Source organism: Ornithodoros turicata, unplaced genomic scaffold (assembly GCF_037126465.1).
Source record: "Ornithodoros turicata isolate Travis unplaced genomic scaffold, ASM3712646v1 ctg00000911.1, whole genome shotgun sequence".
In the NCBI taxonomy this organism is placed as follows: Eukaryota; Metazoa; Arthropoda; class Arachnida; order Ixodida; family Argasidae; genus Ornithodoros; species Ornithodoros turicata.
Genome location: NW_026999415.1, coordinates 154,701 through 434,209, shown reverse-complemented (window position 1 = coordinate 434,209; position 279,509 = coordinate 154,701). Strand labels below are relative to the sequence as shown.

Below are 279,509 nucleotides of genomic sequence, written 5' to 3'. Positions count from 1 at the left end.
CGGCTGTTGTGCTTTTCTGATGATAAATTGATACTATTACAGGGGTCTTTTTTTTCCAACGCCCTCGTTTTTCAGAGTCATCTTTGAGTCAAGTTATTTTGAGGGAGGAACAGACCGACGTCTTATCATATCACAAACGTGGTAGGGTTAGAACTGTGCCAAAGGAGTCGTGGTTATGAAGTGATTAGATGTATTCAATTGCATTACACCACATAATAATCAACGCAAAGCAATGCAAACAGCAAACCATGCTATGTAGTACAGGAAGTAATAACGAGCGGTTATCTCTCAAAGAAGTGCTTACCTGTGTAGAGAGGATACTGCAGATGTGTGTAGACTACAGAAACTGCCTGGCTTTTATAGGACACTCCATACAGGCGTACGTGATTCCTTTGTCCTTCATAAATCTCTGTACGTGGACCGTTCCAGTAGGTTTTTAATGAGATTTCTGAAAAGTCCTCGACGAGAATTGACTTTCCAGTAAGTACCTTGTACATGGCATTTCCTTTGCAAGCACGCGTTCACAGCCACATGTGCACGTGGGATATAAAAACTAAAACAAAATTCGACGTCAACCGTAATTAAGATTATGGCCATGACCGAGATAGGGATTCAGATTATACAGAGCGTAGAAACTGTTGTGTGGTGAATGGATTCGCAGAATACGCAATCAACACGTACACGAACAAAAAAAAAAAAAAAGGAGGGATGACACACAGCCACGTGAACACAACATGTTAGAAAAAAAAGATGCGTGTTGCTTACTACGTATTTGGTCGTATGAGATATAACCGTTTTGCACGGCGTCGCTTCGTATTTTACACTTTGCCATCCTTGTTTCTTTCTACTTTTTCTTCTCCTCCTTGAAATGGTCATATCTCATATGGCCCGAGTGTGCATAAGGCCCAAGTGACCAAAACGTCCAAATGTTCATAAGACCCGAAAAAAAATTGGGCCTTTTGCGCATTTGGGTCAAATGAGCAGGACAGGATAAGGTGTCCAGTAGGCCCTAACGCCCAGAAGGCCCAAATGGTCATATGGCCCGAAAACCAGAAAGGAAGACTAACAGTGTATTTTTTCGACCGTATTTTTCAGTGTATAAGCGCCGTTATACATTGAAAGAAGTTCTCTGAATAAGTCCTGCGCGTCATCTAATGTCATCATATGCGCGTCATCATCCTGCGCAGGACTTCTTCAGAGAACTTTTTTTTATATATAACGGAGCTTGTACACAGAAAAATGCGGTAGTTTTATCAGTGCGAGTTATATGCGAGAAATATTTTTCTGTAAAATTGCTTTTCAGGTGTGACTGCGCAGGAATTCCACACTTTGCCGAGAATCGCTACGGCTTGGTATTTTGCTCGGGACTGAGATTTATTATGTTCATCAAGCAGTGCCCATTTTGGACAATTGCACTCGGTCACTCAGTGGAATATGCTCCTTCTGCAGCGCGCATCTCACGTGAACACAAACAATGCGCTTCTTCCGCCTTGTGAAATCTAGTCTCCAAAGAGTTCAGTTACAGAATCAATTCGAAGGTGTCCGCGTATTTGATAGAGCGCTATTTGGTCGAACGGCCCCGAAAAAATGGACCCGGAAAATTTGGTGACGGAACAAATGGTCTCGGAGAAAATTGCACCGATGGGTTAGAGCGGAAAAAACGGTACCATGTGTAGGCGTGGTCTGCGACGTTCAGACCTCTCCCGAAATTGTACCTTTGGTAGCGCATCTGGAAGAGAGAAACGAGGAGTAAACCCTTCTCTCCTATGCAAATTTCCTCCTGAATGCCCGGCTTGGATACCTTCGCAGAAAAAGCGCTACATATTGTGCGTCATAGCAGTATTCAAGCGAGAGTTGAAAAGCTTTTAATGCGGCAAACGAAACAGTTGTTCAATAAATATATTAGGCACAGAGCTTACCAATCTGTACCGAGCGAAATATTGAACGCTGTAAGGATTCAATATTTATTTGTATTTTACTTTTTTGTCACATTTATATCTTATTTGCTTGAAAATTTGTTTCTTCATTTCAGTACTTTTATTAATATTTTTAGTTCAGTTACCTTTTTCTCCTCTGTCGCATTCAACATTTAATTAATATTGCGCATATGTGCAAAGAAAATACAGTATCTAGGTCACTACTAGTCTTCCCTCATGGTTTTCGGGTCATATGACCATTTGGGCCATATGAATATTTTGGCCTTCTGGGCATTTCGGCCTTCTGGGCACCTTACCCTGCCCTTCTCATTTAACCCAAATGCTCAAAAGGCCCAAAATTTTTTCGGGTCTTATGAACATTTGGACGTTTTGGTCACTTGGGTCTTATGCACACTTGGGCCATATGAGATGATACCGGATCCTCATGGGGATGGCCGATTATGACACGGTCATTATAATATCTAGCAGGTTGTGAACATAGGTGGGGGGATTTCTGAAATCTTGGAATATTTATTCTGATAACAGTGGTCGCAACAGCCACAATGGGCCCCTACCGGAATGCTACAGGAACATGACGAAGGCATAAAGCTGAGCTCGGACCTGTGCAATTTTGTTCCGATGAGGATGCCCGCGTCGGAACGTTACGAGTAAAGTTTGTTGCCTCTTGCGTCCAAGCCGGTGCTTTATCTTTTTCCGTCAATCCCCTAAACTGGCCCTGGGGCCCCATCCAGTGGCGTCACTAGGGGGGTGCAGGGGGTGCGGTCCGCACTGGGTGAAGCGACGAAAGGGGTGACGCGCAGTACCAATACTGCCGCTTCCTCCCGTTCTCTGCGGCACGATGACGCCAAAAACAAAATAAGGAGCCTTCTACGAGGCTTTTTTTTTTTTTGTGAGTGTGTTGTAATACGCGTATTTGTAGTGATCGCCTGGTACGGACAGGTATCCGTTAATGGGGTGGGGTGGAGGGTGACATAAAGTGCTCCCGCACCGGGTGACGCGTGCCCCAGCGACGCCACTGGCCGCATCCCCGTCGGCCCTGGTCACAGTACAAACAACGGAGCGGCAACAAGTTGAGAAACTCCGACACTCGTCGTATAAAGCACGGACCCCATAACAAGCGTCGGAACGCAGACGCGATGCAGAATTTGTCGCTGTCGCGTCTGGTCATGGCGCGACTTCCGGGTCCATTTGAGCAGCGACATTTCGTCGCCGAGAAATGAATGAGTTGTAAATTGCCATAAATATACCAAAAATTGTATTTCATTCGTCAAAACGAGGAGAGCTTGTAACTAAGGTGCTACGTAATATTCGCCGTAACGCAGTGGCGCTGCGGTTCAAGTTCCCAACGCCCCGCCCACTTCTTCATCTGCTACTTTTGTTGGTTGCCCTCTCCACCCTTTCCCTTGCGCACGCGTTCAGTTCTTGTTTCACGCAGTCAAATCTAGCTGGTTTTGTAAAACAACAGGCAACGAACTCAGCGACATGCTACAAATATCTACTGGGAGTAGATGCAGAAATATTCAGCCTCGACAAAGCTTTGTTGACGCTCGTGTGGCGGCAGTGACGTCGATTTTGTCGCTCCTCCCGTGTATCTGCCGCGTGTCGCTTGTTATGGGATTCGGGGTTAGCACGGCCTTCGAGTTAATACAAAGTAAAAAGCAACGCCAAAGTCCAATTAACTGTGATTACACTGAGTGAAGGAAAAACGGGTAGGAACACTTTATTTAACACGCGGCGAGATGTAGTGCACTTCCCGTTTCCTACAGTTTCCTCGTGATGTCTGGAGACTACTCGCATGAAATGTGGGGAGCTCGGTAAACGGGTACGGATTAACCAGCTCAGCATTACTCCTCCTTATATTCTGCAACGTCTGCAACCTGGGTCGTGGACTCTTGGACTCCCCGCAAGGCGATCTCCTCTGCTGCGCCTTTTGTCTTTCCGTCAAGCTTCCCAGTGCCGCATTTGGAAGCTAGCGGTGGTGATACTCATCGCTCCTCTTCCTTGCTTCCTCAATTTCTGCAATACTTCGTACTTACCTTACTTTTTTGTTTGTTGTACAAGCAGTGAATGTCCTAGTGGATGCTTCTTTTTAAAGTTGATTAACACGTACGGGGAGATATATTTATTAGAAGAATGAAAAAAAAACGGGGAGGATGAAACACAGCATGTTATATTAGACAGAAAAAAAAGAACAAAAAAGCGCGTTCCTTACTACGTATTCCAAGGAGAAGAAGAAGAAGTACAAATAAACAAGGGGGGGATATGTTTATTAAGAAAAAAAGAAAGGAAAGGTTAGCCAGGCAAAGAGCCGGCTTGCTATTCCGAAAAAAAAAAGGGGGAAGGGGCAAACGAAAAAGAAAAGGAAGGAAAAAGAAAAGAAAAAGGGGGATCGAAACAGAGGAAAGAGGAAAACAAAAAGAAAGGAAAGGGAAAGAAAACAAGAAACAAAAAGAAAGGAAAGGAAAAGAAAAGAGAAACGAAAGGACAGAAGGGAGAAACAGAAAGAAAGAAAAGAGAAACAGAAAGAAAGAAAAGAGAAACAAAAAGAAAGAAGAGAATAAACGTTACAGGCAGTTCACGAGTCCTGAGACTCGGAGAAAACCGAGGAGAGCGGCAGTGACAGCCCACTGGTTGGGGTGCAAGACGGGGCCAAGAAGAGCGGCCAACGAAAAGTCGTTACAACCAATCTGGAGCAGACGGCAACGGAGGGTGTCCCTATGTTGAAGGTGCTGCTGGCAATACAGGAGTTGGTGTGGGATGTCCGCTTCCACTCCACAGACATTACAGTTTGGTGAATTTAGCCGACCCATCTTGAAGAGAAGTGAGGGTGTACGGGCAACATTGAGACGTAGGCGGTGGAGAAGGGATTCTTCTTTACGGCTGCGGTGGCAAGTGATGACGAACTCCATCAATGGGTCGATAGACCGTAGGAATGAATTGTAAGTCGTTGTTTCGGCACGGAACTGCTGAGCACATGTGGCACACCGACGGCGTATGTATAGACGGCATGTTGAGGCTGTAAGCGGCAGAGGTGCCAGGGCCGAAGTGTCATCAGACCCAGCGCGTCTCGCTACTGCGTCTGCTCGGGTATTTCCATACACGCCTACGTGGCCAGGGACCCATTGAAACGTGATGTTGTAACCAGTGGCGAAGAGTTCATTGAATTTTTGAAGCGTCATGGTATACAAATCGCTTATTATGCTGGGGCGAGATGACGACAACATATCTAGTGATGCCTTGCTGTCTGTAAGAATAAACAAGGCTGACAAAGTGTGAAATACGAAGCGACGCCGTGCAAAACTATGCGATAACCTCATAACTGCGGTTTGTTGTTGTACTTTCCGATACGTTCCCCATTCAAAATAGGAAGAAAGAAAGAAGGGTATGGAAAAGGGGTAACTTCTATGGCTGCAACCTAGGTCAAAATAGCATCTGATAAAGGGTGTAAAAAGGGGTGGTAAATGAAATTATCACTTATCCAGATTGCTACAGAAAGGTGTACGCCCCTGTGGCTCACCGAATCAGAAGCGGGAAAACGTGCTATGCGTTGAAGTTCTGTTTTGAGAGTGAGGTAGCAGACAGAACTTTGCAACCTTTTAGTCACAACATATAGTGACAACTATTCCCTTCTAAAAGGTGTAACTGTTTCACCCATTTTTCTAAGAGTGTAGGGAGAAAAATTAAAGGTCTCCCTTGTGGTGCAACGAGAGATAACATATCAACTTGGAAGAAAATGATGGGATAATTCTTAATTCGAAGCTTATGGTTTTCAGGTTCGGTTAAATGTGGGAGCATAACTGCAGTGAGTTATATCATGTAATGCTAGAGGAGAGGACCACGCGCTTTGGAGTTTGGCCTAAGAACAACTAATTTGGCGACAGAATGCGTTTTAGACAGATTCATTCCCCGAAATCAGAAAACTTTCTCAAGGGACTGCACCGCTCATACGGTGTATCTCCTTTGGCGCAGACAAAAGCTCACCGGACAAACGCTTACGCTCGTAACTTTGAAGGCGAACATAAGCTCACCGTTTTATTTGCTTATTGTTTTCCAGCTGCTTTATTTATTACATTGGCCACCAATAAAAATATTTAAGACGGGTCAATCGAAGCCTCTTACATATTTGACACGTTGCGGAGTGGGTCAGTTCATGTAGAATATGCACCCCTCGAGATTGACCAAGGTTTAGGTCATGAGAGACTCTTACGTTATTTGGACGTGTGGTAGTGGGTCAGTTCATGTAGACTGTGCACCCGTGGAGAGTGGCAAAGGTTTTGTCAGGAGAGCCTTTTATGTATTTCACACGATGGGGATTTGGTGACTTCATGCAGAATATGCACCCGTCGAGACTGACCAAGGTTAGGTCAGGTGAAGGCTCTCCTGACCTAACCTTTCTCAGCCTTCACGGGTGCATATTCTACATCAGCCGGCCCACACGCCAACGTGTGAAATAGATAAAAGGCACTCCTTACTTAACATTGTCAGCCTCGACGGGTGCATATTCCACATAAACTCAAACACTCCCCAACGTGTGAAATACCTAACAGGTTGTCCTGGCCTGACCTTGGTCAGTCTCGACGGGTGCATATTCAACATGAACCGGCGCACACCCCAATTTGTGAAATAGGCACTCCTTACGTAACATTATCAGTCTCGACGGGTGCGCCGCGTCGCCAAGTGAGAACTGGCCCTTACTACGCTCAGGATCATCGTTGTTCAGAATATGATACTGTCCTCTTTCCAGTAGATTTGTTCCTTTCCGTGACAATCTGGCTGTATACGATAATTCATAGAAAAAGGCTCCACTCTTCTGCGAACCGATAAATGTATCGTTCGGCAAAATGGTTGATGACGAGAGTGTTACGCAGTAAAGTTGGGTTTTCAGACTGCACGTGTTGTTATCGCTGCACGGCGTGCAGTTGTGCAGGCGCACGGGATCCCATGTAAATGCAGTCGCACAGAAAATCGAAAGAGAAATAAACGAACGCAATGTCTGCTGCTTAGTACAATTTATTGCCCTTAAAAGTTCCCGCCACCTATGACCATGTTAGTAAAAGAAAAGACCAGGGTCTCTTATTTCATATACGTGCAATTGATCGTTTCGTTGTTAACGGTTGCCGGTCAGCCACGTTGTTCATCCTTAGATGGAGCATGTCTTACACTTGCTTGCCGTTGTGCATCTTTTCCCAGGGCAAGTGACATCAATACAAAGGCATAGCGAGGCATCGGCGCATTTCATACATCCGCTCGCCACTGTGCAACTTTTGGTAGGGCAATCGGTAACACTCGGAAGACAAGCGCAGAGTTCCACCTCAAGTTGACGACCTGCAAAGGGAAACGTCCTCACAATGATGGCTATACGGTGACATCGTTAATAATTCCAAAAGTCCTTACGTTCAAGCTCGTGTCCTTCAGGTGCAGCTTCACTGGCGACAAATGCACCTTAAAAAGAAAGGGGAATTTTTAGTTTCTCGCACTCTCAAGTTCCCCCCAAACTTGGATCCCACCAGGTGAGCTGTTGCGTCACGCGCTTTCGACAGCTTGTTACGCGTCCTGCGCACCTGTTCACGTGACTACCTCATCTCTCTAAACGTGTTACCGAATGACGAGGAAAGCCTTCGTGTAGAAAACTTTCTGCTGTCTTAGGGCGAAGGACATGTTCAAGGAAAAAGAAAAGGAAAAGATGGGGGAGGGGTGTATATGGGCGTTTTTCAGTCGGCTCGCCACAAGTTTCAACCTAACTAAAGCTGAATTATCCTGGAGCAATCCGCTAGGGGTAAAAGACGGGGACAAAAACCGAAGTTCGGAACACGCCAATGTTACCAACAACATGTGTTCTTTTCAGTGGTTTACCCAGAATTCCAAGCGTGGATGGGTGTTGGAAAAAGTGGGTGGGGGTACGTCATTATCATAGTTACGTTATCATAACATATCATCACTGACATGTATCTAAACCAGAAATCGTAAAGGCACCCCCTGTAGGGGATACACAGGTCAAAAAGTTAGGGGGTGTCACTGAACATATGAGGGGTGTTAGGGGGGTGCAGGAGGTCTTGATAAATTACTGGTTCTTGTGCTTTCCTAGGACATCTCCTCCGGCTATAGTAGAATAATTGTCAGTTGAAAACTACCGCAGCTCTCAAAATGGAGCTTTTGGTTTGATCAAACTTTCACAACATCCCATATTAGATCCCATATTAGTATTACCAAAGAGGAGGACGAAGACAACAGCGAAACGTAGAGGCGTCATGGTGTCCACGAAGAGATCGTTGAAACTTTCCTGGAGGAAGAGAATAAAATAACTTGTTTGTTTGAAGTCCTCAGAAATCGTTTTGGTAGAAACCTCACTTCCTCCGATACAGCCATGTGTAGTTTCAACGAAAGTGAAAAATGATGAAAGAAATATTAAACACGTATGTGTTTGTCCTTCTATATATGTGTTCCAGCCTCAGAACATTAACCGTCTCGTGTGAAAAATGAGTTGCGAGTTTCGCATTTGAGGTTAGCCGTCTAAAACTTTGACATTGACGGGCTGAAAATACGCTTTTCGGCTGTTGTGCTTTTCTGACGATAAATGGATACTATTACAGGAGTCTTTTTTTTCCAACGCCCTCGATTTTCAGAGTCATCTTTGAGTCGAGATATTTTAAGGGAGGAACAGACCGACGTCTTATGATACCACAAACGTGGTATAGATAGAACTGTGCCAAAGGAGCCGTGGTTATGAAGTGATTATTGTTTGTTTATTGAATTAACATTACTATATACAAGGCTTACGGATGGAATTATGGGTGTCATTAGCACATGCTAGTATTGACTCCCAGAGCTCATCCTCAATAACATTATAGTTCAGAGCCGCATACAAAGACACTGAAAAGCAGTGAAACAACATGGAAAGTATTACCCACATACTCTTACACTACAATCTTACAGCAAAATAATTAAGAAGATGACATAATGGTTGAGGTGTTCATCACATAGCGACGTAAACTGCGCACAAAATGCTTGCCGTATTTTAAATGGGATGGCAACATATACCACAATCTGATACCATAGCTTTCTAGCATCCGGCTTCCATAAACACTGTTTGTTCGAAAAGGTTTGAAATAAGATGTTGTACGCTCCTCTTATTTCTAAGGCCCAAATACATTAGATATATTCAATTGCATTGCACCACATAATAGTCAACGCAAAGCACTGCAAACAGACAACCATGCTAGTCAAGTACAGGAAGTAATAAAGAGCGGTTATCTCTCAAGGAAGTGCTTACCTGTATAGAGAGGATACTGCAGATGTGTGTAGACTACAGAAACTGCCTGGCTTTTATAGGACACTCCATACAGGTGTACGTGCTTCTTTTGTCCTTCATAAATCTCTGTTCGTAAGCCCTTCCAGTACGTTTTTAATGAGATTTCTGAAAAGTCTTCGACGAGAATTGACTTTCCAGTAAGTACCTTGTACATGGCATTTCCTTTGCAAGCACGCGTTCACAGCCACATGTGCACCTGGGATAACTAAAACAAAATTCGACGTCAACCGTAATTAAGATTATGGCCATGACCGAGATAGGGATTCAGATTATACAGAGCGTAGAAACTGTTGTGTGGTGAATGGATTCGCAGAATGCGCAATTAACACGTACACTGGGATGTATTTATTAGAACAAAAAAAAAGGAAGGATGACACACAGCCACGTGAACACAACATGTTACATTAGACAGAAAAAAAAGCACGCGTGTTGCTTACTACCTATTCCAAGGAGAAGAAGAAGTAGAAAGAAACAAGGATGACAAAGTGTAACTACGAAGCGACGCCGTGCACAACTATGTGATAACCTCATAACTGCTTGTTTCCTGTTGTTGTACTTTGCATTCCCCATTCAAATTAGGGAGAAGAAAGAAAGAAGGGTGTGAAAAGGGGGTAACTTCTATAGTTGACACCGACGTCAACATGGCGTCTAATAAAGGGTGCAAAAAGTGGTGGTAAATGAAATCATCATTTATCTAAATTACAACAGAAAGGCGTAGGCCCCCGTGACTGACGAATCAGAAGCGGGAAAACGTGCTACGCGTGCAAGTTCTGTTTTGAGAGTGAGGTAGCAGCAAGAACTTTACAACCTTTTAGTCACAACATATAGTGACAACCATTAACAGGTGTAACTGATCCACCCATTTTTCCAAGAGTGTAGGGAGAAAAATTGACGGTCTCCCTTGTGGTGCAACGAGAGATAACATATCAACGTGGAAGAAAATGCTGGAATAGTTTTAAATTCGGAGTTCATGGTTTTCAGGTTCGGGTCAAATGTAGTAGCATAAGTGCAATGAGCTATCATGTAATGCTGGAGGAGAGGACAACGCGCTTTGCTGTTTGGCCTAAGAACAACTATTTTGGCGACACAATGCGTTTTGATCAGATTCTTTCCCTGAAATCAGACATATAGTGACAACTATTACCTTCTAAGAGGTGAAACTGCTCCGCCCATTTTTCTAAGAGTTTAGAGAGAAAAATTAACGTCTCCCTTGTGGTGCAACGACGAATAACATATCAACTTGGAACACAATGCTGGGATAATTTTAAATTGAGAGTTTATCGTTTGCAGGTTTGGGTCAAATGTGGGAGCATAATTGTGATGAGCGATCATGCAATGCTAGAGGAGAGGACAACGCGCTGTGATGTTTGGCCTAAGAACAACTATTTCGACGACACAATGCGTTTTGATCCCACTCCTTCCCTGAAATCAGGCAACTTTCTCAAGGGACTGCAACGCTAATACGGTGTATCTCCCTGGGCGCAGAGAAAAGCTCACCGGACAAATGCTTACGCTCGTAACTTTCAAGGCGAACATAAGGTCGCCGTTTTACTGGCTTCTTGTTTTCCAGCTGCTTTATTTATTGCACTGGCCACTAATAAAAATATTTAAGACGGATCAATCAAAGCCTCTTGCATATTTGACACGTTAGGGAGTGGGTCAGTTCATGTAGAATATGCACCCCTCGGGGTTGACTAACGTTAAGTCAGGAGAGCCTGCTATGCATTTCACATGTTGGGGAGTGTATCAGTTTATGTAGAATATGCACCCGTCGAGACCGACCAAGGTTATGTTAGGGGAGCCTTTTACGTATTTGATGCGTTGCGGACCGGTCAGTTGATGTAGAATATGCACCCCTCAGGAATGACCAAGGTCAGGTCAGGAGAGCCTGTTATGTATTTCACACTTTGGGAAGTGTATCAGCTTATGTAGAATATCCACCCGTCGAGACTGACCTAGGTTATTTTAGGGGAACCTTTTAGGTATCTGATGCGTTACGGAGTGGGTCAGTTCATGTAGAATATGCACCCTCGGGATTGACCAAGGTTAAGTCAGGAGAGCCCGTTATGTATTTCACATGTTGGGGAGCGTATCAGTTTATGTAAAATATGCACGCGTCGAGACTGACCAATGTTATGTTATGGGAGCCTTTTACGTATTTGATGCGTTGCGCACCGGTCAGTTCATGTAGAATATGCACTTCTCGGGATTGACCAAGGTTAAGTCAGGAGAGCCCGTTATGTATTTCACATGTTGGGGAGCGTATCAGTTTATGTAGAATATGCACGCGTCGAGACTGACCAATGTTATGTTATGGGAGCCTTTTACGTATTTGATGCGTTGCGCACCGGTCAGTTCATGTAGAATATGCACTTCTCGGGATTGACCAAGGTTAAGTCAGGAGAGCCCGTTATGTATTTCACATGTTGGGGAGCGTATCAGTTTATGTAGAATATGCACGCGTCGAGACTGACCAATGTTATGTTATGGGAGCCTTTTACGTATTTGATGCGTTGCGCACCGGTCAGTTCATGTAGAATATGCACTTCTCGGGATTGACCAAGGTTAAGTCAGGAGAGCCCGTTATGTATTTCACATGTTGGGGAGCGTATCAGTTTATGTAGAATATGCACGCGTCGAGACTGACCAATGTTATGTTATGGGAGCCTTTTACGTATTTGATGCGTTGCGCACCGGTCAGTTCATGTAGAATATGCACTTCTCGGGATTGACCAAGGTTAAGTCAGGAGAGCCCGTTATGTATTTCACATGTTGGGGAGCGTATCAGTTTATGTAGAATATGCACGCGTCGAGACTGACCAATGTTATGTTATGGGAGCCTTTTACGTATTTGATGCGTTGCGCACCGGTCAGTTCATGTAGAATATGCACTTCTCGGGATTGACCAAGGTTAAGTCAGGAGAGCCCGTTATGTATTTCACATGTTGGGGAGGGTATCAGTTTATGTAGAATATGCACGCGTCGAGACTGACCAATGTTATGTTATGGGAGCCTTTTACGTATTTGATGCGTTGCGCACCGGTCAGTTCATGTAGAATATGCACTTCTCGGGATTGACCAAGGTTAAGTCAGGAGAGCCCGTTATGTATTTCACATGTTGGGGAGGGTATCAGTTTATGTAGAATATGCACGCGTCGAGACTGACCAATGTTATGTTATGGGAGCCTTTTACGTATTTGATGCGTTGCGCACCGGTCAGTTCATGTAGAATATGCACTTCTCGGGATTGACCAAGGTTAAGTCAGGAGAGCCCGTTATGTATTTCACATGTTGGGGAGCGTATCAGTTTATGTAGAATATGCACGCGTCGAGACTGACCAATGTTATGTTATGGGAGCCTTTTACGTATTTGATGCGTTGCGCACCGGTCAGTTCATGTAGAATATGCACTTCTCGGGATTGACCAAGGTTAAGTCAGGAGAGCCCGTTATGTATTTCACATGTTGGGGAGGGTATCAGTTTATGTAGAATATGCACGCGTCGAGACTGACCAATGTTATGTTATGGGAGCCTTTTACGTATTTGATGCGTTGCGCACCGGTCAGTTCATATAGAATATGCACTTCTCGGGATTGACCAAGGTTAAGTCAGGAGAGCCCGTTATGTATTTCACATGTTGGGGAACGTATCAGTTTATGTAGAATATGCACGCGTCGAGACTGACCAATGTTATGTTATGGGAGCCTTTTACGTATTTGATGCGTTGCGCACCGGTCAGTTCATGTAGAATATGCACTTCTCGGGATTGACCAAGGTTAAGTCAGGAGAGCCCGTTATGTATTTCACATGTTGGGGAGCCTATCAGTTTATGTAGAATATGCACGCGTCGAGACTGACCAATGTTATGTTATGGGAGCCTTTTACGTATTTGATGCGTTGCGCACCGGTCAGTTCATGTAGAATATGCACTTCTCGGGATTGACCAAGGTTAAGTCAGGAGAGCCCGTTATGTATTTCACATGTTGGGGAACGTATCAGTTTATGTAGAATATGCACGCGTCGAGACTGACCAATGTTATGTTATGGGAGCCTTTTACGTATTTGATGCGTTGCGCACCGGTCAGTTCATGTAGAATATGCACTTCTCGGGATTGACCAAGGTTAAGTCAGGAGAGCCCGTTATGTATTTCACATGTTGGGGAACGTATCAGTTTATGTAGAATATGCACGCGTCGAGACTGACCAATGTTATGTTATGGGAGCCTTTTACGTATTTGATGCGTTGCGCACCGGTCAATTCATGTAGAATATGCACCCCTCGGGATTGACCAAGGTTAAGTCAGGAGAGCCCGTTATGTATTTCACATGTTGGGGAACGTATCAGTTTATGTAGAATATGCACGCGTCGAGACTGACCAATGTTATGTTATGGGAGCCTTTTACGTATTTGATCCGTAATTTATCCGTTTACGTATTTGATCCGTTATTTACGTAATTGAATTTAATCACATTGAACCTCACGGTTGCAAAATGCGCACGGTCTGTAGTCGCTCTATCTTGTCAGCAGCAAAAACAAAATACTTTGACAATTTTTCGCAGAGCACAGAGGCAACGCTGTGCTATAGCTCCCTTTGCATTAATTTGTCATGCAAGTCTAAATGTGGCCAACATGTGACATGCTTTTAGATGTCTAACGGTAGACGTCTACTGCGAAACATCTCTGCCATGTCTCGTAGACCACCCCTTCTTAGACGTCTAAATAACAGTATAACGTTATGGACAGCTTCTATACGTCTAAATTTATCCGTATCCCTAAAGTCTCCAGTTAGCCCATTTTTAGACTATACTAGCGCATGTGTTACATGGGTTGTACGTGGCATTCATTTCCCGGAACAGACCTTCAGTACGTGTTCGTTGTAGCAACTGTGTAATCGCTGACAACAGATGGTGCGAATGCGACAGTAGCTTTCACTGTCATTTAGAGTGTACGATTATGTTGTTCCAGCCACAGAACATCAGTTCTCTCTTTTAGAGTGTGTCAAGGCTGCGAGAGATTATATTTCCACAAACTAGTTGCTGGCCGAGAGCGTCCTTCACGAGAGGTGCGTTATTTCCTTGACAACCACGCGTTCACAACCACATGTGCACGCGAAATATAAAAACTAAAGCAAAATTCGACACCTACCGTAGTTAAGATGACAAGGTTATGGACATGAACGAGACAGGGATTCAGATTATGCAGAGCGTAGAAACCGTTGCGTGGTGCATGGATTTCGCAGAATACGCAATTAACACGTACGGGGGGGATATATTTATTACAAGAAGAAAAAGAAGAGAAGGATGAAACACAGCATGTTATATTAGAGAGAGAGAGAGACAGAAAAAAAGACGCGTGTTGCCTACTGTGATAGGTAGATACTACTAGATAACATATCAACGTGGAAGAAAATGCGGGGATAATTTTAATTCGGACTTCATGGTTTCCACGTTCGAATCAAATGTAGGAGCATAATTGGAATGAGTTATCATGTAATGCTGGAGGAGACTACAACGAGCTGTGGTGTTTGGTCTAAGAACAACTATTTTGGCGACACAGTGCGTGTTGGTCAGATTCTTTCCCTGAAATCAGACAACTTTCTCAAGGGACTGCAGCGCTCATGCGGTGTACCTCCCTGGGCTCAGACAAAAGCTCACCGGACAAACGTTTACGCTCGTAACTTTGAAGGCGAACATAAGGTCACCGTTTCACTTGCTTCTTGTTTTCCAGCTGCTTTATTTATTACATTGGCCACTAATAAAAATATTTATGACAGGTCAATCAAAGCCTCTTACATATTTCGGTAATTGCATTTTAAATTGATCGAGGTCCGCCGATGACGTTTTTTGATGTCAGTGGAAAAAATATATGTTGTAAATGACCTTAAGTGATGACGAAAGCAGTTTCCCGGAGCTTCCTACGATCAACCAGTCCACAGATGGAGAGGGGGTAGGGTGGCGCCGTCTTCGCGTCGTATTTTTCTCGCGACTTTCCAGCCTTACTGATGCCACTTCATTCACATAGCAGCCCTCGTAGCTAGGACACGTAAAGTCTGGGCACTCTAGTATACCTGTACGGAGTGAAAACGGTGTCACTTTAAAGGGACGCTGAAGAAGAAATGCCGGAGTCAGCAGATATGACAAAAATTGCACGTTTTGTAGCGCTCATTGCTCCTCGACGGCAAGTCACATATTCATAAATGAAGCATCGTTTTAATGTGCAATCTCTCGTCTATCGTTCAATATATAGAAAACTATTCTAACGCGTTTCGTTGCGGAAAGAAATGTCAATAAAGTTAGATGAGAGCATAAAATTGCCGATGTTTGCTATGGCATACATCAGCCCCTGCAATACTTATTCCGATAATTTTGCGGTTACTGAAAGGCCAACGTATCCCCTTAATCCAGCTGCAAAAATATGTTGCACTATTTTAGTAGGGTGAACGCAGAGAATTTTTTTCTGTGCCCAGGTCTCGCCGTTGCGGCCTTCACTCGCACTCCACCTACGAGTGGCACGCCATCGCGCGTTTCCCATTTCACAGGGCCTTCGATCTCCCGCCGATGACACTTAGTCGTGGACATGTCCACGTCGGCATTCTTATTTACGTGCAACCCTTTCTTATATGCCGTTGCAGTGACTGTGAGTTGAGTACTGACTGACGTTATGTAGCCGAGTATAGCAACAACTTTTGAAACAGTTTTGCCAATGCTGCACATGGTGTCAATTTTTTAATGAAATTTAAATTTGGGAAGCGCTGCGAGTGGATGACTGCTGAAGGTGCCGTCTTTATTACAGCCGCAAGAAGAGGTAACACACTGCATGGGTATCGCGCCTTTGTCCGATGGAAATTATCGTGACATCTATTTGTGACATACATTAATAAAAAAGAATGAACGACGCGTTCTCACGACAAGGGCTCGCCTTGTCTAGCGTGGTGCAACCTTCCTCTTTATTGATCAAATCCTGTCTAAGTGACCAAATAATGAAGGGGCTCAGGGGATGCATATGCTACCTATGCAATGTAACCGGACAGTTTTTTGTTACTTCTTTTTGCAGCTGTAATAAACCTCAGTAAACAGCTGTAAAATAAACAGCTGTAATAAAGGCGGCACATCCAGCAATGGGCCACTTGGTAGCACTTCCTAGTACATAATTGTTTTTAAGCACACACCCTGTGCAGTATTAACAAAACTGCTGCAAAAGTTGTTGTTATACTCGGCTACATATCGCGAGTCAGTATTCCACTTCCAGTTGCTGCGGCATAATAACCAGACCACATCTGTTGGTCTCGCAACGGCATATAAAAGGGTTGCACGTAAATAAGAATGCCGACGTGGGCATGTCCACAACTAAGTGTCATCGGCGGGAGATCGAAGGCCCTGTGAAATGGGAAACGCGCGATGGCGTGCCACTCGTAGGTGTTGTCGGAGTGAAGGCCGCAACGGCGAGACCAGGGCACAGAGAAAAATTCGATGCGTTCAGCCTATTAAAATAATGCAACATATTTTTGCAGCTGGATTTAGGGGACACGTTGGCCTTTGAGTAACCGCAAAATTATCGGAATAAGTATTGCAGGCGCTGAGGTATGCCAAACCAAACATCAGCAATTTTCTGCTCTCACCTAACTTTACTGACATTTGTTTCAGCAACAAAACGCGTTAGAATGGTTTTCTATATACTGAACGATAGAGGAAAGATTGCACATTAAAAGCGTACTTCATTTATGAATATGTGACTTGCCGTCGAGGAGCAATGAGCGCTAGAAAATATGCAATTTTTGTCATATCTGCTGATTTTGGCATTTTTTCTTCAGCGTCCCTTTAAAGTGACACCGTTTTCACTCCGTAGAGGTATACTAGAGTGCCCAGAACTTACGTGTGCTAGCTATGAGTGCTGTGATGCGAATGAAGTGGCATCAGTAAGGCTGGAAAGTCGCGAGAAAAAATTACTTCGCGAAGACGGCGCCACCCTACCCCCTCTCCATCTGTGCACTGATTGATCGTAGGATGCCCCGGGTAACTGCTTTCGTCTTCACTGAAGGTCATTTACAATATATATTTTTTTCACTGAAATCAAAAAATGTCATCGGCGGACCTTGGTCAATTTAAAATGGAATTACCCAAATATGTAAGAGGCTTTGATTGACATGTCTTCAATATTTTTATTAGTGGCCAACGCAATAAATAAAACAGGTGGAAAACAAGATGCAAGTAGAACGGTGACGTTAGGTTCGCCTTCAAAGTGACGAGCGTAAACGTTTGTCCGGAGAGCTTTTGTCTGCGCCCACGGAGATACACCGTACGAGCGGAGCAGTCTCTTGAGAAAGTTGCTTGATTTCAGGGAAGGAGCGGAACCACAACGCATTGTGTCGCCAAAATAGTTATTCTTAAGTCAAACACCACAGCACGTTGTCCTCTCCTCTAGCGTTACATGATAACTCATTGCAGTTAAGCTACCACATTTGATCCGAACCTGAAAACCATAAACTCCGAATTTAAAATTATCCCAGCATTTTCTTCCAAGTTGATATGTTATCCCTCGTTGAACCAAGAAGGCTGCCGTTAATTTTTCTCACAACACTCTTAGAAAAATGGGTAGAGCAGCTACACCTGTTGGAAGGTAATAGTTGTCACTATATGTTGTGACTGAAAGGTTGCGAAGTTTGGGCTGCTACCTCACTCTCAAAACAACTTCAACTCATAGCACGTTTTCCCGCTTCTGATTCGGTCAGCCACTGGGGCGTACGCCGTTCTGTAGTAATTTGGATAAATAATGATTTCATTTACCACCACTTTTTACACCCTTTATTAGACGCCATGATGACGTCGATGTCAACTATAGAAGTTACCCCCTTTTCACACCCTTCTTTCTTTCTTCCCCCTGATTTGAATGGGGAATGCATCGGAAAGTACAACAACAGGAAACGAGAAACCGCAGTTATGAGGTTATCGCATAGTTTTGCACGGCGCCGCTTCGTATTTTACACTTTGCCATCCTTGTTTCTTTCTACTTCTTCTTGGAATACGTAGTAAGGAAGACGCGTCTTTTTTTTTTCTGTCTAATATAACATGTTTTGATTCATGCTTCTTTTTTTTTCTTTGTTCTAATAAATACATCCCCCGTACATGTTTATTGCGTATTTTGTGAATCCATGCACCACGCAACAGTTTCTACGCGCTATATAATCTGAATCCCTGTCTCGTTCATGGCCATAACCTTGTAATTTTCATTACGATTGATGTCAAATGTTGTTTTAGCTTTTATATTCCACGTGCACATGTGGTTATCAACGCGTGGTTGCAAAGGAAATAACACACCTCTCGTTAGAGACGCTTTCGGCCTCCAACAGTTTGTGGAAATTTAATCTCTCGCAACCTTGACACTCTAAATGACAGTGAAAGCTACAGCTCTTGCCTACAGCTACAGGTACTGTCTCATTCGCAGCGTGCCTTGTCGGCGATTACACAGTTGCTACAATGAACACGTGCTGAAGGTCTTTTCCGGGAAATGAATGCCATGTACAACCCATGTAACACATGCGCTAGTATAGTCTAAAAATGGGCTAACTGGAGACTTTAGGGATACCGATAAATTTAGACGTCTTGAAGCTGTCCATAACGTTATCCGTTATTTAGACGTCTAAGAAGGGGTGGTCTACGAGACATGGCAGAGATGTTTCGCAGTAGACGTCTACCGTTAGACGTCTAAAAGCATGTCAAATGTTGACCACATTTAGACTTGCACGACAAATTAATGCAAAGGGAGCTATAACACAGCGTTGCCTCTGTGCTCTGCGAAAAATGGTCAAAGTATTTTGTTTTTGCTGCTGTCATGATAGAGCGACAACAGACCGTGTGCATTTTGCAACCGTGAGGTTCAGTATGATTGAATTCAATTTTTACTTGCACTGACTCCCCGAACAACCTAGTCCGAATAATTTTAAAGATCGTTACAACAGGCAAAAGAAAGTACGACTGCGCAAGAGTGCTACAATGAGAGGAAATATAAGTGCGAAGAAGCCCTCATTCGGCCCTCGGTGCGCCAGTTTGCAAACGGCGTCGGCAGAGGGCGCCGTAAGCGGTGCACGGCAACGGTCCGTCATTGTCATATTCTACATAAACTGTACACTTCCCAACGTATGAAATACATAACAGGCTCTCCTGACCTGACCTTGGTCAATCCCGAGAAGTGCATATTCTACATGAACTGACCGGTGCGCAACGCATCAAATACGTAAAAGGCTCCCATAACATAACATTGGTCAGTCTCGACGCGTGCATATTCTACATAAACTTATACGCTCCCCAACATGTGAAATACGTAACGGGCCCTCCTGACTTAACCTTGGTCAACCCGAGGGTGCATATTCTACATGAACTGACCCACTCCGTAACGCATCAGATACGTAAAAAGCTCCGCTAAAATAACCTAGGTCAGTCTCGACGGGTGGATATTCTACATAAGCTGATACACTTCCGAACGTGTGAAATACATAACAGGCTCTCCTGACCTGACCTTGGTCAATCTCGAGGGGTGCATATTCTACATGAACTGACCGGTCCGCAACGCATCAAATGCGTAAAAGGCTTCCATAACATAACCTTGGTCAGTCTCGACGCATGCATATTCTACATAAACTGATACGTTCCCCAAAATGTGAAATACATAACGGGCTCTCCTGACTTAACCTTGGTCAATCCCGAGGGTGCATGTTCTACATGAACTGACCGGTCCGCAACGCTTCAAATACGTAAAAGGCTCCCATAACATAACCTTGGTCAGTCTCGACGCGTGCATATTCTACATAAACTGATACACTCCCCAACATGTGAAATACTAGCAGGCTCTCCTGACTTAACCTTGGTCAATCCCGAGGGCTGCATATTCTACATGAACTGACCGGTCCGCAACGCATCAAATACGTAAAAGGCTCCCATAACATAACCTTTGTCAGTCTCGACGCGTGCATATTCTACATAAACTGATACACTCCCCAACATGTGAAATACTAGCAGGCTCTCCTGACTTAACCTTGGTCAATCCCGAGAAGTGCATATTCTACATGAACTGACCGGTGCGCAACGCATCAAATACGTAAAAGGCTCCCATAACATAACATTGGTCAGTCTCGACGCGTGCATATTCTACATAAACTGATACGCCCCCAACATGTGAAATACTAGCAGGCTCTCCTGACTTAACCTTGTTCAATCCCGAGGGTGCATGTTCTACATGAACTGACCGGTCCGCAACGCTTCAAATACGTAAAAGGCTCCCATAACATAACCTTGGTCAGTCTCGACGCGTGCATATTCTACATAAACTGATACACTCCCCAACATGTGAAATACTAGCAGGCTCTTCTGACTTAACCTTGGTCAATCCTGAGGGTGCATATTCTACATGAACTGACCGGTGCGCAACGCATCAAATACGTAAAAGGCTCCCATAACATAACATTGGTCAGTCTCGACGCGTGCATATTCTACATAAACTGATACGCTCCCCAACATGTGAAATACATAACGGGCTCTCCTGACTTAACCTTGGTCAATCCCGAGAAGTGCATATATTCTACATGAACTGACCGGTACGCTACGCATCAAATACGTAAAAGGCTCCCATAACATAACATTGGTCAGTCTCGACGCGTGCATATTCTACATAAACTGATACGCTCCCCAACATGTGAAATACATAACGGGCTCTCCTGACTTAACCTTGGTCAATCCCGAGAAGTGCATATTCTACATGAACTGACCGGTGCGCAACGCATCAAATACGTAAAAGGCTCCCATAACATAACATTGGTCAGTCTCGACGCGTGCATATTCTACATAAACTGATACGCTCCCCAACATGTGAAATACATAACGGGCTCTCCTGCTTAACCTTGGTCAATCCCGAGAAGTGCATATTCTACATGAACTGACCGGTGCGCAACGCATCAAATACGTAAAAGGCTCCCATAACATAACATTGGTCAGTCTCGACGCGTGCATATTCTCCATAAACTGATACGCTCCCCAACATGTGAAATACATAACGGGCTCTCCTGACTTAACCTTGGTCAATCCCGAGAAGTGCATATTCTACATGAACTGACCGGTGCGCAACGCATCAAATACGTAAAAGGCTCCCATAACATAACATTGGTCAGTCTCGACGCGTGCATATTCTACATAAACTGATACGCTCCCCAACATGTGAAATACTAGCAGGCTCTCCTGACTTAACCTTGGTCAATCCCGAGAAGTGCATATTCTACATGAACTGACCGGTGCGCAACGCATCAAATACGTAAAAGGCTCCCATAACATAACATTGGTCAGTCTCGACGCGTGCATATTCTACATAAACTGATACGCTCCCCAACATGTGAAATACATAACGGGCTCTCCTGACTTAACCTTGGTCAATCCCGAGAAGTGCATATTCTACATGAACTGACCGGTGCGCAACGCATCAAATACGTAAAAGGCTCCCATAACATAACATTGGTCAGTCTCGACGCGTGCATATTCTACATAAACTGATACGCTCCCCAACATGTGAAATACATAACGGGCTCTCCTGACTTAACCTTGGTCAATCCCGAGAAGTGCATATTCTACATGAACTGACCGGTGCGCTACGCATCAAATACGTAAAAGGCTCCCATAACATAACATTGGTCAGTCTCGACGCGTGCATATTCTACATAAACTGATACACTCCCCAACATGTGAAATACATAACGGACTCTCCTGACTTAACCTTGGTCAATCCCGAGAAGTGCATATTCTACATGAACTGACCGGTGCGCAACGCATCAAATACGTAAAAGGCTCCCATAACATAACATTGGTCAGTCTCGATGCGTGCTTATTCTGCATAAACTGATACACTCCCCAACATGTGAAATACTAGCAGGCTCTCCTGACTTAACCTTGGTCAATCACGAGGGTGCATATTCTACATGAACTGACCGGTGCGCAACGCATCAAATACGTAAAAGGCTCCCATAACATAACATTGGTCAGTCTCGACGCGTGCATATTCTACATAAACTGATACACTCCCCAACATGTGAAATACTAGCAGGCTCTCCTGACTTAACCTTGGTCAATCCTGAGGGTGCATATTCTACATGAACTGACCGGTGCGCAACGCATCAAATACGTAAAAGGCTCCCATAACATAACATTGGTCAGTCTCGACGCGTGCATATTCTACATAAACTGATACACTCCCCAACATGTGAAATACTAGCAGGCTCTCCTGACTTAACCTTGGTCAATCCTGAGGGTGCATATTCTACATGAACTGACCGGTGCGCAACGCATCAAATACGTAAAAGGCTCCCATAACATAACATTGGTCAGTCTCGACGCGTGCATATTCTACATAAACTGATACACTCCCCAACATGTGAAATACTAGCAGGCTCTTCTGACTTAACCTTGGTCAATCCTGAGGGTGCATATTCTACATGAACTGACCGGTGCGCAACGCATCAAATACGTAAAAGGCTCCCATAACATAACATTGGTCAGTCTCGACGCGTGCATATTCTACATAAACTGATACGCTCCCCAACATGTGAAATACATAACGGGCTCTCCTGACTTAACCTTGGTCAATCCCGAGAAGTGCATATATTCTACATGAACTGACCGGTACGCTACGCATCAAATACGTAAAAGGCTCCCATAACATAACATTGGTCAGTCTCGACGCGTGCATATTCTACATAAACTGATACGCTCCCCAACATGTGAAATACATAACGGGCTCTCCTGACTTAACCTTGGTCAATCCCGAGAAGTGCATATTCTACATGAACTGACCGGTGCGCAACGCATCAAATACGTAAAAGGCTCCCATAACATAACATTGGTCAGTCTCGACGCGTGCATATTCTACATAAACTGATACGCTCCCCAACATGTGAAATACATAACGGGCTCTCCTGACTTAACCTTGGTCAATCCCGAGAAGTGCATATTCTACATGAACTGACCGGTGCGCAACGCATCAAATACGTAAAAGGCTCCCATAACATAACATTGGTCAGTCTCGACGCGTGCATATTCTACATAAACTGATACGCTCCCCAACATGTGAAATACATAACGGGCTCTCCTGACTTAACCTTGGTCAATCCCGAGAAGTGCATATTCTACATGAACTGACCGGTGCGCAACGCATCAAATACGTAAAAGGCTCCCATAACATAACATTGGTCAGTCTCGACGCGTGCATATTCTACATAAACTGATACGCTCCCCAACATGTGAAATACATAACGGGCTCTCCTGACTTAACCTTGGTCAATCCCGAGAAGTGCATATTCTACATGAACTGACCGGTGCGCAACGCATCAAATACGTAAAAGGCTCCCATAACATAACATTGGTCAGTCTCGACGCGTGCATATTCTACATAAACTGATACGCTCCCCAACATGTGAAATACATAACGGGCTCTCCTGACTTAACCTTGGTCAATCCCGAGAAGTGCATATTCTACATGAACTGACCGGTGCGCAACGCATCAAATACGTAAAAGGCTCCCATAACATAACATTGGTCAGTCTCGACGCGTGCATATTCTACATAAACTGATACGCTCCCCAACATGTGAAATACATAACGGGCTCTCCTGACTTAACCTTGGTCAATCCCGAGAAGTGCATATTCTACATGAACTGACCGGTGCGCAACGCATCAAATACGTAAAAGGCTCCCATAACATAACATTGGTCAGTCTCGACGCGTGCATATTCTACATAAACTGATACGCTCCCCAACATGTGAAATACATAACGGGCTCTCCTGACTTAACCTTGGTCAATCCCGAGAAGTGCATATTCTACATGAACTGACCGGTGCGCAACGCATCAAATACGTAAAAGGCTCCCATAACATAACATTGGTCAGTCTCGACGCGTGCATATTCTACATAAACTGATACGCTCCCCAACATGTGAAATACATAACGGGCTCTCCTGACTTAACCTTGGTCAATCCCGAGAAGTGCATATTCTACATGAACTGACCGGTGCGCAACGCATCAAATACGTAAAAGGCTCCCATAACATAACATTGGTCAGTCTCGACGCGTGCATATTCTACATAAACTGATACGCTCCCCAACATGTGAAATACATAACGGGCTCTCCTGACTTAACCTTGGTCAATCCCGAGAAGTGCATATTCTACATGAACTGACCGGTGCGCAACGCATCAAATACGTAAAAGGCTCCCATAACATAACATTGGTCAGTCTCGACGCGTGCATATTCTACATAAACTGATACGCTCCCCAACATGTGAAATACATAACGGGCTCTCCTGACTTAACCTTGGTCAATCCCGAGAAGTGCATATTCTACATGAACTGACCGGTGCGCAACGCATCAAATACGTAAAAGGCTCCCATAACATAACATTGGTCAGTCTCGACGCGTGCATATTCTACATAAACTGATACGCTCCCCAACATGTGAAATACATAACGGGCTCTCCTGACTTAACCTTGGTCAATCCCGAGAAGTGCATATTCTACATGAACTGACCGGTGCGCAACGCATCAAATACGTAAAAGGCTCCCATAACATAGCATTGGTCAGTCTCGACGCGTGCATATTCTACATAAACTGATACGCTCCCCAACATGTGAAATACATATCGGGCTCTCCTGACTTAACCTTGGTCAATCCCGAGAAGTGCATATTCTACATGAACTGACCGGTGCGCAACGCATCAAATACGTAAAAGGCTCCCATAACATAACATTGGTCAGTCTCGACGCGTGCATATTCTACATAAACTGATACGCTCCCCAACATGTGAAATACATAACGGGCTCTCCTGACTTAACCTTGGTCAATCCCAAGAAGTGCATATTCTACATGAACTGACCGGTGCGCAACGCATCAAATACGTAAAAGGCTCCCATAACATAACATTGGTCAGTCTCGACGCGTGCATATTCTACATAAACTGATACGCTCCCCAACATGTGAAATACATAACGGGCTCTCCTGACTTAACCTTGGTCAATCCCGAGAAGTGCATATTCTACATGAACTGACCGGTGCGCAACGCATCAAATACGTAAAAGGCTCCCATAACATAACATTGGTCAGTCTCGACGCGTGCATATTCTACATAAACTGATACGCTCCCCAACATGTGAAATACATAACGGGCTCTCCTGACTTAACCTTGGTCAATCCCGAGAAGTGCATATTCTACATGAACTGACCGGTGCGCAACGCATCAAATACGTAAAAGGCTCCCATAACATAACATTGGTCAGTCTCGACGCGTGCATATTCTACATAAACTGATACGCTCCCCAACATGTGAAATACATAACGGGCTCTCCTGACTTAACCTTGGTCAATCCCGAGAAGTGCATATTCTACATGAACTGACCGGTGCGCAACGCATCAAATACGTAAAAGGCTCCCATAACATAACATTGGTCAGTCTCGACGCGTGCATATTCTACATAAACTGATACGCTCCCCAACATGTGAAATACATAACGGGCTCTCCTGACTTAACCTTGGTCAATCCCGAGAAGTGCATATTCTACATGAACTGACCGGTGCGCAACGCATCAAATACGTAAAAGGCTCCCATAACATAACATTGGTCAGTCTCGACGCGTGCATATTCTACATAAACTGATACGCTCCCCAACATGTGAAATACATAACGGGCTCTCCTGACTTAACCTTGGTCAATCCCGAGAAGTGCATATTCTACATGAACTGACCGGTGCGCAACGCATCAAATACGTAAAAGGCTCCCATAACATAACATTGGTCAGTCTCGACGCGTGCATATTCTACATAAACTGATACGCTCCCCAACATGTGAAATACATAACGGGCTCTCCTGACTTAACCTTGGTCAATCCCGAGAAGTGCATATTCTACATGAACTGACCGGTGCGCAACGCATCAAATACGTAAAAGGCTCCCATAACATAACATTGGTCAGTCTCGACGCGTGCATATTCTACATAAACTGATACGCTCCCCAACATGTGAAATACATAACGGGCTCTCCTGACTTAACCTTGGTCAATCCCGAGAAGTGCATATTCTACATGAACTGACCGGTGCGCAACGCATCAAATACGTAAAAGGCTCCCATAACATAACATTGGTCAGTCTCGACGCGTGCATATTCTACATAAACTGATACCCTCCCCAACATGTGAAATACATAACGGGCTCTCCTGACTTAACCTTGGTCAATCCCGAGGGTGCATATTCTACATGAACTGACCCACTCCGTAACGCATCAGATACGTAAAAGGTTCCCCTAAAATAACCTAGGTCAGTCTCGACGGGTGGATATTCTACATAAGCTGATACACTTCCCAAAGTGTGAAATACATAACAGGCTCTCCTGACCTGACCTTGGTCATTCCTGAGGGGTGCATATTCTACATCAACTGACCGGTCCGCAACGCATCAAATACGTAAAAGGCTCCCCTAACATAACCTTGGTCGGTCTCGACGGGTGCATATTCTACATAAACTGATACACTCCCCAACATGTGAAATGCATAGCAGGCTCTCCTGACTTAACGTTAGTCAACCCCGAGGGGTGCATATTCTACATGAACTGACCCACTCCCTAACGTGTCAAATATGCAAGAGGCTTTGATTGATCCGTCTTAAATATTTTTATTAGTGGCCAGTGCAATAAATAAAGCAGCTGGAAAACAAGAAGCCAGTAAAACGGCGACCTTATGTTCGCCTTGAAAGTTACGAGCGTAAGCATTTGTCCGGTGAGCTTTTCTCTGCGCCCAGGGAGATACACCGTATTAGCGTTGCAGTCCCTTGAGAAAGTTGCCTGATTTCAGGGAAGGAGTGGGATCAAAACGCATTGTGTCGTCGAAATAGTTGTTCTTAGGCCAAACATCACAGCGCGTTGTCCTCTCCTCTAGCATTGCATGATCGCTCATCGCAATTATGCTCCCACATTTGACCCAAACCTGCAAACGATAAACTCTCAATTTAAAATTATCCCAGCATTGTGTTCCAAGTTGATATGTTATTCGTCGTTGCACCACAAGGGAGACGTTAATTTTTCTCCCTAAACTCTTAGAAAAATGGGCGGAGCAGTTTCACCTCTTAGAAGGTAATAGTTGTCACTATATGTCTGATTTCAGGGAAAGAATCTGATCAAAACGCATTGTGTCGCCAAAATAGTTGTTCTTAGGCCAAACAGCAAAGCGCGTTGTCCTCTCCTCCAGCATTACATGATAGCTCATTGCACTTATGCTACTACATTTGACCCGAACCTGAAAACCATGAACTCCGAATTTAAAACTATTCCAGCATTTTCTTCCACGTTGATATGTTATCTCTCGTTGTACCACAAGGGAGACCGTCAATTTTTCTCCTACACTCTTGGAAAAATGGGTGGATCAGTTACACCTGTTAATGGTTGTCACTATATGTTGTGACTAAAAGGTTGTAAAGTTCTTGCTGCTACCTCACTCTCAAAACAGAACTTGCACGCGTAGCACGTTTTCCCGCTTCTGATTCGTCAGTCACGGGGGCCTACGCCTTTCTGTTGTAATTTAGATAAATGATGATTTCATTTACCACCACTTTTTGCACCCTTTATTAGACGCCATGTTGACGTCGGTGTCAACTATAGAAGTTACCCCCTTTTCACACCCTTCTTTCTTTCTTCTCCCTAATTTGAATGGGGAATGCATCGGAAAGTACAGCAACAGGAAACAAGCAGTTATGAGGTTATCACATAGTTGTGCACGGCGTCACTTCGTAGTTAGACTTTGTCATCCTCGTTTCTTTCTACTTCTTCTTCTCCTTGAAATAGGTAGTAAGCAACACGCGTGCTTTTTTTTCTGTCTAATGTAACATGTTGCGTTCACGTGGCTGTGTGTCATCCTTCCTTTTTTTTTGTTCTAATAAATACATCCCAGTGTACGTGTTAATTGCGCATTCTGCGAATCCATTCACCACACAACAGTTTCTACGCTCTGTATAATCTGAATCCCTATCTCGGTCATGGCCATAATCTTAATTACGGTTGACGTCGAATTTTGTTTTAGTTATCCCAGGTGCACATGTGGCTCTGAACGCGTGCTTGCAAAGGAAATGCCATGTACAAGGTACTTACTGGAAAGTCAATTCTCGTCGAAGACTTTTCAGAAATCTCATTAAAAACTTACTGGAAGGGCTTACGAACAGAGATTTATGAAGGACAAAAGAAGCACGTACACCTGTATGGAGTGTCCTATAAAAGCCAGGCAGTTTCTGTAGTCTACACACATCTGAAATATCCTCTCTATACAGGTAAGCACTTCCTTGAGAGATAACCGCTCTTTATTACTTCCTGTACTTGACTAGCATGGTTGTCTGTTTGCAGTGCTTTGCGTTGACTATTATGTGGTGCAATGCAATTGAATATATCTAATGTATTTGTGCCTTAGAAATAAGAGGAGCGTACAACGTCTTATTTTCAAACCTTTTCGAACAAACAATGTTTATGGAAGCCGGTTGCTAGAAAGCTATGGTATCAGATTGTAGAATATGTTGCCATCCCATTTATAATACGGCAAGCATTTTGTGCGCAGTTTACGTCGCTATGTGATGAACACCTCAACCATTCTGTGATCTTCTTAATTATCTTGCTATAAGATTGTAGTGCAAGAGTATGTGGGTAATACTTTTCATGTTGTTTCACTGCTTTTCAGTGTCTTTCTATGCGGCTGTGAACTAATGTTATTGAGGATGAGCTGTGGGAGTCAATACTAGCATGTGCTAATGACACCCATAATTCCATCCCAAAGCTTTGTATATAGTAATTTTAATTCAATACACGATAAACAAACTATAATCACTTCATAACCACGGCTCCTTTGGCACAGTTCTAACTATACCACGTTTGTGATTTGATAAGACGTCGGTCTGTTCCTCCCTCAAAATATCTCGACTCAAGATGACTCTGAAAAACGACGGCGTTAGAAGAAAAGACTCCTGTAATAGTATCCATTTATCATCAGAAAAGCACAACAGCCGAAAAGCGTATTTTCAACGCCAACGTCAAAGTTTTAGAACCCTAACCTTAGATGCGAAACTCGCAACTCATTTTTCACACGAAACAATTCATGTTCTGAGGCTGGAACACATATATAGAAGGACAAACGTGTTTAATATTTCTTTCATCATTTTTCACTTTCGTTGAAACTACACATGGCTGTATCGGAGGAAGTGAGGTTTCTACCAAAACTATTTCTGAGGACTTCAAACAAACAAGTTCTTTTATTCTCTTTCTCCAGGAAAGTTTCAACGATCTCTTCGTGGACACAATGACGCCTCTACGTTTCGCTGTTGTCTTCGTCCTCCTCTTTGGTAAGAGTAATATGGGATCTAATATAGGATATTGTGAAAGTTTGATCAAACCAAAAGCTCCATTTCCAGAGCTGCGGTTGTTTACAACTGACAATTATTCTACTATAGCCGGAGGAGATGTCCTAGGATAGCACAAGAACCAGTAATTTATCAAGACCTCCTGCACTCCCTAATACCCCTCAAATGTTCAGTGACACCCCTTAACTTTTTGACCTGTGTATCCCCTACAGGGGGTGCCCTTACGATTTCTGGTTTAGATACATGTCAGTGATGATATGTTATGATAACGTAACTATGATAATGACGCACCCCCACCCACTTTTTCTAACACCCGTCCACGCTTGGAATTCTGGGTAAACCACTGAAAAGAACACAAGGAATGGAAACATTGGCGGGTTCCGAACTACGGTTTTTGTCCCCGTCTTTTACCCCTAGCGGATTGTTCCAGGATAATTCAGCTTTAGTTATGTTGAAACTTGTGGCGAGCCGACTGAAAAACGCCCATATACACCCCCCCCCCCCCATCTTTTCCTTTTCTTTTTTTTTTTTTTTGAACATGTCCTTCGCCCTAAGACAGCAGAACGTTTTCTACACGAAGGCTTTCCTCGTCATTCGGTAACACGTTTAGAGAGATGAGGTATTCACGTGAAGAGGTGCTCAGGGCGCGTAACAAGCTGTCGAAAGCGCGTGACGCAACAGCTCACCTGGTGGGATCCAAGTTCGGAGGGAACTTGAGAGTGCGAGAAACTCAAAATTTCCCTTTCTTTTTAAGGTGTATTTGTCGCCAGTGAAGCTGCACCTGAAGGACACGAGCTTGAACGTAAGGACCTTTGGAATTATTAACGATGTTACCGTATAGCCATCATTGTGAGGACGTTTCCTCTTGCAGGTCGTCAACTTGACGTCCAGCTCTGCCTTTGTATTGGGAGTATCACTTGCCCTAATGGGGGCCGTTGCACAACGGCAAGCGGTTGCAGCAAATGCGCCGGTATCGGTGGATGAACAACATGGCTGACCGGCAACCCTTAACAACGAAACGATCAATTGCACGTATATGAAATAAGAGACCCTGGTCTTCTCTTTTACTAACATGGTCATAGGTGGTGGGAACTTTTGAGGGCAATAAATTGTACTAAGCAGCAGACATTGCGTTCGTTTATTTCTCTTTCGATTTTCTGTACGACTGCATTTACATGGGATCCCGTGCGCCTGCACAAGTGCACGCAACAACATGCAGTTTGAAAACCCAACTCGTAACACTCTCGCCATCAACCATTTTTCCGAACGATACATTTATCGCTTCACAGAACAGTGGAGTCTTTTTCTAGGAATTATCGTATACATCCAGATTGTCACGGAAAGGCGTGCACAAATCTCGAGAAAGAACAAATCTACTGGAAAGAGGACAATATCATATTCTGAACAACGATGATCCTGAGCGTAGTAAGGGCCAGTTTTCACTTGGCGACGCGGCGCAACCGTCGAGACTGACAATGTTATCTAAGGAGTGCCTATTTCACAAATTGGGGTGTTGGGGTGTGCGCCGGTTCATGTTGAATATGCACCCGTCGAGACTGACCAAGGTCAGGCCAGGAGAACCTGTTAGGTATTTCACACGTTGGGGAGTGTTTGAGTTCATGTGGAATATGCACCCGTATATATGACGGAGTGGCTTTTATCTATTTCACACGTTGGCGTGTGGGCCGGCTGATGTAGAATATGCACCCGTGAAGGCTGACAAAGGTTAGGTCAGGAGAGCCTTCACCTGACCTAACCTTGGTCAGTCTCGACGGGTGCATATTCTGCATGAAGTCACCAAATCCCCATCGTGTGAAATACATAAAAGGCTCTCCTGACAAAACCTTCGCCACTCTCCACGGGTGCACAGTCTACATGAACTGACCCACTACCACACGTCCAAATAACGTAAGAGTCTCTCATGACCTAAACCTTGGTCAATCTCGAGGGGTGCATATTCTACATGAACTGACCCCCTCCGCAACGTGTCAAATATGTAAGAGGCTTCGATTGACCCGTCTTAAATATTTTTATTAGTGGCCAATGTAATAAATAAAGCAGCTTGAAAACAAGAAGCAAGTAAAACGGTGACCTTATGTTCGCCTTCAAAGTTACGAGCGTAAGCGTTTGTCCGGTGAGCTTTTGTCTGCGCCCAGGGAGATACACCGTATTAGCGTTGCAGTCCCTTGAGAAAGTTGCATGATTTCAGGGAAAGAATCTGACCAAAACGCATTGTGTAGCCAAAATAGTTGTTCTTAGGCCAAACACCACAGCGCGTTGTCCTCTCCTCTAGCATTGCATGATCGCTCATCGCAATTATGCTCCCACATTTGACCGAAACCTGCAAACGACAAACGCCCAATTTAAAATTATCCCAGCATTGTGTTCCAAGTTGATATGATATTCGTCGTTGCACCACAAGGGAGACCGTTCTATCTAAAGGAATCTGTCTAAAACGCGTTCTGTCGCCAAAATAGTTGTTCTTAGGCCAAACACCATAGCGCGTTGTCCTCTCCTCTAGCATTACATGATAACTCATTGCAGTTATGCTCCCACATTTGACCCGAACCTGAAAACCATAAACTCCCAATTTAAAATTATCCCAGCATTTTCTTCCAAGTTGATATGTTATCTCTCGTTTCACCACAAGGGAGACCGTTAATTTTTCTCCCTACAATCTTAGAAAAATGGGTGAAGGGAATAGTTGTCACTATATGTTGTGACTAAAAGGTTGCAAAGTTCCATCTGCTACCTCACTCTCAAAACAGAACTTCAACGAATAGCACGTTTTCCCGCTTCTGATTCGGTGAGCCACAGGGGCGTACACCTTTCTGTAGCAATCTGGATAAGGATTCCAGCAATCTGGATAATAATTTCATTTACCACCCCTTTTTACACCCTTTATCAGATGCTATTTTGACCAAGGTTGCAGCCATAGAAGTTACCCCTTTTCCATACCCTTCTTTCTTTCTTCCTATTTTGAATGAGGAATGTATCGGAAAGTACAACAACAGGAAACGAGAAACCGCAGTTATGAGGTTATCGCATAGTTTTGCACGGCGTCGCTTCGTATTTTACACTTTGCCAGCCTTGTTTCTTTCTACTTCTTCTTCTCCTTGGAATACGTAGTAAGGAACGCGCTTTTTTGTTCTTTTTTTCTTCTGTCTAATATAACATGCTGTGTTTCATCCTCCCCGTTTTTTTTTTTTTTCATTCTTCTAATAAATATATCTCCCCGTACGTGTTAATCAACTTTAAAAAGAAGCATCCAGTAGGACATTCACTGCTTGTACAAATAAAAAAAAACAAGGTAAGCTGAAGTACGAAGTATTGCAGAAATTGAGGAAGCAATAAGAGGACCGATGAGCATCACCACCGCTAGCTTCCAAATGCGGCGCTGGGAAACTTGACGGAAAGACAAAAGGCGCAGCGGTGGAGATCGCCTTGCGGGGAGTCCAAGAGTCCACGACCCAGGTTGCAGACGTTGCAAAATATAAGGAGGAGTATTACCGAGCTCCCCACATTTCATGCGAGTAGTCTCCAGACGTCACGAGGAAACTGTAGGAAACGGTAAGTGCACTACATCTCGCCGCGTGGGGCTCGAAGGACGTGTTATACGACGAGTGTCGCAGTTTCCCAACTTGTTGCCGCTCAGTTGTTTCTACTGTGACCAGGGCCGCCGGGGATTGGGCCAGTGGCATCGCTAGGGCACGCGTCACCCTCCGCCCCACCCTTGTCCCATTAACGGATACCTTTCCGTACCAGGCGATCACCATAAATACACGTATTACACCACACTCAGAAAGCCTCGTAGAAGGCTCCTTATTTTGTTTTTGGCGTCATCGTGCCGCAGAGAACGGGAGGAAGCGGCAGTACTGCGCGTCACCCCTTCCGTCGCTTCACCCACCCCCTGCACCCCCCTAGTGACGCCACTGGATGGGGCCCCAGGGCCAGTTTAGGGGATTGACGGAAAAAAGATAAAGCACCGGCTTGGACGCAAGAGGCAACAAACTTTACTCGTAACGTTCCGACGCGGGCATCCTCATCGGACAAACGCGAAACAAAATTGCACACGTCCGAGCTCAGCTTTATGCCTTCGTCATGTTCCTGTAGCATTCCGGTAGGGGCCCATTGTGGCTGTTGCGACCACTGTTATCAAAATAAATATTCCAAGATTTCAGAAATCCCCCCCCACCTCTGTTCACAACCTGCTAGGTATTATAATGACCGTGTCATAATCGGCCATCCCCATGAGGATCCCGTCCGCACGATCCTATTAAGGATCCTATCCCGTCCTATTAAGGTTGTCCTATGCTGTGGCAGTTGCGAGATGGACTTCTGCATGTGATTGAAAGGAGTGCATTTCGAGTAATACCACGAGTGCGACGAATGCCACAATGAACATGCATGGCTCGTGTGGGGGGGGGGGGGGAAGAAACTGAATGGGCTCTTTGAATCTATAGGTGTCTCGTTCGCAAAATTCTTTCGCAAACATCGTGGCTGTGACAACTTTCACAGAACTGAACTGCAAACTGTCGTTGTCTGCCCATGCCCCAACTCTTTCTCTTTACAGAACAACATGACATTTAACGGCGCGGGAGACGCACGGGACTACGTTTCGAGTCACCCGGAAATCGCCGAGGTCGCTCGACAAATTCCGTTCCTTGATCCCGCAACGGTGACATCAAGAATTTTCTCTGTGCGTAACGTCTTCAAACGAAAAGGCGTTGACATCGCAAAACCCTGTTCCAGGAGTGATGAGGCAGGATGCTGGTTGCTTGAGCACGTGACACTCTGTAATCGAATCTTATTCTTCGTTGATGTTCAGCTCCACGAAAGTAAGCCAGGAGAGCTGAATGTCTCCCGAATACCGTCAAATGATTGCACCTTATTATCTGAGGTTGCGTTGCTGGACTCTCTGTTCCTGATCTGCTGGCTCGTGAAGCTACACCCCTGCATATACAACGAATAGATCTGTACGAAACAAGCCTATTTGTCCACTTCCCGACGGCCCTTAAACTTACCCTCGTACACGGCTCTAACATTAAAAGCGTCAAAGCAGGCACCCGAGAGCTCAGCGCACGGCACAACGTGTTTCTTGAGGGCATCAGACCCGAGAGCATGCTAGAGCATTTTGCTACCTCATGCTGGATATCGAGTCTGCGTCACGACTCTCGGAAGGACTCAAGAGGTCACCGCAGTTGAAATCTGTTGTCCTACACTACTGTGGCGTCAGCAAAGAGGGGATGAAGCTCCTGTTGAAAGCACTTCAGCAGTGCAACCACTTGACGTCTCTGCAAATCCGTGATTACAGCTTTCTGAAAGCTGCCGCTGTGCATCTGGCGGAAATTGTAAAACGCAACAGCTACCTGAAGGACCTCTTTCTCTATCACATGCCTGACGATGTATTGGCAATTATCGCGATTGCGCTCAGAGAGAACAGTTCGATCGAGAATTTGAAAATAAATGAATCTAATGATAGTGCTCGTAGTATGCCCCACATTTCTGATGCCTTGAAGACGAACGGGACAATAAGAACGCTCGAGCTTAATAACTGTGGTGTGGAGGAAAGTGATGTGGTTCAGTTTGCTCAGGCTCTCAAAGTGAACGTTACTCTCCGGAAGCTTCAACTTCGATGGAGCAGTTTCACCGACGCAGGTGCAAGGCGTCTAGCACAAGCTCTGGAGTCAAACCATACGCTTCGTGTAACTCGATCTCTCCTGTAACGACCTGACGGAAGTGACCCTGGTACAGTTTGTGAAGACCCTTACAGTGAACACTTCACTGAAAATGGTGCATCTTGGAACGATCGCTTTCTCTGGCGAGGTTGACGAAGAGATTGCTCAGGTTATCAGAGCTATCCACCAGTGTTACCACAGAATCTCTACAAAGTGGAACACCCTCGCGCTGAACGAGTTGGCACGTCTCCTTTCGCTCAACTACGGCGACGTCAAAAAGATCTACATCTGGTTCGTCGAGGAGACACCCATATTGCGGGTGATCTCAGCACTAGAATCAAACTGTCACGTCACGGAAGTGCATATCGAAAGAGCTGATTACGCGACGCCCGGACGCGAGATGGTTAAAGTTCTTGCGCAACTTATCGAAAAGACCAGGTCCCTCAAGTTTCTCCGCTGCACATGCCCTTTTGACGCTGACGCTACTTTCATCAAGGGCCTTACAAACAACGACACGATCAACCGTGTCGAGCTCCTGGCCGCATGTTTTACTACGGAAGTCGCCCGAGCGTTCGCAGCCATGCTCGAAGCGAACACGACACTGCACGCCTTTGTCACGCAGTTCTCTTGTTACGAAGCAGGGGCGATCAAAGTGATTGCGAGGCACTTCCCCAAGAACTACACGCTCACCACATTCTGGGGGGATTCGGTGGGTTGTAACTCACGAGCACTGTGCCAGATTTCCGACGTGCTCCGGAGAAACGAGCTGCTCCTCAATCGTGCCACGAGGTTTGCGCTGGGCACCTGCAGGGACTGTGATTGCAGAGAAGCATTTCGGATACTCTGGAGGTGCGATTCCGTGGTGCAGCAAGTTAAGCGTGTCGCAGAGTGTACGGAAGAAGAGGCGAGGCAGTGTGTAGAAGAGGCGAAACTGCTGTTTCTGTAGAGAGGGTCTCTGCTTCCTTACGCAGCGCTTGCTGGTGCTTATACAAAACGACTCCGTGCTACGTAGGACAGACGTAAAGTTCTTTTTTTTTTTCTTTCATCAGTGCAGCATGGGAGCAGTCACATGCCAAACAAGAATCATAGCTCTCACTTCTTGGAGCTTCCGTGCTTTCGGTTTTAATCGAGAAACATGGAATACAGAGGAGCATTCAAAGACCCATGACAGATAAATTGCTGCATATGCCAGGCTTGCCAACATGACCTTTTGTCCCGGATCGGGTGCGCTGGTCGGAATCTCATTCTTCTGCCATTGTAGGTGCCCCAACGCGCCTGTGAACCTTTTAGGGATATGACGTCACGTAGAATCTCGGTCACGGGGGGGGGGGGGGGCGTACACCTTTTTTGTAGCATTATGCTATCCAGTGCGCTCCCGGTTTTTATCAAATGTGTTCTCCAAGATCTGTGCGCACGGTGTTTTTCAGTGACCACGAGCGCTCGTACAATGATATCGTGGCGTGCAGCACACGTGTGTTAGGTACACAGCAGTGTACCCAATGGTCAGTGCATCCCGCGCTCAATCAGCGTGGTACCCTTGTGCCAACAAGTATGGCGGTGATGTGTGTGTGTGTGTGTGGAAATTGAAGACTGTGACGTTATCCCTGTGAACCCATGAACAAAAGCGAATAGGTGACCACGAATACAAGACGAGTCTGCCAGAACTGCGACTATCCAGCTTAGGAAAAAATTTTTTTTATTGCTCTTAGCCATCTTTAGAAAGGGAGGACTACTGGTATGGCTTTCTTGTGACTCTTATTGATTTTTTTTTTTTTTTTTGCCGTAGTTGTTCCGGTCTTCCAAGTCGGCAGCGCTGTTGTACCATCTGACGTCATTTGTTCGTAAACAGGGAGATGTCTGTTATCAGCTCTCTAAACTGAAGGTGCCCAATTTATGACTTCGTATGAGTTACGTAATACTCGGATTATCCTAAACACTTCTTAGTGCAGCTGCAACAATTACCATTTGCCATCTGCATTCAGTGTCCAGATATGAATGTGTTCGGCTATGGCTGCTGACCTCGCCATCTCGTGAACTATGGGTCGACAGAGAAGGTATCGAAACTATTTTTATACAAAAAGGGGTTTAAAATGGGGCTGTTCGGTTTTCTAGAAACACGATTAATAGAGTTAAAACCTCCCAGTGATAGGAAGGAACAACAAGGCCTCGTTAGAACACGGGATCAGGCAGACCAGTTGGAATAGCGGCAACCTTGAGAAGATCAGGTTTAAGCGGGATTGAAAGATAATGAAGTTCTTGGTTCGCCAGTCAGTGCAATGTGTTTTTGTCCGTCGCTTTAGCTCCCCGGCACTGGGGGGTTTTTAACGCTTGTAATCGCGATTATTTTTATAGACTTTGTTCTCCTTTCTGATAATAAAGTGCCACAGTCCAGAATGCTGCTAGGCTGTCTGGGATTTTCTGAGCTCTTTTACACACGCTTGTAAAATGCACGTAGAGGAACAACGTCTGCATCACCTGAGCATAATCACACGCAAAGCCGCATGGTGAACGGTCTGCACACAATCGGCATAGAAGTGCGGTACCGCCCGTTCTCAAACTGTCCGTCGGATTCATAGGAGACCTGCAAGGTTATAGTTACAGTCACTATATAAGCTTACGCTTAAGCTTAATATATAGCTTAAGCTTATATAGTGACTGTAGTTATAGTGTTACAGATTGTTGCATCCACCATTAGAGAGTGCACGTAATCCAAACCGTACACCACAGCACTCTCAGCTGCAATTAGGAAGTGCTACGTGGCCTTTACCGTTTACGCTGCGAGCAACACACAAAGTATGCATTCGTGCTTCATGAAAGGAAGAGACAATGTGTTGTTTGCACCGATATTTTAGCAGGTTGTTGTGTGAATGTCCGTAGAACCTACATCTCGTCCCCCACACTACTGGAGCTGGTGAAAGTCCAACGTTGTTTGCAGATATTAAAGGACAAACCATAACTGCACGCTTTTTGAGTGTCTTATTCACCATTTCGGCAGTTTCTTCCCCGAAGAAATTTGTTCCGAGTGTATGTTAATTTCTCCATTATGTATCGTATAACGTGAAAGAAAAACAATGTGCAAGCTTCCCGCAATAACGATTCACAGGTAGAGTGAAAATGGTTGAGAGCACTAAACAGTTAAATTACGAAAAATGAGACTTTTGTTCAATTAAACTGTTTAATGCTCTCAACCGTTTTCGCTTTTCTCTGTTACGTAGTTGACGTAGTCTATACCTAAGGGTTGTCTGAGTTCCCAGCAGTTTCCTGCTAAGGCCCCTCTTCCTGTTTGACACTGCTGCCTCAAGGAGCGTAGATGAAGGTATCGCATCTAATTAATTAATGTTCTAGGCTAGTTCCTAAAATGTTCATCTGGACACCTTGTGTGATCACTTTCGATAATGAGTTAAACCGACTCAAATCTGCACGGTTTGCCATCCACTGGCTAAGATCAGTGACTGGTGAAAAAGATTTCGCGTGACCCCCCCCCCCCACCAAGTGGCAGATGCAGGGATGTATCCATACCCCCCCCCCCCCCCCCATCTGTGTGGCTGTGTCTGTCTTTTTAGCTCCCCGCCACTGAGGTTTTAACGCTTTTAATCATGATTCAAGAAAACTGAACAGCCCAATTTTTAATGCATAATGTAAAAACCTCGAGACTAAGGAACACGAAGGGACAGAGACAACACGAACCTTCGTGTTCCCTAGTCTCAGGGTTTTTACATTATGCATCATCTTCACCAGCTCGCTTGCTTCCTAGCCATTTTTTCATTGCCAATTTTTAACCCTTCTCGATCCCCAAAAATTTTGCAATATTTCGTCAAAGAGCATAAAAATAAATGGGAGCAGCTGCATGTTATGGATCTAACCCAGGGCCGGCGAAACGGTGGAGCAGCCGGGGCCCGTAATTTCTTTCGCCGGCCCTGATCGTGATCACTTTGACGGAGGTTTGAAAAGCGCGCGTCCACGAGGAGGACGAGGAAAAGGGGGAGGAGAGAATTAAAAAAAAAGAAGGAAGAGTTGAAGAGTCACGTGGGGTAGGCTGATAGCCGGCAAAGAGACTCTCCCATTTGGGAACGGGCATATCGTTTTGTAATGCCGCTAAATCTTCCTTGAAGCGGTGACAGACTCTCTTCCTGAAGGTCTTGGTGCTCTCGAGCCATATCTTGCGCTAGTTTTACGGTTACATCGTTACATCATCATCATGGAAAGTTTGGGAAATATGGCCGCGCGCACACAGGGCAGATTCGGCGGCTGAAAGCTTCAGCGCGGTTCTAGTAGTGGCAGAGTGGCTTCGAGTGTTTACTTTTCACTTCGAGCTATTTGAAATGAGGTACTCCGTCAATTAAGGGGCTATTGGGATCTTCGTTATTTTGAAAACACCCTTTGTTCCGTGCTCCCTAGTGCACCAGCATTGTACAGGACAACAAAACAATTTTGTGAAGAACCCAGAACAGGACCTGAAGGAGCAAGACACAGGCCGCATGCTCGAGTGAGAGAAACAGGGATTCATCTACGGAAAATAGTAAGTTATATCTCGACGTAGAACCACATTAGCCCGCATAATTCAACTTGGATGAGTAATGAAATGTTGGAGGAAGTGTCCAGAGTGGTGTTTCAACATCACGGTACCCCCGTGGGGGTCTTGACAACTATGTGCTCGCTTTTGCCAAATGGGCGCCTAACTTGATGCATAATGATAAAGCATTCCACCATCCAACCATTCTGCAAGTCGGCTTCCTACATGCAGTGTTGTGGTTAGATTAGTTTAGGTTCCGTTAGTGTTCAGCTTATTCTAGTCAGGGTAGTGTAAGGTAGCTTCGTTTGCAACGTGAGACAATTGATGTCCTGAGACTGGAACACATAGAAAGGACAAATACATACGAAGACACGAGTGCTTAAGAAATTAATGATGAAAGGTGGATAAGTCACTGGAAAGGTTAGCCAGCTGTAGGACTCGAACCCACGGTAATCCTGAAGATGCGGGTTCGAGTCCTACAGCTGGATAACCTTTTCAATGACTTCCATCTTTCGTCATTACTTTGCAAATTGGTACAGCTCTAGGTTAGGTTCCGTTAGTTTAGGTAACTGAGTCTGTAGCTGGATAAGTCCAAGTTACCTTCGTGCAGCTTGTCCCATGCCTTCCTATGCACCTTCTGGACGGTGCCGGCTTCAGGCGCTCTACCGCGTTCCTCATGTCACGGACAGTCCGATGGATTTCACTGCATAAACAATTGGGTCCACCCGGCAGATGCTATAAGTCCCCGTCATTTATCACAAACTTGAGTAAATTTTTCAAGTGCTTCACATTGGTGGGGTAAAAGGCACACCTTTATGTGACACATTTTTTAGTTCCATTCGTAATAATTTGCTTAATAAAACTTGATTTAGGTGACAATCACATCAGCAGGCGGCAAAAAGCTAGTAAGAACAAATTCCATTGACCGTGTTATTTCTAGGTGGCGTAGTTTTTTAACTTTTTTTAGTTTTTTTAAATTATAAATCAATTAGACATTTTCTGGGACACCCTGTATGTGCTCTTCCTACTTGGATGGTACTTTGTCATATACTGTAAATATATAAATTAATTAAGCGAGTCTTCACGCACACATTGAGAATTCTATTTACATAGTCATTGTTATAAAATTGCTTGCCAGCTAAGCAGATGTTACATATTGCACAAAACTGCCCATGGCTTCCTGGTGTGTAAGTGTTGGAAAGGGGGAAAATATTAACCTCGTTCATCACACTTTAAGCCTTCCAAATGTTACATCTTGAATCTGGAAAGTAGTTAAATACGTGTATCATGTTTCTTCGGAAGGAAAAAGAAGTTCTCGCAATATTTCGTCGGGAACTTCTCACCGGCACCTCTTCTGTCTGAACGTAGCTGACCCTCTGACAAACGGTGAGTCGCTGTTTTCACGAATACACTGTTCAGGGATTTCATGTTCTGTGAGCGTACGAAAACCGTCGCTGTATTTGTTTCACTTCAGGACCCAATTTTCTCCTTTAAATTTACGTGGGATGAGGACAGCACTCCGCATTAAAGAAGAGGCAAGAGATTCTTGTGACTTCGAGTCATCACGTGCCAGGCCCTTTGGAATCACGACTCCAAGAAAATGAAGTTCTCTCTGGAGTTCCGGGATCAGCCCGTGAGAGTGAAATCGGAACCACCTGATGTTGCATGCCTGCCACAACAGGGCCAGGTACATCAACAGCACTGTGGTGAGTATGCTTCAGGAGGTGATACTTATTGTAAAGTTCGTGTAAAATTTACACTCAGGTGGTGAGTGTTTTATAGATAGGGCCTGACTTTTTCTAGTTAAATGCTGGAAGGCGAATTCGGGAGGGAAAAAATCGTCCACTATCATGGTTCCCACTAGTCCTTCAAACACTCGAATGCCCTAGAATTTGAAAATGCAATTTTTCGAGGTTTGGAAAACCTGGGAATTTTCCACAGTCCTTGAGAACTCTCAACTTTGCATCTTTTTTTTTTTTTTTTCATATTCTCATGGGGCTGGTAGTGCAAATTCTACTTATGCTGAGCTATCCGTAGTTTTGAACTATATCATAATTTTACAATTTTTTTCCCCACGAGCGCTCTACGGCTTATCTGATGACTTTTTTTTCTGGTACCTTCCCCACATGCTGGTTTTAACGAAAGGGCCAACAGTGTCTCTGGAACAGCACTGCCCTGCCGATGCACAAACAGTGCGTAACAGGGGTGGGTCCACATTCGAGTAGATTGATCTTCCTCGTGCATTCCCCAAAGCAGCTTTAACGAAAAGTGGTGACAGCGATTCACGTCTTCTGGAAAACCACTGACCCATCAAGCTATGAAAAACACCAAACAATTGCACCATCCGATCTTCTTAGAACTCTAGAGCTGACCTCCTTTGTTGTACACTATGCCGACCCCGGAGTATGAACCACAGGGTTTATGGCCTTCTCTATGGTCTCCTTTGTCGCACAAATCAGTCGTCTCGTAACGCCCGTGGCTTATCTGCCAGAAAATTTTCAAAACGTCCCTAAAGACGCGTCCTGCGGCTTATCCGCGGTGCAGCTTATATGCGTGAAATTACGGTAGTTTCAAAACCATGGGGGTTAGCACTCTTTGCAGTAGGAATCTAGCCTAACAATTCAAACCAAATTAATTTGCGCAATGTTACCACTTAGAAGAAACACAAATGAACACAGCAACGAGTGGGATCCCAGAAAGGATGCAAAGAGTGACATCCAATGAGACAGCAGGAGACGAGCACGCATCCCTATCGTGACTGTGCGCAATTGGAATGGGTCCGATCGTAGTGTTCTGAATGTGCACGGCATGACGCTGCATTTTTCAATAGCGATTCACTCAACTGTGGTCCACTACAGTTCTCATAAATTTTCTACTGACAACAATTATCGTCCTGTCCTTCGGACAACGACGCCAGGCCACTTCGCAACGTGCATTGTTTTTTGCCAATCTGACACGTGATTGGAATTCGGGGCAGGGAGGAATCTGGTTCAACAGGAACCAGTCATAAACCGATTCTCGCCAGGATGTAATTGGGGCTAATCGGGTTTAACTCGAAAAAGTAAGACCCTGTTTATAGAATGCTCTTGGGGAACATGACGGGGTAATATTCTATAGATGTACCGTAATTTCACTCGTATAAGCCGCACCGCAGGACGCGTTTTTAGGAACATTTTGAAAATGTTACCAGCAGATAAGCCGCACTCGCAGATAAGCCACGGGAAATGCGACGCAACTGATTTGTGCGACAAAGGAGACCGTAGGGAAGGCGATAAACTCTGCGGCCCATATTCTGTGCTCGGCATGGTGTACAACAAAGGAGTTCTAGTGTTCTACCAAGATCGGATTGTTCCCTTGTTGCGTGTTTTTCATGGATCGACGGCTCAGTGGCCTTGCAGAAGACACGAATCACTGTTACCAATTTCGTTGAAGCTGTTCGGGGGTTGCGCGCATATACGAGCAAAAATGCGTGCAGGCACACAAACTCAATGTGGATCATCAAGAACCATTTGCGCCCAGATCAATCGAGCGAGGTATTCTGCTTTTCTTGTCTAAGGTTTTCACCGTTGGTTGCTAGGTATTCATTGAGCTTCGTGAGACAAGGTGCTAGTCTTTTTTCTTTGTCGGTCGTGCGATTATGCATCTTAATGCCGTTCATAATGAATCTGTATTCTAATGTACTGTGTTCTAACGTAATAACATGTACAAATAAAACGGGAAAGCTGTGCGAATATGTCACCATTGTGCCACGATTCTTTCCGTGTCTAAGAAAAATTCCGTAAGTTGAACCTTCACCAAGCATAACTACCCCACCCCCCACTGAAAGCTCGGCATCCCTCCAGCAGCGAACAAGATGAAGAACAATTGTTGTGTGGTGAAATGTGCGTTCACCTATGAAGCTCTCCGCCTGGAACAGAATTTTCTTTGTTTCCTTGGCAGCCTCGTGAAAAGGAGAGAAGTCTGAAGCGCAGTTAAATGTACAGTAAAAACGTTGCAGTGAAACGTGTTCGCTTGCAGTGACGTTAACCACTGTCGGGAAGCTATGCAAACTTCATTCATTGTTGCTTTTAGTGAAGATAGATCGCTGTGGATGCCCAACAAATAACACCGTTATATGTAATCACCATTTTGCTGATGGTGCTAAGTCAAATGATCCGAGAAGTACTTCGTATATTCCATCTATGTCCATTTTTGCACGGGAGCATGGACCCTCCAGCTGTACATGTAGACGTCATACATCATTGATTTTCACGATAACACCATTGGGCATGCAGAACAGCCATACTGGCGCTCTAATATTACACACGTGCCACATCTCTGCGCTCTACAGTCGTAGTCGTTCTCAAACTGGATGATGGCACACAGCTCCACGTACAGCCCATAGCTTACTGGTTTTGTGTTCTGAAGATTGATGTGTTTACAGTAGACGTGATGCAGCAGGCCGCATATAGGCAACACCGCAGAGTGTGCTACGAGCCCCGGGAAAAGTACCCACTCCTCCCACTAGGGGATTCGCTTGTGACGCCCTCTATAGGCGTATGCCCCTTCACCCTTCCGAAACCCAAATCCTTTCCCCCAACAACCCTTTCCCATGCTTCCATTCGCTGTGGTGTAGTCCTGACTTTTCGTTACTGGCAACAGCGCACACCTCTAGGTGCAATATATAGTTAAACTAGGTTCAGAAAAAGTACGGAGGTGGTCGTCATGTGACCCGAAGCCTTGCAATGTGGCTTACTTCTCTCCTTTTTTGTTTTACTTCAGGAGTGACAGCTGGGACGTGTGACATTAAAGAAGAACCTCGAGAGGAATCTTCAAAGGAACATGCAATCGTGGAAGTCAAAACGGAGCCTTATAACGTTACAATCTTGACTGGACAGGACCAAATGGGACGCAAGTGTGATTCAACATCACAAGGTAAATACAAAATGGTCGAGGACATTTAGTCAACACCAAACTCAATAGCGTGACAAAAAGAGGGATACAACAGAAATGCACTTTAGTTTTCTGACAGACAGGTATCACCTTTCATGCACACGTTCTGTTCAATGGAAGATTCTGAAAGTTACGGAAAATAGACGTGGAGATTCTTTATCAAATTTCACATTACCGTTGCATCTCAATATAAGGAAATAGATAATGACCAAGTTGCATTTTTTGTGCTCATGCGGCTCCACTGTAATACAGTAGAATCTCGATGATACGAATCTCACGGGGTCGCGGAAAAAATTTTTATCATCCGAAATTCGTATCAAACGAATTAAACCAAAATAAAAATTGAGGCAAGAAAATTGACAGTGACTGTTCATTTTCCATTACTGTGAATGAAAGAGGTCGGTTGTAACGCTTTTATGTCACTGACTTGCGGAATGGTGACGCGTAATGTTGCCACAAGTTGTCCTGATATTTTCCCTCAACGTGTTCTGGGGTTCTGGTAGCTGTTTTCCGCCAGAGCGATGTCACACCCCAAGCAGCACAATGTACTGAAAGTCGAGTGCAATAGGGGTGGACGGGTAGGTGGAAGGCCTTGAAAAGAATTCTGAAACTAAAGAACATTGATAAGACACATACGGGCCACCCCTATTGCACTTGACTTTCAGTACATTATGCTGCTTGGGACAGCTTTGAGGTTTATTGTTACGAGGGTGGTGAAAAGGTCAAAACTGAGATAAGGTGATAAGGTTCTGAGCCGTTCAATCCCTTTGATCTTATCTCCACCACCACCAAAAGGTGGTTGATAAGACACATTGATAAGACACATACCGGCCACCCCTATTGCACTCGACTTTCAGTACAATGTGCTGCTTGGGCACCCTCCCTTTTTGAAAGACGCAGCAGCATGACTCGCGCGCTCTCGCATCACGGGGGAACGACTCTGTCGCATCCTCTGCTCATTCGTATCATTCGTAAAGGGAAGATAACGCGTTCGTATCATCCGAACTCTAATACATGGGAAGAAAAGGCATTCTGGCCGGGACCGGAAAAGAATTCGTATCATCCGTGATCGTATCATCGAGATTCTACTGTAGATGTCATCCATGTGTTTTGCCTCTCTTTCCTGGTTAAGCAGTTGTTAGGAATTCCTGTTAGTAATTAAGTATTATGTGTAAAAATCTGAGCTTTGAAAACTGCAGTCGATTCTGAAGCCATTCCAGAGGTGTTCAGCTACGTTAGCTCTTCCGGATTTCTGATGCGTTTGAAAAATCTGCATTTAAAAAAGGGATTTCATTTGGCGTGCTGAAAATAAATCTGGATTCAAAGTGATTTGATTTACTCAAATTTAAAGCCGGACCTGATTCGGATTTGATGTAAATCCGTTTTGTCTCCTCAAATCCCCCACACTGTACGGAGGTGGTTGTGACTCGAAGCCTCGCAATATGTCTTGCTTCGCCCCCTTTTTGTTTTACATTCAGGAGTGACAGCTGGGACGTGTCCTATTAAGGAAGAACCTCGAGAGGAATCTTCAAATGAAGATCCAATCATAGAAGTGAAAACAGAGGCTTACAATGTTCCAGTCTTGGCAGAAGAGGAACAGATGGGCTGTGACCCAACATCAGAAGGTAAATACAAAATGGTCGAGGGGATTTGGTCAACACCAGATTGAATGTCACGATATGGACAAAAAGTGGCATGCATCGGAAATGCTTTTCAGTTTTCTGTTCGTTACATGTCAGATTTCAAGCATGTATGGAAGATTCTCAAACCAGGCAAAATAGACCTGGTGATCCTTTATACAAATCCACACTACTGCAACTATTGCAGATTTTGACCGCATAAACAACTGCACATAACGATGTTTGTGAGCGAGAAGATAAGGAACAGTAGATGAAACCAGAGGAATCAAGTGCAAAATAATTCATGGTGCACAGTGTGTCCCCTTCATGTGCTCCAACAACGTTTTAGCCCTAACAAGTACGCTCTACATCTTCTAGTGCTGCTGCATTGAAAAGTACAGCACTAGACAAAATTTTACTAAAACATGCTTCGGTGCATTCCTTTTCCAGCCCTAGCAGCGAACACGACCATGTGGACTTGCAAACAGGTGACTGGGTTACCCCGGCACATGTCTGTAACTCTGTTCAGTCCAATAGACCTTATGCATAATAGCGTGACCCATCGATATCGACAGGAGCAACCCGCCATTTTACGTACTGCTCCTAGGGATGCTATACGGAGCCCCATTCCAAGTCAAAGCTAGCTTGTTTAGCGCCTCTGTCCTCATCGTGTGCATGGTTTCGTCTGTTTCATTTCGTGTTGTCCCATCACACTTTGGTCGTTGATGACAGCATGTCAGACACTCGACTCATCCTTTCTCATGATGAGAACTGGACGAAGAACTTGTCTCCGATACCCTTAATAACCGAGGTCACAATAAGGGAGTACTATGCTGGAGGATCAAGTTCACTGCGACAACTGAAAAAATCGCACAACTTCGCTGTTGAATCTTACGTCGATTGCGGCACTGTCATGACGAACACAGTGGATATCAGGTGAGGACGCTCGTAACGTACTTTCAAGCGCATAGTGGTATGGAGTGCATTTGCTTCCCAAACGTAAACCATAGACATTGCATAGTGCGACCGAATGTTCTCGCGCGTTCTTCAACAGAGCTGAATGCGTGTAACTGGTGAGTGCAGTACAGCTCGATGAAAATAAGCCTGAGCTCGGGGTACTGTATTACCCGGTAAACCAAAACGGCGACGTACGCATTTGGTTAGGTCCCTGCACCGCATTTGGGTGAGGTCGTGATACGTAGTTAATCTGCTTGTCTCCATTAGCATCAGCTCAGGCTTATTTTCGTCCTGAACTGTAGGATTTTGTCCACTAGATTTGTCTTTACTTACTCAGGAGTACCTGGAACTTCCCAGCACTAACGCGTAATGCGGCTATAACATGAGTTCGGTACACTGGCTTACAGTGTTGGTACTTGCAGCGAATAAACGGAAACAAGAAATGTGATATTGATGCTTGTGCTTAAACTAGAAGTATTTACTTTACAGGTCCGACAAGGTACATGTGCGTGCCATGTGCTACAGAAGCCAAAGCAAAAATGGACGACCATATGCGACCCATCTGGTACTGCAGCCAAGCACTGGAACCGTGGTAGACACCCGGTGCCAGTGCCCTGCAGGTGCTCATGCGTCTTGCAATCATGTCATGGCACTCCTTCGGGTAGTGTCCCTGCTAAAGATGAATGGTTTCGATGAATCTCCCCCTCAACTTGCATGTACAGAGCTTCCACAATGTTGGCGACGGCCGCTGCAATGAAAGCGAGAATTGTGCAGGAGGTTGACTGGCGGAAACCTCGAGAAGGTGGGAAGAACACACCGACATATTCTCGCCTATTTGACCCACGACGGAAAGAACAGAGTGCAGATAGTGTGCAGAGTGCCTTTAGAAGACTTGCTGGGCGTTTGGGGAGCCAAGGACAGCTCTTTGCTTTTGCCCTTCAAGAAGGATCCAAGCTGCCATTTACTGAGACAAAGATTGGTTCAGCCCCATACGATTCACCCCCGACATATCAGCAGTCAGGAAGGCCGGCACACCGCAAAGTCTGGCGATCTATGAACATTGCACTGGAAACTGCAACGGAGGAACCAGCAGTGCCCACCCGTACGAGCCTGTTCTGTGACAGCATCATTCCATTCCAGCTGCCGCCACTTCTTGACAAGTACCAGGTACCAAGAGTACCAAGGTAGCGTGGCTGCTCGATCGTTTTTTCTGCGTGTATGAAACTAACGAGACCACATGTATATTTCATGCATAGACCCTGAAGTTTTCGGGTTTTATTTTTTCCAAATTCGGGGGGTAAAATTCAGGTCAATCACTTGATGTCGAAAATTCGTGCAAATTCGGGAGGAAAAATCACCATCAGACTGAATTTGGGATAAATCGGGCTCTATTGTCGAATAAATGATTCATTGTACAGCCTATCCAGAGTATCAGACATTGAGATCAACCGTGTATTTTGTGAAAAATTAGTATGTCATTGCCGTGAGGTGCCTAGCTTAGCTTAGTTTTGCGGGTAGAAATACATTTGCGGGTGGGTTTAACCCTAAACCGGCGAACCTCGATTCGGGGTGCAAATTCAAGGAAAAATCGGGTTTAACCCTAAAGCTTCAGGGTCTACTCATGCACACACGACAAGGTCATCCTTGCCTGACACTGTCAAACCTTTTTTTTTTTTTGCGTGTCCTTGATTTTCGCGATTTGAAAATTTTGCAAAATTAAAGGGTGTGCAAACATTTTCATTTGCATATGATACTACGTGAAAAACCCTTGACAAATTGCTATGCAGCATGATTTGTACTTGACCTATCCTCTCTATTGTTTATCTTCGACTTTAAGGGCATTATTCTCACAAGTGAGGCGGCCATGGCTCTGGAGAGAAACACCCGGCTAGGTTTTATTGAGTGGACTGAAAAGGGTCTTAGTAATTTGATTGCCCAGAGTGATGTGTCAAAGGTACGAGCTATAGCATATGGCAGCAAACATGAAAATGTTGCTGCACAGGCCTACACTGATGCGATGACGCGCCTTGGTCATTCTGTCCCCGGCTGGGAGCCTCCCCGGACAGATTTATAGTATATGACCCCACAGATTCTACACCAAACGGAGTGCTCGAGATAAGATGTCCCTATTCACTGAAAGATAGCGAGCCGCACTTTGCCAAAGACAACATACCGTACATGGCTATTGATGAGGAAGGGCACCCAAAACTGCAGTAAGTGTTCAGAAACGGATGCATCTACATTGTTTTAATGTCAGTGTCATTGTCTACATAGTTCTACTTATATAGGGTGTTTCACCTAAAGTGGTATGAAATTATTTTTAAAGAGTGCGATAAAAGAAAACGAGCACCACTTTTATGCTACTTGGGTTACAGACTGGTCGTACATCAAAAGTACTACCTGCTTGTGTTGTGAAAATTTCTGACCTTAGGTGAAACACGCTGTATATTGTCTGTCAGTCAGTCACGCACCACTAGTCCCTTATCTCAAGTGCAATGATTTTATCGGGAAATGTGCAATGACACATCTGTGATATGATAATGGTCAACTGTGATATTATACATGATGCAATATTTTTATGTTATACACTATACAGATCTTTTCCTATACGTACACGATGTACTGTTTATGACGCTGTCATCTGTTAACTTGCTCCCATGGTTTGACAGCAGTCTTTGCATTCCATAGACAGTGGCGCTCAGAATGTAGTAGGAAACAAGCTCAGTGACGCCCGGTGTGTCAAAATGTGTTTTGTAATGCGGTGAAAGTTTTGAAATGCAACTTTAATATACTGACGAGGCAAAAGAAAATAAAAACATTTTTGCAATGGATTTTTCATTATCATACATTTGCACAGTGCACTAGTTCCTGTCTTCAACTAAGGGGCGTTGAAAGTTGGTTAAGATGACGGCAGCTGTCCACGTTTGGTTTGATACTGGCCCGAGGCTCAGGGTTACAGGTCTATCAAAAATGTGAAATGTCTTCACGTGTTGGATCCTGCGTTCAACATGAATTCGTAAGGAGGCAATCTGTTTTGTTTCTTGTACTTGTACTGCAGAGAACTCTTCGTTTCGGAGGAACGATGGAATATTCAGCCTCACGTTTTTTTGCTCCAGAAGATCAGCAATGGTGAAACCCTTATCTGCCATGACAGAGTCTCCTTCTTCAAAGGACAGGCCAAGAAATCCGCTCCTTGACCGAATGACGCGTTCTATGTCAGACGTGTATCTAGTAAATAGTTCTGATACAAGGGTCACTCGCCCATTTGGAGCTATGCCAATTTGCCCCTTAAGGGTGTTCGCACTCTTGTAGGTTGAATATGTGCCAGATTGAAGGGCTAACGAGCTTGCAAAGTCACAGCGGATTTCTGTTGCGTCCAGAATAACTCTCGTATCTGGACACTGTTCCTTGAAGACTCCAGGCATAGTGCTATCAACTACAGTGCGAGGCTGCCACAGTGGCAGCTTCGCTAACTTCACATACATGAAGTTAAGCAAGGATATGCAAATACGGGACACTGTCTACTGAGAGACACCGAAGCGGTCTGCAATGTCTTGTTCGAACAACCCCAAGCGCAGCCTGACCAGAACAAGGAATAACTCACTCCTTGTTGAAAGCCTTTGCATCCTTCCACACGCTGCCTGAGGTGGAGTCCTTCCTTGCTTCTTCTGTCTTTCAATATTCCAGCCATTCTCCCCTGGGTCGAGGTAGTCATGAAGGGCATCAAATGTTTCTAGGCTCGGCAAGCCAATATAAAACTGCATCCTTTCATCAGATGTACATAGAGAATCCACATCCATGGCTCTGATGCAGCTGCTGTGTTCTTTTTCATCATCCATAAGTTGACGCTCAACCTCCTGCTTCTCTTGAAGTACCTGCTTAACTTTTTCATTTACTTGGAGCAGTTGGCACTGCAAATTTTGTATTTCGATGTCCTTCTCTGCCAGCTGCCTCGTTAGAGCATCTAGAGAGTTTTCGTTAGAGTTGCAGTTTTCACTTTGGTGTTCCGGCGTCTCCATGGCCTCTGGTCCTCTGCAAGGTGGTGATATACGGCAGCACACGTGTGTGGAAGCATCATTGAGATCTGGTGCACTGTTGCCGCTGACTTGTGCTGCAACTGCTTGTTGGGCAGGCACGGCTTGGGTGGTAAGGCACGGCACTTTCTTTGAGGCGACAATATCCATTTACAACGCTCGAAAGAAAGTCTGATGGCAAGAAGTGCTCGGAGCAGACGAATGTTGATTTCTTAACTTGAAATGGCACATCTGCGTAGCATAGTTTCACTGCCTCGAGTCACACATTTCTACGGTCTTCGTCGTTTGGGCACCGATAGTACGAGACCTATGAAGCAACAGACGTACGAAGTCACATTTACCGCAACACTCCCCTCGCGTTTGAAACCTACCTTCTTCCCTGTCGCATCTCGGTAACTTCGTTGTCTGCTGCCAGCGACGCAACACTGCGAAGGCATTTCAGCAGGAGGGACTCCACGTAGAACACTGCACGGGCCTAATTTTCAGGCCCGGGCCCGACGTCTTCTATAGATTTCCAGCCCGGCCCGAGCCTGACTCTGCCAGCCCGGGCCGTACCCGACTGTTTCCATGCTCAGGCCCGGTCCAAGCCCGCCTCTGCTCTATGTGTTCTCGAGGCTCGAAGGCGTATTTAGATTTAATAAAGAGCACAAGTGGTACCGTGATGTTGCACGTAAGGTTTGTCTGCGCAGTGTGGTGACATGTTGTACATGCAGCAGGGTAGGAATGCGGATAATTTGGACCACCTGGCGTTCTTTTGACGTGCGCTATGCCCTGGTCTCTGCTCTCGTCTCCCTTCAAATCCGCCTATTGAAAGAGCACAGCGCAGCGAGGAAAAGGACCCATCTAATTGGTGGAGAGTGAGGATGTACGCTCTGTGTTTTACAGGCTGTGTTTCTCCGTCGGCAAACCGCTGTGTGCTTGGTGCTTGCCAGAGTTGTGCCCGTTACTTTTACGGAAAAAGTCATTGATTACCGCTACCAATTACTCGACTCCAAATGTAGTTGAGTAACGAGTAGAAAAGTAACGTGTGGCTCCGGTCGTTACTCCGCATTCACGCAAATTATATCCTTCCTTGTGTGCCTAAAAAAAAAGGAAGAGGGGGTTCAACAGCGGAACAGCTGAAATAACAGGAAAAACAAAAAAACGTGTAGGACGAGTAGATCTGTACGTCTGCTGTATTTATCGCCCCGGACGGCGTTGACCCGATTGTGGAAGAGCATTGCGTGGAACTTCCCCATGACTCACTAAACTTCCAACTAGGGTTGCCACCAGGCCAGTATTATACCGGCACGGTCGGTTATTTGCTCGCTCTGCCGGCTGCCGGTAGGAAGGTGATACCGGCAGCCTTTTGTCGGTATTTTTGGCTCATGGCCTTTCATAGGGGCATTTACGGGGTTTTTTCTTCAACATTCCAAGACAGCTCGAATAAATCTGGAGCACAGACCCAACTCCGCAGTCACCAGTCGTTTTCTTAGTTATTCATTATTATCATTGTTATTCACTAAGTCTTGTGTTCGGAGGGTACAAGAGCAGTGGTTGTGTCGAGCCAGCGAGAACTTAGGCCGCATACAGCCATCATGAGATCTACGGCTGCAAAGAAGGGTTTGTCTGCTCATGAGTTTTTCGAAGTAAGTGGCAGTCCAATCCGGTTGCTCCAATACGATCCAGTGAAGCATTCATCCTTGTTTATAGCAATTTCTAGCATAAATGATCCAGCCACACACAGGAACATATGTTTTCTCGTAGTATCTTGAGCAAGCACGCTCGCCCTTTCTCTCTCTCTCTCTCTCTCTCTCTCTCTGTGCGCGTCCAACCCTCACCCACTTCCCCTTTCCTGTGAGCCGTTCCTCCTTTCCCTCTATTCCACCTCCTCTCCCTCAACCGGTATTTTTCACTACGAAAGGTGGCAACCCTACCCAACGCTTCAGGTACCACCACACTGGTGTAGGAAGAGATTACGGAGAGAGACCCTAAAATTCCAGAACGTTATTACAATGACCTCCGCTTGCTATACTTAGAACGGCCCAACAAAGGCTGACGGCACGAGGGGCCTGACTTGGGGAAGAACATCTAAAATATAAGTTAATCTCTGCTGGAGAAGTAATCAATTACTGAGTAAGCGATTACTCAGAAAAGTAATTGATTACTGGAAAAATTACTCTGACAGCAAAGTAACTGATTACTCGAAAAAGTAATTGAGTACAAGTAACGCAATTACTAGTAACGCGTTGCACACAAGTCTGGTGCTTGCTTGCTTGGGAAGGCAGCGCGCAGTGGCGCGTGGGCGATATGTATGTACCTTGCGGATCAAGAGAGACTCACTTCCGCTCTATTGCGCATGCACCGGTGTTATTCCCCCTTCTCGAATACTCACGCGAATGAAATATGTCAGAACACCTAACCTAACTGACCCTCGTGCCGAACTTGCTCAGCGCACCCGCCAGCCGTCCCCAAACGTCTCCAAATGTGTGTGAGTGCACGTGTTAAATCCAGACCCATTACACGAAATAAGCATGATCACATATAATAAAGTGATAGTTCTCAGATGAGAATACCATGATACATCATACCCAATGAAAAAAAAAGGTGACATTAAAATTCAGCTGTCCAATCTCACCAAATATGTTGGCGTACATGCCCGACCATGGTCGGCGTCGTCAAGCCCGGCCCGGTCCCGGTGGCTGAAACCCGAGCCCGGCCCAGGCCCGCATAAGAAACGCAAAGCCCGGCCCACGGGCCGGGTACGGGCTTTCGGGTAAGCCCGTACAGTGCTCTAACTCCACGTACAAAACAAACCGGTTCTCCGGACCGTACGTATAATGGCGAATAGAAGGAGCTCAGCACCAGGTGGCGCTTTCATTTTGCATAGGGTCTATTGGCTACTAGCATGGAGAAAAGAATGTGACAGAGTGGGTTTCAAAGTCCAGCACTGTATGAGCGAATGATTATGTGTTGTCAAGGTTTGTTTATGGAAAAAAAAAATATAAAATTCTCACTTCGTATTTCGTTTGTGCTTCTACCATACAAGTGGGATATCTGTCCTGCAGAGTTCTTCCAGAGCACAGACCTGCAGCATCACAAGAGGACCCGCACAAGCCAGAAGCCATACAAGTGTGATGTCTGCCCTGCAGAGTTCTGCCGGGTCTCGAATCTACGGGACCACAAGCGGAAGCACACGGGCGAGAAGCCACACAAGTGTGATGTCTGCAGTGCAGAGTTCCGCTGGATGTCGGATCTACGGGATCACAAGCGGACGCACACGGGCGAGAAGCCACACAAGTGTGATGTCTGCCCTGCAGAGTTCTGCCGGATCTCGCATCTACGGGATCACAAGCGGAGGCACACAGGTGAGAAGCCACACAAGTGTGATGTCTGCCCTGCAGAGTTCTGCCGGATCTCGGATCTACGGGAACACAAGCGGAGACACACGGGTGAGAAGTCACACAAGTGTGATGTCTGCCCTGCCGAGTTCTACCGGCTCTGGAATCTACGGGAACACAAGCGGACACACACGGGCGAGAAGCCATACAAGTGCGACCTCTGTCCTGCAGAGTTCAGCTGGAGCCGGGGCCTACTGCATCACAAGCGGACACATATGAGTGAGAAGCCATACAAGTGTGATGTCTGCCCTGCGGAGTTCAGGCACAGTGTACGTCTAAAGGTTCATAAGCGGACACACACGGGTGAGAAGCCATACAAGTGCAATGCCTGTGCTGCAGCGTTCAGCTGGAATGACTACCTACAGCAGCACAAGCAGACACACACGTGTGAGAAGCTGTACAAGTGCGATGTCTGCCTTGCAGAGTTCAGCCAGGCCAGGTACCTTAAGCATCACAAGCGGACACACATGGGTGAGCAGCCATAGAAGCGTGACCTCATCCGGCAAAAATCAGTCACAGCGTCGAGTGACAAGCCAAACAGGAGCATTCTATATGTTCCTCAAACTTCAGGCAGGTCACAAATCTGCCCCTTTGCGAGGGGGCTTTTATGGGCTTGAAGCCATACAGTTGCAACTTCTGTCCTGCAGAGTTCAGCCACTGTACACACACACAAGCCATAGAACAAGCTGCTAACAGAGCAGGAGCTAGTTCAGCCAGTGCATGACTGCGTCGTTTCTCAAGTAGCCTCGAAGTGCCTGGGATAGCAACAGTACAAGTGTGGAGACCGTGTACACAAGAAAGAGGCCACCCAGGGATCCATTCTGCTGTCCTGAGTGTGGAGGCCTGAAGAAGCATGTGGTCATGTGCAGAGGGGGAAGGCTGTACAGAAGCAGCTTGTATCCCACATCATCTTATTTCTGTCCGATGTTGTGAAACTCACTCGCATGAACAGACTGAGGTTGAGAAAGAGTTGGACTGGTGTTGTATTGGGTGGTGATGCATGTGAAGTGTCAGGAAACCCAGCGTCAGGGGAACAATATCTATGGAGGGATCACAGTGAGGCAATCCTGTGTGCCAAGAGAGATTAAAAGCAGTCGTGATGTTTGGTGTGTCAGGTAGCATTAGTGTCATAGGGAATGTGCGATAAACTGGTGGCGCCATGATGTGACCTCCAGAGAAACTACCTTGCGTGTGAAGTGCGAGCGTCTTTTCCTTACCACACTGGAACTGTTGCATTTCTAAGTCTTCAAGCACCTGAAAGAACCCATGATTAGGGAAGAGATGTTTCGTTTCTCGTGATATCTAAGCTTCGAATCGGAGCTCGGAACCGTTATTTTCTGGGGTTCTGTTCAAGTTCTGGTTCAAGGTTATTGGTTTGGTTTGGGTTCAGTGCAACCAAAATACTGGTTTGAACCTATATTAATCGGTTCGAACCGGCTTACCTGTGCTGTTCTAGTCAGTGTAATCGTTCCTGGTTGCCTATCACCGTTGGAGACACGATCCTGATTGGCCGACTCTTAGTACTAGTTAACGTCACATCGACAAATATGCAGGCTTTCTCTGTGTAGATTGCGTTGGCCACATTGATTTGTTACATAGCACGAAGCGTCCTAAAAACAGGTCCCAGCTTACGTCTAAGTTTTGGGTGCATGACCTCGTTTTTGAAACAACCTGACCAAGGGCCCAACACCAAATTTTCTTGTCTCCCGTTCCACCTGACTCACTCAACCAGCCCCTTTGATGGCCAAAAGTGGCGACGAAAGTTTTGAATCTGGTACTGCAACTATTTCTTTATTAAATGCGTTAGAATTGGGAGTGTCAAAATGGGAAAAGCTGTATGTATGTGTGTCTGTCTGTGTGTGAGTTGGTGAAGCCCCACTGAGAAAGTGGAATAAGTGGATATGCAAAGGGAATACAAGGGCGTAAATATAAATATAGGCATATTATTTCAAATTGACGTAGTCAAAAGTAATTAAGAGTAACAGGTCAGAGTGACCGAAGGTGATTAGGGGAAATTAAAACCAAAAGCTTTGTGTAAAGGTAATTAATGTAAGATATATGTAATTAAGGGATAAGATTAAGCGAAACTGAAGAATACTGTAGGTGACCCGAGGTTTTAACAGAGCTAATGAAGGGCAATTAAAGGCAGTTGAAAGGGAATTGAGAGTAATTATGGCAAGTAAACTTAAATGTAACTAAGGGAATTCAAGATTACCTCGTTTAAGCTGCCGATATCAAAATTAATTAAAGGAGAATTGAAAGTAACCGAGGGGAATTAAAGGTCAATTAAATGGGCTTGCATATAGTAATTGGGAGTGCCAAATCAGAAATGAAGCAATGACTAGAGGTGGGCAACCGGAAGTGGATGCCCGGAAGTTAAGTATGGCCAAGAAAAAGTCTGTTAATTTTGCTAACGTATTTTTGTCGCGTTAACCGCTAAATCGCCAGTGAATTTATTTATTATTTATAAATACTGTTGGCCCTTAACGGGCCATAACTGGAGAGATGCAATCCTCACATATTCACTACGATAAACTTTAAGTACAATAGCTACAGTGTCAAACGCAAAGTCAAGAGAAGACCTGCAGTTCCTGCATACGCCAAGAACACTCACCCGTGCAATGTAGAAGAGAACAAACAGCAAGGGAAAACCAAGAAACAAACAAATGTAACATGAATCTCATGGATGCAGTGTTACATACAGCCTTGATAAATGTTGTCAGTGGAACGTTCGCGAAAAGTGTTTTGAGCTACAATTAGTGAATCGGTATTGAAAAACACAGCAGTGTGCATCATGCCACGCCTATACAGAACACAACGATTAAACCAATTTCAAATCCACACGCGCACGATAGGTAATTGCGCGCTTCTCCTGCGGTAACCAGCCTTGATGGTTGCAGGAAGCTTGTGTAGTTGAAAGGATAGAATAATGTGCTGTTGCGATTTCTTTACCGTCCCGACGCATCACTATTCGGTTTGCTGCCACGACACCCTCTTCCCGCAGGCCTTCCTCAATCGGTTCAAGATGACGATAATGTTTGTCAGGCATGTTCTGACAGACTGGTCATCGACTGAGGTGAGCAGCCTGAAGAATAATTTATGTTCACTGATGTTATACCAGGTCCTGGGGAACCTTCAACTCGTGGTCCCCCTACATGTAGTTAACTACTGGCCATCACTGCCAAAAACTACAAATCTTGAGCATGTTGGCAACTGTTCGTGTTCTAATGCCCTAATAAAGACTAGTAAATCGTGTGCGTGTTATACACTATTGCAATCTTCTGGAGTACAAAAAAATTACTAAAAAAACACTTTTGTCGAATTTCAGTTGCAAGCCTAGACAACCTAACGTTTCTTTTTACAGAACCAGGAAGCCCATGGCGAACTTAGTCTAATACACGGGAAGCCGCAGTCTCTAATGCTATGGGGAGTGCACAAAATCGGCCGCCAAGATGCGATGAGAGGAGGACATGCCCCTGCCCACATGATAGGACGAGCGTTTAAAAATACAAGGAAAGGGGAGCTGCTGCTTTGGTTGCTTTTGTTAACACTGATCAGATTATTATTGCAATTTCCTTCCTTGCCTTTTCCTTTCCCTTTCCTTTTGTTTTTTGCAGTGTTCTGTCTATCCGTAACAAAAACGTTCTGTTGGCTAGGCAAATTTCAAGTTATTGCAATTGAAATTCGACAATAGTATTTTTCAGGGTGTCTACCAACCTGGAAAACAGGGAATTGTCAGGGAATTTGGCCAAAAAGCAGCTGAAGTCAGGGAAAACCGCAGAGTAGTGCCGTGATGATGCGCGGCGAATCGCGATCGAGCGCCGTCTGGTGGTTGAGAGGCGATACCGCAGCAAGGTGACCGTGACTGGCAGATCGCCAGTACGACAACCTCTGAGGCAGAAAACTAGAAAAGCCTCACTAAACTTAGTAAATGGTCCGTTTTATGATGGATCTGTATCAAAACGTTGGAGCAGGCACCAAGTTTCCTTTTGTTTTTCTCATGGAATTTGCTTGAAATAGTCAGGGAAAACCTGGAAGGGACAGGGTATTTGAACACTGCAGTTTGGTATATATCCTGATTTTTTTATGATGGCAAGCTTAACTACCGCACGAGAGTCGTTGACCGCCTATTTTTCCATTCTTCCGTTTTCTCATCAACCCCAATTGAAATGATTCGTGAATCACCCGGTATAAATCTCAAGGCACGGTTTTGAATAGACCCAATTTTTTCCCACATGGATCATCATATATGAGTCCCAGACATCACCCACGTACACGAGACTTGGCCTCGCAATTGATCCATGAGTCTTATGCTGAACAGGGGTTTTGTTCGGACCCCTCCTTAACATACCCAATTTCCTCATCGCTGAAGAGTATATTTTATACACTGGGTTCAGGACAGGTACCGAGGTGGCCGTCACATGACTAGAATCCATGCAGTGTGGCTTACTTCTCTCCTTTTTTGTTTTCAGGAGCAACAGTTGGTATGTGTGACATTAAAGAAGAACCTCGAGAGGAATCTTCACAGGAAGATCCAAACATAGAAGTGAAAACAGAGGCTTACAATGTTGTGCCTTTGGGAGGACAGGAACCAATGAGACATAGATGCGACACAACATCAGAAGGTAAACCGAAAATGCTTGAGGGGATTTGGCCAACACCAAATTGAATGACAGGATATGGACAAAAAGTGGCATGCCACGGAAATGCTTTTCAGTTTTTTGTTCGTTATGTATCAGTTTTCCAGCATGTGTTCTCTAGTATGGAAGATTCTCAAACTAGGCAAAATAGACCTGGAGATCCTTTATACAATTTCATATTACTGCAACTGTTGCAGACTTTGGCCGCATAAACAACTGCACATAACGATATTTGTCAGTGAGAAGATAAGGAACAGTAGATGCAACCAGAGGAATCAAGTGCAAAATAATCCATGGTGCACAGTGTGTCTCCCTTCATGTGCTCCCACAATGTTTAGCCCTAACAAACACACTCCACATCTTCTGGTGCTACTGTATTGAAAAGTACAGCGCTAGACAAAATTTTACTAAACACACTTCGGTGCATTCCTTCTCCAGAGTGATGCCCTAAAACTGGGTTCAGAAAGGCTATATGGGGGTGGCCGTCACATGACTTGAAGCATAGTAATGTGGCTTATTCTCTCCTGTTTTGTTTTGCTTCAGGAGCAACACCTAGGATGTGTCACATTAAAGAGGAACATCAAGAGAACTCTTCGAATGAATATCAAATTGTACAAGTGAAGACAGAGCCTTACAATGTTGCACTCTTGGCAGAGAAGGACCAGATGGGACACAGCTGTCTGTCAGCATCAGAGGGTAAGTACAAAGTGCTCAAGGGTACTTATACCCAGGCTGTCATATGGGTGTTCTTCAATGACCATTGAAACCATTGGTAATTGAACTCAAGTTAAGTAATTTTCGTTTCCGTTATCCGTTTCTGATACCAGTTTTTCATTTCGTTTCCGTTACTGTTCCTGGTAATCGAACGGCTGTTGCAGAGCTGCGGGAGGACGGTCTCTGTCAGCTCTCTGTCAGCTCTCTGTCAGCTCTCTGTCAGCTTTCTGTCAGCTCTATGCCAGCTCTATGCCACTGTTTTCCCCCAGTGCAGCTTCGGTGTGCCACGCGTACACACTGCACAAGTAATTTTATGCTGTTTAGATGCGCACATCTTGCAAGGTTTCTAAAGAAGTGCAAGAACATGTCTGCAGTCGGTCTTCTGTCATTCTGAGTCCAGCAACCCAAGATGGGCGTAAAGTTTATCCAGTGTCGCATTCACTGGCAGATGCTCTCAGTAGCAAACAATACTGCCGTAGCCATGGTGAAACGCAGAAAGTAAAAGTAAATAAATATAAAACTCATATGCTGTCATCCAAGTGCTATGGTAGAGTAGAGTGCAGTGCGTGGAGTCTGTTGTGTAAGTCTCATGTCTTGATTCATGTAGGTAGGTAATGTCATGAATGATGCACCCTCGACATCGATTATGACGCTTTGGTTCCATGCTGTCGTGCAATATTTAGAGCATTACATGGAATGAAGTAATAGAAATACAAAAATGAAATGAAAAGTCACTGAAATGTTGTCGCACAACAGTATTAGTCATTACCTGAATTCAATACCAGAAGATAATTTTCCTTTCCGTTTCTGTTTGCGGTAATGCAGGACAGTGGTACGCGTTTCCATTTCCGTTATCGTTGCCATCTCCAATTTCAGTAATACATATACTGTTTCTGTTTCCGTTACCATTACCGTTACCTGTCCCTGCTAAATATTACACAACACTGAGTACAGATGCTAGTGGCTTGTGAAAACAAGGAGCATGGCTTAAATACCGTATTTGCTCGAATGGAAGTCGACCCCTTTTTCCAAGATCAACGATGGAAAGTAGGGGGTCGACTTATAATCGTGATCTGCGCAACCACGTTGCTCTGCGGCCGACGCGCTGGTCACGTGCGTTCGCTTCCTCACATGGAGTGGGGGAGAGAGAGGGAAACGGGTAAAAGATATCTGGACATGTGACAAACGACAGCAATAAAAGCAGTCAAAACGAAAGTTCCTTCTTCCTTTCTCTCCCATGGTTAAAGTGCGTCGTTTCTACGCGGCGTCATTGAAGCAATGTGCGATACTCTTTCCCGATGAATTCATCTTTTACGTTTTTGTTACCACAAAAGTTTTTTTCATTTTCATGAATTTCGAAGGGGCGGTGTCGACTAGCATTCGGGTAAATACGGTAATTTAGTAAATGGATGTTCCGGTAAACGGAACATATTTTCCAGGTTCCTTGATGTTCCATTTAAAGGGATTCCACCTTTTCTTTTTCTTCAGACACTGCAGTGATTTTCGCAAGTTCCTCATCAATAGGGCCCGGATTTTCGGGCACTAACAGGTGGCGCTCTTCGCTGGCAAAATCATTCTAGGCCAACCAACCTTCAGAACCGTATTGTTTTATCTTCCGATTGGGAGGAATGTTGATACATAAAACGGTGCGCACCCCCTTTCCTAGCTGATCCGGAGACAGAGCAATATCATCTGCGATGATGATTGGCATACTGCGTGCTATGCGGTCAAGAGCGCCCCCGGTTAGGAACGAAGAAAGGAAGGAAACAAAAGCCTCTCACTGTCCCGTATCGAGCTCTGGGCCTTCAAGGGGGCAGTCACCTTAAACCTAGGACCTCAATAGTGTGCAAGGGAGATCATTTGCTGAGTCGAACACGAACAGCCTGAGGGCAAAGGCGGTGCCATCAGAGGTGCGCCTGTGCTGGTATGCGACACCTAATCTCCAATTTTCGAAATTACAGGAGCAAGAGGAAGCACTGGTTTGCTCCACATTAACGACCAGCCCAGAGGCACTTGTGATCAAGCATCTTCTGGTTGCACATCTTCAGAGGCACAGTTCAATATCAGCACAATAACCGTTGAAGCGCAGTTCGACAACACTTCACCAGTCACTATGGACAGTCCTCCCATGGAGCAACCTCGAGACCAGAGCAAGCCATGTGCACTTGCGTGCACGTCGAAAGACAGCCGGAGACGTCACATGCTTGCACAGTGTCACAATGAGTCTGAAAAGTGTCGAGCTACTCCATCGGGGGATCAGATGGGAGAGGAGGGTTTTAGGTACGACATCTGTCCCTCTGCATTCTTGCCGTCTGGCAGTGACACGAGTCACGTGTCAAAGCGTACTGACGAGGAGTCATGCAAGTCCGACCACTGCCCTGCACAGTTCCACCAGAGGAGGAGTCCGCGGTGTCACATGCAAACGCACATGAACCAGCAGTTGTACAAGAATGATACCTGCCCTGCGAAGTTCAGCCGTATTGTGCACCGGCGGCTTCGCAAGCGAGCAGACACTCGCGAAAAACTATACAAGTGTGATGCCTGCCCGGCAGAGTTCAGCCGGACCTGGCACCTACAGCGTCACAAGCGGACACACAGGGGTGAGAAACCGAATAAGTGCGATCTCTGTCCCGCTGAGTTCAGCCAGAGCAAGAGCCTGTTGGATCACAAACTGACGCACATGGGCGAGAAAACACAGAAGTTCAATGCTTGCCCTGCGGAGTTCGGTCGGAGAAGGAGCTTTCAGAAGCACAAGTGGACACACACGAGCAAGAAGCCATATAGGTGCGATGCCTGCCCAGCGAAGTTCAGCCATAACGAACATCTCCAGCGTCACAAGCGGACACACACCGGCGAGAAACCATACAAGTGCGATGCCTGCCCAGCAGCGTTCAGTGAGAGAGGGAACCTACAGCAGCACAAGCGGACCCACACGGGCGAGAAGCCATACAAGTGCGATGTCTGCCAAGCGAAGTTCAGCCAGAGCGGGCACCTACAGCGTCACAAGCAGACACACAAAGGCGAGAAACCATATAAGTGCGATCTCTGTCCTGCTGGGTTCAGCAAGAGCAAGAGCCTGTCAGATCACAAACTCACGCACACGGGCGAGAAGCCATACAAGTGCGATGCCTGCCCAGCGAAGTTCAGCCATAACAAACACCTCCAGCGTCACAAGCAAACACACACCGGCGAGAAACCATACAAGTGTGATGCCTGCCAAGCGGAGTTCAGTGAGAGAGTGAACCTACAGCACCACAAGCAGACACACACGGGCGAGAAGCCATACAAGTGCGATGTCTGCCCAGCGAAGTTCAGCCAGAGCGGGCACCTACAGCGTCACAAGCGAACACACAAGAGCGAGAAGCTGTACAAGTGCGATCTCTGTCCTGCTGGGTTCAGCCAGAGCAAGAGCCTGTCGTATCACGAACTGACGCACACAGGCAAGAAAACAGACAAGTGCAGTGTTTGTTCTGCAGAGTTCGGTCATAGAAGGAACTTACAGCAGCACAAACTGACACACACGGGCGAGAAGCCATACAAGTGCGATGTCTGCCCAGCGAAGTTCAGCCAGAGCGGGCACCTACAGCGTCACAAGCGGACACACAGGAGCGAGAAGCCGTACAAGTGCGATCTCTGTCCTGCTGGGTTCAGCCAGAGCAAGAGCCTGTCGTATCACAAACAGAAGCACACAGGCAAGAAAACATCCAAGTGCAGTGTTTCTTCTGCGGAGTTCGGTCAGAGAGGGAACTTACAGCAGCACAAGCTGACACACACGGGCGAGAAGCCATACAAGTGCGATGCCTGCCCAGCGAAGTTCAGCCATAACGAGCATCTGCAGCGTCACAAGCGGACACACACTGGCGAGAAACCATACAAGTGCGATGCCTGCCCAGCAGCGTTCAGTGAGAGAGGGAACCTGCAGCAGCACAAGCGGACACACACGGGCGAGAAGCCATACAAGTGTGATGTCTGCCCAGCGAAATTCAGCCAGAGCGGGCACCTCCAGCGTCACAAGCGGACACACAGGGGCGAGAAATCGTACAAGTGCGATCTCTGTCCTGCTGGGTTCAGCCAGAGCAAGAGCCTGTCGTATCACAAACTGACACACACAGGCAAGAAATTATCCAAGTGCAGTGTTTCTTCTGCGGAGTTCGGTCAGAGAGGGAACTTACAGCAGCACAAGCTGACACACACCGGCGAGAAACCATACAAGTGCGATGCCTGCCCAGCAATGTTCAGCCAGAGCGGGCACCTACAGCGTCACAAGCGGACACACAGGGGCGAGAAACCGTACAAGTGCGATCTCTGTCCTGCTGAGTTCAACCAGAGCAAGAGCCTGTCGGATCACAAACTGACGCACACGGGCGAGAAAACATACAAGTGCAATCTTTGCCCTGCGGAATTCGGGCAGAGAGGGAACTTACAGCAGCACAAGCGGACACATACGGGCGAGAAGACATACCAGTGCGATGCATGCCCGGCGGAGTTCAGCCAGAACGGACAGCTCCAGCGTCACAAGCGAACACACACCGGCGAGAAACCATACAGGTGTGGTGCTTGCCCAGCGGAGTACAGTGAGAGAAGGAGCCTGCAGCAGCACAAGCGGACACACATGGGTGTGAAGCCATACAAGTGCGATGCCCGCCGTGCTGACCTCTGCCTGAGGAGGAACCTACGGCAGCGTAAGCGGACACACACGGGCGAGATGCTATACATGTGTGATGTCTGCCCTGGTAATTTCAGCCTGAGCAGGAACCTACGGCAGCACAAGCGGGCATACAAGGGCGAGAAGCCATAAAAGTACCACGTCTGTCCTGCAGAGTTCAGCCACTTGCAGCGTTACAGCTGCATGCAGGTACATGGGTGTGAAGCCGTACAAATGCCACTTCTGTTATTCAGGGATCATTCACAGGACCAGCAGGCACGAGCAAGCGAACCAAACAGCTGCTGGCTGAGCATGAGCTAGTTCAGCCAGAGCAGGAACCTGTGGCTTCACATGTCTCCACAAGGCACTTGAGATTTGAAACTGTGCAAGTACAGATGCCATGTACACGTGAAAGAATCCGTCCAATTAAGTGTCACTTCTGTGCTGTTGTATGTCCTTCATGAACACATGATGATGCGCAGGGAGAAAAGGCTATGCAGAAGCTGTCTATATCCTATCCCATTTTATTTCTGCTTTTTTTCCTGATGGAATATTTCAAAACTTGCTCGCATGAACAAACTGAGGTTCAAAAATAGTTGGATTGGAGCTGGATTTGGTGGTGATGCATTGAAGTGTCACGAAACCCAGTGCCGGGGAGACAAACAGACATGAAAAAGACATCCTCTCACAGGCTCTGAACTGCAGAGGACGGTTCATTTCCATGAGCAACATGCTCTTACATTGCTCCCTTCCCTCTTTTTCTTCCTCTCATGATGAATGGGTATCTTCTTTATCGTTGACTACTGAAGCGCGGAAGGAACATGGACACGAGAGGTAAGGGAAACACAAGCGCTTGTGCTTGTCTTACATCTCTTGTTCATACTCCTTTGGCACTTCGTTAATCAGACCAGGGATAGTCATCAAACTAGCCCAGCTATCTACCATTGTGCTTCTCTTGAGGCTTCCATTGTTTTATGCCGTACGTCTCGTCTGTTTGTGAAGTGAACAAAGAAATCGACGTAAAGAAATAAAAAAAAAGATTTCCAACCACTTACATATGCCAACTTGATACCAAAATCCCGTGAATTTTCTTTTGTCTCACGACCAAACTAAATAAATGTACACACTAAAAGTAAATTTGAACACGTTCTGTTGTAGTGCCTCTCACAGCGTATAAGTGCGATCTTTGCCAGCAGAATTCAAGAGAGGGCACAAAGCTGTGGCTTCACAAGCGTACACACATGGGGGAAAGGCCATACAAGTGCGATCTCTGTCCTAAGCAATTCAGCCAGAACACAAGCTTGGTGCGTCACAGGCGAGAAGCCGTACAAGTGCGATCTTTGTCCCGCAGAATTCGCAGAGAGCACAAAGCTGTGGGTTCACAAGCGTACACACATGGGGGAAAGGCCATACAAGTGCGATCTCTCCTAAGCCATTCAGCCAGAACACAAGCCTGGTGCGTCACAGGCGACAAGCCGTATAAGTGTGATCTTTGTCCTGCAGAATTCGGAGAGAGCATAAAGCTGTGGGTTCAGAAGCGTACACACATAGGGGAAAGGCCATAGAAGTGCGATCTCTGTCCTAAGCAATTCAGCCAGAACACAAGCCTGGTGCGTCACAGGCGACAAGCCGTATAAGTGTGATCTTTGTCCTGCAGAATTCGGAGGGAGCACAAGGCTGTGGGTTCACAAGCGTACACACATGGGGGAAAGGCCATACAAGTGCGATCTCTGTCCTAAGCAATTCAGCCAGGACACAAGCTGGTGCGTCACAGGCGACAAGCCGTATAAGTGTGATCTTTGCCCCGCAGAATTCAGAGAGAGCACAAAGCTGTGGGTTCACAAGCGTACACACATGGGGGAAAGGCCATACAAGTGCTATCTCTGTCCTAAGCAATTCAGCCAGAACATGAGCCTGGCGCGTCACAGGCAAGAAGCCGTATAAGTGTGATCTCCAGCGTCAACATATAAAGTCGTGGAGAAGCTGGCACTACCAAGTGAAAGAGGACGACCCGGGCCATCAGACGAGTGCTTGGTCGTATTTATCGCGTCATACCCTAGGCCCGTTTGCCGAACGTCTGGGATGAGGCGCCCGGGTTTATGTCGTAGCCGTGCTCAAATTCCTGGTTTCTTAAGTGCTCCAGTAGGCGGGCAACGCGGCTGCCTGAAATGAGACGAGGATCATCCCCCATCACCGCCTCGGGCTCGCCGTTCTCAGCTGGCAGTTTGTCGTTAACCTCTCCAGCGTCAACATATAAAGTCGTGGAGAAGCTGGCACTACCAAGTGAAAGAGGACGACCCGGGCCATCAGACGAGTGCTTGGTCGTATTTATCGCGTCATACCCTAGGCCCGTTTGCCGAACGTCTGGGATGAGGCGCCCGGGTTTATGTCGTAGCCGTGCTCAAATTCCTGGTTTCTTAAGTGCTCCAGTAGGCGGGCAACGCGGCTGCCTGAAATGAGACGAGGATCATCCCCCATCACCGCCTCGGGCTCGCCGTTCTCAGCTGGCAGTTTGTCGTTAACCTCTCCAGCGTCAACATATAAAGTCGTGGAGAAGCTGGCACTACCAAGTGAAAGAGGACGACCCGGGCCATCAGACGAGTGCTTGGTCGTATTTATCGCGTCATACCCTAGGCCCGTTTGCCGAACGTCTGGGATGAGGCGCCCGGGTTTATGTCGTAGCCGTGCTCAAATTCCTGGTTTCTTAAGTGCTCCAGTAGGCGGGCAACGCGGCTGCCTGAAATGAGACGAGGATCATCCCCCATCACCGCCTCGGGCTCGCCGTTCTCAGCTGGCAGTTTGTCGTTAACCTCTCCAGCGTCAACATATAAAGTCGTGGAGAAGCTGGCACTACCAAGTGAAAGAGGACGACCCGGGCCATCAGACGAGTGCTTGGTCGTATTTATCGCGTCATACCGTAGGCCCGTTTGCCGAACGTCTGGGATGAGGCGCCCGGGTTTATGTCGTAGCCGTGCTCAAATTCCTGGTTTCTTAAGTGCTCCAGTAGGCGGGCAACGCGGCTGCCTGAAATGAGACGAGGATCATCCCCCATCACCGCCTCGGGCTCGCCGTTCTCAGCTGGCAGTTTGTCGTTAACCTCTCCAGCGTCAACATATAAAGTCGTGGAGAAGCTGGCACTACCAAGTGAAAGAGGACGACCCGGGCCATCAGACGAGTGCTTGGTCGTATTTATCGCGTCATACCCTAGGCCCGTTTGCCGAACGTCTGGGATGAGGCGCCCGGGTTTATGTCGTAGCCGTGCTCAAATTCCTGGTTTCTTAAGTGCTCCAGTAGGCGGGCAACGCGGCTGCCTGAAATGAGACGAGGATCATCCCCCATCACCGCCTCGGGCTCGCCGTTCTCAGCTGGCAGTTTGTCGTTAACCTCTCCAGCGTCAACATATAAAGTCGTGGAGAAGCTGGCAAGTCGAACAAAACGACCGATCCGATGTCGCTCATGCGCATTACTTGCGATACGAGAGTGCTGCTTCTGCGGCGCTGTCGGCCTGCTCGTTCCCCACGACACCACAATGGGCTGGAACCCACTGGAGAACTAACCTGTGGCCTGCTGCGTAGACAGTGTGGTAAGTCATTAACACATCTGTGACCAAGGGTGCGGATGGGCCTCGTATGCCGGAATTTTCAATAGCCTGAAATGCAGACTTGGAGTCCGTGAAGACTGCCCATTTCCGCGGGGTAAAGTCAGCTATGTGTTGTAGAAAGAAAAGGATGGCATAGAGTTCCGCAGCTGTTGAGAAGGTTGGATGTGAAATGTGTCGCCCTTGTACTACGCCTTCGGATGGTATGACGAATGCTGAGGCGGACTTGTTGGTTCGGGATGCGGCATCTGTATACAGGGTGTTCAAAATTAAGCGTTCACGAGCGCTACGCAAACACAGCACCGATGACGGGAAACCGGATAATAACTTTACGCTACTTGTGTAAGAAACAGGTGCTGCTAATTATGTAGCACCTGTTTCTTACTCAAGGAACGAAAAAAAATAGCACCAGTTTTCTTTTGTTCGCCTATTTATAAAGTGCTAGTGAAAGCTTAATTTTGAACACCCTGTATGCTGCCGTGAACGAAGAAAACTTCTCGTCTACCGGAGCATGAAAATGGTCTCGAAGGACTTGAGGGGGAACCTGATCTCTCTTTCCAGAAGGCCCCGCCGCAACCATTTCATCCTGCCATTTGCCAGACAAGGCATCCCTCTCTCCTTACCGTCCTTACACTCATTCGGAGCCTCACACACGGAGAAATGGATCCCCGAAGTGGCGTCCAGCGTCGTCGCCTTCCTAGATACCTGCGGCCGCTTTTGAGTCGCCCGGCCTGAGTAGCCTGACCACCTAACCCTCACCACCATCCCCGTCCCCGTCTCTACAACGCCCCCCCCCCCCGGAACTATACTCCCCTCTCATACTCCTGGCCAATCGCCCTGTGTGGCTAAGGGCCATATCCTTTGTGGCTGAAGAAAAAGAAGTTCCACCGGCGCGGTTCCATCATCGCCGGTCGGGGCTCATGTAGAGGAAGACCATCGTCCTCTACATTTGGTGACCCGATGATAGGACGTTGTGCGCAGCCTAGTTGTGCCGAGGAGGGAAGCGAAAGCGGTGAAGAGCTGGCTTTCGAACTGCCGCCCTCGGTCAGTTGTGATTTGGGATGGTACGCCAAAACGCGATATCCACATAGACAAGAAGGTGGCGGTGACAGTTTCGGCTGACATGTCCGGCATGGGGAACGCCTCTGCCCATCGAGTGTAACGGTCCACGGCGGTGAGGAGATAGCGATTGCCGGAAGACGGGGGCAGCGGTCCCATTATGTCCAGGTGGACCATGTCGAAGCGGGCGTCGGGCAGAGCGGAACGTCCTAGTGGGGTCACAGTGTGGAGGTGAGTTTTCGATCTTTCTTATCGCCGCTCCGCGTCTGAGGGGGGAGCACTGTAGCGGGCCGTGGACAACGACGAAGATGGCCACGCGCCTGGAGCACCTGCCTCAGTTCCACCGGCGCAGCCATGGAGATAGGCCACTGTCATCGCCTCTCCGTGGCATACCATCATCGCCGGTCGGGGCTCATGTAGAGGAAGACCATCGTCCTCTACAGAATAATGGTCCGACTGGGAGCTCACAAACTTTTATACACAGCGGCGAACATTGTAGAAAGCGCGCGTCGGTGGAGAGGAGGAAATACAGAACCCAGGCAGCTCAATGTACTGAAAGTTGAATACAATAGGGGTTGGCCACCTAGGGGTGGAAGACCTTGAACAGACTCTTGAAACTAAGGAACATTGATAAGACACGTACCGTCCACCCCTATTGCACCCGACTTTTAGTACAATGTGCTGCCTGGGAGGCCTCTCCGAGCTCGTCGGCCCGTCCTTGATTGATGCGAGCGGAGGAGCAGATGCTTCCAGAAGGATCGCTTGCAATGTAGCGCGACGTGTCACAGGCCCCAGCCCGTCGTTCGACGCCTCGTTGCCTGTTGTTGTTGCGTGTGGTCGCCCCAAAGAAGATACGTGGCAATATTACTTTGGTTGCCGTATATTTGGTTCGTATGAAAGCGTCTCCGAGCGTCTCCTATGAAAGCGTCGTCCCGCTAGAGAGTATGACACCCTGACGGGTCCGGCGGACGGGTATAGACATGAGTGTAGTCGAAGTCACTCTAAGTGTTCGTTGCATCGATTCAAATCAGCTTGCTGCTACAGAGTGCCTGTCTCGGCCGTAACGTTCGCTGTCTCTATTACGCATTATCGCTATGTAGTATGTATAATGCACCGACACGCCGAAATAACTATACGGACTTCAACATCGCTGATGAATTAGTTTCATTTCTGTTCCATTAACTTCAATAGTAACAGTTCCACTTCTGATTAGTTTTGCAACCTCTGACTCTTAATTGCGTGACAGCGAAAATAGGTGAGGATAGTGAAATAGCGAATTAGAAAATAGTGAAATTTTGAGGCAAATATATCGGAATGCAGAGGTAATCACATACTGAGGGCACAAGATATCGATCCATAGTATATAAATGGTAGTGGTAAATAGTTTAGTTAACTAGTTATCCTTTCTCGCTGTTACTTTTGTTTTGAGTCGTAACTTTGGCCCCATATTATCATTCACCCTAATTTATTTGTCCTTATTCTCGTCCTGGTTTTTTTCATGCCATTGTGCACAGCTTGAACGTAGGTGTCCATTGTCAAGATTCGACGTGTTCAAGATTCGACCACTTTCGTGATGGCTCCGGGCGTTCTTCTCGCCTTATCAGTCGTTTTCGTGCCGGCGGCATACAAGAGCAGACCTTATCTAGCCAAGAGGCCGCGAAATACAGCGTTTGCAACAGGTTCTGAGAATAGATAAGCACCCTCATTGCATTGAACACTTTAGAAGCCGCCGTTTCTTAGTATTATTATTTTTTATTGCATTTTAGCGCCGCGAAGCAACAGTGGCTATGAGCGGCGTACAGATGTGGACAGATGGAGAGAGGACAGCAGGAAGGAGTGGGGGTTAGTATGCGTCCTGTGTGTGCCGACTTCAGGGGGAACTGTGCCGACATTCGTCTGGAAAGTCTTCGGAAAACCCAGGAAAAACCTGAGACAGCACAGCCGGTGGTAGGATTCGAACCCACCACCTCCCAGTCTACAGCACGACCTTGGTTACCACCAACGAGCGGACGCCTTAACCCACTCAGCCATGCCGCTGGTTTAGTATTATTTCCTGACAGCTCCAAAGACACCTATTTTTTATAATTGGGGGTTTACGTCGCGAGACAATCCAAAGACTCCTGTACGGCGAACAGGCCGCAACAACTGGAGAGGAGGATTGCTCGTGATTGGCGGACGAAGCTCTCACGTGATCAACTTAAACCAGACGTCACTAAACCAGTGGCTAAGTGGGACTGGTGAATACGGGAAATTAACTTTAAGGAGAACAATATGGCTATATTTTATCCTGAAATTCAGCAATCACTTAATTTATTTTTCATTAAACAAAGGTATCATATGCTGATTCGAAACAATTTGCTGTACGTTGTTTTTTCCTGGTGGACAGGGAGGGACGAAACAATTTGCTGTACGTTGTTTTTTCCTGGTTGTTTAAACCTTTTTTTAAAGAAATGATTGGAAAGATTGGAGTTTCGTAAGATTCGAAGAACTTTCCTTGGTAACGATTTCGAATTCGGAACCATTTGGATTCATCCCATTTCTAATATGAATGCGTAGTCCTAAATAGTTTATAGTTACCTATTTATCCTTTCTCACCATTAGTTTGAGTCTTAAGTTTGGCCCAATATTATCATTCACTCTAATTTACTTGTTGTTGTTATTGTCGTCGTTGTTTCACGTCGTTGTGCGAACTTTGAATGTTGGTGTCTTTTATAAAACATTCATCGATAGACCACTCTCGAGTGGAATTGCTCTTCATGGCTTCGTGCGTTCTTATCGCCTTATCAGTTGTTTTCGTGCCGGCGGGACCCAAGAGGAGACCTTATCTAGCGAAGAGGCCATGAAACACGCCGTTTGCAACAGGTTCTGAGAATAGATAAGCACCATCATTGCATCAAAGACTTTGGAAGCCGCCGTGTTATTTTTTCTATTATTTCCCGACAACTCTTTAAGACAACAGCTGCCATTACGGGGAACAGACGGCGACAACTAGAGAGAAGGATTGCACAGTTTTACTGGTTTTAACAAGAGAGAGGACAGTAGGACTGGCTAGAATGTCTGTTTAGTTTATTAATATATCTGCATCGTCGAAGACTTTAGAGCAGCGAGGAATGAATTTACGAAACAAAAGGAAACACATCTTACACGCGCGCATGACATGCATGCATACAGATATAAATGGATGCATGTAAACAAACTCTAGTTGTACGACAACATAATCAGAAAACAAAGCGCTATTCGATTCACAGGCAACATTATTTGACAAACTCTTCCACCGTGACATAGTGCTGTTGAAGGAAGACATCTGTTCTGAAGTCATATTCTCCAAGTTGTCTCGAATGATGGACTACAGAAGACATATTGTAGGAAGAAGCAAATACCCGGAAGGTTTTAAAGCAGTTCCATTATAATACCCAATCTACAAACATATTTACCTCGAATATCATCACTTAATCATCATTTCAGGAACATTTCCGTCGTCAGTAATACAGAGACAAGGCAAATATGGCGTCACCATTTCGAACGTTCTTCATTGGAGCATTCTACAAACGAATAACCTTCGTGTGGGTAGCGTTAACTTTAAAATTTATAATTTATAATCTCCTTCGCATTACCGTCTACTTCGGACTTGTGCCTTATGCGAACTTCGTCTCGATATTTTATCGGCCACATTGAGCACATCGACTCACTCCAATCTTCCCTGTAACGCCAGAGGAGCTGCAAAGCTGTTTGCCTTCTATAGTCCAGGAAGGGTAGAACAGAGTTGCATAAGGTCTGGGAAAACAACAGGGATTGTACCAAAGAGATTACATAATGCCTTCAATCCAGAAATTTAAAGAAAAAGGCTTAAAAGGGAATCTCGCCCTCACTGTGGGGGAAAGTGCCAACAATATCCTCTCCTCTATGAAATTTCCCCCGCATTATACCAGCTTCATTCACTAAGATACTCGCTCCAAAGCAACCATATGTGATGACGTCACCTCTGCTCTCTCAAATAAAGCATAGACTATGAATGTGAGTTCACCACTTTCTACACTACTATACTTAAAAGAAATCCAGAGGGAGATGAGGTCCCTGATGCGTATATTTTTCACTATTATTTATGCTGCGTGGTAGCGTTTCACTGTGTAGTTGCGATTTTTTTTTACTGTTCTCACAGGGTTCGTAAATTATTTTTTATCAACTGTATAGCATATTTTTAAAAGCGGAATTTTCTTGCGTTTATCTTCCCTGATCCTGCAACTCCTCTGCGACTCATAATGTATTAATCTGTATCGTCACAGTAAATAACGTATGCTGCGTCCGGAAGGTGATTACTTAAAACCCCCAGGGATCACCGCGGAGCGTGCCCTTGCTCCTCCTTGGATTAATATAAAGCGTCACTCTCACCGATGGTCGCTCAGAATTCCCACCTATTTGCGCCGTCTGACTTTTTTTTCCTTTTTCGGTGGGCGTGTTACGGTTATTTCGAATGTTCCTTATTAATGTTACTATCCCTAAATATCTGCGTAGTTTGCCCAGCATTGCCCTGTTATCGTCTCACGCGATGTGTAGCATCCGCAGTGGGGAACAATCTCCCTGCGCCATCCCTTGTCGTGTATGGTGGTGTCTTTCTGAACAATTGCTGTCGGCTTTTTCTCATAGTTCGTTATATCAAGTGTAAGTTTAATGATGTCCTCGCTAGGAAAAGTCACCTTAGGTGGTCCGCAGGTACAAAAACAACTGATAAGACGATGAGAACCCATGAAGGCATCACGTGAAGTATCCTCTCGAACCTTATCTATTTCTTAGTCACCGTGCAGTGAATGTGTGTAAGTGTTGCTCAGATAGGGTATAAGACTTTGTAATATATAATATTTTTCCCTTCTAGATTAATTAATGCAAATTATGATACACATTTTTATATTTGTGCAGTTTTGTTACGTATAAGATATTACAATTGTAACGGTCATTCATGAATATAAACGTAATGTCCACGTGAAGGTTGTGTCTACGAGCGGTTGTTTTTAAAGCGGTTGTTATGAGCGGTGGAATTCAAGCTCAAGAATATTACAGACATGGGAGGGGGGCACTTAAAAGATTACGGACAGTTTAGGAGATCTTTTACAGTTTAGGAGGATGACCTTATGAACGTCTTTTGTTGCCGGAAGATTTAGCGCAATTGTTATAATCTTTTTTATATGTGTTTATTTGAATTCCGTGTGAGCGCCGCGAGGCAACTGTGGCTATGAGTGACGTACAGACGTGAACAAATGGAGAGAGGACAGCAGGAAGGAGTTGGGGACAGGTGGGTTAATGTGCATCCTGGGCCAACTTCAGGGAGAACTGTGGGGGACATTCTTCTGTTAAGTCTTCGTAAAACACAGGGAAAACGTCAGACAGCAGAGCCGGTGACAAGATTCGAACCCGTGTCACGTCCCAGTCTCGGCGTAGCAAAGTGATCATCCTAACTACTATGCCACGGGAGCTGGTTTTGGTATAATTCCACTCTTAAGGTAGACATCGGCAGGGAGAAGCAAATACCCAGAAGGTTTTAACGCAGTTCTATTATAATACCCACTCTACAAACAAATTTATGTCGAATACCATCACTTCATCATCATTTCAGGAACATTTCCGTCGTAAATAATACAGAGACAAGGCAAATATGGAGTCAGCATTTCGGGCGTTCTCCTTTGGAGCATTCTACAGAGGAATAACCTACCTGTGGGAAGCGTTAACTTTAAAATTTATAATCTCCTTCGCATTACTGTCTATTTCGGACTTATGCCTTATGCGAGCATGGTCTCGAGATTTTATCGGCCAAATCGAGCACATCGACTCACTCCAATCTTCCCTATAACCCCGGAGGACCTGCAAAGCTGTTTGCCTTCTATAGTTCAGAAAGGATAGAACAGAGGTGCATAAAGTCTGGGAAGATAGCAGGGATTGTACCAAAGAGATTAAGTAATGTCTTTTTTTTTTGCTTAGAAATGGTACGGTACAAGTACATAGAAAATTGGGCTGAGAGGGCAAGCCCTGTCGAACAGCCCAGGAAGAAACATGGGCATATAACAATGTTACATGAGTCTTGTGAGGATTTTTCAGAAAAAAAAAAAAGGATGGAGGTGGAGGTTAAGCAGCAGACGAAAATGAAAATACGTGTTATTGTGGAAATAACAAAGTTAATACCTATAAAATAAGCAGTTTGTAGCCAAAAAAGAAAATAAACAAGGTGACACAGTATGAAATGCACAAAATCTCAAATGCAACAAATCAAATGATAAAAGGAAGTTCATACATGTGAGAAAACAAACAAACAAACAGGAACAAAGCATTTGTAGCCGAGAAACAAACTGTCAAAGAGAACACGGTTTATGTCATATGTAGAAAATGGTTCCTAACGGCGTGTTTGAACTTCCCGGGGTTTGAAGTGGAGCGTAATTTAATGCACAGATTAAAAAAAGAGTTTAAAAGGGATTGTGTTGAATCTCGCCCTCACTCTGGGAGAAAGTGCCAACAATATCCTCTCCTCTATTAAATTTCCTCCGCATTATACCACTTTCATTTACTAAGATACTCGCTCCAAAGCAATCATGCCCGATGACGTCATCTCTGCTCTATCAATCAAAGCATAGACTATGAATGTGAGTTCACCACATTCTATACTACATTTGCTTAAAAGGCATCATGTACCAAACCATGCTATGCTACTATACCATACTATTTTACTACTCAAGCCACGATTTATCATTTAAATACTGCTTGCAGTGTAGTGGTGTAACTCTATTCCTCCGGTCTTACTCTAGACCCACATTCCCACACCAGGTGGTGACACTTACTCGCATGACAAACAAAGGCGCGGTGAAAGATAACGCCTTATCTGCCTTCCACATAAGCAGGTTTCCCATAAGCGTCCCTCCAGACCCCGCCAGGTGATCGATGGAGCTCCATCTCTTCACGTGAACATCACTGAAACTCAAGAATGAGGTGAGATCCCCAATGCGTATATCTTTTACTATTATTTATGCTGCGTTGTAGCGTTTCACTGTGTAGTCCCGATTTTTTTCCTGTTCTCACAGTGTTTGTAAACTGTACGTACCCTGCGTCTGGCTAGTTAAATTTCACAAGGATCACCGAAGCGTGCCCTTGTTTCTCCTTGGATTAATATAAAGCGCCACTCTCACCGATGGGCGCTCAGAATTCCCACCTATTTGTGCCGTCTGCCTCTTTTTCCCTTTTTTGGCGGGTATGTTACGGTTAATTCGAATATTCGTCATTAACGTTACTATACCTAAATATCTGCGTAGTTCGCTCATCAGTATCCCCCTTATCATCTCAACACGATCTGTTGCATCCGCAGTGGGGAACAATCTCACTTGCCATCCCTTCTCGTGTATGGTGGTGTCTTTCTGAACAATTGTTGTCGTCTGTTTGTCATAGTTCGTTATATAAAGTGTAAGTTTAATGATGTCCTCGCTAGGAAAGGTCACCTTGGGTTGTCTGCAGGTGCAAAAACAACTGATAAGACGATACGAACCCATGAAGGCATCACGTGAAGTACCCTCTCGAACCTTGTCTTTTCCTTAGTCACCGTGCAGTGAGTGTGTGTAAGTATTGCTCACATAGGGGATAAGATATCGTAATATATAATCATTTTCCCTTCTAGCTTAATTAATGCGTGTTATAATACACATTTTTATATTTGTGCAGTTTGTCAAGTGTATGATATTACAATTCTAACGGTCATTCGTGAAAAATATAAACGTAATGTCCTCCATGAAGGGTGTGTCTATCAACGAGATGGCTATGAGCGGTTGTTTTAGGAGGAATTAAAGCTCAATAACATTACAGACATGGGAGGGGGGCATTTAAAACGTTACGAACAGTTTACGAGATCTTTTACAGTTGATGAGCTTGACCTTATAAACGTCTTTTGTTGCCAGAATATTTAGCGCAATTTTTATAACCTTTTTTATATGTGTTTATTTTAATTCCGTGTGAGCACCGCGAAGCAACTGTGGCTATCAGCGGCGTACAGACGTGAACAAATGGAGAGAGGACAGCAGGAAGGAGTTGGGGACAGGAGGGTTAATGCGCGTCCTGGGCCGACTTCAGGGGGAACTGTGGGGGACATTGGTCTGAGTCTTCGGAAAACCCAGGGAAAACCTCAGAGAGCACAGCCGATGACAGGATTCGAATCCGTGTCACCTCCCAGCCTCGGCGTGGCGAAGCCATCATGCTAACCACTATGTTAGTTTCGGTATTATCCCTTATCTGAAAGTGAACCTCGACGTCCACCAATCATCGTTTCGTAGCATGCTTTCTACCACATACACCTTGGCACGTCAAGTGAAGTATGTAATTACAAAGCATGGAGTGGGCCTTATATGGAATTTAAGACAACACGCTTTCCGCCACACTTGTGACGTGACGTGTCATCTCTAACGATGGCAGATCATCAGGGCAGTTTGTAAGTCACGTGGCACGTTACAGGAGGGACATTGGTCTGACCTTGGAAAGCCCATGACGACGAACCAGGAAACCATCAGTGCAGAGTCCAAAGACTGACACGTGATCCGTGGGGTACTTGGACAAACATCACGTGATGTCCAACAAAGGTATGTGAGACTCTAATACTACTATAGGCTCCATGGTGCGATGTTGCGGTGAGCCACATAGCATAGTTGGTCCCTGTGACCTTGGTCACGCTCGCATTCCCTCGACATTTATTTCTTTATTTTTTACTTTGGCGTAGAAGGTATTCGTTGAGCCATTCGACGACACTCTCTCATCCAACCAAGGGCACCCAGGGGAACTGCGACGCCCTTACACTTCTATAACATCGAATAAGGTAAGTTCTGTCACAGCCTTCTGTCATTCAGAATCTTATTTCGTCTTCTGATCTGTTCAAAATGGGAGTCTTACGCCTCCCTGCCAAGATAGAGAACAAAAGAAATGTCTGCTGACGTCACAGGTTCCTTCCTAAAGGGATACAGTCGTCGACCTTGATACAGAACCCATAATCGAAACAATGGGACGACGCTGAAGTAAACAATGTAAAAATAGACTAAATTGAGAAATGAATCTCATAAATCTAACTTTGAAAGTAAACTTTCCAAAGTCGATGGTCTGTATCTACGACGTGCCAATAAACTCGCACAAAATAAAGTTTAAAAGACAAATTTATTTTACTGATAAACGAGTCCCGAATAATGCTGGACTAGCAAATCTTGACTGCTTTGGGACTAGCATCTACATTTTTGCCTTCACCATTCGATCAATCAATCAATCAATCGTTCCTTATTCCTTCTTTATACGTCCGCATCTGCAAAGTATCGATTTCATTCCTCCTGAATTCCCCTTCGGACACTCCTGGGTTGCCAGACCAAACAACGGAATAAGTCACGTGTCTTCAGGACCTATACATAATATGACGCAGATGCAGACTAGCTGTTGGAGTAACCTCAGCTTGAGCAAGCCTCTGCGATGGGCGACACAACCATGTCGTGTTTGTTTTTCTTTGTCGCCCATCGCTCAGGTTTCCTCAGCCTGTAGTATTGGGGACTCTAATGTACTTATGTCATTGAAATCCATGTATGTACACTGTGTTCTCTCAAAGTGTTGCTTCTACTTGTGAAGTATCATAAAGTTGATTTCTAAGTTTTGAGAAGTGCGCCGTCATGGTTTGCGCGATCTGCCACACGTCTGGCCACATTGCTCCACTAAGTTCGCGCAAGGTTGGCACAATGTTAATTTTTTTTTTAAACCACCAGCAAGAGTTCGCTCGTGTCGATATCGCCGTCGTGTCCTGGCTCCACATCACACGAAAAGTCATCTGGTACCTTGTTTATGTTCCGTTTTTGACTCGGTCATAAAATATGATATATGATACCTCGATCACAAAATACGGAACATAACGTGGAACTTTCATAAAAATACTGTGGCACTCTAATGCACAACCGTAGAACTCGTGCACACCAATACGTTAGGCGCGTGACGGCAAAACGCGCTCCGGCAAATATCAGGCCGAGGAACTTGTACATATACTATTACTATAGACTTCTTCTTTCTCTTCTTTTTCTTTTTTTTTTTTGCGTTTTCGAACAAAGCTCCTTTGAGGAGTGATTCGCGAGAACTTAAATTCGCGACACAGGTTCCCGGGGGTGTTTTGCCCTTGCATATCGTGCCGCGGTAAATACTCGGACATATTTCGGCACGTACAGGTCACGACAAAAGTTTACGGAACACGCGAGCTGTGTACTTTCATCTCTGCACGACACCCCAGCGGCAAGCGGGAACTGGCGAAATGAGGCCAGTTCACTGCCTCAGAGGGGTGGACGACTGCTCTGTTAGCGACACACTGCGGTAGTTTCGGTATTAATACTCTTGTATGTGCCCGCGAAGTGAGTTGGATTTGGATTGCAATCAATCAATGAATCATCAATGTCAGTGTCAATTGTTTATCAGGTGGTCACCACTGACCCGAAATGTACTGAAAATCAAGTGCAATAGGGGTGGACGGGTAGGTGGAAGGCCTTGAACAGATTCGTGAAACTAAAGAACACTGATGAAACACATACCTTCCACCCCTATTGCACTCGACTTTCAGTGCATTGTGCTGCTTGGGCAGTTCCATAATAAACGAACTGTTTACAAGCTATCTTTCTTTCTCTTATCTGTCAGGGCTTTCCAATAAAAGCAATACACTGTAAAGTGCTGCCACCACGATTCAACCTTGTTATCACGGTGATACCGCCTAGCTCCCTGTCTTAGCAATCTTTGAGTCACGTGCTATTGGCGAGCACAACAGTTAAATCAACTCACCTTGCGGGCACCATACCGAAACTACCGCAGTGTGTCGCTAATGGCGCAGTCGTCCACCCCTCTGAGGCAGTGAACTGGCCTGACTTCGCCAGCTTGCGCTTGTCGCGAGGGTGTCGTGCCGAGGTGAAAGTACAGTGCTCGTTTGTTCCGTAAACTTTTGTCGTGACCTTTACGAAGACATCCGTTGTTCACGGGGATGGCGGCGTTTTAGGTCAATCCCTTTATTCTCCTCACATGGGTAATGGGGGAAAAGATCCTGTACAATGGCCTTTTAGGACCCTGCAGGAGGCCATAGTACCTTCATGTCAGCCAGTTCTTATGCATTATCACTCAGGCCACTGAACAGTTTGGTTGAGATGTCGTATTATCATACAAGTTGGCTTTGAGAAGGCGGGGAAATGCCTGTTGCGGCTTCGTGGTATACGCCTCGTGCACAAACTAAAGGTGGCGCTTTGCGCGGACACCTAGCGGTGGGAAAGCCAACTTTTTGTGTGAGTCGTCCGATATGAAAGCCAGTCAAAAGTGTATGGCGAGCGTCATGAACATCGAAATTGTGTGAATCGGTTTTGTAACTTTGAGGATTTCAATCGCTTCCAATTCCGAACGACTAGTTTCGGTCCTCAGCGGTCATCAGGCTATAAGGCATGCAGAATCAGGCATGTCAGCGTTATTCCAATTCTTTTAGCTTTTCTTCGTGAGCACTGAACTTGCTTGTGTTTTCTTTTATACTTTTACAGCAACCTTGCAAAGGTTGCACCTACAGCACAGGGATGCGGAATGCTCTTTAGCTGAGTCAGGAAAGGCGAAAAGGTCCAAGCTAATCGGAAATTCGGTTCTGAATGAAGAACATACATCACTCAACGCAACACGAACGATATACGATCTCATCACGGCAAGCAATTAGGATCATTGGCACAAAAGAAGAAAGATAGAATCCACGGAGTAACTTATTTTGTGACACGTGTACGTTGACGGCCGACATTAATTTTCTTCTCATGTCCACTTCGTGTGGATTTGGCGGGAAACTCTAGAACCTTGTACCCCGTGGGGCGTTCTCGGGTCCCGAAAAAAAATAGTCCCTGCTTGCGTGGGCGGAAACAATGGTCCAACGGGGTTCCGTGTACACAAAAATAGAGCAGTCACTCTGGAAACTCGATGAAACTGAACCTAGCTGATCAAATGCTATCATTTGCCCTCCTGATTTGTTAACATTGAGGGACACAGGTTTCTTAATTAACATCGATGTTTATGAAGAATAAAAGCCACACGACATTCAATGGTGAACATAAAAGCGATTACATTCGCGTGCATATATTATTATCTATTAACATACGAGAAAAGGTCTATATACCTGCTTTTTCAACAAATGGAGAGAGCGAATGGTAAAACTCGATCGGCTGTGACGTGTTTCATCAGTCATCCGCAACCACACCCTTGTATATTTGGGCGCACAGGAGCCTGGGGGACCATTTTTCTGCCCACACAACCAGGGACCTTTTTTTTTTCCCATACCCGGCATTATCATACGTTTTTGCACATCCAACGACCCAACAGATTGTGCGGTACGGCATTACCTTTCGCAGTTATCAGTTCAGGTGCGGCGTCAGCGATGCAAGGTGACGATTGAAAGCGTACGAATAGCAATCGAAAACCGAGCGGACTCACACAACTAGTTCCTATGGCTGCCGCCACGATTTTCCGTGGTGCGGTGGACGCTTCGCACGAAGCCTATGGTGGAATATACGTGTACAGTGCAATGTGTTTGTAGGGGTAACAAAAGCGTGACCAATTTTCGTTCCTTTACATCTTGCATGATGGGAGAAACCATTCTTCTGCGGCTTGCTTCAACTTTCTATGCTGCATGGAGTAGAAAGGGTCAAGGTAATCACGGTACAGCGTAGGAACGCCGCACTATTTTTGCCCTGATATGGCCAGAGTTATTCGCGGGAACTTAAATTCGCGATTGCGGAGAAATGCGCGAAAAATAAAAAAGAACACTTCTACAGTCTTCTCGTAGGCATTTAGTCTTTGCACATTTACGTGATTGTTTTCCCCATATCTAAATGTGCGGGTCGAATTCGCTTCCTTCATTTTTATGTGGGTCAGGAAGAATACCATGATGTCACAAACTCATGGTGGCTGAATGTGTGTCATTTTGGAACGCAGCTCTTAGGCGCCCGCACCAGCGTTGACAAGCACCGGCGTTTTAGAAGCTGGTTTAGAGTCAGACGTAGTCTTCGCCCGTCGCAGCCATCACTCCGCGCTTACAGGAACCTATCGCTACGCCACTCTTCCTCATCTTAATCCTACCGGGGTCATAGTCTAACGAAAAAGCTATCAGAGGTTTTCTCACTTCGTAAAGGGAAAGCGGTCATACCTGGCAACTGTACACGCGTGATGGAATCTGACGGAAAACAATCCGTTTTCCCATTGTGTTTGCTTGTACTGCTGTAATAGGGTTGGGACCCCCAACGTGCACATTCAGTTGAAGAAGAAAGTCGCGCGTCTATAGACCATCGGTAGTATATTCTATAGACCAGTTTCCGCGGGTGACGTCACAAGGCCAGAGTGGGCGAAACAAATTAACAAAGTCCAGGACAATGATATTGGAATAAGAATGGGCGACGCCATAAAAGAAAATGCCATGAAGGAAGGAAACACAAGGAGCGGCCCTTCCGACGGGACGAGCGTAGCCGGCTTCGCATTGTATTCTAGAATACTCCTGTCCACCACGAGGCCGCTCACGTGACCCTCCAGACACCATGGCGCCAGCAGAGCAGACGATGCGAGCTGTAGTTGTGTCACAGCTTATATGGCAGTATTAAGTTGAACGCGTGCCTGCGATTTATTTCTGTGTATTCGAATGTTTACTGTTCTATTAGAAGACCAGTCAGAGTGTGCAGAACGCAAAAGGAGTACTCGGGACTGGAAACATCACGTGTTGCAACCGGTTACTTCCAACGTATGTACGTTCCTCGATTAAGTGGAAAAGAATATGCCGTGCTCAAAATACCATTAATCAGATTTGTACAGCAACAGAAGATATGAAATGAATCTGCGGCACAGTTTGAGGTCCCGAATGAACAATTCAAGATGACTCCAACACACAAGGGCGACTAAAAGTAAAACAACTGACCGTGTACTTACGAACAACACGTAGCCGTAACACATTACCATAGGTCGTTTCTACGATGGTGCTCACGTTTTCACAATAAATTACTTTCAAAAAGCAAAATCATACGGAGAGCAGCGCGAGAAACAAAGCATCGCAAAACCGAAACTAGAGGGGATCACGTGGTGGACAGGAAGCAATGGGCGATGTTGACTCGAGCGACCGCTAGAGGGTGGCTACGCTAGCCTGGCGCGGAGAGCCGCTCCTTGTGTTTCCTTCCTGCATGAGAAACGCGAGCCCACCAGAGCCCACGTCACGCACAGCTCGGTGGCCGGTGCCAGATGTTGAGCATTGCTCTGCTCCCCCGACGGCTTCTGACGCATCGCGTTTAACCGAGTGCCGTCCAACTATGAACTCACCGGCGGTGGCTGACGATTCGTGTCGTTACGCTCCGTTCCGTCTCACTCTAAAGGCGATGTCACACTGGACCGACACTGACATGGCGCCGACGCTGATGGAAGACAGACTTTGTCACCGTACTTTGTATTGCAAAGCACAGCTGTGACACTGCGCCGACCGACAGCGACAGACGCAATTCGACAAAATGTCGCTTCTGTATGATACATTTGGATGAGAAAATCGGAAGACAGACAGTGTCTGACGATGTGTCGTCAGCGGTTTGATCGTCGCTCAAAGTATATCGCCGACAACAGACACCTACTGCACGAAAAGTCACTTTTTTTTTTGGGGGGGGGGGGGGGCAAAGATTGTGGCTTGGCCTATTCACGAACGGTATTAAATGGTAGAAGTATTTGGATTTACTTAACAACGGCAACTATTTTAAAAGCTTCCGCGCTCGAAACTTGCACAGCTTACGCAGGGGACATGCAGGTCACCCGATCAATGAGTAAGCCAGTCACACACTCGTTTCGGTGCATACTTTATTACAAACACTCTACTAGTTATGCTGGAACATGGAGTATTGTAACAAACTCAGCTCTGAGGACAGAGCTGACTCAACAGTTCAAGGTACAACAGTAAGACGGAATAAATTGAATTTGCGGTTGCGAAGTCCAATTGTCCAGAAGTTCAACCTAGGGGTCCCTCTTCGGGTGGGGTTGCGAAGTCACTACACGGAGCACCGTTGACGAATCGCAACACGGAAAAGGGATCCATGAACACACATGACAGTGCACACAATCCCACTTCACCTGACGCAATCACCAAGGGCCAAATATGCCACGGAAAGCGCATTGCAAAGCCTTCCAAGGCGAACTGAAGCAGGGGAGACATAGCGTCAAGGAATGAGATACACCTGCGTCTGTGTTGGCCTCGATGTTCGTGATTATGACTACCAAGTACAAACAACGAGAATTCGCCGTACTTTTCCCAAAAGGCTTATTCGGGACGCCATGTTGAAAGAAGGGACTTGTCGGTTGTGGCTGTCATTCAGTGTGCCAGGCTTGTTTGTCAGGAGGGTCCGTCGATAGCGGCATCCGGCGACGGCCGACATACGGATGTCTGTGTCGACCGTCTTTTGTATGTGCAGTGTGACTGGTTCGTGGACACGCCGCCTTTGAATGTCAGTCGACAGGTTCTGTAGATTGTCGGCCCAGTGTGACACCGCCTTAAGCCATCCTTAACGAACAGAGCGAACGAGGAGGGAAGCAAAGGATGAAAGTATGGGAGGAGGAAAGCAGAGAGGAACGTACGGTGATAGTGCGGAGAGCGCGAGGAGGAAAGTGAAGGAAGAGGGTGCTACGAGAGGAGTCGAAGGAGCTGTTTAACTTTGTACCCTTTAAACGTTTTCTTCCCCACAACATTGCAAGGCCGATGTACAAAAGTAGTGCAGGATACGCCGTTACCGCCTACAAATTGTTTTGACCTGTTTCGGGGGTGCGGCGGATGGTACAGATTTCTTCACGCTACAAGCAGTGCGGAAGGGCTTCAAATATATTTCCACTCACGCACTCGGTTGGTTTGGAAAAGGATAGCCTTCATCCAAGAGACTAACATAAATGCACACCTCCGGTTTTGAAGCGGGTCCGTCTATCACAGAAGTTGTGACAGTATACTGATGACTGTGAAACGGAAGAAAGGGGTACGTGTTCATTCGAGACGCGATTTAACAAAATTCACATATGTTAACGGGGAAGTCCCGTAAAAAGAATACGACAGTATACTAGGGTACCTGCTCGGAAGCCCTGCGTGACAATGGGGCGAGCCCCTGCACAGCGACCGCAGAGTGGCCACCCGGACGGCCGCACCCCTTGTGAACTTCTTCCAACCCTCCTATAACAGAGCCCACTTAAAGGCATGGTCCCTTCGGTTCCAGTCGATGCCAAACTGTACTCTTATGTTGTTCTTCGTAGACCACAGACTGCGGTATCCAAAATGCCCCACGCGATAGAGTGGCGCAACTTGACTCTCATTCGGACGCCGTACGTTAATGGCATGCCGGAATTCCATCTCTAGGTGAACGACCACACCTCACTGGCTAAGAACCAATGGGGTCGCGGTATTGTGCAGGTGCGTCACATAGTTTTGGGGCGCAGCAGATCCTGCCGGATAACTCATACAAGCCACCTCGTATCATACTCAACCAACACTAGCATAACCTGTACCATGACAACTCATGCAAAGCGATAAATCATGCTAGCACGGCATGAGGTCCTGGTATAAGTTGTCCCGAAATTAGCAGTATTGGTATTATCATACTTTTAGTTGTCCTGGTATGAATGTTGTGTGGTATGAGCTGTGTAGGAAGTAAGAGGACGCCGGAGCAGCGGAGGCTCCGGCGGCGTGATGTCTTTAAAGGGATTTGAAGTCCCTCCATTTAATGTCGAAGCTCTTTTCGTACGATAAAAGAAAAAGAAAAAATGTCCATGTGGATTGTCGACCGATACCGAGCACACTGGTTCCGCTTTCACAGATGAGTTTCTGGATACGAACGTCCTTTCAAAAGAGAAGTGAATTCCCCTTTTTTAATTCATCAGGTCATTTCCCTGCTTTGGAAAGAAAATCATGTCTTGGACTTAAGTGCAGTCTATACGGTGTTTTGTAATACATTCTTCTGTTTCTCTCGCTCCAGATACCTTGCTCGTACTCTGCTACCTGAGCTGCCCAGGACGACATCAACACAGGAGCACACAGTCTGTGTGCCCAGGCTCAGGCTTTTACATAATGGACTTCTACCACCAGCTTGCCTGCATACGCGCCATCTTGTAGGGTTTCCTTGCTTTGCTGTACGGTACGTAATCTTTTTATTTAGCCCCGACTCCAGAATGCATTACCCAGAGCCGTATATTAAAAGGGAGTCTGGCCATTAATGGGTCATGCCTATACGTGAAGCTCCACCCACTTTTTCAGCTTTCCGACCAATGAAGTCTTGAAATATGGGGCGCTATCAATCAGCCTATCCTCACTATTTGCCCCCCTATCCAACATGGGCAGCGCCATTTTGGGTGGCAAGTGGATTGGATGGGATTGAAATGGATACCTCTCGCAATCTGCAAAAGTAGTGGATTGTTGGTGCAAATTTGATAAGCGCCACCTATGGAGCGTAAGGCACGTTGGGAATTGTCGTCTGCTTCCGTCGTTGTACCGCTGCCGTCAGAACCACCTGCTGGGACACATTCTGTTGTCGGTATGATTTTTAAACAAATCTACATGAATAGTTGGAATATAAGAGGCAACAATGTTTATATCCATGAAATCCAGCTGTTAAAAATAAGATCGTAGAGCACAGCGCCGTTTTTGTTATGATTTCCTTGTGATCGCCGTGTTCACTAGGCCTAACACCGGCGACAAAACGTATTATTTTCAGTTAGATGTCGATGAATGAGCATAAGTTGAAACTGATTTCCGAGAAATTTATATTAGGATGTACATTTGCAGCATAAAATCAGGTTAGTCTGTGAAAATTTTTTGTCACGAAATCCCCGCTTCACTGTGTTTGTTTTCGTCGCCATTTTGGGTGGCAGTATGGTGTCATGGCGACCCCCTTGGTAAAAAGCAAACCAATCAGAGGAGCGAAACTGTGATTGACAGGTCGAGCCTCTTTTTGTGACTCCTCCCAATGGCCAGACTCCCTTTTAATAAACCCAACCCCTCACGGTCCCACGCGGTCTACACAGTAATTTTATTTTTTATGCCCTTCCCGGTGTGAAAACTGTGTACTATGGGGACACACCCGAATTACCGTATTTTCACGCGTATTAGCCGCGGCTTATGCGCAATTTATTTTTTTCGCGGACGCTCTGCGGCTTATCCGTGGGTGCGGCTTATCTGGTGACTATTTTTCCCTGGTACTTTCCCCATACCCCGGGTTAAACGAAAGGGCCGACAGTGCCTCATGTTTTTCGGAACAGGACCGCCCTGCCAGTGCACGAACAATACCGAACAGGGGCGGGTCCACTCCACATTCGTGTGGACGAACCCGTCAATCCACGAAAAACACGCAACAAGGGCACAATCCGATCTTAGTAGAACACTAGAACTGACCTCCTTTGTTATACATCATGCCGCCACCGGAATGTGGACAGGGTTTATGGCCTTCCCTACGGTCTCCTTTGTCGGCAGACCCACAGGAAGGGTTCAATACACCTGACATCGGGATAAAACGTGGTCAGCTAAGCGTCAGTTCTCATTTGACGAGAGCAGCAGCATTCGTGGACACGGACACGGCAGTTTGAGGTGAGGCATGGCTCCAACGCTGAGGCACAGCCACGACAGCGGCTTCAAAGTAAAAGTCGTCGACTTCGCGGACAAGTACGGGAACAGGGCAGCTGGCAGGGAGTACGGCGCTGACAAGCGTTGAGCGTCTCTGTTGATTTTGTGTGTGCATCACTGGTTTAGCGCACAAAGCAGTCACGTCGTATTACCCGCGGCTTATCTGCGAGTGCGGCTTATCTGCAAAAACATTTTCAAAATGTATATACAAACGAGTCCTGCGGCTTATCTGCGGTGCGGCTAATACGCGTGAAAATACGGTACACTTATACTACACTCCACTAAGCACCCGTGTTGGTGTCAAAGGGGTGTAATGTACCAATACACCCCGATCACACTTTTGTTACACACTATGCTAAATTTTGGAACACTCATATCAGTGCAAAAGGGGTGTATGCCGCACAATGCTCGAAGCTCCTGTGTTTTTCTTTTTAATTGTGATAATGTTTGTAATATATACAGTGTCTATATCTTCTTGTGTGTGTGTGTATGGATAACTTGGTACATGCAGATGGATGCGAAAAGATACAGACCACAGGTAATAGAGAGACTTGGGAAGCCGTACAGGGATTAAAAACAATTGCTACTTTTATTACATTAAAAAATTAATGGGAATTACTAGAGATCGATTTACAGTCGTATTGCCAACTGTAGGACAACTGTACTCATAGTTAGGGCTCGACGTTTTGGCAGTCAGCGCTGCTTTCAACATGACTAAACCTGAAAATAGGTGACAGGAGTTTGACTCCCTGGCTGGAAGATTTACTGGTGCGGGTGACATGGGAATTAAAATACACGTGTCTACGTAAGTAAAGAGCTAACTACTGGGAGTGATTGTGAACTTAATATACGAAAAGAAAAAGTAGAAAAACCGAAGATTACGAACAGCTAAGAAAAAACGAGGGAAGTTCGACAGCAACAGCCTTCAACAGCACTTGCAAATGTCGAAGGCAGGTTGCTGTTGCCGTGTCGACTTGGTTAAACCGGAAGGACTTGCTTAGCTAGCGAAGCTCTTCGAAGCTCTTGGAGTGCACAGCTAGCTAAGCTCCCAGAGACCAGCTCCCGTCGTGTAGTGGTGAAGATGATCGCTTTCCACACTTCATTGTTTGTTTGAATCTAGTCTTGTGTACATGCATTTGTCCACATTTTGTGTACCTCAGTCTACTTGCAAGGATATGATACGGTCGACGGCTATAAGGAAGCCGCACACTTCCACCCCACTGTCTCTTGTTATGTGTCCGATGAAACAAACCTGTTCCCGTGAAATGACCGTCGTGGCCTCCAGAGTCAAATACGGAAACAAGTAAAGGTATCGATAACCACTGAAAAACCATAGACACTATAGACAACAACATAAAAAAACAGCAGGGTAATACAGATCATTGCTGCTTTTATTATGCAACGTGATCCCAGAGTAGAAAACAAGAGTCCCTGCAGATATAGTTACTTCGCGGAGCAAACACCGAAACACAAGAGTCGCGGTCCAGACAAATTACCACACTTGACCTATTTCTTGTATTTAAATTAGTGTTGCTTACGTTCCTAAATCCCTCGTTAAAATTACAGGAATTTCTCGCTTCATCTCCAGAGATATGACTTCGACATCTGAATTTGATCTCGACTTGGAAAGGTCGCCACAGTGGGAAGACGTCAGGAAGGAAATGCACGAAGCCATTGCAGCGGAAGACGAGGCTCGTGTTCTAAAGTGCCTGGATGCTGCAACTGCATTGAAACTGTGGTTGGATCCTGACACAAAAAAGTCAGCTCGTTACAAAGCAGTTAAAAAGAAAGCCTTTCGTATTCATGGCCTCTTAGTCTCACGGGAATGTGGACTCAAGAACAGCAAAGAATCATCGTGTTACCAACATCTCACACCCCTTGAACGAGCTGAAATTCGACGGCAACAATATTACACCACAGAATGCGATGTCTCTTACATCGACTATTTGAAAAGCAAATCAGAAAGCGTCACCAGATGTGATGACTTCGGTGTACGAAAGGAGAAGATGTTTAAGCAGCTCTCAAGTGATGAATTAAACAGGATTATTCTCAAAGTGGCTGCAACAGCGCCGCATCTAAAAATAAAATTCGACTACAGCAGTGAAAACGTTCAAGGGACCACGGGAAGCTGCAGCAGAGCTGTCATCGGCCTTACTTACTACGAAGAACAAAGAGTTTTCGTCGGGGGCCGTGCTGAAGAAGCCGTAGTCTGGGGGACGCTTATCCACGAGTTATGTCATATGGCACTTTTTCTAGTGTATAGGAACGATGGCAAGCCTTATTACAGTGACGATACGGAGCGGGAAAAGCAATACAAGGGCATCCTGAGTAACATAAAACCGAGGCAAAATGATCTGAACCTTCTCACCCAGCAAGCTTTTATGGACACAAATGAAGAAGAAGAGTTAATTGTACGGATCCCTCACGTTCTAGTTCAACATGGTTGCGACGAAGGTCATAGGCTTCTGGAACGGGAAGTACCCGAACTACTAAATTTTTTCAAGGAACATGTCATCCAGGACATGCGAGAATACATTAAGAGTGGAATCCCCTCTGCAGACGCAGAAAAGATCAGAGAAGGAAACGCCACACTCCAAAGATCTCTCAACATTGGCAAACTTAACGTCAAATTCGAGAAACCATTAAAGAACAGTGTGTGGAACAAAGAGCCCCTTCACGTACTTACGGGTCCAGACGTAAGGCTTCTGGAAATAATGGTTCACAACGCAGTGAAATCTTCAGGCCAGCCATACTTGTTTTTCGAAACATCCCAGAAGGAGTGGAAAGATGTGTTAGCGACCTACAAATGTGCATTTGTGCTCGTGAGGGTCCGCCCCAACACAGAGTTAGGAATGGATCTCAAATTTCTGAGTGAAGTGTCCAGTGTGACTGGAGCGAAAGTCATCTTCCTTGTGGAAGACAGCGGCAAATCTTCCTTGTTGGAGCAAGTGCAAAACGACACATTCTTTGCCGCTGGACTTGTAGAGCATAACATCCTTGAAGCGAGTTTGGAGCATGTCGCGAAGAGCTGCAAAACAGAAGTTTTTGAAAAATCTCGCGTAGAACTTCAGGGCATTTATGTTTCCGCCTTTCCTGAAGCAATGAGTATCGACACATTCTTACGTTGCCTGGACACTGCGGTTTTCCTAAACCTCTGTGAGCATAAGAACATTAACCTGGGACCTCCCCTTCATGAACTAGAAGAAGGTGTTAAGAACTATTATGTGGAGCGAGTGTTTACAAGGAGTGTGGAAATTGACTTGAGAGAGTGCCGAATGAACGACGAGAATGAGGCTTTCGCACTTCTGGGGTGTCCGCATGATTGTGCTGCAAAACTTGTACCTCAAGGTTACGAGGCAACACATCAGGATAATTTAGAGAGTTTTGAAAAATTTGTAGTCCTTCAGGAGCCACGTGACTATGAAGCTCTCCTACTAAATAATAATTACAGGGAGAAGGTAGTGCATCTGTTCCGGATCAGTGAATCCGGTGAGGGACTGGTGTGGATTAAATCAAATGGCCCTCTCAGTCACCTTCCAATGACGGGAAGTGACGATTACACAACAGAGAGGTTGCTGAACGTGCCCGAGAAGATCGTCCTCGTCACTGGCGCACCTGGTATGGGAAAGAGTGTGTTGGCATCTTGCTTGTGTACACAGTTAAAAAGTCAAGACAAGAAGAGGTGGGTGCTCTACGTCGACCTTCCTCAGAGAATGGCGTTAGTGAAAACTGCGTCGCCTAGTTTGGAATATGTAGCGGATCTGTGCCAAGTACAAAGAGGTGGTCTGGAGTTCGTTTTGTTTGAAGAAAGCTTGGACAATGGGAACCCTTTCAAGGTCGTAGTCATGTTGGATGGCTTCGATGAAGTCAACGAGGAATGCCGCAACCGTGTGCTGGAACTTGTACAGTTTCTAGCTAACAAAAAAGTTTACAAGGTGTACATTTTTACTCGCACTGTGTTTAAGCCCCGTGTACAAGATGCCTTACACACAGTGTCATATGATCTGGTTCCCTTTTCTGATGAAAACCAGAATGAATTCCTCACAAAATATAGGGCCCAAAGAGAAACTCCGTCCACCAGGAATGACGCACTTCCGCAAAAATTCCAGCAGCTGTACTCGACCTTGAAGGAGAAAAACAATACAATCCTGGAAACCCCTCTCCTACTTCGTATGATGGCTCAGATGGAGAGTGGAGAAATCACGAAGTCGGGCGATTACTCTTCGCTGCTTAATATTGCTGACATCTCCGCCGGCCGAAGTATATACACTGTACACATCTACAAGATGTTTGTCGAGTACAAGCATCTTGTGCACCGAAAAGAAAAGGTGAAGGAAGACATCGTCCTATGTGCCACGCGAGGGGAGCACGGAGCAGCGCAGTCTTCATTCTACGCAAACCATCGTCTCCTCGCTATGAAGTGTATATTTCCTGAGGATGCCTTGGAAGACTTATTGAATGAAGACGAATTCGTGCAGTTAGATCCAGAAGGAAGTTTCATCAAACGCGTTGCGAACAATTCTCTCAAAGAAGGTTTTGTGAATGGCATTAACGATGGAGGAATTCCCGAGTTCGTTCATAAGACTTTCGCCGAATTTTTCGCAGCTCACTACCTCCTGGAGAAGGCAAGGCTAAGAACGAAATCGAGCTATTGGGAAAAGGTAGTACAACTGTATGGTAAAGAAGACTACGAGGGTGTAATGGTGCTGTTCGACGGACTGGCGTCAGAGTCCTGTCCACTTCACTCTGCTGTGATAAACAACGACGCTTCTTATTTTGAGCAACGTGTTATTCAAACAGAAGACATGCTCGTTGTCGATGAACTCCGAAGGACGCCATTGCACGTAGCTGCCCTGCATGCTGACAAAACGACATTGAAGCAGCTACTAATGAATGATGAACTAATCAAGAACGATTTGTTTAAAATGTCGCCATTCCAGTACGTGGAACTCTTTTTCCCATGGAACGCAGAGGGGATGGCAGAGTGGATTGAACGTTTGCGGGATGTGTCTTTTTCACGACGTTTGATGATTAAGAATTCTATGGAACATTTGCTGGATAGGACTCCAGGTATCAGGGAGAGACTCAACGTATTGTACTCTCGATGCAGTGAGGAAGCAGTGAAACATTCTACCGAAAAGCTGCGCTCATGTGAATCCTTCCAGCAAAGGAGACATTTTCTAGAGCGAGTTATATTCACAGCTGTGATACACGACCTACGAAGCGTTTTAGACGTGTATCTGAGCTATGTGTTCCCGAGAGAGAGTACAGGAAATCTAGACAGAGACACGATGGACCAATTAGAATCACGCAAGGAACGAAGCTTGAGATGTTCTGCAGAGCCTCAGGCAATTGAAGATCTCGATGATATCAGAGACTATGACAACAGAACTGTTCCTTTTTACGCAAAGTCGGAGGTTGTTTGTAAAATGCTCCTTCCTTACTGCGATATGGAAATTCTTGATCAGGATGGAAACACACTGTTGCACATTAGTGTGAAAGAAGGAAATCTGGAGACAACAAAGTTTTACCTCGCACATTTATCCGCTAACAATAGAAATGGACACTTTCAAACTCCTTTGCACTTGAGTGGAGATGCAGAGATTGTGAAGCTACTTCTTCCTCTTTATCCCTCAGTGAATGTTCTCGATGATGAGCAACAAACTCCGATAGATATGTGTGCAAAGAGACATGATTTTGAGGCCATGAAGTTGTTACTCCTTCGCACTCGTATATGTGGAGCACGTCATATCAGACTGAACACAACGCTTCATGTGGCTTCGAGCTCATTTAATGCCCATAAAGCTGTGACGTTTCTTCTACCTCACACAAGTGCGCACCGGCTTAACTGCAAAGGAGAAACGTGCTTAGACGTTGCTTTCACAGCTTGGAAATATTTGTGGATTTCGCTGTCCAGCGTTGTGAGGTGTCTCATCCCACACTCGCTCGTAAACTCACCTGAAACGTTCGGCTCATCACCGTTGTACATCTGGAAGGAAGGTGGTGGAGGGAAAGTGATGCAAATTCTATGGCCTTATTTGCGACACAGTGACCGTAGGCATGCACAGAGGATCTGCAGAAGATGTGCGTATGTGGATGTGCATTTGAATTTCCAAGATGAAATTTCGTGTCTGAAACTTCTCCTCCTCCATTTAGATGTCATCGCAGGTGATCGTTATAGCCGTAAACTCCTGCATGATATTGCCAAGCGCAATGCGCTTCACATTAGCTTATTTCAAAAAGAAGTAAATTGCATTAATTACGTGAAGCTGTTACAGCCGCATTTAAATCTCAATATGCAGCATTATGTAGAAAGTGGAGTAAAAATGAGGACATTGTTAAGTCAAGTCTGGGATGGGCACACACACCGATGATCCCGACATTGACGATGTCGACACGGAAATGATCGACGACGATGGCAATACGAAGTTGCTAATAGAAGCAGAGGAAGGAAACGTGGAAGCTGTTGAGATTCATCTCTCACATTCATCCGTATGCTTTACAGACGAAGGAGAGAATACTGCATTGCACTGGAGCGCGAGGAAGGGACACACGAATCTGGTGAAGCTTCTCATTCCTTTTTATACATCAGTGGACGTGATCAATGTGAATCGAATGACGCCCATGCATGTGTGCGCCTCAAATGGACACCTCGACATTGTAAAGTTATTATTACTCCGCTCTAGATTGAGTTCCCGTGACAAGGGTGGAAGGACACCTCTTCACTTGGCCTGTGAAAGTGATGCCATTGACATCGTGAACTTCCTTCTTCCCCACTCATTCCCTAATATGGGCGACGGGTTCGGTTACACATGCTGCGCTTTTTCCGCAAAAAGAAGCAAAATGAATGTTCTGAGATGCCTTATCCCACACTCTCTTATGAACTGTCCTGACTGCATAGGCCAATCGCTAACGCAAACCTGTGCAAATTATTATATGAGAGAAGAACTGGTGACATTATTGCCATATTCTTGTGACGATGACGGTGCGAATTTATTGCCGATTCACCCACTGTCGTTTTGGGAGGACGATATCAGTATAATAAGAACGCCTTGTCTGAAACATATGGTTCTCCACTCAAGTGTCACGGCAGTAGATGCGTGTTTCCGTGAAACACCCAACTACATTGGAATGTGTAATGTATTTATTGATCCAATCCTGCGTCGAAAAAAGACTGAGAGATCACTATTCCTGAATTATATTTCTCTCTTGCTTCCGCACGCAAGTATTTCTGCTTATGAGGATAAAGGCAAGAAACTATTAAAAGCTTCACCACGGGCTTGCAACATTGGACCAATATTGGCAGTTTCATTGGCGTATTACCAGACCTGTGTTGCACAGCCTATATACTGGAGCAACGTAACTTATATTGGCTGCCAATCTTGGACCGATATGTGACCAATGATGGTGTGCTGTTTGTAGAGATATGTTTCAGTTACCCAATTAAATGTTCGTAGGCATCTTGTGCTTGCACCACATCACGTAAAACTGCTTTCATACCGTGCATTCGTGCTGCCCAAACTCGAATACTCATCGGCCATATAAGATCCCCATCAAGAGTACTTCATTCAAGCATTATCTAGAGTCAGTTCAAAATGTGCTTCGTTACATCTAATTATTCCAGAGACGCGAGTGTTTCACGTATAAAGAAAAAAGCTTGACGTCGATCTTCTCTCGTCAAGACGGTTGATAGCCAGGCTGTGTCTCTTCCATAAAATGTATCACAACACAAACACTCGCGATCGTCTCCTAGTCCCTGCTAACGACATTTCATCTCGTCTGAACGACATCCATATGATTAAGCTTCTCCATTGTAATATCACTTCCTTTCTAAAAGAATTATTTGGTAAAACAACTAGTGACTGGAATCGTGAGCCTGAACATGTTGGTCGTACACACGACACTGCTGGTTTTAAGGTCACTCTCCTCCAATTGAGGGCTTCAGATTCATCATGCTCTTCCCATGGTGCATCTGGTCTTCTTTCCTTGTCAGCTCGATATTTCTTATTTATTTACTTTTTGTAGTACTTTTGTTGTGTGTTTCTATTGTACTTTTTCCTATGTGTTACTCACCACTCCGTTATGTAATACGCTCTTGAGGTCTTTAAAGTACTTAAATAAATAAACAAGTAAAGTCACTTATATCTGTTTCAGTTACATACAGTATAATTGGAACGAGGTCCGCGTAAAAACAACTCTCAAAATAAATGTTTATTGTAGCACTCGTAGTGTCGACCGTCGTAATTGCCAGTGCATCTAATGCGCGTTTGTGATAAGCAGTTGTATTTTCTCGGTGTTTTCTCGAGTAAGCTCAAACCGGTTGAGTGCCAAGATACTTCTTCAAAACAACAAAAGGTAGTTTGCGCAGTAAGAACCGTCTAAAGAAAGACATGGGGACGTCTGAGGCTGATCCAGTGATAAGACCTCACTTCATTGTGGTTCTAACGTGAAAGAACTGATGTTCTGAGGCTGGAACGACACAGAGAGGACAAATAGATACAAAGTCTCAAATTGCCTAAGAAATTAACGAGAGAGATGGAAGCCACTTCAGAGGATAGCCAGCTGTGGGACTCGAACCCACTCGGTAATCCAGAAGATGTGAGTTCGTGTCCTACAGCTGGCTAACCTCTTCAATGGTTCATCGTCGTGGTTGTAAGTTACTCCCTCAAAATATATACAGATCAATATATTGCAGTCAGCTCCCGTGGCACAGAGGGTTAAGATGATCACTTTCCACGCCCAGACTGGGACGTGACGCGGGTTCGAACCCCCTCACCGGCTGCGCTGCCTGATGTTCTCCCTGCGTTTTCCGAAGACTTTCCAGACGAATGTCGGCCCAGTTCCCCCTGAAGTCGGCCCAAGACACGTACTAACTCCCACTCCTTCCTGCTGTCCTCTCTCCATGTGTCCACATCTGTACGCTGCTCATAGCCACAGTTGCTTCGCGGCGCTGACGCGGAAATAAATGAAAATATATTGCAACTATACAACTACAGGTTGTTGGAACAAAATGGACACTACTTTTTCAGAATATTTCATTACCATAATTATCTAATTACGCAAGTAACTACCCAGATTGCATTTCACTTTCATGGGACACAGTAACAACCTAGATGCTGTGCGTGCAAACTAGCGTTATAAGTATGTAAAAATATGCTAAAAAATATGTACAATCTAGCAGCCATTCGAATGTACACATATCAGGCGAAATTCGACGGAAGAAACAAATGGTTGATTATTTACACTGTTTGCATTATCTGAATCCCTCGCTGAAAACACGAAAGGTTCCTTATAGCAACGCGCCCATACTTGACGCATATCTACCGATTAGACCAGTGAAGCAGTGATTCCTGCTCCCCTAGCGAAAAAGAGAGGCGGTGCTCGAGGAAGTCACGGAGCAAACCCATAACAAGGGTAAGTCTGGGATGCATTGCTCGAATACATGCGATTCTGAGCTACAGCCAGACATTGGAACTTCTAGAGTACGTATGACGCAACAATACTACAACTAATACTACTACAATAATAATACAACTAATAAGAATTCATATTATTAGTAGTAGTAGTATTATTACCTAGTACTAAAGAGGTCCGCTTTCACCAACGTTGCTTACCCTTGAACCGAGATGAAGCGTTGTTAAAACTTGAACTTATCGCTTAATTCTTTTTTTGTAACCGTTAGTTGGTTCCGTGATGAATGTTTCAGTAACAATAACTCCCTCTCGTGAATCATAAGTCATAACTAAATGTTCAATTAAAGTTAAGGGAGCGTTGATCTCGGTTCAGGTGTGAATCGACGTCGGTGAAACCGGGCTAAAATAGCATAAACGCAGGTTATCTAGTGGACGAAATCAATTCAGGAGCTTCCTTGCGTATGAAAGGTGAAAGTCACTGAAAAGGTTAGCCAGCTGTAGGACTCGAACCCGGGTTTGTCCATTCAGATGACGCACCCTGGAAGTCGCCGAGAAGGCGTGTTAGCTTAGCTCAATTGGTAGAGCCCTGGACTGGCAATCCAGAAGATGTGGGTTCGAGTCCTACAGCTGGCTTACTTTTTCACTGACTTTCATCTTTCATCGTTAATTTCTTAGGCAAATTGAGGCTTTGTATGTATTTGTCCCTTCTATGTTGTTCCAGTCTCAAAACATCAGTTCTTTCATGTTCCTTGCGTATTTTCGTCTAATTCTCGTTGCCCATTGCTCTGCCTAATACCCTAAATGCACTGACTCGCGAACCACATCGCGCGCAATGGTCATTGGGCAGTGATCGTGATCGTCCTCAGTTGCGTTCAATGCGAGTCTCGCCGATAGAGATCAACAACACTTGTCCCCGTTCGCGAACGTGATCACGCACTCCAAAGAGGATAAGCGCATGCGCAGAGGATCGTTTTCTCCCTCGCATACTCGCAACTCCTCCTTCCGGTTCCGGACTGGCAAGATGGGGATAGAGTCATTAAACAGGGGTACAGAGTATCGCATTCCTTTTCCGTGCCGGAGCCCCCGTTAGGTGTCCGCAATTGGACCGATCGTGTCACGTGGTTTCTCTTTCCCAAGAATAGGCCGTCCATGCAGAGTTCCCTCGACTATCCTTGCCTTTGCTGACCAAGAGCGAGGGACGCTCCGCCTCCTGGATGCCGGCCAATAGGAAGGCGTGGAGGTCAGGCACTTACCAAGCCTCTGCTCTCGCCTAAGAGATGACGCAGCTTTACCGTTGGTTCGTGTGTGTCGCAAGGCTTCTGCCATAGCGTAGCAATCTAACCAACGGCTTCACCGTCCGTCATCATGAAAACGACGACTGGAACGTTATGTAGACGTCGTTATCTACAGCAAAAAAATGTAAAGTTGGGAATATATAATTCACAGTTTGTTTCTAGATGTAGTTATTGTTTTATGGCGTGGGGTACTACCCACACATACTACCCAACATAAATGCACTATCTGTCCTGCAAAGAAGAGCCTCGAAAAAATTATGGCTGGCCCGCGTTCTCTTGAGCATTCCAGAGAGTTGTTTAGGTCCTATAGCATTGTGCCAATTTCACAGTTTTTTTAAATTACAAATTGACATTAACGTATTCTTAAGTGTTCGTAATAATCGTGCCGAATTCTCGGATTTGTGTAATCCTCGGAAACATATCTATTCCTATCAACATAGAGCTGTACAATTTGATGTACCGAAATGCAGAACTAATTACCAGAAACAGTCAATACAGTACATGTCAGCGTCTTTGTTTAACCAGTTTATAGATGCGTCAGTAGAAACTTCCTTGTTTTCGAAACTGGAATTTTTCGATTTGTTTATATCCGGGGAGTAATTGAATTTCTACACTTTTTCCGCGCTTCTTCTGCGTAATTTCTCTATAATGCTGTCGTATGATGTATTCTTCGGAGCAGAGCCTTCGCTAGGCCTTCTCGTCAAGGTGCTGCATTAATCCACCGAATGAGACTCGATGTGGCCTTCACAGCTCAGTGGCGTTACCGCGTGAGACAAGTTGATTCTCCCACCTGCTGCCACTGTGGTGCTCTAGAGGATCTGGAGCACATTCTTCTTCATTTCCCCCACTACCAACCTCCCCGAACCGCACTCTCCGTGTCTGTTAGTCAGCTGGACTCTCGCCCCTTCTCCCAATCGAAATTGCTCGGTCCCTGGCCCAATCAAGCCCAGCAACGGTTTGCGCTCAAAGCTCTTTTGACATTTCTGGACACAATCGAACTGCGATCGTTATTGTGAAGGGGCTCATTTTTTCATTCCCCACATCCCCACCAGCAATGGGGTAGAGTATCGCCTCTGGCCATGAACTTCCCCACGCACCATCTCACAATAAAGTTGTTGTTGCTGTTAGGCCATCTGGCTTTTTACTCACACCCATCCAAGAGGAAATAAAATTGAAATGTGCACGCAACTACGCACTAACCATATTCCAAATATGCACTAAAAGCCTGAATACACATGTACAGGATGTCTCAGCTAAATGCAAACATATCTTTTAAAACTATGACGGTGAAAGAGCACACTATCGCCTCTCGCGTCCTGGGAAAACATTATAAGAAAAGAGAACGTCTTGCGCCTTTTTGTCTAAACATTTAGGTCTGCTGATTCCAAGTGAGCTGGAATCATTTGCGGGTTCTTGAATTCGAACATTGAACTGAAAAATGCTGTTGATTCACCCATAAGAAATCAACGTTGTTTTCATGAGTGCATTTCCCAGGCGGAACCTGGATGTAAAACATTCTGGGAAAACGTTGTGCAGTGCACATTCCTTGTCGCGTAATTTTTCTACAGATAATCGTAGTAGCGCCAACGTTCCCTTCTTTGCCGCCGGTCGGTCACCGAGGAAAGTGCGGTATATCTACGCAGTGCGGGCCACGCGTTAAAATTCTATGTGTGACCTACGTTAATCTGAAGTGGAAGCTTTGCATTCCACATTCTATAACCATATACTTAGCGTTGGAGTTCCATTCCATGCGCCGTGTGTATTACCTGGGACGGTCAGTCTGCTACGTCGATCACATTACCTCCAGGATACTCACAGATATAGTTCCAAAGTGAAGAAAGTCAGATTATGTACGCTTGAGCTGAGCTTCACACATTTTCGCTTATCATGGCACACTGGGGTATCCTCTTGTCAGCGTGTCACTTCTTATGGACATCGGATAACGTCTCGACTGTTGATTTTATCGTGTTGTCATTATCCTTTCCTTGCATATAGACTTTTACGCCACTTTACTGGGAAGCGGAGTTGAACTGGTCGTTTACATAATTAACAGCTTTGCAGTATCAATGGTTCTGCGGTTGACTGATAATACGCCATTACAATGTGATATCACCATCGTCGACACTTATTTCGGTATCAATCAGGGGGTCGTACTCGCTCAAAAAAAAAAAAAAAAAAAGCGTGGCTACAATGGAGCTGCCATCCGTTGGTCATGGAAGGTGTTGCCTTCCGTTGACTTCATCATTCCGCTAAACTTGACGTGTTCCTTTTCCTAAATTCATCACTCGCTCTTTAAATTCAGCGCACTATGCGGGTATCTCATACGTGTTTGTTAAACAAATAATCAGTGAATATTTTCCCACTACATCACTCGCTTCTGTGTTGTCGTCACATTATTATCGCGAAACTGGACAGACCAGAGCATGGAATGGTGAGTGGTTTCGTTTTCGCCATTTCCGGTTCCCGTTGGCGCGCAGAGCAGCATGGAGATGTCGGTTTATCGCACTGATGGGATCTCTATAGTATAGGCTGGATTGCGCATAGGGTGGTCCACAGCGTGGTCACCGGCCGCCATATTGGTGGGCCCATCGCATCCTGTCGTCTGCATTTAGCGCAAGCGGTGCTGCCCGTATTTTTTTAAAATTTCCTTTAAAATAAAGGGCATGTCATGCCAGTTTGTTGCAGCTTTGAGTACACTTCACGCGGACAGAGAAAGAGGGATAACTTTTCGCGGGTAAGCTCTTTATTTTGAAGAAAAATCTGTTTATTCTATCGCGTGCATCTGACAACTCGGACTTGTTTGCATTGCTACTTCGCTGGTGCCATTGCGTACTAAGAAAGTATGTGTGGCTGCTCCTACAAATCTCTAGACCATGTATTTTCTATAAACAATGCGCTTGTGCTTGCAGGTTCCCCTCACAGTCGCTCAGCTGTGCCGAAGAACCGGATGCAGAACCTACGCCAATATGCCGATTTGTTCCACTGTTCTTTTAATCTGTGAGGTACGGTGGAAGTAAATAAAATGCTGTGTTAACCTCGTATGTGCAGTCGCTCCTACAGCGTGTGTGATATGTCATGCATGTACATGCTCTTCGTGCACAGCGCTTCGAATTTCTGCAATGAAATACGCTGACAGCTGAACTTCTGCAAAGCGCTCGTGACAATAACGTTATTTTAAGATGAGGAATAGGGAGTTTCATTGCCAGGGTCCATACTCCACCTCATTGCTGGTAGTGATGTGGTGAATAAAATAACGAGCCACGCCAACCGAACAACAAACGAAAACAAACAAAAAATATAAAATCGGAAGTACCTTACAATAACAAACAGCGTGAAACCTTTCTGAGTAAAAATAATTAATTTTATAGGTTGACATTCACCAAATTCACCATCATGCGTATGTGCCCTGTGCACGACAGTTACGACACCCCCTATTCGGACTACAGGCAACGGAGAAGAAAAAGAAGGTAATTATTACCATTAGAAACTACAGGAACACGACTAAAGCACGTTTGGAATACATCAGCACACTGATTCCTAGGAAAGATGCGTGCTAATCAGCAATGAGGAGCGTTTAAAGCGCAATAAATACTCCAAATCAAATCGCTTCCCATTGTTTCCTATGGGAGAGCCGGCGCCAGTGGGCCCTCCAACATGGCGGCCGGTTGCCGCACCTCTCTCCCACGAGCCCCTCTCCTATGCACGATCCAGCCTTTATACATAGAGATCAGTGGTTTACCGTGTGTATTCGTCTTTGGATTATTGTTGTCTTCGGAAATACGTGCCTACATTTGTTACGATGCATAACGATTTATTGATTTCGCTCGCAAAGCATACAGACGCCACTTCAACACGCCATAGGCGGTAAACATCTTCATGTGTGTTAGTCGAAAGCAAAAGGCTGGCGGTGTCGCGTGTAATCTCATAGATAAAATATGATTCACGTTTGATATGACAACGTTTACCTTGCGATTCCGGTAGCACTACTGAATTCTGCACGTATTCCGAAGGTTCGTACATCGGGACGTTGTTCCCTCCATCGGTTCGTTTCCCCGTTTGTTATCCCACGTGACTACACAGGGTTGACAACAAATGGAGCAGCTCCGCTGTAGTTAGTGGGCAGAAATTCGTCCACTAAAACTGTACATGACCAACGGATGGTTGGACCTGGGAGGCGACGCTCGGGGCTAGGAGAATCCCATTGACGGCGCGCCAAGTACGTTCTCTAGAGTCTTCCTATATTAACTCTATGATTTTAAAACTGAATCGTCGTCGTCGTCATCCCTCCTTTCCAGGAACACTTTCCTTCTCAAAACTTGTGTCACACCGGCAAATTTGGACAACAGCCAGTGATTATATGGAGCCGTGGTCGCTCTGTAACTCAGTTCTTATAGCGATATTCGCAGTAACATTCGTCTTGCTCGGTACGGAGTCACCACTCCTTTCTGTCCATTCTGTGCTTGTCACGAAACTGCGGAACACGCGTTTCATCAGTGCCTTGTGCCCGATACCCTATGGCACAAAGTTGAAGTCCTGTTCGGTGTGTCACGCATTCGGTGGGCTGTCATTCAAACGCTCTTTCAGCCTCCCGTCCCGCATCGCGATAGGAAACAGTTCCTCCTCCTGGCAGTTGAGATTAACTACCAGGTGTGGATTTCTCGCTGCATTGCAGCACAGGGTGGCCGCATCCGTAGTGTAGCAGAAGTGCTAAATCTTGTTCGAGCAGGGGTTCGTCGCGCTCTTCGTAGAGAGAGAGCTGTGCTGGGAGCTGTGCACTTTGCAAGACGGTGGCAGACATCTTCGGTCCTCTTTGAAGATGATAGAGGTACGTATGTGCTTCACTTTTAGGTGGCCAAGTACAGTGTGCCGTTGTCACTTTCGCAGCTTTCCGCGAGTCTTCGTTCGTTGCATGGTGACGTCCAGCACACATATTAATCTAGAGATCATATTGCTCTAGAGTTGGCATCTACGTAGCCTTAGTTTAGTCCGTGTGAAACGTTAGAGGGAGCCAGTCTGTGTGGCTGGTCTTCCGCTCTGATGCCAATACAGAGAGACAAATGCGCGGCCCGTAAAACGGTCGTCGGGGCAGCATCACTTGCGGTGTTGTTTCCGGGAAGATTTTTTCTAAAGATGTTTCGGTTTCGCAGCGGGTGTTCGCAGAGTTTTACAGAGGGAGAGAGCAGTCCTTGGTGCTATGGAGTTCGGAAGACGCTGGCTCACTTCGTCTGTGCTATTCGAAGAAACACATGGAAGGTACGTTGTTCACTAATAAGCAATACTTTCCTTCGTGCCGTTATCCCGTACGCAACTCTCCGCAGTCTTGGTCTGTTGCATGGCGACGACAAGCACGAACATCAATCATTAACGTGACGTGATTTCACAAGCAGGAGTTGGCATTGCACTAGTTCTAGTTTTAGTCCTAGCTTGTTGAGATAGTTATATGGGAGCCAGTCCTTGTGACTGGTCTTCCGCCTCGATGCCAATACACACAAATGTTTCAGTTTGCTCCTGTCTCAATTGCCTCCTCGGAAGAATGGAAAAACTCTGAATTCATCTCCATTTCTTAAAGGGACCATAACCAGGCCGCCGAACATTTCACAACTCATGGGACCCCGTGAAAGAACGCTGGTCATAATACCCAGATATTCATTTCGTTCGACTCATACCAGCTCGCAGTGACCCATATAACTGCTTTCAACGATGAGTAACCAGCGAGCCTCTGTCGCGTACGTCGTATGGCTACGTAGCCTTTTGCCGTCCAATCGCCGGGCAGAGCTCCGAACATGACGTTTCAAATTACCAGTCAATAAACACGCTTCATTATCAGCTGTAAGCATAGGGCTCTAATAATAACTAGAAACCAAGCCAGCCGAGAGGAGTATGTCAACATGTGGGCCGCCGTGATCGATACGGTAGGCCTAGCGTGTTACGAACGGTGGCTCCTATGAGTTCTCTGCGCCGCTCCTTCGTGTCGCAGCATAAGGTTTAAAACGAACGATGTTCGTTCCCTGATTCGCACACGGCATGGCAGGCGGAACCCAGCGGAAGCGACTTGCATTGGATTGGATATCATTGCGCCGAACGCACCGCCGGGTCTTCACACTTCGAAAGGCTGCGGCAAATCCGGCCGAATCCAGAATGTCGGTTATGGCGCCTCCCGGACTTGGACATTGGGAGAGGGTATCGCCCCCGTACAACTCCTTTGCTCTCCCCCATCACTCTCTCTCCCAGCTTTTCTTGTATAGCCTCTCTCCTTATGATTTCTATGGCTGTTAAGGTGGAGTGCTCCGTTTGTTTGTATGGAACTTGAGTCTGCGCTCCGTGGTTCCGAAATTCAGCGTCATGATATCTCCAGCATTTTCGCCTCTAGCAAACGTCAGCAGATGGGCTGCTGTCGTTGGACGCGTTTCGAACCCGGGTTCCTCCTGTGTGACATGGCCAGCAGGCTAACCACTGCACCAGGCGAGCTGGTGACACGACGCCGCGTGACTCAAACCAAAGTACGCCAGCGCACTCGTCAGGACTATTCGAAGATGAAGAAGACGGCCCATTGCGTTCATACATAAGATTCCGGAACTCTAGTGCCGGATATCCATTCACGCTCGCGGCGTGCTACTGCGCGGAATACTTTGTACGCGAATGATACCTAAATTGAATGCTTTTGTTTCTAAGTATGAGACTGTAACTGTTTTGATATTGAATAGAAGAAGACTCCCATTCATCTAGTCCATTTCCCCAAGTGGAATAAAATCATACGCGGAACTCTTGATTGTAATTGGTGAAAAAAGTGCCACATCAAAATGACGTGAAGTTAGAGCGCAGGGCGCAGCTAAAATGCGAAAGAGTGCAGCGAATATTTCAACCGCATGCAATCACCTTTTGGTTTTGAGCGCTAGTAATAGACCTCTACCTGTTTGTAAACAAATGACATCATAATGTTCGACAGCGCCACGAATTTGGTAGAGTTGAACCACGTTCAAGGCTAGTAGCGAACAAGGTCGCGCCCGAAAGCCACGGTCTTGAGGGGATTAGGATGATCTCTGAAAGGGACGCGACCTTCTCTCCTACTTTTCTTTCAACAGGAGGCAGCGAACAATTGCTAATTCGTAGAACCCAGCACTCCCCTTCCGATCTGTTTAGGTCTGTCTACCAACGTCATGATGACGTTGATAGACAGACGAGGTTTATTGCAAGCAGTTTTCACTGTCGAAGTTGCAATAATATAACGCAGAGAAATGCGCACCTTTTATACCTGTTTACGGTTCCTTTAATGTCTCTAAAGGCCTTGCTGAGTCGCTGTCTGCACGATGCTCTTTATGGCCCTTGCCAGCCCTTGCGCGGCCCTTTTTCAGGGGTCATCTCACGACGAGCTTGTTGTCAGCCGAGAGTGTCTACTGCCGGCGTAACAAATCGAAAATGCAAGCTCAGGGCCGCTCACCCAAAATGAAGCATTTGCGCCTGTCTCCTCAGTGACGAGCGGAAAAGTGCCCCGGCATTGACGACCTCTCAGTTGAGTTCAACAAGTGCTTCTAGATAGAGTGTAATAGACTCTTGCATGACTCGGGTTTTTAACATCTCCTTTGCTGAGGGGTTGCTATGCCCTAGCATGCAGATTGGTGTTGTTGTCCTCTAGTTCAAAGACCAATCTCAAAAAATGGACCCAGATGCTTATCGATCGATAACCATCTGGGCTCAGTTTTTCAGCGACTACACCGTTCCTCTTCGTGAGCGACTACACCGTTTTCACATCTCTCGCTCTGACGGTTGCCCATCTTGCGAGATGTGTGTAACTGCAGAGCACTCTTTCAGGCGTTGTCGTGTTCCTCTTTTGCTGTAGAGCACAGTAACCCAGATATTTCGTCTGTCGCCTGGGCCACCGTACAGTTCCTGGAACCGTTGCCTGTTCCGCGCGTTCAGCGTAAACTGTTGGCTTAGTTAATTACCGAGATCAACTTTCATATTTGGATCCGTCGTTGCTAGCCGGTTTTTGGTGGCCTAGTCTTCGGAGGCCCAGCTATATTTCAGGCTGTCAGGGCAGGGCTTCGTAGCCACGTTGACATTTGACATTTATTTATTTTACCAAAATAAAGGTCCGTGAGCGAGCACTGTATGGTCTTGTGGAGTGCTCTCGCCGCTGGCTGACGTCTACTCGTCTTTTCCGCCACGTTCAAGGTGAGTGGCAAATCATATTGTAGCCAGCTCGCTTGGACCGTACTGCACTCAGCAGCGGCTCTCCCGTGTTTGAATTGTTCGCTTGGTATGGTCAGTACGAAAAGTAAACCCTCCTAGAGAGTGTTATTACCTAGCTTGTAGGACTGTAACGTAAGGTTAGTGTCTGTCCAAAGGGGACTACCTCCATAGATAGCTCTCCTGCATGATAACAATACATATATACAGGGTGTTTCAAAAAACGTGTCATTCGGACTTTATAAAAAAACGGGGCGACGGAAAAGTACGGGGTAAATGGCGTTTGTGTGGCAACTGAATTTGCCACCTTGTAAAATTATTTTCATTTAATTTTAATTAAAATAAATTGAATTTCTTTAATTGAACTCCAAAATTTCCCAAGTCAACCTAACGTTTTTTTTTACAGAATTAGAGAGCCCGTAGCGAACTTAGTCAGATCCACCAAGAAATCCGCTCGATATTGCAAATCGAACTGCCCCAAAAAAGTCCTGAAATCGAGGCTTCAGGGTTTCGGGTATTCAACGGCGCACCAAATCAGTCGCAAAGATGCGCAGAGAGCAGCACATGCTCCTACCCCCTTGAAAGATAGAAGGTCGAAAAAAAAAAAAGAGAACGGGAAAAAAGAGGCGAAATCATTTTTGTTTCCCGCTTATCAACGTATGGTGGAATGTCACCCGCCTTGTTATCGGCGCGTCTTGTGCTGCACGCCGGTCCGACGATAAGCTGTTCTAGCTTCATGGGGGCACGACCATGTCCTGCCCTTCGCGCATCTTTGCGACTGATTTGGTGCGCCGTTGAATACCCGAAACTCTGAAGCCTCAATTTCCGGAATTTTTTTGGGCAGTTCAATTTGCAATATCGAGCGGATTTCTCGGTGGATCTGACTAAGTTCGCTACAGGCTCTCAAATTCTGTAAAAAAACGTTAGGTTGACTTGGGAAATTTTGGAGTTCAAGTAAAGAAATTCAATTTATTTTAATTAAAATCAAATGAAAATATTTTTGCAAGATGGCAAATTCAGTTGCCACACAAGTGCCGTTTACCCCGTCTTTTTCCGTCGCCCCGTTTTCTTATAAAGTCCTAATGACACGTTTTTTGAAACACCCTGTATATAACGCTGATACTTACTTGATGACAATACACAACGCTGACGCTTTGGGAAGCCAGAGATTTCATGGAGGCGCCGCTGGTTCCCTCCCTGCCTGGTGCCGTGGGTGGTCCTTCCGGAAGCGGCTGGCGATGTATCACGGCTGGCTGGTTGGACGCTCGTCGGCCGAGTCTCTAGGGGAAGCTGGCTCATGGTGTCCTGCCGCTCTGTGAACGTTTACACCGATTCCATATTTGTCGCACGGATCACTGCCCGTCTTGTGGCATCTCGAAGTCACCAGGGCACTTCTTCTTTCAGTGCCAGATTCCTCTGCTCATGTGGAGCAGAGCAGCTGTTGTTTTTGACCTTCCAAGAGTCGAATGGGCCACTGTAAGCCACTGTGGTGCTCTTGAGGATCTGGAGCACATTCTTCTTCATTGCCCTCACTACGAACCTTCCCGAACCACACTCTCCGAGTCTCTTCGTCAGCTGGACTCTCGCCCTTTCTCCCTACCGAAACTGCTTGGTCCCTGGCCCAATCCAGCCCAGCAACGCTCTGCGCTCAAAGGTCTTCTGACATTTCTGGACACCATCGGACTTCGATCGTTATTGTAAAGGGGCACGTTATTTTATTCCCCCCATTCCACCAAGCACTGGGGTAGAGTATCGCCTGTTGCGATGAAACTCCCCACTCTCCAAGGCCGAAAATAAAGTTGTTGTTGTTTGTAAGCTTCATGGAACCGTTGCCGGTTGCAGCTAGGGATCGGAAACATTCGGCGTGTTTGATTCCGGAAATAAATTTCAAAATTTGGATACGCCGGTGCCGGTTAGCCCTCGGTGGCCCCAACTGTGGGAGCGTAGGTTTGTTTCAGGTAGTTCGTACTTGATTACGGGCGCTGATCACCAGGAAATAGGCAGTGCTAGGCCCAGTCGAGTGCTTCCGTCGCTGGCTCTGCTCCACTCGCATCTTTCGCTATGATCAGGGTGAGTGGCACATTCTGTTCTAGCCAGTTTGCTAGACCTGTACTGTCCTCCGTCGCGACTCTCCCGTATATCATGGATTGTTCTCATGGTATGACCCGTACAAACAGCAATCTCACTCAGGAGAGTTGTCATCCTGCCTTTCAGCATTGCGCGATACTAGTGTTCCTGTTCGTGTAAAGGAGCCTACCTCCATAGTTAGCTCTTCTGCTTGATGACAATACAGCAAAGAACATCGTCTGCGAGACATTCGACCATCCGGAACTCAATTTCATAGGCTCCTGCTACCGCCATGTGATTATGGAAAGGAAGTCTCGGATGCCAAACTTCATCCGTGTTAGACCAGAGTCACACTGTTTATACATTATACACGAGCATCCCGTCATACGTGTATGACGAACGTGTATAATAAACATCCCCTAACATATGTTTGTAAGTCAAACGTCGCCATGCCGGTACCGGACAGCTGTTTTGGCCTTCGTGGGCCTCATCGGCTGTACGCAGGCAGACAACGTTTGACTGGATGGCGTCAGAAGGTCACGCAACACGTGATCGCTCCCGTGAGGGTAAGTTAGCTCACCACTGAAAGCCCAGTGCGAAGCGAGTGAAGTATAATAGGAAAAAAAAAGATAGCCGGAGCTCTTTGCCTGCACGTATAGTATACATTTGTAAGTCAAACGTCGCACAAGAGGCCCAAGAAGGCCGAAACAACTGTCCATTACTGGCATGACGACGTCATAGCATGGCATATAGCGACGACTGGCATGGCCTCATCAGCAGTAACTGCTGATGAGGCCCAAGAAGGCCGAAACAGCTGTCCAGTACTGGCATGGCGATGTTTGACTTCCAAACATATGCTATACGTGCAGCCAAAGAGCTATCCCCTAAACATGTGTGATCATACAGTGCTGGAAACCCGTGGCGCTGAGAGAGAGTTCGCCTTCTGCGGATGTGGTGTCGGAGGTCACGGATTCTGTGGCGTTGGAGCCTGCCGCTGTTGTCGCTCCTAACGCAGTGGATGGGGAGGAGACAGGGATATCCGCTGTAGCTTCTGGGCCTCTTCCGCGCGGCTCAAGTGAGGATGAATACCGCAATAATAACTGCGACAGTCTGCGGTAGATGACGGTCGCTGGTTCCCGAGCGACATATCTCTTTCGAGTGACGAAAAAAAGTTGGCTCAAAGTGATGTTGACTTTGGCATGGTGGTAGAGGCGTCTCAGCTGTTGTCCCAGAGCGATCAACATAAGTGTAATGGTAGTTTTTATGAGGACATCATCTGACGTCAACTATGTCGTGGAGCCCATAGACCCATTTCACGACCGGCGCCGCGGCCGGGAGACCGGGCGCGCCTCTAGCCGAAAGCTGTACATCTTATCACCCCCCCCCCCCCCCTTCTCTCTCTCGATCCTCTCGCCAGGACGGCTGGAACTCCACCCCCGCGAAGGTAATAATAATGCGAAGATGAGGATTTCCATCCTCATCGTCAGGGACATCTTAGCGCCCGCTGTGTTTCCAACTGTGGGTTTTTGATTGCCCCGCGTGATCTCCTTTTGAGCAGCTCCCAGAGGACGCTGGTCATTACAATATTGTTAACACTGCAAACCGGACATTAGACTACTTGACGTTGCGCTTTAGACAACAAGAAAATCGTGCCGTCACTCAGAGTCGCTTGCAGCTGGCTTTACATAATGCACATCGTACTTTACGCAACTTGGGATGGACGTTTCGCACGAAAAGTGTGCCGCGGTGCCTTTCACACGCAAAGTTATGACAAATTTCCCTCTTTGTGTCTATGCCAAGAAGCTTGAACCTGTAGGTTTCCATCGCTTCCTTGGCGCGGTAATCGACTCGGACCTGCGCTCGGGTCGCTACATTAAGCACAATGAAAGCAAAGTGAACAAGCGGGTTGCAGCGGGGTAGTTGGTTGAAGTACATACTTGAGTGAAAATGCAACAAGAGCAGCGGACAGGTGGGTCTGCAGGTCTCCCGTCGTATTTGTTTTAACCCACCTATCCGCGTCTCTCGCTGCATTTTTGTTCGAGTGTGAAAGCAAAGTGCACCAAAGACTCCCTGCATTTCAATATATTCGTGGCTCAGAATGGGGATGTGATCAGCGTTCCCTTCTCGCTCGTCGCACCGACGTTGGTGAGAGCAACTGTACTTTACAACCTTCCTATCCTGCACAGGATCTAAACAACATCCTTAACTAGCCTTCGGAAGCTGTTTGCTCGAAGCCCTCGTAAAACTGAAGAGGTATCAAGAGGTCATATATGTATCAGCGTCGCATAGATGGCGGCCTATTGGTGCCCTACTTCAAAAGCGAAGTTCCTTGCCTTGAGTCTGCGAGCGACCTTTCAGGGTATCCAAGAGCAGGAGCATCCTGCTCGGTGTCTAATAACTTTTCTCTCAGGGCCCGATATCTTCTTTCATTTCTTCTTCTTCTTCTTCTTTTTTTTATGATGAGACACACACGCTCGCGTTCAGAGTGCTTGGGCTCCCCACCTCAAGGCATACGTTGTGGCAATGAGCAGTCTGCGAGCTTCTTTTTTTTTTATGATGAGACACACACGCTCGCGTTCAGAGTGCTTGGGCTCCCCACCTCAAGGCATACGTTGTGGCAATGAGCAGTCTGCGAGCTTCTTTTTTTTCTTTTATGATGAGACACACACGCTCGCGTTCAGAGTGCTTGGGCTCCCCACCTCAAGGCATACGTTGTGGCAATGAGCAGTCTGCGAGCTTCTTTTTTTTTTATGATGAGACACACACGCTCGCGTTCAGAGTGCTTGGGCTCCCCACCTCAAGGCATACGTTGTGGCAATGAGCAGTCTGCGAGCTTCTTTTTTTTTATGATGAGACACACACGCTCGCGTTCAGAGTGCTTGGGCTCCCCACCTCAAGGCATACGTTGTGGCAATGAGCAGTCTGCGAGCTTCTTTTTTTTTATGATGACACACACACGCTCGCGTTCAGAGTGCTTGGGCTCCCCACCTCAAGGCATACGTTGTGGCAATGAGCAGTCTGCGAGCTTCTTTTTTTTTATGATGAGACACACACGCTCGCGTTCAGAGTGCTTGGGCTCCCCACCTCAAGGCATACGTTGTGGCAATGAGCAGTCTGCGAGCTTCTTTTTTTTTATGATGAGACACACACGCTCGCGTTCAGAGTGCTTGGGCTCCCCACCTCAAGGCATACGTTGTGGCAATGAGCAGTCTGCGAGCTTCTTTTTTTTTATGATGAGACACACACGCTCGCGTTCAGAGTGCTTGGGCTCCCCACCTCAAGGCATACGTTGTGGCAATGAGCAGTCTGCGAGCTTCTTTTTTTTTATGATGAGACACACACGCTCGCGTTCAGAGTGCTTGGGCTCCCCACCTCAAGGCATACGTTGTGGCAATGAGCAGTCTGCGAGCTTCTTTTTTTTTATGATGAGACACACACGCTCGCGTTCAGAGTGCTTGGGCTCCCCACCTCAAGGCATACGTTGTGGCAATGAGCAGTCTGCGAGCTTCTTTTTTTTTATGATGAGACACACACGCTCGCGTTCAGAGTGCTTGGGCTCCCCACCTCAAGGCATACGTTGTGGCAATGAGCAGTCTGCGAGCTTCTTTTTTTTTATGATGAGACACACACGCTCGCGTTCAGAGTGCTTGGGCTCCCCACCTCAAGGCATACGTTGTGGCAATGAGCAGTCTGCGAGCTTCTTTTTTTTTATGATGAGACACACACGCTCGCGTTCAGAGTGCTTGGGCTCCCCACCTCAAGGCATACGTTGTGGCAATGAGCAGTCTGCGAGCTTCTTTTTTTTTATGATGAGACACACACGCTCGCGTTCAGAGTGCTTGGGCTCCCCACCTCAAGGCATACGTTGTGGCAATGAGCAGTCTGCGAGCTTCTTTTTTTTTATGATGAGACACACACGCTCGCGTTCAGAGTGCTTGGGCTCCCCACCTCAAGGCATACGTTGTGGCAATGAGCAGTCTGCGAGCTTCTTTTTTTTTTATGATGAGACACACACGCTCGCGTTCAGAGTGCTTGGGCTCCCCACCTCAAGGCATACGTTGTGGCAATGAGCAGTCTGCGAGCTTCTTTTTTTTTATGATGAGACACACACGCTCGCGTTCAGAGTGCTTGGGCTCCTCACCTCAAGGCATACGTTGTGACTATGAGCAGTCTGCGAGCTTCTTTTTTTTTTATGATGAGACACACACGCTCGCGTTCAGAGTGCTTGGGCTCCCCACCTCAAGGCATACGTTGTGGCAATGAGCAGTCTGCGAGCTTCTTTTTTTTTATGATGAGACACACACGCTCGCGTTCAGAGTGCTTGGGCTCCCCACCTCAAGGCATACGTTGTGGCAATGAGCAGTCTGCGAGCTTCTTCTTTTTTATGATGAGACACACACGCTCGCGTTCAGAGTGCTTGGGCTCCCCACCTCAAGGCATACGTTGTGGCAATGAGCAGTCTGCGAGCTTCTTTTTTTTTATGATGAGACACACACGCTCGCGTTCAGAGTGCTTGGGCTCCCCACCTCAAGGCATACTTGTGGCAATGAGCAGTCTGCGAGCTTCTTTTTTTTTATGATGAGACACACACGCTCGCGTTCAGAGTGCTTGGGCTCCCCACCTCAAGGCATACGTTGTGGCAATGAGCAGTCTGCGAGTTTCTTTTTTTTTATGATGAGACACACACGCTCGCGTTCAGAGTGCTTGGGCTCCCCACCTCAAGGCATACGTTGTGGCAATGAGCAGTCTACGAGCTTCTTTTTTTTTATGATGAGACACACACGCTCGCGTTCAGAGTGCTTGGGCTCCCCACCTCAAGGCATACGTTGTGGCAATGAGCAGTCTGCGAGCTTCTTTTTTTTTTATGATGAGACACACACGCTCGCGTTCAGAGTGCTTGGGCTCCCCACCTCAAGGCATACTTGTGGCAATGAGCAGTCTGCGAGCTTCTTTTTTTTTATGATGAGACACACACGCTCGCGTTCAGAGTGCTTGGGCTCCCCACCTCAAGGCATACGTTGTGGCAATGAGCAGTCTGCGAGCTTCTTTTTTTTTATGATGAGACACACACGCTCGCGTTCAGAGTGCTTGGGCTCCCCACCTCAAGGCATACGTTGTGGCAATGAGCAGTCTGCGAGCTTCTTTTTTTTTATGATGAGACACACACGCTCGCGTTCAGAGTGCTTGGGCTCCCCACCTCAAGGCATACGTTGTGGCAATGAGCAGTCTGCGAGCTTCTTTTTTTTTATGATGAGACACACACGCTCGCGTTCAGAGTGCTTGGGCTCCCCACCTCAAGGCATACGTTGTGGCAATGAGCAGTCTGCGAGCTTCTTTTTTTTATGATGAGACACACACGCTCGCGTTCAGAGTGCTTGGGCTCCCCACCTCAAGGCATACGTTGTGGCAATGAGCAGTCTGCGAGCTTCTTTTTTTTTTATGATGAGACACACACGCTCGCGTTCAGAGTGCTTGGGCTCCCCACCTCAAGGCATACATTGTGGCAATGAGCAGTCTGCGAGCTTCTTTTTTTTTATGATGAGACACACACGCTCGCGTTCAGAGTGCTTGGGCTCCCCACCTCAAGGCATACGTTGTGGCAATGAGCAGTCTGCGAGCTTCTTTTTTTTTATGATGAGACACACACGCTCGCGTTCAGAGTGCTTGGGCTCCCCACCTCAAGGCATACGTTGTGGCAATGAGCAGTCTGCGAACTTCTTTTTTTTTATGATGAGACACACACGCTCGCGTTCAGAGTGCTTGGGCTCCCCACCTCAAGGCATACGTTGTGGCAATGAGCAGTCTGCGAGCTTCTTTTTTTTATGATGAGACACACACGCTCGCGTTCAGAGTGCTTGGGCTCCCCACCTCAAGGCATACGTTGTGGCAATGAGCTGTCTGCGAGCTTCTTTTTTTTTATGATGAGACACACACGCTCGCGTTCAGAGTGCTTGGGCTCCCCACCTCAAGGCATACGTTGTGGCAATGAGCAGTGTGCGAGCTTCTTTTTTTTTTTATGATGAGACACACACGCTCGCGTTCAGAGTGCTTGGGCTCCCCACCTCAAGGCATACGTTGTGGCAATGAGCAGTCTGCGAGCTTCTTTTTTTTTATGATTAGACACACACGCTCGCGTTCAGAGTGCTTGGGCTCCCCACCTCAAGGCATACGTTGTGGCAATGAGCAGTCTGCGAGCTTCTTTTTTTTTATGATGAGACACACACGCTCGCGTTCAGAGTGCTTGGGCTCCCCACCTCAAGGCATACGTTGTGGCAATGAGCAGTCTGCGAGCTTCTTTTTTTTTATGATGAGACACACACGCTCGCGTTCAGAGTGCTTGGGCTCCCCACCTCAAGGCATACGTTGTGGCAATGAGCAGTCTGTGGCGGCATTGCCAGCGCCATCACATCAAGGCGCGAATAATAAATAGCCTTGCCTCGCTCAGCCCGAGCTCTCGCTCTGACCTGGCAATTCCACCGCCATGTTGTTGTCTGGTCTCGTTAGTCTTCAGTAGCACTACAGTGGTGACCCGGACAATACCTTGGACAATACCTGACGGACCTGGACATGGCAGTCGTCAATTCCTCCGGCTTCTCGGAACTGCCCGCTCCGCCTGTGTCCCAGGTCAGCTTCGAAAGCTCCGCCCACGCCTTGTCTCAGCAGGTTCGTCACCTTACCCAGTTGGTCGCAAACCTTTTATGCCGACCAAGATCATCAACTTCCTGCCGCGCTGACCATCGCGCAGACTCCCCATCGGTTCCTGCGCGTTCCTGCTCCCGAACCTCCAGCAGACTTTGTCACTACCACCACCGTTTCGGCGCCGATGCACGACGCTGCCTCCTACCTTGTTCGTGGTCGCGACAGCCGAAAACCTTTTCCACGACAAGAGCGCCCGAGTCCACCAGGAGCCGCCTTTTCCACATCATTGACCGTACCAGCGGGATGCGCTTCCTCGTTGATACGGGCGCGGAAGTAAGCGTCATACCCGCCGACAAATTTTCACGCCGACCCCGACAGCAGTGCTTCAGCCTAAGAGCCGCCAACGCCTCTACCATACCCGTTTACGGCCAACGGTCTCTAACCCTCAACATCGGGCTCCGAAGAGATTTTAAGTGGCTTTTTCTTGTCGCCGACGTCACCCAAGCAATTCTCGGAGCAGATTTTCTCAACAGTTTCAAGCTGCTCGTTGACGTCAACGGCAGGCGCCTCATTGATCGCTCAACGTCCCTGTCGGTCTGCGGCCTTAACCTCCCTGCACCACCATCCCGCGTACTATCTTGCACTGCGCCGGACGTCCCCTTCGCCTCTATCCTGAAGGATTTCCCTGCGTTGACTCAACCACCCGACTGGACGAAACCCGTACAACACGACGTTGTTCACCACGTTTCCACCCGTGGCCCACCAGTTCACTTCCGCCCGCGGCGCCTCGCACCCGAAAAGTTCCGCGTGGCAAAGGCAGAATTTGACCACATGCTTGAACTTGGTATCATCAGGCCATCATCCAGTACGTGGGCTTCGCCGCTGCACATGGTGCCAAAGAAGACCGGGGACTGGCGCCCGTGCGGCGACTATCGCGCATTGAACAAAGCAACCATCCCCGACCGCTATCCCATCCCGCACATCTTGGACTTCTCAGCTCATCTGGAAGGCGCCACCACGTTCTCGAAAATAGATCTCGTCCGCGCTTACCATCAGATTCCTATGGCAGAGGAGGATATACCAAAAACCGCCATTACGACCCCATTTGGCCTGTTTGAGTTCCTTCGAATGCCCTTTGGCTTGCGGAACGCTGCCCAGACTTTTCAGAGGTTCATCGACAACATCATTCGCGGATTACCATTTGTCTACGCGTACATGGATGACCTCCTCGTCGCAAGCCGCTCCCCAACAGAGCACGAACATCATCTTCGGGCACTCTTTACCCGCTTACAACAGAGCGGCATCATTATCAACGCCGCTAAGAGCGAATTCGGAGTCGGAGAACTCGACTTCCTTGGCCACCATGTCAACAGCCAGGGCATCATGCCTTTACCATCCCGAGTCGCTGCCATTCAAGACTTCCCGCAGCCCGTTTCCGTGACCAAACTACGACAATTCTTGGGGCTGGTGAATTTTTATAGGCGCTTTGTGCAATCATGCGCAGCCAAACTGAGTCCCCTCGAGGCTCTGCTCTGCACCAAGCGCTCGAAACACTCTGTGCTGGTTTGGACCCCTGAAGCGGCAGCTGCCTTCCAGGCAATCAAACAGGCAATCGCTTCGTCGTCCCTTCTATTCCATCCTCAACACGACGCCCCAACGTCCATCATGGTCGATGCATCCAGCACAGCTGTCGGCGCCGTCCTCCAACAACGTATCTCTGGCGCTTGGCGCCCTCTAGCATTCTTTTCACGCAAGATGAAGCCCCAGGAGACTCGCTACAGTGCCTTCGGTCGCGAGCTCCTGGCCATATATCTCACCGTCAAGCACTTTCGCCATTTCTTGGAGGGCCGACAATTCACTGTATTCACCGATCATAAGCCCCTCGTCTACGCATTTTCTTCATGCAGCACAAGCTACACCCCTCGTGAGACCCGCCACCTCGCATTCATCTCGGAGTTCACCACAGGCGTTCAGCACATCAGTGGTGCAGATAATGTGGTGGCGGACGCTCTCAGTCGCGTCAACTTCATTGGGACATCCTGTCAGTCTTCGCTCCTCGACGCACTGGCTCAGGCCCAATCATCCGATCAAGAACTCGCATCTTTCAGAAGTGACCCTTCGTCTTCCTTAACCATAGACGATGTCGACCTGCCAGGCGCTACACAGCCTGTCGCGTGCGACACGTCACAAGGTCGACCCCGCCCATTTGTTCCGGCGGCACTTCGACGAGAAGTCTTCTCGACCTATCATTCATTGTCCCATCCTGGCATACGCGCAACTCAAGAACTCATTTCTCGGCGCTACGTCTGGCCCTTCATGAACAAGGACATCAAGCGCTGGGTTCAAGCCTGCATTCCGTGTCAGCGGACTAAGGTTCACAGGCACACCCGCCTCCATCCTTCTCAGTTTCCCGCGCCAGACAGCCGCTTCGCTCACATCCACATCGACTTGGTGGGACCACTCCCAATATCATCCGGCTATCGTTACATCTTCACCATCATTGACCGCTTCACCCGTTGGCCCGAGGCTGTACCGGTACCCGACGCCACTGCATCCACAGTTGCAGCCGCCCTCTTGAACACCTGGGTGTCGCGCTTCGGTGTACCGTCTATCATCACGTCAGACCGAGGTCCCCAGTTCGAGTCCGCCCTCTTCTCTAGACTCGTCAACACACTGGGCTGCAAGCGGATTCGAACGACTGCCTACCACCCGGCGTCAAACGGCCTCGTGGAGCGCTTCCACCGACAGCTCAAGGTTGCCCTCCGGGCTGCTCCCGAAACACCCTGGCCAGAAGTCATACCGCTCGCGCTCCTGGGGATCCGCTCCACCATCAAACCTGACATAGGCTGCGCCGTCGCCGAGCTGGTATACGGCACGTCCCTACGCCTCCCCGGAGATCTCATTTGCCCGTTGCCAGGCAGCACTGCGCTCTCACCACCTGACTACGTTTCGCGGCTCCGCCGTACTATGGCCGCCCTTCGTCCAGCAACATCTCGGCCCTCGCGTGTGTCCTCGGCCTTCCAGCATCCCGACCTCGCCTCCTGCACACACGTCTTTGTGCTCTGTGACGCTGTACGGAAGCCCCTGCAACCGCCCTACACAGGCCCTCACCTCGTGCTGCGCCGTTCACCCAACTTTTACACCATTCAGCTGAACGGCCGCGAGGACACTGTTGCCTTAGAACGGCTTAAGCCGGCATACGTCGACGCTGTACCACCGTTGCCGCCCTCCTTCTCCGTGGAGCTACTCTACGACTCACCCTCCACGGCAAGCTGTCCGCTCACTACTCCAACTACTCTTCCCCCACCTTCGCCTCCTCGGCTGTCTACCCGACTCAGACCGCCCCGACAAGTCACTTGGGCTCCCAAGCTCGTTTCTGTTCGCCAGCTTCCAGCGCTTGGCTAGGGGGGAGGCCCTGTGGCGGCATTGCCAGCGCCATCACATCAAGGCGCGAATAATAAATAGCCTTGCCTCGCTCAGCCCGAGCTCTCGCTCTGACCTGGCAATTCCACCGCCATGTTGTTGTCTGGTCTCGTTAGTCTTCAGTAGCACTACAAGTCTGCGAGCTTCTTTTTTTTTATGATGAGACACACACGCTCGCGTTCAGAGTGCTTGGGCTCCCCACCTCAAGGCATACGTTGTGGCAATGAGCAGTCTGCGAGCTTCTTTCCCGGATGATGATATAACATCATGGCCTGTATGGCGCCTTTATGTGGCACTTCTTGCGCTTGATCGGCCACCCCGGAACCCGACGCGTATTCAGCGTCACATAGCGTGGCATATACGACCACTGCCGGCTGGCTGGACGCTCGCCGGGCCAATCTTCAGAGCCGCTTAGAGTGAGTCTGTCTTGCAGCTGCGTGAGCGTTTTACGCGTTTTGGTGCAACGTCACCCGGCTGTCCCTTTTGCGAGTACAGGGAGTCATCAGAACATGCTTTTAGTTTATGCTTATTGCCGAGTGCACTGTGGCATCGTGTAGCAGGCCTCTATAGCCTGACGGCTGTTGAATGAACCCCTGTTCGTGGCGTTTACCCTCTCCATGTCTCGGGAAACGCGGCATATTGTACTCTGTCTTGGAATGCGCGGCCCGTAAAACGGTCGTCGGGGCAACATCGCTTGCGGTGTTGTTTCCGGGAAGATTTTTTCTAAAGATATTGTACTCTTGGTAGTCGAAATAAATTACCAGGAGTCGATTTCACGCTGTCGACGAGCGCATGCGCAGCAGAGCCGCAGTATGCAGGAGGTAATTCAGCTTGTTAACGCAGGTATTCGCAGAGTTGTTTGCAGGGAGCGAGCGGTGCTTGGAGCAGTTTAGTTTCACCGCCGCTGGATGACCTCTCACATTCTCTTCCGGGTGGACAATGGCAAGTTCCATGTTAACCTATGAGGTGTCCACATCCTCGTGTCGTTCTCCCTCTTGCGGCTTTCCAGTGTCATGGGCTGTTGGATGGCGAAACTGACACGTATAGCAATTGCTAAACAACCTTTGTCGCTGGGGCGAGAGTTGGTATTCAGAATGTTGTTCGCGTCTGTTTGAGATGCTACAGGAAGCCGGCCCCTCTGGCCGGCCTTCCATTTGATGCCAATGCACTCTGTTGACTTCGCTTGTACGACCCTACACACTTGGCAATACGCTTCAAGGAGGGAAATATGCAAGATACGGACAACAAACGGAGTAAATGGTTAGGGAACGTTTAGGAAGATGAGTACACGATCTTCAACGAATCAGCATCAGTTAACTGAGGCGTCATGGTCATCTCGTACTGCTTGGGGTCAGGAGTATGGCAGGTTAGACGATTCTAGCCCGCCATAGTCAGGAGTAAGGAACATTTTCTGAACGCCGCCGCCACACCAGCAAAGTTGGCTTACTGGTACTGATGACATATAGCAGTCGGCAGACCCGAATGGCGTATTTGCGGTGAATGCCGCTGTAATAGTTGTAATTTCCTTAGTCCTGTATCTTGTAGTTCCCCCTGTCAGGTCTGTGCCCCTCCTGGACTGTCAATCAACTTGCACACACAGGGGCGCACAGCCGTCAGCAACCCGCGGTACTGGTGTCTTTTGACCAGAATAAGGCGTATGGTATACCCACATGGACCCGCGGCGTCTGTCCTCCTCGTCGTTCACAGTTGGCTGAGAGGATTGGATGGCTATGAAGTAAGCCCATTTCAAAGGCAATTATCCAGCAGTCACGCCCCCTGCTATTTTTGTCCGATAACTCCGCCCCAGTTGTACTGAATACAGTTAGAGGTCGATGTGTCTATTCGATAGTGAAGGATGATGAGAAAGTTATCCTGCAGAGTACTCGCTATTCACGGAAATTATCATGGTCCCTTTAAGTTCGTTGATTTCCCCATCACTTTCCCGCTTACCTGGTAGTGGCATGGTGCTACAGTCACTTGTGGTTCCTAGGAGTCGTTGCCATGACGACACCACTGATTCAAACTGCCACCGCAAGACACGCGTTCCTAGATGGTGGTGGTGGTAAAAGAACTCGGCGTTGTCGGACTCACATGGTCGTGTTCCTGGGCATGATCCTAGCCAGAATATTTCACAGAACTGTGCCACCGGCACCAGTTAACTCAGGCGTCGTCGTCATCGCGTTCCGCTATGAGAGCAGCAGCATTTTTATTCTAAACGCATCCGCCACACCAGCATAGTTGGATGACTGGCGCTTATGATATGTAACAGTCGCCAGACCCGAATTTCGCGTTAACAACAGTCACGTCCAGCGTTAGTAGGAGTTAGTAGAATTTCGCGTTAGCAACAATACACACTCCGGGAGTTGGAGACTGGTCCCCCCGTTCCTTCGGTTCTGACGTAGCTGTCTTGGCGTCGAATCAGTGCGGGCTGGCTAGATGCCCGCCGCGCCAGTTTTCAGTGGAAGTTGGGCCACGATGTTCTTCCTCTTCGTGAGCGACTACACCGTTTTCACATCTCTCGCTCTGACGGTTGCACGTCTTGCGGGACGTGTGAAATAGCAGCACTGTTTCAGGCGTTGTCATCTCCCTCTTTTGCTGTGGCGTAGAGTAACCCAGATATTTCAGCTGTCGACTGTCGCCTGGGCCACCGTACAATTCCTGGAACCGTTGCCTGCTCCGCGCGTTCCGCGTAAACAATTGGCTTTATTAATTACCGAGCTCAACTTTCAAATCTGGATCCGTCGTTGCCGACTCGCTTTCGGTGGCCCAGACTTCGGAGACGCAGCTATATTTCAGGCTGTCAGGGCAGGGCTGTCCTCGTAGCAACATTGTCCGTGAGGAAGCACTGTATTGTCTTGTGGAGTGCTCTCGCCGCTGGCTGATGTGTACTCGTCTTCTCCGCCACGTTCAGGGTGAGTGGTATATCATGTTCTAGCCAGCTCGTAGGACTGTACTGCACTCCACTGCGACACCTCAGTGTTTGGGCTGTTGGCTTGGTATATGCCCAGTACGAAAAGCGAACTCTCCTAGAGAATGTTGTTATCTAGCTTGTGGGACTGCAACGTAAAGTTAGTGTCTGTCCAAAGGGGACTACCTCCATACGTAGGTCTGCTGTTTGATGACAATACACGAAAGAGCCTCCATAGGTAATTCTCCTGCTTGATGAGAATACAACGGTATATGAATACGACGAGGTGGCAAGACGTGCACTGCTCTTTGTTTTAGGACGAGAGCAGTACTGTTTTTGAAATGTGATGTGAGCAAGCTTTCATTTGTCCCATCCTACAGCTGGCAATACGGAGACACGCACCGTTGCTGCTTTGTTAGGCCTAGTGGAATTATTTCCCTTAAACTTTTTCACGTTCGTTCCTTGTAACTACAACTGTTTTCTTGAATAACTGGGTGCGAAGCCGTGTCTCCCGTTTGAGACAACGGGCTATGATAAAATGCGCGACAACAAATGTGTATTGGTGTTCAAAGTGCGAGCACCGCAGCGTTACTTTGGAAAATATGTGTTGGATGAGTGAAAACTTGCCGCGCTTGGTAAAGTTCGTGGTGGGCAGAATAAAAGGTATGGTTATTATGAGGCGGTAATGAATGATTTGGAAGCAGTGAGGTTGCTTAAGGAGGAGGGATCGGTTGTGATTGGGGGGAGTGAAGTTGATGTGTTTGATTTGGGAGTAAAGATGAAGAGGGTCACGGTGTTCAGGTACCCGATTGGTTATCCTCACACAGACTTAGAGAAGGAACTGAGGCAATACAGAGTTGTAATTCAAACACAGAAGGAGAAGTACAGTGTGTGACCACGAGGACTGCGAGATGGGTACGGAATTCCTCCTCATGGAGCTTAGAGGGGAACTACCCAGCTTTTTGACGGTGAGAGGGACACGCGTTGAATGTCTGTACCACGGGTTACACGAAAGTGTGCTGAGTGTGATGCGACAGACCATTTAGCTCGTGACTGTAAGACCCTTAGATGACGGTGGTATCTCTCCTTCTATGAAGGAGAATGTGTGAAGTGTAAGGCAGAAAAGGAGAAGAAACGGAACGTCCCAACCGACGTTAAAGTTTCGGTGTGGGGAGGAGCTTCTGATCCTGCTCACACTCCGTGGATTTCCGACGAGAATTTTCCTTGTTTTGGAAACACGGACATGGAGGGGAACAACGGTGTCGCTGAGGATGTGGAAAATTCGGCGGATGTGGGCGGTGGCGATGAAAATTCGGTAGAAATGCGGGAGAATATTGCGGGAAAAGCAGATAAGAAAATGAGCGGGCACTTGAGGAAGAAAGTGCAGTCTTTCATCAGGTTCATCATGAGAACAAGCAGGATGCTGAGGATGACGAAAGCCAGGCTAGAGGAGGAGCCGGAGGCAGTATGTGGAAGGGTGTAGTAGGGGTGGACATCAAGAAAGTTTGAGGTGCTCAAAAGTCGCTCTAGTGATGAGTATGTCGGTAATTCCGGAAGCAACTGTGTAGTGCTTCTAAAAATAATAGAAATAAACCGACACAGAATTTCATAAAAATGTAATTCTGTGTCGCTTTATTTTCCCACCCATCATGTAAAGCCGTCGAGCATATGAGGTAAGTAATTAAATAAATAGATAAAATAAATTCAAAAAAAAGTGCAGAGCGTGTGGGCGACAGTAGTGATAGGAATGATAGAGGCATGACACTGAAGAGCAGGACGGTATGGATACCCTATGGATTCTTACATGGATATGGAACTTTTTAAGTAACAGAAAGCAATTCGTGTTAGTTAACAGTTCCCCGCCTTCATTAGACCGAGTAACTTCCGGAATCCCTCAGGGTTCGATTATTGGCCCCCTGTTATTTCTCATTTACATTAATGACCTTCCATCTGGATTGACATCTCGTATTCGCCTATTTGCTGATGATAGCGTCATTTATCGTCATGTATCAAGTTTCGTCAGAACAAATTGCTCTCCAAGATGACCTTCATAAGATCGCTTCCTGGTGCTCCTCATGGCAGTTACCTATTAACGCCGATAAATGTAAATCAATGTCGTTAACGCGGTCCACCCCACATTATTTCAATACTTTTGTGGTTCGTCTCTGCTTGAACACGTTACCTCATATAAGTACCTCGGGATTAATCTAAGTAGCAACCTTTCTTGGTCCCATCACATCTCTCACACTATAGCTGTCGTTAATCGAACCTTGGGATTCCTTCGGCGGACTCTGAGACTGGCCCCAGTGTCGATGAAAAAGTTAGCTTATACGACGTTCGTGAGGCCAAAGCTCGAATATGCCGCGGCGATATGGGACCCTCATCAGGCGTACCTCATAGACTCTTTGGAGAAGGTTCAAAACCGAGCAGCCCGGTTCATAGCCTGTGACTATCGTCCCGACAGCAGTGTCTTTGCGATAAAATTGAAGCTCGGTTTAACCACATTGACCCTTTGTCGTAGGATTTCTGCGCTGCTATTCTTCCACAATATCTTCCTCTACTCCTCTATACTGCTGCCCCCTAGCCATATATCTCACCGTGTGGATCATGCGTTTAAGGCTAGAGAATACCGATGTAATACTCAGCGTTTTTTCGAGCCTTGTGTTCCTCGAACTAGACGTTGGTGGAACGACCTTCCTCATGACAATGCTACAATTAGTGATCATTTGACTTTTAAGCGAGCAATCCACGATTTATTCTGCTCGCCCTAGTTAACCCTCTTCTTACTCATAACTTTTGGTGCTTTGCTGTTTGTGCCTTGTGACCTTGTACGTACATATGTTCTCGCCCATTGTATCTTATATGGGATGTATCACTTGCCTGACTTTTTCTTATGTTGATTTTGTCTCCATTGTTCTGCTATGCTCCACTCCGTCATGTTGTACCCGGGCGTTTGATGTACATAAAATAAATAAATAAATGAAAAAGGTTGTAATATCACCAATTTCCTCCTCTCACAGCAGACTCTGAAGACAATCATCATGAAGACGGCCATAATTATTCTGTTCCTTCTGGTCGCTTGGGGTGAGTATGGGTGTCTCCCTTCGTGCATGATGAGCTGCACTGTATAACGCCCCTTTTCCCAGGCGCTGTTTCCGAAGCCTTGCCTCATCCTGCCTTACAACGTTCAATCAAGGCTGCTGCCCAAGGTAAGGGCCTATGAAAGTGATTGGGCTCACAAAAGTGCAGTGGGTGCTGAAATGCTCGGTCAAGAAGGCTAGATATTAAAAGTGCGTCTAAATTGTCGCTTCCATGGGAGCCGGAAGGACAGGGTCACATCCACGCCGTCACGTGGCTGAGGAGGGATATTTCTATGTCCAAACGCGTAGCGGGGCAGGTAGGGGAAAGCGTAATCGGAGCTGCACCGTTTGCGAGCAACCCTGTCAAGTCGGATGCCACAAATACTACAGAGGATCAGGCCTATGGAGGTATGGAGAGCGCCAACGATGGCTAGTGAAGGTAGCGAGGCAAGCCCCGCACGTACTTTTGGGATATACGCATGTACGCGATATCTTCTCTGTAAGATCTTCCTCGGTGCCGGGACGGGAATCCTTTGCTTTCCAGCGGCACGGTTGATCATGTTTACCGCGTATGAAATGTTGAAGCCACGACATGGAGCAGCCTCACTTGCAACATAAATAAGGGATAAGTCGTAAGGAACATAGCAAGCATTCCGCAGGGACGCAGCAATCTGTATGCTTTGCGGTCCTTTTGCCGGTAAGATTTTTTTTCAAAAATCCAAATGTTAAACATCCAAACAGTTAAAATCCAAACAGTTAACTGTCCGCCATTTTGCTTCGGTCTGTCGAGTTTCTGTAATGATAAAGTCACGTACGAACGACAGGACACGAGGCAAGCGATGTAGTGGTAAATATCCATTGCCCATCCATTTATTTATATATTTTTATTTATAACGTTTCTTTCGTTATTTATTTGTTGAACAAATTTGTGTGAGATGCGCAGATAGTATGCCGAATTTAAGATAACCTGCGGCGAACTTAGGAAAAAAAGGAAGTCAAGTTTAGCGGAATGAAGCAACCAAGGGAAAACAACGCCTTCCATGGCCAGCGAATGGTGGCTCCCTTATGGTAACCCTTCTTCGGCCAAGTCCGATCCCCCCCTGCATTGAGGATCCCTTTTGGAATGTTCAGGGTTTTGTGAAACAGGGTTCTCAGCTCCTATGCGAAGGGGTCGCCGTGGAAGATCCACCCGCTCGGCACTCGTTGTGACGTCAACAGTTCACACCCTGTCACGAGTACCTCTGTCACACCCTGTGAAACTTCCCGGCTCCGGTGCTCCGATTAAGATTCAATATAACAATTACGAGAGTCGTGTTCAACCTGTGGGAAAACTACCGCCCTTGCCCAACTGGGCACGGGGCTCCCACTCCCGGGGACTTCCGCATCCGTTCGCCTCGCCGGAGGTAGTACGAAACAACCATTCAAATAGCAGAGAAACAACAATTTATTACCATACTTGCATACCCTGCGATGCCAACGATCCGTGACCAGCTCGAGGATATCCCGGGAAGTGCCACAATGCAAACACGCCCGCCTTTTTGAGGGCATCGATGACAGTCTTCAGCGCCCCCTACTACTACACGTGTACGATATCAACGGACGATAAGCGGCTGCACCCGCCGCGAGATAAGTCAATGTTTACAAACCCAACCGTCCCCCGACCAAAAAACTTGACGTGCCGTCACGGCACTGAAAAACAAAAGAGGTCCCAGGGCGCGATCACATACACCCATTCAGTTCATATTTTCAGAGAAGGTCGTCCATGTCGTCGTCGGGAATGTCGATTAGGACGTCATTTCCTCTTGGCGGCTCTGCAGGTTGCTGCTCCATGTCCCGTAACATTTCCGGTCTGTGTCTTTGGATGATCGCAAGGGCTGCTACCACATCGGCATCTCGAACCCTCGAAGCCCGGGCGGCCTCTGTCCTGGCGCGGTGGAGGGACCCGCGTAGATGCGCTGACCGATGGATCTCAGGTACTCCGCAAGTGGGGCACAGGACTCGACGCTCCTCTTCTGAATGCGGCACTACCGGGTCTGCCGAGTGTCTGTCGTCGAGCGTCGCGCCGCGAAAGGGGAGCGGGACTGAGGAGGGGTCCATGCCCCTAAGGGGCCGTGGCTGGGATGCCCACCTAGACCGGGAGGCCCAGGAGACTGGGTGACCATCGTGAATGATCGTCCACGTTGCTCTTGAATGACGCTGACGCGGTCCGAGAGAACCTCCGGAAGACTGGGCGGAGCTCGCCTCCGGAGGGTTCCTACGGTTGGTGTCGGCACGTGGGGGTAGGGGCCTCCTGCGACGAGAACTTGCTGGATTCCGAGGTTGCTGGGACGCCTAAAATGGAAAAGGAAAGGTAATACAGGAAAGTGACCAGAAGGAATCTCCCGGCGAAGAGAGGTTGTTGGACCCTCTAATCACTATGAAGTCGCGGTCGTGTGAATGACAGCGAACTGGATGCCAGGACGAGTCAGGAGCACTAGGTCCTAGTGACCGACGTTTCGGCGGCCACCTACACGGCCTGTAAGGTCGCATACTGTAGGCAGTACTGTATCGGTCGCGAGTCCGTCTGCATGTCGGCGCTCAACCGAAATTAATCCCCGTCGAACACGTGCAACGCGGTTCTGACGCGTGCTCCGGCGTAGGCGGGGATGGTATTCGAGTTCAGCTAAGAGGTCGCCTTGTATAGCACGAACCTCCTACGCCATCCTTCCCGGCTGGTGAAGAGACGGGCTCGAAAATTGGGCGAACGCGTGAGTGGCACTGACGGATAGCCGATGCGACCTTCCGCACTTCAGTCACAGAGGAAACAACCCAACTGAACGGCCGAAGTAAAGCCCGAACGAATTCTACATGGCTCTCGTCGCAAAGCTGAGTACGCTTATGCAGCTCCTTTCGGAAACGGCGTTCGTAATCCGGCAGGAGAAATTCGTTAATGAACCGTGCTGGGAGTCATGGAATGACGTGGAACTCGGCTGCAGCCGATGCCCGCGAACGGCCTCTCCGAGCGTGCCGCCAGCGCAGCTGACGCGGCGTCAGGTAGCGGTAGCGGACGCTAACCTGTGCGGAGTCGTGGATGAGACGCCATCGATACGTCGGACTGCCGCGCGAGCCCTGCGGGTACTACTGCCACCAAGTCAGGCGTCCTACTAGAGCAGGGCCGGGGAACTGCGAGTGCCTCAGTCTTGCTCCAGAGTCGCAGCCACGTAGCAGCTTACAACTGACCGGGAGCGAGGAGCTGGTCACGGAGAACAAGCATAGAACAATTAGCAACGCCGAAAACAACTTGCCGGCCCAAACCGCCAACATACGTGGCACATGACATACGGGAACCCTCCACCGAACGGACTCGGGCCCCACGTTGGGTGCCAGGACAGAGGCCGCCCGGGCTTCGAGGGTTCGAGATGCCGATGTGGTAGCAGCCTTTGCGATCATCCAAAGACACAGACCGGAAATGTTACGGGACATGGAGCAGCAACCTGCAGAGCCGCCAAGAGGAAATGACGTGAGTTGTGGGAAAACTACCGCCCCTGCCCAACTGGGCACGAGGCTCCCACTCCCGGGGCCTTCCGCATCCGTTCGGAGGTAGTACGAAACAACCATTCAAATAGCAGAGAAACAACAATTTATTACCATACTTGCATACCCTGCGATGCCAACGATCCGTGACCAGCTCAAGGATCCCCCGGGAAGTGGCACAATGCAAACACGCCCGCCTTTTTAAGGGTATCGAGGACAGTCTTCAGCGCCCCCTACTACTACACGTGTACGATATCAACGGACGATAAGCGGCTGCACCCGCCGCGAGATAAGTCAATGTTTACAAACACAACAAACCTAAGAAGGAAAAGAAATCTAAGGGCCAGTTCTCCCTTGAGCGGGCGGCGGAAGTAGAGGCGCATTTCCGCCGCCCCGTCAGCGCTCACGATTTTCATGTTCCCACCACAGTGGCATTCCGTCGTCCAAAGCAGACGAAAAATCAGGAGGCGTGGCCTTTCTGTGGCATCTAATTGGTCGCCAGTACATCGTCCTCGGCAGTTCTCGCCGACGTCGTGAAAGAAGTTCGGCATGGCAGTTTTTTGGCTCGATGTCTCTCCTCTCCCGACTCCGGAAATGCGAGTCTAGTCCCGCAGCCGGCTCACGACGCCGCGTCGGGCGTCGCCAAGTGAGAACTGGCCCTAATCCGTCGACTACGTACGCCGTTGGAGATAACAACAGGCGATAGCGCGCCAGAAGACTACTGCAGCGCCACCATGCGCCATCAGCCGCCAAAACGCGTTTAATAAAAACATTGCGCGAGATCCACGCAGAATGTATCCGTTGGTGTCGCTATCCCATGGGTTTTGAATTACCGTACACCATCGTTAAGTCGCACGTTACGCACTATACATTCAATGTTGATTTCTTTTCTTATTTTTTTTTTTTCGTTTCTCGTCCCGCGTAAGCCTTGAGTGGCTAAGTAACCATCCCGGCCCTCCCACTGCATTTCTTCGAGCCGCAACGGGAAGAGTTTTTTACATAAATACAATACAAGTGCATAGGGTCAACCCTCGATTTGTCAATGGTGTTTCTCGGAAAATCCTTCGTACAATGTCGGGCTGTAGCTCAGAATCGAGAATGCATTCGAGCAATGCATACAAGACTTACCCTTGTTATGTGTTAGCTCCTTGACTTCCTTCAGCATCGTCTCTCTTTTCTCTAGGGGAGCAGGAATCACTGCGTCAGTGTTCTAATCGGTAGATATGCGTCAAGTATGGGCGCGTTGCTATAAGGAACCTCGTGTTTTCAGCGAGGGATGAGGATAATGCAAATAGTGTAAATAATCACAACCATTTGGTTCTTCCGTCGAATTTCGCCTGATATGTGTACATTGGAATGGCTGCTAGATTTTACATACTTTTTAGCATATTTTTACATATTTATTACGATAGTTTGCACGCACAGCATCTAGGTTGTTACTGTGTCACATGAAAGTGAAGTGTAATCAGGGTAGTTACTTGTGTAATTAGATAATTATGTTAATAAAATATTCTGAAAAAGTAGTGTCCATTTTGTTCCAACAACCTGTAGTTGTATAGTTGCAATATATTTTTATTTATTTCCATGTTAGCGCTGCGAAGCAACTGTGGCTATGAGCAGCGTACAGATGTGGACAGATGGAGAGAGGACAGCAGGAAGGAGTGGGGGGTTAGTATGTGTCCTGGGCCGACTTCAGGGGGAACTGGGCCGACATTCGTCTGGAAAGTCTTCGGAAAACGCAGGGAGAACATCAGGCAGCGCAGCCGGTGAGGGGGTTCGAACCCGTGTCACGTCCCAGTCTGGGCGTGGAAAGTGATCATCTTAACCCTCTGTGCCACGGGAGCTGACTGCAATATATTGATCTGTATATATTTTGAGGGAGTAACTTACAACCACGACGATGAAAGATGGAAATCATTGAAGAGGTTAGCCAGGCTGTAGGACTCGAACCCACATCTTCTGAATTACCGAGTGGGTTCGAGTCCCACAGCCTGGCTAATCTTTGCAGTGACTTCCATCTTTCTCGTTAATTTTTTAGGCAATTTGAGACTTTGTATCTCTTTGTCCTCTCTGTGTTGTTCCAGCCTCAGAACAGTTCTTTCACGTTAGAACCACGATTAAGTGAGGTCTTATCACTGGACCAGCCTCAGACGTCCTTTTGTCGTTCTTTAGACGGTTGTTACTGCGCAGATTACCTTTTGTTGTTTTGAAGGAGTATGTTGGCACTCAACCGGTTTGAGCTTACTCCTGAAAACACCGAGAAAATACAACTGCTTATCACAAACGCGCATTAGATGCACTGGCAATTACGACGATCGACACTACGAGTGCTACAATAAACATTTATTTCGAGAGTTGTTTTTACCCGGACCTCGTTCCAATTATACTGTATGTAACTGAAACAGAAATAAGTGACTTTACTTATTTATTTATTTGAGTACTTTAAAGACCTCAAGAGCGTATTACATAACGGAGTGGTGAGTAGCACGTGTGAAAAAGTACAATAGAAGCACACAACAAAAGTATCACAAAAAGTAAATAAATAAATAAGAAATATCGAGCTGACAAGGAAAGAAGACCAGGTGCACAATGGGAAGAGCATGATGAATCTGAAGCCCTGCATTGGAGGAGAGCGGCCTTTAAACCAGCAGTGTCGTGTGTACGACAAACATGTTCAGGCTGAAGATTCCAATCACTAGTTGTTTTACGAGAGAATTATTTTAGAAAGGAAGTGATGTTACAATGGAAAAGCTTAATCAAATGGAGTGGTCCAGACGAGATGAAATGTAGTAGTTAGCAGGGACTAGGAGATGATAGCGAGTGTTTGTGTTATGATACATTTTATGGAAGAGACACAGCCTGGCTATCAACCGTCTTGACGAGAGAAGATCGACGTCAAGGTTTTTCTTTATACGTGAAACACTCGCGTCTCTGGAATAGTTAGATGTAATGAAGCACATTTTGAACTGACTCTAATGCTTGAATTAAGTACTATTGATGGGGATCCCATATGGCCGATGCGCATTCCAGTTTGGGCAGCACGAATGCACGGTATGAAGGCAGTTTTACGTGATGTGGTGCAAGCACAACATGCCTACGGAGATCTACAGCTTTTTCCGGCGTTATTAATCCTCTTGTCGTACATTTTAATCCTTATGCCATGACATTTAATCCTTTTGTCATCGGAATTAATCCTCCTTTCATTATTTTTAATCCTCATTTCACATAATTTAATCCGTATCTCATGCAATTTAATCCAAGTGACTATGTGTGGGCTACATGACTTTTTTTGTGTATTTTGGGACAATTCCCATGTGTACGCATATTGCACATGCTTTTCACTAATATTGTGGGTTTCTGCACCATAATGGGATACTGCGGGACTGTCAATCTGGATTACGGTGTTGTGGAACTATAACCATGTCTACGAGTATTACTCATCGTTTTCATTAAAAACGTGGGTTTGTGCATTGTAATGGGATACTCTCGGACTCTGTATATGGATTACGATACTGTGGGACTATTTCCATGTGTACGGTGTTACCCATGCTTTTCATTAGATATGCGGGTTTCTGCATTGTAATGGGAAAATGTGAGACTGTCGATCTTCATTGCAATATCCTGGGACTATAAGCAAGTCTATGGTTATTCCCAGTGCTTTCCATTAGAAACGCGTTTTCTTGCACTGTAATGGGATATTGTTTGACCGTCAATCTTAATTACGATATTGTGGGACAACTTCCATGTCTATGGGTATTACCCATGCTTTTCATTCAAATGCAGGTTCCTGGAGTATAACGGGACAGTGTGGGAATGTCTCTCTGGTTTAGGATATTGTGGAACTATTCCCATGTGTGCGGGTATTACCCAGGCTTTTCGTTAAATATGTGGGTTTCTGCACTGTCATTGGATACTGTGGGACTATTCCCATGTGTGCGGGTATTACCCACGCTTTTCGTTAAATATGTGAGATTCTGCACCGTCATCGGATACTGTGGGACTATTCCCAACTACCGGGTATTACCCATGCTTTTTGTTAAATATGTGGGTTTCTGCACTGTGATGGGATACTGTGGGACTATTCCCATGTGTGCGGGTATTACCCATGCTTTTTGTGAAATATGTGGGATTCTGCACTGTAATGGGATATTGTGGGACTATTCCCATGTGTGCGGGTATTACCCATGCTTTTTGTGAAATATGTGGGATTTTGCACTGTAACGGGATAATTTGGGATATTCCCATGTGCCTGGGTATTACCCATGTTTTTTGTGAAATATGTGGGATTCTGCACTGCAATGGGATACAGTGGGTCAATTCCCATGTGTGCGGGTATTACCCATGCTTTCTGTTACATATGTGGGGTTCTGCACTGTAATGGGATACTGTGGGGCAATTCCCATGTGTGCGGGTATTACCTATGCTTTCTGTTACATATGTGGGGTTCTGCACTGTAATGGGATACTGTGGGGCAATTCCCATGTGTGCGGGTATTACCTATGCTTTCTGTTACTTATGTGGGATTCTGCACTGTAATGGGATACTGTGGGAGTATTCCCAGGTGTGCGGGTATTACCCATGATTTCTGTTAAATATGTGGGATTCTGCACTGTATTCGGATACTGTGGAACTATTCCCATGTGTGCGGGTATTACCCATGCTTTTTGTTAAATACGTGGGATTCTGCACTGTAATGGGATACTGTGGGACTATTCCCATGTATGCGGGTAGTACCCATGCTTTTTGTTAAACATGTGGGATTCTGCACTGTAATGAGATACTGCGGGACAATTCCCATGTGTGCAGGTATTACCCATGCTTTCTGTTAAATATGTGGGATTCTGCACTGTAATGGGATACTGTGGGAGTGTTCCCATGTGCGCGGGTGTTACCCATGCTTTTCATCAAATATGTGCGTTTCTACACCGTAATGGGATACTGTGGGACTGGCAATATTGATTACGATATCCTGGGACTATAAGCATGTCTATGGGTATTCCCCTTGCTTTTCATTAAAATCGCAGGTTTTTGCACTTATGGGATACTGTGGGACTGTCAATCTAGGTAGCGGTATTGTGGGACCATTCCATGTCTACGGATTAAAAATGTGGGTTTCTGCACTGTAATGTGATTATCTGGGACTGTCTATCCTGATTACGATACTGTTGGGCTATTCCCACGTCTACGGGTATTCCCCGTGCTTTTAATTACAAACGCGGGTTTTTGCGCTGTGATAGGACTCTGTGGGTCTATCAATTTGGATCACAATATTGTGGGACTATTTCCATGTCTACGGTTATTACTCACGCTTTTAACTCAAAATGAGGGTTTCTGCACTGTAATGGGATACTATGGGACTGTCTATCTGGATCACAGTATCCCATTACAGTCCAGAAATCCGCATAAATAATCAAAAGCGTGGGCAATACCCTCACACATGGGAGTAGCCTCACAAAATCCTAAACCAGATAGACAGTCGCGCAGTATCCCTTTATACTGCAGAAACCCGCATTTTGAATGAAAAGCATGGGTAATACCCATAGACGCTGAAATAGTCCAACGATATCATAATCCAGATTGACAGACCCACAGTATCCCATTACAGTGCAAATAACCACGTTTTTAATTGAAAGCAGAGGGAATACCCATAGACATGCATATAGTCCCAGGATATCGTAATCAAGATCGACAGTCCCACAGTATCCCATTAAGGTGCAGAAACCCGCATATCTAATAAAAAGCATGGGTAATACCAGCACACATGTGAGTAGTCCCACAATATCGTAAGCAAGGTTGACGGTCCCACTGTAACCTATTACGGTACAGAAACCCGTATTTTTAATCAAAACCATGGGTAAAATACGTAGACATGGGAATAGTCCCACGATACCGCAATCTAGGTGGACCGTCCCACAGTATCTCATTATGGTGAGGAAACCCGCATTATTAATGAAAAGCATGTGCAATACCCGTAGAGATGGGAGTTGTTTCAAAATACCGTAATCAAGATTGACAGCCCCGCAGTATCCCATTAGTGCAAAAACCCGCGTTCTTATTCAAAAGCAGGGGAATACCCATAGACACGCTTATAGTCCCAGGATATCGTAATCAAGATTGCCAGTCCCACAGCATCCCATTACTGTGCAGAATCCCACATATTTAACGAAAAGCATGGGTAATACCCGCACACATGGGAATAGTCTCCCAGTGTCCCATTGCAGTGCAGAATACCACATATTTAACAAAAAGCATGGGCAATACCCGCACACATGGGAATAGTCCCACACTATCCCATCACAGTGCAGAATCCCACATATTTAAAAAAAAGCATGGGTACTACCCGCACACATGGGAATTGACCCACTGTATCCCTTGCAGTGCAGAATCCCACATATTTCACAAAAAGCATGGGTAATACCCAGGCACATGGGAATAGTCCCACATTATCCTGTTACAGTGCACAATCCCACATATTTCATAAAAATCATGGGTAATACCCGCACACATGGGAATAGTCCCACAGTATCCCATTACAGTGCAGAATCCCACATATTTCACAAAAAGCATGGGTAATACCCGCACACATGGGAATAGTCCCACAGTATCCCATCACAGTGCAAAACCCACATATTTAACAAAAAGCATGGGTAATACCCGGTAGTTGGGAATAGTCCCACAGTATCCGATGACGGTGCAGAATCTCACATATTTAACGAAAAGCGTGGGTAATACCCGCACACATGGGACTAGTCCCACAGTATCCAATGACAGTGCAGAAACCCACATATTTCACGAAAAGCCTGGGTAATACCCGCACACATGGGAATAGTTCCACAATATCCTAAACCAGAGAGACATTCCCACACTGTCCCGTTATACTCCAGGAACCTGCATTTGAACGAAAAGCATGGGTAATACCCATAGACATGGAAATTGTCCCACAATATCGTAATTAAGATTGACGGTCAAACAATATCCCATTACAGTGCAAAAAAACGCGTTTCTAATGGAAAGCACTGGGAATAACCGTAGACTTGCTTATAGTCCCAGGATATTGCAATGAAGATCGACAGTCTCACATTTTCCCATTACAATGCAGAAACCCGCATATCTAATGAAAAGCATGGGTAACACCGTACACATGGAAATAGTCCCACAGTATCGTAATCCATATACAGAGTCCGAGAGTATCCCATTACAATGCACAAACCCACGTTTTTAATGAAAACGATGGGTAATACTCGTAGACATGGTTATAGTTCCACAACACCGTAATCCAGATTGACAGTCCCGCAGTATCCCATTATGGTGCAGAAACCCACAATATTAGTGAAAAGCATGTGCAATCTGCGTACACATGGGAATTGTCCCAAAATACACAAAAAAAGTCATGTAGCCCACACATAGTCACTTGGATTAAATTGCATGAGATACGGATTAAATTATGTGAAATGAGGATTAAAAATAATGAAAGGAGGATTAATTCCGATGGCAAAAGGATTAAATGTCATGGCATAAGGATTAAAATGTACGACAATAGGATTAATAACGCCGGAAAAAGCTGTAGTTTGGTAACTGTGAACATGACTCTACAAACAGCACACCATCATTGGTCCCATATCGGTCCAAGATTGGCAGCCAATATGATAATAATTTAATAATTGGGGGTTTACGTCGCGAGACAACTGAGATCATGAGCGACGCCACAGCGGTCGGTCTGTGGATTGCTTTTGCCCACCTGAGGGTTCTTTAACGTGCAATGAAAGCTCATCACACGGCACCCCGTATTTAACGTCCCTCGCGGAAGACGGCGTGTCTAAGCAACTTGTACCCTGCCACCAAGTTGCTGGCGTCCTCGGCCGGGTTCGAACCCGCGATCTCGGGATCAGAAGGCGAACACGCTACCGACTGAGCCACCGTTACCGTTACCGTTGGTCCAATATATAGGCCATGCAACAAAGGTCCGGTAATACGGCAATGAAACTGCCAATATTGGTCCAATGTTGCAAGCCCGTGGTGAGCCAACGTAGAATACGAATGGTCTGTAGCTATAGTAACTGCCACTCCTATCTAGTTTTAATTTATTTGAATGGCAGCACGACAACGGGAAGGCATCACGGTACAATGCATTTTTTCTTTCGGCTTTTTCCTTATATTTATCAGTGTAGATACTGAAACACTGCCATGGGTGGCACGCGGTGGTGAGATAGAGGGATGGCGCTCGGTCTGGGATTCGAGTAGTCCTACAGAACTACCCATCACTGAGAACATATCGACCAAAAAAGTAAGAAATAGTTGTTGCCAGAATACTTCGCGGGAGCGCGAGTTAAATTTTAGCGATACTATTCTGGTTTTTCCCTTACACATATCAGAAGATTTCAGAATATTAAAATATAACCATCGGTTGAAAGCTGGCTACATTGGCACTTTGTCTTCACGACATACCAGTGTACCGCCAACGAAGCGACATCGTTCACTACGCAATTCGAGAAAGTAATTTTATGGGCGACATTGCTTCAAACCGCAATAACAATAACATGCTGGTCATTCCCTAACATGACGGGCCTTATTTGTCCATTTTTGTGTACCTGCGGTTGAGCCAAAATAACAGCACTTATTGCTTTTCATTGGCTTGATTGGCCCTCCTTAGGCCCAATGAAGCCGGGACAGTGCCAATATTGGACCAATACTGTGTGCTGCTATGGTGGAGAGAATCTGCAAAAGTACCTGTAATAACATCTAAAGCACACATCCCGAGCTATCGCATGCCGGCCATAGCTATAGCTTGTGTCCCGTCGAAACACTTGTCCTTGTGGCTGCGATGGGGCCCTAGGACATGTGCTACGCTGTGTGCGAGCCGCTAATTCTACATCTCGCTCATGATGATGAAGAACTGAAGGACTGGGGGGGGGGGGGGGAGAAGAACAGCCTCTGTTCGAAATATGGGCGGCTCCCCTTGAGGACACTTCCCTTCATATTTCTTTACTGGATTTTCTTCCCTTCTGCATCTCTTGATGACATCTAACTGGACACATTACTTCCAAGGACAGCTGCATGCAATCATTTAATTACAGACACACAAATCCAGTTTGTGACGGGTATTTTTGGATCAGTCGTGGCTCCTTTAAAGAAAGCTTGATTACGTCAAAGTAATATGTCTCGTAATCTGTAACTACACTGTAATCTGTAATCATAACTGGCAAAGCAATTTGGAACCCGTACATTTATTCGGTCGTAATAAAAGTACGAGTGTCTCGCACATATGTGTTTCGCTCGACAATAGTTACTTTACACCACTCTGGAGCGAAGTGAACGAGAGTTCCAAAATTATTTGAATTAAGCCTTCTCCAATGTGCGAAGAACACTTTATTTCATATACATTCGGCATTTGACACCAAGGGCGGTAAACTTCACACATCTTTCGACTAACATTGGTGACAAGCCATTACCACCCTAAAAGGTATAACGTAGCTAACCATATAACTAGCACATTATGAATAAATACATCTTTTTACACATTTTCGGGTCAGCTTTTGAATCTAGTACGGAACCGTACTTTGTAACAAAAGGAACAACAAGCAGAAAGAACGCGTTAGCCACGACAAACACAAAAGTGATTTTTTGTTTCTTTTTTGAGTCTGGCAAATGTTTGTGCTTTATCGGATGAAGGCAAGGACTCAGTATACTGCTATTGATACTTCTCTTAAAACAGCCATACCGTCTTGAGAGCTCGTGTCCTCTGACAACTCGGTGCCAACAATTGTCATCATCACGAATGAATGAATGTCACTCATGCGAGCCATTTCTGAAGGAAGCTATCCAATTCGGGATCCTGTCTGCTTTGGAGGACTTCTAATAGTTCCTTTGCTTTATCGTCCTTAGCAGAAACATTTGTATGAGGAAGCAAGAGAGAAATACAATTCACTTGAAGTGATTTCCTAGTCTCTTGTACAGTTGGAAATTTATAACTCTCTGGATCAAACACTCGAATGTCGTTGAGGGTTTCACGAAAACACGCATCTACTGCCTTGACATTTGAGTGGAGAACCATAAGTTTCAGACAAGGCGTGCTTCTCATACAGACATCGTCCTCATAAAGTGACAACATGGGAGGCGTCAATAAACTCGCAGCTTCATAATCACAAGAATATGCCAGTAATGTCACGAGCTCTTCTCTAATATAACGTCTTACACAGGTTCTCGTTGGTGAACTGTCTGCGCAACTAAGAGAGTTCATAAGAGAGTGAGGGATGAGGCATCTCAGAGTATCCATGATGCTTATTTCAGCGGAAAGAGTGCAGCACATGGAACAGCTCCCGCTCCCGTCGGGCATATTAGGGAATGAGTGCGGAAGAAGGAAGTTCACGACATCAACGGCATCACTTTCACAGGCCAAATGAAGAGGTGTCTTTCCAACATTGTCACGGGAACTCATACCAGAGCGGAGTAATAATAACTTTACAACATCCAGGTATCCTACAAAGGCGCACACATGCATGGGCGTCATTCGATCCACATTGGTCACGTCCACTGATGTATAAAAAGGAATGAGAAGCTTCACCACATTTGTGTGTCCATTCACCGCGCTCAAGTGCAATGCAGTGTTCTCTTTTTCATCTGTTAACCACACGGATGAAGGGGAGAGGTGAATCCTAACAGCTTCCACATTACCTTCCTCTGCTTCTGTTAGCAACTCCGTATTGTCATCGTCGTCAATCATTTCCGTGTCGACATCGTCAATGTGGGGATCATCGCTGTTATTCATGTGCGACCATCCCAGATATAACGTAACAATGTCGTCTCTTTCTTCGCTCCACTCTACATAATCCTGCTCACTGAGATTTAAATGCGGCAGTAACAGTTTCATGTAATTTATGTAATTTACTCCGTGTATCCCTCGTAGCGGGCCTAGCTTCCACTTGGCCACATAATGTAGCAGTTTACGGCTATAACGATCACCAGCGATGACATCTAAGTGGAGGAAGAGAAGTTTCAGACACCAAATTTCTCCTTGGAAATCCCGGTCCAACCACGTAAACACGGGGCTTCTGCTGATCCTCTGTGCATGCCTAGGGTCACTGTGTCGCAAATAAGGCCATAGAGTTTGCATCACTTTCGTTCCACCACGTTTCGCCCAGACGTACAACGGTGATGAGTCGGACGTTTCAGGTGAGTTCACGAGCGAGTGTGGGATGAGACAACTCAAAAAGTTCAACTCCAAACTCGAAGGATCGTCCCAAGTTGTCCAAGCAAGGTGTAAGCACGTTTCTTCTTCGTCGTTAAGCATGTGCGCATTTGTGTGAGGTAGAAGAAACGTCACAGCTTTAAGGGAATGAGAGCCAGAAGCCACATGGAGCGTTGTGTTCAGTCTCATGTGATGTGCGTCGTATGTCCGAGTGCGAAGGAGTAACAACTTCATGACCTCCAGATTATTTCTCTCTGCACATATATCCATCGGAGTTTGTCTACGATAATCGAAAACATTCACTGAAGGATAACGACAAAGAAGTAGCTTCGCAATATCTGCATCTCCACTCAAGTGCAAAGGAGTTTGAAGGCGTCCATTTCTGTTGTTAACGGATAAATGTGCGAGGTGAAACTGTGTTGTCTCCAGATTTCCTTCTTCCGCGCTAATGTGCAACATTGTGTTTCCATCCTGATCAAGAATTCCCATATCGCAGTAAGGAACGAGCATTTTACAAACAGTCTCGGACTTTGCGTAAAAAGGGACAGTTCTCTCGCTACTGTCTGTAAAACTATCAAGGTTTCCAATTACCGAAGACTCTGCAGAACATCTCGAGCTTCGTTTCTCCCGTGATTCTAATTGGTCCATGATGTCTCTGTGCAGATCTACTGTACTCTCTCTCCGGGACACATAGGTCAGATACACGTCTAAAACGCCTCGTAGGTCGTGTCTCACAGCCGTGAATATTGCTCGCTCTAGAAAATGTCGCTTTTGCTCCAAGGTTTCACACGTGCGTAGATTTTCGGTAGAACGTTTCACTGCTTCCTCACTGCATCGAGTGCATAACACGTTGAGTCTGTCTCCCGCAGCCAATGTCTCAGTCCGCAAGGATTTCATCCGCTTCCCAGCGTATTTTGCGTCCCATGGAGACCGCAGCTCTGCGTACCCAAATGGTGACATTTGAAACAAATCCTCCTTGATTAGCTCATCATCCATCGGAAGCTTCTTCAATGTTGCTTCATCAGAATGCAGGGCTCCTAAGTGCAGTGGCGTCCTTTCGAGCCTATCGACTTTCAACATATCCTGTTTTTGGATAACGCGTCGCTCAAAATATGAAGCGTCATTGTTCATCACAGCAGAGTGAAGGGGAAAGGAGTCCGATGCCAGTGCGTCGAACAACATCATTACACCGCCGTATTCTTCTTCACGGTACAGATTGACAATGACATCCCTCACGTCGAAATTTTGTCTTACTTTCGCCTTTTGCAGTAGGTAATCAGCTGCAAAGAATTCAGCGAAAGTCTTATGAACGAACTCTGGAATTCCGTTGTTAAGACCATTCAGAAAACCTTCCTTGAGACTGTTATTAGCTGCGTCTTTCATTAAACGTCCTTCGGGCACTAAATTCTCTAATTCGTCTTTGTTCAATAAGTATTTCAAGGTTTCCTGAGGAAATATACACTTCATAGCCAGGAGCAGATGTTTTGTGTAAAAATTATTCGCTGCTTCGTTATCCTCCTCTTGCACGGCGTGTAGTCGGATATTTTCTTTCTTTTTTTCAATTTGGTATACAAGGTGCTTGTACCACACAAACAGCCTGTAGACATGGGCAACGTATAAGTTTCTATCCTCTGAAATGTTCGCACGTTTAAGTAACGAGCAGTAATCGTCAGACTCTACAATTTCCCCATTCTTCATTTCAAAAATCATACGAAGCAGGAGAGGGGTTTCTAGGATTGTCTCGTTTGTCTCCTTCAAGTTCGTGTGCAGTCGCTGGAACAGCTCGGAAGCTCCATCGTTTTCATTGGTTGAATGAGCTGTTTCCTCATATTTTCTAATAAACTCCGCCTGATTTTCGGCTGAAAAAGGAAGGAGTTCATATGACACCGTGTGCAGAGCATCTTGTGCATGGGTCTTAAATACAGTACGAGTAAACATATATATCTTGTGAGATTTCTTTTGAGATATAAACGATGTAAGCTCCAAGACGCACTTGCGGTATTCCTTGTTCAGTTCATCGAAGGCATCCAAGATGAAGACAATCTCAAAAGGGCTTCCGACGTTCAAACTCTTCTCAAACAAAGCGAACTCTATACCATTTTTTTGTACTTGACACAGATCCGCTAGATACTTGCACATATCCGCTTGACTCGCCAACGCTGTTTTAACAGACGCCATTCTCTGAGGAAGGTCGACGTACATCACCCACCGCTTCAAATCCCGATTTTTTACTTCTGTGCACAAGCGCTTTGCCAGCATACTCTTTCCCATACCTGGTGTACCAGAGACTATGACAACCTTCTCATCAACGTTCAACAACGCGTCCTCGGTGTAACTCTCACTTCTCGTCATTGGAAGGTGACTGAGACGACCATTTGATGTGGTCCACAAGAGCCTAGTACAAGATTCGTCGAACTTTAGCAGGTGCACTATTTTGTTTTCGAAATGAACATTTTCCAGTAGAGCTTCGTAGTCACCTGACTGTCGTATGAGTACGAATTTCTCGAACCTCGTTAATACCTCCTGGGCTTTTGGCTTACAACCGGGAGGTAGAAGTGTTGCGAGGTGATTGTGTGGACAGCCCAGAAGTGCGAATGCCTCACTGTCGTCTTTTAGATTGCATTCTTTCATGTTAATTTCCACGGCTCTTCTACACTCTCGTTCCACATAATAGTTCTGAACACGTTCTTCTAGTTCATGAAGAGGAGGTCCCAGGTCAATGTTCCCCGACTCACATAGCTTTAGAAAAACCGCAGTGTCAACGCAACGTAAGAAGGTATCCATAGTCGTTGCGTTCGAAAACGTAGAAACGCATTGGCCCTGAAGTTTTACGCGGGAATTTTCGAAAATCCATTTTTTGCTGCTATTCGTGACATGCGCAAAGCTTGCTTCGTCGATCCTGTGAACTTTGTGCCTCTCGCCAAAGAATGCATCTTCTTGCACTTTTGTCATCAAGTAGTCTTTGCCATTGTCTTCCACGAGCAAGATTACTTTTGATCCAGTGACAGAAGAGACTTCACTGAGAAGTTTAATCATCTTTCGGACGCCTTCGTTTTGTTGGACCGTTACAAGCGCAAAAGCATATTTGTAGTCTAGTAACACATCCTCCAGTGCGGAGTCCAGTTGTTTTGCATCGAAAAACATGTACGGAAGTCCCGTAGATCGCACAGCGTTGTGAACCATTATTTCGAGAAGCCTCAGTTCTGGGCTCGTAACTACGTGAAGCAACCCGTTTTCCCAGGCACTGCTCTTCAGTTGGTTCTCGAATTTCACATTGAGTTTGTCAATGTTGAAAGCTTTGTTGAGTCTCGCGTTTTCCTTTTCTATCATTCTCGCATCTAACGATGGGATTCCATTTTGAATGTACTTCTGCATGTCAGGGATGACAGTATCCTCGAAAAACTTTCGGAGTTCTGGTACCTCCTTTTCGAGAACCCTATTTCCACGATCGCTGCCATATTGAGTTAGTATGTGTGGGATACGAACAATCGCTTCTTGTTCTTCACTTGTGTTCAAAGCTAGCCGTATCAAGAGATCCACATCGTCTTTTCTTCGTTTTATGTCATCCAGAATGGCTCTGTATCGCAGTTCCACTTCTGTATCTTCGCGTAAATATGGCTTGCCATCATTTTTATACACCAGATGAAGTGCCATATGACAAGATTCGTGAATAAACGTGCCCCGGACTTCGGCTTCCGTTCCTCTACCTCCGATAAAAATTCTTTGCTCTTCGCAGGTAGCAAGTCCGAGGTCGCGCCTGCCGCTGCAACCCGTGATCCCCTGAACGTTTTCACTGTTGTAGTCGAATAGTATATCCAGATGCGGTGCTGTGGCAACAACTTTCAATATTTTCTCGTTTAATTGGTCGGTTGAAAGTTCCCTAAACATCTTCTCCAATCGCTCCTCGAAGTCGTCACATCCGACGTGCCTTGATTTGCTTTTCAAATAGTCGATGTAAGAGCCATCGCATTCTGTGGTGTAATGTCGTTGCCGTCGTATTTCAGCTTTTTCAAGGGGTGTGAGACCTTTGTAACACGAGGATTCTTTGTTGTTCTTGAGTCCACATCCACGCGAGACTAAGAGCCCATGTATACTGATGGCTTTCTTTTGAACAGCTCTGTAACGAGCTGACTTATCTTCCACAGGGTCCAACCACAGTTTCAATGCAGGCACGGAATCCAGGCACTTTAGAACACGAGCCTCGTCTTTCGCCGCAATGGCTTCGTGCATTACCTTCCTGACGTCTTCCCACTGTGGCGACCTTTCCATGCTGAGATCGAATTCAGATGTCGAAGCCATGTCCTTGGAGATGAAGCGTGGTATTCCTGTAATTTTAACGAGGAATTTAGGAACGTATGCAACACTAATTGAAATGCAAGAAACAGGTGAAGTGCGGTAATTTGTTTGGACCTCGACTCTCGTTTTTCCGTGTTTGCGCCGCGAAGCAACAGTGGCTACAGGGACTCTTGTTTTTTTGCTCTGGGATCACGCTGCATAATAAAAGCAGCAATGATACGTCGTCGCTGCTGTATTTTGGGTTGTTGTCTAGTGTCTTTGAGTTTCCAGTGTTCATCGATACCTCTGCTTGTTTCGTTAATTGACTCTCGAGACCACGACAGTCATTTCAAGGGAACAGGTTTGTTTCATCCGACACATATCAGAAGACAGGGGGATGGAAGTGTTCGGCTTCCTTATAGCCGTCGACCGTATCATATCCTTGCAAGAAGACAGAGGTAGAAAACAAGTAGACACAAAAGAACAAGACAAATGCGAGTACGCAAGACTAGATACAAACAAGCAATGAAGAATTAGTACACTTATTGCGAGGAAAACACAGAACCAGAATAACGAGAAAAAATACACATGGACGGCTCGGGGATAGGGAATGCCACGTATGTAACGTGAGTTCCTTAATGAAAAAATAGGAGCGTGGGAACAGCACGAGGAAGCCAATATGGACGATTAAAGATTGCAACGCATTGTGAAGCAACGATAATATTATGATAAAAGATCAGTACAAATGATTAATGAATTCAGAACAATGCTAGGACGGAACACAAGTGAAGCAACAGAAGTTTTCGAGTATGTGCGCGGTCCGCGCCCTCTGTTGGTCTTTCTCTCTCCCCGCGTCTCTGTGTCGCTGCATCGCTGCTGCCTCCGAAAACTCACATCCAAGCACTTCATAGTTCATACGGATATCAGGCTTACGGGCTTGTATTCTGAGAAACACAAATCCTGCACCTTCGATAATGAGGCGTGCACTGCACTCGCGAATACGGCCACGAACTCGCTTGGGTGTTTGCTTGCCTTTTCGGTAGACGGCGTTCTAGTCGAGTAAGGGTTGTCGCGTCTGAGTAGCAGCGGAATCGGCATCCTTTGCTTGGCAAGCAATTTTTGAAATTCAATTGCTGAAAAAGCAGGAGGATTTGCAGCAGAGACTTTAGGCATCTGAAGCGTCCAAGTACATGTGTGCCATTTACTTTACAGCTCCTTTTTAGAAAACGCAAAGACCGATGTAATGACCTCACGGTGAGTCTGGCATGCAGTGCCGCCACGTCGCTTCTTTCTCATCTTGCTCATCACCTACCATAGTAGAAATTTATGCATGCTGGCCCAATGGGCTGCCCATCAGCGAATATGCGACCGTTGGCTGTGATCAGGGATAGCCTCCTTCACAGCAATTAGGGAGATTAGAAATGAAACGAAGAAAGAAAACAACGCACGAGAGATGCTAGTTGGAAGCCAGGCAGGGGATCTGCCAATCAACTAACAAGCTCTGGAGGAAAATATATTTGGCATTGTGTAATGCATAGACCCACTTCAGTTTGTGAACAAGAGGGGGCACCCGCTCACGCGCATAGAGTAGACGTACCTGGTAGAGAAAATGGAGTCGGAAACCGCACGATGTATGCGACGTATTTGTCCATTCTGTACCGCGAAGGACATGCAGTGGCTACACCACTTTGCGGCATGCCCTTAATAGTGACCGAAAACACATAATTACTGATCGCGCGGTTTTAGTCCACCAAGCACGACAGCAGCGCCGCCGCATCACCATGACATCAAGCACTGAAGTGAGTCTATAGGGAATAATAACGTGGCGTGGGCGAGTGTGTGTAACATCATGTGAGAGAAAATGGAACCCTTCCCCCAGATTTGGTGGCCTTTCTGTTACCTGTGGGCCCTGTCCATTCTTCGAGTACCTTCTTGAGTTTCTTTACATGAAACGGCTTCCTGGCCATGTCTACCCGGTTGATGACCTCGTGGAACTTTTCGTCAGTCAAGTCGCGAAGCTGCTGCACATTGTCCATGCCTAAAGGAAATTTCAGCACTGGGGTTAAAATCGTCTGAGGCTTTATGAACACAGTTTATACGAATGCGTCGCAGGAGGTTGTTATATCCACCTTCGTACATGTTACAGAAAAAATGGAGTGATCTAAAATCTTGCGGCATACATAGGGTACAATTTGAGAAGAAAGATGCGCTAACAGTTCCTTACTCTCTCTGGGTGAAATATCGCTAAGTTGGCTCAATTATAAAGTCTTATACCACCAAACTGACCAACAGCACACATTTACGTAGACTGTTGCATTCTGAAAGTCATTTTACGAAGGTCAGTAACAATTTGCAGTCCTAGGGACTAAACCTCGGGGTTAGGGGACCAAAATGGGGAGGGAATAGCAGTCTAAGGGACTATAAGGAGCCGCTATTGATCTCCGTTCCACTCCTTTCCCCCCCCCTTGAGTGTACTAGTCATATGATCATCAGTCACCAGTCATGATCGTTAGTCATGATCGCTTTCCACGCCGAGACTAGGAGGTGACACGGGTTCGAATCCTGTCACCGGCTGTGCTGTCTCAAGTTTTCCCTGGGTTTTCCCAAGACTCAGCCCAATGACCCCGATCGATGACTTCGAACAGGTGATCACGCAACAAACCGTACACAATCATTTTCATGCAGGGTCACCGACAGGGGCGGATTTAAGGGGGTGACCCCATGCGGTTGTGTTCCCTATGTAAAAACCCTATCTCCTGGAGGATGGTGCGCCACAAAGCACGAAATTTCCTTAAGACCGCCCTCCCCCCCTCCCATGACAGACCCTTAAATGCGCCCCTGGTAACCGATGGACCACATTGTAACCAACGTCGAGACCCAGTGTGTGAGCAGTGGCATTGTCGCAGGCAGTGCTGCTGACCATGAGATGGTGCTCATGTGTGGCAGGAATGTCACTGCACCAAAAGCAAACTCTTCACAGAAACATTCGCTAATTCGCGCGGCATTTTCGATGCGGGTTGAATCCGATCCGCATCGAGTTGCTCAAGAGCGTTCGTTGCGCATAGTGGTGTTTACTAAGCCTCTAAGGGCCGCGATGTCGAGCGTGGTCGAGATTAAACAAATTAGCAAATGTAGTCGCCCGTCACTCCAAGACTAAAACCGTAAGCGTGAAATCCCATGGGCTCGTATACGAGCATTTCCGAATTAATGTAATGTTCCCGTTGAAACGTTACATTAAAGATTCTCTTTCGCACGTTAGGACTATTTATAAATTACGTGACATCAAATGATTAACATTGCGTCGTAAGATAATGCATGGTGTCTCAGCTTCTTCTACGAATAAGCCTCAATTCAGTAAATTCTTTTTCTTTGGCCACACTACCAACGTTAGTCAGCTGGACTCTCGCCCATCCTCCCCCCTCCACAGAAAACTGCTTGGTCCCTGGCCACATCCGCAGCCCACCAATGCTCTGCCCTCCAAGCTCTCTGCACCTTTCTGGACACCGTATGACTTTGATCCTTATACTCAAGGGGCTCATTATTTCATTTCCCACATCTCCACCAGGTAGAGTATGTGACGTGGCGATGGAACTCCCCATTCATCATCTTAAAATAAAGTTCCTGATGTTCTGGGAGTATCCGTTACTTGAAAAATACCAAGACTCATATTTGGGAATATGTACTCAGTGAAAGGACTCATCATCATTACCCATAACGATTCGCGTATTTCCCTTCTGACTGACTCATGCGGTTCTTCCATGGCATGAGGCGACAGAGTGCGTTTTGGCTCGAACGGAAAGACAGAGTTTTCAGTATGCACTTACCATAGCCTGCACAGACCAACAAGCGCTCTGTGTGTTGTGTGCTGTGAAAGCTGTGCTAATCGTTTGTACTCACCTATTTCCTCGAATTTCTCGCAGTAGGAGAGGAGACCCGCTGGTTCAAGGAGGTGGTGAATCTCCGAGAGTCTCGGTTTTGTTGCCGGAACGGACGTCATTGCAACTGAAAAAAATAAGCGATTGGTTGGCACGCTGAAAAAAAAATGATATTTGAACTCGTATCTGCGTTATATGCTTTACATACATTGTGTATGCATTGGAACGACATCTCAAAGGAAAATGTATAGCACCAGCGCATCCAAACGGCAATAACAAAGACACTTCCTACGCTGCATTGTGCGTGTATTAACATAATAACCATTCAATACGGAATACACCTGCGTCCAGTACCCTATATGAGACGCAAAACACGACCATCTTTAGGGCCCATTTAAATGAAATACGGTGGCTATTATGTGGTACACAAGTAGAAACACAGCAGTGGATTGTTGATCTACGTATCTAAACGGGTTGCGAGACCTCGATAGACGTTATTAGTTTGCACTGTGGACACGACGTTCCACACAGCGTGTAAATTGAGAAAAAAAAACTGAACGGCATATTAGGGTATAGGCGTGTCCGTCATGCGGTCCATACGCCCGTTCGTTCTTTCAGTCTATGTCGTTAGTCAGTAGGACATTAGGTGCATTGCGGAGATTTAAAAAATAAATGGTGAGCGTGTAAATTCTGAATCAACGAAGAAAAATGTATCGACGTTCCCCGGGTCATTATGTTCGCAGGAATGCCAAGGTGGAGTACACGAGGTCCGAGTGCTATGCCTCAGTTCAGTGGTGTGTAGCTCACCTGGGTGTCCTGTCCACTGTTCCAGTTCATTCTGGAACCTCATCAGTTGAAAAGGAAATCCGGACATGCCAACAAGATCCATGAACTCCTGGAACTCTTCTGCCGTCGAGTCAAAAAGCTGCTGGACATTGTCTACGCCTAGGGTCAAGTTCAACACTTAAGTTAAACACGTTCCAAGTCTCATGAAGACGATTTACTAAATGCACTGTAGACCACGCAAGGCGCTGCTCTACGAGTGAGAGAAATTGTCCTTTTTATTCATTTATTTATTTTTATTATTATTCGCGCCATTTCAAATCCGAGGCACTTGGCCGCAGTATACCACTGATCCACCGAGGCTGACTTCAGAAAAATCGTTCAGCAAGCATGCCGAAAAATAGTGACCTTAAAACAAAACCCTTTAAAAAAAACAACCGAAGTACCAGTGAGGTCGCTATATTTGGTGACACGAAGTCGCATTCTGGCTCACCTTTCTCGATGAACTTGTCGTAGTAGGTGAGGAGATCCGCTCGCTGAAGCAGTTCGTGAACTTCACGCTCCGACTCGTTTGAAGGAATGGACGTCGTTACGGCTGCAAAGGAAGTTCACTGTAGGCGATACAGACACATGCGTCCGGGCAGTGAGGTTTTAAATTTTCATTAAGATAAGATAAAATCGACTTGCTAACGTAAAGGAACTGTCGATAACGACTACGTAAGCTATACTGGACCAGAAAGAGGAAGAACATAAGTAGAAGGGGATGTAACACTTGGCACCCTGTTTAGCATATTTAAGAGAAAGTATTTAAGAGAAGGTTCTCCGATACGATGAGGACCTGTATGCCGAGTTTCGCAACAAAGGGTAAGAGACGCGTATTACATCGTTTGTGCGAATCTCGAAACTCAGCTGGCTCAGAAAAATGCTGGAGACATGTCAGTCAAGAGGGTTTATGAGCCATCGTGCATATCTCTCCGGCTAACGTCCACGTCCTTAAGGGAACCAGACCTATAGCAACCTACGGCCATCGTGCTGTTCACTGACAAGATAATAAAACCATAGGAGGGACTGAGGATTTTGCTCCCCTGACATGAGAAATGGAGGAGGAAGCATCTGGGGCCACCGTTTCATTTACTTTACTACCTTCACTGTATTTCTTTTGCAAGATGCAGAGAAGCACTCGGTCATAAAAGGACACAATGACTGATGTCACTAGAGCCCACTTGACAAGGGAGTCGTGCGTATAGGTTTGAGACATAGGACAAACCCCCTTGGTACCTCCCTACGTGATCGATTCTCAACACCCTTTTGCTCACGTACACTCTAAATATTTTCACACCTTTAAAGGTGTAAAATTGGTGTATTCTCATGTACACACCTATTTTACACCCTAGAACTTTGGCTTGAAAATTTTCGAGGCTGTAACTATGGTGAATTACACCTTTTTATGAGACATTGTCAGGAGGGTGTGATGAGGGTGCAACAAAGGGTGCATTTGGAGGTGGGAGAGGCTCCATTACACAGGCCAAATGTATTCCTGTTCCTGTGCAGTGCTGGAGTGCTTGTGGTACTCAGAACTTAAGCTTGTGATACAAGTTGTGATATAAAGACCAAATGCACAGTTACTCAGCATTTGGTACACTGTCATATAACCCCTCAAGCTTAGAGGACTATGTGATAAAGCTGTATTAGGTGATACGTTTGAATTCCTTCATGCCTACGTAATGTAGGATATGTATGCTGCACGGCATAATGTCAACCTAATAAAAGCATAACTAATCAGTTTCTGTGATTGTGTCTTATATGTATGATGCCCGCATATACCCACATCAATCACCTATAACATGTGTGTGCTGTGCAACATGTGACTGCAATGTCGTATTTTTGCTTCACACATGGTACAGCTGGGGTAGTATACCTGGGAAGTATTACAAGTTCAGTGCGAGGAAAGTATATTCTTGGCTTTTTAAAGAATATTTTGCATTGCTGTGATCGCAGAGTGATGCAGAGATAGCCACAATAACACTCCAAACTACCAAGCATCTGCCTTCTGTAAAAACTAGAAACACTATACTTTCGCAGTGAAGCTGTAATAATTTCCAGCTGCCTCTTCTATGGTTTGCAGGTTACATTACACCCTTTCATACAATTACACCCTTGATTTCTTGAGGGTGTTCCGTTACATCTTAAAAGGTGTGCTCCTTGCACATGTTCTTTCACACCCTTTAAGATGTAAAATTATTTAGAGTGTATGCACCCGTTTTGCCGTTCATCCAGGCGCTATCCCCTGCTCATAATAACTCCAAAGCAATACGCGCATAAGTTCCGAGGTATCTTATTGCTTCTCCCGAGTTTCTTGAGGCTGTATTGCACCTCGCGAGCGACCATACCGCTGGCACAGATGAGACACACGCATCTAGAAACTACCCTTGGTGCGTCGCTGGCAAGGGAGATGTCCTGTGAATGATACACTACACAAGTGACGACCGGAAGTGAATGCCACGTGGCTTCCTTCCCCCATTTCAATTCCCAAATTTCCCCTCCCAAGTTCAGAATCCCTGTTGAGGCACATGCCTTTAATAACCTGAACCTGTAAGTGCTCCGAAGGGGCCGTAACATCTTTTGTGGATCGCGGATTGTTCGTGAGAATGACTGGAATAATTAGAGGCATAACAGCGGAGACTGAAGTAAAGGAAACGTAAAGCAACATACAACTGATTTACAGTGCCACGTAACACCTTGCTACTATGTATATACTCAACCTATGACCTGGGAATCAAAAAACACTGCACGTATACAACCGAATTCCCCTTGGCCAATGCGGACTGCCCTGTGTGAATACTACCATGGAGTGCGAGGAGCATGTACACGAAAAGTGAGACGTTTTACCAGAACCCGGGATTTCTCCAATTACCTGCATGGCCTGAGCACTGTTTGAGTGCGTTCTTCAATCGTTTCACGTGAAGGGGCTTTCTGGCCATGCCTACGTGCTCGACGAGTGTCTGGAACTCTTCGTCGCTTGAGTCACAAAGCCGCTGCACATTGTCTTTGCCTGAAAACAAATCCAATACCGAGGTTAAACATCCGTAAAGTGTCCTCGGACACATTAGACACATCCTTAACGCAGAAGGCCTTACCCGACCTGAAATACGAATTTTTGTATTTGTCTCGCATTAAATAGTTTTATGATAACCTATACTATAGGGCTCCTTAACCTCTGCAATCCCAAAGACCCTATTTTCAGTCTTTTTCGTTCTTTCACTCCAGGGGATGCAGCAAACATTTAAATCCATTCTAAAATAAGTATTCTTAAATGATGTCTAAGAATGTCAAGAAAAACCATACAAGGGAGTACGAAACGGCGGGACTAAACATTTCTTTTTGTGTTCCCCTCCATTGGCGATTTTCGAGTTTCTACACAACCAATCCATCATTCTAACATCATCAGTCTTAGCTCAGCATGCCGAAATTATCAATCTGTCAAAGGAGATTTATTCGTAATAATAATTGTAACTGTATAGAGAGCTAGCCTTTTTAATGTTTAGTTGCATCCACACGGCTATATGGTAAAAGTACGTATATGAAAAACACCCCGAGGGCCCGTTTTGGCTGGGGGCGTCCACCCACCATGCCGCGCCCTCTGCCAATTAGCGAAGCGTAGAATTTTTGTGGCGCGCTCACACAGGTCTACGAGCTGAAATTTAGCGCTTCTTCAGCGCAGGAAGAAGACCTAGCATTCGGGACAGCAGTAGATGACGGCTTAACTCTCTCTATCTTAACACTCACCTCTATCTCATATTTCGGCTTTCACCGCCACCAGCCCCACAGATACACACGACTTTGCAAATGCAACAACCTGCCTGGATTCCGCTTGTATTCGATACACACAGACACACTTCATTTTCTTAACTCACCTTGTTGGATGAACTTGTCGTGGTAGGAGAGAAGATCCGCTAGTCGAAGTAATACGTGAAGTTCCTCTTCTGATTCGTTGGCTGCACTGGACGTCACCGTGACTGTAAAGCAATGTTGACTGTTAAGCCATCGATCGACATCCACACAAAATCATTATTTATTGTAAGATAACGTGGAACTCCTGTCACTATCTTCATTTAACGATGCTCAGAGATAAGACTACAGAGTGATTGATGTGGCGACAGCGCGTGTGAGAATCGAGTCAGTTGTGGGTAGGTTGTCGGTACCTCTATCTCTCAATTCTACATTTCTATGCAATCATGCATGCGGAAGTCCAGTACCCCCAAATGACATATGTGATCATCTGCTTCAATTTGAAATGTTCTTCCATGCAATTAGATCCTAGATCGATTAGGTATATTGGGGAGATGGCAGAAAATAGGTCGTCAACTGCTTGGCTTCTAATGCTGGATTTATGAACCAACAAAGAATACCTTCGTGGCATTCAGTGTGCCATTATACACCGGTATACTGGACGCCAATACGGCATACAGGAAGATGGAGTTCTTTCTCCCCGTTTGGTTCTTCATTTACCTGACGGTCCTGTCCACTGGCTCACTGCTTTCCTTAGTCTCTTGACGTGATATGGCTTTCTGGCCATATCAACAAGGTCAATCACTTCCTGGAAATCGTTCCCCACGGAGTCACGAAGCTGCTGAACATTGTCCCCGCCTAAAGACAATTCCAAAACTGAGGTTAAGGTTCCAAGACACGTGACTCCATGCATTATAGAAGTAACACTAAAACAAACTGAAAGGGCGGCTACGGGTGGATAGTAGACGTTGAATGGTGAGTGAACCCTAGAAATATCCGGGAGAATAGCGCCGACTGCGATACATGGCGGTGACCGCGCTATAAAATGAAACCCGCGTACAACGTTTTCTCGACGGAAAGACACAGAGTTCCGCGGTGGTGACGTCAGCCTGTCAGAAAACCGCTCAGCCCACCTGCACACGGTGATTTCTCGACGGTTCCTTGGCCAGCGTCGGCGATGCTTGGCCTTCGGTGCCGCTTACGGCGTTCTTTGTCGCGAGAGTAGAAGTACAGGCCCCGCAAAAGTTTACGGAAAACGCCAGCGGTATATTTCCACCTCGGTGCGACACCCTGGCGGCAAGCGGAAGTGCGATTGTTCACTCGTTCAGAGGGGTAGAGGAGTGAGACGGCAGCGACACCAATTCAAACCATGTTTCGAGCGGGGGCGGATCTAGGAATTTCCCAAAGGGAGGGGGGTCCCTATGGACAAGTGCCACGTGCATGCTGACCCAAGCAGCACAATGTACTGAAAGTCGAGTGCAATAGGGGTGGCCGGTATGTGTTTCATCAATGTTCTTTAGTTTCACAAGCCTGTTCAAGGCCTTCCACCTACCCGTCCACCCCTATTGCACCCGACTTTCAGTACATTGTGCTGCTTGGGGATATGGGCTGTCGCGCACAGGAGAAAATACACCTGCTGCGTGTTCCGTAAATATTTGTCGGGGCCTGTACATAGAAGATCAACAACTGAAACGTGGCGGTCACCAAAAAAAGAAAAAGAAAGATAAACATCATTTAGGAGTGTCGACAAAACACCTGTAGTCATCTCAACTCCATGGGAACGAAATATCCACAAGAACAGGAAGACAAACAGGGCTCAAAATCCGCTACGAATACTTTATCTGGCATCAATGGGGTCAGGTTCAGGTAAGGAGACTGTAAATATACAGAATGTTTCCTATAGAGTGCCTATGAACTATATAAAATAACCTAGACACTGTACAAGGATGCAGCTTATTGCATTGGTCTTTGCGGCACTTTTTTCACGAGGAAGACACCAGCTTTTTTTTTTTCAGTTTTTTTTCACCAGTCAAATTTCAACAGCATTAAATTGAGTTTTTAAAGTTGATCTCGCAAATCTGCCGAGTCAACCTCACGTTTTTCCAATGCAAATGGAAAGCGTATGTTCGATTTACCCCGAAACATAGCTGAGGCATCCAGCACCACAGCGGGAACACATTAAAAAAATGCAAAAGGCACCGTTTCGGGACTCGGCAAGAAGAGATATGCGTGGAACGACAGGAAGCGTCAGGGGAAGCTGAAGGCGTGACGCAGCAAATTTTGTGCGGCGAGGGACTGTGAAGGGGGCGGAGCAACGACGGCCCACATAGCGCTGAACTACTCGCGCCCAGCGACTTGGGAGTCCCAAAACGGCGCCTTTTTGCATGTCTTCTTTCTTTCTTTTTTTCATGTGTTCCCGCTGTGGTGCTGGACGCCTTCAGTGATGTTTCGCGGTAAATCGAACATGCGCATTCCATTTCCGTTGGAAAAACGTGGGGTTGACTCGGTAAATTAGCGAGATCAATTTTAAAAATTCAATTTATCGCAGTTGAAATACGACAAAATCAGTCTTCCCTGGCGAAAAAAGTGCCGCAAAGACGAATGCAGCGAGCGACATTCCCGTATTTTTTTTAAAATATAATTTAGGGACACGTTACAGCAAACATCCTGTATAACGTGTTTCATGTATAGACATGTATAGACAGTAGTATGCAAAAGCAGTCCTCCCAATTTGTGGAACAGTACGGCTTTCAAAACTAGAGGGAAGTAACTGTTGCGACCATCGTGGTGTTCTGTAAGTAGGACGACCTTTCTGGTTCCTTCCCTAAATGAAAATCTTCCTTTCTCAATTAAACATCTTAATTGCGTTGCTTATTTCGTCGGTACTCCAATTTGGTGGCTCTCTCCTGTAGCGCTAGCGCTGTGCGCACTGTGTTTGCATTACACCAATTCAAACGCTGACTTTCATATGAGAGCAACTTCATTTTGAATTTTAGCGTCCCTTTAGAGAAGCAATCCAGCGACATTTGACGTCGCTCGAAATCCTGCTTCGTCTGTCAAGCTGTCCACCAGGAGTCACTATTCAGAATGCAAGTCGGCCTTTACAGTGAGAACGTGACAACCGTGTTCTGTGTCACCATTATTACACCAGACGCAACGCTAACAGTGACGACATGTCGCGCGGCGTCTCCTACGAACCAGGTGGGAGTCAGAATACGTATTGCGTGCTAAGCGGATTTGCTTTTCCTTAAATTTATCCCGTATCTTTCTCTTCTCCAAACAGGCTTAATTGATCGCGGGTACGCTCTGAATCATGCGGCCACCGTCCCTTGTCCGTAGTTGTACACGCACGACTAGCTTCCGTTAGTAATCCGTGTATGCATCGACACGGCCTATTCTGACTCACCTATCTCCATGAACTTGTCGTGGTAGGAGAGAAGATCCGCTCCTCGAAGTAGGTTGTGAAGCTCCCCTTCTGCACCATCCGCTGGAGTGGACGTTGCTGAAACTGTCGTTTTTATTCTTAGATTCAGACGCACTTTTTCATTGTCGGAAACGACTGAAGGGCCAATGTGGCGGTAACGTAACTGTCGGTTGAGTAAGTTCTTTAGAGAGGAATGCAGCCGCTTGCAATTCTACCTAACTATCCTCCACTTCTGCCAAGTTATGCATATACGGAGAGCAGGGCGTTCTCACAGAAGCCTATGCAATCGTTGCTTCCATATAGGAGGTCCATGAACGCAATTAGAAACATTTGAAAGACTTACGGAGATTGCAGAAAACAGCTCTTTAACTGATCTGCTTGAGAGGCCGGACTTTGAGGCCAAGTTCAACGAAACGCCGGCTTTTTGTACGGCCATCGTATGTATCGCGCACGCACGCCAGCACGCGGTACATAAGATCCAGCCCCTTCTCCCAATTTGGTTTTCCATTTACCTGTGTCTGGTTTCCACTCTGCCAGTACTTTCTTGAGCCTCTTGACGTGAGGTGGCTTTCTGGCCATGCCTACCATGTTGATCAACTCCTCGATATCTTGATCACTGGAGTCACGAAGCTGCTGCACATTGTCCCCGCCTAAGGGCAAATCCGTAAGTGAGGTTAGGGTGGACAGATGCCTTATCAAGACAAGTAACTCCATGCGTTGTAGAAGTACCAGTGTCATTGTTTGCAGCCTTCGTCTTCGATATGAAAGATTATTTATCTGGACCCGTATTTTTTCTTTCTTTTTTTTTTGCAGACGGAACAGTCGCCTTGCGTTTTGTCAATGCACTGATATGTGGAACCGTACTCCAACGTAATTATCTATATTCCAACAGATTTTCCTCTAATTCCTATTTTTTACATCATGAGGCGACCATCGTTGAGCTTGAGAATATGCAAAAAGTCCTGTAAAGTGGCTGCTCTAAGTAATATAAAGTACTTGTTCTCAGAACTTGACGCTTCTGTTGTAGGGTGTTTCGCCTAACATGAAAAAAAAAATCGTACGAAAAATATATTTCCCCAAATGTTAAACGGATCAACGCTATTTATATCCGGGGAGATTTTTTTCAGTACTTCTGAGGGTGTGCCAGTTTTTAAATCCTGTTTATTTAATATACAAGCCGTTTTCGGGAGGGGAATGTCACCAAAGGAAGCTATAAAGCGGTGCAGAAAATTACACAATCGATCTTATGCACGCGCTTCCGGACCCGACAACCCATTTAAGCGGGTCTTGGGTTCCAAGGTGAAAGTTGTCTTTGCAACATATTTCTGCAAACGGAATTACGTCGATATAAACACATCCTTCAGTGTAGACAACCTTGGCACGCGATATTTTGTACTTGGACCTTTGCCTCTTCGCGATCGTAGTAAGGAAATAGGCGTTCTAATAACTTCGGGGTTTGCCTCGAAAGGGAACTCTGGTCAAGAAGTACCTTATCATTCGTCCTATACTGATTGTTACTCAACCTTCGCTAAACCCCATCGCACGGGACAGCGTATTTGGCTACAGTCTCAGAGGAGGACGTGAGCGACTCCTGCTCGCATGGTACAGAGTTTCGAACCCATGACCTCGGCAGCGGTCACTCCCGACCTGTTGGCGCTGCGTGGTTGACGGCGAAAGTGTCACGTCCCTGGATGACATGCCCGGTGATATGAAGTTCCGTTTTGGCTCACCTATCTCGATGAATTTGTCGTAGTAGGACGTAAGGACTGCTCGTTCAAGGAGTTTGTGGAGCTCCAGCGCTGATTTATGTATCCCAACGGTCGTCATCGTCTCTGTAAAGCAGGAGGGTTTTTCAGAGTGTGGTTCACACACGGGAAACAGTGATTCAAAAGGTCGCCTATCTGAGGTAAAATGAGCGTTGCAAATGATGAAGCCGTCTGCAGTTAATCTATAGAAGCAAACGAGTCTTTATACTGCCTATACTGCGTTATTTACCCACTAGTGTGTTACACTGTATATTTACGTTTGTTATGTATCTCTCTTTCCATCAAGTTGTAAAAAAATAATAACCAAATGAAATTAAAGGTAATTGCGCGTGGAAAATTTGCACCGAGAATACCGCAACTAAACCAGCCGTGACATCACTGAAGACACCTTCGAAGAAGTGTTCGCGTCTACTTCCGGTAAGGTCACGAGTTTGCGAAAACCAATCAGCGTGGCCGAAGCTCTCACTTCCCAGATGGCAGGGATCGAAACGGTTGCTTGCAGAAGATGACGCGAATAAACATATTCCAACATCTGTTCACACTCAGAATATTATGTCGAACAACCAGTCACATAACCGAAGAAACTTGAAATAAACGATTTGCGAGTAACATATGCAACGAGTAAAATATTTTCCGCTTGGGTTCATAAAAAATAAAGAAAACTACTATATGAATGACGATCATCTGATGAGGCCTATTTACTTCACATGTGGAGTCTAGAAAGTCCCTTTAAGGAATCTGTTCTACGTTCAAAATGTTTATCTAGCCTGAAATTATACGGAACACATTCCAGCAAATGCGTTTGTTTGCGAATCGATCGTTTCTGGTAAGTGGGATACTCTGACGGGACTTACCTTATTGGGCGTTACAACCGTGTGCAAGAATGTGACCTCCCTGGGAGCCCTCGCTGTGATGGCACGTGTTGACGGGTGGTTGAACGAGTACTTGCTACGGTAAAAAAAGAAAACGTAAATCAATGCGGGCTATAGTCCCCGTCAACTATGTTATCTGGCTGAATGCAATACCACACAATGGAGCGTATAATAGTATTCGAGTCTTACAAACCTTTTTCTTCAGTACTTCTTTCAAGCACCAGATAGATCACGTGTCAGTCTTTGTACCCTTCGCTCATCGTGCCCTGGCTCCGCCGAACACTTCAGTTACGATCGTCGTCGATGTTCCCACGCCGGACCCATGGCCCACCTGCAATGTGCGATGTGACTTACGAGACATTCTCATGGTGATCTTGCATGGTGTGGTCACAAGTGTGGTGTAAACTGTGTTGTCTCACATTCCATACAGGGCTTGCTGCATGCTTTCTAACAACGATTGGCGTTCATAAATCCATGCTCGTCACTGCGTTGTGTTGAAGATCGCCTCCACAACGTATTCATAAAGTGTCCGTAGTCTGACTTTTAAATGGCATGTCAGTAATGTCATTCAGGGTTAGTTTCACCTACAGCAGGGCCCTACCGGTTTAACATAACAAAAAAAATTTATTTTCTGTCGAATAGAGGACCATCAACGGGAGCTATAGGTTTCAAAACTGCACAAATATAAAAATGTGTATTATAATATGTATCAATTAAGCTAGAAGGGGAAAAGATTATATATTACAACGTCTATGTGCCCTATGTGAGCTAGTCACATCACGGTGACTAGGAAAGAGATAATTATCTCTTTCCTAGGCTCGAGAGGGTACTTCACGTGATGCCTTCATGGGTTCTTATCGTCTTATCAGTTGTTTTTCTGCCTGCGGACCACCCAAGGTGACCTTTCCTAGCGAGGACATCATTAAATTTACACTTTATATAACAAACTATGAGCAAAAGTCGCCAGCAATTGTTCAGAAAGACACCACCAGACACGAGAAGGGATGGCGCAGTGAGATTGTTTCCCACTGCGGATGCAACAAATCGTGTTGAGACGACAAGGTGACAATGATGGGCGAAGTACGCAGTTATTTAGGGATATTAGCATTAATGACGAGCGTTCCAATTAACCGCAACACAACCACCGAGAAAGGAAAAAAAAAGCAGACGGCACAAATAGGTGGGGATTCTGAGCGACCATCAATGAGAGTGACGCTTTATATTAATCGAAGGAGAAGCAAGGGCGCGCTTCGGTGATGCTTGGGGAATTTAACGAACCACCTTTCCGGATGCAGCGTACGTTATTTACTGTGACGATACAGATTAATAGATAATGAGTCGCAGAGGAGTAGCAGGATAAGCAAAGACAGACGCAAGAAAATCCCGCTTCTAAAAATACGCTATACAGTTAATAAAAAACAATTTACCAACACAGTGAGAACAGTACAAATAATCGCAACCACACAGTGAATCGCTACAACGCAGCATAAATAATAGTGAAAAATATACGTATTGGGGACCTCACCTCACTTTACACTTCCAGTGATGTTCAGTTGAAGAGATGGAGATCCATCAATCACCTGGCGGAGTCTGAAGCGACGCATATGGGAAACCTGCCTATGTGGAAGGCAGATAAGGCGTTATCTTTCATCGTGCCTTTGTTTGTCGTGCGAGTAAGTGTCACCTCCTGGTGTGGGAATGTGGGTTTAGAGTAGCACTGAAGGAATAGAGTTACACCACTAAGTGCAAGAAGCACGTAAATCATAAATCGTCGCTTAACTGGTAGGGTAGTATAGTATAGAAGTACGACATAGTTTACTATATATGATAACGTTTAAGTAAATGTTGTATGGCATGTAGTGAACTCACATTCATACTTTGTGCATTGGTTGCAAGAGCAGAGATGACGTCATCGCGTATGGTTGCTTTGGAGCAAGTACCCTACACTCTTAGAAATGAACTACACCACATAGCACGCTCCTAGCCAACCATAATCCCGAATGACAAAGTTCTCGACCCTGATTTGTTTAAAACCACAGGAGAGGCCGGCACAAACTATGCTCCTCCTCCCGTTTTCAACAAATCTATGACGAGAACGTTGTCATTCACGGTGATGGTTGGCTAGGAGCGTGCTATGCAGTGAAGTCCATTTTTAAGAGTGTACGGCGGCGAGGAACTCGTATTGCCAACTGCAGGATGGGACAAGCGTAAGCTTACCCACATCACGCTTCAAAAAGGCGAGGAAGTCAATTTTTTTCTGAAAAGGTTTTATTCACAGTGATTACTTAAGTGTCACACATGAAAATCAATCGCCGACTATATACACGAGGGTGGCATGTCTATGCCTTAAAAACGACCTTTCCCCTTGTGTTCCGTTCCCTTTCTCGGTGCACGTTTGCAAGCACTGAAGTTATGCCATTCTTGCTAGAAAGTTGTTAACAGTTTCACCCGGGAGTTAGCAACCTCGACTATGTTGACACAAGTCCACGCAGACGAAAATGCTGTCTCACCCGTCATCAGCAACTGTCTTTCGAGGAACTGTTTCACCTCACTTCCAACACAGTCGACCAACATCATCACGGAGCACCACTGCCTGGACTGTATGGTGTCCCTGCATCGGGCCTTCCAAAGAGCTTGTTCTGCAATGGCTGTGAACAGAACCCGAAGCTTGCCTTCTGTTGCACCGTACGATCTTGTCTGGAGCCCAGCAGGGAGCCGCAAGCGATATTTTCGAGATAGTATTGACCATACTCTGCGGGCAACAGGGCATTCACGGAAAACATGCACTGCGGATTCTTCTTTTCGGCATCGCACGCAGGTGGATGTTCGAGAGACTCCCCAACGGCTCAGCCGATCCCGCGTTGGTAGTGCATCCCAGGCAGTGCGCCATCGCAGATCTTGAACAGAACTTGGTAGCTATAGCGGCGCGACGGCGCCCCAGCGGTATCCGAGACGGGGTTCGTCTTGAATGTGGGCCATAACAAGCATCTCTGATATTTTTCTTGGAGGCGTTCCTTTGGCATCGACGCCTTCTAGTCCTTGTATTGTGGAGTAGTGACCGAGGATAACGGCGTAATGAGCAGCCGGAGTTTCCGCTTTAGAAGACATGTTCAATGAAGACCGAGGTAAGACAGCTCTGCCGAGGGGCCCCATCCAGTATGCCATTAGTCTTGCAGCCGGATGATCAGGTGCATCTGCTATACGCAACACCTGTCGCAGTGCTAGGGTTTTAGCCACTGTACCTATTTCGGGTAAATCCCATCCACCCCGCAAAGTTGGACAATGAAGATATTGGCGTGCGACGTAATGTGTCTTACCACTCCAGAAGAATTTGATGAGGGCTGAATGCAGTGAACGGACAACAGAGCAAGGGGGAACGCTCACGTGTGACAGGTGCCACAGTCGCGCCGTGAAGACTCCTCGTATCAGGTATGCCTTCTCTCTGTAGGAGAGTGCGAACGTGTTCGCCTTGGCTATGTCTTTCTGTATTTCCAGGGTTGCTTGTGTCCAGTTTGACCGTGATAATCCCTTAGCTGTAAAGAGAACGCCTAAGATGCGAAGTGTAGGGCACACGGCAAAATCTAGGCGATTCAGGCTGAAACTACCTAACAAGAGGAGCTTGCTCTTGTCTTTGTTCAAGCTTGCACCAGAATACAAAGCGTACTGATCAAACAAGTCCAAGATGTGCATGAGTGAGTCCGGGTCGTGTAAGAAACATGTGATGTCATCAGCATAAGCTGTCACCTTCCAAGCACCAGAACCAGGGAGGGGCAACCCATTCACTCTGTTACATGAGATAATACTGCGAAGAAACGGATCCAAACTGATAACAAATAGCAGGGGTGACAGCGGGCAGCCTTGTCTAACACCGCGCTCTATATGAAAGGTTCCACCAATGGCATTGCCGAACAGTAGAGTACTTGTTTGCTGGTTGTATGCAGTTTTGATCCAGTGGGAAAACTCTGGCGGAAGCCCATACGCGTCAAGGAGGCAAAACAGATAAGAATGCGCTACCCTGTCAAACGCCTTCGACTGATCCAGAGACAAAAGTGCTCCACTTGAACGACGAAATTCTGTGCATTGTATCATGTCCCGAATGCCGGAGAGTGATGTGTACATACTTCGACCTTGCACACTGCACACTTGGGCTGGATGTACAATGCTCTCCATCACACTGTTTAGTCTTGCTGTCAGAACGGCCATGACGATCTTGTAGTCACTATTCAGTAGAGAAATTGGGCGCCATGTTGACGGATCACTGGTGTTACTGTTGTCTTTAGGAATCGTGACAACGTAACTGGCCATGAATTCGGGGTTCCATGAGGAGGTGGTTAGTATCCACTGAAGATATCTGTGAAAGTAATTGCGGAGTGCAGGCCAAAACATTTTGTAGAAGGCATTCGGTAACCCATCCGGTCCTGGAGAAGATCCGCTTTTCAGCTTCTTCACTGCGTTGTCAATTTCTTCTTTAGTCACAGAAGATATCAACAAGGAGCGTTCCTCGTTTGAGAGTTTGGGCAGGGACTGCAGTACTTGGGCAGGGACCTCTGCAGTTGCCTCAGAGCAAAACTGTCTAGAAAAGAACTGTTGGAAAGCTTGGCGGTCTGTTCTTGACTGAGTGATGTACTCAGCAGCTGTAGTTGCCTCCGGATCGATAAATCGCCTGGAACGCAGGTAGCGCAAGGACCCTGGCCCTGCAACAGACCGAGACCGGAAAAATTCTAGTCGCGCTGCCATAGTGCTAGACTTCAAAAGAGCCATTCGTTCTGCCTCCAGGCAGTCAAGGTATGTCTTTGCTTTCGAACAGAGCACACTGGAACGTCGAGCCATGCGTATCTTCTTTGTCAGAACAGTTAGTTGGTTGGTACGCTGGCGAGCCTTCGACAGACCCATTGCTGTGAAGAGGAGACGGAGATATTTCTTGATCTTGGACCAACCCTCGAATGTCGTCTCTGTTCCAAGTAGTCTTTCAGACAAGAATTCGTTCACTGTCGTTATCGTATCTTCGTCGCATAAAGCAGCGTGAGACAATCTCCACGGTCGATGAATTCGCTCTGCTCTTTGAGGTACACGTAGCGTCATCACGACGGCTCGGTGATCTGACACATACCTTCCACTTTGGGAAACCTCAAATACATCACACCTCCGCACATAGCTTGTGTATTCTTGTGGTACGTAAAATCGATCCAAGCGCGAGCTGCTTTGTCCTTGGTGCCAGGTGTACACGAATTCGTTACCGCGTGTTAGTTCCCACGCGTCTTGTAATTGGAATTGCTGTACCATTCTGAGTAACTCTCGACCATTCCACACCGGTCGTCCAGCACCAGGCCCTCGGACATCTCTCACACCGTTCAAGATGCAGTTGAAGTCTCCCACAAGAAAAGTAGAAGATGGGCTTAACAGGTGAACATCAAGATCAGCGAAAAATGCATTGGTGGAGTTCATCTGAGCAGGGGCATACACATTAACTATGCGAAGTCTGTTCCCCGCAATGTTTATGTCCACAGCGATGACGCGGCCCTCACTGTCTGGAGTCGAGAAAGCGCCAGATAACACACCAGTAAAGCGAGTGGATGCTAGGCTAAAAAAACAGTTCACGCGGAAACGTTGTCTGAACGATTCTACTTCTTGCACCGTGGTAAAATTAGTTTCTTGCAAAAGCAGAATGTCTACTCTGGCAGCTGCGGCGAAATTAATTACTTCTGCTTGCTTATCGGGGATTTCGAAATCCCTGTACGTTGAGAGTGCATACTCGCAAATCCATTGTTAGAAAGAGGAGTACGAGCTGCACAGCAAGTCGCCAGTTGTTATGACCCATATTACGAATACTCTAGTCAGACGAGGTGTCGGAATCTCCAAAAACATCTCGCTTCAGTTCGCGATGTAAGTCGCTCGCCAGCTTGGCTCTCTTCTTTGTTGGAACAGAGCCTTCGCTCGACGTCGTTGTAGCATGTTGGTGTTTCCCTGATGTAGTTAGGTCATTGCTTGTAGAACTCTCGCTGTCGCTTATCAAGTGTGTCCCAGCATTCATGTGCTGTGTTGAAGATGGCTGATGTGTCGCAGCATCACTTTTCACATCAGAAGTTGCGGAGTAGCTGTCGCTTCCCACCTCTGTGTCTTCATCCATGGATGATGGCGATGCATCTTCGGTCGCTTCAGGCTTAGCGTAGCAAGTAATATTGGACGGCACGGTCTCACTCGGAGGGGATTCCGCACCATTCAGCAGTTGCTCACGTGGCATATTATCGCAAGAAAAGCTTTCACGTGCATTCATTGGGACGTCGCCTTGTTGGTCAGTTTGGAGAGTTGGTACCACAGTGGTGACTTCGCTGGTAGGCCCAAGCGGAGCTGGGTCAACGTTTGCTGTCGTGGGCGTCGGTTTTGGTGGTCGGATAATGTCAGCGAACGTGCGCTTGCGGATACAATCAGCCGTAGCGTGGTTGCCTTTGCATCGATGACACTGCGAGGTGCATTCTTCTGCTTGATGGCCAGATCTTGAGCAACGTGAACAAAACGGCGTAGTACAGGCGGCCCGGTAGTGACCTTCGCGCTTGCACTTGCTGCAAACACGGCGCACTCCTGGATAGTCGCAGTTGACACGGTGACCAAGAACCCTAATGAAGTTTGGGACTGGGTTATTTTCGTTCATTTTCATACATGCAACTCTGTGTCCATTTTTGATCGTTGGCCTGTCTTTGGAATACATCTTCTCCAACTTTTCGACTTTTCCAAACGGAGCGAGGGCACGAAGGAGGTATTCATCCGGGACGTACGGGGGTAGATACATACAAGTCACACGGAGGAAGTCAAGCTTGTAACTGTTACCGCGGCGATCACCGCAAACGCAAGATCCGAGTTTGGCGACTGTTACATAACGTCAGCGCCAGTCGTTCAACTTTACTGGTGTGGCGGATGCGTTTATATTAAAAATGTTCGTCACGGGTGCTCCCCTAGCTGAACGCGATGACGACGACGCATGAAGTTACCTGGTGCCGGTGACACAATTCTATGAAATATTCTGCCTAGGATCATACCTAGGAAGGAACGCGACCATGTGAGGGCGACAACGGCAAGCCCTTTTACCACCACCACCACCATCTAGGAACGCGTGCCTTACGGTAGCAGTTTGAATCAGTGGTGTCGGCGTGACCACCACTCCTAGGAACCACAAGACACTGTAGCACCAGGTCACTACCAGGTAAGCGGGAAAGTGATGGGAAAATCAATGAACTTAAAGGGACCATGATGATTTCCGTGAATAGCGAATACTCTGCAGGACAACGTTCTCACGATGCTTTACTATCGAATAGATACATCGACCTCTAACTGTATTCAGTTCAACTGGGGCGGAGTTATCGGGCAAAAATAGCAGGGCGTGACTGCTGGATAATTGGCTTTGAAAAGGGCTTACGTCATAGCTATCCAATTCTCTCAGCCAACTGTGAACGACGAGGATGACCGCGGGACCATGTGGGTGCATGGTTTTGGTTTGGACAACAACGACGTGGTATATCTGCCGTCGAAATCACTCGAAATACGGCGAAAGGCAAATATCAGAAACGGAGGAAGAGACTATGCGACACACACAGCGTCTATGAATCGTTCGGTACTATGGAGCGATCACTGTGAGGCAGTTGTGTGTTGTATGAGAGACTAAATGTGGTTGTGATGTTTGTTACATGAGACAGCGCTGGCTTAATTAATGAATAAATGTTCTCGTGACTGACGCTTCAGGTACAGTTGAGAAACGTTCGTTACGGTAGTTACAACTAGTCCCGCCTTCCGAGGAGAATGGGTTTTTTGAGAAAGGGCGCAATGATACAGCCGCCGATGGGGCTGTCCGACGTTCTATCGTTGGTGTCCTCAGTCTCGGGGGAACGCTTTTTATGCGAGGGAGTAACTGGACACCACAACTACTCCCCTCTTACTTGACGTTATTGGATTATCCTCAGATCTGTGCAGTGATTGGCCTTGCGTGTGTCGCGTGGTGAAGCTGTATCCGGATTGTCCTCAATAATCACTCATCAGTTGTATAATTCGTACTTTCTAATATTTTCAGCTCAACGTAATACATTTACTCGAAATAAATCAGACCTGTTAACTGCATCGCCTCTGTTAGGGATGCACTCGCAGATGACGACGCAGGAAGGAGTTGACAGTATGTGTCGCAGGTAGTAGTCATCCATTTTGTCCCACGCCTTCGTCGAATGAGACTCGAAGGAGTCTGCAGTCAGGAGTACAACATGTCCGTGCTTATTATACTCCGCAGATAAGAGTGATTGAAATGAGGACTGTATGGGGATCACTCCTGTGCCGAGATCAAATCACTGAGACTTCCTCTGCTCCAGCCGTGCACCGTCGTTGTTTTGTGAGCTAGCGCAGTCTCTCGTTGAAACATATATGGTTCGTTACCGAAAATGGAAATTGATCCAAGGGACCAAATGCTTCTTTAGGATGTCGTTCATGTGATTGTCCTGGTGGATCTTTACTCCTGGACCCACGAGCTCTCCAGCACATCTTACGCTTCTATTCCATCATCGCCGATCAGGACTCGAGTTCCAGTTGAGTTTCAGGCGTCTACATCTCTTCACGCTGGGGCAGTATTCATGGAGGAAGGAAAGGCAAGGAGCGGCTCTTCCTTCCAGACCAGTGCCGTGTATGCCAAAGGGAGTCTGGCCATTAGGAGGAGCCTAAAAAAGGGGCTCGAGCTGTCAATCAAATTGAGCGTTTTTCATTGGCTGCTGTTTTCTATGCGGGCCGCCATGACACCAAAATTTTCCCGAAAATGGCGGCTAGCTTCGAACGGCGAAGCGAGGATTTCATGACAATTTTTTTTTTCACAAATTACGTCAATTTTATTCCGTAGGTGTACATTCTGTTGCAATTATCTTGCAACTCACCTTTAAATTACGCTCCAGTGTCGATGTTTACCTGAAAATAATATGTTTCGTCGTCCTTGTTAGGCCTAGTAACGACAGCGATCACAGGCAAATAGCGAGAAAAACGCAACAAATGCCCAAAAATTTTCATTTTATGACATACTTTTATTCATATACACACCTTTGCCCGTTCTTGGTTCAGTCTTGTTATGTTTCATAGTTAAAATACGTATAATACCGGCAGTCTGTTCCAACTAGCGGTTCTGCCGGCCAATCAGTTCTGCTAGCAAGCACTTCTGCTTCTGCTACTTCTGCCTTCTGCTATTCTGCGTCTTCCCGGCGTGCCCCTCACCATCCAGATGGCGCCGTTAAAAGTGGACGCAAAATCCATTATGTTGCTAGGTCGTCAGGGAATATCCTATTCAATCTAATCCAATCCAGTTTCCCGAAAATGGCGGCACCCAGTTAATACAGGTAATATATAGCTTGGATAGCCTGGGGTTAATAGCGAACTGTATTTTGGCTCGTGATTGGCCAGAGAGCTCAAAAAGTGGGTGGAGCTCCAGGTATATACAGGTCCCATTAATGGCCACACTCCCTTTGGCATACACGGCTCTGTTCCAGACTGGCATAGCCGCCCTCTAGCGGTCGCTCGGGTCAAAATCGCATTACGTCCTGTCCATCACGTGATCCTCTCTAAAGTTTCGGTTTTGCGACACTGTTTCTCGCGCTGCTCTTCGTGTGATTTCGCTTTTCGAAAGACATTTATTGTGAAAATGTGAGCACCTTCGTAGAAACGACGTATGGTAATGTGTTTCTGTCCCGGCTGCGACTCTCGCCGAACAGAAAGCAGCTCTGTCACGGGAACACGTTTTATTCGTAAGTACACGATCAGTTATTTTAGTCTCCTGCGTGTGATCGAGTCATGTTGACCTGGCACTGTGCCGCAGATTCATTTCATATCCTCTGTTGTTGCACAGCTTTGTGGCAAAAGTTCACGGAACACGGCGCCTACCCATTTCTTAATAGGAGCGGCCCCATGCGGGCTATGACGAAGAGATCGAATAGGAAACGGGTGGCCGGCTATTCCTTCCTTCTCTCAGTATGTGTGCCTACTCCTGCTTGCTGCTAGATTGTCGCTCCATTGGAGAAATGCTGCACACCGGTGCTGCGTAAACTTTTGTCCCAAGCTGTAGGAATCTGATTAATGGTGTGCTGGGTCGTTATAAAGTTACACGTGTGGTAGTGGGTCAGTTCGTGTAGAGCCTTTCAGAGCCTTTTATGTATTTCAGACGTCGTCCCACGTGGTCACTTCACGTGGGATATGCACCCGTTGAGACTGACCAAGTTTAGGCCTGTACACCGTTTTACGTATTTCACACTCTGGGGGTCGGTCGGTTCATGTAGAACATGCACCCGTCGAGACTGGCCAAGGTCAGGTAAGGACTGCCTTTTACGAATTTTTTATACTTTGGCGAGTGGGTCAGTTTATGTATGGATATGAACACGTAGAGACTGACCAAGGTTAGGTCAGGTGAAGATTTTCCTGACCTAACCTTTGTCAGCCTTCACGGCTGCACATTCTACATGAACCGGCGCACACCCCAATTTGTGAAATAGATAAAAGACACTCCTTCCTAACATTGTCAGTCTCGACGGATGCGCCGTTTCGCCAAGTGAAAACTGGCCCTTAGTACGCTCAAGATCATCGTTGTTCAGAATATGATATTGTTCTCTTTCCAGTAGATTTGTTATTTTTCGAGATTTGCGAACCCCTTTCCGTGACAATCTGGATGTATACGATAATCCTTAGAAAAAGTCTCCACTCTTCTGTGAACCGATAAATGTATCGTTCGGCAAAATGGTTGATGACGAGAGTGTTACGCAGTAAAGTTGGGTTTTCAGACTGCACGTGTTGTTATCGCTGCACGGCGTGCAGTTGTGCAGGCGCACGGGATCCCATGTAAATGCAGTCGCACAGAAAATCGAAAGAGAAATAAACGAACGCAATGTCTGCTGCTTAGTACAATTTATTGCCCTTAAAAGTTCCCGCCACCTATGACCATGTTAGTAAAAGGAAAGACCAGGGTCTCTTATTTCATATACGTGCAATTGATCGTTTCGTTGTTAACGGTTGCCGGTCAGCCACGTTGTTCATCCTTAGATGGAGCATGTCTTACACTTGCTTGCCGTTGTGCATCTTTTCCCAGGGCAAGTGACATCAATACAAAGGCATAGCGAGGCATCGGCGCATTTCATACATCCGCTCGCCACTGTGCAACTTTTGGTAGGGCAATCGGTAACACTCGGAAGACAAGCGCAGAGTTCCACCTCAAGTTGACGACCTGCAAAGGGAAACGTCCTCACAATGATGGCTATACGGTGACATCGTTAATAATTCCAAAAGTCCTTACGTTCAAGCTCGTGTCCTTCAGGTGCAGCTTCACTGGCGACAAATGCACCTTAAAAAGAAAGGGGAATTTTTAGTTTCTCGCACTCTCAAGTTCCCCCCAAACTTGGATCCCACCAGGTGAGCTGTTGCGTCACGCGCTTTCGACAGCTTGTTACGCGTCCTGCGCACCTGTTCACGTGACTACCTCATCTCTCTAAACGTGTTACCGAATGACGAGGAAAGCCTTCGTGTAGAAAACTTTCTGCTGTCTTAGGGCGAAGGACATGTTCAAGGAAAAAGAAAAGGAAAACATGGGGGGGGGGGTGTATATGGGCGTTTTTCAGTCGGCTCGCCACAAGTTTCAACCTAACTAAAGCTGAATTATCCTGAAGCAATCCGCTAGGGGTAAAAGACGGGGACAAAAACCGAAGTTCGGAACACGCCAATGTTACCAACAACATGTGTTCTTTTCAGTGGTTTACCCAGAATTCCAAGCGTGGATGGGTGTTGGAAAAAGTGGGTGGGGGTACGTCATTATCATATAGTTACGTTATCATAACATATCATCACTGACATGTATCTAAACCAGAAATCGTAAAGGCACCCCCTGTAGGGGATACACAGGTCAAAAAGTTAGGGGGTGTCACTGAACATATGAGGGGTGTTAGGGGGGTGCAGGAGGTCTTGATAAATTACTGGTTCTTGTGCTTTCCTAGGACATCTCCTCCGGCTATAGTAGAATAATTGTCAGTTGAAAACTACCGCAGCTCTCAAAATGGAGCTTTTGGTTTGATCAAACTTTCACAACATCCCATATTAGATCCCATATTAGTATTACCAAAGAGGAGGACGAAGACAACAGCGAAACGTAGAGGCGTCATTGTGTCCACGAAGAGATTGTTGAAACTTTCCTGGAGAAAGAGAATAAAAGAACTTGTTTGTTTGAAGTCCTCAGAAATTGTTTTGGTAGAAACCTCACTTCCTCCGATACAGCCATGTGTAGTTTCAACGAAAGTGAAAAATGATGAAAGAAATATTAAACACGTATGTGTTTGTCCTTCTATATATGTGTTCCAGCCTCAGAACATTAACTGTCTCGTGTGAAAAATGAGTTGCGAGTTTCGCATTTAAGGTTAGGCGTCTAAAACTTTGACATTGACGGGCTGAAAATACGCTTTTCGGCTGTTGTGCTTTTCTGACGATAAATGGATACTATTACAGGAGTCTTTTTTTTCCAACGCCCTCGATTTTCAGAGTCATCTTTGAGTCGAGATATTTTAAGGGAGGAACAGACCGACGTCTTATGATACCACAAACGTGGTATAGATAGAACTGTGCCAAAGGAGCCGTGGTTATGAAGTGATTATTGTTTGTTTATTGAATTAACATTACTATATACAAGGCTTAGGGATGGAATTATGGGTGTCATTAGCACATGCTAGTATTGACTCCCAGAGCTCATCCTCAATAACATTATAGTTCAGAGCCGCATACAAAGACACTGAACAGCAGTGAAACAACATGGAAAGTATTACCCACATACTCTTACACTAGAATCTTACTGCAAAATAATTAAGAAGATGACAGAATGGTTGAGGTGTTCATCACATAGCGACGTAAACTACACACAAAATGCTTGCCGTATTTTAAATGGGATGGCAACATATTCTACAATCTGATACCATATCTTTCTAGCATCCGGCTTCCATAAACACTGTTTGTTCGAAAAGGTTTGAAAATAAGATGTTGTACGCTCCTCTTATTTCTAAGGCCCAAATACATTAGATATAGTCAATTGCATTGCACCACATAATAGTCAACGCAAAGCACTGCAAACAGACAACCATGCTAGTCAAGTACAGGAAGTAATAAAGAGCGGTTATCTCTCAAGGAAGTGCTTACCTGTATAGAGAGGATATTTCAGATGTGTGTAGACTACAGAAACTGCCTGGCTTTTATAGGACACTCCATACAGGTGTACGTGCTTCTTTTGTCCTTCATAAATCTCTGTTCGTAAGCACTTCCAGTAAGTTTTTAATGAGATTTCTGAAAAGTCTTCGACGAGAATTGACTTTCCAGGAAGTACCTTGTACATGGCATTTCCTTTGCAAGCACGCGTTCACAGCCACATGTGCACCTGGGATAACTAAAACAAAATTCGACGTCAACCGTAATTAAGATTATGGCCATGACCGAGATAGGGATTCAGATTATACAGAGCGTAGAGACTGTTGTGTGGTGAATGGATTCGCAGAATGCGCAATTAACACGTACACTGGGATGTATTTATTAGAACAAAAAAAAAGGAAGGATGACACACAGCCACGTGAACACAACATGTTACATTAGACAGAAAAAAAAAGCACGCGTGTTGCTTACTACCTATTCCAAGGAGAAGAAGAAGTAGAAAGAAACGAGGATGACAAAGTGTAACTACGAAGCGACGCCGTGCACAACTATGTGATAACCTCATAACTGCTTGTTTCCTGTTGTTGTACTTTCCGATGCATTCCCCATTCAAATTAGGGAGAAGAAAGAAAGAAGGGTATGAAAAGGGGGTAACTTCTATAGTTGACACCGACGTCAACATGGCGTCTAATAAAGGGTGCAAAAAGTGGTGGTAAATGAAATCATCATTTATCTAAATTACAACAGAAAGGCGTAGGCCCCCGTGACTGACGAATAAGAAGCGGGAAAACGTGCTACGCGTGGAAGTTCTGTTTTGAGAGTGAGGTAGCAGCAAGAACTTTACAACCTTTTAGTCACAACATATAGTGACAACCATTAACAGGTGTAACTGATCCACCCATTTTTCTAAGAGTGTAGGGAGAAAAATTAACGTCTCCCTTGTGGTGCAACGATGAATAACATATCAACTTGGAACACGATGCTGGGATAATTTTAAATTGAGAGTTTATCGTTTGCAGGTTTGGGTCAAATGTGGGAGCATAATTGCGATGAGCGATCATGCAATGCTAGAGGAGAGGACAACGCGCTGTGGTGTTTGGCCTAAGAACAACTACTTTGGCGACACAATGCGTTTTGGTCAGATTCCTTCCCTGAAATCATGCAACTTTCTCAAGGGACTGCAACGCTAATACGGTGTATCTCCCTGAACACAGACAAAAGCTCACTGGACAAACGCTTACGCTCGTAACTTTCAAAGCGAACATAAGGTTGCCGTTTTACTTGCTTCTTGTTTTCCAGCTGCTTTATTTATTGCACTGGCCAATAATAAAAATATTTAAGACGGATCAATCCAAGCCTCTTACATATTTGACACGTTAGGGAGTGGGTCAGTTCATGTAGAATATGCACCCCTCGGGGTTGACTAACGTTAAGTCAGGAGAGCCCGCTATGCATTTCACATGTTGGGGAGTGTATCAGTTTATGTAGAATATGCACCCGTCGAGACCGACCAAGGTTATGTTAGGGGAGCCATTTACGTATTTGATGCGTTGCGGACCGGTCAGTTGATGTAGAATATGCACCCCTCGGGAATGACCAAGGTTAAGTCAGGAGAGCCCGTTATGTATTTCACATGTTGGGGAGCGTATCAGTTTATGTAGAATATGCACGCGTCGAGACTGGCCAATGTTATGTTATGGGAGCCTTTTACGTATTTGATGCGTTGCGCACCGGTCAGTTCATGTAGAATATGCACTTCTCGGGATTGACCAAGGTTAAGTCAGGAGAGCCCGTTATGTATTTCACATGTTGGGGAGTGTATCAGTTTATGTAGAATACGCACGCGTCGAGACTGACCAATGTTATGTTATGGGAGCCTTTTACGTATTTGATGCGTTGCGCACCGGTCAGTTCATGTAGAATATGCACTTCTCGGGATTGACCAAGGTTAAGTCAGGAGAGCCCGTTATGTATTTCACATGTTGGGGAGCGTATCAGTTTATGTAGAATATGCACGCGTCGAGACTGACCAATGTTATGTTATGGGAGCCTTTTACGTATTTGATGCGTTGCGCACCGGTCAGTTCATGTAGAATATGCACTTCTCGGGATTGACCAAGGTTAAGTCAGGAGAGCCCGTTATGTATTTCACATGTTGGGGAACGTATCAGTTTATGTAGAATATGCACGCGGCGAGATTGACCAATGTTATGTTATGGGAGCCTTTTACGTATTTGATGCGTTGCGCACCGGTCAGTTCATGTAGAATATGCACTTCTCGGGATTGACCAAGGTTAAGTCAGGAGAGCCCGTCATGTATTTCACATGTTGGGGAACGTATCAGTTTATGTAGAATATGCACGCGTCGAGACTGACCAATGTTATGTTATGGGAGCCTTTTACGTATTTGATGCGTTGCGCACCGGTCAGTTCATGTAGAATATGCACTTCTCGGGATTGACCAAGGTTAAGTCAGGAGAGCCCGTTATGTATTTCACATGTTGGGGAGTGTATCAGTTTATGTAGAATATGCACCCGTCGAGACCGACCAAGGTTATGTTAGGGGAGCCTTTTACGTATTTGATGCGTTGCAGACCGGTCAGTTGATGTAGAATATGCACCCCTCGGGAATGACCAAGGTTAAGTCAGGAGAGCCCGTTATGTATTTCACATGTTGGGGAGCGTATCAGTTTATGTAGAATATGCACCCGTCGAGACCGACCAAGGTTATGTTAGGGGAGCCTTTTACGTATTTGATGCGTTGCGCACCGGTCAGTTCATGTAGAATATGCACTTCTCGGGATTGACCAAGGTTAAGTCAGGAGAGCCCGTTATGTATTTCACATGTTGGGGAACGTATCAGTTTATGTAGAATATGCACGCGGCGAGACTGACCAATGTTATGTTATCGGAGCCTTTTACGTATTTGATGCGTTGCGCACCGGTCAGTTCATGTAGAATATGCACTTCTCGGGATTGACCAAGGTTAAGTCAGGAGAGCCCGTTATGTATTTCACATGTTGGGGAACGTATCAGTTTATGTAGAATATGCACGCGTCGAGACTGACCAATGTTATGTTATGGGAGCCTTTTACGTATTTGATGCGTTGCGCACCGGTCAGTTCATGTAGAATATGCACTTCTCGGGATTGACCAAGGTTAAGTCAGGAGAGCCCGTTATGTATTTCACATGTTGGGGAGCGTATCAGTTTATGTAGAATATGCACGCGTCGAGACTGACCAATGTCATGTTATGGGAGCCTTTTACGTATTTGATGCGTTGCGCACCGGTCAGTTCATGTAGAATATGCACTTCTCGGGATTGACCAAGGTTAAGTCAGGAGAGCCCGTTATGTATTTCACATGTTGGGGAACGTATCAGTTTATGTAGAATATGCACGCGGCGAGACTGACCAATGTTATGTTATGGGAGCCTTTTACGTATTTGATGCGTTGCGCACCGGTCAGTTCATGTAGAATATGCACTTCTCGGGATTGACCAAGGTTAAGTCAGGAGAGCCCGTTATGTATTTCACATGTTGGGGAACGTATCAGTTTATGTAGAATATGCACGCGTCGAGACTGACCAATGTTATGTTATGGGAGCCTTTTACGTATTTGATGCGTTGCGCACCGGTCAGTTCATGTAGAATATGCACTTCTCGGGATTGACCAAGGTTAAGTCAGGAGAGCCCGTTATGTATTTCACATGTTGGGGAACGTATCAGTTTATGTAGAATATGCACGCGTCGAGACTGACCAATGTTATGTTATGGGAGCCTTTTACGTATATTTGATGCGTTGCGCACCGGTCAGTTCATGTAGAATATGCACTTCTCGGGATTGACCAAGGTTAAGTCAGGAGAGCCCGTTATGTATTTCACATGTTGGGGAACGTATCAGTTTATGTAGAATATGCACGCGTCGAGACTGACCAATGTTATGTTATGGGAGCCTTTTACGTATTTGATGCGTTGCGCACCGGTCAGTTCATGTAGAATATGCACTTCTCGGGATTGACCAAGGTTAAGTCAGGAGAGCCCGTTATGTATTTCACATGTTGGGGAACGTATCAGTTTATGTAGAATATGCACGCGTCGAGACTGACCAATGTTATGTTATGGGAGCCTTTTACGTATTTGATGCGTTGCGCACCGGTCAGTTCATGTAGAATATGCACTTCTCGGGATTGACCAAGGTTAAGTCAGGAGAGCCCGTTATGTATTTCACATGTTGGGGAACGTATCAGTTTATGTAGAATATGCACGCGTCGAGACTGACCAATGTTATGTTATGGGAGCCTTTTACGTATTTGATGCGTTGCGCACCGGTCAGTTCATGTAGAATATGCACTTCTCGGGATTGACCAAGGTTAAGTCAGGAGAGCCCGTTATGTATTTCACATGTTGGGGAACGTATCAGTTTATGTAGAATATGCACGCGTCGAGACTGACCAATGTTATGTTATGGGAGCCTTTTACGTATTTGATGCGTTGCGCACCGGTCAGTTCATGTAGAATATGCACTTCTCGGGATTGACCAAGGTTAAGTCAGGAGAGCCCGTTATGTATTTCACATGTTGGGGAACGTATCAGTTTATGTAGAATATGCACGCGTCGAGACTGACCAATGTTATGTTATGGGAGCCTTTTACGTATTTGATGCGTTGCGCACCGGTCAGTTCATGTAGAATATGCACTTCTCGGGATTGACCAAGGTTAAGTCAGGAGAGCCCGTTATGTATTTCACATGTTGGGGAACGTATCAGTTTATGTAGAATATGCACGCGTCGAGACTGACCAATGTTATGTTATGGAAGCCTTTTACGTATTTGATGCGTTGCGCACCGGTCAGTTCATGTAGAATATGCACTTCTCGGGATTGACCAAGGTTAAGTCAGGAGAGCCCGTTATGTATTTCACATGTTGGGGAGCGTATCAGTTTATGTAGAATATTCACGCGTCGAGACTGACCAATGTTATGTTATGGGAGCCTTTTACGTATTTGATGCGTTGCGCACCGGTCAGTTCATGTAGAATATGCACTTCTCAGGATTGACCAAGGTTAAGTCAGGAGAGCCCGTTATGTATTTCACATGTTGGGGAGCGTATCAGTTTATGTAGAATATTCACGCGTCGAGACTGACCAATGTTATGTTATGGGAGCCTTTTACGTATTTGATGCGTTGCGCACCGGTCAGTTCATGTAGAATATGCACTTCTCGGGATTGACCAAGGTTAAGTCAGGAGAGCCCGTTATGTATTTCACATGTTGGGGAGCGTATCAGTTTATGTAGAATATGCACGCGTCGAGACTGACCAATGTTATGTTATGGGAGCCTTTTACGTATTTGATGCGTTGCGCACCGGTCAGTTCATGTAGAATATGCACTTCTCGGGATTGACCAAGGTTAAGTCAGGAGAGCCCGTTATGTATTTCACATGTTGGGGAGCGTATCAGTTTATGTAGAATATGCACGCGTCGAGACTGACCAATGTTATGTTATGGGAGCCTTTTACGTATTTGATGCGTTGCGCACCGGTCAGTTCATGTAGAATATGCACTTCTCGGGATTGACCAAGGTTAAGTCAGGAGAGCCCGTTATGTATTTCACATGTTGGGGAGCGTATCAGTTTATGTAGAATATTCACGCGTCGAGACTGACCAATGTTATGTTATGGGAGCCTTTTACGTATTTGATGCGTTGCGCACCGGTCAGTTCATGTAGAATATGCACTTCTCGGGATTGACCAAGGTTAAGTCAGGAGAGCCCGTTATGTATTTCACATGTTGGGGAGCGTATCAGTTTATGTAGAATATTCACGCGTCGAGACTGACCAATGTTATGTTATGGGAGCCTTTTACGTATTTGATGCGTTGCGCACCGGTCAGTTCATGTAGAATATGCACTTCTCGGGATTGACCAAGGTTAAGTCAGGAGAGCCCGTTATGTATTTCATATGTTGGGGAGCGTATCAGTTTATGTAGAATATTCACGCGTCGAGACTGACCAATGTTATGTTATGGGAGCCTTTTACGTATTTGATGCGTTGCGCACCGGTCAGTTCATGTAGAATATGCACTTCTCGGGATTGACCAAGGTTAAGTCAGGAGAGCCCGTTATGTATTTCATATGTTGGGGAGCATATCAGTTTATGTAGAATATGCACGCGTCGAGACTGACCAATGTTATGTTATGGGAGCCTTTTACGTATTTGATGCGTTGCGCACCGGTCAGTTCATGTAGAATATGCACTTCTCGGGATTGACCAAGGTTAAGTCAGGAGAGCCCGTTATGTATTTCACATGTTGGGGAGCGTATCAGTTTATGTAGAATATGCACGCGTCGAGACTGACCAATGTTATGTTATGGGAGCCTTTTACGTATTTGATGCGTTGCGCACCGGTCAGTTCATGTAGAATATGCACTTCTCGGGATTGACCAAGGTTAAGTCAGGAGAGCCCGTTATGTATTTCACATGTTGGGGAGCGTATCAGTTTATGTAGAATATGCACGCGTCGAGACTGACCAATGTTATGTTATGGGAGCCTTTTACGTATTTGATGCGTTGCGCACCGGTCAGTTCATGTAGAATATGCACTTCTCGGGATTGACCAAGGTTAAGTCAGGAGAGCCCGTTATGTATTTCACATGTTGGGGAACGAATCAGTTTATGTACACTCTAAATCTTTTCACACCTTTAAAGGTGTAATAACGTGCATGGAGCACGCCTTTTTAGGTGTAATTTTAGTAACATCATAATGGAGCACGGTTTCGCACAAATTTTCTTTACTCGAGTGTTGTCTGTCCTCCAAAAATTCAGTCTTGCCACAAATCAACATTGTTCAACAGTATTGTAGACACTTGCGCGTGCTCGATTATCAATAGCAATGCATATATGCATTAGCTCGTACCTACGATATCCAAGACATAATGAAAGCAAGATTTGCACTGACACTTGATCTTTAGTAATGCTTTCCAAATTTTGTAAAATATCATCCTGGGGATGCAATGTTACGCAACCAGGTTGAATGTTCATAGCGCACACCTTTAAAGGTGTGAAAAAGTTTACAGTGTAGAATATGCACGCGTCGAGACTGACCAATGTTATGTTATGGGAGCCTTTTACGTATTTGATGCGTTGCGCACCGGTCAGTTCATGTAGAATATGCACCCCTCGGGATTGACCAAGGTTAAGTCAGGAGAGCCCGTTATGTATTTCAGATGTTGGGGAGCGTATCAGTTTATGTAGAATATGCACGCGTCGAGACTGACCAATGTTATGTTATGGGAGCCTTTTACGTATTTGATGCGTTGCGCACCGGTCAGTTCATGTAGAATATGCACCCCTCGGGATTGACCAAGGTTAAGTCAGGAGAGCCCGTTATGTATTTCACATGTTGGGGAACGTATCAGTTTATGTAGAATATGCACGCGTCGAGACTGACCAATGTTATGTTATGGGAGCCTTTTACGTATTTGATGCGTTGCGCACCGGTCAGTTCATGTAGAATATGCACTTCTCGGGATTGACCAAGGTTAAGTCAGGAGAGCCCGTTATGTATTTCACATGTTGGGGAACGTATCAGTTTATGTAGAATATGCACGCGTCGAGACTGACCAATGTTATGTTATGGGAGCCTTTTACGTATTTGATGCGTTGCGCACCGGTCAGTTCATGTAGAATATGCACCCCTCGGGATTGACCAAGGTTAAGTCAGGAGAGCCCGTTATGTATTTCACATGTTGGGGAACGTATCAGTTTATGTAGAATATGCACGCGTCGAGACTGACCAATGTTATGTTATGGGAGCCTTTTACGTATTTGATGCGTTGCGCACCGGTCAGTTCATGTAGAATATGCACCCCTCGGGATTGACCAAGGTTAAGTCAGGAGAGCCCGTTATGTATTTCACATGTTGGGAACGTATCAGTTTATGTAGAATATGCACGCGTCGAGACTGACCAATGTTATGTTATGGGAGCCTTTTACGTATTTGATGCGTTGCGCACCGGTCAGTTCATGTAGAATATGCACCCCTCGGGATTGACCAAGGTTAAGTCAGGAGAGCCCGTTATGTATTTCACATGTTGGGGAACGTATCAGTTTATGTAGAATATGCACGCGTCGAGACTGACCAATGTTATGTTATGGGAGCCTTTTACGTATTTGATGCGTTGCGCACCGGTCAGTTCATGTAGAATATGCACCCCTCGGGATTGACCAAGGTTAAGTCAGGAGAGCCCGTTATGTATTTCACATGTTGGGGAACGTATCAGTTTATGTAGAATATGCACGCGTCGAGACTGACCAATGTTATGTTATGGGAGCCTTTTACGTATTTGATGCGTTGCGCAGCGGTCAGTTCATGTAGAATATGCACCCCTCGGGATTGACCAAGGTTAAGTCAGGAGAGCCCGTTATGTATTTCACATGTTGGGGAACGTATCAGTTTATGTAGAATATGCACGCGTCGAGACTGACCAATGTTATGTTATGGGAGCCTTTTACGTATTTGATGCGTTGCGCACCGGTCAGTTCATGTAGAATATGCACTTCTCGGGATTGACCAAGGTTAAGTCAGGAGAGCCCGTTATGTATTTCACATGTTGGGGAACGTATCAGTTTATGTAGAATATGCACGCGTCGAGACTGACCAATGTTATGTTATGGGAGCCTTTTACGTATTTGATGCGTTGCGCACCGGTCAGTTCATGTAGAATATGCACTTCTCGGGATTGACCAAGGTTAAGTCAGGAGAGCCCGTTATGTATTTCACATGTTGGGGAACGTATCAGTTTATGTAGAATATGCACGCGTCGAGACTGACCAATGTTATGTTATGGGAGCCTTTTACGTATTTGATGCGTTGCGCACCGGTCAGTTCATGTAGAATATGCACCCCTCGGGATTGACCAAGGTTAAGTCAGGAGAGCCCGTTATGTATTTCACATGTTGGGGAACGTATCAGTTTATGTAGAATATGCACGCGTCGAGACTGACCAATGTTATGTTATGGGAGCCTTTTACGTATTTGATGCGTTGCGCACCGGTCAGTTCATGTAGAATATGCACTTCTCGGGATTGACCAAGGTTAAGTCAGGAGAGCCCGTTATGTATTTCACATGTTGGGGAACGTATCAGTTTATGTAGAATATGCACGCGTCGAGACTGACCAATGTTATGTTATGGGAGCCTTTTACGTATTTGATGCGTTGCGCACCGGTCAGTTCATGTAGAATATGCACTTCTCGGGATTGACCAAGGTTAAGTCAGGAGAGCCCGTTATGTATTTCACATGTTGGGGAACGTATCAGTTTATGTAGAATATGCACGCGTCGAGACTGACCAATGTTATGTTATGGGAGCCTTTTACGTATTTGATGCGTTGCGCACCGGTCAGTTCATGTAGAATATGCACTTCTCGGGATTGACCAAGGTTAAGTCAGGAGAGCCCGTTATGTATTTCACATGTTGGGGAACGTATCAGTTTATGTAGAATATGCACGCGTCGAGACTGACCAATGTTATGTTATGGGAGCCTTTTACGTATTTGATGCGTTGCGCACCGGTCAGTTCATGTAGAATATGCACCCCTCGGGATTGACCAAGGTCAGGTCAGGAGAGCCTGTTATGTATTTCACACTTTGGGAAGTGTATCAGCTTATGTAGAATATCCACCAGTCGAGACTGACCTATAGGTTATTTTAGGGGAACCTTTTACGAATCTCTGGTTAACTGGAAGGTGTTCCGGGAGCGATGTGAGGTGTCATCACAGCGGGAGATGACCGCAGACCACTTCTCGGAGGTGTTGACAACTTCTCTTCGTGAGTCATCCAGACACGTACCTGTTGCAGCAGGACATACGGGCTCTAGTCCCCAGGTGGAACAGCTACGTGCTTGCCGTAGAAGAGCTGAGCGAAGAGCTCGACGCACAGGTTTACTTTCCGATATTGTCGCAGCGCGTCATTCACTTAGAGCTGTGCAACACAGGTTGAGAGCCCTTGATCGACAGCGTTGGCGCCGGTTTTGTGAGACGCTGTCGCCCTTCAGCAGACCCGCCAGAATTTGGCAAGTTGCGCGTAGCCTGCGCGATGGCCTTCCACGCACCAATCCACTGGGGTCACTTGCTCTGATCCTCAACAAGTCTGAGGTCGACGTAGCTCTGGACTTCTGCGGAACTGTGGCGGCGGCTGCGGAAGCTGCGGGAACTGCAACGTTCCATACCTACATGGTTGAACTTCGCGAGGATCTTGATCGTATAACGCTCCCGTCGAACGCACAGCTGGATGCGGATTTTTCTCTGCCAGAGCTTAAAACTGCCCTTCGTTTGTCCCGACCCAAATCGTCTCCTGGTGTAGACGGGATCACCTATTCAGCTCTTCGAAATCTTGGCGCTGGGGGCCTTCGAGCTTTGCTTTTTATATGGAACAGCTCATGGAGATCTGGCCAGGTACCCGCAAGCTGGAAGGAAGCCATGGTGGTCCCATTGCTGAAGCCTGGCAAGCATCCGTCGCACCTGTCCTCTTTCCGTCCAGTTAGCCTTACCAGTTGTGTCGGTAAGGTGATGGAGCGGATGGTTCTACACAGGCTGGAATGGTGGTTGGAAAGGAATCACGTTTTTCCTGATGAGATGGCGTGCTTCCGTCGGCACCGTAGCTCAGTTGACTCCCTTATGGACCTTGTGACTGCTGTTGAAGTCGCCAAGAGCTGCAAGAGGATTGTCGAGGCTGTTTTCCTTGATGTCAAACGTGCCTATGATACGGTCAGTCACACTTATGTATTGCACACCCTCCTACGGGCTAGAGTGTCTCACAGGCTTTTTGTCTGGGTGGCTGACTTCTTGTCCAACAGAACAATTTTCGTCCGCACTCGGGATGGAGACACGCAAAAAACAGTTTTGACCCAAGGCGTTCCTCAAGGAAGTGTATTAAGCCCCATCCTCTTCAATTTGGTTATGGCGGATATCAAGCGTTGCGTTCATCGCAAAGTTCAGCTCTCTGTATACGCAGACGATGTGTGCGTTTGGACCACAGGTAAATCAAGGCCAGCGATTCAACGCCGCCTTCAACACTCGTTGGATGCTGTTCAGCATTACTTCACCAAGGCTGGCATGGACATCTCGGCTGAGAAGACAGTTGTGCTCCCGTTCACGCGGAAACGCATGCGCGCCTTCCCTCTTTCGCTAGGCAATAATACACTCAGCCAAGTGAAGTGCCACAAATTCCTGGGTGTTATCTTGGATGCCAATCTCTCGTGGAGCGCCCATATCAGGTACCTGGAAGCGAAAGTTCAACGCTGGACCAATGTCATTTCTCACTTCGCTGGCGCTGCATGGGGGATTGATCAGGAAGCGCTCCTATCGATTCATGGGGCATTGGTTCGGGGAACCATTCTCTACAGCCTCCCGGTCTTACATGGCATCTCAAGAACATCTGAACAGAGACTTCGGTGTATGTTGGCCAGAAGCTTGAGGATCTGCCTCGGTGTACCCCGCGCCGCTGAAACGCGCATGGTGGTGGCAGAGGCCAGCGAGCTGCCAGTAGAGGTCTTACGTCTCAGAGAAACTGTGCGCCATTATCTACGTCTCGTCGCGGAACACCGTCGTCACCCCTTGGTTTCGAAGCTCAACAGGCGGAGGCAGAGCAACATTTCTCACTGCATCGCTGCTGTAAAGCCTTTGCTACCGGCTTTTGTCGGAAGCGCAGTCGTCCCCAGGTCCCCTCCGTGGGTCTTTTCGATACCTTCGATCTCCATTACCATCCCTGGGCTCAAGAGCAAGAGGGATCACGTTGCAGCACCCGTGTTGAAACAACTTGCGTTAGACATGATGCAGTGCCGTTATCCTTCGCACACTGCAGTATTCACAGATGGGTCGACCAACTTACACGGCTCCACTGCTGCCTTTACAATCCCGACTATGTCGTCGTGCCACGCATACCGTCTCTCGCACCGCACCTCATCTACGTCTGCAGAGTTGCATGACATTTTGTTCTTCCTCAAGCACATTGCATCAGCCGCTATCAGCAGCTGGGTGATATACTGCGACTCCAAGGCAGCTCTCCAGTGTATAGCGAACATGGGTATTCGTGGATCACTTGCGCCTGTGGTGGTGGACATACTGGAGGAACTAAGCCGTCTTGAGATCAGCGGGCACTCTATCTACTTCCAGTGGGTTCCTGCCCACTGCGGCATCCGCGGCAATGAAGAGGCTGACGAGGCTGCAGCAGCTGCGTATCATTCCCGATCAAGCGTGCGGATTACCCTCCCCAAAGGCGACAGGCGAACCTTCCTAAATGATGTGGTGAGGCCTCTCGCACATGCGCAATGGTCTCGAGACGTTCCATCAAGAGTTCTGATGCGTGAAGTGGACCCTGACTTTGGCTTCACCATGCCTTCTCGTGTGCCTCGCCATTTTGCGTCGCTGATACACAGGCTTCGTCTTGGGGTTGCATTCACCCCCCATTTCAAGCATCTGATCGGCCGCTCTGACTCGATGCTCTGCTCTCGTTGTGCTGTTTTGGCGGACACCAAGCATGTGCTCCTCGACTGCCATCTATACACCTCCCAAAGAGCAGCTCTACAGTGTCGCCTGCAGTCGATCACGGCCGCACCACTCACATTGGCAACCATTCTCGGCCCTGGGTCTAACCAGACTGACCATCGTCAAGTTCTTGAGTATTTCAAGGTTTTTCTGCGGGACACTGGTCTCCTGTCTACCCTATGATCTGCCTGCGTACCTGTGTGCTGTGTGTGTAGTATTTTTGTGTGCTGTGGTTTTGCCTACCGTTCTGATGTCATACTGACTCCAGTGACTATCCCTATTTAGCATCGTTCATCACCTCATCATCAGGACACATCACATCCTGCCCCATTGTGCCTTGGGGTAGTGGGCCGCACCTCAAGTGGCGAATTTCCCCATTCATTGTCATTAACTTATTTGTTGTTGTTGTTTTACGAATCTGATGCGTTACGGAGTGGGTCAGTTCATGTAGAATATGCACCCTCGGGATTGACCAAGGTTAAGTCAGGAGAGCCCGTTATGTATTTCACATGTTGGGGAGCGTATCAGTTTATGTAGAATATGCACGCGTCGAGACTGACCAATGTTATGTTATGGGAGCCTTTTACGTATTTGATGCGTTGCGCACCGGTCAGTTCATGTAGAATATGCACTTCTCGGGATTGACCAAGGTTAAGTCAGGAGAGCCCGTTATGTATTCCACACTTTGGGAAGTTTATCAGCTTATGTAGAATATCCACCCGTCGAGACTGACCTATAGGTTATTTTAGGGGAACCTTTTACGAATCTGATGCGTTACGGAGTGGGTCAGTTCATGTAGAATATGCACCCTCGGGATTGACCAAGGTTAAGTCAGGAGAGCCCGTTATGTATTTCACATGTTGGGGAGCGTATCAGTTTATGTAGAATATGCACGCGTCGAGACTGACCAATGTTATGTTATGGGAGCCTTTTACGTATTTGATGCGTTGCGCACCGGTTAGTTCATGTAGAATATGCACTTCTCGGGATTGACCAAGGTTAAGTCAGGAGAGCCTGTTATGTATTCCACACTTTGGGAAGTTTATCAGCTTATGTAGAATATCCACCCGTCGAGACTGACCTATAGGTTATTTTAGGGGAACCTTTTACGAATCTGATGCGTTACGGAGTGGGTCAGTTCATGTAGAATATGCACCCTCGGGATTGACCAAGGTTAAGTCAGGAGAGCCCGTTATGTATTTCACATGTTGGGGAGCGTATCAGTTTATGTAGAATATGCACGCGTCGAGACTGACCAATGTTATGTTATGGGAGCCTTTTACGTATTTGATGCGTTGCGCACCGGTTAGTTCATGTAGAATATGCACTTCTCGGGATTGACCAAGGTTAAGTCAGGAGAGCCCGTTATGTATTTCACATGTTGGGGAGCGTATCAGTTTATGTAGAATATGCACGCGTCGAGACTGACCAATGTTATGTTATGGAAGCCTTTTACGTATTTGATGCGTTGCGCACCGGTCAGTTCATGTAGAATATGCACCCCTCGGGAATGACCAAGGTTAAGTCAGGAGAGCCCGTTATGTATTTCACATGTTGGGGAGCGTATCAGTTTATGTAGAATATGCACGCGTCGAGACTGACCAATGTTATGTTATGGAAGCCTTTTACGTATTTGATGCGTTGCGCACCGGTCAGTTCATGTAGAATATGCACCCCTCGGGAATGACCAAGGTTAAGTCAGGAGAGCCCGTTATGTATTTCACATGTTGGGGAGCGTATCAGTTTATGTAGAATATGCACGCGCCGAGACTGACCAATGTTATGTTATGGGAGCCTTTTACGTATTTGATCCGTAATTTATCCGTTTACGTATTTGATCCGTTATTTACGTAATTGAATTTAATCACATTGAACCTCACGGTTGCAAAATGCGCACGGTCTGTAGTCGCTCTATCTTGTCAGCAGCAAAAACAAAATACTTTGACAATTTTTCGCAGAGCACAGAGGCAACGCTGTGCTATAGCTCCCTTTGCATTTATTTGTCGTGCAAGTCTAAATGTGGCCAACATGTGACATGCTTTTAGATGTCTAACGGTAGACGTCTACTGCGAAACATCTCTGCCATGTCTCGTAGACCACCCCTTCTTAGACGTCTAAATAACAGTATAACGTTATGGACAGCTTCTATACGTCTAAATTTATCGGTATCCCTAAAGTCTCCAGTTAGCCCATTTTTAGACTATACTAGCGCATGTGTTACATGGGTTGTACGTGGCATTCATTTCCCGGAACAGACCTTCAGTACGTGTTCGTTGTAGCAACTGTGTAATCGCTGACAACAGATGGTGCGAATGCGACAGTAGCTTTCACTGTCATTTAGAGTGTACGATTATGTTGTTCCAGCCACAGAACATCAGTTCTCTCTTTTAGAGTGTGTCAAGGCTGCGAGAGATTATATTTCCACAAACTAGTTGCTGGCCGAGAGCGTCCTTCACGAGAGGTGCGTTATTTCCTTTGCAACCACGCGTTCACAACCACATGTGCACGCGAAATATAAAAACTAAAGCAGAATTCGACACCTACCGTAATTAAGATGACAAGGTTATGGACATGAACGAGAGAGGGATTCAGATTATGCAGAGCGTAGAAACCGTTGCGTGGTGCATGCATTCACAGAATACGCAATTAACACGTACGGGGGGGATATATTTATTACAAGAAGAAAAAGAAGAGAAGGATGAAACACAGCATATATTAGAGAGAGACAGAAAAAAAGACGCGTGTTGCCTACTGTGATAGGTAGATACTACTAGATAACATATCAACGTGGAAGAAAATGCGGGGATAATTTTAATTGGAACTTCATGGTTTTCACGTTCGAATCAAATGTAGGAGCATAACTGCAATGAGTTATCATGTAATGCTGGAGGAGACTACAACGAGCTGTGGTGTTTGGTCTAAGAACAACTATTTTGGCGACAGAGTGCGTGTTGGTCAGATTCGTTCCGCGAAATCAGGCAACTTTCTCAAGGGACTGCAGCGCTCATGCGGTGTATCCCCCTGGGCGCAGACAAAAGCTCACCGGACAAACGTTTACGCTCGTAACTTTGAATGCAAACATAAGGTCACCGTTTTACTTGCTTCTTGTTTTCCAGCTGCTTTATTTATTACATTGGCCACTAATAAAAATATTTATGACAGGTCAATCAAAGGCTCTTACATATTTGGGTAATTGCATTTTAAATTGACCAAGGTCCGCCGATGACGTTTTTTGATTTCAGTGGAAAAAATATATGTTGTAAATGACCTTAAGTGATGACGAAAGCAGGTTCCCGGAGCTTCCTACGATCAACCAGTCCACAGATGGAGAGGGGGTAGGGTGGCGCCGTCTTCGCGAAGTAATTTTTTCTCGCAACTTTCCAGTCTTACTGATGCCACTTCATTCGCATCACAGCCCTCGTAGCTAGGACACGTAAAGTCTGGGCACTCTAGTATACCTGTACGGAGTGAAAACGGTGTCACTTTAAAGGGACGCTGAAGAAGAAATGCCGGAGTCAGCAGATATGACAAAAATTGCACGTTTTGTAGCGCTCATTGCTCCTCGACGGCAAGTCACATATTCATAAATGAAGCATCGTTTTAATGTGCAATCTCTCCTCTATCGTTCAATATATAGAAAACTATTCTAGCGCGTTTCGTTGCGGAAAGAAATGTCAATAAAGTTAGATGAGAGCATAAAATTGCCGATGTTTGCTATGGCATACATCAGCCCCTGCAATACTTATTCCGATAATTTTGCGGTTACTGAAAGGCCAACGTATCCCCTTAATCCAGCTGCAAAAATATGTTGCACTATTTTAGTAGGTGAACGCAGAGAATTTTTTTCTGTGCCCAGGTCTCGCCGTTGCGGCCTTCACTCGCACTCCACCTACGAGTGGCACGCATTCGCGCGTTTTCCATTTCACTGGGCCTTCGATCTCCCGCCGATGACACTTAGTCGTGGACATGTCCACGTCGGCATTCTTATTTACGTGCAACCCTTTCTTATATGCCGTTGCAGTGACTGTGAGTTGAGTACTGACTGACGTTATGTAGCCGAGTATAGCAACAACTTTTGAAACAGTTTTGCCAATGCTGCACATGGTGTCAATTTTTTAATGAAATTTAGATTTGGGAAGCGCTGCGAGTGGATGACTGCTGAAGGTGCCGTCTTTATTACAGCCGCAAGAAGAAGTAACACACTGCATGGGTATCGCGCCTTTGTCCGATGGAAATTATCGTGACATCTATTAGTGACATATATTAATAAAAAAGAATGAACGACGCGTTCTCACGACAAGGGTTCGCCTTGTCTAGCGTGGTGCAACCTTCCTCTTTATTGATCAAATCCTGTCTAAGTGACTAAATAATGAGGGGGCTCAGGGGATGCATATGCTACCTATGCAATGTAACCGGACCGTTTTTTGTTACTACTTTTTGCAGCTGTAATAAACCTCAGTAAACAGCTGTAAAATAAACAGCTGTAATAAAGGCGGCACATCCAGCAATGAGCCACTTGGTAGCACTTCCCAGTACATAATTGTTTTTAAGCGCACACCCTGTGCAGTATTAACAAAACTGCTGCAAAAGTTGTTGTTATACTCGGCTACATATCGCGAGTCAGTATTCCACTCTCAGTTGCAGCGGCATAATAACCAGACCACATCTGTTGGTCTCGCAACTGCATATAAAAAGGGTTGCACGTAAATAAGAATGCCGACGTGGACATGTCCACAACTAAGTGTCATCGGCGGGAGATCGAAGGCCCTGTGAAATGGGAAACGCGCGATGGCGTGCCACTCGTAGGTGGAGTCGGGGTGAAGGCCGCAACGGCGAGACCTTGGCACAGAGAAAAATTCGCTGCGTTCAGCCTATTAAAATAATGCAACATATTTTTGCAGCTGGATTTAGGGGACACGTTGGCCTTTGAGTAACCGCAAAATTATCGGAATAAGTATAACAGGCGATGAGGTATGCCAAACCAAACATCGGCAATTTTCTGCTCTCACCTAACTTTACTGACATTTGTTTCAGCAACAAAACTCGTTAGAATGGTTTTCTATATATTGAACGATAGAGGAAAGATTGTGCATTAAAAGCATGCTTCATTTATGAATATGTGACTTGCCGTCGAGGAGCAATGAGCGCTAGAAAACGTGCAGTTTTTGTCATATCTGCTGATTTTGGCATCTTGTCTTCAGCGTCCTTTTAAAGTGACACCGTTTTCACTCCGTAGAGGTATACTAGAGTGGCCAGAACTTACGTGTGCTAGCTATGAGGGCTGTGATGTGAATGAAGTGGCATCAGTAAGGCTGCAAAGTCGCGAGAAAAAATTACTTCGCGAAGACGGCGCCACCTTACCCCCTCTCCATCTGTGGACTGGTTGATCGTAGGAAGCTCCGGGAAACTGCTTTCGTCTTCACTTAAGGTCATTTACAACATATTTTTATAAATATACTACATATATTTTTTTCACTGAAATCAAAAAATGTCATCGGCGGACCTTGGTCAATTTAAAATGCAATCACCCAAATATGTAAGAGGCTTTGGTTGACCTGTCTTAAATATTTTCATTAGTGGCCAATGTAATAAAGCACCTGGAAAATAGAAGAAAGTAAAACGGTGACCTTATGTTCGCCTTCAAAGTTACGAGCGTAAGCGTTTGTCCGGTGAGCTTTTGTCTGCGCCCAGGGAGATACACGTACGAGCGGTGCAGTCCCTTGAGAAAATTGCCTGATTTCAGGGAAGGAGTGGAACCACAATGCATTGTGTCGCCAATAAAGTTGTTCTTAGACCCAACACCACAGCGCGTTGTCATCTCCTCTAGCATTACATGATAACTCACTGCAGTTATGCTCCTACATTTGACCCAAACCAGCAAACCATAAACTCCCAATTTAAAATTATCCCAGCATTTTCTTCCAAGTTGATATGTTATCCCTCGTTGCACCACAAGAGAGACCGTTAATTTTTCTCCCTACACTCTTAGAAAAATGGGTGGAGCAGCTACACCTGTTAGAAGGTAATAGTTGTCACTATATGTTGTGACTGAAAGGTTGCAAAGTTCTAGCTGCTACCTCACTCTCAAGACAACTTCAACGCATAGCACGTTTTCCCGCTTCTGATTCGGTCAGCCACGGGGGCGTATGCCATTCTGTAGGAATTTGGATAAATGATGATTTCATTTACCACCACTTTTTACACCTTTTATTAGACGCCATGTTGACGTCGGTGTCAACTATAGAAGTTACCCCCTTTTCAAACCCTTCTTTCTTTCTTCTCCCGGATTTGAATGGGGAATGCATCGGAAAGTACAACAACAGGAAACGAGAAACCGCAGTTATGAGGTTACCGCATAGTTTTTCACGGCGTCGATTAGTATTTTACACTTTGTTATCCTTGTTTCTTTCGACTTCTTCTTCTTGGAATACGTAGTAAGGAAGACGCGTCTTTTTCTTCTGTCTAATATAACATGTTTTGATTCATGCTTCTTTTTTTTTCTTTGTTTTAATAAATACATCCCCCGTACATGTTTATTGCGTATTCTGTGAACCCATGCACCACGCAACAGTTTCTACGCGCTATATAATCTGAATCCCTGTCTCGTTCATGGCCATAACCTTGTAATTTTCATTACGATTGATGTCAAATGTTGTTTTAGCTTTTATATTCCTCGTGCACATGTGGTTGTGAACGCGTGGTTGCAAAGGAAATAACGCACCTCGTGAGAGACGCTTTCGGCCTCCAACAGTTTGTGGAAATTTAATCTCTCGCAACCTTGACACTCTAAATGACAGTGAAAGCTACTGTCTCATTCGCAGCGTGCCTTGTCGGCGATTACACAGTTGCTACAATGAACACGTGCTGAAGGTCTTTTCCGGGAAATGAATGCCATGTACAACCCATGTAACACATGCGCTAGTATAGTCTAAAAATGAGCTAACTGGAGACTTTAGGGATACCGATAAATTTAGACGTCTAGAAGCTGTCCATAACGTTATACTGTTATTTAGACGTCTAAGAAGGGGTGGTCTACGAGACATGGACGAGATGTTTGGCAGTAGACGTCTACCGTTAGACGTCTAAAAGCATGTCACATGTTGGCCACATTTAGACTTGCACGACAAATTAATGCAAAGGGAGCTATAACACAGCGTTGCCTCTGTGGCTCTGCGAAAAATTGTCAAAGCATTTTGTTTTTGTTGCTGTCATGATAGAGCGACAACAGACCGTGTGCATTTTGCAACCGTGAGGTTCAGCATGATTAAATTCAATTTTTATTTGCACTGACACCATGAACAGGCTAGTGCGAATAATTTTAAAGATCGCTAGAAGCAGGCAAAAGAAAGTACGACTGCGCAAGAGTTCTACAATGAGATGAAAATATAAGTGCGAAGAACCCTCCTTCGACCCTCGGCGCGCCAGTTTGGAAACAGCGTCGGCAGAGGGCGTCGCAAGCGGCGCACCGCAACGGTCGGTCAGTCAGTGTCATATTCTACATAAACTGATACACTCCCCAACATGTGAAATACATAGCAGACTCTCCCTACTTAACCTTGGTCAATCCCGAGATGTGCATATTCTACATGAACTGACCCACTCCGCAACGCATCAAATACGTAAAAGGCTCCCCTAACATAACCTTGCTCACTCTCGACGCGTGCATATTCTACATAAACTGATACATCCCCCAACATGTGAAATACATAGCAGACTCTCCTGACTTAACCTTGGTCAATCCAGAGGGGTGCATATTCTACATGAACTGACCGGTCCACAAGGCATCAAATACGTAAAAGGCTCCCCTAACATAACCTTGGTCAGTCTCGACGGGTGCGTATTCTACATAAACTCATACACTCCCCAGCATGTGAAATACATAGCAGACTCTCCTGACTTAACCTTGGTCAATCCAGAGGGGTGCATATTCTACATGAACTGACCGGTCCGCAAGGCATCAAATACGTAAAAGGCTCCCCTAACATAACCTTGGTCAGTCTCGACGGGTGCGTATTCTACATAAACTGATACACTCCCCAGCATGTGAAATACATAGCAGACTCTCCTGACTTAACCTTGGTCAATCCAGAGGGGTGCATATTCTACATGAACTGACCGGTCCACAAGGCATCAAATACGTAAAAGGCTCCCCTAACATAACCTTGGTCAGTCTCGACGGGTGCGTATTCTACATAAACTGATACACTCCCCAGCATGTGAAATACATAGCAGACTCTCCTGACTTAACCTTGGTCAATCCAGAGGGGTGCATATTCTACATGAACTGACCGGTCCGCAAGGCACCAAATACGTAAAAGGCTCCGCTAACATAACCTTGGTCAGTCTCGACGGGTGCGTATTCTACATAAACTGATACACTCCCCATCATGTGAAATACATAGCAGACTCTCCTGACTTAACCTTGGTCAATCCAGAGGGGTGCATATTCTACATGAACTGACCGGTCCACAAGGCATAAAATACGTAAAAGGCTCCCCTAACATAACCTTGGTCAGTCTCGACGGGTGCGTATTCTACATAAACTGATACACTCCCCATCATGTGAAATACATAGCAGACTCTCCTGACTTAACCTTGGTCAATCCCGAGAAGTGCATATTCTACATGAACTGACCGGTCCGCAAGGCATCAAATACGTAAAAGGCTCCCCTAACATAACCTTGGTCAGTCTCGACGGGTGCGTATTCTACATAAACTGATACACTCCCCAGCATGTGAAATACATAGCAGACTCTCCTGACTTAACCTTGGTCAATCCAGAGGGGTGCATATTCTACATGAACTGACCGGTCCACAAGGCATCAAATACGTAAAAGGCTCCCCTAACATAACCTTGGTCAGTCTCGACGGGTGCGTATTCTACATAAACTGATACACTCCCCAGCATGTGAAATACATAGCAGACTCTCCTGACTTAACCTTGGTCAATCCAGAGGGGTGCATATTCTACATGAACTGACCGGTCCGCAAGGCACCAAATACGTAAAAGGCTCCGCTAACATAACCTTGGTCAGTCTCGACGGGTGCGTATTCTACATAAACTGATACACTCCCCATCATGTGAAATACATAGCAGACTCTCCTGACTTAACCTTGGTCAATCCAGAGGGGTGCATATTCTACATGAACTGACCGGTCCACAAGGCATAAAATACGTAAAAGGCTCCCCTAACATAACCTTGGTCAGTCTCGACGGGTGCGTATTCTACATAAACTGATACACTCCCCATCATGTGAAATACATAGCAGACTCTCCTGACTTAACCTTGGTCAATCCAGAGGGGTGCATATTCTACATGAACTGACCGGTCCACAAGGCATAAAATACGTAAAAGGCTCCCCTAACATAACCTTGGTCAGTCTCGACGGGTGCGTATTCTACATAAACTGATACACTCCCCATCATGTGAAATACATAGCAGACTCTCCTGACTTAACCTTGGTCAATCCAGAGGGGTGCATATTCTACATGAACTGACCGGTCCACAAGGCATCAAATACGTAAAAGGCTCCCCTAACATAACCTTGGTCAGTCTCGACGGGTGCGTATTCTACATAAACTGATACACTCCCCAACATGTGAAATACATAGCAGACTCTCCCTACTTAACCTTGGTCAATCCCGAGATGTGCATATTCTACATGAACTGACCCACTCCGCAACGCATCAAATACGTAAAAGGCTCCCCTAACATAACCTTGCTCACTCTCGACGCGTGCATATTCTACATAAACTGATACATCCCCCAACATGTGAAATACATAGCAGACTCTCCCTACTTAACCTTGGTCAATCCCGAGGTGTGCATATTCTGCATGAACTGACCCACTCCGCAACGCATCAAAGACGTAAAAGGCTCCCCTAACATAACCTTGGTCACTCTCGACGCGTGCATATTCTACATAAACTGATACACTCCCCAACATGTGAAATACATAGCAGACTCTCCCTACTTAACCTTGGTCAATCCCGAGATGTGCATATTCTACATGAACTGACCCACTCCGCAACGCATCAAATACGTAAAAGGCTCCCCTAACATAACCTTGCTCACTCTCGACGCGTGCATATTCTACATAAACTGATACATCCCCCAACATGTGAAATACATAGCAGACTCTCCCTACTTAACCTTGGTCAATCCCGAGGTGTGCATATTCTGCATGAACTGACCCACTCCGCAACGCATCAAAGACGTAAAAGGCTCCCCTAACATAACCTTGGTAACTCTCGACGCGTGCATATTCTACATAAACTGATACACTCCCCAACATGTGAAATACATAGCAGACTCTCCTGACTTAACCTTGGTCAATCCAGAGGGGTGCATATTCCACATGAACTGACCGGTCCACAAGGCATCAAATACGTAAAAGGCTCCCCTAACATAACCTTGGTCAGTCTCGACGGGTGCGTATTCTACATAAACTCATACACTCCCCAGCATGTGAAATACATAGCAGACTCTCCTGACTTAACCTTGGTCAATCCAGAGGGGTGCATATTCTACATGAACTGACCGGTCCACAAGGCATCAAATACGTAAAAGGCTCCCCTAACATAACCTTGGTCAGTCTCGACGGGTGCGTATTCTACATAAACTGATACACTCCCCAGCATGTGAAATACATAGCAGACTCTCCTGACTTAACCTTGGTCAATCCAGAGGGGTGCATATTCTACATGAACTGACCGGTCCACAAGGCATCAAATACGTAAAAGGCTCCCCTAACATAACCTTGGTCAGTCTCGACGGGTGCGTATTCTACATAAACTCATACACTCCCCAGCATGTGAAATACATAGCAGACTCTCCTGACTTAACCTTGGTCAATCCAGAGGGGTGCATATTCCACATGAACTGACCGGTCCACAAGGCATCAAATACGTAAAAGGCTCCCCTAACATAACCTTGGTCAGTCTCGACGGGTGCGTATTCTACATAAACTCATACACTCCCCAGCATGTGAAATACATAGCAGACTCTCCTGACTTAACCTTGGTCAATCCAGAGGGGTGCATATTCTACATGAACTGACCGGTCCACAAGGCATCAAATACGTAAAAGGCTCCCCTAACATAACCTTGGTCAGTCTCGACGGGTGCGTATTCTACATAAACTCATACACTCCCCAGCATGTGAAATACATAGCAGACTCTCCTGACTTAACCTTGGTCAATCCAGAGGGGTGCATATTCTACATGAACTGACCGGTCCACAAGGCATCAAATACGTAAAAGGCTCCACTAACATAACCTTGGTCAGTCTCGACGGGTGCGTATTCTACATAAACTCATACACTCCCCAGCATGTGAAATACATAGCAGACTCTCCTGACTTAACCTTGGTCAATCCAGAGGGGTGCATATTCCACATGAACTGACCGGTCCACAAGGCATCAAATACGTAAAAGGCTCCCCTAACATAACCTTGGTCAGTCTCGACGGGTGCGTATTCTACATAAACTCATACACTCCCCAGCATGTGAAATACATAGCAGACTCTCCTGACTTAACCTTGGTCAATCCAGAGGGGTGCATATTCTACATGAACTGACCGGTCCACAAGGCATCAAATACGTAAAAGGCTCCCCTAACATAACCTTGGTCTGTCTCGACGGGTGCGTATTCTACATAAACTGATACACTCCCCAGCATGTGAAATACATAGCAGACTCTCCTGACTTAACCTTGGTCAATCCAGAGGGGTGCATATTCTACATGAACTGACCGGTCCACAAGGCATCAAATACGTAAAAGGCTCCCCTAACATAACCTTGGTCAGTCTCGACGGGTGCGTATTCTACATAAACTGATACACTCCCCAGCATGTGAAATACATAGCAGACTCTCCTGACTTAACCTTGGTCAATCCAGAGGGGTGCATATTCTACATGAAGTGACCGGTCCACAAGGCATCAAATACGGAAAAGGCTCCCCTAACATAACCTTGGTCAGTCTCGACGGGTGCGTATTCTACATAAACTGATACACTCCCCATCATGTGAAATACATAGCAGACTCTCCTGACTTAACCTTGGTCAATCCAGAGGGGTGCATATTCTACATGAACTGACCGGTCCACAAGGCATCAAATACGTAAAAGGCTCCCCTAACATAACCTTGGTCAGTCTCGACGGGTGCGTATTCTACATAAACTGATACACTCCCCAGCATGTGAAATACATAGCAGACTCTCCTGACTTAACCTTGGTCAATCCAGAGGGGTGCATATTCTACATGAACTGACCGGTCCACAAGGCATCAAATACGTAAAAGGCTCCCCTAACATAACCTTGGTCAGTCTCGACGGGTGCGTATTCTACATAAACTCATACACTCCCCAGCATGTGAAATACATAGCAGACTCTCCTGACTTAACCTTGGTCAATCCAGAGGGGTGCATATTCTACATGAACTGACCGGTCCGCAAGGCATCAAATACGTAAAAGGCTCCCCTAACATAACCTTGGTCAGTCTCGACGGGTGCGTATTCTACATAAACTGATACACTCCCCAGCATGTGAAATACATAGCAGACTCTCCTGACTTAACCTTGGTCAATCCAGAGGGGTGCATATTCTACATGAACTGACCGGTCCGCAAGGCATCAAATACGTAAAAGGCTCCCCTAACATAACCTTGGTCAGTCTCGACGGGTGCATATTCTACATAAACTGATACACTCCCCAGCATGTGAAATACATAGCAGACTCTCCTGACTTAACCTTGGTCAATCCAGAGGGGTGCATATTCTACATGAACTGACCGGTCCACAAGGCATCAAATACGTAAAAGGCTCCCCTAACATAACCTTGGTCAGTCTCGACGGGTGCATATTCTACATAAACTGATACACTCCCCAACATGTGAAATACATAGCAGACTCTCCTGACAGAACCTTGGTCAATCCCGATGGATGCATATTCTACATGAACTGACCCACTCCGCAACGCATCAAATAGGTAAAAGGCTACCCTAACATAACCTTGGTCACTCTCGACGCGTGCGTGTTCTACATAAACTGATACACTCCCCAACACGTGAAATACATAGCAGGCTCTCCTGACATAACCTTGGTCAATCCCGATGGATGCATATTCTACATGAACTGACCCACTCGGGCCACTCCGCAACGCATCAAGTACGTAAAAGGCTACCCTAACATAACCTTGGTCACTCTCGACGCGTGCGTGTTCTACATAAACGGATACACTCTCCAACATGTGAAATACATAGCAGGCTCTCCTGACTTAACCTTGGTCAATCCCGAGGGATGCATATTCTACATGAACTGACCCACTCGGTCCACTCCGCAACGCATCAAGTACGTAAAAGGCTACCCTAACATAACCTTGGTCACTCTCGACGCGTGCGTGTTCTACATAAACTGATACACTCTGCAACATGTGAAATACATAGCAGGCTCTCCTGACTTAACCTTGGTCAATCCCGAGGGATGCATATTCTACATGAACTGACCCACTCGGGCCACTCCGCAACGCATCAAGTACGTAAAAGGCTACCCTAACATAACCTTGGTCACTCTCGACGCGTGCGTGTTCTACATAAACTGATACACTCTGCAACATGTGAAATACATAGCAGGCTCTCCTGACTTAACCTTGGTCAATCCCGAGGGATGCATATTCTACATGAACTGACCCACTCGGTCCACTCCGCAACGCATCAAGTACGTAAAAGGCTACCCTAACATAACCTTGGTCACTCTCGACGCGTGCGTGTTCTACATAAACGGATACACTCTGCAACATGTGAAATACATAGCAGGCTCTCCTGACTTAACCTTGGTCAATCCCGAGGGATGCATATTCTACATGAACTGACCCACTCGGTCCACTCCGCAACGCATCAAGTACGTAAAAGGCTACCCTAACATAACCTTGGTCACTCTCGACGCGTGCGTGTTCTACATAAACGGATACACTCTGCAACATGTGAAATACATAGCAGGCTCTCCTGACTTAACCTTGGTCAATCCCGAGGGATGCATATTCTACATGAACTGACCCACTCGGTCCACTCCGCAACGCATCAAGTACGTAAAAGGCTACCCTAACATAACCTTGGTCACTCTCGACGCGTGCGTGTTCTACATAAACTGATACACTCTGCAACATGTGAAATACATAGCAGGCTCTCCTGACTTAACCTTGGTCAATCCCGAGGGATGCATATTCTACATGAACTGACCCACTCGGTCCACTCCGCAACGCATCAAGTACGTAAAAGGCTACCCTAACATAACCTTGGTCACTCTCGACGCGTGCGTGTTCTACATAAACTGATACACTCTGCAACATGTGAAATACATAGCAGGCTCTCCTGACTTAACCTTGGTCAATCCCGAGGGATGCATATTCTACATGAACTGACCCACTCGGTCCACTCCGCAACGCATCAAGTACGTAAAAGGCTACCCTAACATAACCTTGGTCACTCTCGACGCGTGCGTGTTCTACATAAACTGATACACTCTGCAACATGTGAAATACATAGCAGGCTCTCCTGACTTAACCTTGGTCAATCCCGAGGGATGCATATTCTACATGAACTGACCCACTCGGTCCACTCCGCAACGCATCAAGTACGTAAAAGGCTACCCTAACATAACCTTGGTCACTCTCGACGCGTGCGTGTTCTACATAAACTGATACACTCTGCAACATGTGAAATACATAGCAGGCTCTCCTGACTTAACCTTGGTCAATCCCGAGGGATGCATATTCTACATGAACTGACCCACTCGGTCCACTCCGCAACGCATCAAGTACGTAAAAGGCTACCCTAACATAACCTTGGTCACTCTCGACGCGTGCGTGTTCTACATAAACTGATACACTCTGCAACATGTGAAATACATAGCAGGCTCTCCTGACTTAACCTTGGTCAATCCCGAGGATGCATATTCTACATGAACTGACCCACTCGGTCCACTCCGCAACGCATCAAGTACGTAAAAGGCTACCCTAACATAACCTTGGTCACTCTCGACGCGTGCGTGTTCTACATAAACTGATACACTCTGCAACATGTGAAATACATAGCAGGCTCTCCTGACTTAACCTTGGTCAATCCCGAGGGATGCATATTCTACATGAACTGACCCACTCGGTCCACTCCGCAACGCATCAAGTACGTAAAAAGCTACCCTAACATAACCTTGGTCACTCTCGACGCGTGCGTGTTCTACATAAACTGATACACTCTGCAACATGTGCAATACATAGCAGGCTCTCCTGACTTAACCTTGGTCAATCCCGAGGGATGCATATTCTACATGAACTGACCCACTCGGTCCACTCCGCAACGCATCAAGTACGTAAAAAGCTACCCTAACATAACCTTGGTCACTCTCGACGCGTGCGTGTTCTACATAAACTGATACACTCTGCAACATGTGAAATACATAGCAGGCTCTCCTGACTTAACCTTGGTCAATCCCGAGGGATGCATATTCTACATGAACTGACCCACTCGGTCCACTCCGCAACGCATCAAGTACGTAAAAGGCTACCCTAACATAACCTTGGTCACTCTCGACGCGTGCGTGTTCTACATAAACTGATACACTCTGCAACATGTGAAATACATAGCAGGCTCTCCTGACTTAACCTTGGTCAATCCCGAGGGATGCATATTCTGCATGAACTGACCCACTCGGTCCACTCCGCAACGCATCAAGTACGTAAAAGCTACCCTAACATAACCTTGGTCACTCTCGACGCGTGCGTGTTCTACATAAACTGATACACTCTGCAACATGTGAAATACATAGCAGGCTCTCCTGACTTAACCTTGGTCAATCCCGAGGGATGCATATTCTACATGAACTGACCCACTCGGTCCACTCCGCAACGCATCAAGTACGTAAAAGGCTACCCTAACATAATCTTGGTCACTCTCGACGCGTGCGTGTTCTACATAAACTGATACACTCTGCAACATGTGAAATACATAGCAGGCTCTCCTGACTTAACCTTGGTCAATCCCGAGGGATGCATATTCTACATGAACTGACCCACTCGGTCCACTCCGCAACGCATCAAGTACGTAAAAGGCTACCCTAACATAACCTTGGTCACTCTCGACGCGTGCGTGTTCTACATAAACTGATACACTCTGCAACATGTGAAATACATAGCAGGCTCTCCTGACTTAACCTTGGTCAATCCCGAGGGATGCATATTCTACATGAACTGACCCACTCGGTCCACTCCGCAACGCATCAAGTACGTAAAAGGCTATCCTAACATAACCTTGGTCACTCTCGACGCGTGCGTGTTCTACATAAACTGATACACTCTGCAACATGTGAAATACATAGCAGGCTCTCCTGACTTAACCTTGGTCAATCCCGAGGGATGCATATTCTACATGAACTGACCCACTCGGTCCACTCCGCAACGCATCAAGTACGTAGAAGGCTACCCTAACATAATCTTGGTCACTCTCGACGCGTGCGTGTTCTACATAAACTGATACACTCTGCAACATGTGAAATACATAGCAGGCTCTCCTGACTTAACCGTGGTCAATCCCGAGGGATGCATATTCTACATGAACTGACCCACTCGGTCCACTCCGCAACGCATCAAGTACGTAAAAGGCTACCCTAACATAACCTTGGTCACTCTCGACGCGTGCGTGTTCTACATAAACTGATACACTCTGCAACATGTGAAATACATAGCAGGCTCTCCTGACTTAACCTTGGTCAATCCCGAGGGATGCATATTCTACATGAACTGACCCACTCGGTCCACTCCGCAACGCATCAAGTACGTAAAAGGCTACCCTAACATAATCTTGGTCACTCTCGACGCGTGCGTGTTCTACATAAACTGATACACTCTGCAACATGTGAAATACATAGCAGGCTCTCCTGACTTAATCTTGGTCAATCCCGAGGGGTGCATATTCTACATGAACTGACCCACTCCGCAACGCATCAAATACGTAAAAGGCTCCCGTAACATAGCCTTGGTCAATCTCCGGGCGTGCATATTCTGCATGAACTAATCCACTCCCCAACGTGTCAAATATGTAAGAGGCTTTGATTGACCTGTCTTAAATATTTTTATTAGTGGCCAATGTATAAATAAAGCAGCAGGAAAACAAGAAGCAAGTAAAACGGTGACCTTATGTTCGCCTTCAAAGTTACGAGCGTAAGCGTTTTTCCGGTGAGCTTTTGTCTGCGCCCAGGGAGATACACCGTATGAGCGGTGCAGTCCCTTGAGAAAGTTGTCGGATTTCAGGGAAAGAATCTGACCAAAACGCACTGTGTCGCCAAAGTAGTTGTTCTTAGGCCAAACACCACAGCACGTTGTCCTTTCCTGTAGCATTACATGATAACTCATTGCAGCTATGCTCCCACATTTGGCCCGAACCTGAAAACCATAAACTCCGAATTTAAAATTATACCAGCATTTTCTTCCACGTTGATATGTTATCTCTCGTTGCACCACAAGGGAGACCGTTAAGTTGTCTCCCTACACTCTTAGAAAAATGGGTGGAGCAGCTACACCTGTTAGAAGGTAATAGTTTTCACTATATGTTGTGCCTAAAAGGTTGCAAAGTTCTATCTGCTATATGACTCTCAAAACAGAACTTCCACGCGTAGCAGGTTTTCCCGCTTCTGATTCGGTCAGCCACGGAGGCGTACGCCTTCCGGTAGTAATTTGGATAAATGATTATTTCATTTACCACCACTTCTTAAACCTTTATTAGACGCCATGTTGACGTCGGTGTCAACTTTCACACTCTTTTTTCTTTCTTCCCCCTGATTTGAATGGGGAATGCATCGGAAAGTAAAACAACAGGAAGCGAGAAACCTCAGTTATGAGGTTATCGCATAGTTTTGCACGGCGTCGCTTCGTATTTTACTTTGCCATCCTTGTTTCTTTCTACTTTTTCTTCTCCTCCTTGGAATACGTAGTAAGCAACACGCGTCTTTTTTTTCTAACATGTTGTGTTCACGTGGCTGTGTGTCATCCCTCCTTTTTTTTTTGTTCGTGTACGTGTTGATTGCGTATTCTGCGAATCCATGCAGCACACAACAGTTTCCACGCTCTGTATAATCTGAATCCCTATCTCGGTCATGGCCATAATCTTAATTACGGTTGGCGTCGAATTTTGTTTATATCCCACGTGCACATGTGGCTGTGAACGCGTGCTTGCAAAGGAAATGCCATGTACAAGGTACTTACTGGAAAGTCAATTCTCGTCGAGGACTTTTCAGAAATCTCATTAAAAACATACTGGAACGGTCCACGTACAGAGATTTATGAAGGACAAAGGAATCACGTACGCCTGTATGGAGTGTCCTATAAAAGCCAGGCAGTTTCTGTAGTCTACACACATCTGCAGTATCCTCTCTATACAGGTAAGCACTTCTTTGAGAGATAACCGCTCTTTATTACTTCCTGTACTACATAGCATGGTTTGCTGTTTGCATTGCTTTGCGTTGATTATTATGTGGTGTAATGCAATTGACTACATCTAATCACTTCATAACCACGACTCCTTTGGTTAACTAACTAATGTTATTGAGGATGAGCTCTGGGAGTCAATACTAGCATGTGCTAATGACACCCATAATTCCATCCCTAAGCCTTGTATATAGTAATGTTAATTCAATAAACAAACAATAATCACTTCATAACCACGGCTTCTTTGGCACAGTTCTAACCCTACCACGTTTGTGATATGATAAGACGTCGGTCTGTTCCTCCCTCAAAATATCTCGACTCAAAGATGACTCTGAAAAACGAGGGCGTTGGAAAAAAGACTCCTGTAATAGTGTCCATTTATCATCAGAAAAGCACAACAGGCGAAAAGCGTATTTTCAACGTCAACGTCAAAGTTTTAGAACCCTAACTTCAGATGCGAAACTCGCAAGTCATGTTCTGAGGCTGGAACACATATATAGAAGGACAAACACATACGTGTTTAATATTTCTTTCATCATTTTTCACTTTCGTTGAAACTACACATGGCTGTATCGGAGGAAGTGAGGTTTCTACCAAAACTATTTCTGAGGACTTCAAACAAACAAGTTCTTTTATTCTCTTTCTCCAGGAAAGTTTCAACGATCTCTTCGTGGACACAATGACGCCTCTTCGTTTCGCTGTTGTCTTCGTCCTCCTCTTTGGTAATACTAATATGGGATCTAATATAAGATGTTGTGAAAGTTTGATCAAACCCAAAGCTTCATTATGAGAGCTGCGGTTGTTTTCAACTGACAATTATTCTACTATAGCCGGAGGAGATGTCCTAGGATAGCACAAGAACCGGTAATATATCAAGACCCCCTGCAACCCCCTAACACCCCCCAAATGTTCAGTGACACCCCCTAACTTTTTGACCTGTGTATCCCCTACAGGGGGTGCCCTTACGATTGCTGGTTTAGATACATGTCAGTGATGATATGTTATGATAACGTAACTATGATAATGACGCACCCCCACCCACTTTTTCCAACACCCCTCCACGCTTGGAATTCTGGGTAAACCACTGAAAAGAACACACTGTATTGGAGACATTGGCGGGTTCCAAACTAGGGTTTTCGTCCCCGTCTTTTACCCATAGCGGGTCGCTCCAGGATAATTCAGCTTGAGTTAGGTTGAGACTTATTGCGAACCCACTGAAAAACGGTGATATACACCCCCCTATCCTTTCCTTTTTCCTTGAACATGTCCTTCGCCCTAAGAGAGCAAAAAGTTTTCTACACGAAGGCTGTCCTCGTCATTCGGTAACACGTTTAGAGAGATGAGGTAGTCACGTGAACAGGTGCGCAGGACGCGTAACAAGCTGTCGAAAGCGCGTGACGCAACAGCTCACCTGGTGGGATCCAAGTTTGGGGGGAACTTGAGAGTGCGAGAAACTAAAAATTGCCCTTTCTTTTTAAGGTGCATTTGTCGCCAGTGAAGCTGCACCTGAAGGACACGAGCTTGAACGTAAGTTCCTTTGGAATTACTAACTATGTTACCGTATAGCCATCATTGTGAGGACTTTTCCCTTTGCAGGTCGTCAAGTTGCAGTCGACCTCTGCGCTTGTCTTCCGATTGTTTCCGATTCCGATTGCCCTAGCAGAAGTTGCACAAAGGCCAGCGGATGTATGAAATGCGCCGATGCCTCGCTATGCCTTTGTATTGATGTCGCTTGCACTGGGAACAGTTGCACATCGGCAAGCAAGTGTAAGACATGCTCCGTCTAAGGATGAACAACATGGTTGACCGGCATCTCTTAACTACGAAATGATCAATTGCACGTATATGAAATAAGAGACCCTGGTCTTTTCTTTTACTAACATGGTCATAGGTGGCGGGAACTTTTGAGGGCAATAAATTGTACTAAGCAGCAGACATTGCGTTCGTTTATTTCTCTTTCGATTTTCTGTACAACTGCATTTACATGGGATCCCGTGCGTCTGCACAACTGCACGCCGTGCAGCGATAACAACACGTGCAGTCTGAAAGCCCAACTTTACTGCGTAACACTCTCGCCATCGACCATTTTTCCGAACGCTACATTTATCGGTTCACAGAAGAGTGGAGCCTTTTTCTAGGAATTATCGTATACATCCAGATTGTCCCGGAAAAACACGCGCAAATCTCGAAAAAGAACAAATCTACTGGTAAGAGGACAATATCATATTCTGAACAACGATGATCCTGAGCGTAGCAAGGGCCAGTTCTCACTTGGCGACGCGGCGCAACCGTCGAGACTGACAATGTTATCTAAGGAGTGCCTATTTCACAAATTGGGGTGTGAGCCGGTTCATGTTGAATATGCGCCCGTCGAGACTGACCAAGGTCAGGCCAGGATTACCTATTAGGTATTACACACGTTGGGGAGTGTTTGAGTTTATGTGGAATATGCACCCGTATATCTGACGTATATACCCGTATATATATATGATGTATATATATATATATATGACGTAATTAGGAGTGCCTTTTATCTATTTCACAGGTTGGCGTTTGGGCCCGCTGATGTAGGATATGCACCCGTGAAGGCTAGAGTCAGCTGACAAAGGTTAGGTCAAGAGAGCCTTCACCTGACCTAACCTTGGTCAGTCTCGACGGGTGCATATTCTGCATGAAGTCACCCAATCCCCATCGTGTGAAATACATAAAAGGCTCTCCTGACAAAACCTTCGCCACTCTCCACGGGTGCACAGTCTACATGAACTGACCCACTACCACACGTCCAAATAAGGTAAGAGTCTCTCAGGACCTAAACCTTGGTCAATCTCGAGGGGTGCATATTCTACATGAACTGAACCGCTCCGCAACGCATCAAATACGTAAAAGGCTCCCGTAGCATAGCCTTGGTCAATCTCCGGGCGTGCATATTCTACATGAACTAATCCACTCCCCAACGTGTCAAATATGTAAGGGGCTTCGATTGACCTGTCTTAAATATTTTTATTAGTGGCCAATGTATAAACAAAGCAGCTGGAAAACAAGAAGCGAGTAAAACGATGACCTTATGTTCGCCTTCAAAGTTACGAGCGTAAGCGTTTTTCCGGTGAGCTTTTGTCTGCGCTCAGGGAGATACACCGTATGAGCGGTGCAGTCCCTTGAGAAACTTGTCTGATTTCTGGGAAATAATCTGACCAAAACGCATTGTGTAGCCAAAATAGTTGTTCTTAGGCTAAACACCACAGCACGTTGTCCTCTCCTCTAGCATTACATGATAACTCATTGCAGTTATGCTCCCACATTTGACCCGAACCTGAAAACCATAAACTCCCAATTTAAAATTATCCCAGCATTTTCTTCCAAGTTGATATGTTATCTCTCGTTGCACCACAAGGGAGACCGTTAAGTTGTCTCTCCCTACACTCTTAGAAAAATGGGTGGAGCAGCTACACCTTTTAGAAGGTAATAGTTTTCACTATATGTTGTGCCTAAAAGGTTGCAAAGTTCTATCTGCTATATGACTCTCGAAACAGAACTTCGACGCGTAGCAGGTTTTCCCGCTTCTGATTCGGTCAGCCACGGAGGCGTACGCCCTTCCGGTAGTAATTTGGATAAATGATGATTTCATTTACCACCACTTTTTACACCCTTTATTAGACGCCATGTTGACGTCGGTGTCAACTATAGAAGTTACCCCCTTTTCACACCCTTCTTTCTTTCTTCTCCCTGATTTGAATGGGGAATGCATCGGAAAGTACAACAACAGGAAACGAGAAACCTCAGTTATGAGGTTATCGCATAGTTTTGCACGGTATCATCTCATATGGCCCAAGTGTGCAGAAGGCCCAAGTGACCAGAACGCCCAAATGTTCATAAGACCCGAAAAAAATTTGGGCCTTTTGAGCATTTGGGTCAAATGAGAAGGGCAGGGTAAGGTGTCCAGAAGGCCAAAATATTCATATGGCCCGAATGGCCATATGGCCCGAAAACCAGGTGGGAAGACTAGGAGTGACCTAGATACTGTATTTCTTTGCACATATGTGCAATATTAATTAAATGCTGAATGTGACAGAGGAGAAAAAGGTAACTGAACTAAAAATATTAATAAAAGTACTGAAATGACGAAACAAATTTTCAAGCAAATAAGATATAAATTTGACAAAAAGTAAAATACAAATAAATATTGAATCCTTACAGCGTTCAATATTTCGCTCGGTACAGATTGGTAAGCTCTGTGCCTAATATATTTATTGAACAACTGATTTGTTTGCCGCATTAAAAGCTTTTCAACTTTCGCTTGAATACTGCTATGACGCACAATATGTAGCGCTTTTTCTGCGAAGGTACCCAAGCCGGGCACGGCAGTAGCGTAGCCAGAAAAAAATATTTCTGGAGGGTTCAGGAGGAAATTTGCATAGGAGAGAAGGGTTTACTCCTCGTTTCTCTCTTCCAGATGCGCTACCAAAGGTACGATTTCGGGAGGGGTCTGAACGTCGCAAACCACGCCTACGCATGGGACCGTTTTTTCCGCTCTAACCCATCGATGCAATTTTTTCCGAGACCATTTGTACCGTCACCAAATTTCCCGGGGCAATTTTTTCGGGGCCGTTCGACCAAATGGCGCTCTATCAAATACGCGGACACCTTCGAATTGATTCTGTAACTGAACTCTTTGGAGACTAGATTTCACAAGGCGGAAGAAGCGCATTGTTTGTGTTCACGTGATATGCGCGCTGCAGAAGGAGCATATTCCACTGAGTGACCGAGTGCAATTGTCCAAAATGGGCACTGCTTGATGAACATAATAAATCTCAGTCCCGAGCAAAATACCAAGCCGTAGCGATTCTCGGCAAAGTGTGGAATTCCTGCGCAGTCACACCTGAAAAGCAATTTTACAGAAAAATATTTCTCGCATATAACTCGCACTGATAAAACTACCGCATTTTTCTGTGTACAAGCTCCGTTATATATAAAAAAAAAGTTCTCTGAAGAAGTCCTGCGCAGGATGATGACGCGCATATGATGACATTAGATGACGCGCAGGACTTATTCATAGAACTTCTTTCAATGTATAACGGCGCTTATACACTGAAAAATACGGTCGAAAAAATACACTGTTAGTCTTCCTTTCTGGTTTTCGGGCCATATGACCATTTGGGCCTTCTGGGCGTTAGGGCCTTCTGGACACCTTATCCTGTCCTGCTCATTTGACCCAAATGCGCAAAAGGCCCAATTTTTTTTCGGGTCTTATGAACATTTGGACGTTTTGGTCACTTGGGCCAGAAAGAAACAAGGATGGCAAAGTGTAAAATACGAAGCGACGCCGTGCAAAACGGTTATATCTCATACGACCAAATACGTAGTAAGCAACACGCATCTTTTTTTTCTAACATGTTGTGTTCACGTGGCTGTGTGTCATCCCTCCTTTTTTTTGTTCGTGTACGTGTTAATTGCGTATTCTGCGAATCCGTGCAGCACACAACAGTTTCCACGCTCTGTATAATCTGAATCCCTATCTCGGTCATGGCCATAATCTTAATTACGGTTGACGTCGAATTTTGTTTTAGTTTTTATATCCCACGTGCACATGTGGCTGTGAACGCGTGCTTGCAAAGGAAATGCCATGTACAAGGTACTTACTGGAAAGTCAATTCTCGTCGAGGACTTTTCAGAAATCTCATTAAAAACCTACTGGAACGGTCCACGTACAGAGATTTATGAAGGACAACGGAATCACGTACGCCTGTATGGAGTGTCCTATAAAAGCCAGGCAGATTCTGTAGTCTACACACATCTGCAGTATCCTCTCTATACAGGTAAGCACTTCTTTGAGAGATAACCGCTCTTTATTACTTCCTGTACTACATAGCATGGTTTGCTGTTTGCACTGCTTTGCGTTGATTATTATGTGGTGTAATGCAATTGAATACATCTAATCACTTCATAACCACGACTCCTTTGGCACAGTTCTAACCCTACCACGTTTGTGATATGATAAGACGTCGGTCTGTTCCTCCCTCAAAATAACTTGACTCAAAGATGACTCTGAAAAACGAGGGCGTTGGAAAAAAAAGACCCCTGTAATAGTATCAATTTATCATCAGAAAAGCACAACAGCCGAAAAGCGTATTTTCAGCGTCAACGTCAAAGTTTTAGAAGCCTAACCTTAAATGCGAAACTCGCAACTAAGTTTTTTACACGAGACAGTTCATGTTCTGAGGCTGGAACACATGTCTAGAAGGACAAACACAAACGTGTTTATCATTTCTTTTATCATTTTTCACTTTCACACGGAGGAAGCGAGGTTTCTACCAAAACTATTTCTGAAGACTTCAAACAAACAAGCTTTTTTACAAGAGAGAAACTGATGTTCTGAGGAAGGAACAATTTTATTTCTTTCTCCAGGAAAGTTTCAACGATCTCTTCGTGGACACAATGACGCCTCTACGTTTCGCTGTTGTCTTCGTCCTCCTCTTTGGTAACAGTAATATGAGATCTTATATGGGATGTTGTGAAAGTCTGATCGAATCAAAAGCTCCATTTTGAGAGCTGCGGTAGTTTTCAATTGACAATTATTCTACTATACCCGGAGGAGATGTCCTAGGATAGCACAAGAACCGGTAACATATCAAGACCCCCGCACCCCCCTAACACCCCACCCCCCAAATGTTCAGTGACACCCCCTAACTTTTTGACCTGTGTATCCCCTACAGGGGGTGCCCTTACGATTTCTGGTTTAGATACATGTCAGTGACGATATGTTGTGATAACGTAACTATGATAATGACGTACCCCCACCCACTTTTTCCAACACCCATCCACGCTTGGAATTCTGGGTAAACCACTGAAAAGAACACACGGTGTTGGAAACATTGGCGGGTTCCGAACTACGGTTTTTGTCCCCGACACTTACCCCTAACGGATCGCACCAGCATAATTTAGCTTTAGTTAGGTTGAAGATATGGCGAACCGACAGAAAAACGGCGATGTACACCCCCCTATCCTTTCATTTTTCCTTGAACATGTCCTTCGCCCTAAAACAGTAGAAAGTTTTCTACACGAATGCTTTCTTCGTTATTCGGTAACACTTTTAGAGAGATGAGGTAGTCACGTGAACACGTGCTCAGGACGCGTAACAAGCTGTCGAAACCGCGTGACGCAACAGCTCACCTGGAGCGATCCAGGTGGCGGGGAACTTGAGAGTGCGAGAAACTCAATTTCCCTTTCTTTTTAAGGTGTATTTGTCGCCAGTGAAGCTGCACCTGAAGGACACGAGCTTGAACGTAAGGACTTTTGGAATTATTAACGATGTTACCGTATAGCCATCATTGTTAGGACGTTTCCCTTTGCAGGTCGTCAACTTGACGTCGACCTCTGCGGTTGTATTTTGAATATTTGCCCTGAGAACAAATGCACACAGGCAAGCAAGTGTGAGAAATGCGCCATTATCCGTTGATGAACAACATGGCTGACCGGCAACCCTTAACTACGAAATGATCTATTGCACGTATATGAAATAAGAGACCCTGGTATTCTGTTTTACCAACATGATCATGGGTGGCGGGAACTTTTGAGGGCAATAAAGTGTACTAGGCAGCAGACGTTGCGTTCGTTTATTTCTCTTTCGATTTTCTGTACGACTGCATTTACATCGGATCCCGTGCACCTGCACAACTGCACGCAACAACATGCAGTTTGAAAACCCGACTTTACTGCGTAACACTCTCGCCATCAACCATTTTGCCGAACGATACATTTATCGGTTCACAGAAGAGTGGAGCCTTTTTCTAGGAATTATCGTATCCATCCAGATGGTCACGGAAAGGCGCGCGCAAATCTCGAAAAGGAACAAATCTACTGGAAAGAGGACAATATCATATTCTGAACAACGATGATCTTGGGCGTACTAAGGGCCAGTTCTCACTTGGCGACGCGGCGCATCCGTCGAGACTGACAATGTTAGGTAAGGAGTGTCTTTTATCTATTTCACAACGCCGGTTCATGTAGAATATGCAGCCGTGAAGGCTGACGAAGGTTTGGTCAGGAAAATCTTCACCTGACCTAACCTTGGTCGGTCTCTACGTGTTCATATCCATACATGAACTGACCCACTCACCAAAGTGTGAAAATTCATAAAAGGCAGTCCTTACCTGACCCTGGTCAGTCCCGACGGGTGCATGTTCTACATGAACCGACCCACCCCCAGAGTGTGAAATACGTAATAGGGTGTACAGGCATAAGCTTTGTTCACTCTCAACGGGTGCATATCCCACGTGAAGTGACTCACTCTACAACGCATGAAAAATATAGAAGGCTCTCCTAACCTACCCTTGGTCAGTCTAGACGGGTGCATATTCTAGGTGAACTGACCATCTCCACGACTTCTGAAATACACAAAAGGCTCTGAAAGGCACGAACTTACCCACTACCACACGTGTAACTAACGACCCAGCACACCATTAATCAAGATTCCTACAGCTTGGGACAAAAGTTTACGCAACACCGGTGTGCAGTATTTCTCCAATGGAGCGACAACCTAGCAGCAAGCAGGAGTGGGCACACATACTGAGAGATGGATGGAATAGCCGGCCACCCGTTTCTTATTCGATGTCTTCGTTCTCCTATGAAGAAGTGGGCAGGCGCCGTGTTCCGTAAACTTTGACCCCAAGCTGTACAACAACAGAGGATATGAAATGAATCTGCGGCAGTGCCAGGTCCCAAACAAACGATTTAACATGACTCGAAAACACACAGGAGACTAAAATAACTGATCGTGTACTTACGACAAAACGTGTTCCCGTGACAGAGCTGCTTTCTGTTCGGCGAGAGCCGCAGCCGTGACAGAAACACATTACCATATGTACGTCGTTTCTACGATGGCGCTCACATTTTCACAATAAATGACTTTCGAAAAGCGAAATCACACGGAGAGCAGCGCGAGAAACAAAGTCTCGCAAAACCGAAACTTTAGAGAGGATCACGTGGTGGACAGAACGTAATGGCGATTTTCACCCGAGCGACCGCTAGACGGCAGCTACGCCAGTCTGGAGGTAGAGTCACTGTACCCGGGGGAAGAGTATCGCATTCGCTTTCCTCGTGCCGCCGCTTCGCTCATTTGCCGAGGCGCGTCACGTGGTGCCCTTTCCTCCTCTTTGCTTCCAACTTCCCGGCGAGTCTCCGGGGAACGCAATAGCTGTGACGCATGTGCGTGTATGTTCCTGGGACGCTCTTGCGTTTTTGTACGTGAAATGGATCCCAGAGAGCTGAGCAACTACGAACAACCATGCCTGAATGTTGTGCAGCAACGGGACAGAGTCAGGCAAAGCCTTTTTCTGCATTCCGACGGGTAAAAGTGACGGGACGCGTCGATCGGCCCAGAATCGGCCGGAAAAAGCCTTTGCACACTGTATTGAATAACAGTTAAACTGTGCGAAGAACAGCCGGGCGTATCAAAGTAGTGCTTCTCGGATCTTCCCATTGCGTTCTCTGTTCTGCGGTGCTAACAAAACGCCACTCTCAGGACTCAGGACCACTTCACACGCGACGACTTCAAGGACAAGGAGAATCGATAGGAAGAAGCTGAAGTGGACGGCAGTCCGTAGCATTTTTGCATACCGGACACCTATCAGGCTGAGGAAAGCTCCTATCCCCCGTTCTTCGCACGCAGAGTTCTCCTAGGAGTCACCAAAAGACTTGCACACTGAAGTTGATGACACCCTAGTATAGGATCAAGGGGAAGTGGAGGAAGGTAATGCGTCGAAATACATGTAGATATTCACCTTATCAGGTACTCTTATGAAAACTATGTATTTAGAAATATTGAGCTGTAATTGTGAGTGAATCAACTTTGCCGAGGAAGACAACACCGTCACAAATTTCTCTGAACAGAGCATCGAGGATATATGTACAGGACAAACCTGCAGACAAGCCATGGGATGGTTCCTTCGACAAGATCATATTCTTAAAAGGAACGAGCAAAGGCTGAGACGGAATGTAGTGACCTGAAGCTCTCGATCTACTCCCATGGAAGATCAACCGCTTGCATTGGAGAGGGGGACTGGAAGAACAATCCGCAGCACTTTAAATGCGCATGAAAAAGCGTTGGCATGCGCATAGCCATTGAACGTGTGAAATAGAAATTTAATTGCGAAAAGATGATAATAAAACTGGTGGAGGTTATTTATGTCAATCTAAAGCTGCACAGGCGAGAACTATAGTTTTATTTCCACAAAACAAGTGAACTAAAAGGGGAAAAAAAAAGCTCTACGGAGCGCAAACGAGACTGGACGATGCCTTACAACGGCGAACACGCGCCAAATAATTCGTCTCTTAGCTACATAATACAATAAATGATACTTTAGAGACGCTTGTGCCCTCTTCATTAAGTATTAGCCGAGTCCCACCACAGGAAGTCACCAAAGTTGTGGTGCACAGCCGCGAAATCAACGCCATGTAACACTGAACTACAGCTATCCTAACACGCGCTCCGCGGCGGCTTGGAAGCAATATGGCTGCCGGAGCAGACGACGCGGAGCGATTGCGGTACTCTTCCCCCGGTACAGTGACTCTATCTGGAGGGAGGTGCCGCTCCTTGTGTTTCCTTCCTCCATGAATACTGCCCCAGCGTGAAAGAGATGTAGACGCCTAAAACTCAACTGGAACTCGAGTCCTGATCGGCGATGATGGAATAGAAGCGTCAGATGTGCTGGAGAGCTCGTGGGTCCAGAAGTAAAGATCCACCAGGACAATCACATGAACGACATCCTGAAGAAGCATTTGGTCTCTTGGATAAATTTCCATTTTCGGTAACGAACCATACGTGTTTCAACGACACTCGGCGCTAGCTCACAAAGCAACGATGGTGCACGGCTGGTGCAGAGGAAGTCTCAGTGATTTCATCTCGGCACAGCAGTGATCCCCATACAGTCCTCATCTCAATCACTCTTATCTGCAGAGTATAATAAGCAAGGACATGTGGTACTCCTTACTGCAGACTCCTCCCAGTCTCATTTGACGAAGGCGTTGGACAAAATGGATGACGACTACCTGTGACACACTGTCAACTCCTTCCTACGTCGTCACCTGCGAGTGCATCCCTAACAGAGGCGATGCAGGTAAACAGGTTTCCATTTATTTCGAGTAAATGTATTACTTTGAGCTGAAAATATTAGAAAATACGAATTATACAACTCAGGAGTCATTATTGAGGGCAATCCGGATACAGCTTCACCACGCGACACACGCAAGGCCAATCACTGCACAGATCTGAGGATAATCCAATAACGTCAAGTAGCAGAGGAGTAGTTGTAGTGTCCAGTTACTCCCTCGCATAAAAAGCGTTCCCCCGAGACTGGGGACACCACTGTAACGATAGAACGTCGGACAGCCCCATCGACGGCTGTATCATTGCACCGTTTCACAAAGAACCCCTTCTCCTCGCAAGGCGGGACTAGTTTTAACTGCCGTAACGAACGTTTCTCAACTGTACCTGAAGCGTCAGTCACGAGAACATTTATTCATTAATAAAGCTAACGCTGTCTCATGTGACAAACATCACAACCACATTTAATCTCTTATACAACACACAACTGTCTCACAGTGATCGCTCCATAGATGTCATTCCACAGGCACTGGGTTTCCTTCTGACATCCATCACCACCCAATCCAGCTTCAATCCAACTTTTTTTCAAACTCACTCAGTCTGTTCATGTATGCGAGTTTAAAAATATCGAACAGAAATAAAATATGGTGTCATACAGCATTGCCTCTCTGTGCACTAGGATGTACTTGTTCAGGTGTCCGGGTAGAGGACAACGGAATTGACACTGGGACGGCTGCTTTCTTGCATAAATGCATCGTTTCTATCCCAAGTGCCTCATGGCCACTTGTCAAGTTTGAAGTTTACGCTCTCGCTGAACAAGCTGACGCTCTGCTAGCAGCTTGTTCTCTGGATAGTATGTGTTTGTACTGTGGCTGAACCCAGCAGGACAGAGGTTGCATTTCTGTGGCTTCACGCCCATAGACGTCCGCCTATAAAGCTGCAGGTTCGTGGTGTGCCTCAAGTTTGCAAAACAGAGAATGCTCCTGTATGACTTCTCGCCCCACGCCGTGGTTGTATTCTGCGGGACAGAGGTCCCACCTTTATGGCATCTCCCCCATGTGTGTCCGCCTGTGATGCTGTAGGTACTTGCTCTGGCTGAACTGCGCAGGGTAGACATGGCACTTGTATGGTTTCTCTCAAGTGTGTGTCCGCTTGTGGTCCCGTAGGTGCCCGCTCCGGCTGAACTCCGCAGGGCAGACACCACACTTGTATGGCTTCTCACCAGTGTGTGTCCTCTTATGACACTGCAGGTTACTTCTCTGGATGAACTCTGCAGGGCAGACATCGCACTTGCATGGCTTCTCGCCCATGTGTTTCTTCTTGTGATGCTGCAGGTGCGTACTCTGGATGAACTCTGCAGGACAGAGGTCACACTTGTATGGCTTCTCACCGGTGCGTGTCCTCTTATACACAATTACAGTGACATGGCGCTGCATGTCACTGCTCCGGCGGAACTTTGCAGGGCAGACGTCACATGTATGGCTTCTCCCCATTGTGTGTCCGCTTGTGAAGCCGTAGATGCGCATTCCGGTTGAACTCTGCAGGACAGAGATCGCACCTGTATGTCTTCTCATCAGTACGCTTCGACACGTGGTTCGCGTGACTGACAGACTGTGAAAATGCAGAGTGACACACGTCGCACCCAAAGCCCTCCTCTCCCACCTGAATATTTGGTGGAAGAGTAGCAGGACACTTTTCAGACTCACTGTGACAGTGTGCAAACATGTGGTGTTGCAGTCTGGCTTTGGAGGTGCATGCAAGTCCACATGACTTGCTCTTTTCTGGAGGTCGTTCCGTGGGTGGATCTTCCATTGTCACTACTGCAGTGTTGTTTAATCGAGCTTCAACTGTTGCTCTGCTGATCTCGAACCGCGCATTCGAGAAAGTGCAACCTGGAGAACACTTGATCACGAGTGCCTCTGGGCTTGTCCTTAATATGGAGGGTACCGGTGCTTTCTCTTGCTCCTAAAATTTCAAAAATCGAACATTCAGAGGGCGAACCAGTCCAACCGCATCTCTAGTTCACAATAAAAAAAAAAAAAACAGATGGCACCACTTTCGCTGTGCCTTTCCACGCTGTCCTCGTCAGGATCCACAAATCATCCCCATTGTGCGCGATTGAAGGTGCAAAGTTAAAGTGGCTCCCCCTCTCTTACTTGCTGAAAGGTAAAGTGCCGGTCCTTCAAACACATGCCCTGAGCCCCATTCAGGAGAGTCATGGCCTTCTGTTTCATTTCTTTTCGTGTATAAGTATCTTTTCGGAAAAACCTGCTAGTAATTCATTAATTCACTTTCTGGACTTGGTGAAGCCTAGCGTAAGTGGAAAGGGGTATTTTGATTATCGCGACGCCCTATCACCCCCTCCTTCGTTTCTTTATCCCAACGAGGGGTCAATGGGGAGATTTCGAATGATTAGAGGAGATCCTACAGATCGGAATGGCTTTACGATAACGGCTCCAAAAATATGATAAGCCAAGCACCCGATTCCTTTATAGTGATTGGATTCACGTTACTGGTCTTGAACATCACAACTTTGAGCGTGGTTCTTGTAAGGGGTGTCCGACGTGCGAGGCTGAATGATGATTACGTATAAGTGCTACGGAGGAACATTGGGTGTGAGCAACACATAGCAGAAGGCGTGTGTGAGCTTTTCGAGCTGCTGCTGTTTTCTCTCGTTCGCTCTTTCATTGATGTCATGGCAGCGTTAACAGAATTGTATCAGCACGCTTCTTTGTGTGACATAGGAGTACGCAGGCCTTCTGCTATATAGGAGATGTTGGTGCGAGCGGCGTACAGACGTTCGCAGATGCACCGGGGACAGCACAAGGGAGTGGGGCACAGGGGTTTGATGTGGGCACTGGGATGATTTCAGGGAGCAGTGCGCCGACATTCGGCGGAAAATTGTGGCACAGCCCATCGGTCGTTGGATTTGAACAGGCTGCTTCATAGAGTTACGCATGCCCTTTGCTCTCGCCAACGAGCGGACACCCCTACCCGCTCTGTCATGCCTGTAGTCACTCAGTGTGCCACAACGCGCCTCACGTCATGTCGTCCACGTAGTCTGGCAACACGACTGCCACGGAGATACAGTGTAGGCCAGTGTTTCTCAAACTGAGAGTTCCAACCACAAGGGCGATCGTGACACATTCAGCGGGGAAGGGGGGGGGGAGCGAACCAGCTCAGAAACAATAAAGAACAGAAGTCCATAGACCATGAAAGATGTAAGTCACTGAAAAGGTTAGCCAGCTGTAGAAGTCGAACCCACATCTTCTGGATTTCCGGTCCAGGGCTCTACCAGTTGAGCTAAGCTAACACGCCTCCCCAGCGACTTCCAAGGGCGCGTCCCCATATGAAGAGAAAAATCAACCACTCTCTCTCACTCATCCTCTTCTCACTCTTACATTTTTGCTCACTCATACACACATTCATACGACGGGATCGACGCAAGCGGCAACAGTTGAACATGAGAGAACTGACGTTCTGAGGCTGGAACAACATAGAAAGGACAAATACATACAATGCCTGAAATTGCCTAAGAAATTAACTATGGAGAGAAGGTCTTGTTTATTAAAATAAGAGGCAAGTCATCTATAAATCACGGATTCAAAACGATCGGAAAAGACCGGTAACACTGAAATGGGGCGGTAATTAGATGGACAGTTTCTGTCACTGCTTTTGTAAATCACAATAACCTTGGATACTTGCACGTTCTTGCCAGTACGTAAACAGGTGGCTGGCTACTCCCATCGTTTTTAGTGCCTCAATTTCTGGACCCTATTTATCCTATTACCCTACCCTACCCTATATCACTCTCAATTGGAGAGGACTCCAGTATGGTCAAATTTGTAGAGCAGTAGTTGTCCTAGTTGTAGTTCTAGTAGTTTCAGTGTCCAAGTCAACCCTCTCGGAACAAAAAAAAGAAAAACGTTCTAGAGACTGATGTCACAGTTTTTAATCTCCCATACCACACAAGATTGTCTCTCCGTGATTTCTCCTGATGTGTCATTCACAAACTGTTACAAATTGTAACACATTACACAACAGATGCTAGTAACACAAAAGGTAACTGTTGGGATTGTTCTTACAAGTTGTCACGTCTTGTAGACATATTTTCTTTTGTTTCTTTGGGTTGGTTGATTTATTTGTTCATGTTATCAGTTGAGGAGATGTAAGGCATAAAAAAAGCATTCATCATCATAATAAAGAGGAATAAAGGAAAAAAATGAATAAAAGACAAAGGAATAAAGAGGCAAACAGGAAACAATGCAACGCATGTTGTTCATGGAAGTAACCCTTTCTTAGCAGATGAGGGCCACTGTATGGGTGTCCCTTCATGGTCTGTTTGTTTCTCGGCACTGTTTTCTTTTTTTTCTACGTTTTACATGCGTGAGCACCCAACCCAACTCTTTTTACCCTCGGTCTGTTCGTGCGTGCGAGTTTCAAAATGTCAAACACAAGTAAAATACGGCGGGAGACAGATTGCATCGGTACCGCCTTCTCCTCTCTGTGCATGAGCATGTTCTTCAGGTCTCTGGGTTCAGGACACATGACAGCACTACACTGACACTCTTTCAAGTGTATTTGGTGCCTGCGCACCTGTATGGTCCCTATCCCAAGAGTGTCCTGGCTACATCTTAAGCCACAAATTCGTGCTCTGGCTGAACTAGCTCTAGCAGCGGCTTCTCTAACTTTGTGTGTTCCTGCTCCACATGAACTCTGCAGTACAGAGGTTGCATCTGTATTGCATCACATCCATGTAGGTCTTCTTGTTACACTGCAGGTTTGTGCTGTGCCTCAGGTCTGCAGAACAGAGAATGCTCTTCTATGGCTTCTCAGAGCCGTTTATAGGAAGAATTTGGCAATTCTCTGATCTTTTGCCGCCCGGAGATGGGGGAGCCACCGTGACGTCACAGACGTCATCGCTCCGCCCACTTGACTGGGATGAAAGACGACCCGCGGCGGCACAGGGGAAGTTCAAGGCTGTGCCTCCGCCCCAAAATGGCGGAATGGGGGATTTCAAGGCGATAGCTCTGATGCAAAATGGTGCCACTGGCCTTGGCGCCGCCCATCGTGTCACGTCAAATGGCGCGCTTTGGGACAGGCTCCTCCCAATGGCCAACCTCTCCTAGTAAACGGCTCTGTGGCTTGTCGCCTCAAAACGCCTCTTTGTGATATTCCGTAGGACAGAGACCACACTTGTATCACGCTGCAAGTTTGAGTTATGGATGAACACTGCAGGACAGAGGTTGAGAGTTTATGGCTGCTCACCCGTGTGTGTCCGCTTGTGACGTGACAAGGTTCCGCACTGTCTGAACGCTGCAGGACAGAGAACGCACTTGTATGGCTTCTCGCCCGTGTGTGTCCGCATGTGCCGCTGTAGGTTCCCTCTCAGGCTGAACTCTGCGTGGCAGACATCGCACTTGTATGGCTTATCACCCGTGTGTGTTCGCTTGTGCTGCTGTAGGGCCCAGCTCTGGATGAACTCTGCGTGGCAGACGTCGCACTTGTATGGCTTCTCACCCGTGTGTGTACGCTTGTGCTGTTGTAGATGCCCACTCTGGCTAAACTCTGTGTTGCAGGAATCGCACTTGTATGGCTTCTCACGCGTGTGTGTCCGCTTGTGCTGCTGTAGGTTCCCTCTCAGGCTGAACTCTGCGTTGCAGGAATCGCACTTGTATGGCTTCTCACCCGTGTGTGTACGCTTGTGCTGTTGTAGATGCCCACTCTGGCTAAACTCTGCGTTGCAGGAATCGCACTTGTATGGCTTATCACCCGTGTGTGTTCGCTTGTGCTGCTGTAGGGCCCAGCTCTGGCTGAACTCTGCGTGGCAGACATCACATTTGTATGGCTTCTCACCCGTGTGTGTCCGCTTGTGCTGCTGTAGATGCCCGCTCTGGCTGAACTCTGCGTTGCAGGAATCGCACTTGTATGGCTTCTCACCCGTGTGTGTCCGCTTGTGCTGCTGTAGGTTCCCTCTCAGGCTGAACTCTGCATGGCAGACATCGCACTTGTATGGCTTATCGCCTGTGTGTATCCTCTTGTGCTGCTGCAGATGAGCACTCCGGCTGAACTCTGCAGGGCACTCATCACACTTGTGTGGCTTCTTGCATGAATCTGTCCGCTTGTGCTGCTGTATGTTCCCGCTCAGGCTGAACTCTGCAGGACAGATATCACTCTTGTGTGGCCTCTTGTCAGTATGCTTCACCACATGGTTCTTGTCACTTCCATACCACGAGAATGCAGCGGGATAGATGTTACACCCAGAACCCTTCTCTCCCATCTGAATATTTGTTGGAGGAGTAGTGGAACACTTTTCAGACTCATTGTGACAGTGTGAAAACATGTGGCATTCGAGGCTGGTTTTTGACGTGGATGCAAGTGCACACGGCTTGCTCTGGTCTCGATGTCGCTCAGTTAGTTGGTCATTCATAGTGAATAGTGCAGTGCTGTCGGGCTGCAGTTCTACTATTGTTGTGCTGATCTTGAACTGTGCATATGAAGAACTGCAACCTGAGTATTCTTGTTCACAAGTGCCTCTGGGCTTGTCCTTAATATGGAGCGTGTCAGTACTTTCTCCTGCGCCTGTAATTTCATAAAACGGACATTATGAGGGCATGCCAGTCCAGGCGCATCTCTGATTCTTGATCTTTGAAAACTAGGTGGCACCACATTCGCAATGCCTTGTTACACTGTCCGCGTTCCAACTCCACAAATAATCCCCATTGTGCACGACCTAGGCCACAAGCTCAAAGCAGCGCGCACAACCCTCCAGTATTTTCCGAGAGGTAAAGTGTAGGACTTTCAGACGGACTGCTCTTACTCAATTTGGGACAGTCACATCATTATGTTTCGTTTCTTTTCTTGTACGAATATTTTTATTTCTGTTTTGTTGTCATACAATTAGGCTACGCTTATTTTTCTCGAGTCAGTGATGTGTGAACTCTGCTGTGCAGTTTTTAGTAATCTTCATACTATTCCTTGAATAGCTCAAAGCTGTACAAGTGCATACTGTGTGCTCAGGGCTCTTCGTTTTCGGGTTAAACCCAATTTTTCAGGGTAGTTCCCCCCAAACAAGATTTCCAGAACTCTGCGATGTAGAATCAAAGGCATTGCTGAAATTAATGAACACGTCCAAGGTCAGCAGCCAACTTTCAATGTTTTTAACAATGACCATTTTTTGTACAAGGAGAGCAAGCTCAGTTGATCTATGTTGTCAAAAACAGAACGGCTTTTCAGAGAGAAGGTCACATTTTTTAAAATAATCGTCGAGTCATTTATAAATTACGAGTTCAGACCCCTTGGAAAAGGACTGGTAACACTGAGATGGGACAGTAAGTAGATGGACAGTTCCTGTCACCGGTTTTGTAAATCACAATAACCTCGGCTATTTGCACACTGTCGGGGAAATTGCCAGTACATAAAAAGATGCCCGCCTATTTCCATCGTTTTTAGTGTGTGAATTTTTCGAGCTTATTTATCCTCTAACCCTACCCTACCCTGATACCTATTACACTCTCAATGGACCATTTCCGACAACGCGTATACGAATGCCCAGCCCTTGAGTCCGCCATTTTTGAGCGGAAAACATCGCTATGGACGCATCTGCGGGCGAATGTCGTGTTCATTGCGGGGAGATAATCGCTTTCAAGGTTACGCGGACGTTTCAGGTCTGGTAATGAGTACAATGCGCTTTCACTCTTTCCGCATTCTTCTTCCAATCTTCTTTGGCTACTTTCCCACGCAACGTACCTGCCAGTTCGTAAAGCGTCACCATTATTGGGGGGAAAGACACGATGTTCGACATTCCGCCGCAGGGGCGACGCGAATATGGAAAAGGTCAATTAGAAAAGAATCCAGTAAAATCAGGTTTGTATCGTAGTAGTTGTCCTAGTTCTAGTTCTAGTAGTTCCAGTGTCCAGTCAACCCTCTCAGCACAAAAAATGTTCTCGAGACTGATGTCACAGTGTTTAATCTCTCAAACCACACTCGATTGTCTCTCGGCGATTCCTGCTGAGATGTCAACCGCAAATTGTTACAAACTGTAACGCATTGTGCAGTATAGATGCTCGTCAAACAAAACGTGATTTCAGGATTCCTCTTACAAGTTGTCTTGCCGAAATATTGCTCTTTCATTTCTTTGGGTTGATTTATTTGTTCATATTATCAGTTGAAGAGATATAAGGCATAAAAGAAGCATTCATCATAATAATGAAGAGGAAGAAGGAGAAAAAGGAATAAAGAGGCAAACAGGAAACAATGCAATGCATGTCGTTCATGGAAGTAAGCCTTGGTTAGCAGATGAGGGCCACTGTATGGGTGTTCCTTCACAGTCTGTCTGTTTCTCTGCACTCTTCTTTTTTCTTACGTTTCACATGTGTCACCACCCAACTCAACTCTTTTTGCCCTCGGTCTGTTCATGCGTGCGAGTTTCAGAATGTCGAACACAAGTAAAATACCGCGGGAGACAGATTGCATCCGTATAGCCTTCACCTCTCTGTGCATTAGCATGCGCTTCTTCAGGTCTCTGGGTTCAGGACACACAACAGCACTGCACTGGCACTTTTTCAAGTGTACTTGGTCCCTGCGCACTTGCATGGTTGCCGTCACAAGTGTGTCTTGGCTGCATGTTAAGCCACAGGTTTTGTGCTCTGACTGAACTAGCTATAGCAAATTCTTCTCTAACTCTGTGTGTTCCTGCTCCACATGAACTCTGCAGTAGAGAAGTTGAATTTGTATGGCTTCACACCCACGTAGGTCTTCTTGTTACACTGCAGGTTTGTGTTGTGCCTCAGGTCTGCAGAACAGAGAATGTTCTTTTATGGCTTCTCATTCCAGGGTGCCTGCTTGTGATATTCTGAAGGACAGAGACGGCACTTGTATCGCACCGCAAGTTTCTGCTGTGGATGAACACTGCACAACAGAGGTTGCAATTTTATGGCTCCTCACCCGTGTGTGTCCGCTTGTGACGTGACAAGGCTCCGCGCTGTCTGTACATTGCAGGACAGAGATCACACTTGTATGGCTTCTCGCTCGTGTGTGTCCGCATGTGCTCCTGTAGGTTCCCTCTCAGGCTGAACTCTCCGTGGCAGACATCGCACTTGTATGGCTTATCACCCGTGTGTGTCCGCTTGTGCTGCTCGAGGGTCCCTCTCAGGCTGAACTCTGCGTGGCAGACATCGCACTTGTATGGCTTATCACCCGTGTGTGTCCGCTTGTGCTGCTGGAGGGTCCCTCTCAGGCTCAGCTCTGCGTGGCAGACATCGCACTTGTATGGCTTATCACCCGTGTGTGTCCGCTTGTGCTGCTGGAGGGTCCCTCTCAGGCTGAGCTCTGCGTGGCAGACATCGCACTTGTATGGCTTCTCGCCCGTGTGTGTCCGCTTGTGACGTGACAAGGTTGAGCGCTGTCTGAACATTGCAGGACAGAGAACGCACTTGTATGGCTTCTCTCCAGTATGTGTCCGCATGTGCTTCTGTAGGTCCGCGCCCCTGCTGCACTCCGCAGGGCAGATATCGCACTTGTATGGCTTCACGCCCGTGTGTGTCCGCTTGTGCTGCTGTAGGTTACCGCTCTGGCTGAACTCTGCATGGCAGACATCGCACTTGTATGGCTTCTCGCCTGTGTGCGTCAGCATGTGCTGCTGTAGGTTACCGCTCTGGCTGAACTCTGCATGGCAGACATCGCACTTGTATGGCTTCTCGCCCGTGTGCGTCCGCATGTGCTTCTGTAGGCTCCCGCTCTGGCTGAACTTCGTGTGGCAAACATCGCATTTGTATGGCTTCTCGCCAGTGTGTGTCCGCTTGTGCTGCTGTAGGCTCCCGCTGTGGCTGAACACTGCAGGGCAGACATCACACTCGTATGGCTTCTCACCCGTGTGTCTCCGCTTGTGCTGCTGTAGGTGCCCAATCAGGATGAACTCTGCATGGCAGACATTGCACATGTATGGCTTCTCGCCCGTGTGTGTGCACTGGTGACGCTGTAGGTTCCCGCGCTGGCTGAACTCAGCAGGGCAGACACTGCACTTGTATGGCTTATCGCCTGTGTGTGTCCGCTTGTGCTGCTCCAGGTGAGCATTCCTTGTGAACTCCGCAGGGCAGACATCGCACTTGTATGGCTTCTTGCATGAATATGGCCTCTTGTGCTGCTGTAGGTTCCGGCTCATGCTGAACTCTGAAGCCATGTGGTTCTCGTCTCCTGCAGACCGCAAGAATGTAGAGGGACAAGTGTTGCACCCAGAACCCATCCCTCCCATCTGAACATCCGATGGAGGAGTAGTGGAACACTTTTCAGACTCGTTGTGACAGTCTGCAAACCTGTGGCATTCGAGGCTGGCTTTCGACATGGATGCAAGTGCACACGGCTTGCTTTGGTCCCTATGTTGCTCAGCGTGTCGATCGTTCGTAGCGACTAGTGCAGTGCTGTCGAGCTGCAGTTCAACCGTTGTTGTGCTGATCTTGAACTGTGCATATGAAGAAGGGTAACCTGAGTATTCTTGTTCACAAGTGCGTCTGGGCTTGTCCTTGATATGGAGCGTATCAGTGCTGTCGCTTGCATCTGAAATTTCACAAATCGGACATTACGAGAAGCATTTCTGACTCCGGACTTTTGAAAAAATAGGTGGTGCCACATTCACAAAGCCCTGTCATGCCGTTTGCATTCCATCTCCACAAATAATCCCCATTGTGCACGATTGAGGCCACAAGCTCAACGCAGCTCGCACCATGCTCCAGCATTTGCCAAGAAATGAAGAGTAGGACTTTCGGACTGAACCACCTGAGCTTAATCTGAGACAGTCACAGCGTGTTGTTTTTCCTTTCCCGTATGAGCATTTTTGTTAATTTTTGTTTCAGTGTCATATAACTATGCTTAAATATGTACGGCTTATCTCCACCGTCCTGTGACTGTGAACGTGCAGGAAGGGCTTCCGAGCCATTATGCTAATTTGACACAGCTGAGCCATTCCAGCCAAAACTGGCTAAAGATGTACTAGCTCAGCCCTTTAGAGTAGACTGAAAAAAAGAAGTTCATATTTCGTTACTGGTGTGCACGCGGAACGTAAGCTCTCTTTATCACCACACTCACTGTGACTTCGGCTCATTTGCATATCAAAATTCGAGGATGCTTATTTTTACGCACATGCGTATTTCAGGATCTGTTCGACTTTAAGTACGGCTTGCAACAAGGATGGCCCACTCAGCCAGCCCTGTCGCTTGTAGAGGAAATACTGATTAAAAAGTTAACCCCTCGAACGTTTTGAAGAACACTTAATTTTGTTCACTAAATTGATATATTTTTTCTTCGCAGTACGTGGCATTCCATAGAGGATGGCGCAAAAATTTCTGTTCTATGTAAAGAGATGGCGGAGATGTTAGATTCTGCAGAAAGGTGACAGAGGGAGCACACAAATGTAGGAAGCTCAAAGTATTTGGTAAATTCATCAACACCCCAAATATCGAAATGCTTCCTGAATGCCCCTGAGACTGAATGGGGACCCACGAGGAGCAGACGGCGGGTCATTTTTGTAGACAGAATGCGAGTGATCGGTGCTTGCTAAACCAGCCACACTATCATCGCCCTCTTTGCCCAAAGAGCTCAGACGCTCCAAGTCACCGCTTTCGTCTCTGCTGCCCGGACACATATCGCTGGTGTCAACGCCTGCTCATAAATCTCGTGGTAACTTTGTTTTTGTGACAAACGCGATGCATTAAAGCTTTAAAAACTGTTTAAAAACTTGCGCTGTCAGCTCACGTTTTTCGCTTCAAATTGCGACATGAAGCTCACTCCATGACATACAGTGCTGCCCCCTACACCCTTGCAGAACCAGAACGTCGCGTGGATGAGTCACAATTTTCCAAACCAATCAAACGAAAGCTGTTTTTCTGAAGACAAGTGATGCTCGTCCAAAGCGATTAAGGGGTCCAACTTCGAGAATGAGGCAGGGACGTTCGATCATCAGCAGTCAGGGACTCATGCAGAGAGACATCACCTCCTCTACAAGCACGAATAATCATGGGCTCCTACGAGAATGCTAACCGACCAAAAATGTGCTCTGTCCTTAAAGGGAGACTTCGGAAGGATTAAAAAAAAAAAAAATAGGTGAGCATCATACCGAACACGAACCGCTCACTGGATACCGAATACAACATTCGCATTCATTTTGTGAGGGTAATTAATTCGTAAATGATGACAATACCAAACCAAACCAACATGCAAAGCACACAGCGGTTCGCCCGGAGGAAGATACTGTGGCGACACCCGGCATTGTCGTCCGCTACGAAGCTTGCATTCTTCCATGCAGGATGACGTCGGCAGAGTTGCTTTCAGCGCCCTCTTGCTTCACAGAGGCGAAGCGCTCACTTCGTAATGATTCGTTGGAATAAAATCTGCGCACTTTCGGAATGCGATATTTCGTATGTATGTTCCTGACACCGCAAGGGTTACTGCTGTGTCACAATCGTGGTATATTTTGTTGTGGAGTCGCACTTTAAGCTCTTACCATGCCACCCGAGTTGTTCTCATTCATTGTGCCAATCATGAAGATAGATGGACTCTTCCACTTCGACACGTCCAATATCGGGCAAAGAAAACGCAGCAACGTCATCCACAGGCTACGAGGACGAGCAACACTTTTTCATGTTTTTTTGGTGCCCCCAATGTTCGAGAAAATAAAACCTTAACGGTTGCTTATATCCCACATACGGAGCACTAAATTTTATTTTTACTTGTGAAATGCTACTACAAGCCCTAAGAGGGTCCAAGCAGGAGGGGCAGGGAAAGTCCAAAATAATTTACGAGGCACATACTATATTGCATCATGTAGTTGGGTTGAAAACATGCAAGCATAAACAGTAACGTCGTAGTATTTTAAATTAATTAATTGATTAAATTTAATTCAAAAAGTTGTAGCAAATTTTGTGCGATTCTTTTACTCAGTGACCTGTATTGAGTACTTCTGTTTTATCATTTTTTTCTTTTCACTGTTCTTCTGTTTCTACATGCTACAGAAAGTGTATGGGTACTGCCGTAAATTTTACATGCTTTTTTTTTACTTACTGAGCTGCACTGAGTGGTTTTATTTTATAATTTTCCTTTTCACTATTCTCTTGTGCCATATTTGTACTTACTACATAAAGTTTATGTTTATGACAATATGTAGTATAGGCTAATGTGTGTTTGATTCTTGTGCATTATTTATCTTTACTGTGTACTGCATACTTGTGTACTGTGTACTGTATTTCTGCACATTGCTGCCTAGTGTCAGTGCGGCCTCCGGATGCCCTCAAGCTACTGTGTTGTAGCTTTTTTTCTGGGGCCACCGCCATCTTTTGTTAGATGGAAACAGAAACAAACAAACAAAAAAAACACGTTTAGGCCTTTCACAAATGCCGTGACACCGTGGTGTGAGACCCGAGCATGTGACAGAGAATTCCATTCTTCGACGGTTCGAGGCGAGAACGAGTATTTAAAGCAGTCAGTCCTGCACTTTAGCAAGATCACGAGTTGTGTTCACAAGCTGTATCGCTGTGCTTATAGACCGTGGCGAAAGCCATGTTGACTGGTAGAGGAGAAATTCTTACTTGCCAGATAATTGGAAATACGCTTATATATACGATATGTTCTAATACCTCACTACATGTGCTCGGGAGAGATATCAGGTGGTAATTTGCAATGTTTAGTTTGCAACCTGTTTTAGGAATTGGAACAACCTTGGCTATATTCCCATCATCCGGTATCTCCCCATGGATCAAAGATACGTTAAAACTAAGCAAAAGGTACTTGAAAAAATGGCTAGGAAGCAAGCGAGCTGGTGAAGATGATCCATAATGTAAAAACCCCGAGACTAGGGAACACGAAGGGACAGACACAACACGAAGGCTCAAACACTGTGTTTGAGACTTCGTGTTGTGTCTGTCCCTTTGTGTTCCCTAGTCTCGGGGTTTTTACATTATGCAAAAGGCACTTGGTGCTCCACTCGGCATACCGAAATGAATGCATGCAATTTTCTTATTCAAATTTATGTGCAATCTACCATCATTTCACGTGTATAAGTCGCTCCGCAGATAAGCCGCAGGACTCGCTTTCAGGAACATTTTGAAAATTTTCGGGCAGGTAAGCTACACTCGCAGACAAGCGTGGGCAGTATGACGCGACTAATTTGTGGGACAAAGGAGACCACAGAGGAAGAAGAAAATCCCTGTGGCCCATATTCCGGGGTCAGCATGGTGTACAACAGAGGAGGTCGGTTCTAGTATTCTACGATTCCACATCAAGAGATCCATCGTGTCAAGAGATCCACCGATGGATCTCTCGATTCGGAGCATCTCTTGACCCGTTGGATCTCTTGACCCGGTTCGATCTCTTGACTCGTCTGAGGGTTCGTCAGGCTTGGATCTTTTGACCCCTTTGTGTTACGTCGTTCACTCTAACACCGCTAAGCAGAAATTACTCGTATCGAAATACGAGGGACTCGATTTAGGTGCGGTATAAATAGAATACAAATGCAGGTGGCAAAACAACATCTCATTTTTATTGACTAACCAACTTACTTTGTAACACACAGAGTAGTCCAAGAAAAGCCGACAATTCTCTTACGTTATTTCTGTTAAAAACAGGTGGTTGGATTGTAAGATCAACCTGTTTGTAACACAAAATTTGTAGAAGCCCTGTCATTTGTTTTTCTTATGTTTTTAGAATTTTTTCATTTTTTTCTTTTTTAAAGATAGCTTCATATGCCCAGTTTCCTTTTTTGTTTTTTGTGTGTTTTCCGTATCAAGTTTTTCCTTAATTTTTCCCGACGTCCACAAAAGGACTAAGACAAAGCACTTTGTTGCTGTGCCCATTATTATCGGTAACAAACTTCAGTTCTGGCATAAAATGGGGACGGTGCGCCAATGGACACAAAAGTACGAAGACAGTCCAGCAGTATACCCCGCATTTTGGGGTTGAGGTCAATGAATGTGACAGGTCAATCTTGATTGGAAAGCACAGTCAGACAGTATTTTCCCGCACAGTCAGTAAAAAAACAGAATAATGTGAAAAGGGGGGAGGGGCAATGAAAAGAACGCGGCAAGGATATGTTTTAAGCCCTGCGGCTTAAGATTCTTTGTAGGTTGAGCTCAATATTCTTGGTAACAAGCATCCGTTCTGGCATAGAGTGTTACGGCGCAAGGGGCAATGGACATAAGCCCATGGTAAAAGCCATGCTGAGTGGCAGAGAGGAAATTCTTACTTTCCAGATATTTGGAAATATGCTTATATACCGTATGTTCTAATACCTTACTACATGTGCTCAGACGGGATATCGGACGGTAATTTGCAATGTTTAGTTTGCAACCTGTTTCAGGAATTGGAACCTGGAAGTCACTGAGAAGGCGTGTTAGCTTGGCTCAATTGGTAGAGCCCTGGACCGGCAATCCAGAAGATGTGGGTTCAAGTCCTACAGCTGGCTAGCCTTTTCAGTGACTTTCATCTTTGATTGTTAATTTCTTAGGCAAATTGAGGCTTTGCATGTATTTGTCCCTTCTATGTTGTTCCAGGCTCAGAACATCAGTTCTTTCATGTTCATCAGTTGCCGCCTGCGTCGATCCTGTCGTATAAATGTGTGTGTGAGTGAGCAAAAATGTAAGAGTGAAAAGAGGATGAGTGAGAGAGAGTGGCTGGTTTGTCCCTTCAGATGACGCACCCTGGAAGTCGCTGAGAAGGCGTGTTAGCTTAGCTCAATTGGTAGAGCCCTGGACCGGCAATCCAGAAGATGTGGGTTCAAGTCCTACAGCTGGCTAGCCTTTTCAGTGACTTTCATCTTTGATTGTTAATTTCTTAGGCAAATTGAGGCTTTGCATGTATTTGTCCCTTCTATGTTGTTCCAGGCTCAGAACATCAGTTCTTTCATGTTCATCAGTTGCCGCCTGCGTCGATCCTGTCGTATAAATGTGTGTGTGAGTGAGCAAAAATGTAAGAGTGAAAAGAGGATGAGTGAGAGAGAGTGGCTGGTTTGTCCCTTCAGATGACGCACCCTGGAAGTCGCTGAGAAGGCGTGTTAGCTTAGCTCAATTGGTAGAGCCCTGGACCGGCAATCCAGAAGATGTGGGTTCAAGTCCTACAGCTGGCTAGCCTTTTCAGTGACTTTCATCTTTGATTGTTAATTTCTTAGGCAAATTGAGGCTTTGCATGTATTTGTCCCTTCTATGTTGTTCCAGGCTCAGAACATCAGTTCTTTCATGTTCATCAGTTGCCGCCTGCGTCGATCCTGTCGTATAAATGTGTGTGTGAGTGAGCAAAAATGTAAGAGTGAAAAGAGGATGAGTGAGAGAGAGTGGCTGGTTTGTCCCTTCAGATGACGCACCCTGGAAGTCGCTGAGAAGGCGTGTTAGCTTAGCTCAATTGGTAGAGCCCTGGACCGGCAATCCAGAAGATGTGGGTTCGATCCCTACAGCTGGCTAGCCTTTTCAGTGACTTTCATCTTTGATTGTTAATTTCTTAGGCAAATTGAGGCTTTGCATGTATTTGTCCCTTCTATGTTGTTCCAGGCTCAGAACATCAGTTCTTTCATGTTCATCAGTTGCCGCCTGCGTCGATCCTGTCGTATAAATGTGTGTGTGAGTGAGCAAAAATGTAAGAGTGAAAAGAGGATGAGTGAGAGAGAGTGGCTGGTTTGTCCCTTCAGATGACGCACCCTGGAAGTCGCTGAGAAGGCGTGTTAGCTTAGCTCAATTGGTAGAGCCCTGGACCGGCAATCCAGAAGATGTGGGTTCAAGTCCTACAGCTGGCTAGCCTTTTCAGTGACTTTCATCTTTGATTGTTAATTTCTTAGGCAAATTGAGGCTTTGCATGTATTTGTCCCTTCTATGTTGTTCCAGGCTCAGAACATCAGTTCTTTCATGTTCATCAGTTGCCGCCTGCGTCGATCCTGTCGTATAAATGTGTGTGTGAGTGAGCAAAAATGTAAGAGTGAAAAGAGGATGAGTGAGAGAGAGTGGCTGGTTTGTCCCTTCAGATGACGCACCCTGGAAGTCGCTGAGAAGGCGTGTTAGCTTAGCTCAATTGGTAGAGCCCTGGACCGGCAATCCAGAAGATGTGGGTTCAAGTCCTACAGCTGGCTAGCCTTTTCAGTGACTTTCATCTTTGATTGTTAATTTCTTAGGCAAATTGAGGCTTTGCATGTATTTGTCCCTTCTATGTTGTTCCAGGCTCAGAACATCAGTTCTTTCATGTTCATCAGTTGCCGCCTGCGTCGATCCTGTCGTATAAATGTGTGTGTGAGTGAGCAAAAATGTAAGAGTGAAAAGAGGATGAGTGAGAGAGAGTGGCTGGTTTGTCCCTTCAGATGACGCACCCTGGAAGTCGCTGAGAAGGCGTGTTAGCTTAGCTCAATTGGTAGAGCCCTGGACCGGCAATCCAGAAGATGTGGGTTCAAGTCCTACAGCTGGCTAGCCTTTTCAGTGACTTTCATCTTTGATTGTTAATTTCTTAGGCAAATTGAGGCTTTGCATGTATTTGTCCCTTCTATGTTGTTCCAGGCTCAGAACATCAGTTCTTTCATGTTCATCAGTTGCCGCCTGCGTCGATCTTGTCGTATAAATGTGTGTGTGAGTGAGCAAAAATGTAAGAGTGAAAAGAGGATGAGTGAGAGAGAGTGGCTGGTTTGTCCCTTCAGATGACGCACCCTGGAAGTCGCTGAGAAGGCGTGTTAGCTTAGCTCAATTGGTAGAGCCCTGGACCGGCAATCCAGAAGATGTGGGTTCAAGTCCTACAGCTGGCTAGCCTTTTCAGTGACTTTCATCTTTGATTGTTAATTTCTTAGGCAAATTGAGGCTTTGCATGTATTTGTCCCTTCTATGTTGTTCCAGGCTCAGAACATCAGTTCTTTCATGTTCATCAGTTGCCGCCTGCGTCAATCTTGTCGTATAAATGTGTGTGTGAGTGAGCAAAAATGTAAGAGTGAAAAGAGGATGAGTGAGAGAGAGTGGCTGGTTTGTCCCTTCAGATGACGCACCCTGGAAGTCGCTGAGAAGGCGTGTTAGCTTAGCTCAATTGGTAGAGCCCTGGACCGGCAATCCAGAAGATGTGGGTTCAAGTCCTACAGCTGGCTAGCCTTTTCAGTGACTTTCATCTTTGATTGTTAATTTCTTAGGCAAATTGAGGCTTTGCATGTATTTGTCCCTTCTATGTTGTTCCAGGCTCAGAACATCAGTTCTTTCATGTTCATCAGTTGCCGCCTGCGTCGATCTTGTCGTATAAATGTGTGTGTGAGTGAGCAAAAATGTAAGAGTGAAAAGAGGATGAGTGAGAGAGAGTGGCTGGTTTGTCCCTTCAGATGACGCACCCTGGAAGTCGCTGAGAAGGCGTGTTAGCTTAGCTCAATTGGTAGAGCCCTGGACCGGCAATCCAGAAGATGTGGGTTCAAGTCCTACAGCTGGCTAGCCTTTTCAGTGACTTTCATCTTTGATTGTTAATTTCTTAGGCAAATTGAGGCTTTGCATGTATTTGTCCCTTCTATGTTGTTCCAGGCTCAGAACATCAGTTCTTTCATGTTCATCAGTTGCCGCCTGCGTCAATCTTGTCGTATAAATGTGTGTGTGAGTGAGCAAAAATGTAAGAGTGAAAAGAGGATGAGTGAGAGAGAGTGGCTGGTTTGTCCCTTCAGATGACGCACCCTGGAAGTCGCTGAGAAGGCGTGTTAGCTTAGCTCAATTGGTAGAGCCCTGGACCGGCAATCCAGAAGATGTGGGTTCAAGTCCTACAGCTGGCTAGCCTTTTCAGTGACTTTCATCTTTGATTGTTAATTTCTTAGGCAAATTGAGGCTTTGCATGTATTTGTCCCTTCTATGTTGTTCCAGGCTCAGAACATCAGTTCTTTCATGTTCATCAGTTGCCGCCTGCGTCGATCTTGTCGTATAAATGTGTGTGTGAGTGAGCAAAAATGTAAGAGTGAAAAGAGGATGAGTGAGAGAGAGTGGCTGGTTTGTCCCTTCAGATGACGCACCCTGGAAGTCGCTGAGAAGGCGTGTTAGCTTAGCTCAATTGGTAGAGCCCTGGACCGGCAATCCAGAAGATGTGGGTTCAAGTCCTACAGCTGGCTAGCCTTTTCAGTGACTTTCATCTTTGATTGTTAATTCCTTAGGCAAATTGAGGCTTTGCATGTACAGTCGAACCTCGTTAAAACGAAGTCGGTTATAGCGAATTTTCGGTTATTACGAAATTTTTTCTTTACTTGGTTGGTCATGCTTTGATTCTATGGTGATTTTTTTTCTACAACGAAGTAATCTCCTCTATTTTCATCGCTTCCTCGGTTATTGCGAAGTTTTTGCCCCGAATTTCTTATCGCGGAAGGACTTATCCACGGAGATTAGCGCCGCCGCCTACGTGTCACCGATGAGACGAATGACCTCAATGAGCGATCGCGTCCTGGCCTGGCCCTGGCGCTCCGCCAGCATTCTCTCGCTTCCTCCTCGCCACATCTCCACCTCCGCGTCGTCCGCGTCCAGTCCTCCTCCACCCACGTGACCACGCGTGACGTGATTCATTCCCTTCTGGCAGTGTGTGGTGTGGACAACGTGGGTACACTTTCGGCTGGTACGCCATATCTCGCAAACGGAAAGCGTTGTCTTTGGAAATGAAAATGCGATTGAGATGTTGTTCGGGGAGTGGAACGACGTCACGCACACCACAATCCGAAACTGCTTTGCGAAGGGAAAGTTCGCGGCCATCGCGGAGGAAGTTTACACGGAGGCGACATCGGTAACAAACGAGGCAAGGCACCAAGTGGAAGCCAGCGTGTAGAAGCGTCTGCAAATGGTGAAGCAGGTGCGATTTTGTGTCGGCCGACGACGAGCTCGTGGTGGCAGCTGAACTATCAGACAGTGACATAATCGCTGCCGTCACCGCGCAAAACACGATTGTTGGAGCTGACGCAATCAGTGATGACGACTGCGGTAACAGCGAAACGAAGGCATGGAAAACTCTCGCGTAACCAGTGCCGAGGCGCTTAGCATGGTGCAAACATTCCTCTTGGAACATCCGACGGCGTCAGAAGCACATGTTTGCAACGGATTTCGTTGTCTCGATAAGGTGAGCGACATCGTCGTGCGCAATGCTATCGCGACGAGGCAACTAGTGATTACAGATTTTTTCAAATAAATATGCTTTTTTGAGCGCTCATTTTGTGTTGTAGCCTGATTGTATCATACCACAACGTGGTGCACGCACTTGTTAGCAGCTTAGTGGCAATCTCCTACAATTTATGGAGGTATTCTTTTAGTACGAATTTCGGATACAACGAACAAATTTGCGGTTCCCGTGAGACTTCGCTATAACGAGGTTCGACTGTATTTGTCCCTTCTATGTTGTTCCAGGCTCAGAACATCAGTTCTTTCATGTTCATCAGTTGCCGCCTGCGTCGATCTTGTCGTATAAATGTGTGTGTGAGTGAGCAAAAATGTAAGAGTGAAAAGAGGATGAGTGAGAGAGAGTGGCTGGTTTGTCCCTTCAGATGACGCACCCTGGAAGTCGCTGAGAAGGCGTGTTAGCTTAGCTCAATTGGTAGAGCCCTGGACCGGCAATCCAGAAGATGTGGGTTCAAGTCCTACAGCTGGCTAGCCTTTTCAGTGACTTTCATCTTTGATTGTTAATTTCTTAGGCAAATTGAGGCTTTGCATGTATTTGTCCCTTCTATGTTGTTCCAGGCTCAGAACATCAGTTCTTTCATGTTCATCAGTTGCCGCCTGCGTCAATCTTGTCGTATAAATGTGTGCGTGAGTGAGCAAAAATGTAAGAGTGAAAAGAGGATGAGTGAGAGAGAGTGGCTGGTTTGTCCCTTCAGATGACGCACCCTGGAAGTCGCTGAGAAGGCGTGTTAGCTTAGCTCAATTGGTAGAGCCCTGGACCGGCAATCCAGAAGTTAGTACAATCTGTGGGGGTGGGTCTGCTGGGTATTCCAGTTGCTCGGCCTTCACCTCTGCAGTCTCGTCTCCGGATGCGATGGGTACCCCCGTGGGTATCCCAGTGGGCGTTCCCGCAAGTATTCCCACGGGTACTCGCAATGGTGCTCCCGTGGGTAATCCCGTGAGTACTCTCTTGGGTGTTCCTGTGTGTGCATTCTGCCGGCGGGGGTGGTGCGGGTAGTTCTCGTGACGCCTGTTGCGTACATAATATCTTCGTCTTGTGTGCTTCTCTCCCTCTAAAAAATCGCTTATCTTCTGTGCGAGAAGCTGAGCAACCATTGTGCTTCCCTCTGGCGAGAAATGGATATCTACCATTCCTGATGATTCCAGGTCACTGAGAATGTAGTAGCTGTTGAGGAATACCATCCTAGGAGTTTTGTGGCATGCCACTTGCATACTTTTCTTTACTTATTTCATATTTTTCTGGACTTCCTGGCCTCGTTCCTTCGTGAAGGGGTTAGAGCATATGCACACTGTGTGTTTGGGGTGTTCTTCGAGCCATTGGGCCACCTTAACTGTCAAAAGCGACGTTATTTGCTCGGGATCCATGCCGTTTAGTATGTCGTTAAGCCCCGCCATGATGATAGTTAGAGCTTCTTCATCCTCTCCATATGGCACTTTGGTCATTTCGTTCAGAATTTCGTCAGTTTTCGCTCCCGGCTTTCCGTACACGGTTACTCTTCTATCACCTGCCAGCTCTCCGAGAAGCGGTCTCTTCAATCTATTTATGTTCGAGTCTCCTATCAATCTAACTCACCTTGGTTGTCTAACTTGTCGGGGGTTGTCGCAGGGGGTCGCTTTGTTAGGGCTGACCCCATTTGAGGCATTGCTGGGGTGTCCCGAGCCTGAGGGGGTGGGATTTAGCCTTGCGGCTTCCTGCCCTACTTTTGCTGCCCTTGCGTAGGGGCTTCCTTCTCCATTTTCTTGTACATGGTCGCCATTAGGTTGCATGACGGGTTGGGCTTCGTTTGTGGTTGTTGACTCAATTGTGTCTGCGTTGACTTGCGTTGTTTGCGGCGTTTTTCGGAGTTCGATATTTTCTTGCTCTACTGTGTTTAACTTTTTGGTAACTTCCCGGATGACGTCCCGTTGGGCTTTGTTTTCGTCTCCGAGTGTCTTCACTTTGTCCTCTAAGGCGCTTACGAGCTCCTCAAGTTTCGTGTACGTTGCCTCCCGGTTACTAATATCCTGTTCGATACTTTCGAACCTTTCACATATTTTGCACTTTAACACTTCCTGCGATTTTTGAGCCTCCTCAAAGTTGCTGTAGTTGGTTTCGTCTACGTATAGCCATCGCAGACAGAAGTCGCACTGGATGGAGTTGTCAACTTTGTTCACGGTCCTCTTTCTTCCCATGCCAACAGTGTCTCTCTTCTTGCCAAGGCGAATAGGTAATAAAAGGATCCCACTGACCTTTCCGAAGTTTCAATTTCGCGCTGCCACCGCTCTTCCGACCTCTTGAGGCTCCTCAAGGAGCTGAGGGCCTGAGAGGCGCTGGTAGACAGGCAGGAGAGCAGCAGCAACATGCCTCGGCAGCTTGTACTTGTGACGTGGCTGCGACTCTCCTTCAGCATCTGCTGCCCTGTGCCTGCACCAGCTCAGAGGTCCTGGTGGACAGAGTTCATGATGAGATTCTTCATCGGTAGATGTCACATGATAAAATTTAGCCATCACTGCCCTCTTCATATCCTGTACTTCAGAATTGTTCCTTAGGGCCATCCCGTAGTAGGTTGTGAACTTCTTGATCAGGTCCTGTGTCAGGCCGCCTCTTCCTTCAAGGGGTTGCTCCTTTTTGCTCTTAGCTACAATTTAACGTAGCGCAGATCCCATTCTTTTCTGTACGTGATTGATACAGTCCTCTTTTGTCAAGGGGATAAAGCCGTAGGTCTGATCCTCACATAGGGCAAGGTACGTGCGGCTATCACCATCGCACACTATGTTGGTGTAGTGTAGGTCGTTCTTAGACAGGGAACGTCTGCCTCAACTTCCATTCGTCCTGAATTCACGTCAGTGTTCTTCTGGCAGCTGTGCTGTTCTTTCCATATGATGTATTCGTCATCATCCCCCTTTGGTCCCAGTGTGCAGCCATGGCAGTAGTTGGACAGAACAACTGAATCAATGACGAGACCTGAGTAGAATTCAATTATTGTGCCTACGCCAACGTGTAACATGTGCCCGCGTGTCATCCATGTTCTGTCATAAACAACTGTGATACTTTTGTTGAATCCCGGGTCCATTTTCTTGTACATTTCACGCACCGCACCTACAGCATCTGAAAACACGTTCTTCGCAGCTTCAGAAGCAGCTCCTTGAAAGGTCCCCTTCAAATGCTTTTGGAATGTCTTGTGGTGAAGTCAACGGTGCGATACATTCATAATGGACCAGAAGTCCGTCAATGCAGTCGACCCCTTGCCAATGCTTTTTATCGCCTGCATAGCCCTCATGTTCACCTCAAAGGTCCTTCTGCTCTCGGTCCTCGCAGATGACGACTGTTCAGCGATGCTACCACAATTCCTGCAGGTTACAGCAAGCTTCACCGCTAACCCGTGTCGTGTGCCTGTCACCAGTGTCACTCCGGGTTCCAAACACTTCTGGCACAGCATTTCCTTTACTAACTCATTCAATGCTGACAGTTGGCACATCAAGAACTCTTACGTACCTGAGGTGCCTTCGGGTAATTCACTTTCGCCGATCAGTTTCAGTTTCTGCGCAGAAAACTCACGTGCATCCTCTTGTGACACAAAAGTAGGCTCCAGGTGTGCTTGAACTGTGTGACCAGTTCGACCTGTGCTAGTAGATGGCATCACAGCACTTTCATCACTTGCATGAGTTGCAGGTGAAGCGTCCGCGACGCTGGTATCTTGCTGCGCAACAACAAAGGAATCACTTTCGGATTCCGGCAAAGCTATGGCGGTCTTCTTCGCCAACCGCGGGGATTTCCGCTTACAAGCCCCGAAGCGGTGCCTTGTGTGAAACTTCGACTTCGAAGATCGTTTGTCCATAATCGAACAAGTAATTTGCTAATCGTACAGAGAAATGCAGATACCAAAACTTTCCAGCCGGCGGGCGCACGGAGGAATCCGTCGTCCAGGCAGTGAAAGAGCTCGTAACCAAGGGCAACCGCGGAGCGGACCAATCACAGGGCGCGAAAGTGCAGGCAGCCAATAGCTTCCGCGCTGGGTGCCCTCAAACTTTTGCAACTTGTGGCTAGGCCATTCATTGGAGGAGTCAGCTGAAGCGGGAATTTTGAAGACGAAAAGATTCTCTTTCCAACAGTGCCAAGATGGTGGTGCCCAGTGCTCTAGTTCGGGAGCTATGTATATCAGAAAATTGACATTTTTTCGATAATTTCGACGCGTATCGCGCTACCATGCCTCAGAAAAAAAAATTTTGGGGGCATTTAGAGATTATTTTGAGCCAAAATACTTTGAGATCACACAGAACATGGATTATAGAGACCAGAAATAAAGTTTTCCAAAAATGGATTTCTTGACATTTTTTTCAAGTTGAAAGCCGCGTCCTCCTGTAATATTGGAGGTACCGTAATCTCAAAGATCGTAATCAACTTAATAATAATAAGCATAAACATCAATGTGCACAGCCGGTGCGTGACGAGCAGAAAACTGAAGGAGTTTCTGTTGCATCCCTGTTTTTTGTCTGTATGATGCCATGCAGTTTGGTGTTGACTAATATTCCTGTCATATAGGCAGTCTTCAATCACCATTGTAGCCAATGGCCATTGGGATCATGCGCAGCGCCACCAACACATTAACTTTCCAAAGAGCATCGCATCTAACTGACTCTCAATCGTTGACTGGTTACAGTGGGTGGCACTACACACACGTTGAATGGCTGTGGGTTTCAATGGTTATTGAAGACTGCCCGTATGAGAGCCTGGGTATATAAATTCCCTCGAACATTTTGTATTTACCTTCAGATGTTGAATCGGAGTTGTGTCCTATCTGATCCTCTTCCTTCAAGACGGCAACATTATAAGGCTCTGTCTTCACTTCTATGATTGGTTGTTCATTCGAAGATTCCTCTCGAGGCTCTTCTTTAATGCGACACATCCGAGCCGTAACTCCTGCGGCAAAACAAAAAACGGAAGAAGTAAGCCATGTTGCAAATCTCATGCGACGGTTTATCACCATCCCCCTTTTGAAACTAATCGCACTCTGTTTTAACCTATCCGTGCACACTGCATTCAAAACAGTCAGTCGACAAAGCTAGAAATACACTGTGACTACATGGGGTGAGAAAGCTGGTGTTAAGGTAAAAATCCTTATTTAGGCAGGAAAATGCCATTATAGGCCCGACACTATAAATTAATTTTTTTCAGCTGTAGCACTGAAAGCGCAAAAAGAAAATGAACAAATCGGTTTTATCCGCAGCAACAATACCGTAAATGGCAGTTGTGACTGTTCTCCTTATCTTGTGCTGCACGAAATGCAAAACATATTGGTCCTACTATGGTCCCAAGGCTTCTGGTCATTTTCACCTGTTCCACAACACTTCACAGAAGGACATGCAGGATGTACTGTAATCCTAGAGTATTAGCCACAGCTTACACGCGATTTTTTTTTCTTGCAGGCTCTCTGCGCCTTATCCAATGGGATGATGTTGAAATATGTACATCGTGTAAGAACAAAACATTCGAAAATAAATCTGTTAAAGATCAAACTTGCAAAATACACCCATAAACGCGAAGCATAAGAAAAGCCACACTGTTCAAACAGGCTCCGAAAAATAAACCTTGAAGAATAAACGCCTTAGAAATAAATCTTTTAAAATCCACCGTCCCTGATTGGTAGACAGCCAACAGCTCTACGTCCGCCGCGGAAAATAGTGGGCTCATTGCGCTTGGGGCTAGCCAGGGCAAGAAGTGTAAACGAGTATCTTGCTACAGCAGACGTAGGTTGTCCGTCTGTATATGGCCCGTGTTCAATGTTGCCAACATAGAGGGGCGATGTTGTCTGGTTTGGCGGCTGGCAAATCTTTTTGGTCGTGTATCCTGGCCAGCTTTATCTCTGTCTGTCTGTCCTTTTTTTCTGTGCGTGCGCACACTTTCCCTACCTTTCTCTTCTGGACGTGGTCCAACGAACATTTGTTTGTCGAGTGGAAAGAAGTATTTCGGCGTGATGTTGCACGTGAGCTTCTCAGTGACGGTTCGGCGCTCGTTACCGACTAGATGCTGGGTCTTTCGGATGAAATGTTTTTGTTTTCAACTGAAATTCCATATAAAGGCTCCTACTTATGCCCACTTTATCAAATGAGCGTGTGTGCAGTCCGTACAAACAGTACAAAACTGCTGAGGCAGTCGTAGAGATTCAGATTTGAAGCGTTGTCTCCTGGCTTCCACTCACATTGGCGCCACTTTAAATCCTGCTACGTGTAATGGATAGCCACGTTCTCTCCACCATCTTACCAAAGCCTGTTAGCCTAGTCCACAGCTCTGCTGGTTCAAAAGTCAAGAGTAAGTGCCCTATATTCATATGTGCATCGTCCCCATCACTCTCAGACTGGATATTTTGAAACCTGAAGTTGCTAGGCGAAGAAATGTAATTGATAACAGTACAAGCATGAGTATGAAACACCATAATATAGCGTGTTCTGCCAAAAAAGAACATCGTGTCGCTCAAACTATCGTACGGAACATCACCTTCCTATGCCTAACCATGATTTATTTTTACCGCATTTATTTTGAGAGCACGTGTTTTTAAGCAGTTTAGTATTTTAAAAAAATTAATCTGAAGGGTTAAATTTTAAGCGTGGATTTTTTAACGTTTATTTTAAAAGCCCTTGCCCGCGTGCCCTTGTTGCGCGTTTCTCATGGATCGATGGTTGTACGGGTGTGTGAAACTTCTACTCTGCCATCAAGCTGCTGGTGTCCTCGCCCGGGTTTGAACCCGCCACCTAGTGATCATTATGCGAACATGCTACCAACTGAGCTGGTCGTCTGAATGGCATGTCTAGGAGGTCTTACTGTGACATTGTCCTCAAGGACAATCTATAAACAGGGTCTGTTTTTTTCGGGTTAACCACGATTCCCCCCAGTTATTTCCCCCTGAATCAGTTTAGGACCAATTTGGGTATCGGGTCGTACTACCTGCACTATTTACTAGCTACTATTTACAAATTTACGAATGTGCGATGTATGTAGATATTATCCGAGTGCAACGATGCAGAAAAGATTTTGCGTTGTGCTGGTTCCTATAAAGAGTGAGGTACATATTTTTGATCAGCATATGCGCTTCAAACACGAACGGTTTACAGACAGCACTTAATAACGCATTATACACCCAACAACACAAAATATAACAACCCGATAACACCCGTCTATGCAGCACCTGATTTCGCCCAGAATTACGGATTTCAATTGTCACCCGACCTTTTCTCCCAAATCCGCTTCAGGTATACAAGTACGTATATTACCCAAAAGAATCAGACCCTATCCATAAAAGATTCACACCTTAAGTATAATTGTTTAGAAAGATTTTACCACAAGCATCAGCTGCTGATGGAGACTCGTCGTGATGCTGTTGCTGCATCTGGCTCTCTTCTGGCAGGCATGCAACATCAGGTGGTTCCGACTTCACACTCACGAGCTGACCGCTCAACGCTGGTGGGAGCTGCATTACTTGGAGTTGTGAATCTGAGGGGCTGGTACGTGAAGACTCAAAGACGCGAGCATATCTTGTCTCTGTCCTTGTATATCCCTTCATGGGGAGTAAATCGTTTGTTGTCCTTGTCCCATGTAAATTAGGAAAAAGAGAAAATTGGGTCCAGAAGCAGGACAAATACAGCAACGGTTTCTGCGAGCTCAAACAAATGTGAAAATGCTCAACAGTGTATCGGTGAAAGCATCGACTCACTGTTTCTCAGAGGGTCAGCCGTATCTGCAATGGGTTCCCAGTCAAGACAGAAGACATGCCAGAGAGGCTTTCGTGATGAAATACCCTGCAGACATTGTTTCTTGTTAAGAAGGAAGCACGATGCTTGTCGGAAAGTAACCTTGAGAGAGAAGAAACATAGAGACAACCACAAATTATTTCGGATTACCCCCAATATTACCAGATGAACCATAAACTGCACAAACACTTTTTTATCCTACCCGCGTCCCAGGTCGCTGAGGTTTTCACTCATTTGCGCATTGAAATTCGGGGACCGATATTTTAACGCACGCACGCGCACGCTTGAGGATTTGTAATTTTAGGTAATTAGTCGTCTCGTAATTGCACACTCTCTTCAAGAGTATTCTGCCTGGTAGTGGAACTCGGCTGCAAAGACGACACCTATAGTGCTCTCATATAGTTTTGTTACGAATATTATGTAAAGACTAAACGTAAACACCTTGTAGGCAGAGGTATTAGGTTTTGTCACGGCCTCAGAGCTCAGTAAAAGAATAAGAAGGAAAAAAAAACAAGGAGGCGGGTCAGTGTCTAAACCGAAACGAAAAGAACGACGGTTGTAACTAGGGACGGGACGAACGCAGAATTTTCCGAACCCGAATCCAAGGAAGGTTCTGCGAATCCACAAATCTTATAAATCTCAAACATTTCTTCTCTAAAAAGAGTACAAAAAGCCAAGGGGAATAAAAAGCACTTCTACCGAGGAATGTTTCGAAGCAGAATTTGATATTTTTGTTTGACGACAAACTAACTGAATAATAGTTCACTCTCACAGAGAAAATGTATCGGTACACTTGTTCTTAAACGTAATTTATTTAACCTGTCATTAATCCACTACAGGAAATAACTACTACATAAACTCTCGAGTCCGCATTCTTCGAAATGATTTTTTTTCTTTTACTTTGCAGCTGAAATTCTATATATAGGCACTGAATCCTACTTATGCCCATCGTGTCAAACGAGCATGTGTGCAGTCGCTACAAAACTGCTGACGCAGCGGTAGAGGTTCGGATTGGAAGTGTTGTCTCCTGGCTTCAACTCACATTGCCACCACTTTAAATCCTGCTACGGGTAACAGATAGTCATGTTCTCTCCACCATCTTACCGACGCTCATGCCATGTATTCATGTGTGTTCATACTTGCATCGTCCCTATCACTTTAAGACTGTATACTTTGAAATCAAAAGTTGTTAGGAGAAGAAATGTAATTGATACAGTACAGGCACGAGTACGAAACACCATAATAGCGTGTTCTGCCAAAAAAGAACATTGTGTCGCCCATAAAGTATCGTACGGTATCGAAAGTATCGAAAAGCGAGGCCACTTTAATTTACAGCTTGTAAAGTAAGAGTTCTTTCCTAAACTGTTTCAGTCTGAAGCGATATAAAGAGACAAACAAGAAAGCCAGCCATCAGCAAATCAGGATTTCGGCATACTCCTCATGTGCAAATTAAAAAAGACAAAAAACAAATGCGGTCGGTGGATTCATAAGGTTTGACTCGCCGTTTATTGCAATCGGGATTGAAGGATTCCGTTGGCTCATCCCTAACTGTAACGGAAACTGAAACGGAGGCAGTAACGGAAACGAAAAGATTCCGTTAAATTCCCCCGGATGCTATCCACCTCGTCTGCTGCTTCCATGATCACATGTCATGTCTGTTGTCTAGTGTTTAGCTCGTAATGAATTTTCTTTATACAGGGTGTATGCTATAAAAGGTCAGTGACATTTTCGCGCGTGACACTATATCTATTTGAGAGACGGACTTGTGCTGCCATACAGTGAATCACTTATGCCAGAGAAACCTAAGAAAAAATTGTGGTTACCATTCACTGCGTAATAAAGTAAACACGGCCACGGAAACTTTCGTCTTCATGTGTTTCCTATGCGCAATACCGATGGATGGAGGTGAAAGTTTGCATGGTCATATTTATTTTGTTACACAATGCTAGGTAACCACAATCGTTTCGTAGGTTCCTCTAGCGTAAATGATTCACTTTGAGGCAGAGAAAGTCTTTTCGTGATAGAGGTATAGCATCAAGGAGGTATCACTTTTTGCACGAAAATGTGACTGACCTTTTATAGCATACACCCTGTATTTTCATGGGCGTGGGACAATGTGTGTTTGGAGAGGTAACGTGGATTGCGTAGTACTAATTAGGAATGAAAGAATACTGCGATTGGTGGCTATTGGGGAAGACAGCCTGGCAAACACCTACGCGAGAGTAGTCAAAGTCTTTCATGACGGTGATGTTGCCGAGATACCAATACCACCTTCCTTGCCCTATGTGGACAGTTCTTCAAATTCTTTTCAGAGAATCGAGGTTCTTTCTGTCGGTTATTCGGATGTTTTTACGCGCAGTTATAAAAACTAGAACACCAGAGAACATGTCACCATGTGCACCTTAATGTTGATGCAGTTCTTTCTGCTTGTATCCACATAAAGATAACCAACCATTCCTTTCAAAGGAACATGTATTCAGGCTTCATTGTAGTTTTGAAAACTAGCAAAAAAGTTAGAACACCCGTTGCACCATCCGCAGGCCGATGTCACACGGCTAAATATAGAACTCACTGTTTTTTGGAGATGAAGCCTCGTTCTTCACACTTGCTTGTGCATGGGTGTCTCTGTCCTGTTCCTTGAGGTTCTTCTGTTCCGGGTGCTTCCCCGATTGTTGTTCGTCCCAGACGATCCTGGAGCAGTATGTTAGCACTGAAGGATCTCATCAATAATAATAACAAGGAGTACGTAGATTCAGACTTTAAAAGCGATTTTAAAAAAACGTGCCGGGAAACGGCGGGAAACAAACAAAGGACGACACAACACACAGCGCAGCAGTCAGTGAACAGTGAAGATTCCCATGCCATCTCCATTGACAGGTACCCACGTTGCGTTTGCCTCGTAGTGAACACTAAAGGCTACTTCTAAGTGACACTCGAAGCTACTTTGCCATTACTAGAAGAGTACTAGGAGCTTTAAAGTTCGTACCGATCTTTTTGCATGCTTACTTACCGCCATTGAAGAAAGGAGGAAAGATTGGTGTCGATATCGTTGCATGACTAAAAAAGGGATTAAATATAATGATACGCCCGAGAACAATAAAATTTCTGTTTCTGTAACGTATCTTGGAGAATTTAGTTTCTGATATCATTGAAACTCGTGTACGCAACAAAACAAAGCAAAACTGTGTTGATCACAGTGGTAAACGTCGTCTGCTACGGCGATGTGCCGGATTAAATAAATAACGCGAGTCAGTGATATCGAGGAATAAATTCAATATACGTGCTAGAAAAAGTATCATATTTTATTTCTTTTTCTTTATTCATGCAACGACTTCTGCAGCATTCTTTCCTTCTTACCTGCTGGCGGTACGTGTTTTTAGTAATGTCATACCCCAAGAACACACTGACCTCCCCAGGCTATCCCAGGGATGTCACTCAGGGATAGGAATGGTATCCCTAGGACGTCCCCGAATGGTCCTCAATTTGTCAGAAAAGCGTTAGAATGAGACTCCACGTATCATCCTCAGAACTTCCCCAGCAAATCCTCCAAGGACACTGCTAGTATGGTCTCAGGAGCACAACCGAATACGTTAGTGAATTGTTTATTTTGAGAAGTGAGGGCACATTTGCTGCACACAGTCAGCGTGTGTGTGTGTTTTTAATATATATATATATATATATATATATATATATATATTTACAACCACGGTCACCAGCTTCTCATTCGTGGTTTTCTTATATTTATTCGTTCACCGTATTTCTCATCACGAACATTCAGTAACACAGTTTAAAAGGCAAAAATAGATATACATAAAAGGCCCTTAGGCCACTAAGACCAGCGAGTCCACTTAGAAAGGCATATGCTGCAGCAGCATTTCCTTTCCAAGACAGAACAGATACAACTTATTGCTTGTCTTCCAAACTTCCGCAAACTCGGGAGTCCTCTTCGCATCACAGGCAAAATGAAGGGTGAGGTAACTAAGTTTAATTTGATTTCGCACATAACCAACAACGAAGTGAGAAATTCCTTGGAGTATTATATCGCTATCAAGGTAATGTCCGTGTTTCCTACTCCTTTGGTTTGGGGCATGCATCCTAACTGAAGCTTGGGCAGTGAAACACTATCATTTTTTATCTCTTCGGAAATAACATGCTCCGTGCAACGTCCCGCCAGGGATCCTTCGCGGACGCTCATGCAACTAGACCGCAGTGAAAGCTATAGCAAACCATATTTTACTGCGCCTCAAACCCAGTACATGGACGGATTCCTTTAAAATCCGACAGTCTGTATTTGCACCCCTTATCTGTTTTCGTTTTATATTTTTGGTTTGTAATTGTTTTGTAATTTATGCATGAGCACTCCTTCTTTGGTTGCATTTGGGAATGAGAAATAATCCGGGAACTTGATTATAGTTAGCAGGTATTAAAATTCACAACGCGGTATTAAAATAATTTTCTTCTCCTGTGCTTGTCCTTCGGCTGACGACCGCAGGATGTACGCAAATGACAATCACTGGATGCTCCTATGATGACAGTCTGTGGACCTCCTCCGTTCATCCCATCACGGACGAGGACGTGATGACAATTTGAGGACATCCTGGGGACCGCGTGTGTTCTTGGGGTATTAATTAGAAACAGCCTTTAATTTTCGCTTCGAGGCATTAGAAATGTGGTGGGGGGGCCCCCCAGGGGCCCTCCCAACTTCATTATCGAAGTGGATTTAGGGGGACAGGCAAGCTCGCATGGCCCCATTAATCTGACCTAAGAGCACCATACATCATAAGCTGGAACGTCGTGCAAAGGGACAATGCAAGAAAAATTACATGATGAGACGCAGACAAGAAACGAGAACACATTCGCTCTCGCTTGTCCTCGGGCTTGTGGTTTACTTTTTATCGACACCGTTTAGAGAAGAATGTGCAACAGAAGTGGATCATTTCTGCAGTGATTAGTTGGTTTCGGTTTACATATTTTTGTCGCGGCGAAGTGCAAAAGGACGTATTTCACTGGTGTGGTTCATTGAGGGGTAAGGGAGTGTAAGAGCGTCGTTTCGCGTTTCACCGCTGGCGTCAGTCAGAACTTTGACGTAGGAAATGAACTCGAGTGTGCTCCAGCAAACGGTCATAGCAGACGACGCGTGGACATGAAACGCTATCATCATCATGCTTTTTGTGTTGAGCGCATGAAACTAAATATATTCAGTTGTATCGATAATTAAATTCTAATCCGATAATTAAGTGCGTTCCACACACCGCGGTTTTCTTACTTATAGGCTCGTAACCATATTTTTATTTAACCCATGCAACGACATCGCCATCATTCTTTCCTTCTTTCCTTCCTTCGTACATGGCGGCGCGCACAGCGAACGTAAATATTGCAGCGTTGAACCAGGTTGAACATTGAAAAGTGGTGCTCTGTCCGCGGAGACAATATTGGGATCTCCACCATTTGACGGGACCCTTTTTTTCTTGCCGTTAATGTCGATTCTCCAAGCCAATTGGAACCAAAGAACCTCGAGCAGAAGTGCTAGGACGAAACCGAGACCCCCATGCTTAGGTAAGTGACAAAAACCAGGCTTCGTCTGCAAAACACTTCTTGTTTTGTCTAAACGTATTGGGCTGCATAACTCGCAGTGATAGCGATGCAAAAATATAAAGTTTCTCAAATTTTATTTTATAGTATACTACATATATCGAAGGATCACAGTACATTTTGCGGGCATGCTGACGAGCCTTCCACACATAATGTCATTGTCATTTGTAGTGTGCAAAAAATGTACTAGTTCATAGGCTGGCTATAGCCCTGCCCTTCGGTCACGAAACCTATCGTTCAGAGTTCACCACGGCCGCGTGACACTGTGACCCTGCCCGTTTTTCGTGCGTGAACAAGTACCACGCAGAACTCTTGCCCTACAGGACCAGAGAAAAGTTTACCGAACATCAGGGTGACATATTTCTCGATTGGGTCGACACGTTAGCAGGGAACGCAAGTGGGCCCAGAATACCGAATAGAATAGCGAGCCACCTGTCTGTAAGTGTGTGTGATCCTCTTTGCTGCAGGTGTAGCGATAACGGAAATGCATTCCATGGTCCTCTGTTACCGGAAGCGAAAATTATGGTCCAGTACTGAATTCGGGTAATGGCTGTTCCTGTTGTGCGATATCATTTCAGTGACTTTTCAGTTTATTTTTGTATTTTGATGGCTTTATTCTCTGTAATTCTCTAAATACTAGAGGAGATCGTGGGAACAGAGAGAAATATTGGATCTCTAGGGTGCATCCATCGCTTACCTACTCCTCCTAGTCCTCATAACTCCATGACATCAACACATATACGTTTACATATCCCTTTTTTACATTTTTTTTTTTTTCATTTTGCCGTGTTATGGCAGTATGGTTTGCTACCGAAAGGGTCGGCCTATGAGTGTGACATTGGATGAAGGTTATGCCCATCTTGGGTTTCTGGACTCGGAGTGACCGAAGACATCTTCCTACATTTCTTTGAAAAATCTTGCAAGATGTGCTCATCCCAACGACGTAAAATTACTTGTGTACGCGTGGCAGCGAAGTAGCACTAGGGTAAAACAGGGTGTTGTCAGCGGCTGACAGCTGTGTAACAGCCGTTCCATTACCGGAAACATTAACGGAAACGAAATTCGAAAGCTGGTATCAGAAACGCATAATGGAAACGAAAATATAGCAGTAGCAAAAATGGAAACGGTAATGAAAATATGTCCATTACCCTTCACTTGGTGTCTCCCCAATATATATTATTTATTGATTGATTTATTTATTTGCAGATACTACTATTGTAGGAGTGGATACATTGAGAAACAACATGTATCATCAAGAAAAATCAACAACAACACACAACATCAAAATATATACATTATACTTTGCTAAGATGGCCATTCACAGATTACACAAATATGATTGATGCTCTGAAACAAAAGCAGATGCCGTTTGGGACGTCACAATACTGTCCGGTAATTCGTTCCATTCATTAATAACCCGTACAAAGTAAGAGTACCTGAAGCAGTCATTGCGATAGCTTATGGGTGTAATATGCCTAGAATGTTTGTTTATTTGAATTCTTCTTGAATGGTAAGATACATATTTGTGCGCTTCGAGCTTACTGTTTTCTCCCAACAACGCGAAAAAGAACTTTAATCTAGCAACTTGAGATCTCTCGGACAGAAGAGGAAGTTGCGAGCGCTCCAAAAGTTCAGCTGTACTTTGATCGCGGTTAGATATATGCCACACTGGTGTTGCATAAAGCTTACATCTCTACCATTCTGTGAACGTGTGACAACTGTTTATGTTCTTTTCTTTTTTTGGAAAGGGTGGCAACAGTTTGGCTTCTCTTTAACAGAAACCCGAAGAGACAGAGATCTGCGTGTTTGGGGCGTCAAGTTCCAGCCCTCTGGATTTTCAACCCCGAGAGATGGAGCTCTCCCTAAAGTTCGGTGGTCAACTCCCAAAAGTAAAATTGGAGCCTCTTGACGCTAGCCTACCAGAACAGGGCCAGCAACAGGAATGCAACGAGTTTTCATCAGGAGGCAACAATTACGGTAAAATTTTTGTACACATTCTACTCAGTTGGTGAATGCTTTTGGAATATTCCTGAGGAACATGATATAGTGTAAACTATGTACAGTGCTGGACAAAAGTTTACAAAACACGCTTCAGCGCATTCCATCCCCAGAGCGACACGCTAGCAGTGAATGGGACCGTACAGAGTTAGAGATTTGCCTAGGTAAGAGGGTTATCCGTTTGCAAGTCCGTACGGTTCCATCCTCTGCTGCCGTGTCACTCCGAGGAAGGAAGGCGACGGAGTGCTTTCCGTAAACTTTTGTTCAGCATTGTGCTACTCAGACTAAATGTTCTGGTGAATGTCTTACATGTGGCTGTCTCACGTCATTTAAAGGGACTGTCGCATCCGTCCCGGTTGATTCCAAAACTGTAGCGCAGTTATACTCCGCGTTCATCGTTGATAATAATGGGGTCATTCCATGCCGACATTCGTCCCAGTCATTGCGCTCGACCGTCCTCGATTTCTTGCAAATAAATTGTGGTTGATTATTCCCACGCAGCCAATGCCCTCCCGGCTTATTTTTGCAGCAAAGAAATTTTTCGCGCCGTGGTCGCCACTTGAAGATTTGTGATTTGACATGTAACCTACTTGGAGAAAAAAAATTCTAACAAAATACCTTTTGCACAAATTTCTACGAAATCTATTCTGAGTGAAGGCAAAGCATAGTACATTCATGCCAAGACCAGTTAAAGTTGATCGTCACTTTTTACCCAGAGTTTATGCCCCGAGAAAACTGTAAAATTTCGTGAACTTTTGGAATTTTTCTCAGAACTCTCCAGTTTTTTCATAGCTATGTAAACTGTTTAGCACTGTTGCGTAGGAGGCATACAACGTGTTAAAAATATTTTGAGGCGCGCAGACTTGGAAGAGTACGCAGAAAGAAATCGTGAATTTCGGAAATATTGCTCTTTTCCACGTATTGAGCCGTCAATTGCGCGCTGAGGTGGTCCTGATAAAAATGAGACAAATTGCATTTGATAGTATGCCCCTTGAACATTTATTTTACAAAGTTTCATCAAAACACTTTTTGTTTTAGGAGCGAAAATCTTTTTTGAACTGGAGCACCCCTGCACTCATCCGGCGTTGCCCCGCAACGCGCACCTTCACCCATGCCGCATGGCCGCCGCTGCCGCGAAACGCACACGGGAGCTGCCCAAACCGATTTGCGTTCTTTAGCAAAAAAAAAAAAAGAGAGAAACAAATTATACCCCTGTCAGATGTACTAATTTAGTGTCACTTTCAGCGAGTACACTTGCAGTAAGTGTCATTCTTTCGGAGTCACACGGCATCTTTTAGTGACACTAAATGCAAAGTACACTTACGATGAAGTGAGTTCGCCAAACTCACTTCACTTTGCCTGCGACAATCAAGTACGTAGCCTCCACGGCAGGGATTGCGTAACAAAAAGCTTATTTTTGGAAAAGGAAAGAAACAACCCAATCGAAATTTATTTTTGGACAAATTTGTTAAGACAGCGCTGATTTGTATAAGAAAGACTTAAGGACTTTTGGCGTGATTTACCGGTACTCTCGTTCACAGACTGCCCAGTACAGTTCGTAATCCACTTCGCGGCAGCCATACTTGTTGACATTGCACTGTGGTTAGGTGTTACCGGCAAAATACTCACAGTGAAGCACTGAATAATGGAAGACAAAAAAGACAGGGCGTCGTGGTCTGAGATAGAAACCCATGCTATCAGAACATGGGAGGACCAAGCGAAACGCGAAAGTGTATGCTGACATCGCGGCCCAGTTGCACGCGCAAGACATAGTAAAGACCACCAAAGAGGTGAAGAAGGAGATTGAACATTTGTCAAATAAATATACTTGTGTTGGTTCGCAACAATTATATTTATGACGTTCAATCGACTTGAACTGCGAAGAAAATCTTTATGAAATGTCTCTGGACGTAAGAAAAATGATTTTACCTAGAAAGTACGGCGCACTCCCCGATGTTAGGTAGGAGTTGAAGCTCGCCCATCGTCATCACCGTGACTGCTTAGTGACACTTACTTATGCCGTGTAGCGGGAGCGTAGTGAAAGCGACATTACAGGACGGAGTGCACTTCAAATAAGTGACACTAAATTAGTACGTCTGACAGGGGTAATGTTCCAAGCTTCAGGTTCTCACAAGAACGTCCTACTGCGGCGATGCAGTTCAGTAGGAGCACTGGGCCTAGGGATGTACTTGGGTGGCACTGGCGGGCTATTGAATAGCCATAACCTGTTCGAGCGATGACGCACACAACGCTTACTAACACCGACTTTACGGCACCAGGCAATAAAGTGTGGGGAGGATATGTTTAATGATGATAAAAAAAGGAAAGGAAAGGTTAGTCATGATGGAGGCTTGCTGTTCCCAAAAAGCAAAGAGACACAAAGAAAGACGAAGAAGCAGAAACACAGACACAGAAACTTATGGAGAAATACAGAAAAAAACAGCTCCTTCACTAGTCGACGACGACAACTTCACTCTTTCGGCTACGACCAAAGAATACGATAACAAAGGGGAAGACTTAAAACTGTCCAAGTGACGTCATTAAATATAAGGAGCCAGCTCAGGAGGACGGCATCGCATTCCGATCAAAGTGAACTAGATGTGATAGGTGCAGACCGGTCGTCGTCGAAGTATATCCCTGGTTCCAGTGCTCCTTGTGTACTGCACCACCGCAGAAGGCGATGCGTCTTGGGGTGAAGCATCCTTGCAATGCCGGATGAGTGCGGGGGTGCTCCAGTTCAAAAAACTTTTTCGCTGCTGAAACAAAAAGTGTTTTGATGAAACTTTGTAAAATAAATGTTCAAGGGGCGTACCATCAAATGCAATTTGTCTCATATTTTTATCGGGACCACCTCAGCGTGCAATTGACGGCTCAATATGTGGTGAAAAGCAATATTTCCGAAATTCACGATTTCTTTCTGCGTACTCTTCCGAGTCTGCGCGCCTCAAAATATTTTTAACACATTCTATGCCTCCTACACAACAGCACTAAACAGTTTACGTAGCTATGGAAAAATTGGGGAGTTCCGTAAAAAATCGCAAAAGTTCACGAAATTTTGCAGTTTTCTCGGGGCATAAACTCTCGATAAAAAGTGGTGATCAACTTTAACTGCTCTTGGCATCAAAGTACTATGCTTTGCCTTCACTCAGAAGTGATTTTGTTGGAATTTGCGCAAAAGCTGTTTTGTTTGAATTTTTTTTTCGCCAGATAGGTTAGATGTCAAATCGCAACCTTCGAGCGGGCGCGAGAAATTTTTTTGCTGCAAAAATAGGCCGGGAGAGCACTGGCTGCGTGGGAACAATCAACCACAATTTATTTGAAAGAAATCGGGGATGGTCAAGCGCAATGTCTGGGACTTTTGGCATGGAATGACCCAATGGTAAAAATCCAACACAAATTGGTGGTGTCGTTCCTGTGCATTTGGAGTACTAGTGGACAGCGTCTGCTCTGTGATCGGCTCGCATGTGTATTGTTGTTTGTGTATGTTGTCGGACGAGTTCATAAAAGCCAGGAGCGTCACAGCTTGTTCCACACAGCAAAGTCACTTAAGGAGGAATCACTTCTTCAGAAGTCCGTGAGTGATTTTCGTTCGCACAAGACACGTGAACGCTTTCAACCATCATCGTGAGATTGGTACTGGCGTGTTCTCTTAGCTTTTCTCTAGTCAATGACGTATTTTTAAGAGGACAAGGTTGAGCCGTTGGTTTTTAATAAATTAAAGCTTGGCGCGTCTCGAACATGTGCTGCCATCTTGGTAGAGTGTCGCACACTAAAATATTTGCAAATTCGGGCTCAGTACAAATAGACGGATAGTCCTGGAGTTGTACAAAATGCGTCATTGACAAGGGCAAAGCAAGGAGAACACACCAGTGCTTCTGTTTTGACGATATTTTACGCAGTTTCTGAGCGCTGTACGAACAAACGTTCTCTGTTGTCTCGCGCAGAGTGATTCCCCCTTAAGAACTCGCAGTGGTGAGCGAAAGTCGGCATATTTACTGACGTCTGTCCACTTAGTATATTGCGAAGCAAAAGCTGAGCAGATGACTTCAGATATACGTAATCGCCTGCTCCCATTTGTGTGCCTAGCTGCAGGGAGACACGTTTTTAAGACTCGTTTGTACTATTGAAGCCAGAGGCGGAGAGTTTTCATTTTCCCGGAGGGGGCAAGGGCGCTCACTGGAGGGAGGGGGGGGGATATGTTTATTAAGAAAAAAAAAGGGAAAGTTAAGCCAGATGGATGTCGGCCTGTTATTCCAAAAAAAAGTGAAAGGGGGAAGTCAAAAGAGGCAAAGAAAATAAGAAAACAAAGAAGGGAAAAAAAAGGAAAAGAAAAATGAAAAACACAAAACTAAAGCTGAAGAATCACACACTCTGGCGGGATCCTATGATGTATACAGAACTGGTATAGAAATAAGGGAAGGAAGAACAGAAAAACAAAAGAAAAAAAAAACAGAGAGAACGTAAACAGTGAACATGTGCACAATTATGCCTTTGAAAACTCAGTGCAAAAAGAACAGAATGTATTGAATCCCCGGTGCTTGACCCGAAATGCGCGCAATATAATGGAGCAGCGGGAGTTGAACCCGCTCCCAACGAATATGCGTTCCGAAGACCCTACCGTTACACCTCACTGGCAGCTGCTGGTACGTTTTCGACTGCTTCGTTTCATTGATCTGATTGCTTTGCGCGAAATTCAGGCTATGTGTTCTGTCATCCACTGTGTTTCTTCGCCTCACCTTCTACTGTGATAATGGGCATGGTGGGCGGATACATATTTTACAGATTGCAAGGTGCATTTTTGGGTTGGTGCTTCTTCGCTCTTTTGACCCGAGCGCGCCGAGCCCCAACGGTTGGTGTCAGCCTCTTAGCGGGACTTAGCCTCTTAGCGGGTGAGGCGGCGCCCCCCCTAGTTCATGTTCCGGGGGGGCAAGGGCCCCCGCGCACCCCCGCAGTCGGCGCCTATGATTGAAGCTGTTTTCGGAAGAGAGACACGACCAAGTTGTCTGTTAAGCGGCGACAAGCATTACCGTATCTGGGGTTTTATGTGTGTTCTCAGATCCGATAGCCCCTTTAACAAAAGGATCCAATGAAGTTTTTCTGGACTGGTGTTTTCGTGTGTGATGTGTACACATGAGTTGTAACACAGCATAATGAGATTCAGAAAGGGGACAGAGATGACTACATATCACGTGGCTTGAAGCTTTGCCGCGTGACTTACTAATACCTTTTTTGTCTAACTTTAGGGGCAACTCGAGGGATGATCCAAATTAAAGAAGAACCTCGAGAGGAATCTTCGGACGAACATCCGATCATTGAAGTGAAGACAGAGCCTTACAACACTGCAATTTTGGACCAGGTGGGACACAGCCATGACTCAACGTCAGAAGGTGATACAATATGATTAGTTAACTTAGTTACAAAAAAAAATCTACAAGAAAGTGTGATGCAACAGATATGCTTTGGATGGATTCCTCTCAAGCACGTATCATCTTTCCTGTCATGCTTGCTCATACTTGGGCTGTGAATTTTTCAGTAAAAATCTGGCGCTGTCTTCAATTTGGGGAGAAATCGGCATCACTTGGGCATCCGTGGGCTATCGCGTGTTTTTGTTTCTCATCTTGTCTTTTAAAGGTGCACTAAAATGCAAATGCAACTTGTTCTCAAATGAGAGCCAGTGTTTTAATTAGTATGGTGTAAGCAAAACTAGTTCACGCAACGCTACCGCTTAGAAGAAAGATGCAGTGAAAAGAACATGAGAGAACTGATGTTCTGAGGCTGGAACAACATAGAAGGAACACATACATACAAAGCCTTATTGAGGCTTTGTATGTATTTGTTCCTTCTATGTTGTTCCAGCCTCAGAACATCAGTTCTCTCATGTTCATCAGTTGCCGCCTGCGTCGATCCCGTCGTATGAATGTGTGTATGGGAGAGCAGAAATGTAAGAGTGAAAGGAGGATGAGTGAGAGAGAGTGGCTGGTTTGTCCCTTCAGATGACGCACCCTGGAAGTCGCTGAGAAGGCGTGTTAGCTTAGCTCAGTTGGTAGAGCCCTGGACCAGCAATCCAGAAGATGTGGGTTCGACTCCTACAGCTGGCTAACCTTTTCAGTGACTTTCAACTTTCATCGCAGTGAAAAGAACTGTCTTTGGCGTCATCCAATGAGACTGTACGAGAAACACTTGTCTGTCTGTTGTGCACGTATGGATTTGAAATGGGGCCTGTTGTACTGTTCCGTACTTGCGCCACATGCTTTAGTCTCAAATTTTTCGATACTGATTTACGGAATCCTCACGACAGTTATCACAAATCTTCCACTGGCAACGTCTTTTGAACAGCGACGTAAGTCCGCTTTGTAACTCGCGCCACGTTTTTCGCCGAAACTGCTCCACGGCGTGGCGCACTCAGCGTGGACTAAGAGCACCCGATGCGCGAGTTAAAGGAACGTTGACTGCTTATCGGCGAAGCAAAAAATAATCTGGTAAAATTATTGTTGTTGGCTTCGTAACAGAATCCTTAGTAATGAAATTGCTTGGAATCCAAGCTTCTGTTTATGACAAGTATGAAGTTAACGTGGCATGTAACTTAATTTGAAATGAACTTGTTCTCACATTTTAGTGACCCTTCAGGTCCTTTATAAGTTTTTTTTTGTGGCCTCCCAGCAGTCATGGCCACTAGCTACTTCTACAGTAGTTTAACTATAACTACTAACTACTTTGCAATGAAGTAGTTTAAGTAGTAGTCCAACTACTTTTCAGTGAGGAAGTTAAAACCACTGCTTTAACTACTACAATGTATTTTACAATGTAACATCTGTAACTACTTAACGTTGACCACCAACACCAATCCCATTCTGTAGTGTTCTTGGACACCCGAGTGTGAACGACAAGCAGTGATAAAAGTGAAGATTTAGTAACCATGCATGGCACAATTGCACTGCACCTCCGTTCTCATCAAACAAGTAGCTCGAGGTAAAAGTCGGAAACACAATCGCGCCGTAAAGCTTGCGACAAAATCGGAAGTAGTTGGCGCCTGCACTAACCTAACTACTGTAGCTAACTACTCGAAATAGTAGTTTAACTAGTAGTTGCCACTGCATTTCTGCAAGTAGTTGATAACAAATTTTTAACTACAATTGCCTCCCAGCGCTAATCCTCTTAGGCAGCGGCAGTGCTGACACACATGGGTGTATTTCAGGGAACGCAAGTGACTCATTCTTACATGTGTTACGCGTGGCAACCTCTGCTCGTATTCAGCGGAAATGTCACTTCAGGATTACGTGGCGACTGGAATTCGGGGAGAATTCGAGTTTAACCGGAATTGGTCGCAGGTTTGTTTGGGGGGGGGGGGGGGGGATAGCCGGGTTTAACCCGAAAAAGTCACTCCCTACTTATACTGAAGGCTGTCACAGAGGACAAAGTGATAATGGCTCCTGAATTCATAGATGTGTCTGCACCAAGACCTCTCCTTGCTAGAGACAGTTTACATCTTTCGTGAACCCTTCCGCTGGCTTACCACGTCTAGCTTACTATGCTGGCTTACTACGCTTACTGCATTGTAGAAGATGGGGAAATTCGAGATAAGGGGGCACATTGAGATACAGTAAAAGCTAGTTAATTTGCACCTCATTAATTCGAATTGCTGGATAATTCGCAAAGTCATCATGGTCGACTTCAAAGTCTGCGAGGCAAAGTCGCAAATTGGAGGAGGCAAAGTTATCATGGTACCGCCATATAGTACATCAATATATATCACACTCAAATCAGCTCCGCTACGGATAATTTGAACGGCGCGCCCACAATTGCACGCTGCCGCTGTCAGCTTTCCAGGTTCAAACTGTGCACCAAGCTACTATTTCTGCCAATCAGCAGACACCACTGGAATGCATCTTCTCCTTCTCTCCTTTTCTTTTTTCAGAATCGTGGCTGCGTTGCTGTCATCGTTCCACGTGCACAGTGTCGCTTATTAGCTCACGAGTGGAGTATCGAGTGCGGAGACAGTGCTCATTGCGTTGCACATGCTGGTGCGCCCATGAGAGCAGGTCAGCCCGTGCATAATATTAAACCCCGAGATTAGGGAACACGAGGGGACAGACACAACACGGAGTCTCAAAAAGTCAGTCCAGCAACGATTACGAACTCTTTTCCCCATTGTGGATTTGTTGCCAAAGTGTGGATGAACACACCCAACAGGAGTCCGACATCAAGGCAGAAGGGATAGTTGCTAAAGCCATGCGCGCCGTGTTCCAGGATGCTTGGGAACTGCCTGTTCTAAACTACCATAAGAAGTCCTAAACTGTCATGAGATGGACTCGCGGACGGCGCCACGGATGAGGAAGGGGAGGTGTTGCGAGTGCGGCATTAAAAATGGAGGTGCACTGAACTTCATGTACTTTTTTTTTAGCTTTGAGAGAGATCAAGACTATGCATGCAAACGAAGCTTGACCGTGCTTTGTTGTAACAGTCAAAGGCAAAACTCACTAACTGGTTTATTTCGCAAATAAAATTCTGGAATGTTCATCGTGCACTCCTGCTTTATCTAGCACATAAACTTCCGTTCTAGACAGTTGGCTGGTGCATGGTTGCCAAAACATGGTTGGTAGAAAATGTAGATGGTCCACCTATTTGTTTTGTTGTGCCTGCTTCTATCTTCCAGTTATTTGAAAGCCTCAGAAGCGGATTGCCTCTTCAATTTTGAGGGGGGGGGGTCTTAGTGACAGGAGCGGAAAATATCTCAAAAAGAAAAAGTGAAACGGCATAAAAGATTGTCGGCACCCTAGCAGCTTCTCCTCTCTGCCTGTGCAGGAACACGTATTACCTAGTTCACCTTCACTCGAGCGATACCATCTTGACGGCACAAAAGACCGCATAAAGACGAGGCCTTCCCTAAAAGTACATTCGTGCGCGTTGTGCTTTCTCCAGTTTGTCAGCGTGCACTGAGTTTAAAAAAAAACAAGCGTGGCTACGAAGCGTAGAAAGGTTACCAAGTGGTATTCAAAATGCGCAAGTGATACCTGATGTTTTTCGGACCTCATGCTGTTAGGAAAAAGAACAGCATGGAGAGAGGAAAGACAGATGAATGGAGAACATCTTCATGGAAAAGCGTGACAAAAGGCAGCGAAATGGTTCTTAATCTCGCAGCAAGAGCACGTGAGTGAGAGAAACAGCAGAGAAGGTTTTTCCTTGAGACATTTCTTCCACCAAGGAGAGTGCAGACGAGAGGGGTCACTGATTGCACCAGGGGATTGAATTCGAAGCAAGCAATCTTTCAGCAGCGCTGCCGTCGCCTGTTGGGAGTGGGCGGGATTCGGTCGAAGGACTGCCTTGAGGAATGCTTCAGTTCTGTATGTGGCTGAACGAATTGGTAGATGACTGTTGGGTTTCATCATCCATAAATAACGCCACCTCCAACGCACGCGCCACATATTTGTACGATGTTGCTGCGGCCTGAACTCGTTGATACAACGAAGTCCGTTCCCGCAGATTTTGGTCGGAGAGCGAATTGTCATGCAAACGAGGAACAGCCGGAAAATACTGTTCCCCTCCTCCCCCACCCCCCATATTGCATGTGTTATCAACTGCATATTCTGTCCGTTTGCTCTTCGTTCCTGCCGTGCTCAGTCTGCTACCTGTGTCGATGATGACCACAATGGTCAAGTGTCCGATGGTCCTGTACTCTTAAAGGGGCGCCAAAATGCAAAAACTTGCTATCGAAAGAACGTTCGTATTTCAGTTAGTATAATGCCAGCAAGATTAGTTCACACGGCGCTACTGTTTAGAAGAAAACGCAACGAACGCAGAACCGTCTTTGGTGTCAGTGAATGGTATCCCCAGGAGGCAAGGATTGGCAGAGGGGCAGCAGGAAAAGCAGGCGCATACGTGTTGTAGGTGCGTGTATTTGGAACTGGTCCGGTCGAAGTGTTGTGTATATGAGTGGCATGGTGTGCACTGCTCATTTTTCAGTACCGATTCCCTGAATGGTACCCGCAACAGTTCTCGCAAATGCCCTACTGACGACATTTATCTTCGGACAGCGATGCCCGTCTGCTTCTCAATGCGCACCACATTTTTCGACGGGACTGCTCCCTGGTGTGACACACACTTGCACGCGCAGAATGGTCTAAAAACACTGATGCATGAGCAGAAACGAGGTTTGGAACACTGAACCAATAAAGAGTCTGGTGGAATTTAGTGCTCTGCCTCGAGTACTAAGGGAGCGTCACACACAGTTGACAAGAGAACGGTTGCACTGGACTGGAAAATAAAACTTCAGGGAGAGTTCACAACAAAACAGGAAACCAGCAAAGAAGGTTAAGTCGAGCATTGACGTGGTTTGTGGCTCCATAGCGTAGTAACGTGCACGAAATCAGTGTAGCGTGCAACCTTGTTCTTGCATTTTAGTGTCCCTTTAATAGACGCTGCTTTCCGTGCAACAGCTGTGTCTCACAATGGGTTCACATGAAAATGGCGTTGTGCTCTGGATGATGCTATCTGCACAGGCATCGCGTAGGCCCCTCCCTCTGTACTTTGTGTTACGCAGTGGCTGCAAGGTCAGTGGTCGTAAAAGAAGCAGAACGCCAGTGTTTGCCCCCCTGACTGTCCTCAAGAGTTCGTTCATAGTCAGTGAGATCGACGGTCAGTGGTCAATATTTTGTTTAAAGAATTTCGCATTAGCACATTGAAGCAACTGTGGCTATGGGCGACGAAACAGACGTGGACAGATGCAGAGAGGACAGCAGGGCAGAAAGGAGTGTGTGTGTGTGGGGGGGGGTTAGTGTGCATCCTGGGCCGACTTCAGGGGGAACTGTGCCGACATTCGTCTAGAAAGTCAGTCAGTGGTCGTAATGACGGGGACAGAATATACACGTTGTACCTGATCCATCCTCAAAAGTTTGGTCACAGTCAGATAAAGGTTATATTATGTTATATTATCTTTATTTTACGTGTATTTATTTCCAGGTCTGTGTTGTGGGCTTGACCTTTCAGTCTCAATGTAGCTCTGAAAGAAAAAGGTAAAACATAGTAGGAGTTAAATTTATCTTATCTTACCTTTACAAGTTGTCATGATAATGAGGGAGAAATACACGGTGCGCCTGTGGGGAGGAAATCGTTCCCTAGAAAAGCAGTCACAAAGTGACGACGTCATCTTCATTTCATTTCTCATTTCATTTCATTTATTCATGAGCTCTCACTTAGTACACAACATTACCAGGCCCGCCTCAGTCTGTGGGGCTTGTGACACAGGGACAGACATCAGCAGCGGTTACCTGGAGCATGAAAACTATAATACCTGACATCATTGTATGTTACATAAAATACATAAAACCGGCATGATTGACCTCATATGTTCCAGATGATCAGGAGCGAAACAAATTAAATGAAAGCAAATTGAAATACCCAGCAACTGTCTTCAGACACGGGAAACAAACTTCACAAAGGCTACCTGAAATGGAGATTTCTTAAACGTGCCGTCAAGTCTTGCTTACGTTGGGTGATGAAAATTTCATTGGGCAGCTCGTTAAAAATCCTAAATCCTAAAATCATACTAGCGAGTGGCATAGTAACAGCTGTGGACTGTATCAAACTGTCTGTGCTGTTAATGCCCGAATTCTGCAATTTCAGTAGCAAGAGAAAGGAGTGGTAAGCTCCATATTAAGGTCGAGCACTTTCGATCAAGCATCTTCAGGTTGCACTTCCTCGAATGCACAGTTGGAGATCAGCACAACCACAGTTGGATCACAACTCATAAACGCTGCTACGATCACTACCAACGATTGACACACTGAGCAACCTTCAGACCGAGTGAAAGTCAAGAGGCAGGCAAATCATCAACACTAGACCACAAGAAAAACATGCTGTATAAGTGCAGCATTTGTTTGGCCACATGCGTGGACACTCGCAACATGGTACTTCATCACAAAACTCGTAAAACAAACAGATTCACTTGCGACGCGTGTTCCGCGAAATTCCGTCGTGCATCAACTCTGCGGGTGCATGCAAAGTGTTGCGCCGGAGAATGGTTGCACGATTCCACGATATGTGTACTTGCATGCACATCAAGCACGCACAAGAGCGATCTCTGCCCTGCAGAATCCAGCCACAATATGCGCCTGTGGCATCACAGGCACTCACACATCGGCAAGAAGTTGTTCAAGTGTGATCTCTGTCCTGCACAGTTCCACCAAAGCGTGGGCTTGTCACATCACAAGCGAGAACACACAGGCATGGGGCCATACAGATGTGATCTCTGCCCTGCAGAGTTCGGCAAAAGCAGGAAATTGCGAGACCACAAGAGAACACATTCGAGTGAGAGGCCATACAAGTGCGATCTCAATGCTCAGGTATCACAAGCGAAAACATACAGGCGAGAAACCCTTTAAATGCGATCTCTGTCCTGCAGAATTCAGTCATAGGACAGCTCTGACGTGTCACAAGCGAAAACACACGGGTGAGAAGCCCTACAAGTGCGATATCTGTATTGCAGAGTTCAGCTCCAATGTGAGCCTGTTGTATCACAAGTGAAAACACATGGGCGAGACGTCCTATAAGTGTGATCTCTGTACAGCGGAGTTCACCCAGAGTTTTAGCCTGTCGTGCCACAAGCGAAAACACACTGGTGAGAAGCCCTTCAAGTGCGACATCTGGCTTGCAGAGTTCAGCTGTAGCGCGAATTTCGCGCGCCACAGGCGGACACCCACAGGCGAGAAGCCATACAAGTGCGACCTCTGTCCAGCGGAGTTCAGCCAGGGTGAGGGGCTGCCGTATCACAAGCGAAAACACACTGGCGAGAAGCCCTTCAATTGCGACCTCTGTCTTGCAGAGTTCAGCTGTAGCGCGAATTTCGCGCGCCACAGGCGGACACACACAGGCGAGAAGCCATACAAGTGCAATCTCTGCCCTGCAGTGTTCAACCACAGGACGGCACTGTCACATCACAAGCACACACACATCGGAGAAAAGCCGCACAAGTGCGACCTCTGTCCTGCAGAGTTCAGCGCGAGGGCAGGCCTGTGGCGTCACAGGTGGACACACATGGACGAGAAGCCATACAAGTGCGACCTCTGTCCAGCGGAGTTCGGCCAGGGTGAGAGGCTGCCGTATCACAAGCGAAAACACACTGGCGAGAAGCCCTTCAATTGCGACCTCTGTCTTGCAGAGTTCAGCTGTAGCGCGAATTTAGCGCGTCACAGGCGGACACACACAGGCGAGAAGCCATACAAGTGCAATCTCTGCCCTGCAGTGTTCAACCACAGGACGGCACTGTCACATCACAAGCACACACACATCGGAGAAAAGCCGCACAAGTGCGACCTCTGTCCTGCAGAGTTCAGCGCGAGGGCAGGCCTGTGGCGTCACAGGTGGACACACATGGACGAGAAGCCATACAAGTGCGACCTCTGTCCAGCGGAGTTCGGCCAGGGTGAGAGGCTGCCGTATCACAAGCGAAAACACACTGGCGAGAATCCCGGTAAGTGCAACCCCTGCGTCGCAGAGCTGAGCCAGAGCGCAAGCCGGTCATGACAAGCAAGAACGTGTGGGCGAGAAGCCCCACAAGTGCGATCTCTGCACCGCAGAGTTCATCTTGAAGGGCAGCCTGACTCGCCACAAGCGAAAACACACAGGTGAGAAGCCCTACAAGTGCGGTGTCTGTAGTTCAGAGTTCAGCTGTAGTGGGATCATGTTGCGCCACAGGTGCACACACACATGGGCGAGAAGCGACACAAGTGCGATCTCTGTCCTGCACAGTTAGTCGATAGCAGGACGCTGCGGCGTCACAAGCAAAAACACGCAGGCGATAAGCCTTAACCTCTGTTCAGCAGAGTTCACGCACAGCATGAAATTGCAGTGTCACGAGCGGACACACACGGACGAGAAGCCACACAAGTTCAATCTCAGTTCCTGCGAGCTTGACCCAGAGCTCAAACCTCCAGGGCTACCACAAGGGGGACCTACATGGATGTTCAGTGGTGCAACCTCTGTCCTGCAGAGTTCAGCCATAGCATACATGTACGCGCAGCAGTGATTCAGTGATTCCTTTGATGAAAAATTTGGGAGTGACACTGCTGTTGTCCCGGGCAGCCTGCATCTCCGCAATTCTCTCCATTTCCCGCAACTCACTCTAGATAGTCATGCAAGTGAAGTCAATAAACCTATTGTTTTTCCTCAACACCCACTCAACCATCGTGACCCATTCCACATACATCAAGTGCCAGTGTGCAAATTTTTGTTTGTCCCTGGCGGAGGAAATGTCTCTGATGGAGAGGTGGACACGTTGATCAACGTGTTTTTATTAACATCTAAAACACAGGGTGCACTTTTTATGCTGAGAAATATTAGATGCTGCACTGCCTTCATGTTGACTGCCTTCCTTGAGCGTGTACATTGCTATAGGAGCGTTACTGATGTATAGCGGTAGGTAAATGCCCCTTGTGTGGCATGAGATATTGAATAAATTTTTAAAGGATCCCGAGGGAGCCCTGCCTTGGGCACTCTCGTGGGTATTGTTTGTTTGTTAAGGGTGGATGGTCTCGTCAGAATTTCTGCCGGCAAACGTTGTTTTGCACGAGGCAAAGCAGCCAGGTAAGCCCCACCACCACCTAGCATCAAACCTGCAAATAAGGGAAGTGAAACCCCGTTTCAAACCATGCTCACAGGCAGCCGAACTGTTGCCGGCATACAGCAGCGATTGCCCACCCACTCAAAAATCACACGATTGGGCCAAGTCTTGGGGCTCAGCTGACGGAGTGTAAAAACTGGGCCCCCCACAATGCAAGAAAAACAAATTTTTGATTATACTGCCATTCGTTGCTGGGAGAGGCTGGGATGAATGGTAGATGACTGTTTGGTTTCGCTCTCTCGTAAATAATGTGGCCTCTGATATGGCCCTATATTTTTGTGCAATATTGTGCCTTAGTTCTGTGAGCAAACTCTATGCTTACGTCAGTCAACTACAAAAACTGTCTGCGCTCTCAACGTCCACATTCTGAAATTTCAGGAGCGAAAGAAAGCAGTGGTGGGCTTCACATTAAGGACGAGCTCAGAAGCACTTACGATCACACATCTTCAGGTTGCACCTCTTCCAGTGCACAGTTTGAGACCAGCACAACAACAGTTGAACCGCGGTTTGAAAACCTTGCACTAGTCACTATTGACGGTCAACCCACAGAGCAATCTTCAGACCAGAGCGAGACCCAAGTGGCGGGCAAGTCATCGACGTTCGGACATGAGAAAGACAAGCTTTATAAGTGCAGTGTTGGTTTGGCTGCATGCAATGACACTGGGCTCTTGGAAGGTGATGTCAAACCTCACAAAGCAAAGACATTTACCTCTGACATGTGCTCCGCGGCAATCAGTCATGCATCAACTCTGCAAGTGCATGCAAAACATTCCATGGGAGTAAGCTTGCACAAATCCAAGATATGTGCATTTGCATGCGCATCGGGCGCATACAAGTGCAATCTCGCCCCTGCAGAGTCCAGCCACACTATGTGCCTACGGCATCACAAACAGACGCACATGGGCAAGAAGCGCTACAGGTGTGATCTCTGTCCTGCAGAGTTCAGCCATTACACGAGCCTGTGCCGTCACAAGCGAAAGCACACAGGCGTGAAGCGATACAAATGGAATCTCTGCCCTGCAGAGTTGAGCAACAGTGAGAAGCTGCGTGATCACAAGAGAACACACACGAGTCACGGGCCATACAAGTGCGACCTCTGTCCTGCACAGTTCGGGCATAGCACAATCCTGAAATGTCACAAGCAAGGACATACAGGCGAGAAGCCCTATAAGTGTGATCTCTGTCCTGCGGAATTCAGCCTTAGCTCTAGCCTCTATGACCACAGGGGGACGCACAGAGATGTGAAGCCCAATAAGTGCGATCTTTGTCCCGCTGAGTTTAACAAAAGGGACACCCTGCAGTGTCACAGGAGATCACACACGGGAGAGAAGCCATACAAGTGTGATGTCTGCATTGCAGCATTCAGCCGTAGCTCCAGCCTGTTGCGCCACAAGTGGACGCACATGGGCGACAAGCCCCATAAGTGCGACCTCTGTCCTGCAGAGTTCAGCAACAAAACGGGCCTACAGTACCACAGGCGAACACACACGGGAGAGAAGCCATACAAGTGCAATGTCTGCCCTGCGGAGTTCAGCCACATTACGAGTCTGTCATATCACAAGCGAAAACACACAGGCGAGAAGCCCTATAAGTGTGGCATCTGTACAGCAGAGTTTAGCCGTAGCTCGATCCTATTGAGTCACAAGCGGACACACACGGGAGAGAAGCCCCATAAGTGCGATCTCTGTACTGCAGAGTTCAGCAGTAGCGGAAACCTATCACGCCACAGGCGGATACACACAGGCGAGAAGCCCTACAAGTGTGATCTCTGTCCTGCAGAGTTCATCGAGAGCACGAAGCTGCGATATCACAAGCGAAAACACACTGGCGAGGAGCCCTATAAGTGCGACCTCTGTCCTGCAGAGTTCACCGGCAGCGCGAAATTGCGGTGTCACAAGCAGACACACATGAGCGAGGTGCCCTGCTAGTGCGACCGCTGTCCGACAGATTTTAGCCACAGTCCAGACCTGGGGCAATACAAGTGGACACACATGGTCGAGAAGCCATACAAGAGCATTCTGTGTCTTGCGAACTTGAACCAGAGCACAGACGTCCAGTGATAACATAGGTAGACTTATATGGGTGTGAAGAGGTGGAGCCTCTGTCCTGCAGAGTTCAACCACAGCACACACGTACACACACCAGTCAGAGGACCAGCAGAGCATGGACGTGTGGCTTCATAAGTAGGCATGACACACTTGGGATAGAAGCTGTACAACTGCAGTCAACACGACCACATGAAAGAGAGAAGGCATCCAAGTGTCTGTTCTGTTGCATGTCCTTAAACCTTTCGACCTAAAGGAGCACATGGCAAGGCGCAGGGGGGAAAGGCTGTAGAGATTCTATCTGTATGCCCAGCGTATCTTATTTTCTTTTGTATGCTTCTCCTGATTCTTCTCTTTGGATGTTTCACTTGAGACTCGAACACATGATCAGACGGAGGTTGATGGGAGTTGAATTGGTGCTGGGTTGGGTGGTGATGGATGTGAAATCTCAAACACCGTACCCAGTGCCAAGGAATAAACAAACAAACATGGAAAGGACATCACACAGGTGTGAAATGCCAACCCAGCTTTATATCCTTTATTTCCACGAGCAAAATTCCTGTTCCCTTTTCATTATCCCTGTGACAGACACATCTTTTTTATTTATTTTATGCCCTCACTTTGCTAAACCATTGAAATAAAGAAATTTTGCAAGATGTAACAACTTTTAACTAAAATCCTGAGAATTACCTTTTCGGTCGCGAGCATCTGTTGTGGAATCCATTACAATTTATTAATGACATCACAATAGTGGTCATTGACAGACGCTCGTGTAGGGGTACGAGAGATCAAAACTTGCAAAAGACAATGGCCCTGGGCGGCTATGCTTCACTACCTCACGGCATATCAGCACACTTGCCCTGTTGTTGACCTCGGAAAGTGCATGATATTTTTGTTGCCGATGGGGTTATAGTTCATCATAGATGGGATTCAGCTAGTTCAACATCTGGATCACTTGAGAGGGAAGGAGGAGAACCGTTTGTGCTGTGTGTGTGATGCACTTTCGCATGCACACAATAGTTAGTTGCAAGTTGTTGGATCGTATATACAGGGTGTCTTTTTTTTTTCTTCAATACAGCGTTTTCATTACAAGAAACTGGAGGCTATAGACATCCTGTTTTCACTTCTGTCGTCTCTGGGCCGGTGGACGTTCTTAGCCTTCTCTTGCTCATCCTTTGGATGACCAATTACCAAAAAATCGTTAATTAACTTGTTTATTATCAAAGCTATGAAGTTGTCCCAATTTTCCAAAATTCGTGAAGGAACACCATTTTTTTTCCTTTAATTTGTTCATTGCGCACCTTCTAAGACGCGTCTTTCCTTCACCCCCAGTGTGAGAGGGTGAAGGAGCACAGTGCCGCCTCATGGGCGTCAAAGATGAGCTTTCTTGGCGGAAACAAACCAAAAACAAATATATCGGGTGATGCTATCGGAACTGCCCTTATCTTGGGTTGCATTTTCTATTTTCTTTTAATCTTTTTTGAGGATTCAAGAGGCGATAGTGTGCTCTTTCACCCTCTCACATTAGGGGTGAAGGAAAGAGGCGTCTCCGAATATCCGCAATGAACAAAATAAAGAAAAAATTGTCTTCCTTCACGAATTTTTTTCGGAGAATCTATCGAACGGATTTCCGTTCGGGAAACTGCGGCGATATCAGGTGACCGAATGGAAGAGATGTTATCATTGGGACAACTTCGTAGCCTTTGCAATTAAAAAGTTAACTAACGATTTTTAGGTAATTAGTCATTCGACGGTTGATCAACAGATGGCCAAGATCTTCTGCCTGCCCAAAGATGATGGTAGTGAAATCTGGATGTCTATAGCCCTTAGTTTTTTTAATGAAAAATCTGAATCGAAAAAACAACAACTATAATAGCAGGTATGTCAGGGTGAGGTTGCGCTGCCACACGGCGGCGTCTGTACAGCCACCTGTGAGCATGCTGTTAGTTTGGTGTCCCGCATTAAATTGCTTCAATATGTCTACACCATCATGTTACCTGTCTTGTATATCCCAGTGCTGCAAGCATGCATCATCTGTGCGGACCGTGAAAAGAGTGAAACCGGGAAATTTTTTTTGCTCACTTCCGCTCTTTGTATTTTTGATTATATGCAATGGTACTGTCATACTGTGTACAGGAGCAGTGTTTCTCGGTTCCAAGAATCGCATGTTCTACTCCGCAAATTATGTCGACAAGAGCGAAATGGTGCTGACAGGATTGGTGCCTGACGAAGTAAGATCTCAGACAAGGTGTACATACACATTCTCGTTTTCATGCAGCATCTGGTTTCTGGTTTGGTGCTTCAGAAGCAGATTTTTTCAACTCTTATTCTTTGTCGGTGACGGAACCCGCAACTATGTTTGGGCGAGGCTGGGGTGTCACGACGTAAATGACCAATAGAATATAGAAGTGATTGACCAATGCGAATATGCAGAAAAATGTGCACAACGGACACTGGCTTGGCGATCGTTAGGTTTTCCAGAACTGGAGATGTTCCGATCTGAGCTGTTCGGAGAATGCCCATAAGCGTACCACGAAGAAATAGCGCTACGTTTCGGGGCAGATGAAACTCCCCAAGGCAAGATATACCTGTACTATATACTATATCCATCTCCAAAATGGATGCTCCACAGCTGTGTCAGTGTGGCATGAAGGACACGAGCCTGCGAGCGGTCCGTTGATTCCAAGAAATTGGGAAAAGGATTCCTTGGAGGAACAATTTGGGAGTGTCACTGCAGTTGCCCCGGGCAACCCGCATCTAGCCAGCGCCTTTTCCGCAACTCGCTGTTGATAGAGTCATTCAAGTAGAGTTAATAATCCTGTAGCCTCGTCAACACCCTCTTATTCTTCATGACCCATTCCACATACACCTAGCTATACCTTAACGCCAACGTTACTTGTGTTTTAATTTTTGCTTTGTCTCTGGCGGAGGAAATCCAACATTAACATCTAAACACGATCTACATCTAAAACACGAGGAGTACTTGTTGTACCGAGAGATAGTACATACTGCACTGCCTTCATGTTGACCGCCTCCCTCCAGCATGTACTTTGCAGAGCGCGAGCCATGCCATTAATATAGGAACCCATAAATGTAACTGATGTATGGTGGTAAGTGCCCTAGGTGGCATGGGTGTGGTATGAATTTTTAAGGAACACTGAGCAGCCCTGCCTCGGGCACTGTCGTGGTTGTTGCTTGCTTGGTAAGGGTGGGGGGTCTCGTTAGAATTTCGGTTGGCAAACGTTGTTCCGCGCAATTGTTCCGCAAATAGCGGAAGCGAAACGCCGTTTCACACCAACCCTGCTGGCTCTCGTAGACGGCTGAGCATCCGCCAGCGTGCGGTAGAGGCCGCCCACTCAGTGTCGAGTGATAGACCCGAGTCGTTGGGGCTCCGCTGACGGAGTGTAAAAACTGGGCCCTGCACAATGCAAGAAAAACAAATTTTTGACGATACTGCCGTTCTTTGCTGGGAGAGGGTGGGATGAATGGTAGATGACTGTTTGGTTTCGCTCTCTCGTAAATAATGTGGCCTCTAATATAACCCTACATTTTTTGGAGCGTATTGTGCCTTAGTTCCGTGAGCAAACGTTATGCTTACGTCAGTCAACAACAAAAACTGTCTGTGCTCTCAATGTCCACATTCTGCAATTTCAGGAGCAAAAGAAAGCAGCGGTGGGCTTTACATCAAGGACGAGCTCAGAGGCACCTGCGATCACGCATCTTCAGGTCTCTCCTTTTCAAGTGCACAGTTCGAGATCGGCACAACAACAGTTGAACCACAGTGCCAAAACGATGCACTAGTCACCACTGATGGTCGACCCACAGAGCAATCTTCAGACCAGAGCGAGACTCAAGTGGCAAGCAAGTCATCGACGTTCGGACATGAGAAAGACAGGCTTTATAACCCCAACATTTGTTTAGCCGCATGCATCGACACTGGCCACTTGGAGGTCCATGTCAAAACTCACAAAACAAAGACACTTACCTGCGACAAGTGTTCCGCGACATTCCGTCATGCGTCAACTCTGCGAGTGCACGCAAGACATTGCACGGGACTAGGCTCGCAGAAGTCGAACGTAAGTGCACCTGCATGCGCATCGAGCGCACACGAGTGCAATCTCAGCCCTGCAGAGTCCGGCCACAGTATGTGCCTGCAGCGTCGCAAGCGCACGCTCGTGGGCAAGAAGAGCTTCAGGTGTGATCTCTGTGGTTTTGAGTTCAACAAGAGGTACAAGCTGCGCAATCACAAGAAAGCACACATGAGTGAGGGGCTATACCAGTGCACCTTCTGTCCTGCACAGTTCAGGCAAAGCGCGATGCTGAAGTATCACAAGCAAAAACATACAGGCGAGAAGGCCTATAAGTGTGACCTCTGTCCTGCAGAATTCAGTCATAGCTCTAGCCTGTTGCGCCACAAGCGGACACACACAGGCGAGAAGCCCCATAAGTGCGATCTCTGTCCTGCAGAGTTCCACAAGAGGTGCGACTTGCAGCGTCACAGGAGAACACACACGGGAGAGAAGCCATACAAGTGTGACGTCTGCCCTGCGGAGTTCAGCTGTAGCTCGATGCTGTTGCGCCACAAGCGGACACACACGGGCGAGAAGCCCCATAAGTGCGATCTCTGTCCTGCAGAGTTCCACAAGAGGTACGACTTGCAGCGTCACAGGAGAACACACACGGGAGAGAAGCCATACAAGTGTGACGTCTGCCCTGCGGAGTTCAGCTGTAGCTCGATGCTGTTGCGCCACAAGTGGACGCACATGGGCGAGAAGCCCCATAAGTGTGATCTCTGTCCTGCAGAGTTCCACAAGAGGTACGACTTGCAGCGTCACAGGAGAACACACACGGGAGAGAAACCATACAAGTGTGACGTATGCCCTGCGGAGTTCAGCCGTAGCTCGGTGCTGTTGCACCACAAGTTGACGCACATGGGCGAGAAGCCCCATAAGTGTGATCTCTGTCCTGCAGAGTTCAGCGAGAGGGCGGGCCTGCGGTCTCACAAGAAAGCACACGTGAGTGAGGGGCTATACAAATGCACCTTCTGTCCTGCACAGTTCAGGCAAAGCACGACGCTGAAGTGTCACAAGCAAAAACATACAGGCGAGAAGGCCTATAAGTGCGACCTCTGTCCTGCAGAATTCAGTCATAGCTCTAGCCTGTATGTCCACAAGCGGACACACACGGGCGAGAAGCCCCATAAGAGCGATCTCTGTCCTGCAGAGTTCAACAAAAGGTACGACTTACAACGTCACAAGAGAACACACACGGGAGAGAAGCCATGCAAGTGTGACCTCTGCCCTGCGGAGTTCAGCGACAGCTCAATGCTGTTGCGCCACAAGTGGACGCACATGGGCGACAAGCCCCATAAGTGTGATCTCTGTCCTGCAGAGTTCAGCGAGAGGGCGGGCCTGCGCTCTCACAGGCGAACACACACGGGAAAGAAGCCATACAAGTGCAATGTCTGCCCATTGGAGTTCAGCCACATGAAGAGTCTGTCATATCACATGCGAAAACACACAGGCGAGAAGCCCTGTAACCCTGTATCCACACGAGTCAGTTTTCTGCCGGCAGCAAGTCGGGAAGGAGTGAGAGGATATCCGAGATAAACGTGATCACTACGCGTCTGAAGACGCCCGCTCATTCTCTAGCATTCGCAAGAGTCATTTTCCCGGCGGCTGTCAGTTTTCCGATCCCTTCTGTATTCGCGCTTGCATATCGTCTGTGTCTAGCGTAGGATGGACCAATGAAAGAAAAAACTTATTGCGCTTGGGCTCCTTGTGGATGATTCAGAGTGCATTCACGTGAGAAACGGGACAGGATATGGGCCAAAGGATAGATTCCGAAGAAGCGCTACGGAATGTAAAACAGCGTTAACGCAAATCTCCATGTGGACGACCCAAACGCCTGTTGGAGTATTTTGAGAATAGACGCTGTCACATTCGGTTTTATTTTCCACTAATGAAGCGTATCTCGATGCTGAGCATCAATATAGGCGCTACAGCGTGCCGACAAGTGATGGATTGGCGATGAAGCTGTGGTGTCGAACTACAGGTAGTCAATAATTAATTAAATTAAATCAGATCAACTTTTCTTTTCCTTTCGGTAGGACGAGTAGCTTCCAATTATTATGTTTTTATACATGTATTGGAAACGTGCATGCAAACGATTATGTGTAGTCAACATCTGTCCAGCGAAAGAAATATCCACGTTTATAAAATTCATGCTTGTATTCCGTGTCTGTTTCGTCTCGCGTAGAGAAAAAGCTTACTATGCAACACTACATTGTAGGTATCTCTCTATATATTGCATAATTGTTCCGAAGCTGCTGCGCTGGTGTGTCATTGCACCACTTTCGCAGTAAAGCCAAGCATCGTTGGCGTTCCAATTCAGAATTTGCCATAGTACAGTGAATGCCGTTGTATGGGACACATGCAGAACAATCCTGATGAAATAAAAAGCAAGCGCGATAAGGATCCGTTGCGTCACCTCCTCCTTCTGCCGACAGCAGACGCCGCCGGTCGTCAGAATCTGTGCCGGGAGGACAAGATATCCAGCTGCCTCCGACTGCCGCTCCGGAGATCAGAAAGTGGTGACGTTCCCTGACGACTGAGCGTCAGCCGGCAGAAAACTGACTCGTGTGAATACAGAGTAAGTGTGATCTCTGTGCTGCATGGTTCAGCCAGGGCACGAGACTATATCACAAGCGAAGACACACAGGTGAGAAGCCCTACAAGTGTGGTCTCTGTCCTGCAGAGTTCATCGAGAGCATGAAGTTGAGGTATCACAAGCGGAAACACATGAGCGATGGGCCCTAGTAGTGCTATCCCTGTCCGGCAGAATTCAGCCACTGCGCAGACCTGGTGCAATACAAGCGGACACACATGGACGAGTGTCTCTGTGCTATAAACTTGAGGCAGAGCACAAACCTCCAGGGTTGCTGTAAGTGCACCTTCATGGGCATGAGGAAATGCGACCTCTCTTTTGCAGATTTCAGCCGCAGCACAAACCCACACCAGCCGGAGGACCAGCAGATCACGGACCTGTGGCCTAGTAAGTGAGCACGACACACTTGGGACAGGAGCTGTACAAGTGCTGCCGATTCTTTTCTGTTGCGTGTCCTCAACCTCAACGCAGATGGAGAAAGGACAGCAGGAAGGAGTGAAGGGCAGGGGGTTATTATACGTCCTGGACCGAGTCCAGGGCCCAATAAAGCACAGATGTCCTTTAGACGTCCAGAGGATGATTTTATTAGGACATTTAGTGTGTCCATAAGATGTCCGGATATGTCCAGTATACGCTGAAAAGACGTACGAATCAAATGCTTGTCAAGATCACGTTGCGGAGGATATCCTGGGTGGATGTTTTCCCCTCTACTGGGTGTATGTCTGAAACACATGTAGAAATGTCCGTCGGATGTTCTGTCTACATCTGCCTCAATACACTGTAGATGCCATGCATTATGACACCACGCAGGCTCTAAACTGCCAACCAGGGTTTATTTCGACGAATAAATTATTCCCCTTTCTTTCATTATTATCGTGACAAACACTGCTCTATTTTTACTTAGTTTTGCCATACGTCTGCAGCTGATGAAATAAATAAATAAATCAACCCAAAGAACTTAAAAATATATGTGTATATTCTGCAAGATGTAACAACTTATAACCAACATGAGAGAACAGATGTTCTAAGGCTGGAAGAACATAGAAAGGACAAATACGAACAAAGCCTCAAATTGTGAAGATGTGGGTTCGAGTCCTACAGCTGGCTCACTTTTTCAGTGACTTTCATCTTTCAACTTATAACCAAACTCCCGAAAATTACCTTTTGTGTCACGAGCATCTGTCGTAGAATGCATTACAATTTGTTAAATACTGCTCCGGACTCTGGAAAACAGAGTTAATCTTATTTAGTGCATGAAAAAAATCGATTCCTCAAGTATTCCGTGGGCACAATTTCAATCCTGTATGAATCCTGTGCATTTCCGTCAGCTTTTCAAGATCTGCTGAGCCTCCACAAGTTTCGATGACACGAGGAGCGGGTGCAGTAATCATAAGCCCACAAATTGCAATGATGTCATGTTCTGGAGAGGGCACTTGTCTCCTAGCAACGACGCCGGCGTCTGGGGAGGTTCACATGGTGAAGTCATGTGACGCTGATTGAGAGATGTCTTCTCCCTCCTTTGTGTTGTCACGATGGTCGGAGCGGTCGGAGGATATGTCACGTGGGGCTCCTCTGAGCGCAGAAAGTGCGCCCTTCGGAGATGATGATGATGCTGATGATGGCCATGTCCTTCGTAACGGGTGGAGGTCGCAGTTCTTTCTGCGCGTCTCGGCCGGGAACCCTAATATTCCATCCGTGTCCCATTTGTTTTGTGGCGAGAAAGAGGAAGTGAGCTCAAGCCTCGCGGCCTAATTAAAATCACGAGCAGCTCCGTAGCTGATCTCGTCGCATCTAGACGTCTTTGTTCTGTCCTCCATAGTGGTGACCCTTGATTTTGGTTTCAGAAGAGTATTTCACTGGGTTTTTCTTGTTGCCGACACAACGCACAGCGTTCTGGGCAGTGACTTCCTGGCGCATCACAACATATTGGTTGACGTCGGCCAGCGAAGGCTTCTTGACGCTCTTACAGGCCTTAGCATCAACGGAGTGACCACAAGCCTTCCTTCAATGGGTTTCGCCACTCTCCTTCCGGAAGATGAGACCTATGCCGCGATCCTCAAGGAATCTCCGTCCCTAACGTCGCAGTGTGACTGGACCCAGCCCGTCAAACACCCCGTAGTCCACCGCATATCCACATCCGGTCAGCCAGTTTTCGCTAAGGCCAGACGGCTGAGTCCCGAAAAGCTGGCAATTGCACGCCAAGAATTCGATCATATGTTAGCCGTCGGAATCGTTCGCCCATCAGCCAGCACTTGGTCATCGCCACTCCACATGGTTCCTAAGAAAACTGGCGACTGGAGGCCATGTGGAGACTACCGTGCACTTAACTTGGCAACCGTTCCCGACCACTATCCATTACCCAACATATCGGATTTCACAGCGAGTCTATCAGGAGCCCAGATGTTCTCAAAGACTGACCTCACAAAGGCATACTACCAGATACCCATGGCAGAAGAGGACATCCCCAAAACCGCAATCGTGACTCCTTTCGGCCTATTCGAGTTTCTCCGAATGCCCTTTGGACTGCGAAACGCAGCCCAATCGTTCCAACGCTTCATGGATAATATCACGAGGGGCCTGCCCTTCGTTTTTGCTTACCTTGACGACCTCCTTGTGGCCAGTACCTCCCGTAAAGAACACACACATCATCTCCGTACGTTATTCCACCGCCTTGCCGACCACGGCCTTCTTATCAACGCCGACAAATGCGAATTTGGAGTCCCCGCGCTCGAATTTCTGGGTCATCGGGTCGATGCCAGCGGGATTACACCACTCGCGAGCAAAGTCACTAAAGTACAGGAGTTTCCCCTCCCAACATCAAGTACGCAACTCCGACGATTTATTGGCATGGTAAACTTCTACCGGCGTTTTGTCCCCCATTGTGCGACAATCCTCCGTCCACTCGAGGAGCTCCTTAAGAATGCCCGCAGTAAGCCTTCGGGTCTCGTTTGGTCACCGGAGCAAACCGACGCGTTTAACCAAGCGAAACGTGCCTTAGCATCAGCAACAACGTTATTCCATCCTGTCTGCGAAGCTCCCACGTCTGTAATGGTGGACGCCTCCGGTCAGGCACTTGGAGCGGTCCTGCAGCAGCACGTCGGTGGCCATTGGCATCCACTAGCTTTCTTTTCCAAGAAACTCTCACCAGCAGAGGAAAAATACAGCACGTTCGGTCGTGAGCTTCTGGCTGCATTCGCCGCAGTGAAAAACTTCCGATATTTCTTGGAAGACAAGCAATTCATCGTTTACACTGATCACAAGCCACTCGTATACGCCTATCAATCCGGCAGTAGCCGCTACTCCCCTCGAGAAATCCGTCAGCTCGCTTTCTTGGCAGAGTTCAACGCAACATTCGAGCATGTCAAGGGCGCTGACAACATCCCCGCCGATACCCTTAGCCGCATATCCTCCATTCACCACAACCCAATTAGCCTCGAGGAGATCGCACAGCGTCAGCACGACGATCAGGAGCTGCAGCACCTTCTCTCTGGACGTTCTTCCCTCACCCTACACGAAGTACGCTATCACGGAATTTCGGAGCCTATTTTCTGTGATACATCTACGGGTTCGGAGCGACCATTCGTTCCTAGGAGCCTCCGGCGCCCAATCTTTGCAGCCCTCCACGGGCTTTCCCATCCGGGTATCAAGGCTACGCAGCGCCTCGTCAGCGCCCGTTACGTCTGGCCGTCCATGAACACTGACATTCGCGTGTGGACAAGGTGCTGCGCGTCTTGTCAGCGAGCCAAGGTGCACAGACACATTGTTCCCCCCTTGTCCACATACCCATTGCCAACTACGCGTTTCGACCAGGTCCACATCGATATCGTCGGGCCGCTTCCTCCTTCGAACAACCATCGTTACCTTTTGACATGCATCGACAGGTACACGCGCTGGCCTGAGGCCGCCCCGATGCAGGACATTACCGCCGACACCGTCGCCCGCACTTTTGTCTCAACATGGATCGCCCGCTTTGGTACCCCTTCCCAAATCATAACCGACAGGGGAAAACAGTTCGAATCTCGCCTTTTCACGGCCTTGACGAAGCTCCTGGGTACCAACCGCTGCCGTACGACCGCGTATCACCCGGCAGCTAACGGGATCGTAGAACGTTTTCATCGGCACCTCAAAGCAGCCATCATGGCGCGAGAAGACCCATCCCGGTGGCACGACTCCCTTCCCCTCGTCCTTCTCGGGATCCGGTCCGCTTGGAAAGAAGATCTCGGGTGCGCGGCTGCTGAGCTCGTTTACGGTACGACTCTTCGCCTTCCGGCCCAGTTTTTCGACAGCCCCTCGCAGGTTCCCGTCGACCCTTCGGTGTACTTGTCCCGCCTCCGTGAGCAGTTCTCAAGGATGCGTCCGACTCCAACACGTGCTCAGCAACCCGGAACAACTTTCGTGTCCCCGCACCTCCGCTCCGCTTCGAAAGTTTTCGTTCGCACGGATGCGGTCCGCAAGTCTCTCCAACCTCCATATTCGGGCCCTTACACGGTCCTGAAGCACGGGCCCAAGCACTTCACCATCGACTTCAACGGGAGACCAGACACTGTATCGATCGAGCGGCTCAAACCTGCTTTTACCGAAGCCGACGTCTCGGCCTCCAGTTTCACATTTGAAGACTACGAGTGACTCCGTCCCTTCTAAGGGGGGGAAGCCTTTGTGGCGAGAAAGAGGAAGTGAGCTCAAGCCTCGCGGCCTAATTAAAATCACGATCAGCTCCGTAGCTGATCTCGTCGCATCTAGACGTCTTTGTTCTGTCCTCCATAAATGCATCCAGTGAATACAGGTGATATATACGAGGGTTCACCAAAAAATTCCCAGAGTGCTTTTATTGCTGACCGGCATAGGGCAGCAGAAGGGTACGGTGGGAGATGTGGCCCTGACCAACCAGCGTGCCGCGTGGTGCCACCATGACCTACAAGATCATAACGACCATGTCATAATCGGCTACCCCTATGAGGAGCCCGTCCGCTCCATCCGCTAGGAGCGCTACTAATCGGCAAGCGAGACCTGAATCACGATTGGACGATGGAAATTTGAATTCTGAACGCGCAGAAGCATATGTACGACTACCGTAGCAGACGACAACAATAGCTCCAATGAAAACTCGTAGAATGATGATGATAATCAAGCTCAGAATGAAGCTCTGAAATGTCCACCGCTTGTACAGAAATACTAAGGTAAGCTGAAGTACAAAGTAGTAGAAGTTGAGGAAGGAATAACTGGTCTGTTGCATGGCGACGACAAGCACGAACACCAATCCTTAACGTGACGTGCATCTCGATCTACTCTGTTACCAGAGTTATTACCAATTTTTTGGTAACAGGCAGGACCCCGTCTGCAGTTTCATCATGAGCATCAAACATGAACAGAGAACAAACAAGTTTTGTGTCAAACTTGAGAAATCTGCTACGGAAACGTTTGAGATGATTCGGCACGCCTATAGCGATGAATCACTGAGCCGGACAACCTGTTTTGAGGGGCAAGCACGTTTTAGAAGTGGCATGAATTCATTGGACGACGATGAACGGTCAGGAAGACCGCGAGCAGCGCGGCGGAAAGTGTTGCATTTTCTTCGTTCTCTTCGACATTCGCGGTATTGTGCGCCAAGAATTCGTCCTTGCTTGCCACACTGTTAACTTTGAACTACTGTACTGCAAAATTTTGAGTCGCCTGAGGAAGGACTTAGGCGAAAACGTCCAGAACTGTGCCGTGAACAAAATTGGGTGCTCCACCACGACAATGCTCCCTCACACACGTCATTGAAAACACGCGAGTTCCGTGCACGTAACGGCATGATCGTTGCTCCCCTTCCCCTTATTCGCTGGACTTGGCCTCCTGCGACGTCCTCCTGTTCCCTAAGCTGAAGTGCCGTGGATCTGACCAAGTCCAGATGATCCACGTGGAATAGCAGAAGGCGCTTCAGCAGCTGGAAGAACGAGACTTCCAGGAGATGTTCCGACAATGGCAGCGGCGCTGGGAGCCATGTGTAGGCGCCCAAGGAGCCTACTTTGAAGGGAATAGGGCAGAAATTTGAATAAACGATCGGGTTGCATCTTTATAGGGCTAGTCCGGGAACTTTTTTCATCAACCCTCGTATCTTGGATAACCTGGGATTAATGCGAGCTTTATTTTGGCTAAGGATTGGCCAGAAAGCTCAAAAAGTGGGTGGAGCCCCAGCAGGGCAGGTGCTAGGGGGTGTGCGGGCCCGGCCTGAGGCAAAGACACATCGCGGGACCTGTTTCACACCAGCAGTAATGAACAGATAAGAAATGATAAGACCTTCCCAGTGGAAGATTTTAGCAGTCCGGGAAATGGCAGCAGGAGACAAGGGTGCGAAATCCTCGGTATAGCTTGCAGGGTTGGAGGATTTTTCTTAAAATCGTGACTTTTTCTCATCACATGAAGCAACGGCACATAACACATTCTTCTCTCATTTCTGATTTAGTCGAAGATCGCGCGTGCCATTAACTACATACTCGATATATATAAAAAAGTAACCTCTGGTTGAGGCCTTCGTGCGCGGGGTCTAAGGCGGTCGCCCTACTCGCCCCCCCCCCTTTATCTTTGGCCCTGAGCTCCAGGTATAGTCGAGTCCCAATAATGGCCAGACTCCCGTTTTCATACACGGCATTTCGCCGCACGCAGCCGTATATTAAAGTGCCACTCCGGACTCTGAAAACAAAGTTTATATTATTTAGTCCATGAAAAGAAGGTGCCTCAAAGATTCTATACGCAAAATTTCAATCCCGTTTACGAACGCTGTGCATTTCTGACAGTTTTTGAATATCTGCTGAGTCTCCACAAGTTTCGATGACGCAGCGAGCGAGCGACGTAATCATAAGCCCACAAACTGCAATGATGTCACGTTCTGGAGAGGGCA

The 279,509-nt window shown here is 46.4% G+C and overlaps 8 protein-coding genes, 5 long non-coding RNA genes and 2 other non-coding genes across 21 annotated transcripts; 10 read left to right on the top strand and 5 right to left on the bottom strand.

Annotated features, from left to right (window-relative positions):
- Positions 1 to 6,931: 6,931 nt before the first annotated feature.
- Positions 6,932 to 9,228, bottom strand: LOC135375653 (uncharacterized). Its single transcript, XR_010417320.1, has 4 exons — positions 9,208 to 9,228; positions 8,145 to 8,217; positions 7,332 to 7,379; positions 6,932 to 7,262 (listed from the first exon to the last, which is right to left on the bottom strand). It is a non-coding gene; the product is annotated as an uncharacterized LOC135375653 (long non-coding RNA).
- Positions 9,229 to 28,494: 19,266 nt separating this feature from the next.
- On the top strand, positions 28,495 to 30,783 carry LOC135375643 (uncharacterized). Its single transcript, XR_010417313.1, has 4 exons — positions 28,495 to 28,580; positions 29,567 to 29,639; positions 30,412 to 30,459; positions 30,529 to 30,783. It is a non-coding gene; the product is annotated as an uncharacterized LOC135375643 (long non-coding RNA).
- Positions 30,784 to 34,801: 4,018 nt separating this feature from the next.
- LOC135375629 (protein NLRC3-like) lies at positions 34,802 to 35,383 on the top strand. Its single transcript, XM_064608302.1, has one exon. The coding sequence runs from the start codon at positions 34,802 to 34,804 to the stop codon at positions 35,381 to 35,383; it is 582 nt and encodes a 193-aa protein (XP_064464372.1).
- LOC135375644 (uncharacterized) lies at positions 35,374 to 36,664 on the top strand. Its single transcript, XM_064608316.1, has one exon. The coding sequence runs from the start codon at positions 35,448 to 35,450 to the stop codon at positions 36,279 to 36,281; it is 834 nt and encodes a 277-aa protein (XP_064464386.1). The 5' UTR covers positions 35,374 to 35,447; the 3' UTR covers positions 36,282 to 36,664.
- A 2,796-nt stretch (positions 36,665 to 39,460) lies between these two features.
- On the top strand, positions 39,461 to 65,817 carry LOC135375628 (zinc finger protein 271-like). Its single transcript, XM_064608301.1, has 9 exons — positions 39,461 to 39,662; positions 39,734 to 39,854; positions 41,151 to 41,234; positions 41,364 to 41,554; positions 44,610 to 44,762; positions 46,259 to 46,405; positions 59,243 to 59,395; positions 59,954 to 60,106; positions 62,086 to 65,817. Exons 4-9 carry the CDS (start codon positions 41,449 to 41,451, stop codon positions 64,920 to 64,922), a joined length of 3,549 nt encoding a protein of 1,182 aa, XP_064464371.1. The 5' UTR covers positions 39,461 to 39,662; positions 39,734 to 39,854; positions 41,151 to 41,234; positions 41,364 to 41,448; the 3' UTR covers positions 64,923 to 65,817.
- Positions 65,818 to 76,292: 10,475 nt separating this feature from the next.
- LOC135375650 (uncharacterized) lies at positions 76,293 to 204,701 on the top strand. 3 transcript variants are annotated; one of them, XR_010417315.1, is made up of 8 exons: positions 76,293 to 76,395; positions 77,902 to 78,026; positions 78,164 to 78,259; positions 86,436 to 86,594; positions 101,693 to 104,036; positions 125,028 to 125,091; positions 125,154 to 125,216; positions 130,192 to 130,524. It is a non-coding gene; the product is annotated as an uncharacterized LOC135375650 (long non-coding RNA). The 3 variants fall into 3 exon arrangements; XR_010417316.1 differs by lacking the exons at positions 101,693 to 104,036; positions 125,028 to 125,091; positions 125,154 to 125,216; positions 130,192 to 130,524 and adding exons at positions 203,418 to 203,490; positions 204,248 to 204,295; positions 204,365 to 204,701 and having other exon boundaries at positions 76,294 to 76,395; XR_010417314.1 differs by lacking the exons at positions 125,028 to 125,091; positions 125,154 to 125,216; positions 130,192 to 130,524 and adding an exon at positions 104,353 to 105,545.
- Positions 94,345 to 98,944, top strand: LOC135375648 (ankyrin-1-like). Its single transcript, XM_064608321.1, has one exon. It carries the CDS (start codon positions 94,430 to 94,432, stop codon positions 95,471 to 95,473), a length of 1,044 nt encoding a protein of 347 aa, XP_064464391.1. The 5' UTR covers positions 94,345 to 94,429; the 3' UTR covers positions 95,474 to 98,944.
- On the top strand, positions 98,049 to 98,121 carry Trnaa-ggc (transfer RNA alanine (anticodon GGC)). The gene has a single exon. It is a non-coding gene; the product is annotated as a tRNA-Ala (tRNA).
- LOC135375647 (uncharacterized) lies at positions 137,952 to 160,197 on the bottom strand. Its single transcript, XM_064608320.1, has 14 exons — positions 160,095 to 160,197; positions 158,763 to 158,900; positions 158,552 to 158,645; positions 157,662 to 157,763; positions 156,444 to 156,581; positions 155,914 to 156,015; positions 153,228 to 153,365; positions 152,633 to 152,734; positions 151,633 to 151,770; positions 149,212 to 149,313; positions 148,743 to 148,880; positions 147,958 to 148,062; positions 145,961 to 146,098; positions 137,952 to 144,110 (listed from the first exon to the last, which is right to left on the bottom strand). The coding sequence occupies exons 4-14, from the start codon at positions 157,756 to 157,758 to the stop codon at positions 138,391 to 138,393; spliced, it is 6,918 nt and encodes a 2,305-aa protein (XP_064464390.1). The 5' UTR covers positions 157,759 to 157,763; positions 158,552 to 158,645; positions 158,763 to 158,900; positions 160,095 to 160,197; the 3' UTR covers positions 137,952 to 138,390.
- LOC135375651 (uncharacterized) lies at positions 169,461 to 211,742 on the bottom strand. Of its 2 annotated transcripts, none has more exons than XR_010417318.1 (4): positions 211,549 to 211,742; positions 170,679 to 170,751; positions 169,863 to 169,910; positions 169,461 to 169,793 (listed from the first exon to the last, which is right to left on the bottom strand). It is a non-coding gene; the product is annotated as an uncharacterized LOC135375651 (long non-coding RNA). The 2 variants fall into 2 exon arrangements; XR_010417317.1 differs by lacking the exon at positions 211,549 to 211,742 and adding an exon at positions 171,743 to 171,764.
- On the top strand, positions 208,548 to 210,366 carry LOC135375619 (uncharacterized). The gene is made up of 4 exons (XR_010417301.1): positions 208,548 to 208,581; positions 209,171 to 209,243; positions 210,001 to 210,048; positions 210,118 to 210,366. It is a non-coding gene; the product is annotated as an uncharacterized LOC135375619 (long non-coding RNA).
- Positions 211,743 to 215,002: 3,260 nt separating the features above from the next.
- LOC135375626 (protein krueppel-like) lies at positions 215,003 to 215,392 on the bottom strand. The gene has a single exon (XM_064608300.1). It carries the CDS (start codon positions 215,390 to 215,392, stop codon positions 215,003 to 215,005), a length of 390 nt encoding a protein of 129 aa, XP_064464370.1.
- A 6,606-nt stretch (positions 215,393 to 221,998) lies between these two features.
- LOC135375636 (zinc finger protein 883-like) lies at positions 221,999 to 244,695 on the bottom strand. 3 transcript variants are annotated; one of them, XM_064608311.1, is made up of 6 exons: positions 244,596 to 244,695; positions 244,287 to 244,405; positions 241,678 to 241,816; positions 241,305 to 241,457; positions 238,737 to 238,889; positions 221,999 to 224,420 (listed from the first exon to the last, which is right to left on the bottom strand). In XM_064608311.1, exons 4-6 carry the CDS (start codon positions 241,438 to 241,440, stop codon positions 222,799 to 222,801), a joined length of 1,911 nt encoding a protein of 636 aa, XP_064464381.1. In that variant the 5' UTR covers positions 241,441 to 241,457; positions 241,678 to 241,816; positions 244,287 to 244,405; positions 244,596 to 244,695; the 3' UTR covers positions 221,999 to 222,798. The 3 variants fall into 3 exon arrangements, with proteins under 3 accessions (XP_064464381.1, XP_064464379.1, XP_064464380.1); XM_064608309.1 differs by having other exon boundaries at positions 241,305 to 241,549; positions 244,596 to 244,694; XM_064608310.1 differs by having other exon boundaries at positions 241,305 to 241,549; positions 241,678 to 241,762; positions 244,596 to 244,694.
- Positions 244,696 to 246,956: 2,261 nt separating this feature from the next.
- Positions 246,957 to 273,499, top strand: LOC135375635 (zinc finger protein 431-like). Of its 2 annotated transcripts, none has more exons than XM_064608308.1 (4): positions 246,957 to 247,270; positions 249,085 to 249,283; positions 254,548 to 254,691; positions 264,297 to 266,661. In XM_064608308.1, the coding sequence occupies exons 2-4, from the start codon at positions 249,157 to 249,159 to the stop codon at positions 265,844 to 265,846; spliced, it is 1,821 nt and encodes a 606-aa protein (XP_064464378.1). In that variant the 5' UTR covers positions 246,957 to 247,270; positions 249,085 to 249,156; the 3' UTR covers positions 265,847 to 266,661. The 2 variants fall into 2 exon arrangements, with proteins under 2 accessions (XP_064464378.1, XP_064464377.1); XM_064608307.1 differs by lacking the exon at positions 264,297 to 266,661 and adding an exon at positions 269,618 to 273,499 and having other exon boundaries at positions 247,042 to 247,270.
- Trnaa-agc (transfer RNA alanine (anticodon AGC)) lies at positions 255,330 to 255,402 on the top strand. Its single transcript has one exon. It is a non-coding gene; the product is annotated as a tRNA-Ala (tRNA).
- Positions 273,500 to 279,509: the final 6,010 nt, after the last annotated feature.

Excerpts from the sequence above, each read along its gene's own strand:
- LOC135375629 (XM_064608302.1), top strand. The coding sequence starts at position 34,802 with ATGCTGGATATCGAGTCTGCGTCACGACTCTCGGAAGGACTCAAGAGG.
- LOC135375636 (XM_064608309.1), bottom strand. The coding sequence starts at position 241,527 with ATGAAGGGATATACAAGGACAGAGACAAGATATGCTCGCGTCTTTGAG. Across the intron at positions 238,890-241,304 it reads ATCAGCAGCTGATGCTTGTG|GAGTTACGGCTCGGATGTGT; the intron begins GTAAAATCTTTC and ends GTTTTGCCGCAG. Across the intron at positions 224,421-238,736 it reads CTCCGATTCAACATCTGAAG|ATGCAAGCGACAGCACTGAT; the intron begins GTAAATACAAAA and ends GTGAAATTTCAG.
- LOC135375644 (XM_064608316.1), top strand. The coding sequence starts at position 35,448 with ATGGTGCATCTTGGAACGATCGCTTTCTCTGGCGAGGTTGACGAAGAG.
- LOC135375628 (XM_064608301.1), top strand. The coding sequence starts at position 41,449 with ATGAAGTTCTCTCTGGAGTTCCGGGATCAGCCCGTGAGAGTGAAATCG. Across the intron at positions 44,763-46,258 it reads GTGTGATTCAACATCACAAG|GAGTGACAGCTGGGACGTGT; the intron begins GTAAATACAAAA and ends TTTTACATTCAG. Across the intron at positions 46,406-59,242 it reads CTGTGACCCAACATCAGAAG|GAGCAACAGTTGGTATGTGT; the intron begins GTAAATACAAAA and ends TTTTGTTTTCAG.
- LOC135375635 (XM_064608307.1), top strand. The coding sequence starts at position 249,157 with ATGGAGCTCTCCCTAAAGTTCGGTGGTCAACTCCCAAAAGTAAAATTG. Across the intron at positions 249,284-254,547 it reads ATCAGGAGGCAACAATTACG|GGGCAACTCGAGGGATGATC; the intron begins GTAAAATTTTTG and ends GTCTAACTTTAG. Across the intron at positions 254,692-269,617 it reads CCATGACTCAACGTCAGAAG|GAGCAAAAGAAAGCAGCGGT; the intron begins GTGATACAATAT and ends CTGCAATTTCAG.
- LOC135375648 (XM_064608321.1), top strand. The coding sequence starts at position 94,430 with ATGGGCACACACACCGATGATCCCGACATTGACGATGTCGACACGGAA.
- LOC135375647 (XM_064608320.1), bottom strand. The coding sequence starts at position 157,758 with ATGACGACCGTTGGGATACATAAATCAGCGCTGGAGCTCCACAAACTC. Across the intron at positions 148,881-149,211 it reads CGACAAGTTCATCGAGAAAG|GCGTAGACAATGTCCAGCAG; the intron begins GTGAGCCAGAAT and ends ACTTGACCCTAG. Across the intron at positions 144,111-145,960 it reads AGAATGGACAGGGCCCACAG|GAATACCACGCTTCATCTCC; the intron begins GTAACAGAAAGG and ends TTAAAATTACAG.
- LOC135375626 (XM_064608300.1), bottom strand. The coding sequence starts at position 215,392 with ATGCGCATCTACGGCTTCACAAGCGGACACACAATGGGGAGAAGCCAT.